The 267,265-nt window shown below is 34.9% G+C and overlaps 8 protein-coding genes across 13 annotated transcripts; 4 read left to right on the forward strand and 4 right to left on the reverse strand.

Annotated features, from left to right (window-relative positions):
- The first annotated feature begins 229 nt into the window (after window positions 1-229).
- LOC126818574 (gastrin/cholecystokinin type B receptor) lies at window positions 230-6,336 on the forward strand. Its single transcript, XM_050546035.1, has 3 exons — window positions 230-306; window positions 1,165-1,844; window positions 3,964-6,336. The coding sequence occupies exons 1-3, from the start codon at window positions 231-233 to the stop codon at window positions 4,063-4,065; spliced, it is 858 nt and encodes a 285-aa protein (XP_050401992.1). The 5' UTR covers window position 230; the 3' UTR covers window positions 4,066-6,336.
- A 3,574-nt stretch (window positions 6,337-9,910) lies between these two features.
- On the forward strand, window positions 9,911-47,783 carry LOC126818958 (tyrosine-protein kinase SYK). Its single transcript, XM_050546673.1, has 16 exons — window positions 9,911-10,027; window positions 22,510-22,759; window positions 24,407-24,641; window positions 25,087-25,247; window positions 25,554-25,692; window positions 26,252-26,345; window positions 26,879-26,931; window positions 31,362-31,479; window positions 35,326-35,457; window positions 35,698-35,807; window positions 36,255-36,321; window positions 36,863-36,944; window positions 38,827-39,016; window positions 40,530-40,670; window positions 42,578-42,690; window positions 43,157-47,783. The coding sequence occupies exons 2-16, from the start codon at window positions 22,563-22,565 to the stop codon at window positions 43,230-43,232; spliced, it is 1,908 nt and encodes a 635-aa protein (XP_050402630.1). The 5' UTR covers window positions 9,911-10,027; window positions 22,510-22,562; the 3' UTR covers window positions 43,233-47,783.
- Window positions 47,784-55,873: 8,090 nt separating this feature from the next.
- Window positions 55,874-82,364, forward strand: LOC130010425 (tyrosine-protein kinase SYK-like). The gene is made up of 15 exons (XM_056100385.1): window positions 55,874-56,120; window positions 56,746-56,980; window positions 57,854-58,002; window positions 59,300-59,438; window positions 60,849-60,942; window positions 64,304-64,356; window positions 66,504-66,621; window positions 68,497-68,628; window positions 69,403-69,512; window positions 71,072-71,138; window positions 73,732-73,813; window positions 75,859-76,048; window positions 76,742-76,879; window positions 78,202-78,314; window positions 80,015-82,364. The coding sequence occupies exons 1-15, from the start codon at window positions 55,924-55,926 to the stop codon at window positions 80,088-80,090; spliced, it is 1,893 nt and encodes a 630-aa protein (XP_055956360.1). The 5' UTR covers window positions 55,874-55,923; the 3' UTR covers window positions 80,091-82,364.
- Window positions 82,365-90,544: 8,180 nt separating this feature from the next.
- LOC126818956 (nuclear factor 1 X-type) lies at window positions 90,545-158,694 on the reverse strand. Of its 5 annotated transcripts, none has more exons than XM_050546669.1 (12): window positions 158,272-158,694; window positions 113,924-114,079; window positions 110,070-110,445; window positions 107,256-107,315; window positions 100,640-100,726; window positions 99,773-100,090; window positions 98,896-99,123; window positions 98,432-98,574; window positions 97,959-98,130; window positions 97,334-97,488; window positions 96,269-96,497; window positions 90,545-93,576 (listed from the first exon to the last, which is right to left on the reverse strand). In XM_050546669.1, exons 1-12 carry the CDS (start codon window positions 158,389-158,391, stop codon window positions 93,413-93,415), a joined length of 2,208 nt encoding a protein of 735 aa, XP_050402626.1. In that variant the 5' UTR covers window positions 158,392-158,694; the 3' UTR covers window positions 90,545-93,412. The 5 variants fall into 5 exon arrangements, with proteins under 5 accessions (XP_050402626.1, XP_050402625.1, XP_050402628.1 ...); XM_050546668.1 differs by having other exon boundaries at window positions 98,887-99,123; XM_050546671.2 differs by lacking the exon at window positions 158,272-158,694 and adding an exon at window positions 117,933-118,138 and having other exon boundaries at window positions 98,887-99,123.
- A 14,064-nt stretch (window positions 158,695-172,758) lies between these two features.
- LOC126818963 (palmitoyltransferase ZDHHC21) lies at window positions 172,759-182,160 on the reverse strand. Its single transcript, XM_050546683.1, has 8 exons — window positions 182,075-182,160; window positions 180,947-181,325; window positions 180,269-180,367; window positions 178,834-178,945; window positions 177,609-177,747; window positions 177,016-177,132; window positions 176,483-176,529; window positions 172,759-175,270 (listed from the first exon to the last, which is right to left on the reverse strand). Exons 2-8 carry the CDS (start codon window positions 181,221-181,223, stop codon window positions 175,147-175,149), a joined length of 915 nt encoding a protein of 304 aa, XP_050402640.1. The 5' UTR covers window positions 181,224-181,325; window positions 182,075-182,160; the 3' UTR covers window positions 172,759-175,146.
- Window positions 182,161-182,179: 19 nt separating this feature from the next.
- LOC126818961 (protein YIPF1) lies at window positions 182,180-191,771 on the forward strand. 2 transcript variants are annotated; one of them, XM_050546680.2, is made up of 9 exons: window positions 182,180-182,239; window positions 185,006-185,042; window positions 185,286-185,404; window positions 185,944-186,112; window positions 186,868-186,981; window positions 187,414-187,574; window positions 188,114-188,233; window positions 189,584-189,646; window positions 190,405-191,771. In XM_050546680.2, exons 1-9 carry the CDS (start codon window positions 182,195-182,197, stop codon window positions 190,792-190,794), a joined length of 1,218 nt encoding a protein of 405 aa, XP_050402637.1. In that variant the 5' UTR covers window positions 182,180-182,194; the 3' UTR covers window positions 190,795-191,771. The 2 variants fall into 2 exon arrangements, with proteins under 2 accessions (XP_050402637.1, XP_050402638.1); XM_050546681.1 differs by lacking the exon at window positions 182,180-182,239 and adding an exon at window positions 182,344-182,408.
- A 786-nt stretch (window positions 191,772-192,557) lies between these two features.
- Window positions 192,558-204,465, reverse strand: LOC126817963 (uncharacterized). Its single transcript, XM_050545136.2, has 11 exons — window positions 204,294-204,465; window positions 204,025-204,188; window positions 203,637-203,727; window positions 202,995-203,142; window positions 202,651-202,902; window positions 201,909-202,089; window positions 200,556-200,815; window positions 197,688-197,837; window positions 196,897-196,975; window positions 196,362-196,470; window positions 192,558-193,140 (listed from the first exon to the last, which is right to left on the reverse strand). The coding sequence occupies exons 1-11, from the start codon at window positions 204,386-204,388 to the stop codon at window positions 193,053-193,055; spliced, it is 1,617 nt and encodes a 538-aa protein (XP_050401093.2). The 5' UTR covers window positions 204,389-204,465; the 3' UTR covers window positions 192,558-193,052.
- A 13,234-nt stretch (window positions 204,466-217,699) lies between these two features.
- LOC126818955 (uncharacterized) lies at window positions 217,700-237,652 on the reverse strand. The gene is made up of 18 exons (XM_050546667.2): window positions 237,503-237,652; window positions 232,973-233,088; window positions 230,441-230,505; window positions 229,697-229,809; window positions 229,122-229,190; window positions 228,197-228,337; window positions 227,577-227,703; window positions 226,970-227,087; window positions 226,203-226,366; window positions 225,897-226,005; window positions 225,472-225,619; window positions 225,089-225,340; window positions 224,077-224,257; window positions 222,938-223,197; window positions 222,257-222,406; window positions 219,677-219,755; window positions 218,789-218,897; window positions 217,700-218,497 (listed from the first exon to the last, which is right to left on the reverse strand). The coding sequence occupies exons 2-18, from the start codon at window positions 233,047-233,049 to the stop codon at window positions 218,410-218,412; spliced, it is 2,250 nt and encodes a 749-aa protein (XP_050402624.1). The 5' UTR covers window positions 233,050-233,088; window positions 237,503-237,652; the 3' UTR covers window positions 217,700-218,409.
- Between the last annotated feature and the right edge of the window lie 29,613 nt (window positions 237,653-267,265).

Consider the following 267,265-nt stretch of genomic DNA (forward strand, 5'->3'; position numbering starts at 1 on the left):
TAAAAGTATGTACTACCAAGGTTGTGAACTCTCTAGTCACAATTTTTATCCGATTTTGATGAAACTTAAAATATATCTTGATATCCCAAATATCTCATGAGTTTCGATATTCGCGCATTTCAGACCATTATGTCCCCTGATTGTACGAAAAATCGCTTTTTGTTTTTGCAAAATGTGGGCGTATCTTAACTGGATGCTTTTTTGTTTCAGTTGCTGTGTGTTGTATACCGATGACTGTATCAGAAATTGTTTTTCAAGTTTGGATATTTGGTGAATTTATGTGTAAAATAACGGGTTATCTGCAAGGTATGTTAAAGTCAGATAACAAACAGGCGAACGATATATAAAGAAAGATGATAATATGCTCTTTGGTCGAAATTGAAAAGAGCCATTAGAATATAAATTTCAAGTGCGATTAACTACAATTCTGATGAAATTCAGATGTAATTTTGTATTGAATGTAGGGATTGGAAATCAAACTACTGAGACATGGATTTTTGACACCCGAGCTTAAAACTGTATTGAAAAGAATGCTATGTTTGGTATCAATAACCTGTCACCCCAGACCCTTTCACATGTTTTGTATATATCCAGCTGCCGCATAACTGGAGATTACCCAAATTCAATAACAATATTACATTTTTGTTACAATAATATACATGTACGCTGAACATCGAGATCACCCATGACATGTTACAATAAGTGACTAAGAGTAACATCTGTACTAGACGTTTAACGCTCGGCCATTAGATCAGGTTTTCGTGAATAAGAAGCAAAGGCAATTGTCATCCTTTCATAGTCAGCCCTACAAGCAGCAGAAACATAGATTAACGAATCCAGTCCACAATTATGATTGTAAAATAGACAACCGATGTCCTAGACAATAGTTATTCAACATTTCTTTAATTTGTGATCTGGTCCATTGTACGCCTAATAGTAGTAAGTATGTAAAGTTGTTTATTTCAGTGACATGTGTTATACAAAGAATACATGTGAAAATCAATATAAAAATACTAACAACCGGCCCATTGGACCTATATGTCACTATTTAACACAGCGTGCCCAAATCAGCTAGTGCAACTCAAATAATTGTGTTCACTGGCATCCGTTTTAGGGAGAAATTTTACACTAAAACATTCTTAAGAATATTATATCTATTTTCAGGTATCTATGTCGGAGCTAGTGTATTGACAATCGTCTGCATGAGTGCTGACAGATTCGTTGCCATCCGGTACCCGATGAAAAATCGTCAAATTTTCACAGTAACCAAAACAAAACAGTTGATAGGGATCACGTGGTTACTCGCCATTGCTGTAATGGTACCGTTAATTCTCGTGAGAAAAGTCGACCATTACGACCTAGTGGTGAACGACATGCCTATAAGTTACTGTGTTGAACAGTGGCCTAGCCACAATCATAGACAAATATACGACATATTCTTGTTCTGTTTTATTTACATCATACCGGGGACTGTTGTTTTGTTGTTGTATTCACTCATCGGGTGCAGATTGTGGGTGAAAGATGCACGTCTCGGTAGACAAAACTCTTACATCACGAACGAGGCTAAAATGATGCTAAGCCGTAGACGTTTGGCTTTAATGATGATCATAATTTCTATTTTATTTGCTATCTGTTGGCTACCATACTATATCCTGAACATTTTGATGGTCTTCAGTAACAGAATATCTAAACAGGTCATACCTCTGTACCCGTTCGCCCTTCTGTTGGGTCATTCGAACAGCGCACAGAATCCGATACTATATTGTTTCATGCATCGCAAGTTTAAAGAGTGTATTGTGAGAATTGTCAAGTGCCAATGTAGTAAAATCCGATTTGAGAGACAGGTAGATATACATTTTAAAATCAGTTATTGTTAATTTCTAAAATATCATTTGCTTGATAAAGACGAGAGTATCCTCGTCGAAACGTCGCTTAGTATCAAACTCAGTAATTGTGTATCCATAAAATTGTACCTTGTGTTAATATGTTCAATTACTAAATGCCAATCAAAGAAGATACATTTTTATATACTATTCAAAAAAAGTAGGGGATATTTGATTTTGGGGGCATAATACTAAAATATGCAAATGACTACGAAAAAAGTCACTATAGAACCTAACAGAAGAAACATTTCCAGTTACATGTGACGCCCAAACGCACCAATAGCTACCGCATGGAATGCAGGTGATGCTTGGGATCATCATGGGGGTCCAACCCAAGATTTGCACGACTCTGACTTTGAATGTTACAGTCATTGTGGCATTGAATTCCAGGGTGGAAACATCAGTTTAATTGTTTTAGTGACCAGAAAACAAATTTTGATATGCGTCGGCTTACCCAAAATGAAAGGTTACGTGCCCTTGGCATGCTACAGATCGGCACAACACAGGCGGTTGTGGCGCGGACGATGAATGTTTCTCAGTCTGTCATAAGCAGGCTATGGTCCAGATACCGTGATACACAATCTGTACAGGACAGACCACGCTCAGGTCGACCAAGGGCGACAACTCAAGCCCAGGATCGATTTATCCGTACCTTGGCCTTGAGAAATCGTGTCATCACAGCAAATCAGATCAGCGCTCGTTTCCAAACAGACACTGGCGTGAGAGTGAGTGGCCAGACGATTCGGAATCGACTGCATAGGGGTTACCTTCGCGCCCGACGTCCTCGCGTGATCCCTTGTTTGAGAGATCATCACATTCAGGCAAGACGTCGTTGGTGTAGGGATCGTCAACACTGGGATAATCGACGCTGGAGCAATGTGATGTTTTCAGATGAGTCAAGGTTCACTGTTGATTTTTTGGACAGACGTAGGAGGGTGTGGCGTCGTCGAAACGAGCGGTTCCAAGACGTTAACGTCATCAGACATGATCGATTTGGGGGTGGTTCTGTTATGGTGTGGGGAGGCATCACTGTTGCTGGAAGAACGGCTTTACATGTTGTTGCAGGGCGTGTTACAGGCCAGTACTACCGGGACAACATCTTGGCAGTCCATGTTGTGCCGTTCGCACGACGTCATGGCCGCCGTTTCATCTTCCAGGATGACAACGCAAGATGTCACAGGGCCAGGATCGTTACAGGTTACCTCCAACAACAGAACATCACCACATTACCTTGGCCAGCACTGAGTCCCGACCTCTCCCCCATCGAGCATGTCTGGGACATGCTTGGACAGAGGTTACGTCAACGTCAACAACGTCCTGCCAATGTCCAAGAACTTGCTGCTGCGTTGTAACAGGAATGGGACAATCTGGACCAAAATGACCTTAGACGTCTCATTAGGAGTATGCCACGTCGGATCAATGCGTGTTTGGCAAACAGAGGAGGATTTACCCGTTACTGACTTGGTTGTGATGCTGTGGTAACTTTGCTGTTTGACCCCGGGTATCATTTTACCCTTATAATGGTCAGTCTGTGCCTTACTTAGTCTAACGATCATTTGGAATAAATCGATGAATGTGAACTTCATTTCATTTTGTCATTTGTTTCTTCGTCAGTTTCATTAGGTGACTTTAATAACACTTAAAAATCAAATATCCCCTACTTTTTTTGAATAGTATATATTGCTAAATGACATGTTATGTAGAAGCTCGTGATTTTACAAGAAGGCCCAATAGTAATCTTTTATCATTCGGATTGGGTCGTTGTTATTTGTAACCCCATACCCCCTTTTGTCAAGGAGGATCTTCTTTGCCAATCTGGTGTCTTCACCTTTTAGTGTAGTGTACACATTTCTTGTGCATTAAAAATAGTACAAGTCAAAGCTGATATATAGATACTGATTGTAATACTACCTGAGCAGAAATGAAAACTTTAATGGAGAGTTTGTAATTTAAATTTTCACAGTCTAATTAAATAACACATTGCCAATCAAATCGAGGTCTCCTGACATTTTTACAGTCAGTATGAAAAATGAGCTTTATTACAACAAATAAAATAAATTAATATGTTTTATGCTTTCAGATTACTATATCAAAAGGATATTCAAATCAAATGAGAGGTGGGGCAGATGCGCCATTTTTACCGAAACAAGATAGTGTACCGCTAGAACATCAACAGACATAGAAAAGACTTAAAACCAGAAATAATCACGTTGTGATATGGACAAATTTGATAGTTTAGCTTTTCAACAAAAAAAAAAAGAAAAGAGAAAAATGTACAATAAAAAATTTGAACGCTTAAAAGGCAATGAAAAACTTGTTTCAAAAGTGGATAAAAATACTGTTCAGGTCATTATATGTACAATATTGTTTAATTAGTTTACGCTCACACTTAATGCGCGTGTATAGTGCCTCCAGCCCTGTCTGTCAGTCAATTCCTTCACATGCGGGGGGGGGGGGGATAGTTAGCACGTGCGCGCTATATCATAAGGTCTGTCATTGAGTCAACTGGCGTAGTTTCGGTTCCCCGGTTTTACGTTTCCAATCTCGTCCGTATTTCTCCGGGTCCTCCGACTGCTAAAGATCCCTACGCGCATGCGAATTATTGCAATAAAATTGAACCATGTTAGTCCCGAAATGACCTAGTTTGTGTCGAGTGGACGTTACCCCCCCCCCCCCCTCTCTCTCTCTTTACCGTTACAAATTACACGTGATTTTTCTCTATACGCATGCCTGGATCGAAACCAAGTGTAGCGATATGACTAGGTTCCCGATTTGAAACGGTGCCTTACTTTGTTTAGGTTCTAAAAACGCGGTCTAAACTTTGAGAACCTCACTTTGTCTTGGGCAGTATAACAGCAACTCTTGGGTTAGTTGTAACGTGTCCTCACAATGAATAAGGTTGTAAACACATAGTGATTGAGGATTTGTTATTTTGCAATCACAATTGTAATCGTTCCTTCGTTCAAGGGGCTTAGCATCCGCTTCCAACTAAGGTGATATCGCAGACAAATGACATATAATAAAACATGTATAGTTATTCTAATGACACCGCTGATTCATTATGAGCTTCCAGTCAGTTTCATAATCAGGAATAACTAATAAATAAACATGCTACTGAAATGATTAATTAAATGTAATGAACTTTCGTGGTCACCGAACTGTCAACACTCAATTCCTTGTAGACACAAAGCATTCTGAGATATCACGTTTTTTTTTTAGAAACAAGCGTTAAACAACCACGGTAGTAGCAAGATCTCTTTTCGGCGGGCGGATACATTGAATTTAGACTTCTTTAATGTCCCATGTAGAAATGATAATTATTACTCTGGGTTTCTGGGTGTATTTCGTCTGATTACCATGGATATAATGAGCGTGTACAAATATTAAAATATGTAATCTGTTTCTAATGGTCTAGGTTAGAACCCAATTTAAATGGACCAGATGAGTTACTAATTTGAAAGCTATCGGCTTACGACTTCATACAATTTAATTTACTAAGTTAGTGTACAACAAAAATATACGTTGTGTGTTGCACACTATGAAAGTTCATACTGATCCACTGTCGGGCTTGTCTGTGATGTCAGTCACCATCAATGGAAACACGAACAAACGATTTTTGAACGCCCGAAAGGGTCACCGAACGTTAGGTAGAATATAGTCAGAATATTGGAAATAAAGTACAGAAAACAGCTACAGGGAAATATTTGGACGATGGATAAACATAATTTACTGGCAAAAGAATGTGTTATGTTTAATTATGAATAACCGGTATAAAGAGCTTATAATGCTCAAGTTGTGATATATTATTAATTGTATAAAGTACAACAGACCGTGTATATATATCTGGTTGTATAATGTATTTATTTGAGTGTTCATATAGTCATTTTAGGATTTTAAGGTTTTTTTGTTAGAACCAGATTCGCTCAATAGCGACCTGTCGTATTCTCGCCAAATAGTAATATAAACCAAAACATGTGTAAATTAGAATGTTGTTGTTTAAATATTTTTAACTCGTATGCAATAAATCTTATATCATAATGTATAGAGTAACCTGACATTCCGCCTCCCTTCTAACGATGCGAAAATGTCAGTATTTATAACATATTACTTCCAGTAGCAATTGAAAGTGCCGTGCAGTAGTAATTTCCCGTCGTTATTAGTACTTCGCGTCCCTGCAGAGTTTTTGTATTTCCGAAATTGATCAACCGAATCAAACTCAAATTTTACACGGATTCCACTGTAACTATATTTAATCAAATCTTGACAATATTCCTTACAAGGTAGAACAATAATTGCTTCTTTAAATTACATTGGCCGTTAAAATTCCTGTTTGGTGTTTGACTGTCAGGAGATGACCGGAACAGTGCTTAATTTTTCCACTCACTCCTGGCTTTCGTGCATCAAGGTTGCCATAAAAGAAGCAGGGAAAGGATATCACATTTCGAACTAAATCCTGTCGATTTCAAATAGTTAAATATGTATGGTTATTTATATTGATTGTTTAATTATTTATTTTTACTTTTTTTCTGAAAATAAATTGTGTTGTTATTTTTGTCGTATTCAACGGTCCAAAGCACTAAGTTCTAACTTCTGTCTGTCAGAAACAGTTTCCTTATTCGAGATCTTCTTCGGATCAATGAAGTATCTGAACCATTTCAGGGTATAAAGAAGCTAACCCTGTTTTCGTTCACATTGAATTATGTCGCGAATATTGGAGCAATTAAGTTACATTTTACCTAAAATATTTTAATCCTAATGGAATCTGCCTCTTATCATTTAATAAAATCGATTATGTACCGCAGAATTTCGCGAACTATTTCTCAGTGTAAAATATTTTCACCGTTGGGTCACCATCCCTCGATCATTAGTCGATTATTGCAAAATTATTAGAAGACAAATGGTTACTTCAGCGACCCCTATCCTACAGATCTGTTCGTAATAGGCTCAAATCGGTCGGATATAGTGTTCACATAACTAACAGGCGAGCTATCTTGTCACGAGATTGTAAACCTGCACGACTAGCATTGCGTCGAGCACGTAACCATTGGAAATTGGTGTTATGGTGAAACATTGCTGTCTCATGTCCATCACGGGCGGTAAAGCATGTTCCATTCGGCGGTGGCACTGTTATAATATGGGACTGCCATTCATGACCGTAAGCTTCCACTGGTAACCGTTAGTGATGAGCTCAATGGCAAACGGTACCAAAGAGAGATCCTGGACAGGGGGGTTATAGTGACTCACTTTGACAATCATCCTCTTCTCACAAGGCCAGTCTTTATGGACGACAACGCTAGACCACACCGTGCTCGTTTTGTTGTTTATTTTATGCGCCAAGAGACCTTTGCTACACTACCTTGGCCAATATGGGATATGCTTTGGTGCATATTCCGTAAGAGGGATCCACCAGTGTAGAATCCTAAACCACCAATGGAACAGAGTACAGACTAATGCAGATTCAGATCCAATTAAAGTCACTGAGGAGGAATTTTCAACAGGTGATTTAGGCTGGAGGGGGGGGGGGGTGTATGTTACCAGATATTTACTTTTTTCGCTGTTTTGACGACTCTATGGACGGCATGCCTATGAAATTAATTGACCTGTGGGATTTGTATTGGCCGATACCAGCGATGGTTGTTTGCACTTAAAATGATTTAATATATCCTCGGGGCAGTTCATGGAGCTTGGATACCTTCCAGAACGGAAAAGAGCTAACATATCTGATCAAACACTAGCACTATAGTCAAATAGGGGTGTTGCAATACTTTTTTCTCTGAGCACCTCAATGCAAGCATCCTTTTTAGCATTGGTTAATCTGTCAGTTTCAGAATTCAGTTAGATATCGCAGTCTTATTGGGTACCTTATTCATTGTTAGTTACAGAAAAGAAACCTTTACCTTGATGAAATGAAATGGGGTTTTAACACGCAACTATTCTGCACCAACCCTGCTAATGAAGACAGTCATATGTCATTCAATGTGCTACGGTATGTGGGTGGGTGTGTGTGTGTGGGTGGGGTGTCGGCGTGTCAGTCTACTTTTCGCCGAATTCGTGGTTCTTTTTCCGTGCACGCCAACGAGTACACAGGTGGACCTTGGTTTCCCGTCCCATTCGACTCAGTCCTGCACCATTGACAGGGGGGTGAGGAAACCCTGGCTGGAACACCACGAGGAACTTTCTCGGGCAACCTAGTTAGCAGACCAGCACTTTACACACTGAAAACTCTTGCTGCCGTGACAAATAGAATGGTAGATATACATAATGTATTCAGTCATAGGCGTAGGAGCCGGGGGGAAGGGGGGGGGGCATTTGCCCCCCAAAAAATTTATTTTCGGCCAATGAAAAATTCGACGACCTTTTTTTTCTATTAACGTTTAGAGAAAAAATATAACTAACTTATTTCTATGAGATCCACACTGCCCGAAAAGTATTTTCTCGTCTTTTTCTTGTCCACTGCATGCCCGAAAATATGCCCGAAGCTCTCTTATGATATGTATGCCCGAAAAAACGGTATTGATTTCGGGCAATTTTCTCTTATGCCCCCTGAATTACTTTGAGCTCCTACGCCTATGTATTCAGTAGACCTAAGTCGACCTGATAATTAATAATTAGTAAATACTAAGAGATGAAAAGAAATGAGAAATATAGCAGCAAATCTAAAAGAGTTATACTATAGTAATAAACATTACTGGGTTATTGAAAGACTCTTTAGCAGATTGTGGTATAAGGACAATGTAAGAAAGCGAAGTAGAATGATGAATTATTGGTTCCATATTATGCAAACTAGGAACCAGTTAGATACATACATGTTTGGATATGTTTTTACTTTAGTCCCATGCACAAGGAACAGGCCAAACTTTTCAAATATAAGCCAGAGCAATAATACCCTTTCTTCCTAATATTATTGACTATTTACTTACATTGCACGTTCAAATTCTAAAAATTAAATCCTGTTTATTTCGCCTATCAAGAAAGTTAACAGTCCAAAGTTCTCTATTTTTTGTTGTTGTAAAATCAATAGAAATATGCATGTATATAATAATATACAATATCTTTTTTTTTTTCGTTGTTGTAACATTGAAATAAATATACAATATCAATGAAACTATTAATATTCAATTAAATACGGGGTGTTTCATAACCATGTTCTTTCAATTATAATAAATAGTCACATTACCAAATAGGAAAACCAGTGAATTACAATGAACCGAAACTAGAATTCTAATTCCATGTCTTAACTTCTAGGCGAAACGTCTTAACTTTGTGCACCAACCGGGTCAAAAAAGACAGACATATAGGCCATGTATAATTATTTGTCCTGACAGTTGAAGCGCCATCATGGCTCGCTCTTATTTCGATTTCCAACGATCCAGAGATTTTTGCCCTGGCAGTAGCGCTGTACGGGTGATAAATCAATATGTTTTGAAATGGGACTTTGACGTTTCCTTCATGCCATTGAAGGGAAGCAACTAGTATTTTGGACTGAAAATTCACGGTCTATTTTAAAAAAAAAAAGAAAAAAAAAGAACCTTAGACATTCGGATTATGGTTTAGGGTCGTTATGTCTATAACCCTTATGGGTTAATATAGCCTCATATTGAGAGATTGAAAGAATACCATGATCGCTCAGAACTCAATTTAAACGACTGTTCGGTGAACTGAATGAATGAAGAAAGGCCGAAGTCGGCCTACAGAATGACATCGCGATTTATAACATGATTGTAATCTACATTGGCCAGGCCGAAATTGTAAACACACATTTTTGAGTACACGGGTCCATTGTTTGGAATAACTCAGTGGTTCGTCATCAATTCTCCTATATCGTGTGAGATGTAGAAACCACGAAAAACATAAGCAGTCTCAATCCATTTTTGATATTTGATTTTAAAAACAGAGTAATTTCCCGTAGGTAAACATAGTCTCGATCTTAGGGCGATTTTTTTAATGCAATTATAATGGGAGAACTGAGAGACGTGCGTGATAATCACGACTACCACCTCTGACTCAAAGTGTAAAGTTAATAATATAATTTTCTTCCTCATTCCCATTGAGAGTTTTGATATTATTTTATAAAACAGATTTAAAATAGATTTTACGAAATATTTTTGAATATTTAACACTCTCGTATTTAGATGATTTTACAGGTAAAGGTTGTGTTTCATTTATTTCACTATTTATTACTGGATCTTTTATAAATTTTAAATAAATTTAAATCTATTAAATTAAGATAGATAAGTATGACACTGACTCAGTCACAGTGTCGTCATGTTTGATATTCTCGAATAGGAGGACTCCAGTCACTGAATCAGTTGTAGCATTGTATATTAATTATTATGATGGTTATACTATTTAGCAATATCTGTTGACTCTTGATCATGACCTGGGTATAGTACTAGTAGGCCTAAAGACAGAAATAATGTGGCAGTGGCTATTTGCCACATGTGGTGAGCAAGAATTTCAATATAGCCTTACGACTACAGACCGCAATTGTTACCCGATTTTAATGAAATTTATAGATTATGATAACATTGATAACATCTCTGAGTGACAAAACTTTCGGCCACTTCCGGTTGGCGGTTTCCGAGATATGGGGGTTACCACACATTTCATGTGGCATGGCTACAGACCACAATTATGAACCGATATCCATGACACTTACAGAATATGATAACATTCATAATATCTCAGAGTAGCCAAAATTTCGGCCACTTCCGGTTAGCAGTTTCCGAGATATCAGGTTACCACACATTTCATGTGGCACGGCTACAAACCACAATTATCAACCGATTTCCATGAAATTTTCAGAATATGATAACATTAATAATATCTCAGAGTAGGCAAATTTCGATCACTTCTGGTTAGCGGTTTCCGAGATATCAGGTTACCACACATTTCATGTGGCACGGCTACAGACCACAATTATCAACCGATTTCAATAAAACTTACAGAATATGACAATATTAATAATATCTCAGAGTAGCCAAAATTTCGGCCACTTCCGGTTAGCGGTTTCCGAGATATCAGGTTACCACACATTTCATGTGGCACGGCTACAGACCACAATTATCAACTAATGTCCATGAAACTTACAGAATATGATAACATTAATAATATCTCAGAGTAGGCAAAATTTCGACAACTTCTGGTTAGCGGTTTCGGAGATATCAGGTTACCACGCATTTCATGTGGCACGGCTACAGACCACACTTATCAACCGATTTCCATGAAACTTGCAGATTATAATAACATTAATAATACCTCAGAGTAGCCAAAATTTCGGCCACTTCCGGTTAGCGGTTTCCGAGATATCAGGTTACCACACATTTCATGTGGCACGGCCACAGACCACAATTATCAACCAATTTCAATGAAACTAGCAGATTATAATTACTTTAATAATATCTCTGAGTAGCCAAAATTTCGGCCACTTCCGGTTAGCGGTTTCCGAGATATCAGGTTACCACACATTTCATGTGGCATGGCTACAAACCACAATTATCAACCGATCTCCATGAAACTTACAGAATATGACAACATTCATAATATCTAAGAGTAGGCAAAATTTCGGCCACTTCCGGTTAGCGGTTTCCGAGATATCAGGTTCCACCATTATTATTAATGGCAAAGCAGTCACAGATTATACCTTTGGCGTAAGATAGCTTTAAAAGCCTTTAATTTCTCGCTTTAGAGCTTGTATAATTTGACTTCATATTCAGTTAATTAGATATAATATGATATATATAATATAGTAGGCCTATATACCGTATGTCACATTTGGTTTATACCGTACTTCAGAGTTTTCAAACTGAAGGTAATCTTAATATATGAAGGCTTCTACCTGTAAAGTTTATCATAAATGATAATGTTAAAGAACAAACCCACCAAAATTTTGAAAATTCTAGTGATTGTAATTTTTTAGATACCGGGCAATTCCACAGACGTACATTTTGAACTCGTCATATTTTTGTAACCGGTACTTCAATCTTACCATGAATAATTAACTATTTGGGTTTTATATAGCAGTAAAGAAAGACATATGTTTTAAGTATCCATTGACATATGATTTTATTTGTTCATAAATACCGGTACCGGAAAATAATAGATATTGGCTCCTCAAAGTATAGGTAACGGACGTACAGAAATGAACACCATAATTTGCCTGCTTGAACATACATGTAGCTGCAAAACTCTGTGAATTGTCCTGTGGAATTAAAAAGTTTTAATCCCTGTAGGAAAGGGCACTAATACTACATGTGCACTGAATGATCACTTCTCACATTTGGATTCTTGTAACCCAGTAAATTAGAAATTGTTGTGGTAACGGACGTACATAATTTCTGGTTACGAACGTAGAAGTGCAAATTGCTAACCCATTACATGAGATAAGTAAATTTTCAAATAATCTGACTGATAAATAATAATAATACACTCATTTGAATTAATAGAGCAGTTATTTTCCTAACAACATTACTTCTTTAATAAAATATCTTGACCGTAAAATTTTGGTAACGGACGTACATTTTGTACCGAAAATTTTGGTAATGGACATACATTCTGTGAAAAGTTAAACTCCAAGTGATTCTAAGAATTTTGGCAAATTTTTTGTTTTTATGGTCATAATAAAAAGAATGGGTGATGTAAGCTTTAAATCTGAATTTTTAAACAGTTCCATCAATAAATATGAATTAGAGAGACAAAAATATAAAAATTATTAGGTAACAGACGTACTGTGGAAAGTAACGGACATACATCTATGAAACCCTAAGTTATTCTGAGAATTTTTGCAAATCTTTTCTTTTTGTGGTCATAATGATAACAATAAGTGATTTTATCCTTAAAGTGAATGAGAGAGAAAACCAGCGGCTGCCAGGCAGGATACGCCCACATTTTGCAAGAGATGGATAGAGAACAAGCTAAAAACAAACAGGATTTTTTGTACAATTAGGGGCAATAATTCAGAAAGTTATGGTCTGAAATCAAGGGCCATAATTCAGGAAGTTACGATCCGATATGCCTGGATATCGAATGGAAACAAGATCTTTGGGTTATAAACTTAAATTTAGAGTTTCATCAAAATCAGAAGAAAATTGTGACCTCTAGGGTCCACAACATTGATATACCATATTTTTACGCTAATTGTGGACGAGGGGTGGCCATTTTGTCTGGCAGTTTTGGTCAGATTTTTACGAAATTCGAAGTCGGTTGTCCTTAGGGTGTAACGGTGATATACTAAAACGATTTTTTAAAACATAAAAATTATCATAGGCTACCAGTATCACTTGTAGTTGGACAATTCCATGCCGAAGTATACATTTAGGGTTTAACATCCACTCCACAAAAACTAGGTCATTTCGGGACTAACATATGGTTCAGTTTGCGCGTAGGGGTCTTTAGCAGTGGGAGGACCCGGAGGAAAACCTACGAGGTTGGACAGGCCACCATACTCCTTGTCATGTACAACTGAGAAATCGAAACCACTACAATTTTTTACGTATTTTTTTAAATAGGTTTCAAAGTGTTTTGGTTCTGTTATGCAAGATCTTTTTTGACGTTCCAAAGTAAAAGTTTCGTGCTAAGATCACATAAAGATACATTTTAAATGTGGATGTATATTGTCGTCGCCCCTGTCCGTCCACAATTTGTTTGTGGACTCTCTACAGCAAGTCACAATTCTTGTCCGATTTTGACGAAACTTGAAATATAGGTTTATCCCCAAAAGATCTTGGCTGCTTTCGATATTGGCATGTATCGGATCGAAACTTCATGGATTATGGCCCCTGTTTATACAAAAAATACCGTTTTTACCTTGTGGACCCTATGGGTATAGAGGTCACAATTTTTATCCGATTTTGTTGAAATTTGAAATGTAAGTTTATAACCCACAGATCTCAGTTCCTTTCGATATTCGCGCATATCGGACCGTATCTTCCTGAATTATGGCCCCTGATTGTACGAAAAATCACGTTTTTAGCTTGTGGACCCTATAGAGGTCATAATTTTTATCTGATTTAAAAAAACGTATTATTATATTACCGTTACACCCTATGGAAGGGTGAGTTCAAATTTCGTGAAAATCGGAACAAAATTGCCGGACAAAATGGCCGCCGTTTGTACGCGAATAGTGTAAAAATATGGTAAATCAAGTTTGTGGACCCTGTATAGGTCACAATTTTAAGTCGATTTCGATGAAACTTGAAATGCATGTTTATAATCTAAAGATCATGGTTCCTGTCGATATTCGCGCATATTGGCCCGTAACTTCCTGAATTATGGCCCCTAATTGTATGGAAAATCGCGTTTTTAGCTTGTGGACCCTACAGAGGTCATAATTTTTATCCGATTTAAAAAAACGTATTATTATATCACCGTTACACCCCATGGAAGGTTGAGTTCGAATTTTGTGAAAATCGGACCAAAATTGCTGGACAAAATGGCCGCCGTTTGTATGCGAATAGTGTAAAAAAATTTACATCAAGGTTGTGGACTCTGCATAGGTCACAATTTTAATTCGATTTTGATGAAACTTGAAATGAAAGTTTATAACCTAAAGATCATGGTTCCTTTCGATATTTGTGCATATCAGATAGTAACTTCCTGAATTATGGCACCTAATTGTACGCAAAATCGCCTTTTATGGTAAATCAAGATTGTGGACCCAGTATAGGTCACAATTTTAATTCGATTTTGATGAAACTTGAAATGCATGTTTATAACCTAAAGATCATGGTTCCTTTCGATATTTGTGCATATTAGATAGTAACTTCCTGAATTATGGCCCCTAATTGTATGCAAAATCGCCTTTTATGGTAAATCAAGGTTGTGGATCAAGTATAGGCCACACATTTTTAATTCGATTTTGATGAAACTTGAAATGCATGTTTATAACCTAAAGATCATGGTTCCTTTCGATATTTGCGCATATCGGATAGTAACTTCCTGAATGATGGCCCCTGATTGTACGCAAAATCGCCTTTTTATACCCCCACATTGAAATGTGGTCGTATATTGTCGTCGCCCCTGTCCGTCCGTCCTTCGGTCCGGCGTCCACAATTGTTTGTGGACGCTCTAGAGGCCAAAGTGAATATCTGATTGACTTTAAATTTATACACAGTGTTTAAGGTCTTGAGACGAAGATGCCCATTGATTTTCAGCGATTTCCGATAATTATTGCCAGAGTTATGGCCCTTGATCACTTTGAAAAATTTTGTGAACGCTCTAGAGGCAAAAGTTAATATCCGATTGACCTCAAATTTATACACAGTGTTTAAGGTCATGAGACGAAGAAGCCTATTGATTTTCAGCGATTTCCGATTATTACTGCCAGAGTTATGGCTCTTGATCACTTAAAAAAATTTTGTGGATGCTCTAAAAAAAGGCCAAAGTTAATATCCGATTGACTTTAAATTTATACACAGTGTTTAAGGTCATGAGACAAAGAATCCTTAATCACTTTGTGATGCTCTAAAGGCTAAAGTTATCAACCGATTTCAGATTGATACACAGAGTTTAAGATCTTGAGACGAACAAGTATATTGATTTTCAATGGATTTTTATGTCTTGAACAGCTTAATCCATGATATTAAAAGTTTTGTATACAAAACATTAGCATGGGGCAGAATTTATACAAACAAACAAATTCTAATGGTTTTCTGATAATAACTTCATGAGTTGTTGCTCTTAATCAGATTTTAGTGTATTATAAATGTTTCATTACCGAAAAAAGTAAAAATATGCAACAACTCTTGTTGACTGCCCGGACGATTTAGCTGTTGTGGGCGTATGTTTCGTTGCCTGGCAACCTATCTTTTAGCTTATATCACCGTCACACCGTAATGAAGGTTGAGTTCAGAATTTCCTGAAAATCGGACCAAAATTGCCGGACAAAATGGCAGCCGCTTGTACGCGAATAGTGTAAAAAATATGGTATATCAAGGTTGTGGACGCTCTAGAGGCTTAAGTTAAAATCTGATTGACTTTAAATTTATACACAGTGTTTAAGGTCTTGAGACGAAGACGCCTTTTGATTTGGCTTGTTTATTATTTAATCAGGCCTATCACATGACTTTTTACGTGTGTGTGAGGGGTTATGGGGGTGGGGTGGGGGGGAATCATACTAAAAAGTTATATTTAAATTTGTATAAATATTTTTTAAACACTCTCAATAAGACTATAAACTTAGTTGTTGTTGACAAATTAGGCAGATTTTCCCGCTTCATAGATGTGATAATACATGGATAGAATCTGGAACTAAATGTTACAATTTATAATCATGTCATTTGCTAATTCTATTCTACTTATACCATTGTAATAAATACTGAATTGTGTATATATAGGATATCTGGACTGTTTTGTACTGAATGCCTTCTGTAGTAGGAAAATAAGAATCGTACGGAAGTTACACTGTCTACAATTAGCTCCGTTTGATAACAGAAGGATCTGATTAGAACCGCATAATAGAATACTATGGCAGCCAAAGTAGATAGTTCTTTGTGTGCAGCATTGAATAAAAGTATAGCTTAATTAGTAAGGAGCTGTATGATATCATTATTGATGAAAAGCTTTGGCGTTTCCTTGATTTAGATTGTTCAAAAATTGTAATAGATTGTATGTAAACCCGCTTTGTTTTGACAAAATGGAGCACGCAGAAACACAGCTGTCCAGGCACAATTTCCCCCATAGCACACTGCATGGTATATGCTTGTCTTTATTTGCCCAGTTGGTGCAGAAAAGTAGGATAATTCTTAAACCTGCATTTCATTTCATTTAGTGAATAGCTGTGGACTTTTGAACATTTTCGTTGTCAGTCATCTTCCCCACCTCAAATATTCTGAGCAAAAGACAATCCCACCATTTCAAACTAAACATGCAGAAAATCAATCGTAAATTAATTAAAACCATTTTGAGCAATTATCTAAATGTAACTGTTGTGTCGGGTATTCTAATGATTCAAATATTGTTAAATGGACAATAAACCCACTCTAAATACCAAACAGGAAGTTTTTGTCTCCTAAATAGACTATTATACTGTACAGTGTACATATACATTGTACCTAATATTAGCAACATGCGTGTAAATTTCCGTGTTCTGTTACATTTGACGAAATATTAATTTAGTTAAAGTGACTTAATCACTGTTCTTTCTTGGTACTTTTATATCCTGCTCTCCTTGTTATCAATATTCCTGATCTAAACAGGAATTGAGTTACCAACTTTTACTTTATATGTTCAGTATTTACAAAGATATGATGAACTGAAATTCCATTCATCTACATGTGTATGATGCTCCGCTTCCTAAGTAAATAGTATGGTACACCGCTAACTGTATTGTTCACAAAATGTAATTGATGGGCCTGTTTATAATTTATAATTCATTTGAATCCAAACTCCGAGACTATCTATCAATAGTATTTTGATTTTGTTTTCTTAATTCAATGTTGAATAATCAGCACGGATTAAACCGTGAGTGCATGTGGAACTTTATAATATACGAAAATGGACCAAAAATTACATATTGATATAAATTAGAATATGAATGAGTATATTTAAAATGATTTACTGGTATATACAATTTTAATCAATAATGTTCGGTGAAATATGCAAAGAGTGGTTTGTGTCTGTTTAGTCTATTCTACACACTAATTTTTTATTATTAATTTGTCGTTTGTGAATCAACCATTTCTAATTACTTCCGGATGTCTTCTGCAATATATGTTTTTCTTTTCTCCATACACATGGCCATGGAGTACACAACGTTGTTTACTGGTTTTATAATGTTCATTGTATTTTAAATATTACTTATAAGGATCCCATATTTTACAGTAAGAAAGCAACATCAATATACATTGAAATGTACCAATATTGAATTCTAATTTGTGTTTTTAATTTTGAAAATTATGGATGAAATTGAGTTAGAGGTTTAGCTACTTTAATCTTTTGAAGAAAAAATATTAATCCTGGCACCCCTGGCCATAGACAGCTTACATATATTGTGGTGGGGGGCAATAAAATATTACATGTACTCAGTCACAAGAAAGGCACCCCCAGCGAGTGAGGCTTGCAGGGGACAAAGCTCCTAAGGTTTGGAGCAAATTTTATTGCTAAAGAATGCTAAAAACTGGATCCATTGTAAGTTATTAAGGCAGACAGGAGTTGTAGTTTGCAATGAGAGAGATTGAAAATCCCACAAATGACAATCAGACTTAAGTAAACTGTATTGTTGATATGACCTCCAGTGTGTGTCAGACTTAATGTCTGCTTCCACATTGGGTGATAGACAAGGATATGACCTAAAACTTAGTCCTTTTTAATAAGTTCACATTCGAATGTGGTTGTATAATTTATTCAAAGTTAACAGTCAGTCCTTTGATTTTTTTGTGGCTCAAGATTGAAAATTATTAGTGGAGGCACAGCTGTAGTTTGTAGTTTGAAGTTTGCATGAGATTATAAGTTCTCAAATGACGATCCGAGACTTTTAAAACTATGTTGATATGACCTAAAACTCAATCATTTTTGTAATCTCGCATTGAAATGTGGTCATATATTGTTGTCAATGGGTTCGTCCGTCTGTCTGTTCGCTGTCTGTCTGTCCGTCCGTCCGTCTGTCTGTCCGTCACACTTTTTGGGACACAATAACTCTCTTTCTAATTGAGCTAGAATGTTCAAACTTGGTCTAGGTTTTTATTAGGTCGATGCCTTGATGGAGTTCAAAGATGAGCATTTTCGGCTTAGGGTAAGCAGAGATAAGCAATTTGATTGGTTGATGCTTTGGGACTCGATAACTTCAGTTCTAATTAAGTGAAGTTGAGGACACTTGGTGTATAGCTTTATTGCATCAATACCTTGACTAAGTTCGATAATGAACATTTTCTGCTCAGGGTAAGCAGAGCGATAAGCAATTTGATTGGTCGAGGCCTTGGAACACAATAACTTTCCTTCTAATTGAGTTACAATGTTCACACTTGGCATAGGCGTTCATCAGGTGAATGACTTAATGGAGTTCTATGATGAACATTGTCTGCTTACGGTAAGCAGAAATAAGCAATCTGATTGGTTGATGCTTTGAGGCACGATAACTTTGGTTATAATGAAGTGAGAGCGATGGAACTCCAAATATAGATTCATTATATCATTACCTTGACTAATTTCGATGGTGAGAATTTTCTGCTTAGGCTAATGAGTGATAAGCAATTTGATTGGTCAAGACTTTGGAACATAACAACTCTGCTTTTAACTGAGGTAGAATGTTTAGACTTGATGTAGATGTTCATTGGGTGAATGTCTTGACTGAGTTCAATGATTAACATTTCGAGCTGAAGCTAAGCAGAGCTAATCAATTTCATTGGTCAGTGCTTTGGGACAAGATAATCTTGATTCTATCTTATTAGAGAGTGATGGAACTTAGTGTATAGTTTGATTGCTTGATACTTTTGAAAAAAAAATGTGCGATTAATTAATGTGTGTCATCTATTTATTTTGGGATTTCAGCGGGGGACATCAGCCTCACTGTTGGCTTGTTTAGAACCTAATGTGCTAAAGTTGTTTTGATAACCATTAGATTTATTCACAATGTTTATATTCCTGATATGAGCTGATAATTACATGTACTTTCAGATTTATTGTTCTTCACTTTTTGAAAATCCTGTGACTCTCTTTTGGTTACCTACCCTTTTCATTATAATATTAATAATCAGCTATGGATGATGTATTGAACAACATTTGTAGAACTGCTCTAAAGTGTTCTGATATCAGGCAATATGGCTTTATTGTCTGATAAGGGGGGGGGGGGTTGGATGGCTGAACCGTTTGCAGGTGCGTGCTGTATCATAAGGTCTGTCATTGAGTCAACTGGCGTGGTTTCGAATCCCCGGTTGTACATGACAAGGAGTAGGGTCGCCTGTCCAACCTCGTGGGTTTTCTCCAGGTCCTCCGGTTTCCTCCCACTGCTAAAGACCCCTACGCGCAAGTGAATTCTAGAAATAAAATTGAACCATGTGTTAGTCCTGAAATGATTTAGTTTATGTCGAGTGGATGTTAAACCCTATCTCTCTCTCTCTCTCTCTCTCTCTCTCTGTGTACTATTGCCTGATATGTGTTTCTGAAAGTATCGTAAATAAAAAAGTCTGATCAGATGATCATATAAGCTTATAGCTTTAGTAAACTCATAACATTTACCATAACAATATTAGTTTACTACATTTGTCATATCGGTTAATGATTACAAATTACTCCATTACTATAATCATCTTTATCTTGTGACTCATTACAAGGAAGCTATTAATACCTTGCTAGGATATAATTATGTTATATATACTACCCATCCTCCTTTATGATTATTATCAATTGGTCAATCTTGTACTATTGTTGACCAGTTGCAGCCTCAGATGTTGTTTAAATGTTAAATGAAACGGGAGCCACAGTCTCTAAGTGGGTAAGTGTGTTCGATCCCTATCTAGTCTTTTGGATGGGGTGGAAAACCAAGGTCCTGTGTATACTTTGACGTGCGCGTAAAAGATACCTTGGCAGTTGGAATTCGATATTAGAGTAGGCCATAGTGGCGCTGTCTGGGCAAAATTTCCCTCGTAGCACACTGTATGGCATCTGCCCATCTTCATTAGCCCAGTCTGAGCAAAACAGTATGACATTATGAAACATGATGGGATTTTCTATATTACATTTTAAGGATAATCTAAATTAATCCATATGAAAATGAAACTATGCTTGTAAGATGTAATTAAACAAAGGTTCTATAATTAATAGACGAACTTAAATGAAGTCAAGGACACCGTAAGGTATTTATTTGAATCTTGTATTAATTTAACTAAAAGCTAAATATTTAAAAATTTAAATATGCCTGTATAATATGTGTTATGATTGCCATCTTTGGTGTAACCACTGACATGTATATCGTTATGTAGAGTGTTCATATGTTTCTTTTATATTATTTGAGTGACATCACAAAAGTTGTTGATAGTTAACTTTTACCTCTTAATTTTGATTTCAGCTTTTACAAACGCGTGTGACATTTTGCTGAATAAAAAATGCATGAAAAGGGTTTTTTTTATGGTTTCGGTAGTGAATATGACATGCTAAATATTTACCAAAATGGGAGTACCGTAAATTTTGAGGGTAAATGCCAGGTTTTTTAAGACAGTTTGCTTTAAAAGGTAAAACTTCAGACAAGCATAAAGCCGTCAATTTTTATGAGAAGCAAATGAAACTGACACCCTTCCATAGGTTGCCAGGGTCAGTCTTTCATATGAAATGGTTTTCATAGGTGTTTGATGCTCTCTTCTCTTGTGCCATTTCGGAGTCCTACCCTAAAAAAGCCTATGGCCGAGAACCCAAATGTATAATTGGGCATTACTTTGTACAGTTTTATTATAAAATAACAAATGTCTCTAAATTAATGTTTTTGGGGTAATTCTTTAGTGGTGTTAACTGGTCATTTATACCATTTGTTGGCCTTCGAGTGTACCCCAATTCCCACAACCTACGACTGAGAACCAAAATTTACGAATAGGCTTGACTCTGCATTGCGTTATCATGATATGATATAGCAAATTTGGTATCCGAAACAATGCTTTGGAGTCAATATTCATTTTAAGATATGCTCAGTTATCCCTTATACAACATTATAGTTTACATCAGATTTACTACATGTACATTCGTTTAATACATGCGACTGCTTTTTATGCTGCACATGCTATTTCACATAAGGGTGTTGTTTTTGTTTTTTTACTTTAATTATACTGTATAGTATTGGAAGTCCACTGTGTCTATAAATTTTGGTATGCTGCCCACACTATTTCGCATAAGGGTGTTGTTTTGGTTTTTTTACTTTAATTATACTGTATAGTATTGGAAGTCCACTGTGTCTATAAATTTTGGTATGCTGCACACGCTATTTCGCATAAGGGTGTTGTTTTTGTTTTTTTACTTTAATTATACTGTATTGGAAGTCCACTGTGTCTATAAATTTTGGTAATATTTTGTACAAATCTCTGTGTAATTGACTATCAAAGTCAGAAGAAAATCTAAACACACATTTGAGTTGGTCCGATTTCTATGCCTTTTGATTGTGCATGTGTGAAATAAAATGTAAATAAATGGATATGTCACTTTGAACACAGATTAGGTCAACTATTCAACTTCATTTTTTGAAAGGATGTGTGATATTTGTAATAAACACAAAAAAAAACAAAGAAATTTATTGACTTCCAATTGCATAATAAGGCCACAATAAATTAAACTAGATAATTATTACAGAGTGTCAACCACTATGCTTGCCACATTGTGTAATGACTCATAAATTGTGTGCAGATACCTTGAAATTGGCTATACTTTCCAAAAAATGGTTATGTACATGTATTATTTAGAATCCCGGCTGCTGAGTACATCTGTAAATGAGGTGACCTAAATGAAATATTAATGAGAACAACAAAGAACGATAAAATTTCAGTAATAATGTATCACTATATTTCATACATATGTAGTTAGGAATATGAATTACAGAATATAGTGATTGATATTGGTTTTATTGGAGCCGTGTAATTTAAACTGGTAGGTATACATGTATATAAACATATCAAGGATTTTATTCTAGCTTCAGTTTCAAATTAATTTTCAGAAGTGAAAGTATTAATGGTGTATTCATGAGAAAATTATGAACTAATCAACAATATGTCATTATCAAGAAGAGATAGTAACCTTGGAGGGCCCAAAAGGGCCTCATCTACAACATTCTTCTATGGACGTATTACTCGTGAAGAGGCCGAGAATATTTTGAAGATGAAGGGAATGCAGGATGGTCTTTTTTTATTACGAGAGAGCATCAGTCCATTAGGAAATTATGCAGTCAGTATTTGTAATAATGGAGGGTAAGTAGTTGTTTTTGGTAATAATACACATCTTGGTACTGCAATGTGCCCTTCTCTTCAGAATTTATAAATTACCGATATGAAATCTTTCACTCTCAAATCCAAAGCATAATTTGAAAAGAATGTGAAAATGCTAAAAATGAGTGACACATGCATGTAATTAAAATCTGACAAATTTAACTTAGTAGTGAACATTTGTTACATTACTTCCTTTTATCAGATTTTTTTGACTTACCAGTATTACACACTTCCTTGTTATGCACATAGATTTATTTAAATGCAGTTAATCAGCCCAATAGGGGCAGGGCAAGAGCTTACACATTTTTGACTTCTTCTTAAACAAGTGGTTGTGCATATTCAAATTTGTTCAAATGAAGCTGTTCATAAGAGTACAGTAGGACGTTAAACCCCATTTCATTTCATTTCATTTCTGTTCATAGTGGAGTGGGGGCACATTTCTTCACCATACTTTTTTAGCATATATTGCTTGGTGAGTGCTTATTCATGTCTGTTGATTTGCCAATAGATACAATCGAATTTGCCATATATTTTAATTATGTGCAGATTTGCACGATTAATGAATTTTTTTACTCAGTCACATGCTTCTGTAGTAAAGTCAAGAAGGGGTTGAAAATTAGGAAGTTTGTACTTTGTAGTATATATTTGTGAATGGAGAAATGTTATTGCACAAGGGCGTACGTACATAACTATTTTGTTCGGGGGGGGGGGGGTGTTTAGCACAAAAATGTAACTGACTGACTCACAGGCCCCCAATACGAATGACGCAGTCAGGAGCCGAGCACCCCAGGTGTGAGATTTGTAAGGGGGGGGCGGGTCCGGGGAATGCCCCCCTGAAAAATTTTTGAATCTAGAGTTTCTAAAATGCCATTTCCTGGTCTTTGGGGGAGGATTTTGAAGAATTCTGATGGTCAGAACACACTTATAACATGAGTAAAATACATTTGAATTTCTACTGGGATTGAATATGGCAGAAGTAAAAATTTGAAAGTTCAATAGATCGCCCTAACATTTCATAACTTAAAGATTTTTTTTACGTATTTCTGAAACAAACTCACCCTTTCTTTTACCAATCCAAAAGATAAAACTATGCTTTCGATAAATTCTTGCCAACGGTTTATCTAATATTATTCTTACATGTAGGACAATCAAAAATATATTTTGAAATATCAAAATCTTCATAACAAGCTCTCTCAATTTCTTAGACATAACATAATAAGAGGGATAATTTTGTTTTGAAACAAGACAAGTTGACTAGGTTATTTTATACTATACATGTACCATTGCAATTTAGGTGCACGGATTCACAAAAATACATATAAGTATTTGTGATTTTCCCTTCTGTTATGACATTGTTTGTTTACCTCATTAATTCATTTAGTCTGAGACTGATTGCAGTGAGCACTTATTTTCAGACTGACTGTTCTTTTCCCTGGGGGGAAAACATTTCTTAGACCAACATACTCACAACAGAGTAAGAGTGAAAAACATTTTTTGACTGCACTTATTTTGAGACCAACTATATTTCTCCATGGGGCTGGGGGGGATTTTTTCTTTAAATTATAAAGTTTGTTGTATAAATTTGAGGATTTGTAGAAGATTTGACATATTATTATTTCTTTGATTCAGTATCCATCATTATATTATTGAGAAAAAATCAGACGGTCAGTTCATGATACCACAAGGCAGAAAATTCCCTGGTCCAGTTGAACTTATTGAACATTATAAGAATAATTTAGATGGCTTTGTCACAGCACCTACAATACCATGTGAACGAGATGCAGATCAACAGGCCATAGCTTTTCGTGGAATGACCTATAGTGACTTGGAGAAAGAAATGACAGTTAGAGCTAAAGCTATAAAGGTAATTCCATCATAACCAAAATGGTACACTTTAATTACAAATGTGCAATAAATAAGGGAAGCTGTGGTGACTCAGTAAGACACTGGCTTGCTAACCAGGATGTGCATATTGGTTGAGAAAGCTTCTCTGGATTTTCCTGTGTGGTTCCCACTTGTCAGTGGTGCAAGATGGAGGATCTGGCAAGCAACATTGTTCAGTCGTTGGGATGGGACGAAAAACAGAGATCTTGTTTACACAATGGTGTGCACGTAAAGGAACCCTTTATAGGTTAAATTCAAAATAAGAGTAGACCATAACACCTCTTCCTGGGAACAATTTCCCTCATAGTACACTGCATTACTTATGCTTGTCTAATAAAGTGGTGTTTGCTTAAAGGGATTCTATATTTTGTTCCTTAGAAATATTCGAAAATCTATATTCACATGAAATATTATTATTTTTCTAGAATGTAGACATGTCAAAAGCATTTGGACCAATGAGAGACCATTTTATGAAAATGGTAGCAAGAGACTTACATTTAAAACAGCCATGGTTCCACGGTAAATTATCTCGCACAAATGCTGAATCAAGGATCACCAAAGATGGTACCGAACAGGGTAAATTTATGTAAGTATCAATAAACTTATGGCTATTAGTTTAGCTAACCTTGTACTTTATTGGAATAATAACGGTCTAAATTCTTACAAAAAAAACAAAACTTTAAAACATTCTTCCGAAATATAAATATAATAAAGGAATACTTGACAATAGTGGAACTTAGTATCAAGTTTAGAAGCAGATCAGAAATAAAATCATGATATATTATTTATGCGTGGCAAATACTTTAATGTCTCTACCAGCATAATTGTTTGATCCTTCAGCTAAACAGGTTGAGTCTCTGCTACAAGATTTTAACATTTCTTTTGTTTTCAGGGTGAGGGCACGTGATGATAAAAAGACATTTGCTTTGACATTATGCTATCAAAATTCAATAAAACATTACTTTATAAATATCAACTCAGAAGAAAAGCTGTCTATAGAAGATGGACCAAAGTTTGAATGTTTGATAATGGTACAAGCTGTTTACTTCATTTGTTTAATTTCAGTTCTAAACAGTGTAATACCCCAAAATTTGTCTGTATTGGTTTACTGACTATTTCCATTTCATATTTAGTATTATAGAGAAAACAAATTAAACATTTAATATAAGTAGACCTATTGATTATAGTGTTTACTTGCGTACCATAATTTTCTAAAATACCTGACTGACAGGTAAATTACTCACTTGGCCAATAAATACATCATTATTTTGCACCTTAAAGAACAACGTTGATGTCCACCAATATTACATACCAAATATAATTTTAACACACAGATCTTTGCTTCGGTCGATCTGGAACAATAATATGAAGAAACGGGAAGTGATGCCAAGAAATGTAAAATGCGTTATCCTTACTGGCTGAAGTAGAGACTGGTCACAGATACACAGTCGATTTTCAGAACATTGATATTTCCTTTGAAAACGAAAAATTGTTTTATGAGACCGTAAGGGGAGGCTGAATTTAAACTAATCCCAGTTTGGATTTTGCTAGATTCATTTCAATCAAATAATATTCTCTTTTATATGACAGTTGATTGATCATTACCATAATAAACAAGATGGTCTAGCCTGTAAATTAACAGTACCATGTAAAAACCCAAGTTTCAGTAAAGAAGATATGATAAGTAAGTTTAAATTCAAGTTATAGGGACCTAAGAGAAAACTTTAATTATGATTATTTTTTCTTCATCAGAATATTTGCAGAAATTAACCAAAAGAAGGGTGATTTTAAATATTTAGAGAATTTTAGGTGACACCCGTCTGTATTCACATGCAGTTAGCTAGCAACTTACTTGTTGAAGAGTACAATAAAATTCTACCAAACTCATGTAACTCACTGTATATGTATACACTTTCCTATGTTGTTGAGAAGTCGCTCCTATCTTCAAGACACATATGCTCACAAGCCAGAGGTGACCAGCCTGCAAGAGCTTTAAGTGTGACACTCTAGACCACTAGGCCATCCCAACCCCCCAAACTTTCCTATGTATGGTCACCCTTTACTATTATAGAAAGCCATATAGTGATGTTCTGGCCAATTTAAAAATTTATAAATATTTAAAGAGAGTTATGCTTTAATATCGAATGCTTTAAGAATTTCATTTCTTAATAATAAATAGCATTTAGATCATTTATGACATATTTTTTATTTTTTCAGAATATATGAGAACATGTAATGAAGCACTGTTTTCCAACCAATCTCGTCAATCGGTATATATTACTAATCTATTTATCTATATATATCTAGACTGTTTTACAATATAGAATCGATAAGAAACCTAAAATATGCTGTAAAATGATTAGCATTGCTTACATGTACAAAATTAGATCTTCCATTACCAGCTTTTTAAATGGCACATAAGATGGGTGAGAAAACGTTTTGGTATGTATAGTCAATGGTTACTATATCCACTTTACAGCAAGTTCACACCAATCTGATTAAAATTAATTCAGCTAGCTTTACTCAAAGTTGCAATAAGAGACCTCCCGTAAAAATGACTTTGCCAATTATCGAAAACACTCCTAATCCCCTCAGATGCCAGTGATGTCACAGTGACCGAATGCATATTTGGAATGTTTATTTCTTAATTACATATGTATGCAGCCGGCTTGTGTATTCATTAACGCCTGACTGATTCCTTAATCCCCTAATTAAATAAAACAATTGACTATGGAATAATTTGTTTTGTAATTTATTTTAATTTAATTAAAGATTCCATTTAGAATTTGTTTTATGATGTCATAACAAAGACAGTCGATGTAGCTGTATCCCTGTGTCATTTTAATGAGAATAAGCCGATAGTAAACCAACAATAATTGGCTTCCGATTAAAACAACAAGATTGTTGTGAAATTGGTATCGACGGCGCTACGAAAATCTATGAAACCAATACAAATAATTAAATGTGGGTTTTTAAGAGGTGAAATGGTTTCAAGTAATAATCATATAAATTTAGAGTATCGAGAAGATGACCTGCCCTCACTTCTCACGACAGCTATTTTAAAACTGTGTTTTATAGTCCCTCTACCATCGTGTGCAGTTCAAACAATTCGAGATACATTTCTGTCAGAAGAGTATTGTGGTTCTAATCAGGGCTGTCGGTAATTTTTCACAGTTGATTAGCAGTTTTTCAGTTTCAATGTAAATACCTAGATATTACTTTAATTCATAACAAATATGATTAGATTCCATTCTGACTATTCTTAGATTTTTTTTAGCACTGCCACAAGTACTTGTGACAGTTTATAAATGTGATGTAGACATTTAGTTAGGTCTTATGTCTGAAGCCAATTCTTGACAGTGACTTCCGAAGCCCCACTCATTTTAATTGTTATTTTTTTGTTACGTTAGAAATCTTCGTTAGAAAACGATCTCGTCTGCTTTTTATCGTGTATTACTATTTTTGTTCAATCGGGCGCACCTCGATTAACTAGACACATGCGATATAAACAATAATATTTTACGGGAATTTTTACTTTGATTTATCATTTTACAATACGTTAACATGTATTTATTTTTTTATATTTTATTTACAATACGTGCGATACACTGGAGTTATTTATTTCAAAATGAATATGATATAATTACTTGATGTCTCGCAACGTGAGTGCGACTACTTGATTCCCTATTTCCGGTTTAATAGTCCCTATTCATAGAGTTATGTCCCTGTGTTATATAGTATTGTGTCTGGGTAGTTCGAGAAGAAAATGTCACACGGAGAATTCAGTTTTGTTTATAAAATTTTATTCAACATTTTATACACGTTGAAAGTGTTGAGTAAGCCTTCTAGTCTTCAAAATGTGGATTATTCTTGTGACAATATCCAAAATGACAGGCACATTAATGATTCGCAGTAACTGCGAATCAAAAACGTCAGATTTTAATTTTTGTATCGCAAATTGCGCTGCGATACTGGTTGTCGGCAGCCCTGGTTCTAATTCTCCCAAGTAAATGAGCACAGGAGTAAAAGATGTGGTCATGCAAAATGTATCATAAAAGTCAAACACGATTAAAACACAATTTGTAAATGACGATCCGTTACCAGAGTAGCCAACTGTTTCTCGTTTTCTTGTAGCCATCATACGGCGCCTTTCTTTCTCCATGTGGATTTGACTTCATTACTCTGAAATAGACCGTAAAAATGAAATATGGAAAAATATCTCAATATACGTTATAATAACCAGCGCAAATAAATTTGACCTAATTAATTTTGTTGGTAACCATCTAAATCAAATAACAGATTGAGGAGAGGCATCTAACTATCGTTGTGTATTAATATTAATATGGCCTGTGCAGTGTCGTTAATATCTGTCATTAATCAATCCAACTAAAGTTGCACAGATGTGGGGTCATAAATTAATTTACCCCATGATGTTGTGGTATTAAGAAGCTGATTAGGTAATTATCTTTTTACGCCGGCCAGATCAAAGACATCACTCTAGGTGGAAGAGGGCCTAATACCCCACGAATGAACGAAAAAAGTTACAGGGGAACTTTTCTACATCTATAACAATGCAAGACGATAATTTGGAGATTATGATTAGGTTATATGATAATTGGACCGTCAATAAACACTTGTCAACTGGTGGTGTGTAAAGACTGTGATATATTGTATAGACAGTGATATATTGTATAGATAGTGTGTATATGTGTAGTCCCTGTGACGTCACCAGCCAATCAACCGGATTAAGGGTGTAATTGAAAATCATTTTTGGTTGTCCGATACTTAAACGTTAATATGTCAAATAATTTTAACCGGATTGATGTGAACTTGCCATAATGTGTATATAGTAACCACTGGCTATAAGTACATAAAATCTAGTTTTATCACCTTATGTGGTCTTTAAGCATTACCAGTAAACAAGTAGTCCCAAATTTCACAGAGTATCCTTTGATGCGATTCACTTTAAATTTGTAATTCAAAGACAAATATGTAAAGAAATAAACTATTTACCCTGTGTGAAAATTTCAGCTCTAATGAGTATTTGGAACATTTTTTATTGGGTTATAGTTGTATGAATAATCTAGCCTATTATTTACATCTAATGAATGGCCTGATACACACAAGTCTTTATTTAACAAGATACCTTAAAGACCTAGATATGTTAAAACTTATTATTTGTGGATTAGAGAGGTCAATCAACCTGTCATCCAGGGCTCATGCTGTCAGTCACTAAATTTCTATCATTCTGTCAGGGATTCAGATTCTGATACCATTACGGTACCTAAAAATAACAAAAGGCCTATTGTACATGCAAAACATAAATTTTAAAAAAATGAGTAATTCTTGGATGCGATTCGATGTGTAAATACTGAAAATATAGTGTTCAACAGAGTGTGCGAAAAGACCTAAGTCACCAAAAATAAAATCTGATCTGAGTAAGTCATCTCAAAACTGGGCTAATGTATTATGTAAAGATGGATTTTGTAAGTTGTTGTATATTGTATAAACAGGTAATTGTTTAATAATAGGCCTGCCTCAGAAATAAATTGTTACATGTCTTTTTTTATCACAAATTTTTAGCATTGTGAGCCCTGTTGTCAGCTAACCTTTAACAGTCAGTCAGTTCTCATCTAAGTAAAAACGGTAATTTTGAAATATACAAGCTTGATAATTATTCATATCTGATTTCAATGAAACTTGAAATATAGGTTTATCACCCTAAGATCTTGGTTCCTTTCGATATTGGCATGTATCGGACTGTAACTTCCTGGATTTTGGCCCCTGATTGTACAAAAAATCACGTTTTTAGCTTGTGAACACTGTAGAGGTCACAATTTTTATCCGATTTGGTTTAAACTTGAAATATATGCTTATAACCCAAAGATCTTGGTTCCTTTCGATATTCGCGCATATCAGAACGTAACTTCCTGAATTATGGCCCCTGATTGTACGAAAAATCACATTTTTAGCTTGTGGACCCTATAGAGGTCATAATTTTTATCCGATTTAAAAAAACGTATTACTATATCACCGTTCCACCCTAAGGACGGCTGAGTTCGAAGTTCGTGAAAATCAGTCCAAAACTGACAGACAAAATGACCGCCCCTCGTTCTCAAATAGCGTAAAAAAATATGGTATATTGTGGACCCTATAGAGGTCACAATTTTTATCCGATTTTGTTGAAACTTGAAATGTAAGTTTATGACCCAAAGATCTTGGTTCTTTTCGATATTTGCGCATATCGAATTGTAATTTTCTGAATTATGGCCCTTGATTGTAGGAAAAATCACTTTCTTTTTAGCTTGTTCTCTATCCATCTCTCGAAAATGTGGGCGTATCCTGCCTGGCAGCCGCTGGTTTAAGAATATTACTGACATGAATTTGAACTCATACAAGAATTAGATATGAAAAACAGCAAGGTTCACCTATTTTTTTCCAGACTGGATATACTACATAACATACAAAATGTTAAAGGGAATGGAAGCCTGTTGACCCTATTTCCTAAAGCTGACAACTTCTGGTGACCTAATTCTGTCCTCTATTAACCCCAATTAAAAATGTCCCCGCTTACAGTAATTACTAATTTTTGCATGAGGGTAGGATAAACAAAAGTAACTAGTTATGTTCAGTAATATATATATGGTATATATGGTTCCTTATAATAAATAATTTCACTGTTGTAAATGTATTTCATTAGATGTCAAGAGTTGTACCCATTCCTCCTGAACGGGTATTCCGTACTGCTTCCATGAGATCTCAGATGCCTGTACCACCTATTCCATCCCCAGAAGTTATAGACACTGATGATCCTGCTGGTAAGATTTAATTACTAATATGGTCTATGTCATGAAACGAATAATGGAAACAGTGATGTCAATAGATTTTTTTTTTTTAATTTTCTTTGGTAAAGATGCATTATGTGAAAGCTAAATCTGCCTTTTACAGGTTTTTATTTTGACTTCAAATGTTATATAAATTATTATTTAGACATCTATTCAAATGACAAGCCTATAATCAACTCTCTAGACCATCGAGTGGCCACTTAATATTTTATTTAAGAATGGAAAAACAAGGCTGATTTTTGATTAACAAGTAACGTTGCTATGATAATAACCAATCTATGTCAAAACTTCAAACTGTGAAAAGGTCGCTCAGAATAAAGTAATTTGAATGAAATTTTCAATATATTTTGAATTATCTATTTTTGAACAGTTATAACAAGAAAGGCCAGCTCTTTATCTATATCTTACATAATGCATCTTTAATTAAGTTTTGTAACAGTAATCCAGGAAGCATCATTGCATTCAACAAGAAAATAAATGTGCTGGGTAATTAAATTTTATATGCCCCATCGTCCCCAAAGATTAAGAAGTTATTTTTGATCAGTGATACTGTACAATTGGGTGTGTTCAAATAAGATGGTGTCTTTCATTTTAAACAAATCTGCCTATCTATTCTTGAGGTATAGACATTTTAAAACGCATTTTTATACACCCACATGGAAATGTGGACGTATATTGCCATCGGCCCCGTCCGTCTGTCTATCCGTCCGTCTGTTGGTCCGTCGTCCACAAATTCTTGTCGACACTCTTAACACCAAAAGTTATGATCCGATTGTTTTCATATTGATATATGTTGTTGACATTAGTGAGATGAAAAAGCCTATTTAATTTCAATAATTTCCATTTATTATGTCTAGCGTTATGGCCCTTGTTTTACTTTGTTGGACCTTGTGAATGCTCTAACGTCAAAAGTTATCATCCGATCTTTGTGAAATTTATATGCAATATTTGAATTAGTAAAACAAAGAAGCCTTTAAAATTTCAGCAATTTCTGTTTATTTCGTCTAGAGTTATGGCCCTTGATTCACTTTATTGAACCTTGTGAACGCTCTAACGCCAAAAGTTATCATCTGATCTTTGTGAAATTTATATGCATTATTTGACTTAGTGAAACGAAGAAGCCTATTGAATTTCAGCAATTTCCCTTAATTACTTCTAGAGTTATGGCTCTTGTTTCACTTTGTTGTACCTTGTGAACACTCTTAACGGCCAAAGTTATCTTTTGATCTGTATGAAATTTATATGCATCATTTAGATTTGGGAAACCACAAAGCCTATTGAATTTCAGCAATTTACAATAATTACTTCAAGAGATATGGCCCTTGTTTCACTTTGTTCAACCTTGTTAATGCTCAATTGATGAAAGTTATCATCCGATATTTATGCGGTCAAATGGAGGTCTATTGAATTTCAGCAATTTCCGGCAATTATTTCTAGAGTAATGGTCCTTGTTTTACTTTGTGAACCTTGTGAACGTTCAAATGACAAAAGTTATCATGCAATCTGTATGAAATTAATATGCATTATTTAGATTAGTAAAATGAAAAAGCCTGTCAAATTTCAAAATTTTCTGTAAATTACTTCCAGAGTTAAGGCCCTTGTTTCAGTTTGTAGAACCTTGTGTACCCTCAAATGACAAAAACTATAATCTGATCTGTATGAAATTGTCTTGTAAATGCCCCCAATTACCTGCAAAAGAATAAATATGTGTCAACCCTTGTCGACTGCTCGGACGATTTAGCGGCTGGGGGCGTATGTTTCGTTGCCTGGCAACCTATCTTAATTTATTTGATCAAAATTGATAGTCTTGGATTTTTTTTAGATTAGGGTAACTATGAATGATATTACATATGACATTAAGCATTCACCGGATCATAGGGGATCACGTGGCTAAGTGGGTATGACGCTGGCTCGCTAGCCTGAAGGTCGGTTGTTCGATCCCTGCATTGGCCGAGAAAGTTCATCCAGATTTTCCGGCGTGGTTTCCCCTTGTCAGTGATACAGGACGGAGGGCTTGACAAGGACAGCTGTCTAGTCCTTTGGATGAGACGATAAACCGAGGTCCCGTGTATATATTGGAATGCATGTAAAAGATCCCCTGGCAGTTGGAATTCGATATAAGAGTAGGCGATAGTGCCGCTGCCCGGGCAAAATTTCCCTCATAGCACACTGTATGGCGTATGCCTGTCTTCATTAGCCCAGTATAGGAGCAGAACAGTAGGACGTTAAACCCCATTTCATTTCATTTCATTTCACCGGATCATAGACAATCTACATACTTTTAAGTCATTGAGTCAACTGGCGGGGTTTCGATTCCCCGGTTGTACGTGACAATGAGTAGGGTCGCCTGTCCAACCTCGTGGGTTTTCTCCGGGTCCTCCGGTTTCCTCCCACTGCTAAAGACCCCACCGCGCAAGCAAATTATTGAAATAAAACTGAACCATGTGTTAGTCCCGAAATGACCTAGTTTGTGTCGAGTGGACGTTAAACCCCATTTCTCTCTCTCTCCCTCTCTACATACTTTTAAATAATGGTGGTTTGTGTTGTACCTACTACATAATTCAATAATTTTCTTTTCTAAAGGGGTTTTTAGCAATGGGAGGAAACCGGAGCACCAACATAAAACCCACAATGTTAGACAGTCGCAGACGACCAAACTCTTTGTCATGTACAACCTCGGTATCAAAACCATACCATTTGACTTAATGACAGACTTTATGATCTAAAGTGCATGTGTTAAACCATTATGCCACCCAACCCCATACACTACATAACCTTAAAATTTTTATACGCCCACATTTAAATGTGGACGTATTATGCTGTCGCTCCTGTCCGTCCGGACGTCTGTCTGTCCGTCCACAATTTGTTTGTGGACACTCTAGAGGTCACAATTCTTATCCGATTTTGTTGAAACTTGAAATGTAAGTTTATAACCCAAAGATCTCGGTTCCTTTCGATATTCGCGCATATCGGACCATAACTTCGTGAATTATGGCCCCTGATTGCACGAAAAATCATGTTTTTAGCTTGTGGACCCTATAGAAGTCATAATTTTTATCCGATTTAAAAAAAACGTATTATTATATCACCGTTACACCCTAAGGACGACTGAGTTTGAATTTGGTGAAAATCGGCCCAAAATTGACAAAATGGCCACGGTTCGTTCTCAAATAGCGTAAAAATATGGTATATCAAGGTTGTGGACCCTATAGAGGTCACAATTTTTATCCGATTTTGTTGAAACTTGAAATGTAAGTTTATAACCCGAAGATCTCGGTTCCTTTCGATATTCGCGCATATCGTACCGTAACTTCCTGAATTATGGCCCCTGATTGTACGAAAAATCGCATTTTTAGCTTGTGGACCCTATAGAGGTCATAATTTTTATCCGATTTAAAAAAACGTATTATTATATCACCGTCACACCCTAAGGACAGCTGAGGTAGAATTTCGTGACAATCGGCTCAAAATTGACAGACAAAATGGCCGCCGTTCGTTCTCAAATAGCGTAAAAATATGGTATATCAAGGTTGTGGACCCTATAGAGGTCACAATTTTTATCCGATTCTGTATCATGACCATTGATTGGAAAACAACTTTTTAATTTCTTGATGGTTTATCAGGCAATCTAAGTCTACAAAGTGACTTTTTCTGGTCAATACAAATAAGTTGAAAGGGTAGGACAGATGACCGAATTCTGCTCAAAGGAACACATCTTTAATAACCAATTGAATTGTGTATAAGTTTTGTTATATTATAGCTTGGTGAAGGTAGGAGAATATCAGCTGTATTTTGACTGTATAATTTTTCTTTTTAAAGGTGCAGATGAAGCAGCACCAGATATCAAAGATGTGAATTCCGAAAGTCTAGAAAGTGAATACATGCAAGTACGACGTAGAGAAAAACGATTTGAATTGGAACCTCATAGACTTACATTACAGGATGACCTAGGTATGATAAACTTCTTTAAACCACATGGTCCGTTATTTCTTCTAATCTTTGAAGTGTTTTTTTCATTCTTTATATATAATAATAATGTATTTTATACCTCAATCTATAAACTTTTTAATATTTAATATATAAAAATACTGTATTTTACACCTCAATCTGTAAATTCCAATTATACACCAATCTGTAAACTTCTTAATATGCAATACAATAATACTGTATTTTATGTATATTGTTTTGTAGGATCTGGTCAGTTTGGGTCAGTAGTTAAAGGTTTATGCCGAATGGATTCTAAAGATATTCCTGTAGCTATTAAAACATTGAAAAATGAGGAATTAGTTCCTGGTGTTGAGGTATGTAAATTAACATTGCAGATTTACAGCCTGCATTTATACATCTATATGTACCGAGACACCATGAAAATTTTATCCAATTTAAAAAAACGTTTAAATTTATCACCGTTACACTCTAATGACAGCTGAGTTCTAATTTTGTGAAAATCGGACCAAAACTGCCTGACAAAATGGCGGCTCCTTGTACACAAATAGTGTAAAACTATGTCATACAAAGGTTGTGGACCCTCTAGAAGTTACAATTGTTATCAGATATGATGTGATGCCGAAATGGCTGACTTTTGAGATAAAAATGTCGAGATTGTCTGGATTTCTGGATTTAACTTGACGTTTTGTTCTCTGCTACATTCCAGAACACGTTTCGCCTACCAGTATTTCAGCATCTATATAATGTTGTTTATATATTTCAATGTAATTAATTTTTTTTTTTTATTTTTTTTTTTTTAGCCAGAGCTTTTTAAAGAAGCTAAAGTGATGCAGGAATTTGATCATAAGAATATCGTTAGATTGATTGGTAAGCTTGTAATGAAAATACTATGTAGACCTAGTGATATTAATATATTAATGTAGTTGACAAAGAATACATATATTGAAGTTATGCAACCATGGTAATACATGCTCTTCTTCTAAATTTTGTGACTGTCATCTGAAAACTAATTGTATAAGTGGCAGACCTATATCGGATAAAATCCCAGGAATCAAACGTGGACATCCCGGTTAATGAGCTAGCGCCTTACTCACTGGGCCACTGCAGGTTTTTTTTTGACAATGCTACTGATTTTACATGGTTTCTGTATACTTTAGTTTGATATGTACAAATGTGAATGAATTAAGACACAATAGAAACAACAATTTCTAGCTCACAGTAATTTCTTGTTTTAATGTATTTATGTCAATAGCATACTATTTCATTATGACTTCCAAATTTTCATTATTATTGAAAAATTCTGATGCCTCATTGTTATTACTTACATACAGATCAAAATCTTTAGTAAAATAGATCTGGCATAACACATTGTTTATGAACTTTTCCACATTTTAAATTGTTTTGACAGGTATTTGTAAATCAGATAGCATTATGCTTGTGTTAGAATTAGCACCACTTGGACCTCTACACAAATTTCTTCCAAGGAATAAGTAAGAACTATATTTCAATTCTTCTCTTGTTTCTGTATTTTAATTCATTCTCCATGCCCCTGCATTTTTCTTTTTTTATACGCTCACATTTTCATGTGGACGTATATTGTCGTCGCCCCTGTCCGTGTGTCCGTCCGTCCGTTCACATTTGTTTGTGGACACTGTACAGTTCACAAATATAGATCTATCTCCTAAAGATCTTAGTGCCTTTCGATATTGGCATGTATCGGACCATAACATCATGGATTATGGCCCCTGATTGTACGAAAAATCACAGGGTTTTTTTTCATCTGATTTTAATGAAACTTGGAATGCCTGACAAAATGGTCGCCCCTCATATGCAAATAGTGTAAATTTTATTTTCATGTGGACGTATATTGTCGTCGCCCCTGTCCGTGTGTCCGTCCGTCCGTTCACATTTGTTTGTGGACACTGTACAGTTCACAAATATAGATCTATCTCCTAAAGATCTTAGTGCCTTTCGATATTGGCATGTATCGGACCATAACATCATGGATTATGGCCCCTGATTGTACGAAAAATCACAGGTTTTTTTTCATCTGATTTTAATGAAACTTGGAATGCCTGACAAAATGGTCCCCCCTCATATGCAAATAGTGTAAATTTTATCAAGGTTGTGGACCCTCTAGAGGCCACAATTTTGATTTGATTTTCATGAAACTTTAAATCTATGTTTATATCACAAAGATTTTGGTTCCTTTCAATAATCACACATATCCGAATGTAACGTCCTGGATTATGGCCCCTGTTTGTACGAAAAATCACGTTTTTAGCTTGTGGACCCTCCAGAGGTCACAATTTTTATCCAATTTTAAAAAACGTTTAAATTTATCACCGTTACACCCTAATGACAGTTGAGTTTCAATTTCGTGAAAATTGGATCAAAACTGCCTGACAAAATGGCTGCTCTTTGTATGCAAATAGTGTAAAGTATGTCATACCAAGGTTGTGGACCCTCGAGAAGTCACAATTGTTATCAGATTTTGATGAAACTTAAAATATATATTTATGTCCCAAAGATCTTGGTTCCTTTCACTATTTGCACATATCAGAGCGTAACTTCCTGGATTATGGCCCCTGATTGTAAGAAAATTTGTGTTTTTTAAGCTTGTGGATTGTCTAGAGGTCCCAACAATTAAATATATCACCAATCCACCATATTAAAGGTTGAATTTGAATTTTGGGAAAATTGAAACGAAACTGCCCGATAAAATGGCTGGCTGCTCTTTGTACTCAAATTGTATAAAAGTATATAATACGAAGGTCGTGGCCCCTCTAGAGGTCACAATTTTTATCCGATTTTGATGAAACTTAAAATATATGTTTATGTCCCAAAGATCTCTGTCCCTTTCCATATTTGCGCACTTCAGACCATAACTTTCTGGATTATGGCTCCTGATTTTTACCTTGTTCTCTATGCATCTCTTGCAAAATGTGGGTGTATCTTGCCTGGTAACAGCTGGTTGTCTAAACATATATAAATCAAAAACAAGCACAGAACAAATTATTTCTGTAGAACACCAGATATCATTTATTAGCTAGATCAGTACATTATGGTGCATATTTTAAAAAAGATAAGTGTTTATATAGAACACCAGAAACCATTTAATATTGATGAGTTAACATAGTTGAAGATTTCATGTTAGCTGTTGAAGTTCTGTTCTCAAACTGGAAAGATAATTTCATGAAAAAATGACTTTGCTTCCTACCTACACCACACTATTGAGATCTACATGGGTCGAATATTTTTAATCAAGTTATACTATAGGTATACAAAGACTTCTCTCTTAATCTGACATTCATCCTTGTATGTATCATCATCACCAATAATTATTGTGATAAAACATGTTCTATATTTTAGAGATATGAAGGAGGTAGAGATTATCAGATTGATGTTACAAGTGGCGAAAGGAATGGCTTATCTAGAAAACAAGAAATTTGTTCATAGAGATTTAGCAGCTCGAAATGTATTATTAGTCGACAGAGCATTTGCTAAAATCAGTGATTTTGGAATGTCGAAAGCTTTAAGTCGAGACAATAATTACTATGAGGTATAGTTTATGTTTGTATTTATTATTATATTAATTAGGCTGCACCAATTTGAATTTCTGTTCTTTGGTAACAATTTTGGTTCTTATTTCTTAAAAAGTTATTGGTTTGTATTCTCAAATGATTCAGCTTCATATTTTTAGGATTGAAACTTTAAATAAAATATTGTTCATGAGAACCAAAAGGAAATTTATTAATCAGGATCCCCTTGAAAAACTAAAAATTTAATTTGGTTTTATCCTTCTGTTGTCAAACTTAATCCTTGTTTTAAAGATTTATTCCTTTTACAACCAAATCTACATATAAGTTTTCAAGTTACTGATCATTTATTTTTATACACACACTTTGAAATGTGGTTGTATATTGTTGTCGCCTTCATCTGTCTATCTAGCATCCACCTCTAGGGTCTTAAATTAATATTCAATTGACATTACATTTATATGCAGTGTTTAAGGTCATACAACGAAGAAGAAGTCTTTTGATTTGGAAGGATTTCCAATAATTATGGCCTTTGATCACTTTAAAATATCTTGTGGACGCTCTAGAGACTAAAGTTAATGTGAATAAAGTCATGAGAGGCTCTACAGGTCAAAGTTTATGAACAAGTCTATTGATTTCCAATGATTTTTGATATATACCACTTTCACACCACAATGACAGAGATGACAGAGGAGTTTGAATTTCGTGAAAATTGGACCGAAACTGCCTGACTTAATCGAACCAAAACTGCCTGACAAATTATGAAATGGACCCTCTATAGGTCACAAATTTACCCGATTTTGATGAAACTTGAAATATAGGTTTATATCCCAAAGATCTTGGTTCCTTTTGATGTTGGCATGGATCGGACTGTAGCTTCATGGATTATGGCCCCTGATTGTACAAAAAATCACATTTTTAGCTTGTGGACACTCTAGAGGTCACAATTTTTATCCCAATTTTATAAATCGTTTGAATATATCACTGTTACACCTTAATGACGGTTAATGTTGAAGCATATAGTTTTCAAGGTCACAATTATCTGATTTTGACGAAACTTGAAATATAGGTTTATATCCCAAGATCATATGGTTGTCGGTTCCTTTCCATGTTGGCATGGTTTGGACCGTAACTTCATTAATTATGGCCCCTGATTTTATGTATAAATGGTGTCCTTAGCTTGTGGACACTCTAGATGTCACAAATTTTATAATCCAATTATGATCTCTGTTCCTTGTGATATTGACATATGTCTGACCGTAACATGGCCCTTTATTGTACGAAAATATCCCCTTATTGTGCATATCTTGCATGGCAACTGCTTGTTGGACTTGTATTCCCTTTCGAGAACCAACTTCCACAATATTCAAAATCCCACAAATGACTGTCGGCATCTTTAAGAATAGTTATCATTACAAAATTCAAAAATGTTCATATAGTTCTTGAATGGTGTATACAGTTGTTTGATTATGCTTATAAAATGTGGAGAAGTGTATTTTCACTGTTGATTGTTAAACTAAATTCTAAAATTGGTAGGCTGAGAAAGCAGGAAAATGGCCCTTGAAATGGTATGCAATGGAGTGTATATTTTACTGGAAGTTTGATTCCAAATCTGATGTGTGGAGTTATGGTGTTACAATGTGGGAGGCACTAACTTATGGCGGCAAGCCCTATTATGTAAGTATAAGAATAAAATTATAATTTGCCGTGAGATCTTACCCATCTTTGTCTATAGATAAGTCGAAACTTTGTATTAGGTTTATGCTTGTAAGCTCTGTGCCAATCTAGTATTGAGTGTTATTGTAGTCTATTTTATCCCAAACATACAGAATGTCAAATCAATAGCTATAATATTAATTAACTTAATACTACTTAAAGTAACCATTAGATTGGCTCTCAAAATTTAAAAAAAAAACTTAGGGTGAAGAATTATAGATGTATTGAGTTTAATCTGATGTCTTGAACTCTCTACTTCTATATCCTGACTTTTCTATAAATATAGACTTAAATGTAGATCAATGTATCAGAAACTGGCCGATTTCCTGATGAGTACACATCCTGTTCATACAGAAATAAAGCAGATCTGGATGATCGAGGAAGAAGCCTTTCACTAATTAGTTCAAATTCTGTCTCTTTTAATAATAAGAATAATTTGTTTATTCGTATGTAAATAAGTACACTTAAAAATATTCAAATAAGAATATATAAATATACAAGTATGTACAGTGAACAGTAATCATACAATCACTATTCTGGGCAGTAGTCCTATACTACGCTTCTCACTAATTTCATTCAGACATCCAGGAGATTTAGTAACTTCCCTAGATGGTGTCCATTTTACTTTACCCAACCCTAGTATTTTATGCACCCACATTTTTATTTGGACATATATTGTCGTTGCCCCTGTCTGTCCACAATCTGTTTGTGGACACTCTACAGGTCACAATTTTTATCTGATTTTGATGAAACTCGAAATGTATCTTTATAAGCCAAAGATCATGAATTTCTTTCGACATTGACGCATATCGGACTGTAAATTCCTGGATTATGGTCACTCTGTTTGTGGACACTCTACAGGTAACAATTTTTATCTGATTTTGATGAAACTTGAAATATAGGCTTATCTCCCAAAGATCTCGGTTCCTTTTGATATTCTCATGTACCGGACCATAGCTTCAGGTATTATGGCCCCAGATTGTACGAAAAATCATTATTTTAGCTTATGGACACTCTAGAGGTCACAATTTTTATCCATTTTGATGAAACTCGAAATGTATCTTTATAAGCCAAAGATCATGAATTTCTTTCGACATTGACGCATATCGGACTGTAAACGTATATAATACCATGGTTGCAGACACTCTCTAGGGGTCACAATTTATCCTTTTTTGATGAGACTTAAATTATATGTTTATAATTATATCCTAAAGATCTGGGTTCCTTTCAACATTTGCGCATATCGGATCCTAACTTCCTGGATTATGCAACAAAATGGCAAATAGTGTGAAAGTATTATATACCAAGGTTATTTTCCCTTCCAGAACCTGTCTGTTGTCTAGGCACTGAGATGGTAATCTCTCTGGCATCCAATGGAATCTGGCTTAAAAGTTTGCCATGATTTCTTTTATAAAACCTATGAAAAACATGCACAAAACTAGTGTATTTATGACCCTGAACCTGTGCAATTACTAATATGATTGGTGCCTTAAACTAAATGATGCAATAGGTAAATTTCCAATCACATGTAATTTTGTTGACACACAAAACCAGCTATGTTTTGGCTCTATAACTCTTTTTATGTGTCCATCTGTCACTCACTCGCTAACCTGATTTAAGAACAAATATGTGAATCCACTAACTAGGCAGAGATATTAATTAATACAATATAATGCTATCATTAATTATAAGAGCAAACATTCTAGCAATATTAATACAAATGTGGGCATATCTTGCATGGCAACCACTTGTTCTTAATTTCTGTTGTCTATCTGGTTTTAAAGTTGTTCACCCAGTTTGAGATGATTTTATTAAATTGCAAACAAATTACTTTTATTTCCTTTGTTTAATTTAAAATTTATTTCTAGAAAATGAAATGTCAAGATATTGTTGAATTTCTACAAGCTGGAAAGAGATTAAGGAAACCAGATGGATGTAGTGAAGCAGCATATAATATTATGATGTCTTGTTGGAAAGAAAAGTAAGTTAATAGCAGTTTTATAATTATGATGAGTTTGAAAAATATTAACAAAACTGGAGTTATATGCTTGGATGGACTATTTTTATATGCCCACTTTCTCATGTAGACATATATTGTTGTCGCCCCTGCCCGTCCGTCTGTTCACAGTTTGTTTGTGGACACTCTACAGGCCACAATTTTTATTCAATTTTGATGAAACTTAAAATATATGTTTATATCCGAAAGATCACGGTTCGTTTTGGTATTCTTGCATATTGGACCGTAACTTCCTGGATTGTACAAAAAATCACATTTTTAGCTTGTGGACATTCTAGAGGTCACAATTTTTATTTGATTTTATTTCGAAATGGCCGCTCCCCTGTTCGCAAATAGTGTTGAAGTATGTGGAGTGGCTGTTATTGATTATGAACACTGGAGGTCTTATCTTATATTTGATTACTGATAGCTATTGTGTTTTTCCTTTCAGTAAACATGAACGACCTACTTTTTCAGAATTGGCATCAAAAATGGAATTACTACATCAAAATTTATTATTGGGATAAAATCATATGTTTTAAGCTATGTTCAACTAAATTACTCACTACTGAAATAGTAGCATTTTTTAAATCTTTTAATTTATAGAAGACTGCTATCAAATAGAGGGTATATAGAATGCCACGCCCAGGATAAGAATACAGATTTCCAAGGGAATTCTGTATGTAAATGAGATTTAATTTTGATCTGTTATGATTTAAAATAAATATTGTTTGTCAGAAATACGATCCACTTAAAATTGAGAAGGCAGCTCTTGTAAAAACATTCTGTAGTAATTATTTTCCCTTGAAGTACAGTTGAAATTTAATCTGTAAAATTGTAATCTCTCATGTAGATATTATTATAGTATTAGACATACAATATGAAATTACTTATACATCTAAATTCTTTGAGGGTTTTTTTATGATATGAATTATTTATATAATATACAAAATAATTAATTGTATTCTAGTTGTGAGTATTGTGATTTAAAAGTTTATGGTTACCATTTCTGTTTCTAATTGGAACTGTGGTATATTAAACAAGATATGATATAGTATATCATCAGTTATGGATTATTTTTGGTTTGTGTTATTTTTCGGCTGTATATATAACATTGCTTTATTTACATCGAATTTAGAATATCAACCCTTATTTGACATAAATTGAACTCTCCTTATTTCCAAAATATCATAGAATTTACATAACTTGAGTAAAAGTATAATTTAGCGTGAGATTTCTTTGAACTCCTTGAAGACCTCTAAAACACTTGAAAACTTTTTATCAGTGATTGCTTTGAAGATTAAATACAATCTGTACGATATAACTATGATTTCAAATCTTATCAAACCAATAAATATTATTTTACCTATAGCTACAAACCTCCAAAGCACTGATGCCTCTTTAAATTCCAGGAATATTTTCTTAATTGCTTTAATCAGGATTTTTGTGAAATGTAATTTTTTCTTGTAATATTATTTTTAGATGTGAACACTATTTTGTACATATGTAAAAAAAATATTTTTGTACTTAAAATTTCAAATTCATGTTTGTATATAAAAATGTTTATAAAAATTGAAGTTTTAGGTAGTGTTCATATTATTTATTTTGCCAATTAATGCTATTTCAGAGACATTCCAGGTCAAAATTAAAAATGAATGTAAGAAAGTATATAATGCAGGACTACGTTTATTGTAAAGCTAAAAGTCTGATGGAAATTAATCTGAATATTGGAGCGGGTTTTCTTTTGATATTTGTTTAATATTTACATTACAGCACTTACTTCATGAAGAAGTGCCAAACTTAAAGGTCACCGGAAAAGCATCAATTTTTTTAAAAATAATGCAAGTAATTATGTCAACATATACTTTCCATAAGTATAGCCCGAACCCGAATGTCAATATTACCTGCAACAGGTAAATTTCAACATTAGTAATTTCTGCCGTTCTCCACGGGTAGTCGGAACTTTCCGTCAATAAGCAATCCGTGACGTCATTTTAATCCTTTTGCACATAGAAATATAGACTAGAATATGAGCAGAAGGACTAAAATGATGTCACAGATTGTTTATTTACGGAAAGTTACGACTGCCCACGGAGAATGGCGGAAATTACTAATGTTGAAATTTACCTGTTGCTGGTAATAATGACATTCGGATTCGTGTTATACTTATGGAAAGGATATGTTGACATAATTACTTGCATTATTTAAAACATTTATGAACCTTTTCCGGTGACCTTTAAAAAAGAATAGGCAACTTTTAAAATTAGCTTGATCTTCATGTAGCATTTGTTAAACTGCTCATAGTAAACCAATAAACATGTATATCTCAGAATAGGCATGCCATATTCTTCTCATATTTTGCATACAATATATCTACATTATCACATCAAATCAAAAATTATTTTTGTACCAGTGCTGAAGATTATTAAATTTAACTATTTTTGAATATTTTTTTTGTTTTTGAAATTTTGCATAATAATTGTTGTTTTGTTTTAAAATTTTGTTAATTTTATGAAATGATTTTTTGTTTTAGCTTAAAGTTACTCTTACGCATGATGTATATACTTATTAATTTTTTTGCTTAAATATGACATATGAATTTTATTTGTATTAGAAAAATTTCATTCAATCTTCTCTTTACAAGATGCTTGAAACCACCATGGCCCTGTTCTTATTTTTAATAATATATCACCATGTTAGTCCAAGAAAATGACCACAGTGAATATGAAATGAAACAATAGAAAACCAGAGTGATAGCATAAAGGAAGTAAGATCGTTTCATCTTCTTCTTTGGGTTACTAAATGGCACACCTTTAAACCACATCTAGAAAATATTTTGGTTATTTTTAGAACTAAAATAAAATTTAGATTAATCTTGATATAGATATTAATTGACTACTTTACTCTTTCATTTTGCAATTTGTGTTTTATTGTCAAAAAAACACCAAATCAGACATTTTTAGCCCCAATAAATCACCAATTTTTGTTTTTTCATATTTTAAAACCGATATTGATGGATAGATAGTTTGATATCATGTCATTCAATATTCAGTTATTCTGCTGACGATAAACATGTTTTCTGAATTGGTTTAAATTATACCATTAGGACGCAAGAAAGGGTGTGTAGTAGAAAGAGACACTTAAGAATTTTCTTATTTACCTAAATCTACCTACATATTATTCTTTTCTGAGTTAGTTGTGTTCTAATTGTTATATTAACTATTTTACATGTAACTTCGGAATATAAGTTATGGTCTTTATGATTTTGATGTATTTACCGGTATTTTTGTAAGGTCTTTGCTCAATCTGTTTTTCATAATGTTTAAATTTGTATTTAGATTTTATTACTTTCTATTTAGATGTCGATTGGCATAAAAAAAAACTTGGATGGAATTTATTCTCATCCATGTCTATGTGTATATACATGATATATCTGTGCTATATAATGAAGCTTTTACCAGGTAAGGGAACTCATATTGTTAATTTTGCATTCTAATGAATAAGAAATGAATGATAATAGATTCACTGTGTATTCACAGAACAGTGTGTTTATAGTATTAAGTTTAGTTTGGTCTAGCATATACTATTTGACCGAAATATTCTTTTTGTCCTAATGGATCATGTTGGCCAATACTTTGTCTAGAATCTGTTCATTATATATTTATTTTGTGTCCATATTTCAAAAAATGGTTTAAATGCTTTAATGTTAAACTAACTATTGTATATATTAGTGAAGTGCCTTATTAATGACATATGTTATTTGATTAAGTTCAAATAAAAAAAATGTACCTTAATTTTTATGTAGTAAAAGTGACCCTATGCTATTATTATCAGCAGTTGACTTACAATTTCAACACTATAGATACAATGACTTGCAGTCATAGCATTCTCCAGTTACTAGTAGAGCAGTTGATTTATGACAAGAGTTAAAACAGTTACAACAACTCTTATTTATCTATATAATTACAATTGATTTTAAAGTAGCTAAGTCTTTAAAATCTCCGACATGTTGTGATCTTATCCGAAAAGATGGGCTTCTGATATCCAATAATTAAGACAAAATAAACATTTTACTATTTGTACACAAATCGTAAACCATATTGCGTTTCAGCGCCATTTGTAACAAGGGACTCGAAGAATGAGGCTAGATATTTTTCACAAGTCATGTCAAACAGTGAGCCATATACTTATCTGGAGAGCATGCACAATAAATACTATCGGTGTAGACTGGCAAATGCTAGAGATTGCCATTCGGTGTAGTTTGCCGAACATAACTGATTAGAAATTACAGTAAAAACAGATACGATTGAATGTAAATCAGTTTATATACATTCATATTACATTATTATATGCTTTGCGACCCATTCGTGTCAATTTCTAGGTCCAAAATATTAGCGATTTAGCTCCTTTATATCTTATCTCTATAAATTACAATTGACTTACAATCTCATATCTGTATAATTACAATTGACTTACAATCAGATCTCTATAGTTACAGTTGACTTCTTATCTCTATATAATTACAACTGACTTACAATCTTATCTCTTTAATTACAACTGACTTACAATCTTATCTCTATAATTACAACTGACTTACAATCTTATCTCTATAGTTACTGTTGGCTTAAGTATCACTATAGTTACCGTCTTATCTCTATAATTACAACTGACTTACAATCTTATCTCTATAGTTACTGTTGGCTTATAGAGTTATAATTTAGGTATCACTATAGTTAAATTTGACTTACAATCTTATCTCTATAGTTACAGTTGTCTTGCAATCTTATTTCTGTTGTTACTGTTGTTACAAATGACTTACAATCTTATCCCTATATAGTTACAACTGATGTTACAAGGATTTGGGTTAGGGGGTCTGGCTACATGTTATTATATGTTAAAATTAATTACCTTTTCAATCATTAATTTCTTCCCGTTAAGACTAAATATATTTTTTTCTTCATTGATAGTGGGAGTATTTATCTTTGCCTGTTAATACTATGTTTTAACAAGAAATAATTATTTTTATATGTTGCTTTTCTACTGTAAACCTATTAAGTTTAATAAACAATCTTTATGCAGCAGAATTTTTATTAGTATTAGAAAATTGAAATTGGGTTTAATGTCTTGGGTTTAATGTCTATGTGCTATAAGAAAAAAGTACTGTGTAGACTGGAATAACCAGACACTAGAGATTAGCATTCGATTGAGATTGAGACTTCTGGCGTATTTCGCCAAACATAACTGATGATTTGAAATTATGAGTAAAAACGGAAACGATAATGTAAATCGGTTTATATACATTTATATTACATTATTATATGCGTTGAAACCCATTTGGGTCAATTTCTTGGCCCCAAATATTAGTGTTTTAGCTCCTTTAAATACACTTGTCATTCCAATAATGGTCTGAATGAGCCCATGGACCTTAAATTGATGAGTCCTATCTGTTCAGAAAGAGTCAAGAATCTGGTCCAAATCTGGCCCGAATGAGCCAGGTCTGAATCAGCACGATCACCCGTGAAAGATGCCTGTCTTAATTGAAGTTATTCCCCTTATTTTAAATCAGATATTATAATGCATCACCATGTGAAACAGTTGCTGTAACTTCCATACTCATGCTACAATAAATGTAGTTGTTATTTGAGATTATTTTGTTGTGTATGAATACAATGTTAATAAAATAGTCTGCGTCATGTACTATGAAAATGGTTGATTAAAATATAATGCGCTGTGTTTATGGCAGTGGCTATTTGCCACATGTGATAAGCAAGAATTTCAAAATAGCCTTACGACTACAGACCACAATTGTTACCCGATTTTAATGAAACTTGCAGATTATGATAACATTGATAACATCTCTGAGTAGCCAAACTTTTGGCCACTTCCGGTTTGCGAGATATGGGGGTTACCAAACATCTCATGTGGCACATCTACAGACCGCAATTATGAACCGATATCCATGAAAGTTACAGAATATGATAACATTAATAATATCTCAGAGTAGGCAAAATTCAATCACTTCCGGTTAACGGTTTCCGAGATATCAGGTTACCACACATTTCATGTGGCACCGCCACAGACCACAATTATCAACCGATATCCATGACACTTACAGAAAATGATAACATTAATAATATCTCAAAGTAGCCAAAATTTCGACCACTTCCTGTTAGCGGTTTCCGAGATATCAGGTTACCACAGATTTCATGCGGCACGGCTACAGACCGCAATTATCAACCGATTTCAATGAAACTTGCAGATTATAATTACATTAATAATATCTCAGAGTAGGCAAAGTTTCGGCCACTTCCGGTTAGCGGTTTTCGAGATATCAGATTACCACACATTTGATGTGGCACGGCTACAGACCGCAATTACCAACCGATTTCAATGAAACTTGCAGATTATAATTACATTAATAATATCTCAGAGAATGCAAAATTTCGACCACTTCCGGTTAGCAGTTTCCGAGATATCAGGTTACCACACATTTCATGTGGCAACGGCTAGTGACCGCAATTACCAACCGATTTCAATGAAACTTGCAGATTATAATGACATTAATAATATCTCAGAGTAGGGAACATTTCGACCACTTCCGGTTAGCGGTTTCGGAGATATCAGGTTATCACACATTTCATGTGGCACGGCTACAGACCACAATTATCAACCGATAACCATGAAACTTACAGAATATGATAATATTAATAATATCTGACCCGAACCATTGGTTATGACCGAACTTCCTACATAACCGCTGAGCCACGCTAATGTAGATTTCTATGGGCCGTTTCCCTCTGGCGAATCACTCCTTGTCGCCACGGAAATTGAAATCGTCAAATCAACAGCAGCTTAAAGTATCATACCAAAACCAGATAAGATGTTTCCCCACTCAGCGGGGGGATCACTTGGCTAAGTGGGTAAGACACTGGCTCGCTAGCCTGAAGTCGGGTGTTCGATCCCTGCATTGGCCGAGGAAGTTCATTCAAATTTTCTGGCGTGGTTTCCCTTTGTCAGGGATGCAGGGTGGAGGGCCTGACAAGAAGAACTGTCTAGTCATTCGGATGGGACGAAAAACCGAGGTCCCGTGTACACATTGGTGTGTACGTAAAAGATCCCTTGGCAGTTGGAATTCGATATAAGAGTAGGCTGTAGCGCCGCTGTCCGGGCAAAATTTCCCTCATAGCACACTGTATGGCGTCTGTCCGTCTTCATTAGCCCAGGTTAGGAGCAGAACAGTAGGACGTTAAACCCCCATTTCATTTCATTTCATTTCATTTCGCATTCAGTCGACGTGGCTTTGCACAATATGTTGTGTTCAAAGGTTTCAAATATCGTAAGGTCACGCCTTATTGGCGTAAGGTCAATGGAGAAGCTGAACGTTTTATGCGCACTGGTGAAAATTTGATTCGTTCATTTTTCATTGAAGGGAAAGGGTGAAAGAGAGAACACTATAAATTTGTACATTAATATAGGGCAACAACCCACTCAAGTATAGGTGTATCTCCAGCTGAAGTATTATTTAACCGCGGTATTAAAACCAAAGGACCTGAGAATCCAAATCCCGCTCGCAAAAAATGATAAAAGGTCTAAAAGGAAGATGAAGGCACATGTTGATAAAATCAACAGAGAAACCCCATCTTCTTTGAGTCAAGGTGATTTTGTGTTCTTCAAACAACCAACAACAACCAAATTATTAACGTCGTTTACTCGAATCAGCATGCTTCTGCTGTGATAGATACCACAGGACCAATGGCCATACTTAAAGCTCCAAATGGTAAAATATTTGCAAAAAACAGCTCAAGCGAATAGTCCGAAAACACACCAAACGTTGATTGCGTTGAATTGGACGATAATGGTGATCCAGCACACCCGCATCTACTCTGCAGAAAACTAAGAAGACACCATGTTACCTGAATGACTATGTGTTGTCATTAGTAGTGTGTTCAACATTTGAACAATGCGTTTTTAGAGTGTAATATGAATAAGTGTATTTTGGATTAACAACACTATGCTTTTCATTATGTATTCACGTGTTTAATCAAAATAAAATGTTATCTTTTATTGAATCGGTCGGAAGGTAGGCTTACAGAATAACCTCGCAATATATAAATAAATGTAATTTACTTTGGCCCGAGCGAAATTGTAAACATACATTTTTTAGTACATAGGTCCATTCAGGGGCGGATCCAGGAATTTTTGCAGGAGGGGGTTTGCCAGGTTCCTGAGACAATGTATCCCCCCCCCCCCCCCCCCCGTCCCGCAATGCATCTATCGTCATTTTGGCGTATATACAGGGGCGGATTGGGGCTGGAAACCGGCCCGGGCTCCAGTGTCAGAGCGGCCCCTATTACTGGTGGCACATCTGATAATCTCTGTCAAATAATATATCTCATAAATCGATTAATTTAGGCCAAAACCCTGACCTGCAAGTAATTTACAACCATCAACCTGTGAAATTATCATATTGTCATATTATTAATTAACGTATTATCATTGTGTCGTCAAGGGTCAAGAGTCAAGAGAATTTAACTGGTTAAAAAATGGGACTAGTTGAGAAAATTTTGACCATTTGATTAACCAGCTAGGAATATTGAATAAGTAGGAATTTTTTTCATTGAAAAATGTCCCATTTTTGTTCCGGGAGCGCTAGTTGATTCCTCCTGTGATGTAAGGCCATGAGTCACATTGGCAGACGTTTCTGACGTATCCCCACAAACAGGTTGCAGGTGACTTGCAGCACACCCGGCCCAGAAAGTCTATTATACCAGCCCATTCCAGACTCAAGTGATGGCGTGGCGGTCCGTTTAAGCCATCGGCCACATACAACATGATCATCATTGCTCAATGGCCGGTCCATTACCCCTTCCCCCGCCCCATATAATATTCAGCAGAAAAAAGTTTTTTAGGCGAACTGAACAAAATTATTTTTTTCATTTTTTGTACGACCGGCCCTTCGGGCGTTCGCCCGATGGCCCAATCCGCCCCTGCGTATCGCCCCTGCGTATATACATACTCACTGAGCTTTTTAAACAGAGAAATTCAACATCTCGTTTGACGTCAATTTTTATTATGAATTAATACAATGACATTGTGATTCAATTTCATGGATGCAAAGCATCAATTGTGATATCACATAATGTATATATCATTATCTCCTGCATGCTTTGAGTGCCCATCCTGTCTCACATCTGACGATAAAGGATAAAGCACATGGCCGAGAAACTTTTTCTCATAAAAAGTTTTGATTTACGAAAAAAATTAAGTAGCTGAGCAGGGGGGTTGACCCCCCACCCCCCTCTAGATCCGCCCCTGCCATTGTTTGGAATAACGCAGTGACCGGTTTGTCATCAACTATCCCGTGAAATGTAGCAACCAATTGAAAAGATAAGCAGTCCTAATCTTTAATTGGTTTTAAAGGAGCTAAATCGCTTACATTTGGGACCTAGAAATTGACAAAAGTAGGTCGCAACGCATATAATACTGTAATATGAATGTATATAAACTGATTTACATTCAATGGTTTCTGTTTTACTCCAATTTCAAATCAGTTATGTTCGGTGAAATAGGCCAGCAGTCTCAAGCGAGTGCAAATTTCTAGCATCTGGTTATTCCAGTCTACATGCGCTGTTTGATTTGGTGCCATGTGTCTAGCCTCGTCCCTCGAGTCTCTTGATACAACTGGGGCTGAAGCGCATTATGGTACACGATTCGTGTATTCGTGTACCAATGGTAAAATGTTTATTTTGCCTTAAATATTGGATATCAAAAGCTCATCTTTTTCCGGAAAGATCACAACATGAATGTTGATTTAATTTGACAAATAAATCGTGTTTTCAATGTTGAAGATTTTGGATGATATTGAGTTAGAGACTTGGCTACTTTAAAATCAGGGGACTTTTCCCGCTGGTAAAAATAGTCTTGAGCTTGGGTCGATTTTATCTTTGCATTTTATAATGAGAGAACTGAGAAAAATGCGTGATCATGATGACTACAGCCTCTGACTCAAAAGTGTACCGTTAATTGTTCTTCCTCATTCAGATTGAGAGTTTTCATATTATATTATAACACAGATTGGATGAAATGTTCTTAAACATTCGACACGCTCGTATATAGATGGTTTTACATACAGGTAAAGGTTTCGTTTCATTTTATTTCACTATTACTGGATCTTTTATAAATTGTGGATTAAATATCTATCTAAACTACCAGGCAAAAGAAAGTTGACACTCCGTGTACATGTTCGATAAAAAAAAAGTCATAGAGAGTTTTTTATTGAGGGGAATAAGTTTCTGATGGCTGGAGCAAAAATCAAAATATTAACAGTCAATTATACTGACCACAAGTCAGGGTTAAAGATCAATGGGGTCTAATTAAATAATTACACACACATGCGTCAAGGTTAAGTCCTCGAATAAGTCCTTTTACAGTCTGATCACTAAATTGACAAGACACGGCATTAATCACAAAATTCTACTTGAAAGTAGTGTTGAATTATTATAAATTTCTGTCAGATGTGGCGAGAAATGATTCCTTTTGGCAAACAAAGAATCACGGTGAAAGACAGTCGGTAAGGATTCCAAAATAGCCCCAGCATGGGAAAGAGCGTTATTTTCATATTGTAGCTATAAATAGGGACGGATAGGAACGGTCAGCGGTCATCGTCCGATCAGAGACCGTTCCAAAAGGAACTACGTCAGGAACTATATTCTTATTACCAACGTTTTGCTGTCATTTTTGATTTTTTTTTGTCGTATTAACGAAGACTTGGGAGTAATATTACTGACGTGATTTTGAAGCACTACTCGTCCACGTATTTTTTTCGGAATGTTACTGACATGAATTTGAATACCATATGTGAATTAAAAAATGAAAAATAGCGACGTGTTATAACATGCCTAAACAATGTTTGTAGTTGAAGATTAAAGGGACCGAATGGATCCTTACATTGAATACAAAATATTTAACTCTGGAATCCAGGGCCATATAGAATTATAGACAGCTTATATGTAGATTGGGGGCACAACATTTGCAATTCAAATGGTTTTGGCAAAAGATCATAAAAAAGATTCTAGGGGTTGTAAGGGGGTGGGGGAAAGCTCCTGAAAAGGTTTGACTTTTTATTGCTTAAGATGCTAAAAAATGGATCGATTGTAAGTTATAACGGCAGACAGGAGTTGTAAATGAGAGAGATTAAAAATCACTCAAATGACAATCAGACTTAAGTATACTGTATATATGACCTCCAGTGTGTGTCAGACTTAAAGGGACTATCCCGATATGAACAGAGTCTCAAAAATAAAAGTCCGAGTACGTATGAAATTTAAGCGCCAAAATATAGAGGAATAGTGTATTTACCTTGTCTCAAAATTTCAGCTCAAAATATTGAGTTGTTTGGACGTGAAAGTCAAAAATGCTTATCCGGACACGTAACCCTTTTAAAATTTCGTCGCAATGTTTTCATTGGGTGACCTGATAATCGATTTCCGTTCCTTTAGAGGTCTACACAGTGAATGACCCATGTCATGTACTTGACAACGAAATGTAAATTTCACCTACACATTAATTTTATAAAATAAAAGTCTGGTTTTATCCAGAACCCGCATAATACAGCTTGGGACACCGGTCTCCATTTCCAGATGAAGATAGACGGGTTTAAGTTGTTTGAAAACTTATCACAAATATTGAGTTAGTTGCTCGGCCCTTAAGTAGAGCATTCTAAGGGATTTTAACACAAAATTAAGCAGTTTTATTCTCCAATATATTATCGGGATTGGCCCTTTAATGTCTGCTTCCACCTAGGGTGATAGACAAGGATATGACCTAAAACTCAGTCCTTTCTAATAAGCTCACAGTCAAATGTGGTCAAATAATTTATTTAAAGTTGACAGTCAGTCCTTTGATTTTATTGTGACTCAAGATTGTAAATTATTAGTGGAGGTGCAGTTGTAGTTTGAAATTATAAATTCACAAATGATGATCAAATAAAAGTCTTATGTTGATATGACCTAAAACTCAGTCATTTTTATGTATACGCTTACGCTCCGCCCCAGTCTTGAACATTTTTGAGAAATACATGGTATTTATCGTCATTTTGGTGAATATACCTACACACTGAGCTTTTTTAAAGAGAGAAATCCAACGTCAATTTTTATTATGATAAATAGGATCACATTGTGATTCAATTTCATTGATGCATAGCATCAATTGTGATATCACATATGTCCTTTCATTATCTCACACTTTGAATGTCCATCTCATCCCACCATCTGATGATAAAAGATAAAGCACACGACTGTGACACTTTTCTCATAAAAAGTGTTGTTTTAGAAATTTCTTATATAGGTGGGCAAGGGGGGGGGGGAGACCCACCAACCCCCTCCCCTGGATCCGCCCCTGGCTCACATTGAAATGTGGTTGTATATTGTTGCTGTGACTATTGCCTGTGGATGCGCTATAGGCTAAAGTGATCATCCAAATGACTTGAAATTCAGTCACAATGTTTAAATGAGACAAAGTGTAGCCTATTGATTTACAAGAATTTCTTATAAGGTCCATGTGAAATGGACCAATTCTCAGATGCATGAATCTAAAATTGTATCTTAAATTAAAAAGATAGATTAGATGATCATATATATAGCTTTGATAAACGCATAACAATATTAATTTACATCCTTTATATTACATAGATTAAAACTATCAGTTAATAATTATAAATTACTGCATTACTTCAATCATCTTAACTTATCATAGGGTAAATCATGTATCTTTATCCCATGACTCATTACAAAGAAACTATTAATACCTTGCTAGGATATAATATATATTATAATACCCATCTTCCTACATGACTATTATCAATTGTTCAATTCTGCAGCCTCAGATGAATCAAGATGGGATTTTCTATATTAAATTTTAATGAAAAGCAAAATTGATCCATGCGAAAATGAAACTACGCTAATGGGTGGTTAATAGATGAACTGAATTGAAGTCAAGGAGAACATACATTATGTATTTCAATAATGTATTAATTGTACTCGAAATTGAATTTTACAGACCTTAAGACTCTTCTTGTTACAATATATATAAGACGAACATATCAACATTCGTTAAAATATCATTAGCAACGATTCCATTCTAGCTTCAGTTTCAAATTAATTTTCAGAAGTGAAAGTATTAATGGTGTATTCATGAGATAATTATGAACTAATCAACAATATGTCATTATCAAGAAGAGATAGTAACCTTGGAGGGCCCAAAAGGGCCTCATCTACAACATTCTTCTATGGACGTATTACTCGTGAAGAGGCCGAGAAGATTTTGAAGATAAAGGGTATGCAGGATGGTCTTTTTTTATTACGAGAGAGTATCAGTCCATTAGGAAACTATGCAGTCAGTATTTGTAGTAATGGAGAGTAAGTAATTGTTTTAGTTGATGTATTCCTTTTGGTAATAATACACATCTTGGTACTGCAATGTGCCCTTCTCTTCAGAATTTATAAATTACCGATATGAAATCTTTTACTCTCAAATCCAAAGCAAAATTTGAAAAGAATGTGAAAATGCTAAAACTGAGTACTAGTATTAGGTACTTCCTTGTTATGCACATAGATTTATTCTAATGCAGTTAATCAGGCCGATAGGGGCGGGGCAAGTCCTTACCCATTTTTGACTTCTTCTCAAACCAGTGGTTGTGCATATTCAAATTTGTTCAAATGAAGCTGTTGGATGGGGTGAGGTGGGGTTTGGCACATTTTAGGAGCAAATTAGTTTCATACTTTTTTAACTTCTTCACCATACTTTTTTTTTATCATCTATTGCTTGACGATTGCTTTGGCCAATAGATACAACCAAATTTGGCATATATTTTGTTTATGTTTTGATTTTTCATATTTGCACAGTTAATGAATTTTCATACTAAATCACATGCTTCCATGAAGTCAGGAAGGGGATGTCAGATTTGGAATTAAATTATAAAGTTTGTTGTATAAATTTGTGGATTTGTAGAAGATTTGACATATTATTATTTCTTTTATTCAGTATCCATCATTATATTATTGAGAAAAAGGCAGACGGTCAGTTTGTGATACCCCAAGGCAGAAAATTCCCTGGTCCAGTTGAACTTATTGAACATTATAAGAATTATTTAGAAGGCTTTGTCACAGCACCTACAATACCATGTGAACGAGATCCAAGTCAACAGGCCATAGCTTTTCGTGGAATGACCTATAGTGACTTGGAGAAAGAAATGACAGTTAGAGCTAAAGCTATAAAGGTAATTCCATCATAACCAGAACAGCGTGGTGGCTCGGTGAGTAAGACACTGGCTTACTAACAAGCAGTTCCCAGGTTAGCTGTGAAAGTTCATCTGGATTTTCCAGTGTGGTTCCCACTTGTCAGATGGGAAAATTTGAAAAAGGAGTAGACAGTAATGCCTCTACCGAGGCACAATTTCCCTCATAGCACACTGCTTATGCTTGTCTTCATTAGCCCGGTTGGTGCAGAACAGTAGTACGTTAAACCTGATTTAATCTTCACAAAAGGAGTGGAAAGAAATGAAGATAAAATGTCAAGCCAGCCAGAAATCATTTGTTTTAACTAATTGAAGGGAGAGAGAACACGGTTCCTGGAAAACACTTTATATCCAGATCTAAAATTACATTAATTTAGTTAAGGTCTTGTTAAATACTTGTAGCAAAGCCAAGCTTAGGCGTGGGCAAAATGAGCCCAGGATGGACCACAGTTCATGGCAAGAAAACTATTAAATTCAAGATTAAAGTTTCACTCATCGATCTAGCGATGCAATATGGTGGAGGCTGGGTGAGTCTGCGATCCCTCAACCTTGTCTGTGATTGGTCGAAACCTGTGACGCAGGCGATCGCAAATGCTTTTTATAGGGTGTTATGCATGCATGCCATTCAAAAGGCCATTCGTGCCATTCGAAAGGATATTAAATAATCTTTTCGTAGTGGTAGGGGCCCTGCAGCTCTAGTTTGACGTGTTTACAATGTGTAGGGAACCTATATAGCTTGCTGTATATTTTTCTAAATGTTATTTCTTTATAAAAAAAATATGGTGTTTGTATGTAGTTCCCTTGGAATTTGTTCCAAAATCTACATTCAAATGTAATATTATATAACTTTTATAGAAAGTAGCATTTGGACCAATGAGAGACCATTTAATGAAATTGGTAGCAAAAGAATTACATTTAAAACAGCCATGGTTCCACGGTAAATTATCTCGCTCAAATGCTGAATCAAGGATGACCAAAGATGGTACCGAACAGGGTAAATTTATGTAAGTGTCAATAAACTTATGGCTATAAGTTTAGCTAACCTTGTACTTTATTGGAATAATAACGGTCTATACAAATCTTTATAAAAAAAAAGTTCTTGCGAAATAATAAAACGAAAACCCATACCAAAATGGTGACTATGTGACTATAGTCGAGCTTACACCCTTAAAAATCAAATTTTAGTATAAAGTTTAGAAGCAGATCAGAAATAAAATCATGATATATTATTTATGTCTAGCAAATGTTTTAATGTCTCAACCAGCATCATCGTTTGATCCATCAGCTACACAGATTTACAAGCCTGTCCACATCTTTCAAATTAAAATGGGTCTGTCTCCGTCCGTTCGTCCATATGTCACACTTTGTGGGACACAATATCTCTGCTTCTAATTGAGCTAGAATTTTCAAACTTGGTGTAGGTGTTTATTCTGTGAATGCCTTGACTGAGTTCGATGATGAGCAATTTCTGCTAATGCTAAGCAGAGATACGTAGTTTGATTGGTCAATGCTTTGGGGCACGATAATTTTGCTTCTAATTAAGTCAGGGTGATGAAAGTTGGTGTATAGTTTCATGCCTTGAATAAGTTCGATAATGAGGATTTTCGGCTTAGGTTAAGCAGAGTGATAAGTAATTTGATTGGTTGCGACTTTGTAGCTTGACTACTTTGATTCTAATTGAGTGAGAATGGTGAGACTTGGCGTATACATGTATCATTACATCAATACTTTGACTGCGTTCGATAATGTGATTTCCTATAGTACCTTGACTAAGTTCAAAAATGAACATTTTCTGTGTGGATGTGTTGGGACATGATAACTTTTGATTCCATGTGAATGAGATAGTGAAACTTGCTGTATAGTTTCAGTTGGAATACCTTCCTTGAATATAAGTTCGATAATGAGCAATTTAATTGGTCGAGACTGGAGCTCGACAACAATTCTAATTGTGTGAGATTGGTAAAACTTGGCATATATCTTTACATCAATACCATGACTAAGTTTGATAATGCGCATTACATCAATACCTGCGTTGATGTTTTGGAAAATGATAACCTTGATTCTAATTGATTGAGAGTAGTGTAACTTGGAGTATAGTTTCAGTACATCATACTCGGAGAAAAATGTGTGTCATAAAATTACTTTTTTAATTTGGTGGGTGACATCAGCCTCTGCGCGGGCTTCTTTAAATTAGTAAGAGTTTAAGCATCATTGCCAGGTAATCCTTTTCTATTGCATTTTTTAAACATAATTAATGTGTTTGCCATAGTAGTGTCAATTTTAATATTTCTTTGTTTTCAGGGTGAGGGCACATGATGATAAAAAGACATTTGCTTTGACATTATGCCATGAAAATTCAATAAAGCATTACTTTATAAATATCAACTCAGAAGAAAAGCTGTCTATAGAAGATGGACCAAAGTTTGAATGTTTGATAATGGTACAAGCTGTTTACTTCATTTGTTTAATTTCAGTTCTAAACAGTGTAATACCCCCAAATTTGTCTGTATTGGTTTACTGTCAATGATTTAACCTCATAAGAGTTTCTGGCTGTGCTTTCCATTTCATATTTAGTATTATAGAGAAAACAAATTAAACATCTAATATAAGTAGACCTATTGATTATAGTGTTTACTTTTGTACGATAAGTTTTCTAAAATACCTGATTAAAAAAATGCATCATTATTATATGGAAGGATAATGTTGCCAATATTATTTCAATGTTCACAGTGCAAACTGCATAATGTCAGCAGTTCAAAAAACTTCTTTTAGTTTTACAATTTGCAATTTCTATTGCTCCACAATACCAATCTCGCGGTGTTAGAATACAGAATGCACTTTTCAATAATACAATATACAGTATAATAGTAATTTTGCACATTACACTTCTCCATTCTGCATTTTGCACACTAGACAACTGCATAATAGAACATAGAGAACCTATACCTTTTATGGGATCTACGACGTCTTACCCACTAAGCCAACCTACTTTGAAGAAAAGGATAAAAAGATTCAAGTTGAAGTAAAAGGGGTGCAGGGTTGATTTGCCCTTATTGAATGGTAAGCCGACTTATTGTATGGTGACTTATTGTTTGACAGCTTGATCTCTGCCCCTTTTACTGACCTTGACCTTGTAGATTGATCGCAGAAATTATTAATTTCCGTCCTAGTCCAAACTTTTTTCCGTATGCAAATGAGCTTTGTCGTAGATCACATATAAGGTATAGGTTCTCTATGTTCTATTATGCAGTTGTCTAGTGTGCAAAATGCAGAATGGAGAAGTGTAATGTGCAAAATAACTATTAGACTGTATTTTGTATTATTGAATAGTGTATTCTGTATTTTAACACTGTGACATTGGTATTGTGAAACAATGGAAATTGCAAATTGTAAAACTAAAATACATATTTTGAACTGTTAACATATGCAGTTTGCACCATGAACATTGAAATAATATTGGCAACATTATCCTTCCATATTATTTTGCACCTTAAAGGAAAATGTTGGTGTCCACGTACCAATACTACATATGTGATAGAACTGGTTTAACATATTCCAAATATGATTTTACCACAGAGATCTTTGCTTCAGTTGAAGAAACATGTAGTGACACAAAAAGAGGAAAACATGAGTTAATTGTACTGGCTGAAGTAGATTGTGAATTTTCAGGTCACTGATAATTCTGTTTAACACGAAAAGTTGTTATATGAAACTGTAAGGGGATCTATTTGAAACTAACTATTTATAAAAAGAATTGCCTTTTTCACAAGATAAGTGAAAGGGAGGAAAATTACAGTTTAGATTTTGCCAGATCATCACTTCAATCAAATAATATTCTCTTTTATGACAGTTGATTGATCATTACCATAATAAACAAGATGGTCTAGCCTGTAAATTAACAGTACCATGTAAAAACCCAAGTTTCAGTAAAGAAGATATGATAAGTAAGTTTAAATTCAAGTTAAAGGGACATAAGAGAAAACTTTGATAATGATTGTTTTTAGGAATACTTTCAAAAATTAACAAAAAATGTTGAAGAGTACAATCACATTTTACGTATCTCAAGTAACTCACTGTATATGTATACACTTTCCTATATTGTTGTTCATGGTGTTTCATATTACTCTGTAGTTTAGGGTAATGTCGCAGACAATCTGTCTTATTTTTATTATAAGCCCACGTGTTAATGTGGTCGTAAATTGTAATCACCCTTTCCGTCCGTTGATCCATCCACATTTTCTTGTCAGCACAGTATACAGAGGCTGGAGTTTTTATCAGATTTTTTTTAAACTTTCAGGAAACTTGAATTATGACAAAAATCGGAAATAATATTTTTAGAGTTATGCCCCTTTTTTGCAGCACTGTCCACACTACTTGTAAGACTTGTCAGCTTTATAGAGGTCAGATTTTTCTGAAACATTCAGGAAGCTTTTATTATGATAAGACAAGAATCCATATTTCTTTTCGTCAGAATCAGATGAATATTTCTAGAGTTATGTTGCTTTTTTTGTGGAAACATGCCCAAATTGCTTGTAATGATTGTCAGCATTACAGAGGCGAGTTTTCTCCAGATTTTTCGTAAACTTTCAGGAAGCTTGTATTATGTGAAGATGATAGAAGCTATATTTTTTTAACATGATTTTAGTAAGATTTGTTGTGAAGCATTGTAGAGCGGGAGCCCAGGGGGGTCAACTTAGATGAAAATTATACCAATTTCTCCTATATGGTATCAATGCATGTATATCTGGTATCATCAGAATGTAAGTCTGCGGGGTTTCTGGTGTTGGGTGTGGTATTCCACGCCCAAGATGCCATGCTCCCCCCAACCCCCACCCAACCAGTAGACGTGGTACAAGGGTTAATCAGCGAACTGGATGTATGAGATGTGTTGTTGACGTTTGGGAAAGTAGGACGAGGGGAAATGTGTAGGGAGTGAAGTGCTGTAATGGGATAGTTAGATGTATTATGAATGGTTAGAGTGGCTGTGGTGTTACGGTGAAATACTATGCCGCCACCGTAACACCACAGCTTTATGATTTGTTAGACAGGAGTGATGTAATGGGTGTCAACAACTGGGTATGCTGGTACCGTCGCAACGTAGCCGTGAAATATATATTGTGGGGGGGAAGGGCGGAAACGGAAAAATATACAATGTTGACAGTATGTGCCAGGCATGAGGCTGCGCAGACCGAGCGGCAGCTCGATAGAGAGTGTGTGGGAGGGTCACCCTCATAAAAAATTTTTTTTTTAAATTTCAGTTTTCTGTAAGCAGTGAAAACACTATTTTGGCATTGTTTGCGGGGTTAAACCTAAAAATCACATTAATACACCTATTGCACGATATTGTGAAACTAGCTGACGAAGACAGCTCGGGCGGCGATTGTTCGACTCGGGGCTGCTCTGTCAGTATCTAACAAACGCATTTAGTTCGCGTACAACTTTTAAAAACCGAATGTCAGTATGGTATTTCTCACATAATTGGTTATCGCAAAAACAGAGTAAACTGAAAGCGAGTAATCTCGACTCAAACCTATAGTCTATAGCCTACTTACCACAACACTCGTCACTAGGCTTCCTATATTATTGTTTGTGGACGGTTTACTACTCAGTGATAAGCCTGCGCCGCAAAAAGAGGTCTCGCCTTTTATTATTAGTATAATGACTTCCTCATGTGCGGCAGGTTAGTTTGCTTCTAAAAACACTGTTTTCCGTTCCAAAAAATACAAAAGTAATTTTCTACCAGATGACCATGGTTCTTTTCCCTGAGACTAGATAATTTCTCTCGTGTAAGGATATAGCTATGGATAAGTTCATACAAGGTCAATAAATCCGCGTTCACTTCGGGTCACACTGTTGAGAAAATAAACCGATGGGTTTGTTTAGTAGCAAATCGAGTGTGAATCAACTGAGTTTGTACTGAAAAGTTTTTGAGTGATATGTATGAACTGTCTTCACACATTCGGTTTATAATTAGCGATACACAGGTACAGTAGCAAGTGTTGTACTTCACAGACTATTTACCTCCGAACTACCTCCGCACGAAATCCCCGATTTGGGTACTTGTTAAAAGAAAAAGAAATAGTACCTGTGCGCATGCCAGTAAAAAAAAACTAAGAGTTCGCGCATAAAAATGCCCGAACGTACCAGGCGCCAGGTCATCTAGGCTAGATTAGCTCGAAAGTGTACCACATGAAAATTGTACAGTAGTGTACCGTACATCTTCAGGTATTACAGAAACACTCTTACAGACATTTCTAGTGGTGGGGTACCCCTGAAAGAGCTATGTAATTGCCAGACATTTGTAGTGGGGGAGTATCACTAACAAGAGTTATCTAATTTCCAGACCACAACTAGGCTAGATTAGCTGAAATCTGTAGCACCTAAAACAGCATTGGAGTTGTTCAATTTTTTAGAACACGGGAACAGTGCCCGCTAATCTAGCCTAGTTGGGAGGTTGCATTTTGGGCCGTGTCTGTTAGAGGTAACCCACCGCACAAACTGTCTAGCAGTGGTCATTCATGATTCCTGTGGTGGTACTGAATAACTCCAAAACTGTTTTAGGTGGTACAGATTTCAGCTTATCTAGTCTAGCTGTGGTCAAGAAATTAGATAACTCGTTTCAGGGACACTCCCCCACTACAAATGTCTGGCAATTACATAGCTCTGTCAGGGGTACCCCACCACTAAAAATGTCTAATACCTGTATGATTTTCATGTGATACACCCACCATCAGAAACCCGGTAGACTTACAATATTATGATACCAGATATACATGCATTGATACCATGTAGGAGAAAATTGGTACACTTTTCAGATAGGTTGACCCCCCCTGGGCTCCTGGTCTATTGGCATCATAAGATTCTAGATCCTTATCAAATTTCCCTTCTGAGACAAAACTGCTGTGTGTTGGTGTATTCCATGCTTTGCCTGACTATCTTTTATTATTACCTTAGCGCACTTGCAGGGATCTTTCCATGGGAGGGAACAGGAGAACCTACGAGATTGAGAATGCGACATACACTCACACCAGAGATCGAAACCATGACCATAAGTCAGAGGTGACTGGCCAGCTAGAGCTTGAAGTGTGACACTCTAGACCACTAGGCCATCCCAACCCCAAAAACTTTCCTATGTATGGTCGCCCTTTACTATTATAGAAAGCCATATAGTGATGTTCTGGGCAATTTAAAAATTTATGAATATTTAAAGAGAGTTATGCTTTAATATCGAATCCTTTAAGAATTTCATTTCTTAATATAATAAATAGTATTTAGATCATTTATGACATATTTTTTATTTTTCAGAATATATGAGAACATGTAATGAAGCACTGTTTTCCAACCAATCTCGTCAATCGGTATATATTACTAATCTTTTTATCTATATATAGCTAGACTGTTTTACAATATAGAATCAATAAGAAAACTAAAATATGCTGTAAAATGATTAGCATTGCTTATATGTAGAGCTGAAATACCCATCTTTCATTACCAGCTTTTTAAGCATTACCAGTAAACAAGTAGTCCCAAATTTCACAGAGTATATCCTTTGATGTGATTCGCTTTAAGTTTGCAAATCGTAGACAAAAATGTAATAAAATAACCCATTTACCTTGTCTGAAAATTTGAGGTCAAAATACTGAACATTCTGAAATTGTTTTTTGGGTTATAGTTTAGTAGTTTAGTGTATAGTTGAATCGATGTATCGCGATTCACATTCTCATGATTCAGTGATTTTTGTCGCTTCAGTGAGTGACCCATCACTCTTTATTATCCATGTCACACATTATACATAGGTACACAAACACTTTTTGGGTCCTTATTTTGATGCACATCAATATCGTGATATGAAACAGTTTTATTTCTTCAACATCAGCAGGACTAAAAATATCAATTATTCACTTATCCTGTTGTTTTCTTGGTACTCAATAAATATTATTCCAGACTCGATATATGCTACATAACATAAGAAATATGGAAGCTTATAGACCCTATTGAAGGGAATGGAAGCTATTTGACCCTGTTGAAGGGAATGGAAGCCTATTGACCCTATCGAAGGGCTGGAACCTTATTGACCCTATTGAAGGGAATGGAAGCTTATTGGCCGATTGGCCGTAAGGCCATTTCCTAAAGCTGACGACTTCTGGTAACCTAATTCCGGCCTGTATTAACCCCAACTAAAAATGTCCCCGCTTACCAGTAATTACTAATTTTTGCATGAGGGTAGGATAAACAAAAGTAATTAGTTATATTCAGTAATATATATATATGGTATGGTTCCTTATATACTGAGCGCCATGGAAAACGCATCACTTTGTTTTTCGTATAACAAAATGATCCTGAAACATATCTTATTTATTTTGCTTCTTATTGTGAACAATATTCAAATGGGAACACATCAATAACAACACATTTGTACACTTATGGATATTTAATCTGAAATCAAGGGTACAAAGTCAGAGGGGTAAAAACCAAAAGTACGACACAGATGTCAGTAGCGCGTGTGTTCTCCGTGGGCCATCATCACGGTAGGCTACAGCATTAACGCGACCCCTGTAAATGTATAGGGCAGTCCAGTGATGAAATGTGAAGCCTCCCCACACCATTACACTTCCCCCACCCCATCGATTCGTTTCTAAGACGCAGCAGTCTGCAAGATGTTCCCCAAGACGTCTCCACACACGTTGACGGCCATCAGCGTGATAAAGATGAAAGCGACTCACATCACTGAAGAGCACACTTTGCCAGTCTACTCTTCTCCATGTCTGGTGTCCTTGAGCCCATATCAAACAGCCGCTGACGGTGATGATCCCTGAGGATAGCTCCAACATAAGGTCGTCGTGCACGGAGTCCTACTTCTCTTAGACGACGTCTTACGGTGTTGGCACTTACTGGTCCTTGTCTTCCGACGACTGCTGCACCTGTTCGAGTCGCTGGGCGGAATCTGTCATGCAGATGAATGACCCGGATGTAGCGGTCTTGAGCCTGGGTTGTAACCAGAACGTTGACTGTCACGTGTTGATCCAGTAACTCGAACACGTTCCACCAACCTTACAATAGTGGACTGATGACAATTGAAGTGTCTGGCAATAGCACGTGTAGACATGCCAGCCCTGGATATTCCCATTGCTTCATTCCGTTGATTTTCAGTAAGTCTCGGCATCTCTAGCTCGATTCCTTCACACGTCAAACAAATTACGACAGATTGACGTTTCACAGTTCATGTACTGCACATTAAGTTGAAAACATGCTTTTAAAGGGCTCACACACAATGCTGCATGTGAATATTGGGTTTTTCATGTGCATCTCGTGCAATTTTTTTTTTTGCACACGGGCCAATATTTTTTGCGTTTGGGAGCATTGTGTGAAACAATAGTTCATAGTATTGCATAATATTATACATACAAAACCACCTAGTAATAAAATATTTGGGAAAAAAAGTGATGCGTTTTCCATGGCGCTCAGTATAATAAATAATTTGACTGTTGTAAATGTATTTCATTAGATGTCAAGAGATGTACTCATTCCTCCTGAACGGGTATTCCGTACTGCTTCCATGAGATCTCAGATGCCTGTACCACCTATTCCATCTACAGAAGTTATAGACACTGATGATCCTGCTGGTAAGATTTAATTACTAATATGGTCTATTTCATAAAACGAATAATGGAAACAGTGATGTCAATAGATTTTCTTCTTAATTTTCTTTGTTAAAGATGCAAACAAATTATGTAAGAGCGTAATCTGCATTTTACAGGTTTTTATTTTGGCTTCAAATATATTCATTTTGAATTATTTAATTTTGAACTGTTATAGCAAGAAAGGTCAGCTCTTTATCAAAATCTTACATAATGCATCTTTAATTTAGTTTTGTAACAGTAACTCAGGAAATGTCATTGCGTTCAGCAAGAAAATAAATGTTCTGAGTAATTACATTTTATATGCCCCATCGTCCCCCAAGAGTAAGAAATTGTTTTTATACTCCCACATTTTCATGTGGAGGTATATTGTTGTTGCCCCCCTCTTTCCGTCTGGACAAAATGGCCATTCCATGTACGCAAATAGTGTTAAAGTATGTAATATCAAGGTTGTGGACACTCTAGAGTTCACAATTTTGATCGAATGTTGATGAAACTTAAAATACACATTTATATCATAAAGATAGCTTTGTGGATTATGCCCCCTGATTGTACGAAAAATCACAGGTTTTTTTAGCTTCTCTATTCATCTCTTGCAGAATGTATCCGTATCTTACATGGCAACCGCTTGTAATTTATTTGATCAAAATTCCTTTCTCTTAATAGTCTTGGATTTTTATACGTCCACATTTTCAGTTAAAGTATGTAATATCAAGGTTGTGGACCCTCTAGAGGTCACAATTTAAATCCAATTTTGATGAATCTTAAAATATATGTTTCTATCCCAAAGATCTTGGTTCCTTTGATATTCGCGAATATCGGACTGTAATTTCCTGGAATATAGCCCCTGATCATACGAAAAATCACTTTTTCTAGCTTGTGACGCCTCTAGAGGTCACAATTTTTATTCAATTTTAAAAATTGTTTAAATATATCACTACTATTTAGTAATTAAAATTATGTTGTGGTCCACCATACTCTAGAGGTCAGAATTTTTATCTGATTTTGACGAAACTTAAAATATATGTTTTATATTCCAGAGATTTCGATTACTTTTGATATTCGCGCATATCGGACCATGACTTTCAGTAATTTGCTTGTCTGTAGGGGTCTTTAGCAATGGGAGGAAACCAAAGGACCCAAAGAAAACTCACTATGTTGGACAAGCACAGACGACCATACTCCTTGTCACATACAAACTCGGTATCAAAACCACACCATTCGACTCAATGACATTTTAATATTTTAATATACATGTACATGTAGTAAAGAAAATGAAATGAAATTGGGGTTTAACATCCTACTGCTCTGCTCCTTCTGGGTTAATGAAAACGGGTATACGCCATGCAGTGTGCTATGAGAGAACTTTTGCTCAGAGAGCGGCTCTCAGCACACTCTTATATCGAATTCTAACTGTCAAGATATCTTTTACGTGCACGCCAATGTGTAAACGGGACTCAGTTTTTCATCCCATCCAAATGATTATTATGCTGTCCCTTGTCAGGCCCTCGGTCCTGCACCACTGACAAGGATTAACCACGCCAGAAAATCCTGATGAACACAGGACCTCCAGGTCATCGAGCCAAAGTCTTACTCTCTGAGCCACCAATAGCTCCCAACATAGTAAAGATATAAGTCCTCAACAGTAGCAATTCTGTATACATGACCATTGCTTGGAAAACACATTTCTTGATATTCATTACAAATAAGTTCAAAGGGTCGGACAGATGACCCAATTCTGCTCAAATGAACACATCTTTAATAACCAATTGAATTGTGTACATGTTTTGTTATATTATAGCTTGGTGAAGGTAGGAGAATATCAGCTGTATTTTGACTGAATAATTTTTTTTTTTAAAGGTGCAGATGAAGCATCACCAGATATCAAAGATGTGAATTCTGAAAGTCTAGAAAGTGAATACATGCAAGTACGACGTAGAGAAAAACGTTTTGAATTGGAACCTCAAAGACTTACATTACAGGATGAACTAGGTATGATAGCTATTTATAGATAAGCCATATAATACTTATTTATTGTCCCTAGCCTTTTGAAGAAAGCAGGGGACTATTAAAATCTGGCTGCTTGCCTGCCTTCCTGTCCATCTGTGAATGCCTGCCTGTCGGCTTGCCTGTCCATCTGTGAATGCCTGCCTGTCTGCCTGTCTGTCCATCTTTGAATGCCTTGACAGAGTTCAATCATGCACATTTTCCACTATGGCTAAGCAGAGTTAAGCCATTTGAATGGTTGAGACTTTGGAACACAATACCCTTGGTTATTGAGTGAGAGTGATGAAACTAGAGTATAGATTCATTATATCAATACCTTGACTGAATTCGATGATGATAATTTTCTGCTTTGGCTAAGTAGCGATAAGCAATTTGATTGGCCAAGACTTTGGAACATAACAACTCTGCTTTTAATTGAGGTGCAATGTTTAAGCTTGGTATAGATGTTCATTAGGTGAATGCTAAACAATTTCATTGGTTGCTCTGCTTTTAATTGAGGTGCAATGTTTAAGCTTGGTATAGATGTTCATTAGGTGAATGCTAAGCAATTTCATTGGTTGATGCTTTGGGACAAGATAACTTTGATACTAACTGATGGAGAGTGATGAATACAATACAATAATACTATATTTTATACACCAATCTGTGAAATTCTTAATATACAATACAATAATACTGTATATCTCAATTCTACAATGCTGTATTTTATACTTCAATCTTTAAACTACTGCATTTTATATGTATTTTATTTTATTGTAGGATCTGGTCAGTTTGGGTCAGTAGTTAAAGGTATTTGCCGAATGGATAAAAAAAAAATTCCTGTAGCTATTAAAACATTGAAAAATGAGGAATTAGTTCCTGGTGTTGAGGTATGTAAATTAACATTGAATATAACCTGCCTGCATATCTATACTGGGAACAGCCTGATTAAAACACAGATCCTATTTCGTTTCGTTTTTTTATAGTTCAAAATTTCGTTTTACTTGTCTTTACTACTCTAGAATCTGAAAGAGTTGTTATATAACCCGAATTCTGGTTGTTGTGTGAGATTAGCCAATGAAACGGTCTGTTGCAGCAATTTCTTGGCATGCGGTGCATGGAACTGTGGTATCCCACTAGAAACATCAATGCTGATTGGTTAATCAAATGTCTAACGTCATAGGGTCAAAAGTCGCTCGTATGACCCCTGATGCGACCTCCCAATACATCCGGTCAGATCTTCATGTAGTGGAGGCCATTGAAAGAATAAAAAAATAAAATGAAAGATAGATCTGTAGTTTAATCTGATTGTACTGGGAAACAATAATGAAAACACATAAATGGATGACTGTAAACCTTGTCTGTGATTTCACAACAATGTTTTCATGATTGTGTAAATGAACAATCAGGTTAATTCTCGCTTAACCCGTTAAGCGTGACGTTTTTAAAACGTTAACTACCCCCTATTGTGTAATTAATTTGACGAAGTGACGAAGAACTATGTACTATGTTCTAAGAATAAGTTGGGGAAAATACCTCCAAACCGTTATATATTTCGCCCTACACACAGTGAGTGAGTGGCAGTTGTCCAGGACGTAATATAACGTCTTACACATGCTGCGAATGTGGGGGAATTCCCAAGGGATTCCCCCAAGTGACGAGCTATATTCTAAGAATAGGTTGGGGAAAATACCTCCAAGGTGTTATATTACGCCCTACACACAGTGAGTGGCAGTTGTCCAGGACGTTATATAACGACCTACGCACTTAACGGGTTAAACACTTGAAATTGTAATTGCCAGAATGGGAATGTTGAAAATCACAATTTTATGGTGCAGTCATGAGGTGTAAAATCATAAATATCACGCACATTGTGCAAGGATTTGGATGTCATCATACTACTTTCCTAAGACTAGCAGATCATTTCCAGCAGAGAGGGCCTGCTTGAGATCAGCTAAGGTCCAGACGGCAACAAACACATTATCCTGTACTTTTGCCACTGTGCGGGTCCAAATGGGTTCATAATTGTTGGTATCTGACGCTGCCCTGGCTTTTGATTTTTACTCCTTGTGCCTGTAAAATTGTTAAGGTCTCTGTTGGGTGTTGTTGAATTTCTTGTGCCAGTCTTCAATCATGCCAAAAATCACATATCAAGCCTGCCAGCAATTCCTGTAAAATCAGTTGTGCATATCAGTATATTCACTTGATTTGGCATGGTTATTATATAATAGGTCATTTGGTGGTGGCCTGCTTGAAGAATGACAGAGTTCTTGATGATACATTTACTCGCTGTTGTTGCTCTGGGATTTAACGTCTGCTTTCACGTTGAGTGATATCACAGATGAACCTTTATTTTAGTAAATCCAGTGCACACATATACTCAGTTTGGCATCTATATAAAATATTATGTATATATTTCAATGCAATTAATATTTATTTATTTTTTTAGCCGGAGCTTTATAAAGAAGCAAAAGTGATGCAGGAATTGGATCATAAGAATATCGTTAGATTGATTGGTAAGCACGTAATGAAAGTATGATAAAAATAAGAAAATCATGTGTCATGGAATTAATAAAAAGGTGGTTGACTGAAAATATGTATTGAAATTTATGCGATCATGGTAATACTCTTCTTCTAAATTGTGGCTGTCATCTGAGAGGTTTTTTTCAATACCAATGATAGAACTCGCAGACCTGTATCAGATAATTACATTATTGTTTTTACACACCCACATTTTATTTTGTTATATATTACCATCACCCCTTTCTTACCATATGCCCACAATTTTAAGTTATTAACCTACTCTAGGAACTGCAATTGTCATCCAGTCTTTTCTGAAATTTGTATGGTTTGACTAACAAAATAAACAAGCTCATCTTAACTTTTTGAGTTATGTCCCTTGTAACAAAACCATGTTAACACTCTGGAGGCCACCAATATATTTAAGATTTTTTGTAGTTGTTGGTGGAGATATTTGTTGGGATTAGAAACCCATTATTTTTTTCGTCATGGACATCAGATAATTTTGTGTTTTATTTGACAAATCCCTCTTCGTCCATTGCTTGATTGACTTCTGATACTTCATACATGCCAACCTGAGGAGATTGAAAATCAGAATGCCTTGTATTGAGGGTAGAGCGAGGACCGCAGGTCCAAGTTCGATCGGTGCAAAGCACCGTGAGTGCCGGAGGCTTGAAGGGCATGGGGTTTGGGGTCCGCCTAAAACAGCTTGAAAACATATTTTATCAAGTCAGAAGGAAATATGGCTAAGGAAGAAGCAACAACGTTACTGGCAACTAACGATAAACCCGCCGTGTACTGTACGAGTGTATGCGAGAATGGCTCCGCGTAGCAAATAATATCCGCAAAGTATGCAAATTAGGCACGGCCTATGACGAAATAACCACATGACATTTTAATCTCGATTAGTCCAGACATATTAGCTTATTCCATTTTATATAAATAATAATCGAGAAAACTGGAGACATGTTTTCGGCTATTTCCGTCGTTTTACCGCGAATTATGCAAATTAGACAGGGCAAATGACAGAAATAACCACATGACATTTTGATCTTGATTAGTCCAGACATAATAGCTTATTCCATTTTATATTAATAATAATAAGGAAAACATGACACATGTTCTCAACTATTTTCGTTGTTTTACCGCCATCAGATTCACAACAAACAGCGAGAATGCCGAGACAGTCGTCAATGTAAAAATAAAACGTGAGGGATTTTATCAATCAAAAAGGTCAGGAATGAAATATAATAAATTTCTTCCAATAAATTTTAAAAAACGGAATTATAAAGAGTAAAATCGGAATTCAGAATTAGACTCAGAAAATCGGAATGATTCCGACAAAAATGGAATAGTTGGCATGTATGAATTACTTGAGTTTTTGAGGGAGTGTGTCTATTCTTCCCGTTCAATCAAATCTCTCTTAAGTACAGCAACATGACAGCCCTTCGTTTAATCTGGGGTCTTCCCTAAAACTTTGGAGACTGATTTAAAATCTGTGAAAGTATTGTTTGTCTCCCAGCAGTATTGTTTACATTGTAGCCGTTTTGATAGCCTCGTTTGTCACGCAATTAGTTTTTCTGCAGTATTCTGCTATGCACTGATTAATTGGGCATAATACATTTCGTGAGACATGACATGACGTATCTGGAGCTCGGTTTAAACCTGAATAATATTGTTACGCAGTTAGGTATTGATCGTTAATCAGACTATTGACCAGTCATAATTTTCAACAGAAATTTGCTTTCATTACAGCAGTGTTTGAGTGGGATGAGTATGGGTTTCTGTATACTTTAGTTTGTAAAACAAATGCATGTATTAAGACATATAATGATCAGAACTCATTAACCCTTAAGCTGCTGAATTGTTGACGTTATATATGGCGTCGTCAACTGAATTGTTTTAGGAATACATGCATGACGTTGGGTGCCTCTACTAAAACTGATATAGCTTCCAGAATCTTCAAATCAGATTTTTAACACTGACACTGTAAAAATTAACAACTGTGATCAAATTTTCACATAGTTCAATATCTTCATCGTTAAATAATACATCCAACACTTCCTAGGCAGTTAGTCGTGACATAACGTCACGTTTTGTTTTTTTTGGGACATGTATCATCACATCTGTCCCCCAAATCTTCGGAAAATTAGCGAAAAAAATGTAAACAAAGCAACAAGAATGACAGCAGACTGCCCTTCTTTCGTTTAGTGCAACGCCACCTATCGAACATGGGAGTTAACTCTATCAAAACGCCCGGAAATAAATACAATCGATTATCCCAGAATATTCCAGGTGCCGTTTATGGAGGGCTCGTGCCGATTCCGGAATAATCTGGGTACCGCAGTACAAGGGTTAATGATTGACTCACATTTATTTCTTGTTTTAATGTATTTATGTCAATAAAGTTCTGTTTCATTAATGACTTCCAAATGTTCAGTGTTACAGAAAAATTCTGATGCCTCATTTTACTATTACTTACATTTATTGCTAATCATTGATAAATGATCAATATCCTTAACAAAATAGATCTGTAGGCGTAACACATTGTTTATAAACTTTTCCACATTTAAAATGTTTTATTGACAGGTATTTGTAAATCAGATAGCATTATGCTCGTCCTAGAATTAGCACCACTTGGACCTCTGAACAAATTTCTTCAAAAGAATAGGTAAGAACAATATTTCAATTCTCCTCTTAGCCATTGTTATATACATTTTTATACATCCACAGTATAAAAGGTCGCAATTTCTATCCGATTTAAAAAAACGTTTAGATATACTCTTCAAAAAAAGTAGGAGATATTAAAATGCAAATACCTATGCAGGTTGTGATATGATAAATAGTTATGGACACTTGACATGCTTTGAGAGTATGTTCACAGAACCACTAAGCTGCATGTGCGACACGCAATAGCGCCATACACGTGGGAGGGGTTATTTGTCAAATTTGACAATTCAAGAAACCGACAACACTGCAAGAATTGGCCGTGGCACTGCGTGGGTCAGATTGCCCCAAATCATGACTGGACGGTTGATAAAGAGCATGCCACGACGAATTGCTGAATATCTGAGGATTGGTGGAGCAATTACTCATTATTAAGACAAAAATCAAAATTCCATTTTCACTTTTGACAGTGCATCTCTTTGCGAGTAAAATGGGGCCATTAGATAAGCCGCCCATATGAACTGTTTATGTTCATGTGTAGGCAATTGGCCTGTTATTAACATACACTGGTTACCTCTAATAAAAACAGCAGTGCATTTCTGCAGTTTTGTATTGTTTCTGAATATCCCCTACTTTTTTTTGAAGAGTATATATCACTATTACACTTTAATGAGGGTTGAGTGTGAATTTCGTGAAAATCGGCCCGAAACTGCCTGACAAAATGGCTGCTCCTTGTACGCAAATAGTGTAAAAATATGTAATACCAAGGTTGTGGACACTCTAGAAGTCACATTTTTATCTGATTTTGATGAAACTTAAAATATATGATTATATCCAAAAGATTTGGGCATATCAGACTGTAACTTCCTGGATTATGGCCCCTGATAGTAAAAAAAATTGTATTTATTTTTTAGCTCATTCTCTGTCCATCTCTTGCAAAATGTGGGAGTATCTTGGATGGTAAATGCTTGTTTATCGATGCATTATTTAAGCGCTAAATTTGCCTATTGCAGGTCTTTCTTTTGGCATCATATGGTATATTAATTATTAATTAGACATTTATTCACATGACAAGTCCAACATTCATAACTTCGCTTGGAGCCACGGTGGCTGAGTGAGTAAGACATTGGCTCACTAACCTGGAGGTTCCGTGTGCTATCCCTTCGTGTTGATCAAGAAAGTTCATCTAGATTTTCTGGCATGGTTCCCCCTTGTTAGCGGTGTAGGACGAAGGGCCGGCAAGGGATAGTGTATAGTCATTCGGATAGAATGAGAAACCAATTATGTTCTGTGCACATAAAAGAAACCTTGACAGTTGGAATTTGATATAAGAGTAGGCCATACTTATGCTGTCCGGGCAAAATTTCGATCATAGCACACTGCATGGCACATGTCTGTCTTCATTAGACCAGTTGGAGCAGAACATGACGTTAAACCCCATTTCATTTCATTTCATAACTTCTCTTAGAATAAGTAATTTGACTGAAATTTTCAATGTATTCCATTTTCATTGTGTATTTCTAAACTATTATAGCAAGAACTATCAGCTCATTAAATAAATCTTACAAAATGCATCTTTAATATGATCTTTATATAGCAGATGCATTATTTATACATGTGTAACAAGTTTCTGTAAATTTTAAATCTTTCTCCATGTTCCTGTATTTTGTGGTTTTTGTCTAAGGAAAATGAAGAATAACTAAGCCAAAGAACAGAACAAATTATTTAGTATCAGATCAGTACATTATGGTGAATATTTTACAAAGAAGATGAATCATTATACAGATACCACTTATTATTGATGAGTTAACATAGTTGTAGATGGTCATCATGGCTGTTGAAGTTCTGTTCCGAGACTGGACAGATAATTTGATGAAAAAATGGCTTTGCTCCCTACCTACACCACACTATTGAGATCTACATTGGTAGAATATTATTAATCAAGTTATACTATAGGTATACAAGGACTTCTCTCTTAATCTGACATTCATCCTTGTATGTATCATCATCACCAATAATTATTGTGATAAAACATGTTCTATATTTTAGAGATATGAAGGAGGTACAGATTATCAGATTGATGTTACAAGTGGCTAAAGGAATGGCTTATTTGGAAAAAAAGAAATTTGTACATAGAGATTTAGCAGCTCGAAATGTTTTATTAGTCGACAAAGCATTTGCTAAAATCAGTGATTTTGGAATGTCGAAAGCTTTAAGTCGAGAAAATAATTACTACACGGTATAGTTTATGTTTATATATTTATTATTTTATTAATTAGGCTGCAACAATTTGAATTTCTGTTTTTTGGGAACAATTTTGGTTCTTATTTCTTAAAAGGTTATTGGTTTAGCGGTGGACACACTAGCCGAATGATTCGCCCGAATCCAACAGGTTTGATATATTCGGCCGAATTATATTCGCCTGGTGTGTCCGCTTTTTCTCTTCTTAATTGCTTTCAGCTTCAAATTTCTAGGGTTAGAACTTGAAATGTTGTTCATGAGACCCAAGTGGAAATTAATTTATCAAGACCCTCTGGAAAAACTAAAAATTAATGTTTGGCCTTATTCTGTGTTTTAATTTATTCCTTTTAATACCAAATCTAAATATAAGTTTTTATATGCCTGCATTTGCATGTGGACGTATATTGTCGTCACGCCTGTCTGTCCGGACGTCCGTTCACATTTGTTTGTCTACAGGTCATAATTTTTATACGATTAGGACGAATCTTGGAATATAGGTTTATATCCCAAAGATTTCGGTTCCTGTCGATATTGGCATATATCGGACCGTAATTTCATTGATTATGGCCCCTAATTGTACAATAAGCGGTTGATATATTCTTTGCCATGTAAAATAGATTGATTATGCCTATAGAATGTGGGGAAGTGTATTTTCACTGTTTGTTATTAAATTAAATTCTACAATTATTAGGCTGAGAAAGGGAAATGGCCCTTGAAATGGTATGCACTAGATTGTATATATTACCATAAGTTTGATTCCAAATCTGATGTGTGGAGTTATGGTGTTACAATGTGGGAGGCACTAACATATGGCGACAAGCCTTATGGTGTAAGTATAAGAATAAAATTATAATTTGCCGTGAGATTTTTCCTTTCTTCCTCTGTAGATAAGTTGAAACTTTGTGTTAGGTTTATGCTTGTAAGCTCTGTGCCAATCTAGTATTGAGTGTTATTGTAGTCTATTTTATCCCAAACATACAGAATGTCAAATCAATAGCTATAATATTAATTAACTTAATACTACTTAAAGTAACCATTAGATTGGCTTTCAAATTTGGCTAAAAATTTATGGATGTATTGAGTATTATCGACGATAATCGGGTTGAGTGGTAGTTATACACTCAGTACACTATATTAATTTCGGAATTTTGAATATTATTCACCATGTCTTGATGTCCGATTGGGCATATTCCCGGTCGGACAATTTTGGGCATTTGGAAAAAAGATTCGGACAAGTCCGGAATATACGGGCAAAATCCCATCACTGGTTCAATCTGATGTCTTGAATTCTCTACTTCTACATCCGAACTTTTCTATAAATAAAGAAGTAAATGTACATCAATATATCACTATCAATAAATGGATATCCTGAGAACATGTTCTGTCTGTACTTTTTATGGTCAGTAGTCTTATACTATGCTTTTCACTTACATTCGGGAGCGATGGTGGCTAAGTGGGTAAGACGCTGGCTCGGTAGCCTGGAGGTCACAGAGAGAGAGAGAAATGGGGTTTAAAGTCCACTCGACACAAACCAGGCTCACTTCGGGACCAACATATGGTTTAATTTTATTTCAATAATTCGCTTGCACGTAGGGGTCTTAGGCAGTGGGAGGAAACAGGAGGACCAGGAGAAAACCCACGAGGTTGGACAGGCGACCCTACTCCTTGTCACGTACAACCCAGGATTTGAAACCACGCCAGATGATTCAGTGACAGGCTGTCTAGTTGTTCGTATGATATGAAAAACCAAGGTCCCGTGTATACATTGGCGTAGATGTAAAACATTTCTTGGCAGGTGAAATTTGATATAAGAGTAGGCCATAACACACTGTATGCCCGTCTTCATTAGCCCAGTCAGAGCAGAACAGTAGGACGTTAAACCCCATTTCATTTCATCACTTTCATTCAGATGTCAAAATATCAGGGTATGTTCAGAAGATATTAAGTAACTTCCCTAGATGATGTCCATTTTACTTTACTCAACCCTAGTACCTTGAAAAGGGAATTTGTCTGACTATTTCTTGTCTGGTGCTGTGTATCTGGTTTCATATAATGGTATCACATTCCAAGTTGTTTACTCAGATTGAGATGATATTAAATTCCCAACAAATTACTTTTATTTCAATTGTTTATTTTTATATTTATTTCTAGAAAATGAAATTTCCACATATTGTTGAATTTCTAGAAGCTGGAAATAGATTAAGGAAACCAGATGGATGTAGTGAAGCAGCGTATAATATTATGATGTCTTGTTGGAAAAAAAAGTAAGTTAATAGCAGTTTTATAGTTATGATAAATTTGCTTGGATGGTGTATTTTTAAATAAAGAATAGGGTCAAATTAAATTGCAAATTTAGATATTTTCACACATTTTTAACATCTTCTTCGAAAATATTTGATGGATTTCAATCAAATATGGTATATTTGTTACTTAGATGATACATATTCAGATTTATTCCGATGAAGTTCACTATTGAGGTTGGGTAAGCCTACCCAACACATCTTCGACATCTTCTCCTAATCTATTTGATGTATTTTAACAATTTAGCGTGAGAGTAAGATCCTTGGGATATTCTTGGACCTTTTAAAATTAAGTTCATCAGCCATATCAGCAAATTATTGAACAAGTGGCTGCTATGCAAGATACCCCCACGTTTTGCAGGAGATAGACAGAAAACAACCTAAAAACATGATTTTTTTGTACAATCAGGGAGCATAATCCATGAAGTTATGGTCCGATATGTGCCAATATCGAAAGGAACAAACATCTATGGGTTATAAACATATATTTTAAGTTTCATCAAAAACAGATACATATTGTGACCTCTTAAAGAGTGCACAAGCTAAACACGATTTTTCATACAACATAACTTAGGTATTACATACTTTATACTTTCGATAATAGTGTATATTGGTCCTTAATTAACTCCTGGATTATGGACCCTGATTGTACAAAAAATCATGTTTTTAGCTTATGAATCCTCTTGAAGTCACATTTTCGAATGTATAATTAGTCTAAGACTCTGACAAAATGGTCGCCCCCCTTTACACAAATAGTATAATGAGCATGTAATACACTTTTATCTGATTTGTATGAAACCTAAAATATATGTTTATATCCCAAAGATCTTGGTTCCATTCGATATTGTACGAAAAATGGCCTTTTATTAGCTTATTCTCTGTCCATCTCTAGCAAAATGTGGGCATATCTTGCATGGCAACCGCCTGTTTGTGCAATCAGAGGCCATAATCCAGGAAGTTTTGGTCTGATATGTGCTTACATTGTGACCTCTAGAATGTCCACAAACAAAATGTGAATGAATGGATGGACAGGGGTGATGACAATATACATCAACATGAAAATGTAGGCATAACAAAATCAATAACTATATTTTGTTAGTTCCAAAATGACCGAATTTATGTAGATTGGCTGTTAAAATAATGTTGTTTGACCAATAGAAATTGCAAGTATAGATGGAGAAATAATCCAGTCTGTTTAAAATACAGATCTATATTTCGTTTCATTTTTTTATACTTTCGATGGCCTACACTACATGAATATATGACCAGTTGTACTGATAGGTCAGAGGTTATACGAGTGGCTTTTGATCCTATGACGTCAGACATTTGATTAACCAATCAGCATTGATGTTTGTAGTGGATGACCCACAGTTCCGTGCACCACATGCCAAGAGCTCACCGTAACAGACTGTTTCATTGGCTAATCCCTCACATCATTCAGAACCCGCCAATGATAACAACTCTTCCAGATCCTAGTGTAGTAAAGACAAGTAAAACGAAATTTTGAGCTATAAAAAACGAAATAAGATCTGTGTTTTAATCAGATTGGAAATAATCAATATATTGATTGGATAACACCAACCCACAGATGGATGATTAAGCAAACTGAGGCTTTTATCATATATTTTGACTACTGATACTTATTATTATGTTTTTATTTGCAGTAAAGATGAACGACCTAAGTTTTTGGAATTAGCAACAAAAGTGGATTTACTACATCAAAATTTATCATTGGGATGAAATCATATGTTTTAAGCTATGTTCAACTAAATTACTGAAATGGGTAGCATTTTTTAAATGCAGCAATGGCCTAAAGATGCGTTATGTAAGAGCTATAAATTTGCCTAATGCAGGTCACTTGTTTGGCCTCAAATGTTATATAAAAGCCCAAAATTGATGCTCTAGACCATCGGATTTTGATTTTAATTAAAAAAATTGAAAATCGAGACATTGTTTAATATCATAACGGTAGCAATGACAATCAAGACTACACTGTTCTTTCAACGGCAATGACTCCACTCAGAAATGAAGTATTTTGACTGAAATTTTCCACAATGTCCCATTTCATTATCTATTTTTTAATTGTTATGGCAATAACTGTCAGCTCTTATCTAAATCTTACATAATGCATCTTTAAGCCAGCCTTAAGAAAGAATAGGCAATTATTAAAAATTAGCTTGATCTTCATGTAACATTTGGTAAACTGCTCATAGTAAACCAAAAAAGAATCTGTATTACAGGTAAATTGAAAGTTAAAATATGTATATCTCAGAATAGGCATGCCATATTCTTCTCATATTTTGCATACAATATGATATCTATTATTATCACATTTATTTTTGTACCAATTGCTGAAAATTATTAAATTTCATGTAACTATTTTTGATTATTATATTTTAATTATTTTTGTATTTTAAATTTTGCATAATAACTGTTTTATTGTTATTTTTACGCAATAATTTTTTATTTTAGCTTAAAGTTACTCTTACGCATGAATGTATATCCTTATTACGGATTTGCTTGAATACTACTATGAATTGTTTTTGTATTAGAAAAATTTCCTTCAATCTTCTCTTTACAAGAAGCTTGAAACCACCCTGTTCTTATTTTTAATAATATATCACCATGTTAGTCCAAGAAAATGACCACAGTGAATATGAAATGAAAGGAAGTAAGATCGTTTCATCTTCTTCTTTGGGTTACTAAATGGCATACCTTTAAACCACATCTAGAAAATATTTTGGTTATTTTTAGAAAGAAAATAAAATGATATAGATATTGACTACTAGGCCGCATTCCATGGGCACAAATTGTCGCTGCAAAAATATTTTCGTTCCTACAAATCCGATCTAGAAGAAATTTTGTCAGTGTATAGTTCATATAGAGATATTCGTTTGTTGTAATTTTCTTCAAAAAATTTCATAGTTCTTCGGTGATATTCTTCTTTGAAATCCGGACTATTTATTGATGGTAAAAATTCATAGTGCGCGAGGTCACTGGGCAGAATTCAGCGTTGTTCGCCGCGTCACATGATCATTTTTTCCACAATCGACCAATCTACATTTCTTCACGAGGAGCACATTGCAGTTATACATGTAGAAGCTACACGAAATGGCGACAAAGGCTCAAGTAACTTGTATTGTTCACTTAGACAGTGTTAATAAGGGAGGTGCAGAACCCTTTACAAATACAAGGTGAGACAAATATCGTGAGGTAGCTATAGACTGGTTTCAATTGGATGGAAATGACCAATCCATTGCAGCATTTTTTGATACAAATGGATTTATTACGAAGGATACAAGATACAGTCAAGGATACAAGATACAGTCGGCAGTGATTTTGGATTTCACCCAACGTTATATAAATGTTTTAAGAACAAAACAATTAAAAGATGCGAGAAAGAAAGAGAGTGAGAAGGCGGCGTCTACATTCAGTCAATCCAACCGCAACTAAAACTGTCACCACATACATGATACAGACTATTACTGTCACACTGTGATTCATGTGGTCATAATTTATTTTACAAAACATTATTTAACATTGAAAATGTGTTTGGCACTTTTATCGATGATTACATGTACACTATGTCGTACATGTAGGTGAGCCCAATATTGATGGGGGGTGGGGTGCCATCTGGTTCATTCGCAATTGCAGACTAAACCCATTTTTCTATATGAGAATGAAATCTGACAGCTTTTAATTACAGTCAAGTGTTATTTGAATTCATATATCTATTGTAAGCTTATACATTGTAGATGCAAAATTTTATTTCGTCCATATGGACTTTTCCCTTACAATTCTGAGCTAGTTCAAATTATTTAAGCATTTATTCTTAATATTTCTGCAACTTTTTAAGTTCTCAACCTTTATTTCAAAATATGTTTTTTCATTCTTAATCTTAGCTATACACTAGCCTATCCATGATCATTATTAAGACAGCAGGCTAGACAGGTTTTAAGTATGTTGTTATGTAAAATGAATGATTTTATTAGAATTACACTTATAGAAGCAGCGACCTTGTTGTATTCTCTGTAGTCTCCCTTGATATTAAGGCATTTTTCTAGTGAATTTGACCGGTCCAACATCCTTAATCAGTGTCGTAAAAACCTGACTGACTGCCACATTTGTGGCTCTCATACACCACTTCTCTACATGGATGGGACGTTTTTTGGGGTTAATTTCATCTCTGTTCGTCCCGACCGCGAGCAATTTGCAAGGTAAATCGTGCACATGGCTTTGTTTACAAATGCTATGACCTGGCACGTAACCCCAGAATTTTTTATCGCAACCCCGCAAGCGCGACCGCTGGTTGGCCAAATTTTTAATAGCTGCGCAGGATCCAACTCACATCTACGCAAATATGGCTCCGCACTATAAAGAAATAAGTCATCGATTTCTAGCCTATTAAATTGACAAATTTTATTGGAGAACTTTGTTGACATATTGATTGCACGATTATTGATAGTCCGATTTGTAGACCGGTTTAGCGGGAGCGAAGGTGACAAGATTTTCACCCCGAGAATTTGGCCTATACCTCCATTCTTTCATGTTTTATTATCAAAAAAAAACACCCAATCAGATATATGGGTCTATCTCCCAAAGACCTTGGTTTCTTTCGATATTGGCATATATCGGACCATAACTTCATGGATTATGGCCCCTGATTGTACGATAAAATCACGTTTTTAGCTTGTGGACACTCTAGAGGTCACAATTTTCATCTTGTTTCCTTTCAATATTTGCGCATATCGGATTGTAAATCTTCCTGAATTATGTCCCCTGATTGTACGAAAAATCACGTTTTTAGCTTGTGGTCTCTCTAGAGGTCACAATTATTATCCGATTTAAAAATATGTTTGAATATATCACTGTATTGACGCTTGAGTTCGAATTTCGTGAAAATCGGACCAAAACTGCCGGACAAAATGGTCGGCCCTCGTACGTAAATAGTGTGAAATGAAATGAAATGGGGTTTAACGTCCTACTGTTCTGCTCCTAACCTGGGCTAATGAAGACAGGCATACGCCATACAGTGTGCTACGAGGGAAATTTTGCCCGGGCAGCGGCGCCTTATATCGAATTCCAACTGCCAAGGGATCTTTTATGTGCATGCCAATGTGTACACGGGACCTCGGTTTTTCGTCCCATCCGAACGACTAGACAGCTGTCCTTGTCAGGCCCTCCATCCTGCATCACTGACAAGGGGAAACCACGCCGGAAAATCTGGGTGAACTTTCTCGGCCAATGCATGGATCGAACACCCGACCTCCAGGCTAGCGAGCCAGCGTCTTACCCACTTAGCCACGTGATCCCCCGCAAATAGTGTAAAAATATGGTATATCAAGGTTGCTGACCCTCTAGAAGTCACAATTTTGACCTGATTTGATGAAACTTGAAATATATCTTTATAACCCAAAGATCTGGGACACTTTTGATAATCGCGCATATCGGATCATAACTTCCTGAATTATGGCCCTTGATTGTACGAAAAATCAAATTTTTAGCTTGAGGTAACAATTTTTATCTGATTTAAAAAAACGTTTGAATATATCATTTTCATGAAAATTGAACCAAAATTGCCGGACAAAATGGCCGCCCCTCATGCGCAAATAGTGTAAATATATGGTATATCAAGGTTCTGGAGTCCAGAATCTGGACCCTCTAGAGGCCACAATTTTGATCCAATTTTGATGAAACTTGAAATACATATTTATACCCCAAGGGTCTTGGTTCCTTTTGATATTCGCGCATATCGGATCATAACTTCCTGAATTATGGCCCTTGATTGTACGAAAAATATTGTTTTTACATTGTTTATCCAATTTAAAAAAATGTTTGAACATATCACCATTACACCCTAATGATGGTTGAGTTCGAATTTCGTGAAAATCGGACCAAAACTGCCGGACAAAATGGCTATCCAAAAAATTTTATTCTGAAATGTTAAAGCTATTGAATTGAAAATAGTACAAGTAACAAGGGAAAACTAGCATTAAAGAAAAGTTGTTACCAGGGTAACACATTTTTGGGGAAAAAAATTATGAAAAATGTAGGTGCACTATATCTCTGTAAACTTATTAAGATATCTTCGCCAATATCTACCACAGAATCAGACAGAAAGCAATTTGAATTATCATTAATATTTCAAAAGTTATCAAAATATTTCTCCAAAGACAAAATATTGTGGTGAAGCAAATGTTTAAAACACCATTTTCCAAGAAACTATAAAAATTATAGAGAAAAACTCTCTGCCACTCTCTGGTTTTGGGGTTATTAAAGAATAAGTAGTCCGAAATGAGACATTTATCTTTATTAGTGCCAGAGATATGGTGTACCTACGTTTTTCATACTTTTTCCAAAAAAATGTATTACCTTGGCAACAACTTTTTTTTCTTTATTTTTAATGTTAGTTTTCCCTTGTTTATTACATTTCCTAACTACTTGTGCCATTTTCAATTCACTAGCTTTAGAATTTCAGAAAGCATTTTTCGGGTAGCCTCACCCCTTAACTTAGATATCACTAACAATCTGATCAGTATATACTTACAAATTTATCTCTGTAGTTCCAGTTGACTTACAATCTTATCTCTGATTAAACGAAAAACCACATTTATTTTTTAGCTTGTTCAGTAGGACGTTAAACCCCATTTCATTTCATTTCATTTTAGCTTGTTCTCTATCCATCTCTTGCAAAATGTGGGCATATCTTGCCTGGCAACCTCTGGTTCATTTTTGGAAACAATTCTCATCAATGTTTACAAATCAGGATCTGCTTCAAAACAATGCAGATTCTAATCAGCATTCAAGATCATTGGCACCCATCTTGCAGAAACTTTTGTCATTCCTAATTCATTGGCAATAATGTGCTCAACCCTCTCATGAGAGATGCCCTCAACACTGGCAATATGTCGAGTGGTCAATCGTTGATAGCCATTACTGTATCATGCACCCAGTTATGTTTTCTTGAATTGTTGCTGTTGAAGGACTTTTAGGATGAGGGGCATCGTCAAGGTTCTATCCGACACGCTTAAATTCGGCAGCCCAATTCTTTACTGTGGAAAAGGAAGGAGAATCATCCCGTAAAGTGGAGACCATGTCAGCATATATCTACGTTGGGGTTAGTCCTTTCAGTAGCAGGTACTTGATGACTGTCTTATAGCAAGTTTTGTCCATTTCTGGTGATTTCAATGGGTTGGTATGAAGTCGAAGACACCAATAACACTACAACACCAATAACACTACGTTACAGTTATTATGTCTGTGATTCTTTCAATGATTGTACTTGTTGGTGGCAAAGGTTGTTTCAACTCAATTGATCTACCCTTTTCAGGCTTAAAACTTTTCAGCCAGCCCTTGTGTAGTACAATAAAATAAAACCAAGTACGAACAATCCAAACCATAAGACAGAATTCGAAGTCCTAAAAAACGTTATATGCAAAATAGTGTAATCAGCAAATGGACTAAAAGGGTCATGCTACAATTGACTAACAATCGTATCATTACAGAGTTATAACAACAGCCTTACATACATCTGTATAAGATACAACTTACAAGGATTTTTTGTCTGGCTATATGTTACTTTTTCAATCCAATATCATTGAAACTAAATTTGCTGTTGGATATTAATTTCTTCCTGTGAAGACTATATAAACATCGAGCAGGTATTTTCTTTAACAGATCTTTGTCAAAATAAACAATTATTTTTTATATTTTGCTTTTGTACTGTAAACCTACTAAGTTTAATAAACAATCTTTATGCAACTGCATTTTTAAAAATGTTATATGTGTTACAAAATTGATATGAGGTTTAATGTTTATGTGCAATGAACAAATTTTACCGCCTACTCAAATGGGTTCTTTTAAGTGCATGCCAATGCGTACACAGGACCCCCTAACAACTGGACGCTGCCCCACTGACAAGAGAAAACCTAGCTCAAAATTTTCTCATCCAACATCAGGATTAACCAGAACCTCCTGGTTAGCAAACCAGTGCCATAATCACTGAGTCACCATGACTGCATTAGGTGTGATTTAATGGTTGAGAGCGAGACATTAAGTAATACGCCTATATTGATATTGTATCTCAATAAAATCGTCACACAAGTCCAATATTTCATATAGTTTCAATAATGTATATTATCTGAAATAATGCTACACCAACTTCAAAGGATGACATCACATACGTATTTTAATGTTAAATAAAGAGTACCTTTAGCCATTAGAACAAAAATAATTTTCATGGTGTTATCTGATGATTTATAACATTCCATGTTCCATCAATCATTGGATCTATCCTATACTAAACCCATTTTATACCAGAGCTGAGGCCATTACATTGTAGTGGATGTGGATGTATATTGTCATGGCCCGATTTTTATCCGATTTTGACAAAATTTGAAATATGTTGGTTCTTTTCGATATTGGTATGTATTGGACCATAACTTCATGGATTATGGCCCCGAGTGTATGAAGAATCACATTTTTAACTTGTGGACATTGATTGTACAAAAAATCACGTTTTTAGTTTGCGGCACCTCTAAAGATCACAATTTTTATCTGATTTAAAAAACTGCTTTAATATATCACCTTTGCACTCAACCATCATTATGGTGTAACAGTGATATATATATATTCAGACATTTTTTTTAAATCGGATAAATATTGTAACCTCTTGAGGGGCTACAAGCTAAAAACGTGATTTTTTGTACAATCAAGACCTTGAGAAAACCCAGTAGCTTGGACAAGCAACCCTACTCCTTGTCACGAACAAGTCGAAAACACCTAACTGAACTCAATGAACATGGCCTACCCATTTTACCATAGAAAACTACATGTATTTTAAAATAACAATAAAACATAACAGATTTTATGTCATCAGTTTAATAGCTGAAAATATTAACATAATACATTTGGCTAAATTACACATAAAGCACACATCTTATAGGGCTTTTAACAACTTAACTTACAAGAAAAGAAAAAGACCAAGAAATAAACAATGTTTGGTATAATCTTTTGCTAAAAGTAAACAAACTAAAAACAAAAACATCTGAATGAAAAGTTTGCTGCATTAAATGAAAACACAACCATTTCAATGTGGAAATTAATCATTTTTATTTAATTAATAAATAAATAAATAAAAAGGTACAGCAAAAAAAAAAAGGGGGAATTAAAGGGATAATGAATATTTCTTCTCAAAAGGCCTTTTTTCTTTTGGGAGAAAAAAAATTCTAATGAACTAAATATAACCTAGGTTTCCAGACTTTTTATTTTTTTTAATAAAGCCCTGTTAGAAAGAAAAATTCAAAATCTCTAAAAGCATGCAGCAAACTTAACATTGCAGATTCGATAAAATCTCAAGAATGGATTTGATTCGGAAGATAAAAAAAAGACAACATCAAACATTGCCATTAACATAAAGTTATTGCTTTAAATGAACGTCATACTGATAGGGTTTGAACAGTAATTAATTGCTTAGTGAAAAAGTTCGAAAAAGACCTTCAATTAAAGTTAAATATACGAAACACTACATCGGTCGATTTCGACTTATCATTGTCTTTTGTTTCATCATAAATAGAGTGAAGTTTACAAAATTTCACAAAATTTGGAACAGTGCAAAATTTGTGCCAGCACAAAACTCTAAATTATGATCAAACTACATGTACATGAAGTAATCAAACCGTGAACACCATTAACAGCTATCGAAAAACAACTTCATAAATTATTTAAAATATTTATCTGAAAGTCTTATTGGAACTTGATAACTTGATCACAGTTTGTAGCCTTTTTTCCTTCACCTTGCTACCCTGCCACAACGCAAGAATTATAAAACTTCACCGTTCAACATTTATTTTATTGCTCAACAATCAATAGTGGATTTCAGAATGAAAATTGCACCAACACAGTTAATTGTGAAAACTTCTGTTTAATATCAATTAATGTTTACATATATCTTCGATTAATGAAATCATTACAAGATGTGATTTTTATTTGCACAGGATTTCAGATTTTCATTTTGAAATCAGCTATATATGTACAAATTGACTTGACTCACATTAAGATCACCTTTGACTAAAGAAAAAGTGAGTTATGAGTCAACCCAATAAATCCCCGAAACAAATGTAACTTTGTTCGTCTAATTGTTTTTTATTTCGAAAACACTTTGTGACTCGCAATTCCCACCTCTTTAAACTATCCATCTTTCTATAAATAATATCTGTTTGTTTATATATAATAATAATATATGGACAAATAACAACTGGCTCTCTTTAATAAGTTAAACTCTATGTATACATTCCAACATATTTACATGTCTGTACATCAAGTCTGCTGCAATACTGTACATAATAGTTAAGAATTATCCCCCCTTGAAAAAAAAAAACATGATCAAGACTCCCCAATCTATTTTACAGCTAAGATCCAAATTCAACAAAAAATGTACAAACAGGTTCTAGGTTTAAGTTCAGTTCAATCAAGGCCACTATATCAAATGTGACAGGAAGACAATATCCATTCATAATTTTAAAAAAATAAAAAAATTCATATCTTGAGTTAATTTGTAAGACTTTCTTCAATTTTCAAACTAATATTACATAAAACTTATTACAACAGGGGGTTCTATTGAAAGCAAGCAACAAACAAAACAAATTTTTCATTTAAACACATTAGCCTGTGTATTCATTAAAGGCCACAAAAATACTTAACAATTATTGATTGAAAAACAATTGATTAACTTTTTGTTCATAATAGTTATCATACAAGGGAAAAGAGTTCATATTTCAGACCTACATTCTTTAATAAACATTAACTTTGAAACTGATTGAAGTTTTTTTTTTAGTAATAAAACAATGGATTTGGAGAAAAATACGTTTAAACCCGAGTATCCGTTGAATACTGTTATTGAAAGACTTATGAAATGATGAAATGATTCGGATTCATTTTTATAAAAGTAATAATAATGATAATTTGACATAATCTAATATTTCATGACATAATTCAACTTGGTATATTAATCATTTATAAAGATATTCAAATTTCAATACATCTGAATAAAGCCATTATCAAATTCATAATCTACTAATGGTAAGAGTTTCAAATATATCTTACCACCTTTGGTTATCCCTAATTTTTACAAATAAATTGTTTAGAAACATAAAATCTTTAAACAATATGCAAATTTGAACTATGCCATGAAAAATTGTCTATACTTTAAAAAATTGTTTTTGATTTGGCAAGAAATGAAATTGAAAATTACGATGAATTTTCCTAACAATGGAAACATAAAACGGTGACGATGAAGATGACTAACTGAAGGGTGATGATGACAATGAACTATAATACAGTGATGATGGATAAATGAAATTTATAAATTATTAAATTATTGCTATACATGAAAATCAACTAATTTAAAAGAAAATTGAAAATAACATCTATATGTAGCAAAGGATTTTTTTTTTTTTATATCCAAATGACATTCCTCTCTGTTGTGCTTACAAATGATCTAATATTTCTGTTTTTAACAACAAAGTGTTCATGCAATATAAATAAATAAGCTGTGAAAGTGTAAGATATCAATAACATTTTGTACTGAAATATCAAATGAAAAGATATGTGAAGTTGTAAGTTTAATTTTAAATTTGGTTTAAGTATTCCTCTTTCAAAATATGTCTACATATACATAAGTTTCCCTGTTGTTCAAAGAACAGCTTAATCAGATATTTCAGCAAAACATATACTGTTTTGTGCATTCTTCGTACAACACAGTAAATAACTCCTGTTTTCTACAACAGAACTTGATTCTATGACATTAATTCATTTCTGACTAACAAATCCAATTTGATCACTAATAATATCTAGAAAAAGAATATACAATGTATACCCTATTAAAAGGCACATTAAAATTACCTGCCCACTGAATGCTAAAAACGAATGACAAAAAGGTGCTCTATTATTTAACATCAAAGCCATTATAATTATTGTTATTAATTAAGAGGAATCAGATCAGTATTGTGTGTCATGTATCAGATCTATTTAACTAATGCTTGTATAATTTTTGTACATATCTACAATAACTTATATACATTGCATAACTTTTTTTCCTTCAAAATTTCAATCAGATGCATAACCATCATCGACAATAATATTTCATTCTTCAAAGCAACAAGGGTTAGTAAAACTTTTTCTTTCAAATCAACAATGCCATATTTTGCATTACAATAAAAGAAATTTAAGTAAGATTTTTTTTCTCAAATAAATATTAAACACATTTTCATGTTATCCTAAAAATTAATTTAATCTTTAATTAAATGTCAGATTTTTCAAAAACTGCAAGTGAAATTAATACAAATTGATATGAAATTAATCAATTTTCACTTCTTTTGATGTAGGTCTACTGTCAAATAATGATTCAGTACATTAAGGCAACCATTTTTGAACTTTAGCCATTCATTATAATCTTAACTTTCAAATAATAAATGTTTTAAGGAGGTAGTCGGCCAAATATCATACATTTTGTATACATTACTGTATCTAAATAAATAAATGAATGATATAAGTTATCTTTCGAAAGGATTTCAGATAAAAATACACAATGGATAGATACCATCTGGAGTAACATAAAAATCTCATTATATTTTTTTTAACCATACAAAGCAATTTTTTGGGGTTAGCCACTTGATGTTTAGATTAAGAGTTGAATATGAACAATGAGAATAATAATATTTTGAGACAATAATCATGAACATGTAAGCTTCAGAAGTAAAAGTCTATGCCAATAACCATCTAAATTCTGTCAATTATTGACTTTCTATCCGTCCTAGCATATAGTAAATCTTATCTGAACTAAAAATCATTTTTTCTTCTTCATAATAATGCATGCACTCCAACAGATCTGTTTCAAATGTAATTATTTGTGACCACTGCAATCTACATACAACTCTACTGTACATATACACTACAAAATTCGTGATTTTTTTTTTTGGAAAAAAAAGGATCCACTTACAGACATTTCTTGATAATCAAGATTTGCATATTTGTAATTACCATCCAGTAAAAAAGCCCTAATTCAAATCATTATTGATTTTATAAGATAAATATTATACACACAAAGAGGAAAACTATGTTTTTTATACAAAGACTGATACAAAACCTAACATATTGCATAGTTTAATGCTGTTTTATAAATTTATAAAATAGAGCAATGTTAATATACAAAAAAATTATAATAAAAAAAAAAAGAAGTTTTATTCTAGATTCCAATTCCAAAACAACAATTTAATAAACCGTTCGATGAATTCAAAAAAGGACCGTAATAGGAAAACACAAGCATTTGAAACAAAGTTATTTTAGAGCTGGAAGAAATTGTTTCAGGATATTTGAAAGTTGTTTTGATGTCTGTCAACATGAATATATTTCAGGGATAATTAACAACTATAAAGCTCTTGTACCATATTGTGTAAAAGAGCAGGACTGCTTTCATTTGTATATTTGGTTTTTGTTGATAATACATGGAAGAAAAGCAACAAATTATCAATTTGATTTGATCAAAGGTGTTTATCAACAACTGATACAGCAACCCCAGTGTGATTTAAACATCTTAAATCCACAAAATTAGTGAACCAGTTGTTTCACTACTTTTAAGTTTTATGATGAAAAATCAATTCTTTATATATCTCTCATACATCAACTGAGTCTAAGTCAGTCAAAATTTGAAGAGATAAAACCGTAAGAGCTAATCAAAATGTCAATGCGATTTAACACACATATCAACAAGGGTCTGCCCTTTTAATAAATAAACTAGAATACCTATGACTCATTTATATTTTTTATCACCTAAATTCTTTGATTGTCATTACCGGTATTTACCACAAAATATTTAATTGGTAATAATGACAAATCCTATTTTATAAATATAATAATTAGTTTAAGAATCTACTTCATCCAGTAGATATCTTTTTTTAAAAAAAAGATACTTCTGTTATTAAGATAAGAAATTTGTATTCATGAATATACGTCTATACATGCAACATGTAAAGCCATAGGTGACTATTTTTCCTATTTAAAACTGCTTTTTTTTCTTTTTTCAAAACAATCGAATTAAAAATAATCTCATTAAATATTTCTTCTATTTCTAAATAGAATTTTCAACAAACACACATCTAATTATGTTAAGAAATAGATGCAATATAACATTATATTAAATTAAAAAATAATGTTCACATATAGAAATTAAGTGTCTCAAACTATATCCCCTCCTTTTAAACCAAGCCATAATAGATAATTTATTAACAATTTTACTTGATTCATTTTTAGTTGAGGGGTATTTTAGTTCAATCCAACTTAATTTCAAATGTGTGTATACTATATCAATAACCAATTTATATAGTTTAAAATTTTTCTTAATAAATATGATACTTTATTTGATATATTTTTTGTAATTTTCAATAGTGAGGTGATATAATCTTAACGCATGAGACCTGGGTGAAAGAGTGGAAAGCAAAGGGGGATAATTGTCACAAAAAAACAGTGTTTTACAAACATATATTTGATCAAACTTATTGAAATGTACTTGTATGATTTTGTATCACTGGATTTCTATAGCCATATCAATTAACATAGTCTAGGTCAAATTAAAAGGCAATATTTAATAAGAGTTGCCAATCCAAGGATATTTGGGAGAAATATTCAAAATATTGTATGGTTTAATTTAATATAAATTTATTTTTAAGACATCCAAAACTGAAATAGGTTTAGTTAAGTAGTAGTACAATTTGAGATAATTATCCCAGCTTAAAACTAACACAAATAACTAGAGGATAGATAATATCACTTTCACAACATTTAGAATATAATCATAATAATAATAACAGGCCTTTGTACAATAATAACGAACTCTATCACAGCCAAGCAAGCACATGTCAGTGCCATTTGCATTCCAACCCCTTGCCAGCAAGTTTATAACCGACATCAGTAACTTCCTGTCATCAAAATAACATTCTACAGTCTGTGTTTTATAATGTTCGGATGACAGGATTAACACTAAGATCAGTTATTTCGAGGTATCTTCATCATCCAGTTTGTTGATGTTTGGGGGTAGAGGAAGGAGACGGGTGAGGAGGTGGAGCACCACCAGTTTGCGTTGGTACTGGGGTATGTCCCCCTGCATTTGATGTTCCCGCCCCAACAGATGCATCAACTGCCTCACCATGCGGGACTACTGGAAAATAACGCTCTGAAAAAAATAGAACAAGAAAAATATTTTTAGAACATAATGTGTAGTGCTGGAACAATATATCGTTAAATTGATGTATCGCGATTCACCTTCTCATGATTTGTGTATTGAATTGCAAGCCTCTGAATCGATTTTTTATGCTTTTTTTTTAATGTTTTTTATTTTTGTCGCTTCAGTAACTGCACTGTCACTCCTAATTAAACACCCTTAAATTATTTTCGTCCATATTTTGATCCATATGAAGATCATGATATAAAACAGTTTATTTCTTCGGCATCGGCAGGACTAAAAATTGGCAGCATCAGCGACTTGGAAGATTCGTGTAATTATATAATGTGGAATCCGACAAATAAAACATGTACCCATATCCAATGCCCTAAATTTTATATAAAGGCCAAAAACTTTGCCAATGAGAAATGTGTAGAAATCAGATTCTATAATATTCATAATAAATTGAACATCAAAACACGACTTCACACCTGTATATGGCATTATTCTGTTATTAACCATGTGTAGATAGGTGCGTGCTGATATTCTTTTTATGGTCACATCCGGACTATATTTATGCATAAAATTATATTTATAAAATATTCTCCTGCCCAATTTATTTGATTTTGTAAAATCTTGCAGTGAATTATACATAAACTTTATTTTTTGGACACGGTTTTGAATTATTTAAGTGATTAAATAAACAATAGAATCAACCGAGAACATTTCAATTTGAGCCACAATATTTACCATGGTGACATTTCGGCAATAGTAGAATTGGATCACCAATAAATGACTTAGGGGATATGTGTCTAATTCATTTATACCTATATGTGTGACACTTCATAATTCTATTAACTGAGAGAGAAATGGGGTTTAACGTCCACTCGACACAAACTAGGTCATTTCGGGACTAACATATGGTTTAATTTTATTTTAATAATTCGCTTGTCCATAGGGGTCTTTAGCAGTGGGAGGAAACCAGAGGACATGGGGAAAACCCACGAGGTTGGAATTCTATTAACTAGTGTCCAACAAATGAGAATACAATGTAACTAGAATAAGCGTATGTGAAATATCTTTGTTATAAAATTGGCTGTGAATTGATTTTAACTTTGTGATTATTGTGAGTAACTGTAAGCTACGACAGAGCTTGGTGTATAAACAATGTAAATGGCAGGTTTTTGAAGTATTTATTCATAGTTAATTCTTACAGTACAACCATTTTGAAAAGGAATAAAATAATATATGTGACGTGATATGTTAGTATTGTGATCTGAAGTCAGTTTACAGAACATTAAATAAAATTCAGTTTTACTTAAAGATACATTATGGGAGATTAGATAAAGAGCTGGCAGTTCTCACTATAATAGTTAAAAACTAGATAGTGCAAAGGAAATTTGCTGAAAATTTCAGTCAAATTGATGCACTCTGAACCAAGATTTTAGCGATTGAATTTTCGGCCTAGCCTCAATCCCCATTACTAAAGTCAGTACATAGTCTCGATTATCCATTTCATGACATTAAGAGTTGATTATGGTCTGGATAAGTTAATTAATGTCTAATTAATAATTTAGATAAAGAAAGACCTGCAATAGGCAGATTTAGCTCTTGAATAATGTATGTTTAATTACTGCCTGTCAGACATAAAATTCGCCTGTCGGACACAAGTAAACAAACAATCATTTCCAAGTCCTGGACAGTAATTGCAATTTGTGACTCCAATAACAATATCAATTATTCACTTATCCAGTTGTTATGGTAAATATTGGCCAGGTTATGAATCGCGATACTAACATATGTATTTTGACTGCAGTCGCGATACCTAGCTATAATACTGTCTACGACATATAAACTATAAACTGGGACATGGCTCACTAGTATAAGGTTTCAGTTTAAATGATTGCTAAATTCAAATCTAGACTTAAAACACCGACTCATTGCTGCTCTTAGAGCAAGCGCCTTGGATGAATAAAGTACTCTATAAATGCACATCAGCATTAAGCCATAACCTAGCATGGCTCCCAAAAGAGACTTATTAAGCAGTTGTGTAATATTACAAAACATCAATGCAATTTTTATTTTCACACTCACACTCTGAGAGTCACCTATCAAAATATGCAGCCATAGCTCTAAGACCATTCATACCCCCTAGCCTTCATGTAATTAGATAAAGCTGTTGATCGCCATTGGCTAGTTAAGGACATTTAATATTTTATGTCTTAATCTAACCTAAAATATACTCAAGCTGAATATTTAACATTAAATTAAGAAAACATAACTAAGGTATCAACAATAGATACCCTCCGGATTGGATAAAACCAGACTAAAAAGATGCCCATCAAAAGATTTTACCCAACACATATTGATTGTATATCATCAGCAGAAAATGCTGCATGTTGCAAACAAATTTTTAATCCATAAGTTTCCACATATGTAACAGAATTGAACCATTATTGGAATGATACCTCTGTTAGACATTAAACTTTAACAACATTGTAGTTCGCAAAATCCCTCAAATAACGATCATAGCTGTTAAGCAACAGAATCTAAAAACATACCTATAAACAATTGTTATGTCCTTTACACAACACTGCAAACAAAATATTTCTTTTATTTAAATTTGATATGACAGCCAAAGTCACTGCAAGTTTAATACTTAAATGAGGTATGGATGGGGTGAGTTTAAACCAAACAAACTAACCTTCATTTAGAAGAGATTCCTCAGGATTCACAGTAGGCATTATATTAGCCAGCATATTGTAGTCCATATTTTCATCTAGGGGTATAAAGGGGGTCGTCCAGCGAGGTACAGGGGTTGAACGGGGTGTTGTACGAGGGGTAGCCATTGGAGAAGCTATCAAACTCAATGTAGTGGGTGATATCATTCCACTTATAGCATTTACTGGACTAATGCTGGGATAGGTAAACACCTAGAAATAAACACACAAAACATACTATTTACATCTTTCGATAATCTCAATATGGTATGATCATTTTGAAACTGATAACACTGATTTACGAACCAAAGACTTTTACCAATGAAAATCTTTTTGCAATTAAAAACACAATACAAATTATCACTACTCTAAACTAAAGTTAACAAGTAAAGAAAGTAGTTAGAATTATACAGTAGTTCTAATTAGCCAGTGTGTAACTAGCTGTAAAATATGCCACTTCTAGTGTGAAAGTATGCTTTTTTCTAATACCCATCAAAATTGAATACACAAACCCAATCAATACTGGTGTATATCATTTAATAGTTGGGCCTTAACACCTTACTGACATAACACCCACTTATGACTACTGTCTGATTACTAATCATTTTAAATAACTACTAAACATTAGGCATATAAAATAATTACTTAGATCTATTTATGACATATAGTTGTTTGTTCATTTAAAGTGAATAATATCAAATTTACAGTGTTGTATATAAATTTATTAGATAATTAGTATTGACATTGATATAATTAATTCATCAAATTTGACAAATATTTCACGAGAAATTTTGGAGTTTTAGAATTCCTAGATTTGATTTTAAATGTACAAGATTCGGAGAAGGTCTGCATTTTCTAGGTGTGACTTACTCACTGTTCATAGGTGTATTAATGTACGATCTAGATTTCAACATCGTACAACGGAATTCTCAGTAGCCATCACAGCTCATATATTAAGACTGTGGATTAATATTTTCAGGCAAAGCAAACCAGCCAGCAACGAAATAAAGTGGAATAAATCTGAAAGTAAAGAAACATGTTACTCTTACCCCTATACTTCCTTGGTGTCCTTGAGGGTGGATATGAGAAAAGGCATATTCAGGTCGAGATAGTACAGAAAACGGACTAGATACAACAGCACGATTTATAGGTGGTGTGCCTGGTGATGTAGATGCATTTCCTCCTTGGTTAACAGAAGACGATCCTATAAAATAGTAAGAATATAATAAATATAACATCAACACATAATATTGTGCGCTTCCTTGTTTATTTTGGTTCAGTTTAGTTTTATCCAAATATAAGGGAATTCTAAAATGTAATTGATTTATATAGACCCACTATGTACTGAGTAATACGTATTTTTAGGAAGTGACATCCCATATTTATTTGCAGCTGGAGTAGCAGACATTTGAATCTAGAAGGCTTGAGCATTTAAGTTTGATCTCTCAAATGAAATTTGATCAATAAATTTAAATTGCTGTGGTCTAAGTGTATTTTAACAAAGACTTTAATTGTGCACAGTGTTTCTATCTAATTTTACTATTAGTACTGATCAATATCTGATTTAAACCTTTCATGAAACTGGACCCTAAATGAATTAGGTTTGCTTAATAAAATACACAATTTTCTCCATTCTGAGACTGCCTGTAATCAGTATGACAACAATAAACTTACCAGATGATGGAGTGGGGCTGGTACATTGATCAGGTTGCTGACCATCTGATGTTCTCATAATAGCAACCGGTCGTGCCAGATTCGGTGGGGGTGGGGGAGGTGGAGGTAACATGCCAGCAAAGAAATGAGGCAACTTTGTTGGACTTTTCATGGAAGGGCTTGACGGGCTGGCCTAAAATAAAAATAACAATATAGATAGATTTAAATTCTATCCAATAACAGCTATAATCTGGCACCAATGGCATTCATTCTACAAAATCATACTTCAATTTGACAATTTTGCTTTATTTGTGTATAAAGGGAAATAACTCTGCATTGTGTCCTTAACCTGATATTACCTCCCCTTAGACCACATATCATATTTATTTACATATTCATACTGTATTGAATTTACCCTCGGATTTAGCAGTAAATGTCACTTTATTGACAAAGATAAGTTAATAAAATCTGAGTGATTGAAAATAAGCACATACCTGATTCTGAGCATTTTGAGCCTCCTGACAAACAAGAGTCACGAAATCGGAGAAGGTATCTCCACTCTCGTTTTGATGATATTTCATAACATGACTACCTTGACCGTGGCCTGAATTCAAGATCATATGATGGTGTTGCATACCTTTAAAACAAACCAAAAACAAAACAAAATTAGGAAACCAAATATTCCACCTTGCCAATCATAAAAGTTAAAACTAAATATTCTAAGTATTTTGAAAATTGCCAACAGCTTCTAATAAAGTCTAATATTTTGCCATAAAGCTACTATAATAATCAAAACTGGCTTCTGTTCTAATCTTATTTAGCAACTACACAGTGCTTAAAAATCATATTAAAACTTAAATTACATAGCACTAAGTAGGTAAATATTTTTAATTTAACAACTAAATGTATTTTTTAGTTTTTTTTATTATGGAATGGATGAAAATGTCACCTGAGTTACCGTTAGGGCTGTCCTGTTGATGGTGGGGGGTGCCAGGAGGGAGGCTCCCCGGGGTATGGGTACTCATGGGTCGTGGAGGTGTTGGGATAAGTGTCCTAGAGGGCGGGGCTACATGCTGTCCGTGATTGTTGTTAGCTGAGACAGGTACAAAGCCCTGACGGCCTTCAGGCTTCGGTTTGTTAGAGTGGATGATATGAGATGAATGCATGGCTGGACTGTGGTTTAAACCTGTAGCACACAACACACAATGTAAACAAACATATACACTACAGCAGAGTATCATATAATATACATATCAAATATTAAAATCACACAATGAAATTTTGAATTTTAATCATTTCATTAAAACAACAAACAACTATTTAAGTTAACTTATATTCTCAGAGTATTATTTGGTAGTATTAAAAATATCAAAATAATCAAAACACAGAGCTAATTAAGAACAATAGAGTAAGTCAAATTAGTACTAATTGAAAATTAATATTAAAAACTGCATATCAGGTCAAATTACTTTGTCGAAATCCGTAGAAAAATGTACCCTGTAATGCATGTGCTACATCTAAATAAAAGATGACAATTTCTTGTGTCTAATAGTTACTTAATAGGTCATGTATTCTCAAATAATATTTTGGCATCAGATATAAATGTTGCTTTTTTTTTAACACGTCTTTTATTATTAGTAGCCATATGTTAACCGATATAAGAAATGTTCAAAATGTTTCTATACTAATTTCTGATCTGTAAACTGTATTCATATTTTAATTCAAGTTTGTCGGGGTAAAAACCAGACTGCTAATTAACAAATGGTAATATGGTAACAAATTAAAAAGCAAACACTAATGTCACATGGACCATTTCAACCAATAATTGAACTTACCAGGATCCATTTGATCACTTTGCCAGGATGTCGACTGCCCTGTCATACTGACAGCAGGCTTATAATACACCATCTCATTTTCCTCGCCGACACTTTCAACATCATCTTCTGCCGAAGATATTGAACTTATAGTGTTTCGTTTTAATCTCTTATGGGGGTTTCCAGCCGGACTTAAGGCTGATTGTCCATTAGGAAGATTATGGTGCTGCATTGGCACCATATTTTGTTCTTGTGGACTATAGTTGTAATAATTTGGACTTTCTATTTTCGGTGGAGGTAACATGGTATGCGTTCCATTCTGTGGCATCATTATGGAAGCTGAAATAATGAAACAGTTTATTGCTACTCCTCCAATAGTATAGATTTATGTAAATCAATATAAGAGTTGAATATTCCCCCTGCTGTGGATGATTAGTGGATTGTTATTGTTCATTTGATAGTGACCGATTAAATCATTACAGACAAGAGTGCAGCAAAAGAGTGTCTCTAATTCTAATAAATAATTTAAGTGGTATTAAATGAACAATAACAGTCTGATAAATTCTAAACAGAAAGTGTTTATCAGAATAGTAGCTCAATATATTTAACATTTTTCTGGTAATTCTTTCTTTCGCAAAAAACAAGGAAAACAACTTTGATGTGATGAAAAAACATCTGTGACATAATGAGAAAACGCACTACTCTCATTCAATTTGGTTCATTGAGAGACTGGTAATTACTGTCTATTCTAAAGAAGGGTTTGGCAATGAGCTCAATTTGTAGGTACAATATTTCTTAATGTAGGCCAGGTGTTTATTAACAGTACAATGATTAGCTATAAAGCTCAATTTGACCATCTTCATTGTGGGAAAAATGACTTTTACTTACACCTTGTGACACGTAATAATTCTTTGGCCGAGAAAACACCAGTTGCCATAATGCTGTCATTTCCTGAAACACCTGAGTGAAAATTACCTGAAAAACACAAATATAATATTTAAGTTTTTCTCTAAACTCTAATGTTAAATTCCTCCCATTCAATTATGAATTTAATGTCAATTAACGTTTGCATAGTTATCATGCACACAAGTTCTACAAGCACATGATATTTATTCAAAAGACTTGCTGCAGTGAGTTTTGTGATGCTTAATTATGCAGCCTTGTACAGTTTCTTGTTAACTAGCGAATAATGAGGAAGAAATCTGTCTTAATGTGCAATCTATTTAACAGAGATTGTGTTTTTAAGCAGATTATATAGAGATCAAGTTGCTTTAATGATCAATATGTATATAGGCCTAGTCAATTTTTACACGTCTTAAACTTAAACTTGATATGCTTTCCTTTTTTTTAATAAACAATATCTTATTCAGGTTATCTGAATGGAATTGGCGAACAGACTTAGCCTATATAAAACCCTCTCCCTTCGACTTAGTCTTCTCCAAATTTTTTCATCATTATGGATAGATCTACCCCAAAAATCGACTTTAAGTCACCCAGCTCCAGTCTATAGTCAAGTTGAAACTGATTTAAACGATAATATAATTAAAATCCAAGACTGTGATGAATTAACAATTTAATCCTTTACTAAAAATAGAGTACCAGATAAATGGCAATCTGTTTCACAGAGGATTACGAAAGTCTTCTAATATCTATGTAAAAAGATGACTACCTTTAACACGTGACGTCTCATCACGCGGTGTCAATCATTGGCTCAGTGGCGCGTGCATTGTTTACATAAGATGTTCTAGTTTGGGCAGAATGGAGACTTTTACTCATTTTAATATCCATTTGCACTAAATAGGAAATAATTTTTACCTACAAATACGTCTAATACATAAAAAAAAAAAAATGTTTTAGAATTTAATTTGTCACAGGAAAAAAGTTAATATTTCCAGTTCATTAAGTCACATCGATGTCATCCTTATCAGTGATTGAAGCCGCCTAGCGAAAATTCACTGCTGATCAGTGTGGATAAATGGATGAAATAATCCTTGAAACAGTCAGGCAAGATTGGATTTCAGTGATACAGTTGGGGATAAAAGGAAATATTCTTCTATCCAAACATGTACCAGTATATTAGTAAGTACATATAGGTAATACATGTAATACTTAAATAACAAACTTGACCCATCTATATTAATGATAGAGCATAAAATTGTAATACATTATATAATAAATACTATTATTATTGATTGACTGGTAGTCAGTATACATGTACATGTACATGTACATATACATAGGTGTGGTAACAGTATTGTTAACTTTAATTTTCTGACAAAAGCACCAATAATTACGTGTACAACAAATAAATCAAATCTGTCATATTTTCTAGTCTTTACTCAGTCATTTTATTTTTACACATATTAAAATTGGGTAGAATTGATTAGTTAAATTATATTCTTTATATGTAAAATCAATTAAAACTTGACTTATAGATTGATAATACTAAAGATTTTCATATTCTTTGAAAGAAATGCATTGCTTGGATAAACAAAATATACATGAAAAATTAATTGGCTGACAAAATTTAAGAGTCCTGAAATATACAATTTGATAAAATGTCTCTACATGTATATGTATGTGCTATATGTAGTTGATTTCATAAATTAAAGATGCATTTTGTAAGATTTAGTTAAAAAGCTGACAGGTATTAGTCGCTATAAAAGTTTAAAAATTGACAATGAAAAAGGAATATATTGAAAATTTCAGTCAAATTACTTCATTCTGAGCGAAGTGTCGTCTCGATTTTCATTGCTACCATTGTTCCAATTTTTATATTAACTTATTTCAAAATCACCACTAGATGATGGTCTAGAGAATTGATTATGGGCTTGTCATGTGAATAAATTAAATAATTTATATAACATTTGAGGCAAAAAGAAAGGCCAGCAATAGGCAGATTCAGCATTTTCATAATGAATTTTTAATATCAGCAAATATTTCATAGCAGACAAAACAAATCTGTTCAATCAGCCTTCAAAAACTAATAGAATTTGACTATTTGTGTGAGCACTATGCCAATTTTTACACATAGAAATGTGGTTTTACAAACAATAAAAGCATTTGATTGTCACTATCAACAATGATAATCCATATACTTAACTAAAAAAAAAAAATTTTGTATAGCACTTTATTAATTGGTGCCAAAAACTTTGAAGGCCTTAGTCTGTAAATGCATCCAGGAAGATTTTGAGAAGTAACTCTCTCATTGGTTGAACAAAATTGAAAAAAAATGAGACAACAATTGAGAGAAATTTTGTTATTGATTTAATAGACAATACGATATATTTATACTATTATCATATTGGTCACTGTATAAACCTTTCAATATTATATAAAATGAATAACCCAAGAGTTTTGCCAAAATATTATAATAAAATGTCTAGCAAGTATAATAGGTAAATGTAAATAATATGGAGCTGACCCAAACACATTGTTTGACACTAACACTATTTGTAAGTCATACAAAAAACTAATAGATCACCGGTGAATCACTGGAAACTTTCACATCCTTGACCCACATTTAACTGAGCTTTCTCAGACGTAAACAATGGCAAGAAGTCCATCACTTCTGCTTTCTCTACGGAAACAAACATTTTATAGAATAACACTTAAATCCAGTCACTAATGGAAATTGTTCAATAGCAAGGCTGATGTCCCCTGCCCACATTTAACTGAGCTTTCCCAGACGTAAACAATGACAAGAAGTTAATCACTTCTGCTTTCTCTATGGGAACAAACATTTTATAGAATAACGCTTAAGTTAAATCCAGTCACTGATGGAAATTGTTCAATAGCAAGGCCGATGTTGTATATAATGTCTTGACCAATCAAATTGCTGATCACCCTGCATAACTTGAGCAGTTAACAATACAAGTGTCATTACTCCAGTTCAATTAGAATCAGAGTTACATGTTTCAAAGCTTAGCCTAAGCAGAAAATGTTCATCATTGAACTCTTGTCAACATTTTCATCAATACAATTTCTTTAGGTACGTTGTTTATTATTTTCCATCAATGTAATGAAATGAAGTGAAATGGGGATATAGATCTTACATTTTTGGGCTAAGGATTATACATGTAGGTATATTCCATGCAGTTTGAATCCAGGTAAACTTTGCCCCGGATGGCGGCGCTACAGCCTACTCTTACATGTATTTTCATTAATGTCAGGGGATCTTTAACCTACTGCCAATGGTAAATATGTACACAGGATCTATGATCGACTACATGGTTAACCTTGTCAGGCCCTCCCATCCTGCTCTACTGTCTGACTGGAAATTCTGAGGAACTTTCTCAGACAACACTGGTATAGGCCTTTGACCTCCTGGATAGTGATTCAGCATCATACTTGCCGTGCTACCGTGGCTATCTTCTCAAAAATTTGGTTTTAAGATAGTAGAAGTTAAAGTAGATAAGTCTCTAACTCAATATCATCCAAAATCTTCAACATTGAAAACACAAATTATTTGTCAATTTAAATCAACATTGATGTTGTAATCTTACAGGGAAAAGATGAGCTTCTGATATCCAATGTTTAAGACAAAATAAACATTTTACTATTGGTACACGAATTGTGTACCATAATGCGTGTCGGCACCATTTGTAACAAGAGACTCACAGAACAAGGTTAGACATATTCCACAAGTCATGTCAAACAATGACAACCATATTCTTATCTGGAGAGCATGCGCAATAAATACTATCGGTGTAGACTGGAATAACCAGATGCTAGAGATTGCCATTCAATTGACACTTCTGGCCTATCTCGCCGAACATAACTGATTTGAAATTAAGAGTAAAAACAGAAACGATTGAATGTAAATCAGTTTATATAAATTCATATTACATTATTAGATGCGTTGCGACCCATTTGTGTCAATTTCTAGGTCCCAAATATTAGCAATTTAGCTCCTTTAACTAAACTAAAATTAAAAATGTCTTTTAGAACTTGCCAAATACAATCTTAAAATAGACACCCCTCATATCAGTGTAGGAATTTTACCCCCTTACAGATTTTCTAGGTCCACACCAATATAAGATGAATGTGACATAAACATTTAGTAGGCATGTATTTATTCATGTGATTAAATGTGTAGATGTGAATAACCACAACAGTTTTAAAGGGCTAACAATTATACAATACCACTATACTAGTATTCCATAGGTTTACAGGTGATTAAACACGCTTTCAATTCAATCCATTATAATCCATATACACTTGAGTATAGATCTATTACAGATTAATGACATCATACAGTCTTTACTTAAAATAATCTCTATTTATACTGTAATATGTATATATAATAAATACTATGCAAGGTCTTGTCTGTTTAAAATTTCTTTCATATAAATGTACTGTACATGTGTATTATTGAGATGTACATGTACGACTATGTACATGTATCTCATGAATGATAGACATCTTATACTCAATCTCCTAAGTTCCCATTAAATACGTATGAAAATATAATAATATCCTTCAAACTTTTGGTACAAAAACCTAAACTAGGTTGTAGCAATATGAAATGAGGTTTAATGTCCTACTGTTCTGGTCGCCTAAAACACTCCGTAAAATTTGAAAAGGTGATGGGGAGATAGTGCTTACTATTGGAACGTCGATTAGTTTCGATAAGTATTGCATTAATTTTGTCTTAGGAAAGGATTTTGTATAACATTTGTCCTTTTACTGAAATGAAATGAAATGAGGTTTAACGTCCTACTGTTCTGTTCCGAACTGTGCTAATGAAGACGGGCATACGCCATACAGTGTGCTATGAGGGAAATTTTGCCCAGACAGCGGCACTACAGCCTACTCTTATATCGAATTCCAACTGTTAAAGGATTTTTTACGTGCACGCCAATGTGTACCTAGTACCTCGATTTTCCGTCCCATCCAAATGACTAGACAGCTGGTCCTTGTCAGGTCCTCCGTCCTGCATCACCGACAAGGGGAAACCATGCCAGAAAATCTGGATGAAGTTTCTTGGCCAATGCAGGGATCGAACACCCAACTTCCAGGCAATTACTATAGGTACATGGTAAATGTATTGTCTACATGAGTCATGGTGGCTATAGTGGGTACGACGCTGGCTCACGAGTCTGGAGGTCGCGTGCTTGATACCCACAGTAGCAGAGAAAGTTCATTGGGATTTTCCGGCGTGGTTTCCCCTTGTTCCGATGGTACGGAAAAAAGACGTCCCGTATATACATTGGCTTGTACGTAAAACATCCCTTGGCAGATGGAATTTGATACAAGAGGCAATACATGTAACGCCGCTGCCCGGACAAAATTTCCCTCATAGCACACTGTATGGCATAAGCCTGTCTTCATTAGCCCAGTTGGAGCAGAACAGTAGGACGCTAAACCCCATTTCAAATTTCAAGTATTATCTATAGACGATATATAACAATTGCCTTATTCACTCTTACTACATGAATATTTACAATGAATAACAGAATTGACCTCTTTGTGACCTTTCTGCTTAATTAGCTATTGATAGCTAATACAGTATTATATGTGAGCTCAATATGGTATTATTGATATTAATATTAAAGTTAGCTTCTATATTATAAATTAATCTAGTGTTGGATCTAAAACTTCACTGTAATTTTTATGTCAAGTTGTCCATATCACACCCACACAATTTTTCAATCTTTTATTGAATTAATATTACAAGTAGTTCTATACAGAAATACTATTAGTAATAAATACATTGTTATTCAAAAATGTACTTTTGTCAAAGCATAGAACAATTCAATAAATGATATTGAACTAAAAAGCAAGAGACTTGAATGCCTACAACTGAAAGAGGGATTAGGGATTTGGTGATCTTTAAATTTGAGCCTGATCTGTCATTTTATAGTGTGATATTATATATGTACATGTACATGTATAGCCATTTAAGATTCTGTTTAAATTGTATGCATTATACATATATAGTCTTATCAAATTGTTTTTTAGTTGGATTTTGATAATTCATCGGGTGTAGGGCTATTTTGAATATGATATGAATATTTTCTTGTTGCATGTTTTAATGCTGGCTTGGTCATTTTAATCATTTCTTTGAATAAGGATCAATTACATGTACATGTACCAATCAATCATTTTCAAAACTATCATTACTTATCCAGTTACAAGAAGAAGCAGCAAAAAAGCTGCAAAAAATTCTACAATCCACGTTTTATGAAAGACAATACGTTCAGAGAGACAGTTGGTTACAGATGTTTAATCTGCCACAAAATCGAAAATCGTAGTCATTATCACATTTGATTTACATATTATGCAGTTTATACTTATTGTTCTTTTAACTATACATGTAGTACGGTTGTCAATATACTCAAAATAGAACTCTTGCTGTCAATTTTAGGTTAGTTTTTTTTTTTTTTTTTTTTTGCAAAACAATTTTTCAGTCCGAAACATAATGGTTTTTTTTTTTGAGACTGCAAACAGCAATAGCCAATAAACCAGTGAGTCTCAAATTTAATGTTGTCTAGCCTCTTACCTTTTATATCTTGTTCACCATTCATGGGTATTTCACCGTATTCTCCCCGTGAATCTGGAACTAAATAAAAATCATATAGATGTAATAATTAACATTTGTTCTAATAGAAGACAAATACTTTTCAGTTGTTGATCTGTAAATGCCAACTACATGTACATGTACTTGTACATTAAAGGAGATGGTCAACCATTTTCTAAAACGACATCTAACCAACACGGGTTGTTCCCTGTGTGCCACAGCATTAGCGCCCCATGGCACATATAATTTTAATCCCCAAATACATGTATCATCAAACAGTGGATGCCAGGTAAGATAGGCCCACATTTTGCAAGATATGGACAGAGAACAAGCCCAAAAAAAAGCAACGTTACGTAAAATCAGGGGCCTTAATCCAGGAAGTTACAATCCTGTACGCACAAGTACCAGTATACATGTATGTATCAAAAGGAACCCAGATCTCTGGGATATAAACATAAATTTCATTGAAATCGGATAAAAAAGTGACCACTACAGGGTCCACAACCTATTCGAACTCAACTGTCATTATGGTGTAATGGTGATAAATTTAAACGTTTTTTTTTAAATTGGATAAAAATTGTGACCTCTTCTAGAGAAACAACAAGCGAAAAACACTTTTTTTCATACATTCTGGGGTCATGATCCAGAAAATAACAGTCCAATATCGACAAGAACCAAGATCTTTGGGATATAAACTGTACATACTTTAACACTATTTGCGTACATGTCAGGCAGTTTTGGCCCGTTTTTCACCGCCATTAGGCTGACCTTAAAAATATCTTTGTTTCGCCCAACGCGACCGACTAACTTAAACCACCCCCGACTTAAATTATTTTATTGTACTTTTCCACGATCTTTTTATTTTATTTTGTGTGTCAACCTGAAATATATCATGAGAGTTATTTCCCTTTACTATGGCTATGGTTTGATTCATTATTGAAACTGGTTGATCAAGACGAAAGCGTCATAGGTGTCGCTTCTCAACAAAATGGTTGCAGACGAATACACGTCCATTCCCACGAAATGATTCTGCCTCTATGTCTGTGGTGCGTAGTTTTAAACATGACGACGATATTTTCAATATCCGTTTTCGAGAAAAATGAAGGCACAACCCGCACTATCGTTAAAAACGTGTTGAAGGAGTTTCACACTTCAAGCTCGTGGCAAATCGTGTGCGAGTCGATCATCACGAAAAATCCCGATGTCATTGATTTGTTTGCCAATAAAGAAGACGAATGTTTCCACCCGGAAAATTATTAAGCTGTCAAATTAGCTCTTAAGTTTAATAAAAACTTTCAGTTCGTTACTTTTTATGTCAGACCCCAAATTCATTAAACAAAATTAATGAATCTGTAGTATACAGCTAATAAGTTTTCTGTATTGATTTCTCTGACTTTAAAAAAAAATCTGAAAAAAAAACCGACCTACCGACCCTTCTCCTCGATTGTGGGTCGGGTTTGGTGAAACAAAGATATTTTTAAGGTCAGCCTTATAGTGTAGCAGTGATATGTTTATAAACGATTTTTACAATTGGATAAAAATTGATACATGTACATGTATATTTAAACGCTTTTTAACATCAGACAAAAATTGTGACCTCTACAATCAGGGGCCATAATCCAGGAAGTTACAGTCCAATATGTGTGAATATTGAAAGGAACGAAGATCTTTGGAATATAAACATAGGTTTTAAGTTTCATCAAAATCAGATCAAAGTTGTGACCTCTAGAGGGTCCACAACCTTGATATTACGTACTTTAACACTATTTACGTATGGAGCAGGCATTTTGTGGGACAGCTTTGGTCCAATTTTCGTACAATTCGAACTCAAACATCACTATGGTGTAACGGTGATATATTTGTATGTTTTTTTAAATCGGTTAAAAATTGTGACCTCTAGAGGCACCACCAGCTATAAATGTGATTTTTAGTACAATCAGGGGCAATATAATCCATGAAGTTACGATCCGATATGCGCGAATATTGACAGAAACTGAGATCTTTGGGTTATAAACATCATGTTCAAGTACAATGTGTACGTAATATTAACAGCTAAATATACATATTCTAACACTAATTCTTTTTATCTTCTATTCTTAAAATATCATGGGATAGATCTCATTTAACATCATTATCGAAGAACATAACTCGCTCAAAAGAATAGGATACAACTTCAGAACTGTCTAAAATGTCCATTAACTAAGTCAAATAGCTATTTTTCAGACCGTGTGTCAACAGAACAAATTCAATAAAGATATTTATTGGACACCCTACAATGTACCTGATTTTCAAATTTCCAAGCCTTATGTGTCCATTACAGAAAGGAGAATAAAATTTCCATAGCAGAAAATGATGCTTAATTTATAAGTTTCCTAAGGACCCTCTGTATAAACCCTAAATCTTCCACTGGAGTTAGTGGATACTATACATGTACATGTACATACATTTACCAGTATGTATTTTCAGGAGGACCACCAATTCAATGATTCTTCTGGCATTTTCAAATGACAAGGACTGGATAAAGATAACAGTTACTAGAATCATCACAAATCCCCATTTTAACTTTTAAAAGATATAGTATGAATGCATTTCATCATTTACATGTACATGTACACAGTACACTGTAGCTCTTACAGTTTATAAACAGACTAAAATAAGTTTCTGATGTGGGTATATACTAACAATCTGAGGTTCTTCTCGACCCATGTCCAAAGGCTGTCGAGGGACCACTCTTATGCTAACCCCCTGGTCTTTATGTTAAGTATATGTATGTGTACATATGGTAAGAATACTTACCATAACTGTGTATAAAATTAGCTAGATAGAGATCTAACTCGCGCACTGATACACTTATATGATGGGGATTAACACAAAGATTTGGATGCATACAGTCTGGAGATTTCTCCAATCTCTCACCATCTGTACTCTCGAGAGGTATTGCTTTAAATAAAATCACCATAACAAGGTCCAGCCTCCACACTTTATCCGCTTGTCGTAAACAGTCTATACGACGCATTTTTCCTTTTTGATCTGGATTGCTCAGAACACAAACAGGCGGCCGTTTACCGGTAATACTGAGCACAAAGTCCTCACGACATTCTTGTGTTATGTCCTTCCGTAATTTCGCTAATAACCTGGAAGCCCATTTCTGTTTAACTTCAGCCTTCTCATTCTGGAACAGAAAAATTAAATCACTGTTAAAGGTATTTGTATGATTGCACATCTAATATAATAATATATCATTTGCACCAATCAAATTTAGGCATTCGTATATATATATATATATATATATATATATATATGTATAAAGCTTATCAACTACTGTAGTCTTGAAGTTTGCATAATAGAACAAGTTAAGCTTCAAATTGCATTTATTTTAAGCTTGTTCCACTAGATGAAACATTTAGCTCTCCGAATCATTTAGCTGGACTATTGGGGAATATTCAAATTTCAGACTTCGCCTTAAGATTCTATGATTTCAAATGGGCAAGCACCACAAGTCACTAGTCATATTATGATGAGTGATCAATCTCCTTTCAGGCCACTGCTTCCACTACGAAGTTGTGAATGACATTTGGAAGTTGAAATTTGGCTGAAACATTTCAATGCTAATGAAGACTGTTCTCCAGTCTTTGTATGAAGGTTGAAATGTTGTGTATTTTCAAATTGAAGAGATTTAAAGAAGTTTCAATCATTATACGAAAGCTGTTTTCAAGTAGTTTGTATCAAGGTTCACAATTCAACCTTCATTCAAAAGCCATTCTCCAGTCTTTGTATCAAAAGTTGAATGATTGTGTACTTTCAAATATGAGAAGTTTTAAGTTTCAACTTTTATGCAAAGGCAGTTCTCAATTCCTTTGTTTCTAATTGAAACAAAGTGCATTGTCAAATAAAAAAAGGTTTGAATTATAAAATGTATTTTAGTACTCTACAAAGATACATGTACATTGAGTAAGAGTACCGATAAGTGCCTACCAAAAAATTTCAACACATGTACATGTACACATGTAGGCCAACTCACAAGTAGAAATTACATGTACATGTACATTTAAGTCATTTCAGATAATTGTCTCTATTTGTTGCAAGAAAATCATCCACTTTTTCTATAATTATTCAGTTTTGATCACATCATACATGTAGCCTCCAGGGCTTCCATTAAATAAACAAGAAGAAATATGGTCTGGGATTTCATTATACTCATTATTGATTGAAACAAACTATAACATACATGTACGTCTACATACAAACATAATTTTTACTTGATCATAGATTTAATTCCTTGATAAATGTATTTAACTTCTGAACTCCTAATAATCTGTGAGCAATGGAAATCCAGGAATAACCAGGTTTCACAGACACTTGAAGGGATTAAAAAAACCTTCTTACTACTCTTTGCCTATATATATATATATATATAGTCAAAGAGTAGTAAAAAGTTTTATTTTAATCCCTTCAAGTGCCTGTTCCAGGTTTTCAATAATTAAACCCCAAGAAGAAGGAAATTTTAAAAAAACACTTAAAAAACACTTATAATCCAAATTCTTTATTTGTTCAGTGTAAATTTTAATTCTGTTTCATCGTATTTCTATTATTAAGATGAAAAATATCTACTTCATTATCGCTTTACATGTTAAGCATGAACGTCGAAGTTAATTTAGAATTTTGATACTTCTACCTAGCAACCATCAATATGACTCATTTGGTGTCGCCACTGTGTGCTCAATTTGGCAACTGAGCACCTGGTTGGGACATTATGTTGATACAAACGACTCGCTCTTCGTCAGGTTGAATGGTCTGGCGGAGTGTTAAAACTGAAAACAACATCGAACGTGATATGGTTTGCAAATACTATTTCAAATTTAAGTTAAACAGCATTTGTTCATTTTTTTGGAGAATTTGATTTGATTTTTTTTTTTTACAGTTAAGCCAATTAATATTTATATACTGTTGGTCTATATTCTTTTACTGCTCTAAAAAAATGTCTCTTTATATTTATATACCATCCGAATGACTAGCCACTGTCCATGCCAGACCCCCGTCCTGTATCAATAACAAGGGAGGGAGAACCACGCCAGAAGATATCGGTTATATCATAGAAATATATATCTATGGGTTATTTAACATTGTCAGCTAGTATACACATTGGGCAAAGCTAAGCTTTATAATATTTCTGACATTATTAGTTCCGTTCCTGTGATTTGCGGAGACTGCCATTATTGTAGGCAGGGGCAGTGTCTAGTCGTTCCGATCGGACGATAACCCTTGGCAGCTGTAATTTGTAATAAAATTAGACCGTGGCTCCGCTGCCCAGGCTAAATTTTACCCATGGCTCACTGTATGGCGTAAGTCTGTCTTCATTAGCCCAGTTGGCGTAGAAAAGTAGGACGATAAACCCCCATTTCATTTTGGTTTAATTTAGTCAAAAACACCACTATCTATGAAATTCTGTATCGCTTTATGCAACTTGAATAAAATATTGCTGAATAAAGTTAGTCAGGTCGGTATAATGGAGGCATCAGAAATAGAAACTTCATCACTATCCACATGAACAGATTATCCCAGTCTCCTTTAAAGGCTGTTTTATCCCCACAATATGGGATTTCTAAATTTATATCTTTGAACCATTTCCAGAAAAAATTTATCATTATAAAGTGACATTTTTGTTAGAGCAGTAATAGAATACAGATCAACAGTGTATATAAATATTAATATTGGGATAACTGTAAAAATAATCAAATAAGATTCACCAAATCCTTCACTTGTCTTCAATAAAAAAAAAAATGTTGTTTAGCTTATATTTGAAATAGTATTTGCCAACTATCACGTTCGTCCGATGTTGTTTTCAATTACAGCATCGATTCCCCTGTTGTATGTGACAAGGAGAATGGGTCGCCTGACCAACCTTGTGGGTTTTCTCTGGGTCTTCCGTTTAACTCTCACTGCTAGACCCCTACACTAAAATTGAACCATATATTAGTCCCGAAATGACCTAGTTTGTGTCCTGTGGTCGTTAAACGCCATTTCTCTCTCTCTAAATTTCAGCACCCCGTCCAACCATCACCCAGACAAAGAGAAAGTCATTTATAGCGATATAATGGTCCCGACCAGGTGCGCAATCACCAAATGAGCACGCAGTGGTGAAACCTAACGACTTCATAATGATGGTTGCTAGGCAGAAGTCTAAAAATTCTAAATTCATTGATGTTCATGCTAAACGTGTAAAGCATCAATGAAGAAGACTTTTTTCGTCTAAATAATAGAAATAAGATGAAATAGAATTAAAATTTACACTGAACAAATAAAGAAGTTGGATTATACATTGTCTTAATTTAAAAATTACGTGAATAGGAATAAGAAATTACATGAATAGAAGTTAAAAATTACATGAATAGAAGTTAAAAATTACATGAAGTTAGAAATTAGACGATAGCACGTTAGAATTTTGAATCTAATATACCCACATATAAAGCAGGACATGTATTTTTCCTCAAAATAGGAATAGAGACAAATAGAGTTTAACATTGCATCAATGATTAAAATTATTAGTCTGGAGATAAACAATTTTAATAGTTGTTTAGAATTATGTCTATACGTGTACGTGTACTATATAAATTCAATTACCGGTTTATAAAATTATAAAGAAATTATACCTGTAATTCCTCTTTGACTTTTCTCTCTTCTTCCATGGACATGCGTTTCTCATGTTTTTTGTAATATTTGCGTTTATGGGCTTGTAAATTAAACCAGGTATATGAGAAAGATCTGACGTGTGGCAGTAACGCCTCGATGAATGGATGGAATTCATCCTGAAAATAGACAAATAAGAATGATTACCCATCGTGTATTAAATATTAGCTGTTTATTACCATGACATGTGTTCATACATGTACGTACATGTACATAATTCATATATTTGATATATGGAGATGTCTATTTCAAGTCTCTGATTGTTATTTGGAGGATGTTTAATCCCTTGCAAACTACAATATTGTTAAATCTGGCTCTCAAAGGGAAATCAAAGATCAAAAATTCTGATCAGTATTAACAAAGATATGATGAATTGTTCATTTGTCAACATTCGCCATCCTTTTTGCAGAGATACATTGTATAAACATGAAATTGTCAAAGCAACCTAGCACCACCTACTGTTGACATATTGATTTTTTCTTAATGAAATGCTAAAAAATTAATTTGATTTCATTTTGGTGTGCATTAAAGGGGTTAGTGTCCATTTGAATCAAATCTTTTACTCAAGAGTAGTCAGAACTTCTTTGATTAGCTTAATCAATGCTTCATACATGTATATGTACATGTATGGTCATCATATTGAGCTATTTGCAAGTTTAATGTATACTTCCGTAACAATTCCCGACGTGGTTCCCTCTTGTCAGTGATGCAGGATGGAGGGCCTGACAAGGACAGATGTCTAGTCTTTTGGATGGTATGAAAAACTGAGGTCCAGTGTACACATTGGCATGCAAGAAAAAGATCCCTTGACAGTTGGAATTTGATATAAGAGTAGGCCGTAGTGCTGCTGTCCGGGCAAAATTTCCCTCATAGCACACTGTATGGCATATGCCCGTCTTCATTAGCCCAGTTCGGAGCAGAACAGTAGGAGTAAGAAATTGGCTAGCTAGCCTGGAGGTCACGGATTCGCACCCAATGTTGGCCAAGAAAGTTCATCAGGATTTTCCAGCATGGTTTGCTCTGGTCAGTGGTGCAGGACAGAGGGCCTGACAAGGACAGCTGTTTAGTCGTTTGGATGGCATAGAAAAAACAAGGTCCCGTGTTTGGCGTGCACATAAAAGATCCTTGACAGCTGGAATTCAATATAATAAGAGTAGGCAGTAGCTCCGCTGTCTGGGCAAAATTTTCCTCAAAGCACACTGTACATGCATGGCCCAGTCAGAGCAGAACAGTAGGACATTTAAACGTCATTTGGCATTTCATTTCATTTCCTTTTAATTTTAACATTCTCCTTGTTTTAAAATCAAAACTTTCGTTTGTTTTGATACTGTACTTGTGATCTTGTATGTGTAATAAATTTATAAGGTAGCTTTGTGCTACAAGATGTCAACCAATTTGTATGATCAGTTTACCTGAAGATAGATTTGACCTGTTTTCAGATGTTTATCTTTGGTTGTTCAAAGCTAATTTACACATTTCAACACTCACATGGTATTGTTGTTCGAAGGTGTTTACATCTTAAACGTACATCAATACAATAGCATTAACATGCAACACATTTTTTGTCTTATTCCAACAACAAAAAACTTGATATTAACAAATGTTAGTACATTTACCATAAATGTACATGTCGGACTATATGTACATGTACTGTGGTGCAGAAATATTGTATATGACTTAAACTATTTTTCACACAATATACAAGTGTACTGTACTGTGATTACCTCCTTTCAGGGTCATTTCTGTGCGTTGTACAGGATTTTTTGTGCTACATTAAATTAACCTACATGTACATGTAGTTCTACAAATTGCAATATGCCTTCCTTGTATTAGTTGTAAGTCAAAAATAGTTGTAATACATGTAGTAAGCGAAGATTTTTATTGTAAATATGAGTTGATTACAAATACAAGTTTATGCTACCATGTAGATCCATTGCTTTAGGGAACCTGGTTAGAGGATTTATGCAAACACAAGATTCCTGTTTTGGGGACAATGTACAATGTACATGTAGGCCTCGACATCTTTATTTGTGACACTGACTTTTGCCCTTTATACACCATCCCTGTATCTTTCATTAAATCTGGTTTAAAATTATCATGTCCATCTTGTCCACAAGATCATAAGATCAAGCAACACAATTGATTAATTCACACCTCTATTCTTATGTAAAGTATGTGTAGCTCTTTCGCCAGCAACGTAAATCACTCCCAGAATCGATTGAGCAAAACAATCACATTCATCTTTTATAAACAGTAACATCTTTTAAACAATGATCACATTCGTCTTTCAAACAATGATTAATAATTGCTAAACAGTTACAGTGTAGGCCTACAAACAATTATTAAGTGTAAACGATTTCTTATAAATGAAAGCAAGGACTTTGTTTCTACATGTATATTTATCCAATTTTCTAAATCCAACATCGCAATAATTTTAAGAAACCTGAAAGAGTGAGAGCTGCCACTGTACGTATGTCATCAGCTGAAACATTGGGCTTAGTTCAGTATCAGTATTCATTAGCTGAATCTAAAAGTATGAAAACCAGGGGTGCCTGGGGTTTAATATTACATATCATATAGTTTTCGATTTGAGTCCTTTTGTTTTAGTCTTGAATGTACATTGTTTTTGATGAATTGGTAAAATTGTCATGGCTAAATGTGTGCATAAGCTAGAAACATCAGGATATGCTTCAGAGGCACCATTTACAGTCAGTTTCAAAAATAGTTTTGCGTCCGGGGGATGAGGTGGGAGAGAATACCACTAGGTTACTCTAAGGGTACTCAATATTTTAATGCTTCACTACTAAAGACAAAATAAATTTTATTGAGCGATACAAACTTTTCTTTCGATCAGAAATTACCACCTTTCTACCACACTAAGTGTAATTGACCATGGTACCAAACAGAAAAAGCAGAAATAAGTGATGAATCAGAAAAATGTCTTGCCTGAAGAATGGAAATCTTTTAAGTTTGTAACATGAAAGTAACACAAATCTGCTAACATTTATACCTCCATGTTCATGTTGCCTATAAATGGGCTTTTATGATATGCAGATTAGTATGAAGAACAAGAAAGAAATAGTCTAAATAGTATGAATGGCAGCTTGAATTAGTTCTCAAACAAGTGCTAAGCTAAGTAAGCACTATAAAGTAATTTAAGAAACAGTTGGTCACATTGTTTGACATCTGGGTGAGTATAGGGCAAATATTGGTTCCATTATTTGCCATACAAGGTCAATTATTCTTCCAACGTGAAGCCATCACTGGTTAGTACAAACTAAGCCTTCATCTCAACACGGGGGTTTGAATTTGACAACTGGACTAGCCTAGCCTTGTGAAAAGATTTTTTCCCTACAAAATTTGACCAGTTTCATCATGTCAAAAGTTTATAAATGCCCCCAAAAGCTATAATATTACACAAAATACATACGTGTTCCTCCATGCAGAATTAAGAAAGAGCGATTCTTAATCCGTTGGACGAAGAAGCAGACAGAATAACCAAGAATTAGACTTCATCCTTGAGGGTAACCCCCTCTCTCTTTGGAACCAGAAAAATGTAGGTCTCCCAGTAAGACCTATCGTAAACACGTTTTGCGCCTACGCTGCTACTCTAAAACATAAAGTTACCAATCCAATGGCTACTTGAAAGTTATATTCACTAGAAAACTGTGCAAAAATGTATTGATCTCATTGAAATACTAGAAAATTCAACGAAACTTCTTGCTAAACACTGCAAAGGCACGTCATAACACGATTGTCAGGTGGCAGCCATTTTGAAAAATAGTCCCTCGTATAATACCCTTTATTTTAGAATTTTACCATATCTTATGACTTTTAATTGCTTGTAACGGTATAATTAGACCATTTGGCATCATTGGGTATAAAATATAAGACTAATCCACGATATTAAGGATATTCTAAAAATATTGACATTGGAATCCTTTGGCGAAATGATATTGTCTGCATACCCACCATGGTCATTTTCCGTCGAGGCAAATCGCTACTCCATTACACCTGGGTTCATAACTGCTAATCCGAAATATTTGCTTTGAAACCCAATTATCCAAAATGTGAATTTGCATGTCTTAGTTATTTTTGGCGAGGTTTAAGATCCATTTCGAAAGTAGGCCAGCTTTTTCTCCCACAATATTCTCGATTCGTTAATGACGTCGTAATGTTTTGAAGAAGGCCGATTATTGTTGTCATTTTCCATATTTGGAACGACCGTATCAAGACTTTCGTCTTCCACCAATCAGATAACGTTTTTTAAAATAGTTCGGATGTGATTGACAGGTGTTTGATTACGATAAAAGGATGAAATATGGATCTTTATAAATCCAGAAAGCCCCTTGCCCATGTCATACTTTAAAAAAAATGACGGCTACTACTAATAATCCTAAAAATATAATTATAGAGCATCAAAAGTAATATTTGATACAAAAGGTAAGTGAAAAACGATATGACATTAGCCACGCCCCTAACACGAGGTCTCTCATTCATTGCAAAAATAAATCTTGCTCAGCTGATCGAGAGGAAGGTGGCCAAGAAGAAAAGGGCCAAAAACTACGAAAGAAATTTTTGGCAGGAATTATTACTCTAATACAACTAGGCCGAACGATAGATGATAGTAAAGTTACTTTATGAATGAAAATTCCTTTGATCTGCCAAAATAAATTATTGGCCTACAGGCATCTTCTAAACTGCACTAAAAGAATTTTATTGATATAAATTACAATGCAACTTTTATTTAATCATTTTAACTTTTCAAAAATGAGTACGTTCCAACATAATTTGCGAGCGTTGGAACAAGCATGGTATCAATTTGCAAAATAAAACTATATTTTCACTAAATATATCTTGTAGACACAGATTTACGCGAAACACATGTCCATAGCCCATAAAATGAATATAAGGTTTATTTATAGTCTATGCTACTAACACATGAAAATAGGCATTATCAAGAAACGTGATAGTATGCCCCGTAGGAAACCAGATAACCATATCTATTAGAAGCTGCCGTTTCTTAGCTTGTTTCAACATAAGATATACCGGCACTGTCTTTCAAAAATACACGGAAATGTTGTGTGATCTCTTTTTACTTTCTATATATATAGATATAGATATATATGTATATACCGAGAATCCCACACCTTTATATAATTATTTCTGTTTCAACAGAATAAGTAGAATGAAGAAATAATACAATTCGTGAAAAAAAGAAATACTACAATAAAATGTAAAAACTTTTAAATTGGTGGTTTGTGTATACTAAAGTTGCCTTAAACCGATAATGTATTTTGTTGAAATTGTAAACCAAAAATGTATTTAATAAAAAGAAAATGAAGAATCATTTCCGGTAATCTGTTCAGTATATTATGTGTGGTCAAGAAGTATGTATTTGCCCCAAATAAATAGATGTGGTAACCGATAGATTACGAGCGATAAAGTCCGATGATTGCCGACTAATATACTATCTTTCATATTCCTATCAACGGATTTCATCATGTTTAATTGATATTTATCTGAACATATAAAATTAATGACTGTGAATGTTCGACATTGTATGTCATTTGATTTATTTGAAAGAACTGGTCTATTAAAGATACATTATGGTAGATTCGGTAACGAGTTGGCAGTTCTCACTATAATAGTTAAACACTAGATTATGTAATGGCAATTTGCTGAAAATTTCATTCAAATTGATCCACTATGAACCGAGAACTAAGCGACTGAAATCCCCCCCTAGCCTCGGTCATCATTACTAAAGTCATTACAATAAACATCATGTCTCGATTATCCAATTAATCGTTAAATCGAGAAGGAAAGGTATGCAGTAAATCGGCTCACAATCCACTAAAGATCGCAGGTTAGCACTGCCATCTAGAGTTGATTATGTCCTGGATTGGTTAATTAATGTCTAATTAATAATTTAGATAACAAATGAAATGAAATGGAGTTTAACGTCCTACTGTTCTGCACTACGGCCTACTCTTATATCGAATTCCAACTGCCAAGGGATCTTTTACGTGCACGCCAATTTAGATAACATTTCAGGCCTAAAGAAAGACGGGGGGTTGGATGGCCGAATGGTTAGCACGTGCGTGCTGTATCATACGGCCTGTCATTGAGTCAACTGGGGTGGTTTCGAATCCCCGGTTGTACGTGACAAGGAGTAGGGTCGCCTGTTCAACCTCGTGGGTTTTCTCCGGGTCCTCCGGTTTCCTCCCACTGCTAAAGACCTCTACGTGCAAGCGAAATAATGAAATAAAATTAAAAACCATATGTTAGTCCCGAAATGACCTAGTTTGTGTCGAGTGGACGTTAAACCCCATTTCTCCCTCTCCCGCTAAAGAAAGACCTTCAATAGACAGATTAAGCTCTTGCATAATGTATGTTTAAGTTTTGAACGACCAATGATATACAGAGGCAACATAAACCACCTACTTTATTGATCACATGCGTTATTATTTGTTTTAATTTAGAAAAATATTTTTCTTGCTTCTATTGTTCCAAGAAATCTTAATAATGTAGTTGTTGAGAATTAAAAGGGGGTCGAGATCAGAAATAAATTAAGACGTGAACTGCGTGGACTTACTAATGTGATATCGGTATTGCTGAGGGAAGGGTGTCCAGCAAGGTGAATGTTTAACGCCTTTGGTTTCTATCCGTTACGAAAATGACATTGTTGCCCTACTAACGCAAGTTTTTTATCTTAATATTTCCTTTATAGTTATATCTTTATAATTTGATGTTCTCTGTATATATGCATTTTCTCAAAATTGAATCTGTCATATGCCACGTGATATAAATATTTGAGTTATGCATTGTTTAGAATTAATATTAGTATACACATCTTTGTATTTTACAGAACTTGTCAATACTTTATCATTATTTATAAATAGGCCATTTCGCCGATACATTGTACTGCATTGATATTTTTTCAGCTGCAAAAATATTATTGATGATAAAGTATTTCTATTTTGAAAATTGTGTATGTAAATCCCACGGTTTTGCTTATTTTGACACAAGTATGACAGTTGCCACGAAAAGCGCATATTAAAGCGACAGTATCACTTCCAGCAAGGAAATAAATGTGAATAACCTTTTATACAGTATCATATTCCAAATATCCATATTATACACTCGCCAAATTATCTAAATCCAGTCACGGACTATATCTAACGCCTGGCTTCCACGTGGGCTACGAATTGCCCCGAATAGTGGCAAATCGAAATTCGTGCCGATTAGGCAAAAATATCAAAAAGATCGTTTAGAATCTGAAGAAGCTGTGAAACAGTTACGAATAGTTCACGAAAGAATTAAAGTAATTCGTGGATAATCGACTGAAAAATATGCCGAATGTCAAGGCATTGTTCTACGAAATGAAAGAAACATCTATACGAACTAAAGCGATTCAGTTACAAATGAGTTACGGATATGCCGAATACAGTTACGAATACACTACGCTCTCCACGAATAATGCCGATAAAGCTACGAAAAGTTTACGATATTTGGCACTATTCGTTAAAGAATCGAATAAGAAGCTGTTACGGACGGTAAGGGTTACGAAGGGTTTCGGAAATTCATAGATCGTCCAAGAAAAATTTTGACAAACAAAAACTTTCGTGGTCGATCTAGGAACTGCTACGAACAATACTAATGTGTAAGAACCAAATAAGAATCACTTACGAACTTCAAGAACCGTCTACGATTTATCTGCGAATCGGAAAAAGGTTGGATTCGGGGCGGTTCGTAGCATTCGTAGTCCACGCGAAACAAGGGCATAAAACAGAGCATTTTGCACGAGCATATCTTAGTAATCTAGCTGACAACTCTCCAGATTTGAAAACAACATGAACCCGTGCAGTGAAACATTACTGTTCTGTGTACTAAGTCAAATCACGGCAAATCAAAAATGAAAATGACCGACAACCTTAGATCTCATAAGTGCTATTATTCCCTTCAGTCATGGATGAGAGAGAGAGAGGGGGTATCATTATTTCGCTTGCGCGTAGGTGCTTTTCGCAGTGGGATAAAACCGGAAGACTCGTAGAAAACCCACGAATAATTATTTAGTTTTTTCTAAAGAAGCTCATTTTAGTATAAGAATAAAAACTATTTTCGCTATCCGAAAATAAAAAATATACCCATTTAAAAGTTAGGAAGAATATTCCGATAAATACTGAAAAAAATCCTAGGTGGATAATCAGCTGTTTATTCCAGCCACCGTCTTCATCAGCCCGGTTGGCGTAGAACGTTAACCCCTATTCCAGTTCATTTAATCCAGGCCTTCAATTACATTTTAATACTAGTCCAGATTCAAATACCGTTACTCGAATATGCTACATTTTAAATCATGGAAGAACGCCGTATTATGTAAAGGAACCCAACGCAAGCTGAAATCGAAGGAATTGTCATCATAGCAATTGGCCTACATGTACTCGTAAATTCATTATATCGGTGATTGGCCCACAACACGTTTTAAAACGATAATAACAGACGAAGAAGCGTAAAAAAATGAATTCCCCAATGTATATCGTATCTCATGTTTATCTACCTTTTACTTTCCTGCGATCACCCCCACTGAGAAATCAATTAATATACGGTATGGATATATACTTATAGATATATAAGCATTTAATTAAAATCAAATGAAGTGGTCCGCTTCTTAAATCGTTCAACACCTTCATGTTGATATTGAGGTTAGTGAGGTGCAAGAACGTTCTCAGAAGAGAGAGAACTGTGTCAGGACGGTTCCTCCGAGAACAAGTAGGTCAAGAATTTACCGTTACTTTTCCCCCAAATAATCCACAACTGATCTTTTTCTCTCGCGCTCATCGCCGTGAGATAACAGCAACACGGGGTGTAGAAAAATACCAAGTGATAAATGTTGAAAGGCTGGGAAACGAAGAACGTTTATTTTTCTAATGTCTCAGATTTTCTACGACAGCTGGTAAATATGTATGATTCGAAGTTAGAAACATTACATCTGCAGAGAAGTTATATTTAGATTTCTTCTCGCAGGTATTCAAGTTATGTTGATGCTATAACGTCTAATTATAAAGGCTTTTTACCTATTGCTATTAGCGAACACGTGTTTTCTGAATAACTGTGTAGGTACCAAATAGTAAAGTTCATTTCGAGCATTATATTATATATACGTTCCTGGTGGACTTTTACTTTCTATCACGTAAAATTGGACAAATATTAATCACATTAAACAACGGTCATTAAAATCAATCTATAGTTGCTTATGATAAATTAATACGCAGTTATTGAATTATTTTCACATAGATATAGCCATGTGTATTCTAAACTTTAAATTAGTCAAAGCTGTGTTTAGAGGCTTTGCTCACCCAACAGCTATTTTGAAACACCAATGTCATTAGGGATATAAATGAGGTATAGAATGTGTGCTCCATTATTGTGCCATATTTCAACCCTTATGCCACAATAACGCCTTTAAAACAATAAAAAATATACATTTCTCAAATTCCGAAGACCTTTGATTTGAAACCAATATATAGTTTTACAAAAATTCGTAACTACGAAAAACACACCTATAGATTAAGCTTATTTTTAACAACATCAAAATATTTCAACAAATTTCTTTTTTATATATATTATTTTCACTTCAGTTATATTTTAATAATATGTATATATCAGCGGGTAGTTTACTGTCTTATCTCTTATTGCATGCAAATAATCTCAGCTCAGGTGTGTCTCCTTGCACCTGACCGATCTACTCCCTACAAATTGTGTTAGTCCGCGCGTGCTTTCTTACAATATAGAGATTCTGTGGAATTTGTGTTTCTAACTTCTACGAGTTATCTGCGCAGTTGAAATGCAAACAACATATACGATTAGAATATAAGCGTTATCCACCATAGCGGACATACTGTATCAATAAATGACAACTTTTGAAGAACACAACAGATGTTTTAAAAAAAAGTAACAGATAAACTTCTTGAATAATAAAGGACTATTCATTAAAATAATAGTTCTTTTTACATTATAAAGGGATATATTGCGTATAAGATTAGGCATGCCGTAATATCGGATTTGATTTTTAGAATGAGAACTTATAAAACAATATAAATGCTTATAACAGATATTTCCTGTCCCTACGATTAGAGACCATCCAAAGGGTCAAATAATGCTTCTAAAAACTTTGAAAGTTGGGGGGGGGGGGGGCGGGGCGGTTTAATGCGTGTTCTTTAAATCACACGGTCTGTCATCGAGTCAAGTGGCATTTTTTCCGATTACCCGCTTGAACGTGAAAAGGAGTAGGGTCGGCTTACCAATCTCGGGTTTTTTCGCGTGACCTCCGCACCACACTGCTAAAGACCCCTACGCGAATCATTGAATTAAAAACTGAACAATATGATAGTCCCAAAACGAGCTAGTTTGTGTCGAGTGGACGTTGAACTCTCTCTCTCTCTCTCTCTCTCTCTAAAAGCTTGGATAAGCGTGTGTAAGTACAGGTGGACATGATGTGCGGCACGTGACTAACAAAGCCCTTGATCTGAATTACAGACTTTGTAAATGGCATACATATCTACCAATGATCGACGGATTATAATTCAATGCCCAATCGCTTTCTTTTTGATATGTGTTATACGCTTTCAATAAGCTATAAAAATAACTCAAAATATTACAATGCCATGAGTTGTTTTTTTTATTGGAAATGGGCGTGGCATTATGTATTAAATATGTCAAGGCGACCGAGTTGGGTGGTAATATAACTTTGTATGCTACACAACTAACTTCTCTTTGATATAATAGTGCAAGGTCATTCGGCCGAACAAAAGCTTTAACAATAAATCGAAATCAGGTGAGCTTATATTAATTGTTTGAATACCAAATAAATACATATCGATTACGTGTATTATTGTAATATAAAATTCCATATTTATGACCAAAAAGTTATATTTTAGAAACTGACGTAATATGACTTCAGTCAAATGCAGTTCAACCAAAGTTATTTTATATACCCCATATGACTTGTAACTTACAGAGGTAGAACAATCAATGTTTAAGTTCGATTTTAACACTTATAATTACTACGATGCATCTATAAGCGGTTATTCATGGGGTAAGAGCGGAAGGAACAAACCAATTTTTCATTGTGGACATAAACAGGCGAGGTAGTAACCGTTCAACGTATTTAATGTAACCATGGGTTAATGCCCACCGACGCGTGTTTATGATTGAATTTTCGCTCATGTGTAAATGATAAGAAGCAACCGAAATATGCAAACCATATGTTGGCTGTCGATTTTAGACTTGTCTTGTATTACTACAGTCCAGCCATTATCGCAAATCAGATGCCCGGTTTCCCAACAAATAGAATAGAAATTGTTTATTATAGTGACATTATGTTATATACAATATAATTTATGACATAGTTCAAACAACCGGCCTCTTGGGCATATTAGTCACTTTAAGTATAATTAATAATAAAGTAAATATTATATTTCTTAATCGGCTGGTTTTTCATTTTTAATTAATATCTCATAATGAAATCTGTATGTAAATATATTTGTCAATTTATATATCAGCTTCGAAAACTGATTACGGGTTTTACTAGGCCTGAACATAATATTTTAAACAATAAGATAGGTTTGGTATTACATAACCGAAATAAATACTCTTTGAGAAATAATTCATAATTATCGATAAACATTATTCATAGTCAAAATTAAAAGAAATCATCTAATCGCTTTACAGATGGGCGCGGCGACATTTAATATTAACACATATGAGCACTGTGGAACTGGGCGCAATCAAGGTTATAGTTTGCGATAAAATAAATTAATTTCATTTGAAGTTTTAAACCCAAGGAACGTAATCCTGTAATTTGTGAGACCAAGGATGACACATTACCTGGTTTGCGATAATGTATTTCACTCCTTTGCTCTAACTATTAAGTATTGCGGTGAATCTGTAACTTGTTACATGCCAATCAAATTAGTTTGTATTTCACGACTGACGGATTGAATACCTCTTTAATGAGATACATGTCTAGAAAATGTTATATTTTTATATTATTGTAAAAGATGAAAGTTTATATAAACAATAGACAAATCTATCTTATTCTCCTAATAACAGGAATATATGGCATCAAGGTCTACAGGAATCAGGCACATTATTTGAATCATTTCAATTTGTGGAGTCAATGAATGCCAATGTATACACAATTTTATCTTAATTTGAGTGTGTTGTGGAGATATTCTGTAAACAAGTAGAAAACCTGATAAAACAAGATTAAAATTGAAAAAAAAATATACAAAAACGTGTTTATTCTCTGAAAATACCTGAATAATTATTTAGTCAATTATCAGATAGAAGGTATAAAATAACTTTACATGTATATTGTATTCACATTTCCTTATAGATATGAGATAATTTATTGTCGGGTTTTATTAACACGCATTCATCACAGCCGGAGAATAATACATGAAATGGGGTTTAACGCTCCTCTTTTCTGTGCACCAATTATCGGACAAATGAAGACGGACACCCCATGTGCTATGGGTGGAATTTTGCTCCTCACAGTAGCCACGGCGACTTAGTATGGCGCCGGGTTCGATCTCGGAGTTGGTCGGCAAAGTTCCTCGGGATATTGCAGCGCGCGTTTTCCATCGTCAGTGGCGTAGACGGTGTCTAGTTGTTCGTATAAGACAAAAAAAACGAGGTCCTGTGTACGGGTTACCCCACACCACACTCCATGGCGTATGCCCGTCTTCATTATCCCGATTGGTGCAGAAAAATGAGACATTAAATCTCATTTCATTTCATTCCACTCTATCTTCGCCTAGACGCCTTTTGCATCAGAGACGTGGAGGTTAAAAAACACTTTTTTTTTAATTCATTAAATCTGACAGTAGGCTATGTTTTATTTCTGTAAAGTAATAATTTGGTGATAAAATGTCTAGTTAAAAATAAGTAGACAAAAAATTGGTGCAATAAAAATATAGGGCAGGAATGAGTCAAGTACTGAATGTCTAAAAGGAGTCTTCATTTTTCACTCTAATTATTTGCACCTTTTGTTGTCTATCATCATTACCAATAAATATTTCAAAACTCCTTAAACACCAACAACATCACCATGGAAACGAGACTAAACAAAACGACTTGTAGGTTATGGCTTTAGGTGGAATAACACCTTTCTAACCTCCGTCCAAAACAAACAACCTTATATTACAAGTGATCTTTCAAATCCATCTACATAACTACATCCCATCTCTATGACAAATACAAAATACTTCATCACATACTTTGAAAGTGTGAAAACGTCAATCCAGCTACCATTCTAGCAAAGCTAAACATTATATTATTGTAATAGAGGTAGCATGTTGTATGGTACCGCAGTTGCCTTCATCCAGATGTTCATCCAGACTTAAATTTCTCAATACATAAATAGTAAAACTTTGAAACTAACATCAAAATGAAAGTTTATGTTTCGAGGGAATTCAATCGTCTGTGCTTAATTTTCTCAAGAGAATTGCTCCCAAGAGAATGTTTGTAAACCGTGGGTGTTGAAAATTACACGTATGCCAGGAATACCCGCATCACTGTTTTCCTCGAGTTATTAACAGTTCATAAACATAGCTATTAAACTGATTAATTGTCAAAAACTGTTCTATTGTCTTACTTCGAGAATCTAAATAAGAGATATGTAACTATTGTTTTAAAGATAAATTATTTTCTAAGTGAACAATGATCAGTTTTTATTTTATAAGTTAGAAATAAATATAGGATTCGTATTTTGCGCACTGAAATTTATTAATTTATTTTAAAGAATCCTTTACACCAAAGCAACACAAACTTTCCTTGTAAAAGAGCGACTACATGAGAAATGTGTGAAGCATTATATACACAATATAAGATCATAACAAATGAATTAAGGGTTTTACTTACTGTTATAAATGCAAAATATTCTATGACAAAATCTATTTGAACCAGTATCCTGACCGATATTAGATTCTTTCGGCCCAACAGAAACCTTGGCAAGTAATTCTCATATTTTGTTAACACGTATTTATTGGCATAAATAATCAGATTTGATTTAATAATGAATTTACTGGGCTCAGTTTCAAGAAACTTCTATTAAATATTCTATACAAAACACAGAAAGGTCAGTGTCAAAATTCAGTTTGTAATGTGAAGTTTGGACGTATATCAGTTGTAATTTCAATGCTAACAGAAGGGATATATCTATCAACGTCTTCGGCAAATAATCTGGCGAGCACCAAAATGAAACGCTATCCAAAATGAAACATACCCAGGTTTAGTGTACACATGTATATTGTAATACCACATTTTATTCTGTTGGATGAAAAGTTTTATTTAATCTTTAAAACCAAATCCTTAAATTTTGAACTCATCAATGACTGCCGTTAACCAGTGTCGCTGTTATTTTATTTCAAACGTACATTGCATAATGCTTGGCTACCAAAATCAATAAAGACAAAGAAGACCCAATAGAAGAAACACTAAAATTCAAGTTGGCGCTGTGGGTCATGCAAACAGAAATGAAATGAAATGAAATGGGGTTTAACGTCCTACTTTTCTGCTCCTAACCTGGGCTAATGAAGACGGGCATACGCCATACAGTGTGCTATGAGGGAAATTTTGCCCGGGCAGCGGCGCTACGGCCTACTCTTATATCGAATTCCAACTGCCAAGGGATCTTTTACGTGCACGCCAATGTGTACACGGGACCTCGGTTTTTCGTCCCATCCGAACGACTAGACAGCTTTCCTTGTCAGCCCCTCCGTCCTGCATCACTGACAAGGGAGAACCACGCCGGAAAATCTGGATGAACTTTCTCGGCCAATGCAGGGATCGAACACCCGACCTCCAGGCTAGCGAGCTAGCGTCTTACCCACTTAGCCACGTGATCCCCTCATGCAAACAGAATCAGTGGAAACAGTCCCAAAGAATCAATGTGAGCAAAAATAGGAATCCACAAACAAAAGGTCAATGCGCAAACCTTGAAAATCACCAGAACAACTTTTGAAAGATCTACAAATAAAACACCGGAAGATGAACAGTAAGCATTTTTTAAAAAAAAACTCAGCATGACCTAAACAAAAGCTCTGGTTTAACAGACCCCTATGATCACCAAAACATAGCTAAGTGGAAACAAAAAGATCCCGAAGTAACCCGATGGGGCATTCTTCATTCACGTCCTGTATTATCTGAAAAATAATGGTTGGGTGATTTTTTGTATGCAAAACCCATCAGACAGATATCGACGGTCAGTTGACATGCAAACGATCAACAAATAGACTTTGTAGATCAACAGACCGCAAAGATCAACAGACAGCGTAGATCAAGAAACCGACCGCAAAGATCAACAAACAGCGTAGATCAAGAAACAGATCGCAAAGATCATCAGACAGCGTAGATCAAGAAACAGCCCGCAAAGATCAACAGACAGCGTAGATCAAGAAACAGACCGCAAAGTTCAACTGATTTGTTAGATCAAGAATGAAGTCATTGAAGAAACAGACCCCAACAGATTTTTAAGATGACATCAGATAGTGTCTAGGATATGAAACAAGTTTTGTTTTAAGGTAGGTCAAGTTAGTGTAAATACTCAACAAAGCAAAATATTATATAATCTACAGTGACAGGTCAAATAATTGGAATTAACATTCATTCGTGCTGATTTTAGATGCCGTAAAAATACAAATTTCTCCATTTACCAACTGGGACAGGTGAGACAGTAAATGTACGTATTTGACACGAAAGCTATTTACTTCCATCATAAAGCTAGGGCATTTTTCCCGTTTTGAGGTGCGGGCTGAATCCTTTGGCTTCTTAAGACGTGGTTTAATTATTAGAGACGCGCTTCCGACTAATTGTAACGAACATGGTATGTATTTTTATTAGAATGTCGACTTTCATTGCCAATAGACCAATATGTTGTACCATATAATAGTCATAAATATACACTTTTACTTATCTTACATACTAAAATAAAATTTAGGTCGAACAAAAAAATAGGTCTTTAACCCCCTGACACTTCTTAAAGGAATAGCTAAAATTTTCAAACCAGTGAAGACCACATGCCAACAGCATTGTAATCTTTTAGTAATTTTAAACTAAAACATCTACGAGACTTTGGAATTAATCTGATCAAAGATAAAAAAATAAAATACAAAAAAATAAAATACAAAAAACGAAAGAAACCCCCAAACAAACGAAAAAATTAATTAAGTTTATAATTTCGCCTAAAAAGTGAAGGTGGGTGGAGTTTTTTATGGTGTAAAAATTCTTATAATTGCTGCACTTGGTTAGACGGTTTTTATTTATTACCTTTTAATGCATACAGCAACAGCATGTTTCACTTCCGAACGAGTTTAATATTAACGAATTAACGACTGGCTTTTAAATGCAAATTGTCATATATTATCATAATGCTCGTGTATATACGCACTAATCAATGTGTCTAATTACGTTAACAAATGATGTACTTTGAATAAACTAATGAATCGGAAAGAGCAGGTGGTTTTCTATTTGTGAGACGACGTTGGAGATTTCTACCGCTGCTGAGAGACTGTAGTTCATTTCATCACATCAGTCTGTGTCTGGTGCCATTAGATTTTACAGACATATTCCGATAAAGCGTCATACCGCACCGTAGATAACCTCTAATAAAGCACCATTACTGTTACAAGATCACAATCAATGATTCCAGGTATTTACATCGAATATTTTATGGACAATTAAAAAGTGACATTCTTTATTAGTAAATGAGTCCAAATACATCATTTTGTTTATCATCATGGTGGAAGAATTCCGCGAGGCAGCGGCTTTTTCGGCCAATAAATGTCTAGATGATATAGGACCATTGGATTGTCGTAGGTTTAAATCTAGACATGCGTGGCGAAAAACCTGCAGGATTTTCCAAGCCTGGATCCAGCTTGTGAACGGAAATACCAGTGGGACTAACAAAAAGTGTGTCAGATGGATGGAAAGTAGACTGGTACATACAAGATAGTGTGCCGCATGGGACGTGTAACTGTAGGGCTAACAAGAACTGTGTCTTCGGGGAGGTCGTATGGGACATAAAGTCCATTGACAGTTGCATTTCCGGGGAGAGTATGTCAAAACGCCAAAATTCACGTTATTATTTAATCACATTAGGGATTTGCTAGATAGCTCTTCATCTTATAACCCTGTCTCAAATCTGGACTGTGAACACCACTCTTCCATCATTCTGAAACTAAAACACGGTAATTCATTCCTACGAATCCGTGTAGAACAGATAAGGAAAACGCATATCGATTACTGTTTTTTTTATGAGTTATAGAGCATGTTACGTTAAAGACGCATTTCCATGTTTCAATGCGTGTTTTAATAATCAACATGTCTTAAGTAGATGTTCACCATTTGTTTACTTACTTAATTCATCCTATTTATATCTATATACAACCTGAGCTGATCATCAACTTGATTGAAAACACATCATCGTCGTCAGTCAACACACCAAGTTTACACACATTTGCCAAGATAAAATCTACATTATAATAACTAAAAAATGAGTTGAATTAGAAGGAAACGTTGTAAATGGTTTTCCAAATAAATTGTTTCGTTCATTTTGCTATAAAGCTATTTAAATTGCCCCGTGTTTCAAAGCTGTCCCACGTTTTAAAACTGTCCTATACGTTTCACAGTTGTTCCATTTGAATGAGCTTACATTAGGTAAATACCGAAAATGTAAGACCCATTATTCACGATTGAACTTGTCACGTTAAAAAGTATTAAAGTCAAAAAATAGTAAAAGAGGAGAATTGCATTTTAAAAAATTTCGAATTTCACCGATGTGTTATAATAGGCTTGCGTATTATCCAATCAAGAACATGATCAGGAAACTGAAACAGATGACTAGCTCTAGCTGCACTTTAATATTTTGTAGACGTAAAACACAATACGGAGCGGGTTTCATAATAGCCATGCCGAGATACTAATAGGTTTTGTTCATAACAAATGTCTAGTGTGGTCAGCTTGAAACATTTGTGTCATCGAATCAATTTAGTCCCAAAATCTTAGATTAGATGAGATGAAATGCAATGGGACTTGGCGCTTTACTTGCATGACCCGAGTAGAGCGAATAACGACGGGCGTAGCAAGGACAGGCGCATAGTCTTTCGGGTGGGACCTGGTAGACCGGGAGCCCAGGGGGTCAACCTAGCTGAACAGTGTACCAATTTTCTCCTATATGGTATCAATGTATGTATATCTGGTATCATCAGAATGTAAGTCTGCCGGGTTTCTGGTGGTGGGTGTGGTATTCCACGCCCTAAATGCCATGATCCCCAACTAGGCTAGATTAGCTCAAAAGTGTACCACACGAAAATCTTACTGCAGTGTACCGTACATCTTCAGGTATTACAAAAACACTCTGACAGATATTTCTAGTGGTGGGGTACCCCTGACAGAGCTATTTAATTGCCAGACATTTGTAGTAGTGGAGTATCCCTGACAAGAGTTATCTAATTTCCAGACCAAAGCTAAGCTAGATTAGCTGAAATCTGTACCACCTAAAACAGCTTTGGAGTTGTTCAGTACCACCACAGGAGTCATGAATGACCACTGCCAGACAGTTTGTGCGGTGAGTTACCCCTAACAGACACGCCCCAAAATGCCACGCCCCCACCACTAGAAATGTCTGTCAGAGTGTTTTTGTAATACCTGAAGATGTACGGTACATTGCTGTGCGATTTTCATGTGGTACACTTTTGAGCTAATCTAGCCTAGTTGGGGATCATGGCATTTTGGGCGTGGAATACCACACCCACCACCAGAAACCCGGCAGACTTACATTCTGATGATACCAGATATACATACATTGATACCATATAGGAGAAAATTGGTACACTTTTCAGCTAGGCCAACCCCCTGGGCTCCTGCTCTATGGTGGTTGAAATTAGGAAGTACAAATAGGCTGTTGTGTCGCTGTCTGGCGAACAATTCACTTCATGCACACGCATAACGTCTTCATAATTTCGATTGGTGCAGAAAAGAAAGACGCTAAAATCAACTTCATTTCATTACTATATTGAACAATATGATTAATCTGAGTCCTAGTTAAAGGACCAGGAAGTTTAGTACTGCCAAATTCTATACAAACTTATTGGCAGTGTTTATCGAAAATAACCATCTTTGATATAAAAAAAAGAACTGCATTTACTTTTACATAATACAGTAATAGATCGTTTGCCAAAATAATATTACTTTTTATTATATAATTATTATTATTCATTCACGTACAATGAACATGAATAGAAGTTGTCTTGTAAATTATTGAATTATTTATACTACTTCGCGCACCATTAACCATTTTGGGGGCTTTAGTGGTTTAGCGGGTAAGGCACTGGCTGGATAACCAAGGGGTCTTCAGTTCGCTCCCGCTGTTGGCTGAGAACGTTCCTCGGGCTTTTCTTTCGTTGTCTCCCCTTGTCAGTGGTGCTTGACGGAATCTCTAGCAAGAAACAGCGTCTAGTCGTTCGGATAGGAAGAAAAACCGAAGTTCACGTAAAAGAACCATTGGCAGTTTGAATTGGAAATAAGAGTAGGCTGTTGACCCGCTGCCAGAGACTTTACGTAGATGATAGAATGACAGAACTATACGTTTGTAACTAACGCTCGAAAACTAAATGGTAACGTGTCTCTGATGTTCTAGAACTATTTTGATCCACAATGCACGCATTAGGCCGCTTAAATTTTGTCCAAAATTACCAAGAAACCCAATAAGAATATTGTTTATTTGCTAGTATACATAATTTGTATAAATAAATCGAAAATAACTTAATTAGTTACTCTTCTTAAGGAGGTCCCGACTTCGATCCCGGTGTTGGTCGACAAATATCTCAAGTGGGGTTGGGCATATATGACCTGGCAAACAACAGCGTCTAGTCCTTCGGATGGGATTACAATAAAACTTGCGTAGACGTTGAAGTACGAAGTGACATGGGCTTTAGTCTCCTACCATATTCTGCGCCAATTAACCGGTATAAAATGAGAAGGACATAGCGAACTCGCAAATAACCCTTAACATCTATTCCAAGTAAAGTAGACGTAAATGTCGCTATCTGAGCAAAGTTTCTCCCATAGATGAAACTACATATCCTAACTTTTATTAGTCCCGTCGGTGCAATAATAACTTTAAAACCAGTTTGAAAACTCCCATATAAAAAGGAGGTGGACATTCGAGTAGGATAAAAAACAAATCTTTACAGCCGATGTTATATTGCTAGTTCTACCCGATATGCAACAAAGCTTGAAAAACGCCATAGTCCGAACAAAATAATATCACCATATATTATGTCGTTAAAATTGAACAAAAAAAAAACAAAACAAAAAAAAAATCCCCCAAAAAACAACTTGCATCATCAGCCCTGGTTAAATTTTAATACATTTAATACTATGCTGTTTTCTAATCAATTCAGATTCATTAAATAATTATGTTATCTACCCACTGAAAGCCCCGTTAATTTAATAACTAACAAAACAACAAAATGCTTCATAAAACACAATCTACAGTATGCATGATATTCAAAATATATCGGGTCTTAGCAATAAAAATATGGTATGCACAATATTAAAATAAAACAAAAACTAGACAAAATTGAACACCTAGAGAATTAAAGAAAAATATATACATTTGTATTTTTCTTTAGAAAAATAATATGGCAGATACCCAATACAACAATTGGCAAGATTTAATGATCCATTCAGTGGTAATCTGTAAACAATTTAATTTAAAAGAAATATGGCATCAAACAATATAAATTATATAAACAAGTACAAGTCCAAAACAAAATTTGTAAAAATAAATTAAAAATTCACTATAAAATCTATATAAAAGTTACTATACAATATATATAAAATTTACTATAAAATATATATAAAATTTACTATAAAATATATATATAAAAGTATACCATGTAGCAATATACACAAATTGGTGACATACCTGCATTTTAAAATGATTGTACATCCCCGATGCATACATTCTGTCAAATGAGTTATGAACTTATTAGTGAATATATATTAATAAACTAGCAGCTATATAGCGCATACATGGGCTGTATCTAGTTTCGTCTTTCTAAGTCTAAAAGATATCAGGATCTGATTTTTATTTTGTAAAATTAAATATTTATATATAGGCCTAACGCAGGCATATTTATTTATATCATTTATATAGATTTGTATGCCTACAAACAAATCAAATCAGATTTCGTTTAGTTGAATACGTTCAGAGTTGATTGGTCCAATCATTGACAAAAGAAAGTAGCGTACACTTGACACCAATAAGTCAAACTAATATGTAAAATCCATTGACGTTATATGTTGTTAAATCACTTGTGCGAGGGATATATTCTACAGGTAGTTCACATGCCTGTCTACCTTTAATCACTTAGTTGAATCACAAGGTACCATCAGAGGTGTAATGACTTACATGATGATGTCAATTTCTTGGTACACGTAACACATTTTACCGATATATGGTGTGGACTCAAAACTATTTTTAACTAAAGAAAATTAAATAAAATGTCTTCGAAATTGTTTGTCGCTACGGACAAAAATAGCAGCATAGGCCTAATACCTAAGGCCCCTTTCCCGCGACCTTCTTATTAGTAGCCAATATCAAAAACTCATTAATGGTCCCAACATGTCAGGAAGTAAAATATTTTCGCTAAAATGTCCAAATTTCTCATCTCTACCAAGATTGGATTCATTCGGATTTAAAATAGGCCTATCATCTCTGTTCGCCCACAAGCAAATGGCGGCGGGCGAGCATCGCAGATCGATCGAATTTCAATTCAACATATCTTTGTAAATTTTGGACCAAAATTCCCATTACAGATTAATCTTTGACATAAATGACGCAGTGTTGATCAAAAGTAGCAAAAACTGTATTGCTTTCCTAAGATGTGTTGTTTCACGTGGAAATATATCAGATATTTAATCTTGTGATAGCCCCATTGTCAATCCGGTACTTGATAGAAAAAGCTCGTGGTATAAAGCTAGCGTCCACAGCCTGACTTTCAAGCCGAACATAGCCTACCATTTTCGGGCAATATATGTACTGATTTTCATGAGATAATAAAATGCCTTACAAGTAGCAATGTGTTTATACAAGTATAAATTATTTGTTGCCATTAATCGTCATATATGAACTAAATTAAACCTCATTACACACATACTTCTTGTAGTCCCTGCAGGATGTCATTAGGGGGATTTAATCCCTTACAAACTACAATGATGTGAAGATATACTGATTTTAATCGATCTGTGTTTTAATCAATCTGATTAAAACACAGATCCTATTTCGTTTCGTTTTTTATAGTTCAAAATTTCGTTTCATTTGTCGTTACTACACTAGGATCTGGAAGAGTTGTTACATAAACCTGCGTTCTGGTTGATGAAATGGTATGTTACGGCTAAATCTATTTGATAAGGCCAGTTCAATGTTCATCAAGGTCGCTGAGATGTAAATAAGGTCAGGGCACGTGATTGTTGGCAAGATTGTAGGTTAGGGTTAGGGTAAGCGTTAGGGCTAGGTCCAGGGTTAGGGTTGGGATTAGCGCTAGCCCTGTTTACATCTCGTGGCCTCTGACCAAACTTGAAGTTGGCCTTATCAGATAGATCCAACCGCCTGTTACGGGGTGTTATTGGCGTGTGGTGCACGAAACTGTGAGTATCCGACTAGAAACATTAACGCTGATTGTTAATGTCTGACGTCATAGGATCAAAGGCCGCTCTTATGACTCCTGACGCGACCTTCTTCTACAACTGGTCAGATTTTCATGCAGTGTAGCCCATCAAAAGTATAAAAAACGAAACAAAATATAGATCTGTATTTTAATCAGAATGAAATATTTACCAACATCTGACATCCTCCGCAGACGATACATGGACAAAGTAAGCCAGATTATCTAACTCTGATGTTTTGTTTGCTTAATTAATGTTAAATGCTTGTAATCAATTTACCTTTTTAGCGTGGATTAGAGAATGTCTGGAAAATGCAAATGGTGTTCATCGTCTTTAATATTTGGTGGCCAACTAATTTAAGAAAATGTGTTTTCAACCGCTGTTTTTGAGAAATATGAAGGTTCATGGTATATCATATAGTATGTTTTTACATCGTGCAAAAATTAGACATTGTTTTATGAATTAACAAAAATGTTGTTAATTGTAAATGCTATGCTTGAAACATTTCTATAGATGGAATGTGAGTCTTTTACAATTAGATATGACAAATTATTTCCACTCATTTTTAGGATCTGTTTCCTATTTCAAAGTTGAAACGACTGATTCATTATTTATGAAACATATCGATGAAGCTTTATACATGTATTTGCAAATAAGTCACATTAACTCCACGGCACCATAACAAAATATATTAATTATATCATCAAACCGTTGATATCAATTCACTTTCAGTATCCCCCGTTGTTCATTAGTCCAGTTGGATCGTTAAATCCATTTCATTTTATGCATCTTTCCGGATGGGATGATATAATATACTTTTGATTAAAATTTGCCTTTGTGTATGCAGAAAGAGTTTAAAAAATGGTTTTAGTTTATCGATTTGGTATGAGTTACACTGAAGTGTCTCGTTTCATTCAATGAAAGTTCAGTCAAGAAATGACAATACAAGGGAGAAAACTCTTTCGTGGCCCGAAAAAGAAATCCGATAATGCGAGATTTTAAAATTTTCCATCGGATTCCACAAAATAAAAATGCACACGTGCATTAAACCAACGACAGGATAAAGTGTGTTTCAAAAAATAGTTCCTTGTATTATCTTTCGTGGTTAAAGATGAAGATAATACGGTAACATAAATGTTCAGACGGGGTAATTAGGCTATAATTAATCCGAGAGAAATAGTCCTGACCTGTAACTCGAGGTACGCAACTACTTAATCACGATTAGCAAGACTCATTTCCGCCTTCGATTTGCACTATAGAAAAAATGCCGGTGTATTAAAGTCTTGAAAATTTGGACTATCATCTGCAGTAAATCCTGAAGATTGATTGAAATTGACGACCGTGTTTCCATAGTAACCGTCAGCGTTTCGCGTTTGATGTTCATTTCCACGTGGTCGCGTGTTGATTAAAAGTAGAACAAACTGTATTGCTTAGGTAAGAAGGTGTGTTGTTTCCACGGGGAAATATATCAGATATTTCATCTTTGTTTTGGTGTATCCGCCATCTTAAGAACAACACGTTCCAGACGTTACGTCATTAAGGAAGCCAATTGAAGAATGATAACCTTGACGCACGGGGGCGCATTTTTGACCTCAGTTTATTTGGAATCTTGAGTGAAAGGTGTAAATTATAACCAACATTAGGTTTTGATGTTTGTCTGTGCCACAGGCCTACCGCCAAATACTTGTAATATACTCCCCACGTTACATCTAAGAAAACATTTCCGTAATTTGCCCTCAGTCTATGAAATGAGAAGATTTTTTTTTTATATTCGAGCACACGTACGTAGTGTGTAAATATCAGAGAGAATGTGGTTGATAAAGTTCTGATTGTTTTGGGGTTTTTTTTTAGAGTAAGTCCAGCCATAAAACATTTTAACCCGTAATATAAACGAAATCATAAAAAATTTACATGTAAATAACATCTTAGAAATGGGTTCAAAATACAGTGACGACATTTTGAAAGAGATGTTCCTCAATTCTGTCTAAAAGGTGATTTTACTTCATGGTACTATTTATAGGAAATATTCGGTTTGGTGAAGGGTACCTCCATGAAGGATTAGTGTTATGGTCATTGATTAGTGGACTAATCTTTATCGGGGGCAGTGGGTTTTAGAGGTTGTAACAAGCAGAAATGTTCATAAAGTAACAATTTTTCTTTTATCTATAAGCATCCAAAAAATTGACGTACGGTATACGGAATAAATGTCGGTAAAGCTTATTGCAACCGGGCGCCTTCGGATAGTGACTGGGGTGAATAACCGATAAATGGTCAATAGTGCTGTAAGGCTATATTAACACAGGAACTATAAAAGTTGACTCTGTTCATATGTGTGGGGTTGGGTGACCGCATTTTCTAACGCGCGCGCTTTAGATCATATGGTCTGCCACTGAGTCAAGTTACGGGGGTTTTGAGCCAACGCTTTTCATACCTTCGTGGGTTTTCTTCGGGTCCTAAATTCTTCCCACTGCTAAAGACCCCTACGCACAAGAGACTAATCGAACTAAGTTTAACCATATGTTAGTCCCTAAATTACCTAGTTTGTGTTGAGTTTATGTTAAACCACATGAGGATTTCAATTATGGGTCTTATTTCTATAACAATATTTCGTAGTATGTTTTATAATATTTACCACTGACGAAGAAAACACACAACCATCATGGAAGCAAGAAATAATTCCAAAAAGCTGTAGAAATTATGTATATATATGAATAACGAGGTGTGGTGTTGAAACTGTTGTATATGAGACGTAACATTTATTTATATTTCATATAAACAATAGGTATACATCTTCCACGTATCTATTCATTTATCTCTCGTTTACCCATTCTTTCGTTTTGACAGGAACAGCCCCACGAGAGGCGTAAAGCATAAAATAAGCAAAGACGTTTAGTGTTTTTTAATACTTAGATATTTGAGCCATGAAACCGCACGACTTTCATCTTTCTATCATTATCGTTCATCCGAAACCGATACTTCCACCACACGTGGTCTGGAGCGTGCGGCAAAACACAAAAGAGAGCACGTGCTGACCCAAATAATAATTATTATAAACATATATCTATATATCTTAATTAAATATACATACTCTACATTATGTCCAGTCTTATTATAGGATTAATTCACATAAAATCGAAAATTATTCAAGAGATGAGTGATGAGTATAATATCTCATTATTAAACGAAAATCACAAATGGATCAAAATCAGACCTAGATTTCACTAAGGTTTCTAAAAATGAATTCTATGAAGTAAATCAAACACCAAAATATGAATAACTAGCCTATTTATCTAGTCTGTTAGTTTCACCTTAAAATACTGAGTTGTTTGGAAATTATCGTCAAAACAGCTATGTCTGTCTGCATCTTTGAGGGTTAACGTAGTGACATCGCAGACATGGTTATGAGGATTACATAACTCTTTTATAGAGAACTAGTCTGCAACTGTTCCTGGCAATTGGACAGAGATTAAGAATTTTGTTTAGGATTAGAATAGAGGGTTCTGATTGGCTTTCAATATTAATTAACCAGTTTCTGAAATATATTTTGAGAGTTCGCCTTGGCAGCCCGAACATATTTAAGACCAAACACAATCAAGATACTATGGTCAAAAGGTTATTCTATTAATGCCCATTTAAAGTTTAGATTGGTTTCTATTGATTCCAAATAGCCCATCTTAGATAAATTTTTATAATAATTCTGCATTTTTATTTATCCCACAAGCCAGCTCATTCTTCATGGTGATTTTTTAAATATTCGGATGTACATATATAATACACTAAAACCGTCTTTGTGTTTGACTTCTGAGATATATGCGAACAATTGGCATATCCCATGTAATGCGTTAAGTCACGGAAGTAACTCATGCACGTTGACCATGATAGATAATACATGTTAAAACATTAGTCTATGAATAATCATTACACGACATTTAATCTTTAACAAAAATAAACATACGCAGCATAAGCTATTTTGTATCCTAGAAAATTAAACAATCCACAACACTTTTGAAGGCCCATTGAACCTTTTTCTTCTGTTAAAGGGGAAATGCGACTTTGAAAGTCAGACTAAAATGCTGTTCTTTTCCAGACCCTCCGTCCTGTACCACTGCCAAGAAGAAACCAAACCGGAAAATTCCGAGGAACTTTCAAACAATATTCCGGTGTGAGGGTTTTAAAATAGCTGAGGTTTTTTTCGTTTCGTTTATTCGGATGGCCACCCCATTTACATCTAAGCACTTGTTTAAGAAAAGCGCGTAATGGGCTTGTGGCAATAGCGTAATTATACTGTTGATCTTTATTAGATAACAAATCAAATGTTTTGCTGATAAAATCCAGGTTTTTGATTGGTAGGTTGATCTAAAGTTGACCAATCACAATTCGTGCATTACTGAACTCGCTCTATAAAGAATAGTCTCTATCATTCAGACGAATATTCTACGTTCGTTGATGGCTAGGAGGTTCTGGGTGACCGAGGCACAGAAATAACTCCAGATCAAGATGCAGTGGAGTAAATGAAAGAAAATAAAACGGAAAGAAAGGTTAATTAGACTATAAATGTTTATAGAGCAATGATTGGATATGGACTTTCTTTATGAAAAATAATTTTGCCACTTTAAGATCTCTTCTGTGTATACTTGAATCTAGATAATATAACCAAATATTTCTATATTATAATTGGTATATTATAAGAAACCTGATAATATCTATAAATACACACAAGCTATATCTACACCGTATATATATATATATAATATTTATTGTAGAACAAAGACTAACCGAATTGTATATACAGATATCTATATTGGCCGCTTAACAGATATTTCCACAGGCTAAAGATTAGACCAAATATTAATTTATTTACAAACACTATTTTTGGACGTTAACAACTTATTCACCGTTGTTTAACTCCCTTTTAAAGCCACAACATGGCAGAATGAAAGTTGAATATATAATTTGTGGCATTACGTAATAAAAGAAAAACAAGCTCGTACAGCAAGCCAGATTGTCACATATATTATACAAGTCAAAAATAAGTTAAAGCACATCAATATAGACCCATATATTTTTTTTATGAAGAATGGTCTCAGCCTGACCATCAATAAAAACCAATATAACATTTGAATGGCCAAAGCATAAGTTAGAATGGATAGATTTGAATAATGTTTGTACTGGGAAGTTTTGTACATGTATATTGAACTTTAATTCTAGTTACATGTACAACCTTTTAAAGTTTCATGTCGCCATCATTATTTGTCTTAGATCAGTCCATACTTTAAAACAGCATATAATATTTTTTTTACTTGTGTGCCGTTAACGTATTAGATCAGTCTAATGTCAGTTTCGTGTTCGCGTTAAAACTAAAGCTTTTATTCAAGTAATGTCAAGAATCAATAGACATATAGACAAAAAATATTTGACTGGAAATGCCCCCCCACCCCCAATCTTGTTCCAAATGTTATACATCTACACGTAGAAGATAACTTCCAAAACATGTCGAAGGGCGCGAGATGTTGATAACTGAGTCTTCTTGTAATTAAGTAGGTGTTTTGTCACTAAAAAAAACCAACAAAAAACGTACCTATTGTCCAGGTTTGTGTATTCAATAGTGATGGGTGTTGTAATTAGTCACGCTTTTACACCAGATAGTTACACACCTGCTAATTAATGACAATTGTATAATTTCTAACCACTTTCTATACATACTAAACATAAGTTTATAATAATGACAACTTATGATTTAATGACAAAAATTGTCATTATTGAAGGCCCAGGTTCATAAGTCAACGGTATCAGATTACGTGGATAATCACAAATATGCTACCAATCTTGTAGTTCTTAATCAAAGGATATTAATTATCCTACTCATAGCCACACCATACAGTTCAGTTCTTGACCATGGGGCTGATAATTATTTACAGTACGCACCCCTTGCCCCTACTTATCGTGAAATAATTGGAGGACATGAGGAGTATTATTACATTTCGAACGATGACGTTGCCCGTTGTTATTGTTAACTGACAAACTATTTTTTTTTAAAAAGGCATTTCCCCATGACTTTTTCCTAATTTATAGAAGCATTGACTAGCGCTACTTTACCCCCACTTTAACTGTAACACAATAGAAAAAAAAATAAGCACCAAAGACAATAAAAATATACAGTGCATTGATATGGTCTCATATATATAAACATATCACTGGACATAAGTAGATGTGTAAATACCTACATAGATTGCTAACGTAGTATATATATATAGAGAGAGATTAATAGATACAGTATGCCGCCTTGTTTAAAGGTACACTTATTGATTTGCCATCTGTATATACCGTTATTCTTATTATCCGATCTAAACCATCAAAAATAAAGTATTTTAAAATTCCCAATACACACTTATGTAGTAAACCCCTTCTCCATAAAGGGACATAAATTATATCTTAACGAAGTGTGTGGACAATATTTCAGACTTCTTAAATATAGAGATAGCGGCATGGAATCATTACACGCTTCAAATCAATTCAAGTTCATATTGAATATATTTTAATCCGTATATTTATTGTTCAGTATGACCAAATCCTTCAAATCTGGCACATTGTGTCTTTATTTAAAGCCCAATCTCGATAATATTTTGGAGAATAAAACTGCTTAATTTTGTGTTAATATCCCTTAAAATCGTCTACCTTAGGGCCAAGCAACTAACTCAACATATGTGATACGTTTTCAAACAACTTAAACCCGTCAGTCTTTATCTGGAAATGGAGACCGGTGTCCCAAGCTGTATTATGCGGTGTCTGGATAAAACCAGACTTTTATTTTATAAAAATAATGTGTAGGTGAAATTTACCTTTCGTTATCAAGTACAACACATGGGTCATTCAATGTAGAGACCTCTAACGGAATGGGGGTCGATTATCAGGTCACCCAACGAAAAAATTGACCCGAAATCTTAAAAGGGTTACGTGTCCGGATAAGCAATTTTGACGTTCACGTCCAAACGAATCAATATTTTAAGCTGAAATTTTGAGACAAGGTAAATTACACCATTCCTCTATATTTTGGCGCTTAAATTTCATGCGTAATCAGACTTTTATTTTTGAGACTCTGTTCAAATCGGGATAGTCCCTTTAAAATACCACAAAAGGATGCCCGTCCCAGGCAAGTTGAAATTGTAACATCTGTGTCAAGATATTGAGAAGCTCCATCCTATTTCGGTAATTTTAGATCTTGAAGGGATATTTTGCGTAAGGAAAATACTTCATGTGATCAAGTCATTTAGATTTTGCTTTGGTAATCCGTTACTGATTCTGTCGCTCTATTTCCAGATAGCTTTACAAATGATGACACACTGTCAATTACTTAATTTGAATAGCTATTATATTTAAAGCAAGAACTCATTCTTTTATGCGAACAATTCATAAAATGATAAGGTCTGTCGTTTATAGTTTGAACGACAAATTTTACTGAAATTTATAGCTACCGAAGAAATAATATTGCCAGAATAAATATTTTAAATCTTCCATTTTGAAAATATTCTTGTGGTCAAGACTGGTGTAAAGTTCAAGTAGCAATTCACAGACTGAAATGGCAGACAAGACAAATTTGCGAAATAGAGTAAAAGTGTTAAATGTATTTTTAACGGGATTTATACTAATTGTGTTGGTATCCTAATTATTCATCATTAAAAGAATACAAATACGTTTTAACACAATTTTTTTTATTAAGGAAAATATTCATTTGGAACAATACTAAATCCCGCTACTAACCTGTACAAAAAATCTCTAACTGAAAGTACACTGTAAAAAATATCCATTTTTTTATGTGGCCGAATTCCGTAATTTAACACCTTTTTTCTGTTAATCGATGGATTTTTTGGAGAAATTGTGTTAATTGTCTGAATTATTTCTTCAAATTACGTGTTTTATGTATTTCTGTGGAATATTCAGTATTAAACAGGAAATTTCCGTGAAATTTAGGGATAAAATGTTTTATTCCCTTCTATAACGGACTTAGTTCTGTTATTTTACGGAATAAACGGTGGAATGACAAGGAAGTTCCGTGAAATTTAGGGATAAAATGTTTTATTCCGTTCTGTAATGGACTTAATTCTGTTGTTTTACGGGATAAACGGTGCAACGATAAGTAATCGTATACATATATAATCATTCCTAATAATCATCATGTTATAGTATTCATTTCAATTTATTAACCATAATATGAAGAATCATATTTTGTAACGTTTGGTATATTAATTGACGTGTATATCTAATTTCCATTATTTATAAGATCTATAAAGTGTATTGTTATTCATCATACGGTAATCAGATTGTAAGTATTTTCATAAATATGTAAAAGTATGTTTTAATGCTGCGGGTGTTAAGGTTGTAATATCTGGTAATCAAGCACGCTAAAGTCCGGATAGTACAACCGGTTGGCCAGTGTAAGTCGGTTTGTCTCTATGGCAGAGTCTGCATACCTGCGAATTGATAATACCGCAAACTTACATCTGAAAGCCTCCAACCACTGACGAATAGCGGTTTGTGATACCTTGCTCTCGATTCTTATAATAGCGAAAAGAGGTTACGTTTAAAAATTATTTGCGATATCACTTCGGTGGAAGCGGACGTTAAATAAAGCTATTTCACGCACGCGTATAAAGTCAATGGTTAATTCAATGAAATTTTTATCACCTTCATGGTCAGGAAACAAAATTTACCAGGATTTTTTTTTTCTGTATTTGAAAATGGAATTTATGTTAATTGAAGGAATTTCTGTAAATTACAGGAAAAACAAATACGGATAAAATTTTCCTGGTAATTTTTGTTTCCGGAATTTTTTACGTTTTTTCACGGAAATTTTTGTTACAGTGTAGTGGATTCCCCTTATCAGAGGTGCAGGGACAGAGTCTAGTCGTTCGGATGGGTCCCGTGTACAAGTTGGAATTCAATTGCTGTCGGGGGGGTGGGGGGTGGGGCGAAATTTCCCTCATAGCACACTGTATAGCATATATCCGTCTTCATTAGCCCGATTGAAGCAGAAAGTAGGACGTTAAACCCCATTTCATTCATTCATTTCATTGAAAGGTTACGAATTATCGAGATAGTGGAATGGTTTCTGAAAATCGTTTCTTGTTTTATTTCATAGGTTAATAACAGATGGTTCGAGATGTACAATTCGACCTTTACCCTGCTCTTCTATCATCGACTACAGCGAGAATATAAATATATTTAAAGACCGTGGGGAAAATACAATATATTGCCACTAAAACATTCTTTATGTGTAGACAATTAGTACACTGTGATTCTGTTCAGTATGGGATAAAACATAGTAAATCATATATATATACAAACGCTATGTATACATACATATGATAAAAGAGAGTGTAAGAATGGATGGATATAATAATTAATAAAGAATGCCTGAATGGGATACATTGGAGTTTAACATCTCGTCAACGCAATAGTAATTTGGATTTTATCATGTAACCAACAGAACAGAATTTTGTCCGGGCAACGTCATTTCCGCGTATAACAGGTCCTGCTATTACCCCCCCCCCCACCACCGTTACTCTTGTCCTGCACTAATTTAGAAATAAGTCTTATGTAATTAGAATTTGTACGTTTGCACTAACGTAAGCATAATCATTACAATAAGCCTTATTATATTAAATATGCATTATGTAAGAGCTAAATCTGCCTATTGTAGATCTTTATTTTGGCGTCAGATGTTATATAAACTATTATATATAGACATGGCAAGCCTATAATCAACTCTCTAGAACATCGGATGGTCGAGATTTAAATGGATTAGAATACTCGCGAGATTTAAAATTTTAACGATAAAATGGATAATCGAGACTAAGTTAAGTATCGTTGCTACGATAATGAACAATCTACTCTACGTCTTCAAACTTCTCACAGAATGAAGTACAATCTGATTAAAACATAGACCCTATTTCGTTTCGTTTTTATAGTTCAAAATTTCGTTTTACTTGTCTTTACCACACTAGGATCTGGAAGAGTTGTTATAACCCGCGTTCTGGTTGATGAAACGGTCAAGGTCAGTGAGGTGTTGGCAGCACGTGATTGTTGGCGAGATTGTAGGTTAGGGTTAGGGTATGCGTTAGGGTTAGATCCAGGGTTAGGGTTAGTGATGGGATTAGCGCTAGCCCTGTTTACAGCTCATGACCATAGCCCAAACTTGAAGTTGGCCTTATGAAACAGATATAACCCTCCCACTGCAACCGGTCAGAATTTCATTTAGGGCCTAGTGGAAGCCATGGAAAATATAAAAAAAAAACGAAACGAAATATAGATCTGTATTTTAATCAGATTGAATAAAGTAATTTGAATGAAATTTTCAATATATTCATTTTTCATTATCTAAATCTTATTTAATACATTTTAAATCCGTGCAAAGATCAGAAATCATTTTGTTTTATATTAATTAATATCAACATTGAAATATGAAAGAAAAAAAATTCTACTGTATCTGGGTTGTACATGGTACTTTAAATTTAGTCACAAGAAATCAAGTGCTTGATCATAAATAAATACATACATGAGTTATACCTGACAATAAGCAAATGATTCCACATAAAAAATAAATAATAACAATACCACTCTGTCATCAACATTGCACATGTTTTTGAAGTAAAGGGTTAGGATCTGGAACAAGTCAAATTTGATTTCATAGAAATAAAAACATTATTCAACCGAATGATTTCTAATTATCAAAAGACAAAACTACTATAATCGATTGATGTGTGTATCAAGTTTCATAGAGATATAGTGGTTCCTTAAATATTCGATGGAAACAAAACTAGGATGGAAAGAGCGTGGGGTGGGGGGAGGGCATTTTAATATCCTTCTTTCGACGCTGGTTAAAAGACTGAATAAATACACAGCATAGAACGAGTGAAGACAGAAAGTTCACAGATAGGAAACTCTGTAGATGAAGCATCAATTAATTGTACTAGGTTATCCTCAGATAGATATTATCTGTTTAATACTACTATTAATCTGTCAATCAAGTTTTACTGGAAGACTAAAATATCTGAGGAAGTGTGAGTACAAAGATAAAAGTCAAATTTGATGAACAGGCAACAATTGTTACACTTGTCAAATAATTCTTTGATTCTGACAAAACATGATATTTTATCAAAGATATAATTAATTATAATATAGTGTACATTTGATATAAAATAACGAGTGTATTGGGTTTAAACATGGTGGATTTGAGAAAATAATCAACCTGATTATTTGCAGATTCTGTAAATATTAAAAAAATCACAAGCCGCTAAACATGAATGAATGGTCCAAAATGGCTGATACAAGCAGGGCATATTAATTATTGTTATAGCCCTTTCTTGGCCAATAATCAAATAGTGACCATAAAGTCTAATAGAAGACAAGGAGGAAACCACGACAGAAAATCTGGATGAACTTTCTCGGCCAATGCAGCTGTCTAGTCGTTCGGATGGGACAAAAACCCGAGGTCCCGTGTACACATTGGCGTGCACATAAAAGATCCCTTGGCAGTTGGAATTCGATTTAAGAGTAAGCCGTAGTGCCGCTGTCCGGGCAAAATTTCCCTCATAGCACACTGTATGGCGTATGCCCGTCTTCATTAGCCCAGTTCGGAGCAGAACAGTAGGACGTTAAATCCCATTTCATTTCATTTCATTTCATTATTATTGAGTGTCCTGGATTTTCCGACTTTCTCACATATATTTTGTCGGCCAGTAAATCTTGTGTATATCGTATCCAGGATCAACAAGAATTTTTAGAATCTACAGGTATGTGTTATTACATAATAAAGTTCTTTAGGTTTGACAGTTGGTTGGTATGTAAGTAAGAAAAGCAGGTGTGTTATGAAAAAAGCCATGTTTTATTACATATATACTGTACATATGGTAGAATAATTATACAGTATTTACATCTTATATATTCCTTTATGTCTGGGGCAACATGTGATATAGGTTACCCTTAAAGAGGAGAGAGAGGCTTTGTCCAAGCTTTGTCCAATATTTGATTAATATAAATAAACTTGATCATAAATCATAAATCGTTGTTTTAAATCTATCTGATTATCTTTAACCTTAACACGAAATTATAAAATCCGAAACAAAATAAAGATCTAATTTAAAAATTGCGATCGACTTAAAGCTATAAGATCCAGGGAGCCTAATGAAATGCAAATTATCAAGGAGTTACTGCCCGTGATTGCAAAACCATATGCACGTTCTATTGGTTCGATATTTGTTCAATTTGGTTTTGATAAAAATTGTGACCTCTAGAGGAACCACAATCTTGGTATTACATACGTTTACACTATTTGGGTAAAGGGGGGCGGTCATTTTGTCGGTCAGTTTCGGTCCAATTTTCACGAGATAGACTTCTCAAATGGAAAACGCCTCTCGAAAGAAGTATCAAGTGTTTTGAAATAGAAAAGCATACTGTGCCCTTTGCATGACACCTAACATAGCACTCTTATCTATATTTTGTCGGTCAGTTTCGGTCCAATTTTCACGAGATAGACTTCTCAAATGGAAAACGCCTCTCGAAAGAAGTATCAAGTGTTTTGAAATAGAAAAGCATACTGTGCCCTTTGCATGACACCTAACATAGCACTCTTATCTATATTTTGTCGGTCAGTTTCGGTCCAATTTTCACGAGATAGACTTCTCAAATGGAAAACGCCTCTCGAAAGAAGTATCAAGTGTTTTGAAATAGAAAAGCATACTGTGCCATTTGCATGACACCTAACATAGCACTCTTATCTATATTTCAAATTTAAGATTCCTATCTGCAATAATCTTTATTAACAAGATGTAGAGACAATTTCACGAAATGTTTAAGGGGGTGGTAACGTTTTCCAGGGCGCTTAAATTCGTTCTTGAACTGTCTACATCAAGTCTTTTCTCTTATATCTGTTAAATAACAGTTTCTTCCTACAAGTAAACACCGATCTCCTTTACAAAAACAAGAACCAGCCATTTCATATCAGTCATTTTTACTGACTTTACCTGTAAAAAAATATCCACCTCCACCCATATACCTGTACACTACTGTATTTGGATAGGGCAATTAGCGAACATCATGTAATTCTAAGCTTTATATATTATGTCTATAGTTGAGTTTTAGTCAGGCGGTAAACACACGATTTCCCTTTTTTTTCTGTGAGAAATTCCAAAAATGTGTTTATATCTAGGTATGTAAGGAATGCTTTGATTTATATTAACAACTACACATTAATCAATTAACATAAATGATCAAATGATTAATAAAAATAAATGAATTGAAAATATTGGAAAATTCTGTTAACATACCGAAAAATTCCCCACCATCTCTACCCCCTAAAAATATTACTAATTAAAAAACCCTGGTTGGTGTTCATTTAAATTCTAAGGAGTGCAAAATGTTAAACTCTGGTATACCATTAATGGTAGGTATCATTACAAACACCTAAGTTTCTAATTAACGGTAAAGATATTTCTTTATATTAAAAAAACCCCACCCAAATGTCTTAATCGCTCCTCTGTTGAAAAGTAGATTAGCGGATCATAAAGGACCATACATTATAATCTTATAATCAATATCAACCCCTTTAATAAATATATTATAATTGACCAATGAGGTATACAATATATATCCTGTTTTTTTTAAATAAGGATATTTTCCTGGTTTAGGTAGTTAACATTGAACAGAACACAGTAAAAAAAAAAACATTAGCAGTCACTATATACACCAATAAAAACACAAAACATCGAAGACAATCCAAAAATTCCAATGTGGGAGGTAAAACCCTCGGCAACGACACCAAATCGAATGTCAAGCCGAATGCAGAACGCACATAACGACCAGTCACGACATGATATGATGTTGTAAGCACAAGAGTTTGTTTCAGCCCTTTCACGTTTTTGATAATGTACTGAACACTTGCTAGAAGATGAAAAGCTCAGTGTAGAAACATAATCTTTGACCAGAGAGCAAATTATCAGAAGCTGAATTGAAAATGAATCCGGATTCAGCTACAGTCGTTTGGATTCAGATAGTAACGCCAGTCGTCAGGTATAATATATTTGATATATTGTAGGAATATTGGGCCATTTGATTTTTCCCAGTTATGACAGATATATCATACCTTCAGATAAAAAAGTTCCAAGATGACCTCTAATTATGATCGATTGAACATTATCTTGAAATAGTGACCTGTGCATAAAAACGGTATAAAAATTATGCTGACTCCTGATCTGGAATGAATATTGTTTAATGTTACACCGGGCTAATGTTCACGGCCATCGCCATGCAGTGCGCTATGGGAGTAATTTTACCCGTACAGCAAAGTTTATGCCTACTCTTCACTGAATTTCAAGGGTACTTTTAAGGGCACACAGCACGTACACGTGACCTATTTTTTCGTTCCAGTCTCTACTCATTGTCAGCTCTCACTAACAAAGGGAAACCCCACTGGAACTTTCGAGTTAAACATCGGGATCGAACGCGGGTCACTAAGCCAAAATGGCTCCATTTCTCCTATGACGAGTGGCGGCCCTTAACCCGAGATTATCATATTTTATATCTTTCTGAAAACCAGATCAAATTATAGTTCTAATTAGACGATATGAACAAACGGGTATTCTGCACCAGGCAGTGTATGCTTACACTTTCGAGAGTCTTACTTGAGCAGTTATCACAATTAACATAATATTATTTTGTTTTACTATTGTGTCACGGAATTTGGCTATCAAATCGTTTGGCGACCAGTTTTCTGACATGACGTGAATCATCAGCCTTCTCTATTAAAAAGACGTGAAAACTCAACCACGTGCATCAGATATTAATCTGCGCGGGAGTAACACGATGCAGGATCGTCGCTCAGTGTTCATGTTCCCTTACTTTTTTATATTCTGTGATTGGTAGGTCTTCTTAGCACCGTTTCGAAATACTATTATCGTAACGCGTTCAGGAAAAAAAAAATCTCAAAACAAACATAAATAAGATGTTTTGATTTTTGACTATAAGAGCAACGGTGCCTTTGAAAAAGTTTAAATACCTTTAAGAACAGTATTAATATTCAGTTTTGTCAAAACGCCCTATAACAATAACCTTTTTCGAGAGGATGAAGAGAAGTTTCTCATGAGAATTAAAACTAAAACATCACAAACGTTCTTAAGATGTTCACGTGCATGTCACGGAAACTAAGGCCTTAAAAGACGTAGAGAAGGGCTTATACCGGGTAACTCTGATATACTCATACGGATTTATGTGGCTTGAGTCCCCGGTAGGCGCCCTTTGATATGGCTAAATGAAACGCTTTACGTGTAGCTTATGACTGAGATAGTGTTTCGAGATGATAGATCGATTCACGGGGAGTTCCCAGGTTTTTATACAAGTGAACTTCATCAGTTCCTCGAATACTTGAGACGGTTTATGGCGGATCAACTATTTCCTATATTTGTATGTTAGTTTGTTTAAGAATTAGCCAAATATCTTCTCATTAAACCCCGTACAACATAGGTCAAAAATACTGTAACCGGGATAAATTAAGCTCTTACACCGATACACAAAATAAACAGAGCCAAAGAAAGGGAAAATATATAGAACTATGGTTATTATTGACTAACAAACTAAATGTTTTTTTTTAGGCTTTTTGATCCCCTGTATTAAAATAACCAGTGGTGGAGCTAATTCAAAAATCGTCCAGAAACAAAAGTCGTACAGATTTCGACCATTTTGCCAAATTTCACACGCGTTTGTGATCATTGTTAAAGCTTGCGAATCTCAAGGTGTTTTACAATTTGTAAATACACGGCTTTAACGAAGTGAGTTTGTTTATGTATAGATTTGCAACTGAAATATTTTTGATAATACACCAAGGGTAAAGTCTACACATTTATATAATAACAAACATTACCAAAGGAAATCTATCTTAGACCTGCGTTAGACAGATTTCTATTCAGACGTGCAAGCTTTTCTCATGGAAACATTCACAAAACCAAAAGACAATATTTAGAAGTCGTTCATATACAATTCACACAGATAAGTTTTTACTGTGTAAACATGCCCTTGAACGATGCTGTTGATAAAATAGTTTCTATATGTTATATAATAAAAGAATGACGCAGATCTGACTGCACTACTTCCGGTTTGGTTGAGTACCAGATAACTTTACTATCATTGGCCATTACCTTCGACATGCAATTTGTATAAAATATATCGCCACTGCACGGTTATTTTATTTACAAAATACAAATTCTAGTCCACTGACGTAAAGAAAATTTCTTCCGCGTAGGATTTATAACGCTGTGTCACCCTAATCCAATATCACTTGTATAATACTGTGAGACTCTAACCCAATATAACCATGTGATTTATAATACTGTGACTCTCTAACCCAATATAACAATGTGATTTATAGCACTGTGACACTCTACCGCAATATAACCACATAGTTTATAATACTGTGACACTCTTACCCAATATAACCTTGTTATTTATAGCATTGTGATCCTCTAACCCAATATAACCCTGTTATTCATAATACTGTGACACGCTAACCTAATAAAATCCTGTGGTTTATATCACTGTGGCACCCTAACCCAATATAACCTTGTTATTTATAATACTGTGACACCCTAACCTAATATAACAATGTGATTTATAATACTGTGGCACTCTAACCTAATAAAATCTTGTGGTTTATATCACTGTGACACTCTAACCCAATATAACCATGTGATTTATAATACTGTGACACTCTAACCCAATATAACCATGTGATTTATAATACTGTGAAAGCATAACCCACTATAACCTTGTGATTTATAATACCGTCACCCTCTCACCTAACATTAGTTTGTGACTAATAGCACTTGCGACACTCCCGTCCAGTCGGTGATGTATAACACGGCGATGTTCTAATCAACTTGTGATGTACAATACGGCGATATAACCATATATGATGTACGACACGATGACGTTATAATTATTAGAACCATGTACGACACGATGACATTATAATCATTGGAACCATTCAAAATTTTAAGAATTTTATCTACTTTATCTACAGCCTTGGCCATGAACTACAATTCGGATATTTTCATCAGCAGTGGTTAAAGAAAAGATTTAAATCTAATTAGAGACATACTAAATGACTAGCAAAAGAAACAGAAACAGAATTGTAAATTGTCAATATATTCATATTTCAAATCCTTTAATATAAATCTTCGCCCTTTCATTGAAAAACGAAACCGGAAACATAATCCTGGATGATTTATACAGATATCGGGCGGATGGGTGGAGTTCAAAATACACATTTTTTTTTTCAGCAGAGCGATAAGCGTCACTAAACAATCCCAACATGGATATTCAGATATTCAGTAAAATTGTCACAGCTTCTGTTGCATTGTTTGTAGAGACATATCGAGGTATTACCGTTCTCTGTTTTTCCGGATTTACTTATATCTTTTAAAACACACTTTAAATATTTCAAAGTAAATAAACCTGCAACAAATCTGCAGTTCTGCAATCGAGCTACATTTTGTTTATCAGAAGTATGTACGGTATGTAGGTAAAAATTTTCGTCTATCACCTGAACCAGTTGAAATGTTGTAAATCATCAAGATTTTTTACATTTTATTTGGCGCACGATAAGTGAAAGTAGATAATATAATCATAATTCAGTGCACGAAAAGGAAGTGGAGAATTATGCTTAGTTTATAAGCGTCATCACTTATGAATTACAATATAAAAAGAAAGCCCACATCACGTGCTTATATTATATAAATCAAAGACCACTGAGGGCGTTACAGTTACAATACATCACAGTGGTACGGCAGTCATAGTTATGCTCGTTATGTTTATTAATTTCCCAAATAAACGAAAAATGGTACCAGGTGTTCTACAATGGGTCTCGTATCCAATGTTCAGTAGTTTAAAACATAATTATTTCTGAATGATGTATTTATATTCATATAACATTCGACTCTCCTAATGACCGAAAATCCAAGCACTGACCTAGATTATTTCTCAGTAATGGCTTGGTCGATTTGCTCCAAATGCACGAAAATGTGATGGAATCGGGTAAATCTGATGAAATTGGGTAAATGGGGTGAAATCTGTTAAATGTAATAAAATCGGGTATGCTGTAAGTATGATGAAATCTGGTAAATGTAACGAAATCGGGTAAATCTGGTAAATGCGATAACATCTGGTAAATGTGATGAAACCGTGTAACTGTGATAAACGTGATTAAAACTGATAAATGTGATAAAAAAGCTTGATTTCTGATACATATTTTTCTATTTGGGGCTTAAATCTTAATTTGACTGTTTCTATCATCTTAAAGATGGGACCGAGATCATGAAGATACCAACATTCTACATATTAAGCTAATTGGTACCAATATGAAGTCAACTACATGCCTTATCTTTGTAACAGATTCCACGATATATAAGATTTGAGGGTTAATAACCGGTCAATTATTACATTCTCTTTAGTTGTATTAGTGATTAGTGAAGGACTGTATAATATCATGTAAATATGATATAATATTATATTTGATTAAGGGCTTGATTATAGATTAGAGACATAGCTAATTACATCAAGATTTGACTACTTTAGAGACATAACAAACCGTCAAGGTGGCAACACAACATTTATTATGAATAATAGACACACTAATTAAAATCAAGACAATACAATGTTTATCATATATAATGTTCTTTAATTTTGAAAAATAAATTACGTGCAATCATTTGTACAGTTGAATGATTTCTTTTTGGAGAGAGAGAGACAGACAGAGAGAGAGAGGGGGAGAGACAGAGAGAGAGAGAGAGAGAGAGAGAGATGGGGGGTAATTTTAAGGCTAACATATGGTACGGGGAGGTTGACATGACATTCAGAAGCCTGTTTTGCCCAATTTAGACTTATTTTAAAATTCATATAATATAATCATTTGTTGGGGTGCAGTTTAAAGTTCAAAGTGAAATTGTAAAAGTGACCAGTAGGGCCAACCATATAATAGCCTACCATAAATTATAGCACCCTTCCAAAAATGTTGCAAATAAACTCACAACCTTCCTTTGGCCCTCCAAAAGATTTTATAGTGGATCTAGCGCGCGTATACAATAAACAGGGTTACTCTAAGGTATACAAAAAAGTAGTATTTTTGGGAAATATTACGGATGAAAATATCTGGGCATTGTCTAATATACATATACATGTACATAAGATTACACTATCTCTACAGCTAAAGGGACCTACCCACGCCATGGACATTGACCATCACATTTTTAGCAAATTTTCTAGGAATTAACTACATCTTTTTTTCTATAATTGAACTATTATATTAGTTTCTCACAATAGTATTTAGATAGTATTGGGTGATATTTGGTAGTATTGGGTAAATCGTCTTGCACGTAATGCGGTCCTGGATTGGCTTCGATTATATATTTATCTTGTGTTGACGTACCAGCTATTTAACGGTAAATATACTATAAAAGAAGATACAAACATATATCTATATCTCTTGGTATGTAAACTATATAATGATATAATGATCAACTATTGAACTCTACTAATTGAATTAATTATATTTATTATAAGTGATTAGTATGTATATATTCAAAGCACGATCTCAGATCTACATTGTTATATATATTTAACTTGTAATAAAAACGTCAAGAAATAAGCCGGTCATTAACATCTCAGAATATATTAATCATCTCAAATTTAACGATTTAAATAATAATTTTAATTGAAAGTAAAAAAAAAAACAGGAACGAATTAAACTATCTGACGTTTATTATATACAAATTCTCGTATCGATTTCAGCGAATAGCTTAAATCGAAGAATATTTCAATGCACGTATATGTAGAACTAAAATAAAAATCTGGCTGGACAACAGCAACTAAATACTCTATTGCACGGCAGGAAGAATAATTATATTTCCTAGAGTATCAATAGAACAATATATTTCTATTGTCATTGCTCAATACATTTATTTAGGTCACATTTTATATATATTGTCATAATCGCTCTACAAATATATGTGAGTGTCGTATACAACAAGACAGACATGCTTTTAGAATATCTATAACAGACCCCTCTTATTTTGTTGTACCGCGACATGCTTTTAGAATATCTATAACAGACCCCTCTTATTTTGTTGTACCGCTGTTGTCTACATTCTAAATTTGATTACAATCTTTTGTCATATCACTTTGATTTTTCAACTTTGAAATGATCACCATAAATGATTGTTATACTATGTATTTTACAGTCTTGTATAATATAATCATAGTCGAGTGTAGAAAGTAATCAAGTAATTAGTAGTTCCCAGTTACAGAAGTTAATTATATTAGTCCATTTCACTGAAATATATCTACAGATGACAGAACACAAAATGAATTGATTGCGAAAGAATATGAACAAATATCAATATATTATACTATAATGATCCGTTTAGTAAGCTATAATATGAGGTAATCGTTGGATTGAGTGTACAGGCTTTTATTCATCTGTTAATTCAATAATTTTTACAATGATTTGTCGCTTTACCTGCTTCCCGTACCAATATAGCTACTAATAAATACTACAGTAATAATCTTTAAATATAATTTATGGCATTTAAACGTAACAATGGATTGTCACAATATACCTTTATTAATTATATAAGCCGTATGTATGTACAATATACACTAATAAATAAACCATGGCTGTATAATATACTAATAACTATAAACAAAGTTATTTATAACATATACTTATACATACATACCAAAATCCTATAATACGAAGTGATCGAAACATTGAAGAAACACGCTTCACTGACAAAAAAAAAATGGAATTTTATGAAAAATACTTGTCTTTATAATATCATTGTATTGTATGCTAAGTCCTGCGTATCGCAAAGCCTTTATTGCTTTACTCAAAATACCAAATTATTAATGACTTTAATTTCTCACAATGTTATGATCCTTTAGCTGTTGTTTTAATCACAAATCCCAACATAAATGGCGAGGAAATTATTAAGTAAATCTTAACAATGAAAAACATACAATTAAGTTATAATTGAAATAACATATGTATGGTGACAAATATTTGCTTATTGAATACAAGATCATTTTCGGTCACCATGTCGTTGTGGCCTATAGGATTAGTTACATAAATTTATATATTTCAAGTACTGGCATTAAGAAACATTAAACCTACACAATAAACCATAATATTTTAATCGGATGTCTGGCAAAACTTGATATCATTAGTAAGAAATAGCTTTCTAAAAATAAGACATAGGAAAAATATCCCAATTCCCCGAAAACATTAAAATAAAAAAAATAACTTGTGTTGATGTCTGTTTGTGTCTATGAATAATTACTCATCGCAAAGGAAACAACAAAGAAATATAAATTTTCATAAACCCCAAAAATAAAAAAAATATATTGAAAAACGAAAGTAGAGGGGTGGTATAAATACATGTATAATGATGGGAATTGGGAATGATAATAAGACATGGTAAGACAAGATAGGTTTTGAAAAAAACCCCATAAAAACTAAAGGTGAAATATTTGTACTTACAGAAGGGTAAGCATCATACGTAGGACATCTATTATCAGGTGGTCTATATAATCCCTCCAAGTGCGGATTATCTCTGATATACATCATGTTCGCAGGTGACCAGTTGTGGGGGGGCAGCATACATGACTGTGAGGGTCTGCCCTCCCCGGTACCCCCGTATATAGCCACGATCAAACACTCAGTGATTGGAGCACGATAAACGACGCAAGATGTTTCACATGCAGTCTGATGAAAGTGATGTTTGCCTCGCCGTGGCCTTACAGTTAAACCCTCTCTCTGTTTATTGGTTCCTAGCTTTGTGTTTCGTCAACACAAGTCGACAAACTCCCATTACTCCAACTCTATCACATAGTTGAAAACATTTGTTCATACTTTGCATTCGCACACACAGTATAGGGGTTAATTTCAAATCAATTAAACACATTTAGGCACGCGTTTTAACACTTAAAATGGTACTTCTCAAATTTTTAATTCAACTTTAAAATAATAAAAAAAATAATAATAACACTATATTGCTTGAAATTAAAATATGGCACACACTTGAGAACTGATTTAGATATCTAAGTATTTAAGCTCCCAGACTTCACGATCATTACCGCAGAAAACTGTTTCGGCAGACGTCAGTCTAAACCTAGAAACCCACTACTGTGTACTAGTAGAACTACTTATATATATATATACATATATAACCGCACTACATCTACACACTACTTCCAAACTACAAATGAAAAAATTCCCACTGAGTTGGGCCAAGATATAATGAATGTTAGAAATCAAGTCAGTGGAATAGAAATCGTGGCCAAAACTCAACTAGAACTTATCCATTCAAACGCTTTGCCTAAACGGCCATCTCTCCCCTCTACCGCTTATGAGTTTAGGTGGGCATGCTGCCCATGAACTTGGTAATAGCAACTCGTTTCGACTTGCTCCTTGTACATACTTTCATTATACTTAGTCCAGTAAGTACACTTGTCTTATATATATATTTTACCTCATTTTTGTTATTGTATTGTGTCAGGCTAATGGGATTAAATATTACGTGAAAAATCTTATATTAATTGACCTTACGTATGACCTTATGGCTTATACGTATATACAGGCGATATATACAATCTTAACCTAATTTCAGTCTTATCTGAAAATCATCCATACGGGAAATCAAGTCTATCGGTACCACAATAAGTTAAACTCGATGAAAGTAATAATATTTGTTCAGCGGTACACTTAGCCCGAAAGAAAAAAAATAGTGAACTTTCTAGCGATGGTGTTCAGATAGTGCTTATCTCTTGAGCTCTTGTTTTTGAAGTAATGTGTTGGTTAGTTAATTTTACGTTTATGATTTTATAAATGTTGAGATTATGTCTACATGTTTATACTGACTACTTAACATACCAGTCTTACCCTAAATTTCCAAAGATATGATAATATTTTCCTTATTTTGACAAATACCAAATAACTTATTTATAAGATACCCCAATTTTCTTTTGGTTTGCTTAAAAAAACAAGCTAAAGAAATGACAGGGAGGGGGGAAACTTTTTCCACTAGAAGTCACAGACTAAGCCCTTTTGTCTCCTGGCTCCTCACATAATATTAGTATTATTAAACTATTTGACAATTCAAATTGGATAACCCGTGTTTTCCAACAGTAGTATTAGCAGGTAGTAAACTACTAACGAGTGAATGTTTTATCCATTCCGGACGAGAAAATTGTATTCTGACACACGCAGTTGAACAGTGTGATATGTACTTTAGTATTTGAAGAGAAAACTATATATACGGTTAACTTTGTTATCTAGACGAAAATACCGTAATAAATATTCAACTATCGTCTTAGTAGGCCCCATAGGACTAGACACAGTGTGCTTAGATATTGAATTATTTTCATCAAATATTGAAATGTGTAGGTATTTGATATGTGGACTGGTATTTTGCGTAATGGATGCTACTTTAAAAGATTCGACAATTACTTCAACTTCAAGTAAACCCATGGATAAAAGAATGTAATCATTAATGGCGCAACTATGGAATTAATTAATTCCGCCACTGCTTTACAGAAACCAGACTACAAAAAGTGAACAGTATTCCGCCAGACGTATTCTAGGTAAAATAATTGTCTACCATTTCAAACTTTGTCTGATTGTTTGTTTTAATTGAGCACGAACAAGCTTAATCCGGAGTTACACAACAAGAATCAGCTAAGTTTCATTTTTAAGAAAGTCCAATCAAGCTGAAAGCCGACCACCTTGTAGCAATCCGCTCGTGTACTTAATTTGTAACGCGTGCACTTCAGAATGGCATCTGGTAATAGTCGCGAGCAGACGAACTGTTTTACCAGAGCCAGGCGAGTTATTTTCGTATATTTTTCAACGGCAGACAGGTGGTTGAGGGACCAGAATCAGTGTCAAGAATTGTCTTTATTATATCATTTAAAGTCCTAATTTGTTTACAAAAACCACAAGAGTGGGGAGAAGCTTGTTTCAAATGTACAATCTTTGAAATTTGATAGAAACATCGCGTGAAAGGTGCGAGACCCTGATTGCGCTAGAACCACATGCCACCTTCTTCAAAACATCTGTATATAAGAAAATACACGAAAGGTACGCACATAGTTTATTCGAAAGGGAAAGTAAACATCGATTGCTTTCCATATAACACCGAGATTAACTTGAAAAAAGCTGAGCTTTTATAAAGCCTATATCTGATCATGGTTACATATTTGAGTGGGAAAGAATTCAGAACAACTGGCAAAGACGTTATCCTCTTGCAGTGTTGCAAAAAATTTTCGTCTGGCTTGTTGAATCGTGACGAAGTATAAGAAAACAAGATTCTATCCTCTATGTACAATTATGATATACAATACAAAATAGATACCTTACTAATTTTAATGGGGAATTCCGCGTTTTATGTCGAGTGTAAAGCCCATATTTTTGGAATTAAAACAGCAAGAACTCCACTAAAAACAAAGATGCGATGCTGGTTTTACTTATAATAATTCGGACCGTTCATCACTTGCACACTGTTCAGTATTTAAGAGGTTTGATCATTGGCAGCCATTGTCCTTTCGTCGCTGATCAACGTTTTTTGTTTCAATCAAATATAATATTCGTTTATCATATAACACGGAAACTTCCTGGTCAATATAAATGATAACTTCCGGAGTGGCCACTTTTAGGATTTTCTAATCATAAATCACAGAGTTACATCCTTTGTCTTAAGATGTAGGTAGTTACCCCGTGTATATATTTTTGATTTTAAAACGTGGGAGAGTGCGAAATATTTTAAAATCGGTTAAGATTGTGCGTAATTTGAAAAATTCAAAATTGCTTCTACAAGTTTTAAAGACTGCACGGACGACTTTACAGCTTGTGACCATACATGTTGGCTGGTATATCCGCCAACTACGATATCAATATGTTGTGATAACGATTTAAGAGAATTGTATCTTTAAGTACTGATGTTAGAGGTTCCACACCTTTTTACTTGTAACGTTGTTTTTCTTTCCGCGAATGTGCAATAATAAACACTAATTGTATGTTCGAGCAGGTTCTGCCCATTGATATGTATAAAGATATTTGCCATTTTGATAATTATTGTAACCCATATGGGTAATTTTCAGCCGTTCAACACATGTAAAACACATCCGGAGCTTATAAAACGCCATAGTTTGCTGTCTGATGACTTAAACACCTTGAAAATATAATGTTAATGAATTTCTCAATATCAAAAAGGTGAGATTGGTCTTATAGAAAGTAACCGAGAAAACATAATTTCTTTAACCTTTTATTGTAACTATGCACCTATTGGTATAAAACAGAAGGAATTATCGTACTATCTAATCATTTATACAAGACATTAGATCTGCATGAAAATGCTTCTTTCATTGTGATTTTTATTTTACCCTTAAACGAACAGACATCTTTACCATGTAAGCAACATATTGGTCGCCTTAACAGTCCGTAAAATTTGAAAATGCGATGACAATATAGTGCTTACTATTGGAACGTCGATTAGTTTCGGTAAAGTATTGCATTAATTTTATCTTAGGAACGGATTTTGTATAAAATTTGTCCTTTTACTGAAATGAAATGAAATGGGGTTTAACGTCCTACTGTTCTGCTCCAAACTGTGCTAATGAAGACGGGCATACGTCACACAGTGTGCTATGAGGGAAATTTGCTCGGACAGCGGCACTACGGCCTACTCTTATATCGATTTCCAACTGTCAATGGATCTTTTACGTGCACGCCAATGTGTACACGAGACCTCGGTTTTTCGTCGCATCCGAACGACTAGACAGCTGTCCTTGTCAAGCCCTCCGTCCTGCACCACTGACAAAGAGGAACCACGCCGGAAAATCTGGATGAACTTTCTCGGCCAATGCTGGGATCAAAACCCCGACCTGAAGGCTAGCGAGCCAGCGTCTTACCCATTTAGTCACCGTGACTCCCTGTCCTTTTACTATCAATGGTACTGTGTTTTAGTTTATTGGGTGTACTTGCGAATCTAACGGAATGCGTTTCTATAATTTTATTCACCTTTATCTTATTACGTTGTACAGACTAAAAGGAAAACAGGGTAGCATATAGTTTGATGATTTTCTATATTTAATATTGATAACAGACGCACTATAAGTAGTGGAAAGAATGTTAGCTTGTTGCGTGTGTAGCCACCATATGATTAAAATAACACGTGTTTAAAACTTCAAGATAAACCAGTAATACACTGTTAATAATAGGTGTTTATCATTCTAAAATAGGTGGATAGACAATAGTCCACCCCTCGGGGTCGTAGACGTATGGCACCAATTTTCAAACTGGATGCAGGGTTCGAATCACACCTCAGGGGATATATTTTGATACCTATTTTTGTATTTTTATACGCCTACATTTTATGCGATAGAATATTGGCGCCACCCTTCCCCTACGGTTTGTCTACACAGCTCATTTTTTTTTACAAAGTTATCGTCTCAGTCACTGGAATCGAATTTTGGATTTTGTCGCAAAATTATTGCCAAAATCTTTGACACCTTTAAAATTGCTTGGTGGAATGTGGAAATTCATGTCTCAGATTCAAATATCCTAATAATCTATTTAAAGATCAGACCATTCTTACAGTAAAAACCAAGGCATCATTGTAAAGTACATATTCTTCACGTCATTAGGCTGAGTCCAAAACTAAGTCTGATATTCCAGTGAATATAAAGATCTTTCTGCCATTGAAAAATTATTTACTTAATCTCATTTAAAAGCAGGTCTCTCCATCGGTGATTGAAAAATGACCAGTTATGATTTAGAATTTGAAAAAGAGAAGGTTAAGACAAAATTATTCTTTTAATCTTCGTTACTCACGTAATTTGAAATATTCCCCCACACCAAGTCCCACCCCCAACAACTCTTAGATCTCCGCCCGATCTATAAGTACATTGCGCATAAGACGTTTAGCCCCCTTCCTATTTCAGACCGCTTGATTGACGATAGTCTCATTTTGTATTCGATATAGTAATACACAATCAAGAGATCATGATACGTCCTTTTTATTCTCCAATGCGCTACCATTCGCTAACATGACCCCATTTCCCGTCCCAATGGAACTTCTAATATGCAGCCATTATAATTTCTGGCTATAAGAGCTTGTAAACTAGTTATTGCTTGGTAATTATAATATTGTTTAAGACCAAAATGTATTTTCTTTTTGATGACTACAATGGCGACTTCTTTTTTCAAACATAAGTGAATGAGTACTTATACGAAGCCGCGAAATTGACCTTCTATACCTATGGATTAAGTAATTTTGCATTGTTCAAACTTTCTATAAAAATTATAGCGATTATGGAAGTCATGTCAAAACTTAACAAATTCTGGGTGTATAAACTCTGTGACATCACTAATTAAACCAACACTTGGAAAATCCGAAGTGATGAAGTAAAAATCGAATGAATGAAACTCGGCATTCGTGTTCCTTGGACAATTGCGCATCGATGTTTAATAAGACATCACAATAATTCTAAGATGGCTGTGATGACGCCACACGCGGCTCCTGGTCCTTTTACTATAGACACTGCCAATAATTGATGTATTAAACAAAAATAATGCTGCGCTCCCCAAATATTTTGAATTCCCTATCCGTTGGAGGGGGGAAAAATAGAAAAAAATACATAAATTAAATTTTATTATCCAGGTGAATTTGTTTTACTCATAAGAGGAAAAGAATAATGAAATATTTCGTATCTGAGCCTCCATATTATATAAAGATTTTAGCATGTAGATATGCCAGGAATTTTAAGAGAGTTACAATTAGTTTATCGATAATCACCTGTTCGAGATCTGGTATCATTAATTATCAAACTTGCCTTAGCCAAGAAATCAGGAAAATTTGAATCTTATTACTTTTCATCAATTATTTATTTTTCGGGTTGTTTTAATTTGCATTGAAATATTAGTATTTATACTAATATGGTCAATTTCTTTTGTTTTACTAAATCCAGTATTTTAGAAATAAACAAACATTTTTTATAAGTTATGTAATATTGTATTATTTATGGAATTTACTACTATTTATAACATTTAGTATTTTCTCTAGTATTTAGTATTATTTCCAAATTTAGTAATATTTATAAAAGTTAGTATTATTTATCAACTTTACTATTATTTATCAACTTTACAATTATTTATCAAAGTTTGTATTATTTATCAATTTAGTAATGTTTATCAAATTTAGTAATGTTTATTACTATTGTGTACCTATCTCACTTTTATTACCATGATTTTCTTTATTTTATTTAGAGAAAGGCCTTTTGCCGTACTGCAATATACTTAACTGGCAAAACGACAGAGACTATCGTTTAATTGAAGTATTTAGTCATCGCGTCATATTGTCACTTTGGCAGAAACAGGTGCCTGGTATGTCATCAGCACACGAACACTTATACTGCCAAAATATCAACGAAAATATGATTCAGATATTACTTTCTATTCTTAATAAATCAATTCGTTTCCTGTAGCACTTGTACGCATGGATATATGGTTTTCCCGGCGTTCATTCGTTTGACATGAAATGCAAAACAGCAGACAGATTTTGGCTAAGGTTCGCCAACATTGCTGGCGGCATTGTCAATATTGAGACAAGTGGGTACAAAAGAGAGGATAATCTTGTAGTGGCTTTTAGGGGTTAGAGATAATCAAAACTAACAGGTGACGAAGAGAGCTGCTCAATTCTCGAGCAAACATTTCTAATGCTTAGTGTACAGATTACCTGAACATGGAACTTACACATAGGATTTCATCCTTTGTACTTGAGTAGATATCAAAGAGTTCGAATGTTTGGGCAAGAATGAAGAAATCTGCCCCACAACACAGCGGATAAAATTGCAAAGATCATTTCCGCATTCGGTGCTCAGTAAATGAAGCAAGCCTTGTGTCTACCGTACCAGTGACATCTTATTGTGGGTTATGTATACGTTTGGGGTTTTGTCTTGCAATACAAAGTTGCGGGGGACTCAAGTTATGCTGGAAAAAACACTTGCTGTGAGATGAAAATAAACAAATGTTTACGGAAAGCCCGAGTCAGTTGAATATTTATCTTACAAATCTCTTTTAGGGATGCTAGCCGAGACTAGATGCGGTTACGCGACCTCGAAACTCCACTCGAACCATTTCTTACTAGCTGAGTGTGGATTATCGGCCGACCAGAAAGATTATCTATTAATCCATCATCTGAAACACAGTCTCGGGGGTCATCCGTAACCTGAAATAGCACGCCCTTTTTAATCCTTCCCCTAAACCCACTAATATTTGCATCTTATTTCTCACTTATTGAAACATAGGAAATATTCCTTTGGTGTCTCGAACCTGCATTATTACAATGTTCTAAGTGTATAACCAAACCACTCGAAGAATGTGAGGATTACCTTTAAGAGTTTTTTTTCTCATCTTGCTGTTGTTCACAGCAGTTTGCTACAGGTTGTGAATGAAAATCGTTCTCACGTATATTATAAATATAACGTGGGAGACTTATTTTTGTTTTGATATTTGCTTTTTTGTTTAAATTATGAATGTTTGAAAGCGTTATTATAAACTATATTAAAGTTACAATGTTTTGGGGTAAAACTGGTGTTAGAAATATTAAATATTATATGAAAACACACTAAATTTTAGACTTTTCTTTGAGATAGAAATAACACGTAAAATAACAGTATTGTAATGTGTTGGCTTACATCAGGGGTTTGTGTTGAATCCCCTTCTTTTTAAAATCTGTATAAAAGAATCACACAATTTTGTTTAGTTTGACATTAATTCATAAGATACCTTATTATTATATTTCTCGAAAGCCTCTTCTGGTTTACATTATTGATCTTGTTTTCCACGACATCTCTTATTTACTTAAATCAATTAGATTTTTCAGGTTTTCCGGTGATGGTTGCAATTTTTTTTCTAAAATCTACATCTTGGGACACTTTGGGTTTATGTGCAGGGCTTGTCATAAATAATATCCTAAGCTATAAGGAAGGAGGCTCTGAAGATAATTATGTCGCTACATCGGGATTTTTGGGTGTCAGTAAGTCAAGAAATCATGTTCAAAGGTGTTTTATATAATTATGCCGGTATCCCTGGATATACAGGTAAACTCAACACAAAAAGAATTGTGTAACTCATACGCGCAATGCAATGTCTGCGATGCCACTTACTCATGGAAGTGGACTTCAAATAAAGCTATTTCTCACACACACAAACACTGTAAATGCTTTCAACAGAGAGAATGTTCAAGAAACACTACATAAAATTTCTGTTTCAGTTGAACGATTCCACTTCTGGTAGATATCAAGCCAAACGATTTATACTCCCTGGCGGAAAGTTCAGGACTTACATCATAGATATATGATGTATTAAATACGATAACCCGGTTTTATCTATGGTCTCTAAAGATTTGACTACTTGTCGATATTAATATCACCTGTTTCACTTTATCAACAAACTTTCTACGAACAAACAGACATCGAAACATACGCCTACTAGAAGCTTTGTTGCTCATGCAGTATAATAAGCATATCTTAAACGTAAAGCTGACAAACATCGGTTTCAGGTTCAATAACTCAGTGAACGATGCTGGATTAACCTTATGATTATTTTGGAGTCTTCAAAACTCTATGTAGGCCTACTACACATCTCGATGACAGTGGCACATAACCACAGTAAATAATGATCACGCAAACGGATATTTCTTTGTCCCAGCGTTGGAAAATAACTCGGCGTTAAATTAGTTTTTGAAAGTATTTTTATTCCTTTATTGCTGTCATTTCTATTGCAAATATGGAGGTTATATGTACTATAGGCAGTGGTTTTATAAGAGGGCAAATCCATTTAACATGAAGGCGAAGTGTGACTGACTTATTGTTGGCTCATCTGTTGAGAATTAGACTTATTACTTATCACATAAATAACGGTAGATAGTCACAAATATCTTACACTTATCATGTCTAATACGTTCCGATAGGAACTGGGTATATGTTACAACTTAAAGACAGAACAAATTGTATTAAGGCCAAAGATGAGAGATAATGTATTTGAGAGGAGTAATAATAATTAACCTATACCTCATTCCATTCTACTGACGCTATTTACTTCTGACAATAGATTTATTACCAATCATAAAACAATACATGAAAATAATATATTAATATACATGATATATATGGTAGCCTTTGGGATACTTAACGGTCTTTTTTCTTCGCAGACGCATTATCAATTTTATGTAATCGCCAACATTCACTTTCATCAAATATCCATATTTCGTATCGAGTTTATGGATCTAATTTAACTACATACCATATGTTTTTAGAAATCCACATAATTAACACATTTTGGTAGTACTTTAGTATGTAATCATGTACTTTCTGATGTGTTACACCGCGGAGCATCATAAAGACTATACCTGCCTTAAATCTAAATCATATCAAATTATAGTAGCATAAAGTAAACATTCAGGTTAAATTTTAACACTATACATATACTTTTCAAAAATGTGTCTTTGAGACCCTTAGTGGTGGTGGGGGGTGGGGTGCAAATGCGGTCTTGAACTTTTTTTGAGTATCAGATCGTGGCAGATAAAAAGTAGTAGAAATTGATGCCTATTTTTTTTCAGGAGCAAATTTTTAAGCATTTTATCCGATTTTACGTTCTTTATGGCGGGGAATAACAAAAGTCTTTCTTATATTCTATCTGTTTGTCTGTTATCACATACTTCACGTATTCCACACCTGTAAATAATTAACAAACAGGTAAGAAACTAAACTAGAGATATGCGTTGATGTTCCCTATTATATAAGTTTTAACTTCTAGCAGAACCTTGTATCACCCTTCCACACGTGTTTTACATACCGGTAATTATCTGTAAGTCGTTAGACAGAACTAAATACTTATTAAAACAGGCACCATAAATACTTTTGCGTTTATTATTAATTACTATTTACATTCATCACATTAATTACCCCATTGTCTTACATCTTCACATTCTGATTGATACCAATCTTAATTTTACAAATTTACGTTTCGTGTGATATCCCCTGTGAGAAAGGATATTGTCGTCCACTGTTTTACACGCCATAACATATGCTTCACAGATTCTTTAGATATAATTCCAAAGAACAGTGTCTAGTCCTTCGGGTGATAAACCAGCGGCTGCCAGACAGGCTACGCCCACATTTTGCAAGAGATGGATAGAGAACAAGCTAAAAACAAAATCGATTTTTTGTACAATCAGGGTCAATAATCATGAAAGTTATGGTCTGAAATGCGCAAATATCAAAAGAGACCGAGATCTTTGGGATATAAAGATCTGTTTTAAGTTTCATCAGAATCGGATAAAAATTGTGACCTCTAGAGGGTCCACAACCTTTGTATTGTATACGTTTAAACAATTTGCGTACAAAGAGCGGCCATTTTGTCAGGCAGTTTCATTTCGATTTTCCCGAAATTCAAATTCAACTTTCATTATGGTGGAATGGTGAAATATTTAAACGGAAAATCGAAAAAAAAAAAATTGTGACCTCTAGAGAATCCGCAAGCTAAAAATGCAATTTTTCGAACAATCAGGAGCCATAATCCAGGAAGTTACGTTCGGATATACGCGATTATCAAAAGGAACCAAGATCTTGGTGTGTAATGATGATATATTCACGTTTTTTTTTTTAAATCGGATAAAAATTGTGAGCTCTACGACGGCAAGCTAAAAACGTGATTTTTTGTACATTCAAGGGCCATTATTCAGGAAGTTACGATCCGATACGCGAGAATATCGAAAGGAACCAAGATATTTGGGTTGTACACATGGATTTCAACTCTCATTGAAATCGGATAAAAATTGTAACCTCTAGAGGGTCCACAAGCTTGATATACCAGATGCTATACACTATTTGCTTACGAGGGGCGGCCATTTTGTCCGGCAGTTTTGGCCCGATTTTCACAAAATTCGAATTCAAGAAACATTACGGTGTAACAGTGATATATTCGAACGTTTTTTTTTAAATCAGATAATAATTGTGACCTCTAGAGGAAAAACAAGCTAAAAACATGATTTTTCATACAGTCAGGGGCCATAATTCAGGAAGTAACTATCCGATATGCCCGAAAATCGACAGGAACCAAGATCTTTGGGTTATAAACATGCATTTCAAGTTTCATCAAGATCAGATCAAAATTCTGACCTCTAGAGGGTCCCCAACTTTGATATACCAGATGTTTACACTAATTGTCCGGCAGTTTTGGTCCGATTTTCACGAAATTCGAACTCAACCAAAATTAGGGTGTAACAGTGATATATTTGAACGTTTTTTTAAAATCGGATAATAATTGTGACCTCAAGCTAAAAACGCGATTTTTTGTACAATCAGGGGCCATAATTCAGGAAGTTACTATCCGATATGCGCGAATATCGAAAGGAACCAAGATCTTTGGGGTATAATTTATAAACTTACATTTCAAGATTCATCAAAATCAGAAGAAAATTGTGACCTCTTTAGGGTCCACAGCCTTGATATACGATATTCTTACGCTATTTGAGAACGGCCATTTTGTCTGTCAGTTTTGGGCCGATTTTCACGAAACTCGAACTCAACCATCCTTAGGGTGTAACGGTGATATACAAAAAGGTTTTTTTGAATCGGATAAAAATTATGACCTTTATAGGGTCCACAAGCTAAAAACGCGATATTTCGTACAATCAGGGGCCATAAGTCAGGAAGTTGCGATCCGATATGCGCGAATATCGAAAGGAACCGAGATCTTTGGGTTATAAACTTACATGTTAAGTTTCAACAAAATCGGATAACAATTATGACCTCCATAGGGTCCACAAGCTAAAAACGTGATTTTTTGTACAATCAGGGGCCATAATCCATGAAGTTTCGGTCCGATACATGCCAATATCGAAAGCAACTGAGATCCTTTGGAGATAAACCCATATTTCAAGTTTCGTCAAAATCGGATAAGAATTGTGACCTGTAGAGTGTCCACAAACAATTGTGGACGCCCGGACGGACGGACGCCCGGGACGGACAGGGGCGACGAAAATATACGTCCACATGAAAATGTGGGCGTATAAAAAACTACGTTGGCGCGCAGGTGTAAACAACCCTTGTGTCCGTCTTCATTAGCATTTCATTCATTCCGATGCAGACTTCTGACAACACACAGTGATTGCAACACGTGTTTCATTATACGCGAAGGACAATGAAAAATCCTTAGAGGACGTAGTATTGTCGAACTACCCTCGTTATTGCACTACAAAATGCAGACACAATCTAGACCAAATACTAATATTGCCCCAAATAAAGGCAAATATTCCCGGCAGTGAATCTTGCATGTACTGTACTTTATCCACAAATTTAGCTTCTGCATGCCTCTTGTCGATATATTGGTTTCCGTAATCAAAATGAATAGAAGATCAGCCGTTTGTCTGCTGAAATTGTTGTTTCGATTGTCCGATAAACCCAATGTGTTAAATTAATGTGAGCCTAAATAATGGTGATGACAGCACTCAATGTATAAACATATGTTTTAACGCCACGAAACACGTTTGGTTTGATTACTTGAGTGATCGAAAAACTGACTAAAATAATATGACCACAATAACAGTTTCTGTAAGTTTGAAGCAGCTTGTTTGAGATAAACTATTGAAAACCAGTACGAAATGGTTGGTTGGATTCCTCGTTTGATTAAATTCCTATTAAGGTTGAGAAAGAATATCACAAAAACTGCAGAGGAAAGGAGAAACAACTTTGCACGAGCCACATTTTGAATTATTTTAAATTATTTTAAGTTAGTTTGAATATTTCTATCTCAAAAACAGCGATAACAATGTTTCGACGAAAAGCCATTTATTAACCGAAATTACAATACATTGGGTTGACTAATGGTCGGTCGGATGGGGATAAAACAGTATTATTGGAGGGTTGCCTCTCACTAAAAACTTTGGAAGAAAACAATTTCTTGCTGTCGCTGAGCCTAATTTCCATAGGCAAAGCACTTGACGCTCGAACTGAACATCGTGTTTGCAGATAAGTTGAAACATTACGTTTTGCTAAATCACGCTCGAACTTCTTCGTTCAAAATGGCGTCGTAACAGCGTGCAAACAATCTTAAAAGAACAATTTCGCTTGGCAGGAATTGATAAAAAGATGTTTTACAGTAATGCAATGCAGAAAATGTGGACCCATTAATAGATGACGATTTGACAGGAAACAAAAACAACAGTATAATAATGACGGACATTTTCATTTGACACTATTCTTTTCAGTTTGGTGCCAAATTTTCCTTGTGGATATCAACTCAATTTTTCCGTTCGTGGAAATTAGGCTTTAGTGGATTTTGCCGAATCCGCCCATAAGATTGTGTATTTGACCATCGATCGAGCTCGATTATATTATATACTCAAATAATGTATCCACTTGGGCTAAAATTCGCTTTTGAAAATATGTATTACAAGGAATACTTTTCTGTACCAACTGGACTAAAGAAGACGGAGAATACTTGGCATTAATGATTTCTACTACAATAGTCAATCGATGCACTCGTCAGTAAACCGCGCAAAATATTAAGATAATCTCAAAATACCAATCTATGTGGCCTATTATAGACAAAGAAGAATCAACAAAAGTTCTTCTGGTTTTCATTTTCCTCAATCAGGCACATCAGGAACAACTAAACCAAGTTACACATATAAATCTGAACAGCACAATGAAACCAGGTCGTCTGCAGAATGCAAGGGGTGTACAAAAAATGTTAAGGTATATATATATACCAGTTACAATTATGGCATATCTGAAAAAGGATATGAAAATAGCTGCATCCAATAAGATAATAATGGTAATCCCTTTTGACCAGGTGTACAGAAAATTGTAAACCATAACACAAGCCACAACACAAGTGCTGCAGAGCTGTGGGGGCTAAGACAATAATATATAAGAAATAATATAACACAAAACAAGACGGAGAAAAATTATAAATATCTTTTAATTAAGAATTAGTGATGGTTTCATATACATGTAAAAACAACCATAGAACAGCAGTAGATAAATTAATATCTAAGTAATATATTTTCTTATAATGAGGTTATCTTCATATTATATTATAATGGTTAATATATCACAAACTAGGAAATAAAATTATTAACATTACTAATTATAAGGGGAGGAAAAAGAACCTACAATAACAAACAAAATTGTAAAAACAATATTCCATAAAATAATGTGCTGCAAATATTATGAACATCCAGGAGAAATATGAAAAATAAAGTGTTTTAAGCTATTCTTGATCATATGTCCTATATTTGCAAGTTCCAAAACATACAATAATAGTTACAAATCTTACAAAAAGTACACATCTTCTTGATCATATAATACAGTTTCACCTCCAAATTTTTAAAAATTAGGTTCAGAAGTCTATTCTCTTGCTTTTCCTTCCTAAGCTTGTTTTTTTTACACAAGGGCAATAATTTTGGCTATATTTTGTGGGTTTATCCATACATAAACCAGACTTGTGGTAAAACATCAATTAAATGTTTAATATCTAAGCCAGTACCATGTTCTATTACATATGAAATATTTAAACATTTCCATAATACCTCAAAACGTTTACATTGGATTACTGAGACTTTGAATGTCAGTTTCAAATTTACATCCCCGATAGTTTATAGTGCACATATTAGCCAGTATATGATACCATAACACAAACTAGAACATTTACAGTGACTTTCCTTACCATAAATATTAAAAGATCCTGATTTTAAAATAACTGCTAAATACACAATTAAAAAAGAAAACATATATAATATATCAAAAGTGTATAAAATTACACTTTTTTGTATAAAGATAGGTTGCCAGGCAACGAAACATACGCCAACAGCAGTTAATCACCCAATCAGTCGACAAGGGTTGTCACATATTTGTTCTTTTATAGGTAATGATATCAATTTCTTACAGATCAGGATATAACTTTTGTCGTCAAGAGTGTTCACAAGGTTCAACAAAGTGAAACAAAGGCCATAAATGCAGAAGTTACTGTTATATACAGAAATTGTTGACATTCAATATAATAGGGTTTCTTTGTTTTACTAATCTAAACAATGCATATGAATTTAATACAAATTGGATGATAACTTGTGTCATTAAGAGTATTCATGAGGTTCAACAAAGTGAAACAAGGGCCATAACACTAGAAGTAATCGACGGAAATTAATGAAGTTCACTAGGCTTCTTTGTTTTATTAATCTAAATCTTGTATATATATATATATATATTGCATACAGATCATATGATAACTTTTGTCGATACAGCACTCATAAGGTTCAACAAAGTGAAACAAGGACCATAACGGAAATTGCTGAAATTTAATAGGCTTCTTCGTTTTACTAATTTAAATAATTCATATAAATTTAATATAAATTGGATGATAACTACAAAGTGACATGAACCATATAACTCTAGACGCAATTTATGGAAATTGTTGAAATTACTAATTTTAACAAATTTCAAAAAGATCGGATGGATGGGGGTGGCAATATACGACCACATTTCCATGTGGGTGTATAAAAATGATTGTCAGGAAATTGAAATTTTTTGACTAAAACTTTTATTATAAATTATTGAATAAATATACATGATCATTTGTAACACATGATAACATTTATTTAATTGAGTTTGTTTCATTTAACAAAAATTGATCTCTTAAAGGCTGAAAGGGAACACCAAATCAATGGCATTTTCATTATATGTGAGTGGGTTTTAAAATATTAAACTAAAAAACAATATTCTTTTTATGAAAAACAGGACATATAAATATTGAGCGTGTTCTTGACTGGAAGTTATTATCGATAAAGCTTTGGTTAGTGAGAGGATAAGTAATGCTAATATAATTTCATAAGTTTTAAATATCAAAAGAATGAAACATTAAATTATATACATGTACACATGTTAAGTCAGGATTAGTTGTTATTTCAGGTTGTTAAATACTTATATATCTGTCTATCTATGCCCATATTTATTGTTTACTTAAATAAAACATTTATGAACTTAATCAAAAATAAAACATTTACGAATTTAATCAAAAAATAAAACATTTATGAATTTAATCAAAATTAAAACATTTTATGAATTTAATCAAAATTAAAACATTTATGAATTTAATCAAATGGTCAAATTACCACTTATAGATGATTTTAAGATTCGTATCCTGAAACTACATATAATATTATACCTCGCCAAAATCATATAAAAAAAAAAGGGGCATAAGGATATACATATTTTTTATAAATTTCAAGTACTCAGATCCATAATAGCTGTGACAATGTACAAATATGGATATGATACATGAACATGGTGATGTTTATACAGGATGTTGAATGTATACTGGCTTTGTTTTTCTCCGTCTGCATGGCAACAACCAACAGATTACAGCATTGGCACCAAATAATTCTTTATAAGCTTTAAATGTGTCTCTGACCTTTACACTGTAAATAAAACAGACATTTTGCTTTTAAATATTAAAATTCATAAATTAATAAAATATTATTAAAATATATGCACAATTTTCCGCACAAAATATATTTATTTTACCGTATATTAAGTGTGCATTATATCCCGATTCAAATTTTGGTAGATTTTCGAAATATCTGACACAAGTTGCAAACAAGGTTGCCACGCAAGATACGCCCACATTTTACAAGAGATGGACTGAGAACAAGCTAAAAAAAAAAAAGCGATTTTTCGTACAATCAGGGACCATAGTCCTGGAAGTTATGGTCTGATATGCATGAATATCTACTGGAACCGAGATCGGATCAAAATTGTGATCAAGTTCCTCTACATTTTAAAAATATTTAATATATCATTTTATGATCATAAACATTTACTTGAAGGGAGGCCCCAAAAAGGAAAACACGATAAATTGAAGGATTATGAAGGCATGTCCACTCCTCCTATTACATCTACCTAAACACTGTAAAAAAAACTTGTGAGTGCCTCATTTATTGGACTTGAATGAATAATGTAATAAATATTAAGAAATTTGTGCTCTCAGTCAATGTGATTAAAAACTAAAATATTTTCTAGAAAGTTTAACGTCATGAAATGTTTGAAAAAGATTAAGATGTCTTTCGTTTAGCTACACCGATTAGAAGTATTTAATTTATTGGGTTATCAAAATAAGACTTAAGGCTGTAAATGATAACAATGTGCAGGGGTGGGGGTGCTACACTTGGCAATACATGTACCTCTAATATCCCCCAAATTTTATTGGGGGAAAATCCCAAATCCTAACTAGGCCATTGTAGTTAGTTTTAGAAGATGATTGTATTATTTATAGGAAGTGTGAGAAAGTTTGTAGGTGTTGAAATAGACAATATCAATACCATCATCGCTACAATATTAACAAATGATCCATTTATAACTAGTAACAAACCATATGGTATATAATAACACACTGACATGTTATTTATTCGTTTTTTATTCAAGATATTCTCTAAAACACCCAGCTGGCTCAGCTAATTGGATTTCCAGCCATTTAGGTAAGCTTATATATGATTAAGAAGAATATTAACATCTAAACTCCAATACTTCAGTAAATTGTGTAAATGAATAAGAAACTGCCATACAAGCAATCCTTTAAATCCAAAGAGAGACAACTCTGCCCCCCCCCCCAAAAAAAACCCAACCCAACTTACCTCCCTTCTTCTGGCATGCTCTGCATATTCTGTAGAATAGTTCTATCCTGAAGAAAAAGGCAATCAAGTTAATTCAGAAGATAATTTAGATGTTCTACTGAAGATAACTGTTAAAGATAATATGTCTTGAATTTCAATTGCTGCCTAAATCAGTTCAAGACAGTCCAGCCAGACCCCACTATCACACAACTGAATTACAAGTGCTATTTTTCACATGGAATGTTTTGTAACTTTAGCATGAAAAATATTGATATTCTATGATATAAGAATAGATATTGTGCTATCTGAATCTCCCTAGATATTGTGCTATCTCCCTAGATAAAGTGCTATCCTCATAGATATTGTACACTATATAATACATTGTTCAACTGAACTTACATATATGGATTTATAAATAATATTACTTTAATCCATAGTCGGCTTAACCCTTTCTTTACCAGCATAAATTTCAGTAGCAAGGTACTCTGGGCGGTTAATTTAGTAATATATATCTATAGTAGGCTATTTGGGTTAATAAATTTTTGTTTACTTACAATTAAAACATTTAGATGTTGAGAGAAGAACTGTACCCCCATGACTAAAGCCATATTTAAACCTAATATGGTCAGTAAATACATAAACCATATACTGTGTTTGATGTAAAAAACTTCCTGAAAATAATATACAAATATGAAATGAAAAAAAAAAAAGGGTTTGAGGCCCTACTTTTCTGCACCATCCGGGCTAATGAAGTCAAGTTTTTTTTACGTGCATGCCTGTGTACACAGGAACTTGGATTTTGTCCCATCTGAACAATTAGACACTGTTCTTTGGCAGGCCCTCAAATCCACACTGATCACACTGACCTGGGAAAACAAAGCAGTAAAATCCAGAAGTACATCCTCAGTCAACTTCAGGATTGAACCTTGGACACCTCTGATGCAAGTGACCTAATGTAACACAAAGAAGAAATGCTTGCAAGATTGGTCTTTATCTGTGTTTTTTTTTTTAATCCGGCGCAAAGTTCAAAATGTCAGCTACTATTTCAGTTGTAAGGTTCATCTAAAAGTCCAGAAAGAGAAATTAATAAGCAAGGTACACATATTGTCCTTGTATATTTTTTTGTAAAAATAATAAAAGCTCTTACCCTATCACAAGATACACATCGTGGTAGAATCCAAAAGTGCATCATACAAATAATAAACGACAATAAACCCAACAAAAAGGCATACAGCAGTAACAAAATAAAGGCATAATGGTTTTCCTCTCCAACACAGTTATTTATCCTGAAAAATAGGACCAAAAGATTAAAGATAGGTTGCCAGGCAATGAAACATATGCCCACAGCAGCTCAATTGTCCGTGCAGTCTACTTTTGTCGGTAATAAAAACATTTATAATACACTAAAATCTGATAATAAGAGTAACAACTCATTAAGTAATTATCAGAATTTTTATCAGAATTTGTTTGGCCCATGCTAATGTTTAGTATACACAACATTTAATATCATGGATTTAGCTGTTCAAGTTATCAAAAATCATTGAAAATCAATACACATGTACTTGTTTGTCTCAAGACCTTAAACTCTGTTTAAAGTCAAACAGTTATTAACTTTAGCTTCTAGAGCATCCACAAGATTTTTCAAAGTGATAAGGGTCATAACTCTGGCAGTAATTATCGGATATCATTGAAAATCAATAGGTTCCTTCATCTCATGACCTAAAACACTGTGTATAAATTTAAAGTCGGTCTGATATTAACTTTAGCCCCTAGAGCGTCCACAAGATTGTTCAAAGTGATCAAGGGCCATAACTCTGGCAGTAATTATTGGATATTGTTGAAAATCAATAGGCTTCTTCGTCTCATAATATTAAACACTGTGTATAAATTTAAAGTCAATCAGATATTAACTTTAGCCTCGAGAGCGTCAATTGGATATTAACTTTTGCTTGTGGACACCGGACGGACTGGGGCGACAACAATATACGACCACATTTTAATGTGGGTGTATAAAAACATATTTCTTTGTGATTCTAATTACAAAAGGAAAACATATCTGAAATAGCAGGAAAAGCCTACAATTCTATTTCTCGCTGGTAGTCTGGTAAATTCAATAAATATAGGACATTCAATATAATATAAATAACATGTCCCCTCAGATATGTCAATGAAACAAGGTTCATCTACATGTAGCCAACATCTCTGTGATTCCTTTCCACACTATGGTTATGGTTGATCGGCATGCACATGTACATGTACATATTTATAAATTCAAATGGTTATCATCTTGATCTGCTTTTAATCTTCACAGAATATAGCAAGATCTGGGTCAATATTTTTATAATTTCTAATGAATGTTAAGAATTATTTACCATGGACAGTGATGATCCATTCTGGTAACACATTGTCTACATCTACGACAATGGTGAGCTCGAGGTGGTCGTTTACGATTACACGTTGGACAAAATGTCCACTCCTCTCCTTCTGCAACATCCATTTTAAAAACATGAATGAAAATTTTTTGTTGTTTAAAAACTTCAAATTTTGTTCAGTGACTATTGTTATTGGTAAGTGCACTGATGTACCCAGGGATTTCATTTGATCTCACTAACCAGTCTGGGATTCGATCCCTGTGTTGGCTGAAAAAAATCCCATGGATCTTCTAGCATGGCAATCTGATTAAAACACAGATCCAATTTCGTTTCGTTTTTATAGTTCAAAATTTCGATTTTATTTGTCTTTACTACACTTGGATCTGGAAGCGTTGTTATTTAACTCGTGTTCTCCTTGAAATGAGGGGTCAGCCAATCAAATGGTCTGTCGAATCGAGCGTTTGACCTTTTTTGCGCAGAACTGTGGGTAGACATTAGCGGCAATAGAAATCAAAACAAAGCAAAAGTAGATAAAAAATACATGGCGGTTGCTAATTGGTTCATCGAATGACTGACGTAATTGGGTCAAATGTCGCTTGCTTGGTACCTGACGTCATAGAACGTGAACTCCCACTATAACTTGTTAGATCTACATGTAGTGTAGGCCATCGAAAGTATTAAAAACGAAACGAAATATAGATCTATATTTGAATTAGATTGCTAGCATGGTTTCCCCTTGTCAGTGGTGCAGACTGGATGGGCCTGTCAAGGAACAACATCTAGTCATTCGTATGGGACAAAACACCTAGGTCAAATGTCAGGGCTCTATAAAAGTTGAGTGTGCCTGCGCACACACTTGAATATGTGCCTGCAGGGTCATACTGTAACACAGGGATGTAGCCAGGATTTGGTGAGTAATGTAAAAATATATAAGGCGAGCGGAGCGAGGGCAAAAAAATTTTGGGAGGGGGGCGTGGTCTTTTATGAAAATTAAACCCTTCTTGGTGTATTTTCAGAGCATCTGCTGCCTTTTGTATGTGGTTCAGTGCAAATCAAATTTCCATTTATATATTCAAATGGGTGACCTATTTACGGCAAATAAACAAATATAAAGACCGTAGAATAATTGTAAAATGAATAGACCTAGGCCTACACATCTAAGTATAAATAAACAAAATACCAATACATCTTTCTTTAAACTAATTTGGGATGATAGGGTCTACTACGGCACACAAAAAAGTTTTTTTAAAGCAAATGTGCGCATGTGCGCGGAAATATCGATGCCTGTCAAGTGTACACCCAGATGCAATTTCAGTCTATGCAGGTCATATTTTCAAAGTAATTCAAATACTTAGAATAATTTCCTCACCTGACAAATAAAGTGAAAACTACATGTATAGTAATATTTCAAATATTAGGTTATTGAAATACTTACCAATTATCTGAAGATCATCAATATTTGGTAATTGTCCAGGGTTTAATGTACTTGCTCGGATTAGTGATCCCAGACATAACAAGGCAACTGATAAATAAACTGGAAAAAGAAAAGTTTTAAAGATTAGAGCATTATTTCAATGTAAATATGTCCATGTAAAAATTTGACATATCAAAAAAAAAAAGAAAAAAAAAAAAAAAAAGGAAGGTTAAAATTCATATATTAAAAACTCTTTGTTAAAGATAATTTTTTTCCTGCATTACATTTACAAGACAGTTAGGGATTTTCCCTTTATGTCATTTCAGCAATATTAATAGTGCCGGTATTTATTGAATCAAAAATTATAATACTGTAAGATTAGGCCTACATTACATTTCAAGGTTGCTTGCGTTGTTGGCACATTCTTTGACCAGGATCTGGGTCCCAAATGCTACTAATTTTGTTCTTGAAGGGTGACACTCTTTGAAAAAAGCCCAAATCTCTACCAATTCAAAAATGAGGGCCATGTAACTTAGCATGTTTGTTTCTTGGACAATTGTGCAATGACTGACAGACTTTGGTTCCTGGTCCATCTAGTAGTATTGTACTTGTTTATGTTTGATTTAATGCATACACTGTAACTAGGCATCAGCAAATCAATTATACAAACATTAATACAAATCATAGATTTATACTTACAGTAAATGAAAAAAGGTGACACATGACCATCATTATAAGCTGGTAACAATACAATATAAACGGAAGCCCATGTACCATAAATCCAGTATATATAAACAAACAACAAACACATCATGCCATTCTTATCTTTTATACAGCGTAGACGTCCGAACAGGGGAATTTTTATGTAGGAATAGTTGTCGTTAGGTTTTTGGCGAGATGGTGACGGATGGTTCTGTTGTGGAAATGAAAACATGTTAACCATGTTTTGCATATTGTTAGTTCCATAAAGATCCATGATTGTTGATATTGTATGTATGGAAAGATTAAAGGCAACTGGTACAAAATAAAACAGCTAATTCACATTGTACTATACATACCGGTACATAAACTGACACATCTGAAAAATAATAATAATAATAATATAAGATCAAAGAAACCCAATCACAAATTTGGTTTATGATAGTTTTAAGTAGAATAATATGCTATGTAGAATTTATTATATTCTGAAATTAGGAAAATGCTTTATGTGGGTTATTTAGTACATTTAGTATCATATGCAATGGATGAAGTTAACTGACATAATAATAATAATATTATTTTATATAGTTTTGACTTATTTTAAACTTCTAGATATTTATACTTTGAAACTCTCTAGAAATTTGAACTCTTGCTATTTTCAGTGTTCCCATTAGCAAAAACCATTATCATTATTGGTACATGAACTAAAATTTGTGATTACAAAATACAAGTCAAGTAATAATATTAATATTATTACGAAATAATACAAGTTTGATGGGACTGTAAAAAAAATAGTGATGGCCTCCAATTCCTTCCAGAATTTGTTAATCTTTGAAATTTATTTCTTGAAAAAAAAAAAAAAAAAAATCAATTCTTGAAAACATTTCTTTTGATGATAATAATATAATGAATACCGGTCCGGTAAGATAATATTAATGACTGATCAGTGAATGAGTGATTCAACAGATTGGACATTGGTGGATAGGCCTAATTCAAATCAAATGTCAGCAAAAAGCAATTCTCAGTTTGCTTTGACAGCGACTTTCATGCAACAAAACTTAGAATCCGTTACTTTTTATTTCATCGTGATTAATTAATATTTGTAATATAATCTAAATAACAATTTACCAGTCCAGTTAGATCTATGCCAGTTGATGCTTGTTTCTTTTTTTCTTCAGAAATATTTTTTTATTAGAGTTGTGTGCCCTTTCTTGTGCTGGAAAAGCTATTCATTTAACGTTTCGTATAATGCAAAATAATCTCTTCAGTTTGGATACTATTTACCATATCAAGGTTGAACTGCTATATTTTATTCTGTTGATGTGTTTTTATGTCTGACATCGTTTAGTAGTTTTAGATATGCGAAATTGGTTGTGTATTTGTTCGAAACTTGTACTGTTTGAACTATTGCTGAACTAAAATGGCGTCCAATGCATCTCCTGACGTGGAACTTGGCTTAAATGTATATTTTTTCTGTATTACAGTTTCATTAACATGTTAAATTTTTGTTTCCTTGAAAGAAAAATGTAGTTTTGAAATATCTAAATGACACATCACCAGCCACTTTTCAACTGGCTATCGAAACACTTGGCTTTACTTTACTACCCCTGTGACTGTCTGATTACATACATTTTTATTGTGGACCGTGGAAATGTTTACCTTTTTTGATGTTGAACAGTTTTCGTTATATATTCAACAGTATATAACTTTCAACTTATTATAGGCCTATTGAGCAGTTTGAATGGGATCTACACCATCATGGCTGTCAATATCAAATGACCAAAAACAGAAAACAGATTCTTATCGGGTCTGGCCACTATCCTTTACTGGTGGATCCTATCTCACTAGGGTGACCCGTGCACTCTACAGAAAGTTGGTCTCGACACGGCTAAATGTGCACGCTTCAGTTGCGTGTCTCGAACTGATTTCTGACTACCCCGCACTCTCTTTGAGTCGATAAATAGCCATGGCACGTGCAATTCTCTACAAATATATCAACTATTACAGCCGTAAAAAATCTATTGTTGACGATTTTGAATACTAATAGCAGTAAAATTTAGCTTCTTGGTTATTACAGCAGCTTTAGAAATTACGTTTGTTTTATTTTTTAAATTGCTTTATCATTAACTGCACCGTTAAGAGTGGCATCTTTTGGTTTAGCACAAATAATATCTCTGAATCACTTTCGTTAGCAGGAACATGATACTAGCAGTAGTTTCATTTTACTTTTACAAGTTTCTTAAAACAATTGTTGAGTTGGCTAAAGTGCTTATTTCTAAATTCAATTTCTTGTTCTAGCTTTCTGTTATGTTTCGTAAAAAAGTAGTCTTGATTATCCCGACTTGTCAATCAGACGTAGAATGGTCGATAGACTGGTTAAGTGAGACTAATTTCAAAACAAGGGCACGTAACCTATCTTTACTCAAAAGTGTCTGGATGTTATGGACGAGACTTGGAACCAGTTTTCAGTCTATTATTTATAGATGATTAATGGTCATAGCTTATTAAGTACAACATGATCGTATATTTAGTGACTATAATTGTGTGAAACTGATTTGAGGCTTGGCATATATATATAAATATTGTTGCGTAATTGTCGAGATATTTGGAGATATTTATTTATGATGGGTCACCCTACCTATACACAACTAATATGAAAATAAGGACTCTATCCTCTATCCTATCATTTCTTGTCACATCCGACACAAATTTATGATAATCCAACACTATTCTCATGTAGAATTTAGCGACCCAAAAACACAAACAAGATTTGTTTGAAATGATCCGCCATTATGAAACTCATTCCTGCGCAGACCAGAGGTCATTGGTTCATAGCTGCTCTCAGCCAATATTCCAAATTTAGGAATGGAATTTTACCGTAAACGATAATTCTTGCTGTACTTCAAATAATGGATAAAACTGTCAATATTGATACCACTAAAGTTTATGTATTCAACATACATAAACAACTATTACATAAAATTGATTAATACATAATTGAAGTACAGCAAGAATTTTCGTTCATGATAACTTAACATTCGATTCCTAAATGTTGAATATTGGCTGAGCGAAGACGCCTTTTCCTTTGTCACTGTGCAAAAATGTGTAGCCTAACATTAAGTAAAAGGGGATTATTCTTTCCACCTAATCTGGGTTTGTGAAAACCTTTTCTCTAGAAACAAACATCAAGGCCATGGACAAAAATTTTTTCGAAAAATTCTGTTTTATCATATTTTGCTCAGTGTTTTTTTTTTTTGCGCAGGCTAATTCATGTTTAAACGCTTGCCAAAAATGAAGCCCTGATATGGCATATTGCATTTAGTCCATTCACGATTTTAACCTAACAATAAAGTTCTGCTCCATGAAGACGAGTATACATGTACACTATGCAGTGTGCTATGAGATTGAGATAAATTTTGCCTGGACAGCAATTGAATTTCAACTGTCAAGGGTTAATGTACATGCACACTATAAATATGATAATGTGTACAGACCTCGTTTTTTGTACCATCCTAAGACTAGTCCCTGTTCCTTGCCAGGCCCTCTGTCCTGCAAACCACTGACAAGTGGAAACCATGCTAGCTCTTCCCAGGGAAGTTTCGCGGCCAGTATTGGAATCGAACACTGGACCTCTGGATTAGTTAGCTGGCGCCTTACCCACTAAGCCACCACCATTGCTTGTTATTAGACACCACAAACTAAGTTTCTGTTTAGATTCTTGAAATATATTAATGTCCAGTATAATGTTAGAAAAACATTGGTGGCTAGAATCCATATTCTCTTCAATTCATGTTCTGTAAATTGATGTACAAGTATGCTGTATGTGATGTGTCCTATTTGGTAGTACTGGGTATTATTTTATAGTATACTTACTTTCAAGCATGTAACAAGTTGGGTAGTATTGGGAGCTAACTGGAATGTAGAGACATCAACCTTTCCAATTTTCTGCAAATTAACTGTCCATGATATCGAACCAAATTAACGAAGAGTTTTTGTGAATATAGTTTTTAATATTACCACCATTATATTTATTGTACAAATGTGATTTACTATTTACAGGACAGTGGAAAAAACAAGGACGAACTACAATTTCAAGGTTAGTGGTTTTATCTTCTAATTTACAATAAATTTAGTAAATTAATAATATTTAATATTCTGAAAATAGGCTTATACACAAAACCCACATACTGGTAATTGATGGTTCCTTACATTTGAAATTTGTTATTATCCTACACCTGCAAAGGAGTAAATCTTTGGAAGGAAATCTGAAATATATGAACTCATTAACACATTGTTTCAGAATTATTTTTTTTAAAAAACATATATGTTTTGTTTATAGATTTTCCACTAGAAGATGAAGATGTTGAATTTGAAGTTAAAAACAGTCATATACATAAATTTTCGGATTTCCCCCCTACTGCAGAGTCAGATGAAGACGATAGTACTGATAAATCAGAGGTAGACATAATTACATACCTAACTATTATTTTGATAATGGGCCTAATGTGAAGACTATATTTTGTACATTTAGGAGTTTTATAGCTATTTTGATAACAAGGCCTTTTTGCATGGCCTGAGAGAGAGAGAGATGGGGTATGATGTCCACTTGACACTAACTAGGTCATTTCAGGACTAACATATGGTCCAATTTTATTCCAATAATTCGCTTGCGTGTAGGGGTCTTTTTTAGCTGTGGGAGGAAACCAGTGGACCCAGAAAAAAAACATGAGATTGGACAGGTGACCCTACTCCTTGTCACATACAAGCGATGAATCGAAATCATGCCACTTGACTCAATGACAGATCTTATGATGCAACACATGCATGATAATCATTCGGCCACCCAACCCCTCTGTATCGCCTGTACTGTATATACATGTAGGTGCATTTAATGTTCAATTTAATGACAACTTAATTCAATTTCAAAGTGAGTGACTGTATTCTTGTGAATTATCAGATTAAAGATTTTGACAATTCATTTAATAAAATTGTTTCAGCTTTTGAAGGAGGATAAGAAGACTAGTTCATTTTGGACATTTGAGTATTATCAACAGTATTTTGATGTGGATTCTAAACAAGTATTGCATAGAATTGCTGGATCTATGATACCATTACCTGGTAGAAATTATTTGGTATCACATATTAGACCTAATCCAGATTTATATGGTATGTAGAAACACACACAGTGCATATGTAAATGTATTTGACCATTTCCAGTTCTGTAAATTATTAATATATTTTTAACAGTAAACTATTATCCGTCAAATTTATGATGACTGGTTTATATGATCGCATCGTTTGTCTGCATAACTGAAGTAATCTCTGTGTCTACCAAGGTGCACCAATAACAGCACTCTAACTTAACTATAAATAGACAACTTAGTTATTTATCTAACTAAGAGAATTAGCATGATTTGTAGGCCCCATAACATATCTGATTTATAATCATTGTCTTAATTTAATATGTATACCAATATAAATAAGACCACATTATGGAACATGCATATTTTTACTTTTATTCTTATAGATCATGATTTGTGTGCATATTTTATTTATATATTTTGTACTTCTTTATTATATTTGATGTGGCTTAGGGTATTATTGTAATTTTAAATACTTATTGTGTGCATGTTATTCTTGTTGTTGCAATTTAGATCCGGTTAAATGTCTTTCACTTATGATTCAATATGGTTACTTATGTTATTATTTTCTTGATTATAATCAATAACCACTTAATGTAAGAACTGTTACCACACTGTGTAAAATCCACTAACACTCTCATAGTATCCGACATATGTCCAAATACTGTGGCATGGTAAAGGGCCTCAATATTCCATAATTCATCCCTGGTCATCTATATTTTGTCTTTTCGATAACTTTGAGTGGAATTTTATTACTAATTTTTTGTCTATTTCTTACAGGTCCATTTTGGATATGTATGACATTAGTATTTACGATAGCTATTTCAGGAAATCTGGCTAACTATCTACAATCTGCTTCAACTCAATATGAATGGAAATATGATTTTCACAAAGGTAAAAACTAGGGTAAAAACTGAAACATATACTGTGTAAAATATACATGTGTTGAACCTTCTGTTGATGGCTTAGAATTCAATAAGGATTTTTAATTCTCAGGAAAAATATTAAAATCTAAATGGGGTCCCAACAATATCTTAGGTCATTTTGGGACTAATGCATATCTATTATGTGTGCAATGGGAGGGAGAGAATTTTGTCTAGACTGTGGCATTTTGCCTACTCTTCTACAATTTGCAACTGCTAAGGGGTCATTTATGTGAACTGTGGATTCATATTTCAGGTTTCTTACATAGCATGAAGATGCACAATTTCCGTGTTATCCCTGCAAATAAAATCCATTTCAAATGTTAAAGATGACACTAAGATTGGAACATGTGACATTCTGGTTGTGGCTCTGCTACCTCTATTATAAACTGTTTTATTTCAGTATCATATGCTGCTACAGCTATATTTAGTTATTGGTGGTTAATACCTTTAGCTTTATATGGTTTATTATGGTGGAGAGGAACACAGTCATCTTTACATTATACATTCCTAGAAATAATCTGTGTGTATGGTTATTCTCTAGCCATATATGTTCCAATATCAGTATGTATTTATTTATATATTTGTATAAAAGAAGAAGTCAGACTGTTGCATATTCTTTATATTTTATGTTGTAGTGAAATAGTTAACAAATTGACACTCTGGCTGTGATAAGGGTAACTGTTGCCCACTCTAAACAAGCAAAGCATCAAACATGTAGCCAGGTTTTTCCCAGAGTACGAAGAGTAGCATTTGTTTAATTTAGAAACCAGTGACTGACACTAGTTGCCCTCATGATGTTAATGTTAATTAAAGGTTAAATGAGTTGTAGTTGAGGTTCTACATTATCAAACTCTTTTCTTAAATAATGATAAAATAAAAAGAATCTGCACCATCTAGACTTCTTCTTTAAGATTTTATATTTTAAACTTTACTTCGAACAAACTGTCTCAAATTTGAAAAAAGGGCTTTTACTCAAATTTATGTTTGAGCAATGCAAAGTACACATGTAAATGTGTGAATTTTTGTCGCGTTTTTATCAACTCTTACTCAGAATTGAATATTTGTGTAAATATCAATAATATATATTGGTATTATTGTAGATATTATGGATGATACAAGTCAATTGGTTACAGTGGTTGTTAGTGACAATAGGTGCTGTATTATCAGGCAGTGTATTATTAATCACATTCTGGCCAGTTGTTAAAGAGGATGCTAAACAGGTAAATAGATTGGACTGTATGAATTAAATCTCATCTAACCAATATTGTCATTGTCTGTCACTTTATACAATATTTGAATAATAATGAAGCCGTGTATACATTGGAATGCACGTAAAAGATCACTTGGCAGTTGGAATTCGATATAAGAGTAGGCGATAGTGCCGCTGCCCGGGCAAAATTTCCCTCATAGCACACTGTATGGCATATGCCCGTCTTCATTAGCCCAGTATAGGAGCAGAACAGTAGGACATTAAACCCCATTTCATTTCATTTCATTTTATATCTCTATCTCTGTATGTAAAACGAACTATAAAAAGGAATTAGCCTGCAGATAAAGTTGCGACCAATTAATGCATATATCCTTCATTTTCTTTAAATAGATCTTCGATAGCTATCTGATTCTGAACAAACCCAAAGTTAATATAGACCATAAGTTTAGAAAACTTTCCCTGGTGCAGGCCTCACACCACATGGTTATTATTCTATCCTAAATCTTACTGTGTTAAAGATGCATGTATGTACATGTAAGAGCTAAATCTGCCTATTGCAGGTCTTTATTTTGACTTCAAATATTATGTAAATTATTATTTAAATTTTTATTAATGTGACAAGCCCATAATCAACTCTCTGCGCTACATTTTGTCAATACTTCAAACATTTATAACTTTGCACAGAATAAAGTAATTTGACTGAAATTTTCAATATATTCTTTTTTCATTATCTATTTTGGACTTTTATAGCAATAATGGCCAGCTCTTTATCTAAATCTCATATAATGCATCTTTATCCCTACTGTCACAGATGTCTTGTATAGATTCAAAAACTCTGTAAATTACTGGAATGTGTTGAGGAATGCTGATTCATCTGTTTTGTATATTATCTACCATACATTTTAGATCTCCAGCTTCATTACCTCGAGTATGTGACAAGGAGTAGGCTCGCATGTCCAACCTCGTGAGTTTTCTCCAGGTCGTCCGGTTTCTTCCAACTGCTAAAGACCCTAAACGCAAGTCAATTATTGAAATAAAATTGAACCATATGTTAGTCTCAAAATTCCCTAGTTTGTGTTGAGTGGACATTAAACCCATTTTTCCCTAACTCCCTCATTAGCTTGATTGGTAAAGTAAAGTAGGATGTTAAATCCCATTTCGTTTCTCATATCCATATTGCCTGTCCAACCTCGTGGGTTTTCTCTGGGTACCTCCCACTGCTAAAGACCCCTACGCGCAAGCAAATTATTGAAATAAAATTGAACCATCTGTTAGTCCGGAAATGGCCTAGTTTGTGTTGAGTGGACGTTAAACCTCATTTCTCTCTCCTCTCTTATCCATATTGTTCTTTACTTTTCAGGTTGCTCTAACAGTCATGGCTTTAATATTTATTTTCAATGCAGCTTTAGCAGTTGGCTTTGTGGTAAGACATATTTTGGAATTATGCATAATAAATGTGACCAGATATTGTTGACACTTGCAGATTGCGTTTTTACTGATTTTGATTTTCCAACACATTGCTTTAAAAGATGACTTTGTGTTGCTTTCCTCAATGTCTGAGGGCAAAGACACAACAGGAATGCATAAAAACTGCCATATTTAGTTGCCATGGAATATTGCTATGTTTATACAGTAATTTTAAATTACTGTTATGTGTGTACCATTTTGCATGATATATGGATACCAGTTAAATTATTCAAAATACATGCATAGTTGTGGTTTGATTTTTTTAGCCCTTGTATCTCATTTAACCATAGCTGGTCACATTTTATTAATGGTATACATGTACAAGATAACTGAAAATGAATTTGCCATGTAAACAACTATTTAGTAAATATTGAAATAATATAGGTATAGTGTTGATAAAATATTAGATAATAACGAAAGAGAGGATGAGATTTTTAAATTTATTCTTAGAATTCTTGTGTGTAGTACTTTGGCAAACAACAATGTTTCTGTTTTGTTTGTTTTTTTGAGTCGGGATGGGGGCATATTTCATCTATTATTTGGGCATATGCCCTATTATCATTATTTTATCAGTTATATTGAAACAGCTGTTTTGAAACTCTGGAATTGGTACACACTACCCATTGGTCTCTTTATTTTAAACTAAATAAAGTTTATGTTAATCTTTTATAACTGAACAGTGAAATATTATCAAAAATTTTTTTTTCTTTTCAGTTATATTTTTTCCACGTTCCTAATACATCGGCCAGTTCTACTATTGCCCCAACTACTCCTAATGTTACTTTGCCAGTTTTACAACACCTTCATTCTAGATTAGATGTGCAGGCTAATAATATTGAACAAGATAAATCACCAACTTTAAATCCTGCAAACAGTCAGCCCTCTGCTTTGCGTACAAAAGTTTCAAATCCGACAGATGTCTCAGAGAACAATTTAAAACCAGCGCCAGTTAATTCAAAACAAAGTGTTGATTCGAAAGGAACAAATCCAGCAGCAGTGACTAATGCGATTAAACCTAATGAAAAAAATGAAAAGACTCCTCAACATGGTGATACAATGAAGGGAAATGCTAGAAATGTGGATAATGGAGTTAAAAAGTCTTAAAATATCTACTTTAAAACTAATGTGATTGATCTGTTCAGAATGGATTTTAAACATTTTTATTCTGGCCTGAGTTAAGTATTGGTAAACAATGTAATTAAAATTTCTATTTATTTCATTGCATCTTTATGGTTCTGATTTTTTTCACTTCATAAGATCTAATGTATTCAAAACGTCAGTCATTCAGACGATGGACAGCGACTATGTGAAGAATGTGATAAGGGAGTTTATTCAGTGGGAAATGTCTTGGCACATTGAATAAACTTGTGAGAAGTCAAGTAAATATAAATCGAAATAAAACAAGTTGAAAAACATCTTGTAAAATAAGTAAACCTTATTTTGAGGAGGAATAATAAATCGAGGATAATATCATGAGCTGTTTGGTCAAAAAGGTTTTAGAGGCTTTGAAAAATGATATTTGATAGCAACTGTGGGATAAAAAATTTGGTAATTTTGTGAAGTATTTTCAGTTTACTTTCATATTGATTGTTCTGATATTCGGGGATTTTGCTGATTATCTGTTCATTGTTTAATGTAATTTGAGTATAAAATCTTGGTAGCAATGCATTTAGACTCTAATTGTAATGTACAATGAAAAGATTGTATTATTTGGGTTTGGTATATAATACCATTTGTTTATTTATTAACATGTGTTGATTTCATTGTAATATTGTCATTATTATTACTGTAAAACAAGGAAATGAATGCAACATAAAATGAATTCAAACTGCAGGGGGTTGAAATTAATTTATCTGGCAATATCTTGCTCATTTCTGATTGTAATTGGGGTATGGTGTTACTGTGTCCGATTTCCAAGGTAACTTCTTTATGCTTTACTTTAATACATATAATTGATGATGGGTTAAATTTAACACATTTATTTTTTTCAGTTCTAACATTGATTTCTTGTTTTACAGACCTTGTTACTGCATTCCATTATTACATATGTATATAGTGTATAAATAAAATATTAAAATATTTCTCTTTATAACAGGACATTCCCATACACTGGGTGCTGTTAAATTTGATATTCTTGAAGAAATAATTACATGTAATGCCATTATATTGCATGAGGGGGGTGTAGGGGATGGTAAGCACTGTGGTTGAGTCAACTAGTTTGGTTTCGATTCCCCGGTTGTACGTGACAAGGAGTAGGATCGCCTGTCCAACCTCATGGGTTTTCTCTGGGTCCTCCAGTTTCCTCCCACTGCTAAAGACCCCTATGCTCAAGCAAATTATTCAAATAAAATTGAACCATGTGTTAACCCTGAAATGACCTCGTTTGTGTCGAGTGGAGTTAAACTCATTTCTCTCTCTCTGGCTATATTGCATGGCATAATCCTAGTTGAGAGATTTGTGATTAATACTCCATGATTATGATTATATGTTTACATTTTAGAATTATTTGACTTTCAGGAATTATGTACGTTCAGTCCTCTTATGAGTCTAATACTAAAATTTGGCTTTTAAAATATTTCCACAATGTACGACTTTAGGTAAATTGTGAAAGCTGTGCATTTAGACCTTCGATTTTAGTCACAACATGTTAACTTTTCTTAAATCAATACACCTAACCACTCACTAACCACTCTAGCAGGTCTCTGCGTAGACCTGGGTTTTGACTGAGAAGTTCACCAGGAGCTTCTTTGATTTTCCAAAAAAACATTAAAAAGAAAAATAATCAGAAATAGAGGAAATTTTTTTATTATTTTTCATTTCTGCTAATTATCTGTCCGTATGTTAGGAGAAATAACAACATAGCAAGGAACAAGAGAAAATATTTACTTCTTAAATAAACATATAAATAACAAACTAAGCATTATGTAGACACTAATAATATATGGCAGATTCTAAATGCAGTAATTCTTCTTTTAAATCATTCTCTGTTGGGACCATCCTTCCTGCACCACTGTCAAGGTCAACCACTCCAGAGAATGATGTATATATTGAAGAAAGGAAATTCAGTATTATGTTCAAAAGCAGGACATTTAAAATAAGATGTTCTTCATAGACAAAGTTTTTAAGCAAGCCGAATGGCTTGTTCATATGGGGTGGAAATTTTAGGTTTTATTAGTTACACTGTTAAAAACAACAATAGGGATGAAACCCCAACCTGTAATTTTACGATCATTTGATTACAATAATAATATATATTTGATAAAGCTTATTCTAAACCCAACCGAAAGGTAAAACTTTTCTTCAGCGATGCCTTAAGAAATATTTGTGTAACCCTAAATATTTCATGGGATATTACAGAGTAATTAAATACGTTTCCAGGATGTTACAGTAGCTTTATTATCCGAACCTTCACATATATACCGGATTACTTCACTTCCAACACAACGAAACCTACAGATAAAAAACAAATGACATCAATTTTAGTTGAGTTGAGTTAAGCATGTGTGGTTGCTCCTCTATGGCTCTACTGTTTTTTTATGATATTTTGTGTGTATTATGGATTTTTTAAACTATGATTTTTGGATACAGTGATAGATAAAGGTAATGTGCATCTGTAAAGAAGTTTCTTTTAAAAGAAAAACACATAATTCGGAAGTTATTTGCATCTAAAATTACATATAACTCTTGAAGGATTACTGAGGCATGAAGTTTTATATGTGGGCGAGATCTGTTTTTATTATTAATCTCCTGACTAGTTTAGTGATTAGAATTATGTGTGTGATTATCAACTCAAGAGATAGCTACGAGAACGTAGCTAAAAACGTTGAGATATACTGATGTGTTTGTTTTTAGCTACGATTGGATGCCTTTAGTTGCAAGTGGCAAACTCAATTTCTTTATTAATGCATGTAACATCTTTAAAATAGATAAGTTTATGATATTATGATTAATTAAACTTACAGAGGCCAATGGATTGGCACAACTGTCGCCTAACTCCAAATATTCGCGTTTAAATTAATGAAGCGTTGTTTTTGTCTGACATTTTCACCGCCATCGAAATCCATTCATAGTTACTGTGCTTTCGATTGTCCTTTTGATTGGCTGTTATAAAAGCCTTATATTTAGCCCCGCCTTCATGATGACAGCGTATCGTTTAAAAAGATGGCGGTCTTAGTAACGGCTTAACGCCTCGATTTTAAAAACGACGATTTGTACCCGTTTCAGGTAGGATTATATGCTTAATTGTAGTTGGGTGTTGTAGAAATATTATAAATAACAATAATCAATCGTTGTTTTGATTAAAACTATTGTCAATTGTTTAAAAATGCCGGGTGTGAATCGCTCCCGGAGCTGCAACTTTATAGGTAATGGGCTCATGTCTTATCTCGAAACACGGAGGGTTGAGAGATTACGGTTTGTTATCTACTCAAGAGACAGTTCAGTCAGATACAGCAGAGATCAATTATTGGAGTTAAGAGACCGTAACCCTTTTCAGTCAAGTAAACAGTTTTTAAACTCAATCCCAAAATTAATTGTGAGACACAAACCATTAAGAAGGAAAAGGAAATCAAATGTGATTAATAATAATGACAATTACAGTCAACCTATAAATGTGCAATTATCACAAAGACAGACATTTGATAAAAAAAAGTCATTCCACAGGGATCAAATCAGGATAATTTAATACAAATCTCCACTGTTAACCACGCTGACTCATTAAGTTTTGCTTATTAAATGTCCGTGCAGCAAGAAATAAAACTGTTGAATTATGTGAATATATAACTGATTATGACCTTGACATTTTCATTATTACTGAAACCTGGATAAAATCCACAGATGCGGTTTATCTGAATGAACTTACTCCAGAAAACTATTCCTCTGTCCTTAACCGTGAGAATCGACGAGGCGGCGGAATTGCCATTTTGCACAAGAAGTCCATCGGGGTTAAAGCTGTCAATAGTGTCAACTTCACGAGTTTTGAAGTGCTTCAAGACACGCGTACAATAGGTAGCGACGTGATTCATCTGATCAGTATATACCGGCCTCCCCTATCTACCAAAAACAAGGTAACAACTGACACTTTCCTAACTGAGATCTCGGAATTTCTGCATGACTTGCAGACGTCAAAAGGACGACTGTTGATTGTTGGGGATTTCAACCTCCATTTAAACAAATCCAAGGACTTAAAATCCAACCAATTCTGCGATCTTCTGAATTCATGTAATCTTCAACAACACATTAAGGTACCGACACAACAGAAGTGACATACACTTGATATACTTATCACCAGATTTAATGATGATCTTCTCCGCAGCCATAAAGTCCTTGATCATTCAATCTCCGATCATTATAGTATTTTCGGATCCTTGTCATTGGCAAAGCCCAGGGCTGTTAAAGAAACCATTATTTTCGTAAAACTCAAGACATTGACGTAAATCGATTCAAACAAGACATTCTGTCATTAAATTTACCAACCCAGATTGTAAATTCACATAAAATTCAAACACAAGTATCTCTTTACGATTCTGCCCTGAGCAAACTTTTCAGCGATCACGCGCCTTTAAAATAAAAAAAACTCTAACTATTCGACTAAATAACTGAGATTTTAATTTCAAAACAGGAAAAACGAACTGTTGATGGAGGAAAACCAACTTGGAAATCCACAGGGAGATATATAACCACCAATGGACTGAAACAAATAAACTGATAAAACAAGCTAAAATATCTTATTTTAAAAATAAAATTGAGACGAACAAGGGAAATCCCAAGCAAATCTTTAAAATAATTGACAGTATTTCTAAATCAAAGGAAGAGTGTCCCCTACCCTCAAATGATGACTTTTCATATCCAGCAAAACAATTTTCGTCGTTCTTTTGTGAAAAGGTAACTTATATTAGATTTCATCTTGAGGATTCTGACACAGCAACTCCCCATGACAGTGAATTATACACAGGACCTGTGTTAACTGAGTTTGAGCTAACATCAGAGACTGAAATTTCCAAAATTATTGGAAAATCTGCAAATAAATCCTGTGACCATGACCCACTTCCTACATGGTTATTAAAATCATGCTCATCGTCGATTTCTCCTATTATTACCTCCATTGTCAATAGTTCATTGAAATCTGGAAAGGTGTGTCAATCACGCTGTTTTTAAAAAGAACCTAAAAACAGAATTGTTCCAAAAAGCCTTCACGTAATTATCTCTTTTACTAATTATTTTAATGGTTTATATTTTACCTGTACACTGCTATATATCTGTTTTACCACATAGTTTAATTTTAATTTGTTATGATTTTCTATTATATTTTATCTGGTTTTTTTTTAAATCCTATTATATTGTTTTACCAAATAGTTTAATTTTATTCTTTTATGATTTTATATCTTATTCTTTTACATTGTGTACTCATAATCATATATATTTTTGTACAAGTGCCACATAGAAGCTATACAAGTTCAATAAACTATTGTTATTATTTTATTATCAGTTATATTCTTGTTAAATTGTCGAACAATAAATTCAACAGAGTAAGGAACACACACTATTGCGGATGTATTTAGAATCTCGAACTACTTGGCAATCGGTCACTAGATTTCTCTCAAATAACTTTGATTCTTCATTGGTGTGAATTGTTGTAAAATTATCAATATGAAAGTTATGACTTAACTTACTTATGAGAAAGATATGGCTGAAGTTGGTCTTCAGTCCAGTTATTGTCAATGGATACAATAACGGTTAACCCTGTTAGTTTGGTTATTTCCCAAAGTTTTATCAACCAGGCTATAAAAAAGGCAAGCTATATTAGAATAAAGTTAACAGTTCACATTAAAATTGAATAGATATTTGTCAATATGTGATATTCAAATGACACAGATTTTAGAATCGATGCAGTGTCTACCCACTCGGTACTGTGTCTAGGAGTGCTAGACTGATGTTCCGGCTACTGAGATTCAGGCCATTGCCGTTAAATAGGTGCAGATAATTACTGATGCTAATAGGTACTAACTGGTTAGGATAAAGGAGGCGAGGTACCTATGTTGCCTAAACATTCCAAGAGACAGACGCTTTATAGTTAAAGTATAGTCGAAAGAAGATTTTTGATCTCATAAGAACCTTTGTTGTTATATAAAATGTTAATCCATACAATGATAGAAATACTGTATAGTGAAATGTACTATAACAACTGACCAGAGATAGAATTGTTACCTTTTGGGGTTTGAAGTCTGTGCAGATGGGTTACAATAACCAAATCAGAAGCAACCACTTCGTTTGGTATCCATGTCAACTGAAATATTAAATCTACCTGTCAACTATGGGATGTCAAAGAGAATAATATCTAAGGACGGATCCCATCTACACTCCTGCTGTCAACAACGAAACTGAAATCAAGACGTTATTATCCACTGATAAATAGTGTTATACATCCCTTGTTCGATTTCTGTAAATTATAACCGCTGATGTTCCAGATGTCGATACTGTGTCAACCTGATTTAAAAGGTCGGAGATCTCTCCAACCTACCACAAATTGCTGTTGAAACACAAATAATATGGTTGGTCGAGATATCTCAATGACTGCCCAGCGAAGATAGAACAAAAGAAGTTTCAAGTAAAAACAGAATTAAGACGAATCAAATTCTAAATGGAAGTATAAGCCAATGAATGTGAGCCATTAAATGTTGAATGTTCAAACTAAGTGCTTTCCCCCAAAAAGCTATCTGATAGTTTCAAGAGATCTAACATCAGTCATAAAAATACAGTTAGAGAACTTGAACTGAAACATTGCCATTAACATCGCAAGTGCGGTCTGTAAACAAGAAATAGAGATCCTTTACCGTTTATATCTGCCGGGCAAAACATTTACCGAAATTCGTGAGTTTTAGTAGTTGGCGGTAAATAAATCTGCTACTAGTTTTTATCGCACTGTCACAGGTAACAGTTTTATTAAAGCAGAATTACAATATGGAAAAATAAATAAAATATTAAGAAATGCACTTTACCTGCTTAAAAATTATTTTATTAGTATCCACATCAGAATGAAGGCGATATGTTTGTATTTGACCATCGGGGTCAGTTTTCGAAAGACTTCGCTGGTCTTGTAATGTTAGTGAAGCGTCTACCATTCGCGCACATATTTCAACACCCAAAATCTGAAAGTAATTGAAATTTTTAAACTCAAAAAATGAAATGAGATGGGGTTTAAAGTCTTGCTGTTCTGCTCCGACAGGGAAAAACAGTGTGCTATGAGAGAAATTTTTCCCGGGCAGCGGCACTATGACCTACTCTTATATCGAATTCCAACTGCCAAGGGATCTTTCACGTGCACGTCAATGTGTACTACACTGGGCCTCGGTTTTTGGTCCTATCCGAACGACTAGACAGCTGCTCTTGTCAGGCCCTCCGTCATGCACCACTGACAAGCGAAAACCACGTCGGAATTTCCCGATGAACTTTATCGGCCAATGTGGGGATCGAACACGCGACCTCCAGGCTAGCAAGCCAGCGTCTTACCCACATAGCCATCGTGGCTCCCTTTACACTCAAAGGAATAATGACCCAATGCAAATTATTTTACCACATTGGATTTAGAAAAATTAACTTTAAAACCATTGTTAACCCTAAACCCAACCCTCGGTATGGAATGAGATGAAATGGGGTTTAACGTCATACTGTTCTGTTCCGAATGGGCTAACGAAGACAAGGAATACAGAATGCAGTGTTTCATGGAGGAAATTTTGCCCGGACAGCGACGCTACGGCCTAACCTTATTTCGAATTCAAACTGTCAAGGGTTCTTTTACGAATACGCCAATGTGTACACGGGACCTCGGTTTTTAGTTCTATAATATGTACCTTATATACAGGTCACAATTCTAGGGAAGTTTGTGACAAACACCATCAACAAGACCCTGTCGGCGAGTGCAGCTAAACCAAAAACCCCGACTGCCCCAGTCAGAATCTTCCTTCCTTTCAACGGCAAAGTCTCCTACCAAATCAAACGGCTACTAATGCAACAACCAGAAATAGATGTAACTTTCACAAAAAGCTACAGCACTAAAGATATATTAAGAGCCAATGGTAAACAAAATCCTACACAACCACCACAACCAAAGGGATGTGTTTATCAAATAGTATGCAATTGTGGGATTGCATACATCGGGGAGACAAAGCGACCATTAAATAAAAGGATAGATGACCACAAGTCGAAAGCAGCAACCAACAACTCAGCTGTAGCTGAACATTTGAACTCCAACCCTCGCCACAGAGTCCAATGGTCCAACGTAAAACCACTATGCAAGAATATAAGCAACAAGAGAGCGCGCCGATTACATGAAGCCATTCATATACGACGACACAAACCAACGATGAACAGAGATCAAGGATTGTTCCTTCCCAGGGCGTATGATATTCTTATCACATAATCAAGGCTAAGCATAATTCTACTTTTTTCTTTTTTATCATATTTAATACTTATCAATATTCCAGTAACAACTTTAAGTTTGTAATAACCATCATAATATGCAAAAATGACAACTAATAATTCCCAACTATTTTTGCTTTTCAGGCATTTCTGCTTTTCAGGCCTGCGGTTATTGTAATTTAATGCACTCAATATTTCTAACCCTGCTTTTCTACATCACCATAACATCCAGTGAAGTACCACTCAATATTTTAAATTGTCAGCCTTCAGGGGACTATTGATCATTTGTGCAGTCATTGTTCTAAGGGTTTTTCGTATATCAGTGTAATCACTCGCATCAACATCCACATATCAATTATTTTGGTCATAACACAAATCAAATCTCATCTTCGTGGGATGTTGTCATTATCAAAACCTCATCAAATCGTTGTAAATACTCCACAACAATCTATCCTTTTACCATTTGTATTTATTTCAGTGAAAGGGGTCGTTGATAACATTTCATCAATTTTCATTTTCTTGCAACGTTTGTATTATTAAAACCCACTAATCATTGTGTATACTCCACAACAACTTATCCATTAATCAATTAGTCAATTTTTTAGGTTAATTGGTATTATTACTTATTAGCGTACAATTAAATCAGATTACCATTAGGTACACGTAATTAAGTTACATCCCTGGTTTGTCATCATTAACTTAGCATTGTGGTGTACATGTATATATTGTCCTGTCATATTTTCATTTTTTATCATAGCTTGATAATGACTAGAGAAGCCTAGTCGAAACGTCGCTCAGTAAAAAGCAGTAATTGTATTCCATAGAATTGTGACCTGTATACTCTAGTTCAATTACTAAATGCCATTGAAACAGAATATGTACCTTGCCAGACCCTCTGTCCCACACCAAAATATCCCGATGAACTTTCCCGGCCAATGCAGGGATAGAACACGGGACCCCCGAGTTAGCGAACCAACGTGGCTCCCCAACCCTCATGATAAAAAAAGAGAGAACCCTAACCAAACAAAAATGCTCCCTTGATATATTTCACTGAGAGACGCCCTTATATACATGTAAGCTATATGGCGTTGAGATGCGTATACTAAACTTGAAAAATTCTTATTCTACATGTGGGGGGAGGAGGCGAATGGTTAACGCGTACGCGTTGTATCATAAGGTCTGTCATTGAGGCAACTGGCGTGGTTGCTATTCCCCGGTTGAACGTGACAAGGAGTAGCGTCGCCTGTCCAACCTCGTGGGTTTTCTCCGGGTCCTCTGATTTCCTCCCACTGCTAAACACACCTACGCGCAAGCGAATCATTTAAATAAAATTGAACCGTATGTTAGTCCCTAAATGACCAAGTTTGTCTCGAGTGGACGTTAAACCTCTCTCTGTCTAACCATAAATATTTGCGTTCACCCCTGCCTCTGAAACCATATCAACTTACGATGTTGTACTTCTCACTTAGTAAAAATGCTAAATGCCCGATACCAGAACCCAATATTGTTGCTTTGTCGGGATAAATATTATGATTTTTTGTCAATTCCAAACAATGCTCCGTAACAGCATGCGCAATATTTTCAGGACTTCCAAATTCTATTTGTAAATTTCTGTACAATGATTCCTCGGTATCATAGTTAAAGTGGTAGTTAGCTGAAAGCGTAGGAATAAGCGTAGTATTTTCTCCATATAAAGGAAAGACTGGCTCTGAAAAAATATGTTAAATCTTATCATTTGTTAATTTAAATACCACGTTCTTATGGTTTTGTTTTGCTTTTTGTTTATCAACATTATACAAAGAGCTGGCGTGAATTCAAGTACGTCACCGGACGACTGGACGTTGTATTTCTTTGAGGCAGCAGGTGATGGCTACTAGCCAAAAAAAAGTGTGTGTGAAATAGCTTTATTCAACGCCCGCTTCCACAAAGCGTTACCGCCCAAAAATACTATCCACCTATTTTCATTTGCATTATCAACTGTGTTTAGGTGTGGATGGCTCTTAGAGGCCTTTATTCTAGTTTCAAGCTGAAGTTCCGTGATACGTTTTCAAAGAAATACAACATCCAGTCGTCCGGTGGCGTTGGCGGTGGGCTTTTTGCCTAGTAGCCATCACCTGCTGCCTCAAAGAAATACAACGTCCAGTCGTCCGGTGGCGTTGGCGATGGGCGTCTTGGACTCATGCCTAGTAGCGATCACCTGCTGCTCGGATAAACCTGTGCACTGTATCAACTTCCCGCTATAATCCGGGTTTTGTTGTTTTCTAGACAGTAACAGGGTGAGGGGATACTCGATTGAACGTTCCAGAATTGAATTGTGTCAATCCTAAAAAAATAGTGACAATCGAGTGCAAAGAGGGATTTGGGATGGTAACCGAATAACAAAATATCTCAATGAACCATGGCAGCTGAAACATATTCTACACATACCAACTCCATTGTCGTGACTGACATGACTGGGGCTGGGCTGATTTCCGCGTCACTCGATTGCAATTCTGTCCATTCGGGACGTCCCGGACTGGAAATCGAGCATCCCCGAGTATTTAAGGGTTCGAAACTTTATTAAAACGTCGCGTTTATCAGGTCTTTCAATGAAAAATTGAAGGCAAGAGCTCTAAATCAGCCGCGGAACTCCTATAAGATATTTCTGGTTGGTCGATAATTCCAAACGACGGAATATTTCCAGCGGAAACTATCGGACAAGGTATTTAGTTTTAATGATTCAGAAGAACCTAATATTGCAATACTATTTATATATCCGATATTTTAAAGTCATTATAATGTAAAGATTTTCTATAACTTACTCGTTTCACCCAAATCAAGTTCAAATATATTATTATTAATAACACGTATAGGCAGCTTCATATTATCAGTCTGGTGTAAGTTCCGTAACACACGGAATCCTGAAAACGTTAAAAAGTGTGGCCGGAAAGTGTTTCGGAAAAATCTGCCACCTGCTGCACCAGTCGTGCACCATGATCCACTCTGAAATACATTTTCATGCATAAACAACACAGTCATCCCATTGCTGATAACGGTACTGGATATTTGAAACAAAATGAAAATGAAATGAAAACAAAAGAGATAATTTACTGCTGGATCAAATTCTCAAATAAAACATGCAGTACCAAACAGGTAGCTCATAATAACTTTGCAGTTTGTTCAATAACCATTGTTAAATTTAGAAATCAATCATGAGCCATTGTTTTCATACGTCTAGACTACTACGGTTGACTCAAACTAGTCCATGGAAGAATCTTTAGCGTTTTTACTTGCTGCTCCTATGGAAACCTACATTTTTCCACACTTTAACTGATATCGAGTGGGTTTTTCGGAACTACAAAGTCTTTTTTTGTTTTAACCCCGCCTCTTAGTGGACGTTGAAACCACACCAAGACGAAGATGGCAAATCAGAAACATCTCTTTACCATGCTAATTGTATTGGACTAATGAAGCAAAGCCACATATTATTGTTAAAAGCATATAAACTGACATTTGGTAACTTCAAGTACAAATTACGATATGCTGTTCTTGTATTGTACTTACCAGGACCACACGATGTTTGCCGTCACACAAGGGTGTTGAATAGTCATGATATAGATAGTGTGTTGTAAATCCATTCAATCCATTAAAATGATCTTCATGCCATTCCCCCACGTTACCATAAACATCACAGAAACCGACATCATTAGCAGGATAGAGATTTACAGGGGTAGATGATCCATACTGCATGTTCAGATTAGCTGGTATTGTATCTTGATAAATTATATCACATGATGTACCGTCCGTTACTGGTTTCTGTAAATGAAAATGGGAATTATCCCCCAAATGGAAGCTTCTTTTAAAACGATAATACCTAGTAAGTTTATGGTGTACTTATATATACGCACCTCAGTACCTCGCATCACATGACATTCAGCTTCAGCAGGTAGTCTAAATTCTGGACCTTTCCATGCACAGTATGCCTTAGCTTCATGATATGTTACTTCAACAGGCCAATCCATGGGTAGATCTAATTCATCAAACATAGCACGATACCTAAAGAAATATAAAAACTGTGGCATTTGAATTTAGAAGACTTCCATAACACTGTCATGTGGCAAAGTACTACATTTAGCCCCAAGCTTATGACTAACCCAAACAAATCCCTAAGATTATTTTGTTTCTTAAAATCCACGATCTGTAGCGTGATGACGAAGTTTCGAGACAAAGGGAATGTCTGATATGTTTTTAATCTAAAATCACAAATATCGCCTAGCATTGTTGTGATATGGATAACATGTGCGTTTAGTATATTGAAGCGATTATATTTTTGTCTTGTAAAGCAGCCAATAACTTAAAATCTCAGTTTCGATTTCCAGATAAGCAATATTCAGTACTGAGGAGTTATGGTACATTGAGGTTAGATTTTTGCATTGCGTGTTTACTAAACATGTTTACTAAACTTCTGGTGTCATTTCTTAATGTAATATTTGCCACATTGCCTTTTAAATAATGGGATTTTTTGTTTCAATGCTGCAGTTTATACTTACCTGTAGCTACAGTTTATACTGGTGTCTTCACCTGAAGCCGGTTTACAGTGAGAATAAACAGACAGATTGGCACCACAATTGCTCTTACAACCTAGCAAATAATTTGTCATATACATGCACAATATTCAAATAGACAAAAAAACTAACATATCTCAGATAAAACATCCCATACTGAACAGATCAATATATAACTATGCGTTGGCAACAAGAGGCACGGCAGCTCCCCCCCCCCCCTACACTTACAGAAATAAACCACAGAACTATGACACACATTATACTTAATCGCAATTCCGGAGATCCCCAAAACCGGACCATACAGAACATCAGCTAATATAGTCCTGCCTCGATATCGATCAATGCAGTTTAACTCGTAAAATGGCAGCCATACCTTCTGAACAGACCCAAAAAGGTGGATGTTTAGCCTTTTTAAATTCCCTCCACTGCCACCCATCTTCTGTCCACAAGTCACGTTTGTTATAACCACCACTTTTTACAAACTCTAGGAACTGTCCATTGGTGATTGGATATTTACTCGATTCAAAGGCGGGTACACTGAAAAATGGTTATTCAGTATACAACTATATTTCATTGCAACAAAAGCACGGAGAGATTAAATTTCTACGGATTGCTTTTTAATCTAAATTAACGACAACTCACCTGCATTTAAAAAATCCATATTCATTATCCCAACCGTACGAAGGGAAGTCTTCCGGTTTACCAAGCGTCACATCCATGTCTGCCATATTTACCATAGGATTATCATTTAAACTTTGATCTTTAACAACAAAAAATTTAATCAAATAAAGCAAAACCACCCTTATACTTTCACCCGAACGTTAAACTAGCTTTGGTAATTGTGTGCAAGCCCGTGGGCGTGTCCAAGAATTTGAGCTGCGGGGGGTCCAAATGGAGAAAACGTCAAGTTTAGCATTAGGTCGGGGGCGGGGGAAACTACCCGCGAATTGGATGAAATCCAAAGCTTTGAGACAATATTTCTGCTCATTTAGGTGCAAAAATGTATAGAATTGCAGTGGAGTGCCCCAAAACGGCGCCAATATTTCCCACATTAGTTTTTCGAGATGAATGTATGAGAAAAAAAAATTGCTCTGCGCCAGCAGGGGGTAGTTTTTACCCATTTAAACCCCCACCCACTGGGCACGCGCCTGAAGAAGAGGTAGTCAGTCAGGTCATTGGACTCTCGACTATAATGTCCCGGGTTACAGCACTCAGTGTGAGCCGACAAGAACCTTCGGAATTGTTCAATCCCGGGTTGGCACCTGTAGGGCTGACAAGCAAAACCTTCCCAGTCGTTACGATAGGACCAAATACCAAGGTCCACTCGTGTATACATTCGCGTGACGTAAAATAACCCTGGGCAGATGGAAATCAAAGATGGGCAAAAGTCTATTTCCTAGCATGGCACACGCAAATAAAAACTGCCATATGTTATCCTTAAAATGACTGAAGTAGTATGTTCACTATACGTTAAACCCCACTCTATTCTAGTGTTAATTTCGCATAAGTTATTTTGTAAAATAAAGTTCAAAATCCGATATAATTATTCACAAACAATAAAAATCTAGTATTTATATAATATATACTAGCCAGTTTTTAAAGGTCCGTAAATCCATCCACTGGGTTTCGTTACCACATCAACAGGCAATTGACGAATCAGAACCGACGAAGTCTCCATATGAAGACGATCATGTTCAAAACCCATAAGCATAGCCCACTGAAGAAAAGGCAAAAACAACAGTTGAATATCTCGGACAATTTATGAGCGATTATCTACACATATCGAGTGAATTTAAGGGCGCCCCTGAAATTAAAGCAAGGAACCATAAAATCTGATGAATAACAATGTATTACTCGTGGTACAATATTGTACAATATAAAATGTTTTACCATGTAACCTAACACTGGATGCATATAAGTAAAATTCCAGTAAATATCTTCATCTTAGATAGAGGAATGGTATCTACTAGTATAACAAAGCACTCTATAACTTTATCAAATTAAACGGTCATTTAGGTGATTAGAACTGTATGACCTCAGCTGTTTTTGATAATATATGATATTGACTTTTCAACTCTGTATAAACTTCTGTTAAGGCATGGACTGGCTATGATCTAATTAAACATGTAATTAATGCCATATGTCATTTACAAACTGCATATGATCTGTGCACACGCTCCGCTTTACTTCAAAGGAATACGCGCTGGTCAGTAAGCATGCCATGACGAGATAAAAGAGACAATTACATGTATGACCATGAGCTTATCTATTGTCTGACGGTATATAATCAGGAGTTTGCTGACAGTTAGGCAGACCACTACAGACGACTAAAGACGACTGGAGACGAGGAGAGACGCACAGACTGGCGTATGGACTCATACAGAGGGGCAGAATGGTGGATTTAATATAGTTATATGTTTCCTGTTGTTGTCTAGTTCCCGATGTAGTCATGTTGTATGTATGTAACTGTAGCTGTTTTTATATACCTGATGTAAATAAACCATATATTTACGAAACTGATCTCTGTTATCAGTAAGATAGTGTTACACTAGTGGGCTGGTTTTATAAATGAATCCCTTCCAGGCAAAGCTCTTCTAGCCCGCTAACTTTATTTTCAATACAGGCATATAGTAAAGTATACCAATAGTTTTATAGTATTACAGTTGTCTTCATTAGCTCATCTGTCAGGACAAAATTCTCCTCCCCAGCATTGAAATAATGTCAGAAGTATTTTTTGGAAGGGATGTTAAAGTTAATTCATTTCTTTTCTTTCAAAAATGAATCACGTACTCAATCACCAGTGGAAACAATAATGGCCATTGCTTGCGATTTGTTAGCAGTGTACTAAAGTGCAACTGATGGCATTATGGATTTATATATCACAACCTACGGACTGTCCATTGTAATTGGTAATTGTAACTGTCCATAGTAATTGGTAAATGTAGTGGAGTATCTTGTCACTTACCCATGGAGTGTCCATAGAGAATAGTAATTCGTAATTCTAATGGAGTATCTTGTTACTTACCCAGGGACTGTCCATAGTCTGGTCACTTACCCATGAACTGTCCATAGTAAATGGTAAATGGTAATTCTAATGGAGTATCTTGTTACTTACCAAGGGACTGTCCATGGTAATGGTAAAATAGTAATTCTAATAGAGTATCTTGTTACTTACCCAGGGACTGTCCATAATGGGTAAATAGTAATTCTAATAGAGTATCTTGTTACTTACCCAGGGACTGTCCATAGTAATTGGCAATTGTAATGGAGTATCTTGTATGATTTTCTTTATAATATTACGAACTTGTTGACGATATTCTACAACAGTGTGGATGGACGGCCATATATAACTTCCCCCCCATACGATAATTTTCCTGAAATTCAGCAAATTAAGTGGTGATTCACATTTAGCGCATATTTTTATCTTTTTTAGTTGCAATATTGAATCCCAAAATGTACTAGAATAATAACCACCATACCTCTCGCACGACACCCGTCATTACTGATTTTCATTGCATTTACATATTTCATGGCATTTACATAATTCATGGCATTTACATATTTCATGTTATTTACATTATTCATGGCACTTATATGTTTCAAGGTATTTACATAATTCATGACACTTATATATTTCATGGTATTTACAAAACCTAAATACTTACAGTATCATCCCAAGACATCTCATCTACTCCTGTCTCAAACATTGTCTCAAACTCTATATTAACCCTCTCCTTAAATAAATAACACAACGTCATTTGTAATTACAGTTTTTGGTGGTGGTGGTGGCTGTGTGTGCGGGGGTGGGGAAGGGTTCTGCGGCGCAATAGAAACACTCATAATTAAACAGGTATAATATTAAAATAAAACAATTCCTTTCCTTCAAAATCAAAAGATCCAAATCCGATATTGAAAATCAACCAATTTATATGTTAATCTGTTGTATATCCAAACTATATGTAGACAAGAAACAAGGATAATAGAAATCAAAGATATTATTTCATACCAATTTCTATGTCAATCATTAGTACACAGACAAGCAACAGGAATAATAGAAATTGATATGGGCAGGGGGTGATATAGACCTAGCCTGTTCCCCAAACCTTTTCTCACTGAATAAAATATAGTTTTAATAAAAATTGATATATTAATGAGAACTTCATATTATTTCATACTAATTTCTATTTCAAGCAGTTGTACCTTTAGAAGTCCAGCTAACATCAGTTTATTAACATAGACAACGGCTGTATGAGCAAAATAGAAAACAAGAGGCAGCCGAAGTCGATCTGGACACAGATAGAAGACATTGTCACCTGAAAGAGTAGTAATTTGATGAATAAAACATTGAACAGCAATTGTTATGATTCGTTCAAACAATGAAACTAACATTTACATTAAAATGAATGTTTTACGACCTTTTACATAATTAATGAATGCGAAGATATCCTTTATAGAATTAGTATTTGTTCAACAGCGTGACTGCGGCCTTTTATGCTGGCAACGATAAATAAGTTTCGCCTCATTTCATACTAAATCGCATAGATAGTTACCATTCAACGATGTAAACAGCGTCTCATAAAGATCATACGTATTCTCAAAATAATCCAATATATCTCTGAAATTAGAACAAAATAATAATAATAATAAAAAAAATCTAACGAAACTAAATGTTTTAATGAATACATATATAAACAGCTCTCTATCGAAAATTTAAATCATTTGTCACCGCAAATGGCAAGTAGTAGCGTTAATTATTATTGATTTCTGAAATAATAAACTTTGTCTATCTTGTACACACGGCAATCCTAACCGGGCAGTCAAGCAAATCCAGGTTTTAAAAGTACCCTATTTCTTACGTTAATCTGCATGGTATCCGATTTGGCACTTTGACTGTCCACATTCTAGAGAGTCAATGAAAAAGGCATTCACGACAGTTATCGAGGATGGATGGACTGCACTAGTGTCTGTGGATGTAACTATTTTTCTTTCCCAATATTTAACATTAAAGAATAAATTTTATGTAGCTTGTGTAATTGATTTAAACTGGTCCACAATCATAGTTCGAATAGTAGACAATACCGGGTTCAAAACATAATTCGAATAATAGATGAATATCATTCGTAATCCTTACGCGTGAGGCGTCATATTAGGCAATATTTTAGTTGTTCAATATGAATATAAAGGCACAGATTGGATCGGTTTTAAAATTGTCTACGCAGCCTTAGAAACCTCAAATCCCATGCAATCACTCGCCGTATTGTCCGTAAATGGAATTCCCTCCCAAAAACTCAAAGGCGGGGCCAATAGTCTTGAAACGATAGTCCAAACTTTCTCTTTATATTGCTGTCCCCTATCCCAATATTTTTGGAGAGAAATATGCCTTTGGCCGTTATAAAATAGGTTTGGCATGAGAGACTTTAACTGAAAGGAAAATGAATCAGCTCCCTACGCAAGGAAGCCGAACAGGGTGCCATGTCAAACCGGAAGCTCTTTAATATGCCGACAACAAATTGATTTTCGTTCGCATCGATACTTTAGATTTTCACCCAAATCAAAGATTTTAACAGAAATCCGGATTGATGCATGCAATACTTTGAACATCACTCACAGGCCAGTTCAGGTGGTACATATCAGTGTAAATGAAATGGGGTTTAAAGTCCTACTGTTTTGCTCCGAACTGGGCTAATGAAGACGGGCATACGCCATACAGTGTGCTATGGGGGAAATTTTGCCCGGACAGCGGCAAGACGGCCTACTCTTATATCGATATCAGTGTAAAAGAGTTCACCACACTACTACGTAAAATATGGTTCACTTATTTATCATCATCATACTAAATATGGTTCACTTTAAGACTTTATGATTAGATTTTATCATTATCCCATTAAATAAAGTAAATTAGATCTAGAACTGCAAATATATAAATTTACTCAGGTTCTGTAATCTATTAAATTATTCTGCATAAAATAATTCCCAGTAAAGTAAGAGCCTTCTTATACTTTGTTTAACGCATTTTTCTATTATGTTTAAAAAAAATAAATTATATAATTTAACTACAGTAACTACAGCCGAGAACACAATAAATCTAAGTATCTTAAAGTAATCATTAAAACACAAAGACTATCCAATATTGAATGTTGTATGTCTATATTTGTATGCATTAGTTTGAACTTACCGTTTGGTACATGTAGATAGATCCAATGGTTTCAATGACACAAACACCGGACTTCCCGTCAATATCTGGGTCTTCATCATGTTACCTTCATGAAAGTCAATTCTTAACTATAACATCAAACATCAATCTAACTGACTTATTGTTTTCCGATATACAGATCAGTTAAATTTTAATGAATTGCAACGTGTGTCAACGAATGGACAATGGTTCACAGGAGACGCAGCACCCTACTGCTAGAATTAGATCATATAACGAACACCATTTTCTTTCTGTTGTGTGAAAATATCGACACCCGGTATTCTCTTACAATCAGCGAAACAACACTGTGTGGAGTATTGTCGCCATTATGGCTTCAATCCACTCTAATCTTATACATGTATACACCTAAGTGAGCAGAAATATAAATTTCTCGGGTAAACCCCTAGACCCCACGCCAAACTTGACGTCGTTTTCACCCAGGACCCCCCACCCCCTTGCCTAAGGGACCTACAAGGAAAATATGTTCTGTGGTTAGGACAGAACGAAAATCAATTGTCCCCTATACAATTTGCTAGTACACGTAAAAGACCCCTTGAATGTTGGAATTTAAAGACGAGTAGGCTAAAAGCCACTGTTGAGAACAAATTACCCTCATATTGTACAATGCATGTACTTGGGTGTGTATGTAACGACGATCCACGATCCCTGAATAAGTTTGTCACTCATTGGAAAGCTTAGCCAACACTAAAGGACCTATTCGAAATGAGTGGACGTTAAACCCCATTTCTCTCTCTCTCTCTCTCTCTCTCTCTCTCTCTCTCTCTCTCTCTCCCTCCCTCTGCTTTATGGAGATGCACCTTAAATACGCAACGCTCTAAACAAGAATTCGATGACATATGTAGACCACTTGTTCTTACCTTCTTTAACCGTCAACATATAAACAGAAAATGTATGATCTAAAGCAATAGGAAATGACGTATGATCATGAAACTGTTATCCCGTAAAGAGTCAATAACACGAACGCTAGAAAAAATATAATTTATTCATGCTGTGAGATACATAAAATTAATTATCTGTTTAATCTGGACATGCTAGGTTTCAAACAATCAACTGTTCCATATATCAGTAAATCTATCAGGTATTGTATATTCACTAGCTATAAAAACAAAACGTATGTTAACTATCACAATATAATATAAAATATATTTAGTACTGTATTTATTGTTACACATATTATTGCCAAACACAGTTATTACATTATTTTAACGATTTAAATCTTACTCTTGGTTAGGGTTAACTTATTTATATCATTATAACAACTCTAGAGTATAAGGTTTGCGTCCGTTCGTTCCGATTCCACCTTGGGTGATATCGCAGACACGTGTTTCCCGTGAACTTGCAAGAAGATCGAACTGATAGGCCCATCTCCCATAGGTAGAAGACGGGGATCGATTAGGAGCCCTATTTGATTCCGCTCCCATTAGGTAAAGACACGACGCCTTTTGAAGTGTAGTGTCCACGTTAAGTTTCATCTAAAGGAGTTGCTCCCGGTACAAGTAATAGGTAAAGACACGATGCCTTTTGAAGGGTAGTGCCCACGTTAAGTTTCATATAAAGGGTTTACTCACGGTACAAGTAATAGGTTATTGCATAGGATACCGGAGGAATGATGACGAACGTGCGCAGCCTGACAAGCGTCGCCATCAAGAATTTGATGTCGCCGAGGCTGGATTGGTATGGAGGTTGATCCGGCTGGCAGTTGGGCCCACCGCCTGTCTGGCTTTGGCTTTGTCAGGTGTAAAGTAAACATTCACCAGGCCCTTTCCTGACCACCCGATATTCCGTCACATAGGTATGTCCAACTAGCTTTAACCCTCTTATGGATCCCATCCGTTGGGTGTTGAGGTAAACCTCAATTCGTCACAGAGTAGAACACTCTTCTTGTTCCACAAAGATCAGACCATAAGGGCTTTGTCTCCCCTAGGATAGAGTATGTTGGGAACACCGAGGGCCATGTTAGCTCAACTCAATTTGTCCGTGAGAGATTTCCTTTCGACTGATCACAGTCTACTAGGATATGCGTTGGAGATCTAATATGTCCGTGCGGCAGCTACACCCTTTTAGGCCTGGATTTAGAATTCATAAGCGTCTCGTTTACCTCCAGCTGTGTTATTTATGGGGCTGTCACACATTGACGTATAGTATCAGCGTATGCCGACGTATGAGAAATTTAGCAAACACGCTGGTGTACGTTGAATACGTTATGAGTAAGTTTTTAACAAGTTACGAGCACGCTGAAATACGATGGTATAAGTTGTTGTACGCCGAACGCGGCCAAAAATTTTGACAGACATCAATTAAAGAAATGTATTTTTCATATGGTGCCGAACATTTTTTTCAGCTGCCGAATTTGGTAATATAATGCCATTAAAAAACCCCCCATAAATTTGGTAATAAAAGGACATCTCGTAAGATATGGCTTTTGCTATGTCTTTTATATGGTTTTCGATGTCTCTGAATTTGAAGATATATTTTGAAAACACAAAATGGCAGCAACACAAATCGGCGGATATTAAAAGAATCATCATTTTTCCTGTTGGATATTAGACAGTGTCTCTAAACCATGATGTAAACTGTAGTTCAGATTGAGTCTCTAAACCGGGATGTATCCTGTATAAAGCCTCTATAAATAATCGGGAATCACGGTGGATAAGTGGGTAAGACGCTGGCTCGCTAACTTGGAGGTCGGGTGTTCGATCCCTGGATTGGCCGAGAAAGTTCATCCAGATTTTCCGGCGTGGTTCTCCCTTGTCAGTGATGCAGGACGGAGGGGCTGACAAGGAAAGCTGTCTAGTCGTTCGGATGGGACGGAAAACATAAGTCCCGTGTACACATTGGCGTGCACGTAAAAGATCCCTTGGAAGTGGGAATTCGATATATGAGTAGGCCGTAGTGCCGCTGTCCGGGCAAAATTTCCCTCATAGCACACTGTATGGCGTATGCCCGTCTCCATTAGCCCAGTTCGGAGCAAAACAGTAGGACGTTAAACCCCATTTCATTTCATTTCTATAAATAATCACGTAAACTGTAGTTCGGATAGAGTCTCTAAACCACGTAGCTTGTAGTTCGCTGTACCCTGTAGTTCAGATAGAGTCTCTAAACTATGATGTATCCTGTAGTTCGATGTACCCAGTAGTTCAGATACAGTATCTAATATATCAATGATATATCAATCCCGAAATAACAAAGTTTTGTCTTAAATGAATATATTGTAAACGCGCTTTAAATATCTTGATGCGGTAGACTTCGTGTAGAAAATTCATGGTACGTTAAATCATTGACAATAATAAAGATCCAATTTTAGTTTTTAGTTGCACACTGTTAACCACCAATAGATGTTTTAATAGCAGTAAATCATATAATTTATTCAGCTCGACGCAAGACCTAAATGTAAATAGATACAGTTGGTTTAACTTGAACAGAGATTTTAATTATCTATGCTGCCTATATGCATATATCACCTTGCAGCTGAATCATATTGTATATCTTTTTAGTTGGTGTTCATATCGTCTTACGTATTTGTCAACATCAAGGCGAACTTGTTCTATTGCCCCATTAGCCTATTCAGACTTGTTACCACGAATTTACTCACCCCACCCTCGCATAGTAAAAAGTTATGAATTTCTTGTTTCACTTATAGACTGAACACTTGTTTGCAATATCATTTTCGGTGGAAACGGGCACTATACCTAAAGAATGAACAAATAGCGGAGACGGGGTTTCAGCCGGCTGATCTAAATTATTTCTTTAGATACAGTAAAGCTTGAAATATGTCAGTTTTCCCTCTTTAGAATGATTTTGTAAACAGTTTTTTTTAGTGTAGTTTCCGTGACGTATTCCCAATAAGCGTTAGAAACAAAGATATATACAAATCTCAGGTACGATATAAGTTTGATACTGGTTGAGAACAGCATCAGAACAACATGAATGGTTAGCACGTGCGCGCTGTACCATAAAGTCTGTCATTGAGTCAACTGGTGTGGTTTCGATTCCCCTGTTGTACGTGACAAGGAGTAGGGTCGCCTGTCCAGCCTCGTGTGTTTTCTCCGGGCCCCCCGGTTTCCTCCCACTGCTAAAGACCCCTACGCGCAAGCGAATTATTGAAATATAATTAAACCATATGTTAGTCCGGAAATGACCTAGTTTGTTTCTAGTGGACGTTAAACCCAATTTCTCTCTCTCTCATACGCCACAGTAATCTCCAGTCAACCGAACTTCATTGTGTGTATACAGCAACTTCTCTAGATCGTGCCGTATTTATTAGACTGGATGGAGCGGAAAGAAGGACGTTGAACCACATTTTATTTCATTTCCCTAGACATTGATTAGAATGCGAGATATGATTCTTGTAGTTGTATTGTACTCTAACACAATATCGCTTTAAACGTGTAATAATGATATATTATATCATAAAATCAATAGAAATAAATCTACATTTTATACACACACACACACACACACACACACCCACACACATATAATATTTTTTTTTATTTTATTTATGCATTTATCTACCGTAAACAAAGAAGTACTTGTACAAGTACTTCTTTGTTTACGGTAGATAAATGCATATATATATTTTAATATGCCTGATGGCAGTACATTACAGTATATTTTTATACATAAATCTACGCATTATGTATCATTATGTTAGGCCTGACTGAAGCACGCTACACTTAGCTTCTTGGGAGTTTAGATTGTACAACGTACACGAATAGTTTTTCCGCACAGATCATTTAAAAACATAAGATGTTCAAGAACAGTAATTTTGCAAAGTGTTAACACAACGTTAACGCCAGGAACGTTAAACATAACTAGTGTTAGTTTTATTAGTTCAATGTCTAAAATGTCGAAAAATATCGTGTGTGAATATATTTAGCGTTTGTTTTGTTATAGTGTATCTTTGTATATATTTTATGATATAATTTTAGTTAATGTAGTAATTGACCAATGTCCGAATTGATATCTCACTAATCTTTCAAGTCTTTTAACTGTTTGTGTTTATACTTAATATAACGACATATATTACGTAATTATAGTTAACACGCGTTCTTGGTATGTCGATATCTTCTTCTGTGTTTAAACATCTGTTTCCTATGTACAATTTAACATCTCTGATCAAATATTATTATATAATTATTTTAATCCTAAGCTTGTACATATGTTCTATATTCTGCAGTATCTTTAGTCTGGTGACCGGCTCACCCTTGCGATACCTATCTCGTTATTGTGACCGTTAGCTAGTTTTGGACACTCGTTTATTAAAAGTACAATTTTAACTATTTATCTGAGTTTTCGTCGTTAGTGTTGGAATAAGCTACGACCCCCAGAAAACAGCACTTCGGAAGTTTAAAACAAATGCGAATGTGAGCGATTGAAAACACAAAGAGCGATTTAAACCTTCACAAGTGTTTGATGCATATCTATGGTCGACAAAATCAACCCGCCAACACGACAAAATAACCCGACGATCGCCGCCTTCATTTCGTCGACTTGTCGGGTCAATTCTTTCACCATCCGACAAGTCGACAAGTCGACAAAATACAATTATTTCGATTTGTCGTGCAGCGACTTGTCGCCTCGGAAGTCAAACTCGAGCTTGCGCATTTGCTGATTGGATAACTTGCATGCGCACAGATTAACTTCCGAGGCGACAGGTCGCCGCACGACAAGTCGAAATAATTGTATTTTGTCGACTTGTCGGGTTGTGAATAAGTCGACGGCGACAAGTCGACAAGTAGACAGAATTGATCCGACAAGTCGACGAAATGAAGGCGACGATCGTCGGGTTATTTTGTCGTGTTGGCGGGTTGATTTTGTTGACTTGTCGCCTTCTTCATAAGCAGTGCCGAACTGGGGTGCCGAAGGTCCACCTGTCAGGTCATTGACCAAGGCCCACACAAGTACTGCGATACTATTTTTATAATATTTTATATATTGTAGTGCTCATTATTTTTCAAAAGCAAGTTAACTCAAAATGTTGTCTACATAATATGACCTTAGCATCTATATCGTCTTATGAATATCTACCGTTATAATCTATTTGTATATGTTTTGTAAGTTCTTTACCTTTCGCACCCTGTAAAATGTGTAAATTTAATATATCCAGTCGTCTAACTTTTCAATGAACATTGTTTATGGAAGCGATTCTACATAAGCAGCAACATACTGATCCGCAGTGAATATTCGCTAGGACGCGACAATCACTGCGACTTAATGACCCACAAATATTAACTTTTTTCCTCAGACAAATTAAATTCTAAAACATTTTTTTTATGTATTAGAAAAATAAATCAAGACGTTTGAAGTATTTGTAGGTAAAAATTATTTCCTGTTTTAGTGTAAATGGGTATTAAAATGAATAAAAGGCGCCATTCTGCTCGGATCAGTAACGTCTTATGTAAACAATGCACGTGCCATTGAGGCAATGATTGAAGCCGCGTGATATGACGTCATGTGTTGACGGCAGTCATCTTTTACAGAGATAGAAGACTTTCGTAATACTCTGTGAAACAGATTGAAGCAGCAATGCCTGTTAATTGTATCCGTATATAGTATGTACATATATCTGACTCATGAAATAAAATATTATTTAAACTAAAATGCGGACCGCTTATGTCGCAATTGGACGAAGTCCTCTGACCGCCCCTGTCCGTCTTTATTAAGCTTCAATATGAAATTAAACAAGATACCGCTGTACTAACTCCCATCATTGTTCTAAGGTTATGTGGCAGTATGAAAGAAGTATAAAGAGTTTTTAATGATTTTCTGTTTAAAATGAACGAAAATAGTTAACAAATTTATACATTTCTTGGCTGATTGAATTATCGTTAGACTGGAAGAAACAATAATAATAATACTTTATTACATATAGCATTAAGTTAAACAACTTATAGCCTTTAAATTATACAATAATACAATCAAAATGAAAAAACGTGTAATTAAAAAGAAAAAGAAAAAACAAAAATAATAATAGTTATTCACAAACAATAAATATACAATAAAATTAACTTTAAAGTTTAGGAAGGTAATGATGTACGTTGAGCAAAAGCGGTTTATCATCGTTTTCTTTCTTAATTTGTACCAACCCCGTAAAAGGGCGGGGTAAATTGCATTGTGTCTTTACTGAAATCGCGGGAGTTTCCGTTTTGAGGGATTAAAAGATACCAGCCATTTCTTTAACCATTCATGTATTCTCTCAATATCTGAATTTAAAACACGCGCGCATTCGGTCGGATCTTCCATTGATATATGAAGTGTCGTATCGACGGCAAAGGTTTTTTTGATTGGTCGATAAAAATAGCAAAAACATCAAGGGCAGATAGTTTGAATACATGTCATCGCCGTGGATGACCCCAGGGGTTATTGGAGTGGAACTGTCAAGTGTTCTTTTACGTACATGGCATGGTGTACTAGCCATTCCGTTTTGAGCACCATCCGAGTGGTCAGTGCACTCAAAGACCTTTTCAAGGATGGTGTCTGCAATAATGTAAAGGATAATTTTTGGCGAAAAACCGAGTGGATCTGAATATACATTGGTGTGAACGTCCGGGGAAAATTTCCATACCCGTACACACAACATATAAAGTAAAAATTATCAGATGTTTGTCTCAAAAATATCCAAATTGTTCTGTTGATGAGACATTAAACCCACTCTATTACTACCATTCGGTATTTCTGGTTAATTAGATTCATGACAGTGCATTTATTTCTTGAACCTGCCAAAAGAGACCAGAGCTGGGCCTTCAAGCAGGCCCAGGATCATGATTGCGATTCGCCACTATATAAAGATACAGTTGTTTGATGATGCTAAAATAAAACACTGTAAACCAAGTGAAAATTATCTTTTTATTTTTATTAAAATACAACAAGAAAGTTTGTAAATAAGACATTAAAACATTTTAACCATTGCCCTTTCATTGGTATTTACGTTGTCATTATATATTTTAAATTTCTCAGATCGTCAACCATAAACCCAATTAAATTTATATAGAATTCTCCGCCCGTTACCCCATTTTTTCATTATATAAAGAATTACTAATCTAAACATATATATTTAAAAATAACAGAATGGTTTTTATTGTTTGTTTATTTTACAAACGCATAATGTGGCCAAACGGTGTTTAAAAATAAAGTGCTGATTATTTCTAATAAATGTTTAAGCGCTTTACTACTTGAAGTTTAAATACTATTCAGCTCTAGTTAACATTGGAGATATTAGTAATTACTTTATTGTCAGTTCGATGTGTCCCCCTCCCTCGCCTTCTCCTTCAGAGTTACAAGGCAACATGTAAATTAACATATTTAATAAACTAAATTACATATGTTATATGATTATCATCAGCAAATGCTGGTCAGTAAGTGTATAATAATAGTCATTAGTAAAATAATGTTAAAAAGCTAAAACACAAAAGTGTAAAAATTGAGCTATCCCTACAGCTCCAAAACCATTTATATTAATAAGATAAAATATGGCAGAATATTTTTAAAAAGTAAAATAAACAAAATTTTGGTCTGTTATTAAGGCGTGTTTGAGCGTGGCCCCTAATGATGCTTCCATGCGGTAACTGTAGCTGTAAGGCGGCTTTTGTCAGTTTCAAATTCAATTTCATCACATCTGACAAGTTGGAGCCTGAAAACCAAATATCAAAAAATTAATATTTACTGGCTTAAAATAACCAAGATTTAAAGTCTTGTTCTGTACAGTTAGCTTGATTAGTGAATCGGTAGGAAAAGAAGCTTCATGTCGATTGATCAGGAAAAAGGATGAATGGCCCAAAAAGTTGTGGATATGTTTTATCGGTATTTTTTCGTTAATGTCCGGTAGTTTTAGAATTTCCCGTTTTCATTAGCACTGTTGGTGAAGAAAAGTAGGACGGTAAACCCTTTTTCATATCATTTTATAAAACAGTAGCAAACTTACTTATCAGAAAGAATTGGACTAAGTTCCTTGGGTGTCCATCTGTTATCAATAGAAGCAATGACAGCGAGTCCAGTTGGTTTGGTAATCTCCCATAGTCTCAATAACCAGGCTGTATAAAGATAAACACTCTTATTACACAATCAGTATTAGGTCAACGATGTAAGAGGTAACATGCACGTTTCTAGCATGTGCACCAGTCGTCATAATTTGGAATGCAAAAGTAGATTAAAATTTTATGAAATTAATGTTAAAACATCAAGACATTCGAATTTAACAATGCATATTTAACTGTATACGCCATCATTAATTATTGTAATGCATGTTTGTAATTTAAACAACCTGACAAGATGCACAGCGGGACAATGCGAAACTGTGGTTACTATATCAAGGCACCTCTATGTGCACCATAACAAAAGTAGACATATGCATCAGTTGAAGTGACAGTTAATGTGAATATTAAACAAGTTTCTATTACGCTCCGAACTCACTATTGAAATTTGATCCGTCTGTTCGTTCTTCCGTTTGCCCGTTGTTGGTTTTCAGAGATATCTCAGAAAGCTTCCAGGTTATCTTTATCAAACTTTGTGTTTTACACAATAGCCTATTATAGGATTTGTGTCCTTTGTTAATTAGACATTTCTCACATTTATTAATTTTTGTGTTGCTATGGATGCAATTTTTACTTAGGTTTTGTATACAACGACTTGGGATGTCGATAACCGAGACTGAGATGTCCTCTGGGGAGTGCTTTATTTTCATTTGTAAGTTAGGCTGCTTCAGTTTGTAGAAGACCGTACGTTATTATTTCCTGAAATCATACGGACAGCAGCAGCTCCGTTGATTTTACTGATATATGTATATACAAAAGGCCTATGTAGACATATTTACCTTGAGGGTTTTGAACTCTATGTAGATGAGTCATTAACACCAAGTCATTTGGATTAATTTCGTTTGGTATCCATGTCAACTAATAAAACGGATAAAGATAAAAATACAAAACATGCTATACCAGAAACGTGGCGGGAAACAAACACCACGTTTTACAAAACAATAAACTGCGTATATCCAAGACAGAATCAACGTAGAGAAATGCTGAAATCGACAGCCCTTTTATGAAAAGAAAATGAAATGAAATGGGATGCAACGTCCCACGTTTCTGCGCTAATGAAGACGGGCATATATATGCCATGCCTGTGCCATGAGCGAAATTTTGCCCGGACAGCTTCTCTATTCTCATTTCGAATTCTAAATGACACGGCACCTCGGGTTTTCGCTTGCCAGGCCCTCCGTCCTACACCACGGATACGAAGGAACCAGACCAGGAAATAACAATAAACACGGGACCTCCGGGTTAGCGAGTCAATGTTTTACTCACTGAGCCACCGTGGCCCCCGCACCTTTTATGCCTTAACTTTGCAGCTACCCATGATCTACACATAGGCGTACGGGGACATTTTTGACGGGGGGGGGGGGCGGTGGTGCTTGGTGCCCAAAAAATCTAGTTAGGTTCTTAGTATGTTACATAATAATAATAAATTCGCTGTTAAATTGGACACATTCAAGAACACAATATTTTTTTATACAACTTTTACAAAGTACAATTGTGTGCCCGAATTTTCACAGCATTTGGTGCCCAAAATGGGGGGGGGAAGCCGCCCCCCCCCCCAGCCCCCCAGCTCGTACGCCTATGGATCTACATCTCGCTAATCTATAAGGTCTCGTAAACACGCATCCTTGTAGTGTTCATAACAGCTTCCATATTTGAACATTTACATTTCTACAACTACGACAAGTGCAAAACATAACATTATCAATGTAAACTCCGCAAGTGAGAAGTGATTGGTATCAAACGCTCACAAAATATACTATTCAAAAAAAGTAGGGGATATTTGATTTTGGGGGCATAATACTAAAATATGCAAATGACTACGAAAAAAGTCACTATAGAACCTAACAGAAGAAACATTTCCAGTTACATGTGACGCCCAAACGCACCAATAGCTACCGCATGGAATGCAGGTGATGCTTGGGATCATCATGGGGGTCCAACCCAAGATTTGCACGACTCTGACTTTGAATGTTACAGTCATTGTGGCATTGAATTCCAGGGTGGAAACATCAGTTTAATTGTTTTAGTGACCAGAAAACAAATTTTGATATGCGTCGGCTTACCCAAAATGAAAGGTTACGTGCCCTTGGCATGCTACAGATCGGCACAACACAGGCGGTTGTGGCGCGGACGATGAATGTTTCTCAGTCTGTCATAAGCAGGCTATGGTCCAGATACCGTGATACACAATCTGTACAGGACAGACCACGCTCAGGTCGACCAAGGGCGACAACTCAAGCCCAGGATCGATTTATCCGTATCTTGGCCTTGAGAAATCGTGTCATCACAGCAAATCAGATCAGCGCCCGTCTTCAAACAGACACTGGTGTGAGAGTGAGTGGCCAGACGATTCGGAATCGACTGCATAGGGGTCACCTTCGCGCCCGACGTCCTCGCGTGATCCCTTGTTTGAGAGATCATCACATTCAGGCAAGACGTCGTTGGTGTAGGGATCGTCAACACTGGGATAATCGACGCTGGAGCAATGTGATGTTTTCAGATGAGTCAAGGTTCACTGTTGATTTTTTGGACAGACGTAGGAGGGTGTGGCGTCGTCGAAACGAGCGCTTCCAAGACGTTAACGTCATCAGACATGATCGATTTGGGGGGGGGGGGTTCTGTTATGGTGTGGGGAGGCATCACTGTTGCTGGAAGAACGGCTTTACATGTTGTTGCAAGCCGTGTTACAGGCCAGTACTACCGGGACAACATCTTGGCAGTCCATGTTGTGCCGTTCGCACGACGTCATGGCCGCCGTTTCATCTTCCAGGATGACAACGCAAGATGTCACAGGGCCAGGATCGTTACAGGTTACCTCCAACAACAGAACATCACCACATTACCTTGGCCAGCACTGAGTCTCGACCTCTCCCCCATCGAGCATGTCTGGGACATGCTTGGACAGAGGTTACGTCGACGTCAACAACGTCCTGCCAATGTCCAAGAACTTGCTGCTGCGTTGCAACAGGAATGGGACAATCTGGACCAAAATGACCTTAGACGTCTCATTAGGAGTATGCCACGTCGGATCAATGCTTGTTTCGCAAACAGAGGAGGATTTACCCGTTACTGACTTGGTTGTGATGCTGCGGTAACTTTGCTGTTTGACCCCGGGTATCATTTTACCCTTATAATGGTCAGTCTGTGCCTTACTTAGTGTAACGATCATTTGGAATAAATCGATGAATGTGAACTTCATTTCATTTTGTCATTTGTTTCTTCGTCAGTTTCATTAGGTGACTTTAATAACACTTAAAAATCAAATATCCCCTACTTTTTTTGAATAGTATAGTATGCATGTTCTGCCTTGTATCCCATGGTAATTAATAATGAATAGATATACAGATTAAGTTATTTACCTGCTTGAAGACAATATTTTTGGTTTTAACATCAGAATCTAGGGTAAATGTCTGGTTCTGATTGTAAGTATCAGGCACTGAAAGACTTTGGTTAGTTTGTAGTTTGATTGATGCGTCAACAAACCGGGCACATATTTCGACACCTAAAACCTGGAACAATCAAACAAATTATAAATACACGTACGCCTATACGTGATAAGGAAAATTATTTGAGGATTGGGATCCTTGGTCTTTTTTTGTAAATTCTGCCGAACCGCAATAATTGTTGACTGGTCTTATTCTGGAAGCACACTAACACTCGAAGTACGGGCACCACAATAATAATTGCAGAATGGTTACGAGCAGTATAAAATGATTACTGTTATACATTAAAAAGCAATAATTGCTGGCTGCTTGCATTGCCCATGTCGCTTCTAGTCCAATGAAACATTGGATTGTCTAGAACCCAAGTTGGTTCTCAAACAATATTAAGTGAAAACCAAGACTGCGTGTTATTCGGGGAAGATAATTCAAATACGTCACGTTACCATACTAAGATTAGCAATGGTTATTTAGCTTATATACTAATCGTTATTATTGCTTTGGGAAAAACTAATGACACTGCGAAATCACAAGGGTTCTTCTATATAGCCACGCGATTAGTTCTAGATGTTCCTAGAAATACTGAACCATAATACTTACAGTGTCGTAATTTCTACTCAGTAGAAAAGCCAATTGTCCGGCACCAGAACCAAACACAGCACAGGTGCCAGGAACAATGTCAAATAATTTGGTCAACATAGAAGTGTACTCTGCTAGAACTCTAGGCATACTTTCCCGAAATCCAAATTCTAATTGAAGTATCCCAAATAATGAGACATCAGATTCGTAGACATAGTGGTAATTGGTAGAAGGCACCGCCACTAATTCTACTTCGGTTGTATCAAAATTGATATTACTCTCTGAAAAATACATTTTTGTAAAATTGCTTTTAGGTAAGAATTTAAGATGAAAGGGCTACAGTTGAGATTTGTGGCTAAGAATTTTAAACAAATCTCCAATAAAAATATGCATAAGAAGGGTCGTAACAATTAAATTTTGCTACATTAGTCGCTTAGGTTAATCTCATTGTCCGCCTTCATTAGCCAGTCGGAGCAGAATAGTACGACGTTAAACCCCATTGAATAATGTTGTAAAACATGCCTAGAAATTAACAATATTAAATTAACTTGAAAACGTGACCCGTATGTGTTACGAAACGTCGTTATTAAATAATAGAAAAGTAGTTATATCCATATATACATTGTGTTGTGTTTTGTTATGGATACAAAATTTGTCACTTGGGGAACAGGGTTGCATACATGAGTTACTTCCCTTAAGCCCTTTATAACTTTCCAATACATGCACCACATTATTAAGAGACCTTTTACGTGCACGCCAATATGTACACGGGACCTCGGTTTTTCGTCTTGCCCGAACAACTAATCGTTGTTCCTTGCCAGACACTCGATTCTGCACCACTTACAACGAGAACCACGTCGGAAGATCTGATAAACTTTGCCAACTTTCTCTGCCAACATCGGGATTGAACACGGAGCCCCCGGGTTAGCGAGCCAACTTCTTACTCCCTAATTGATAACAAATCCGCTTCTAACGGTAATAATTATGACGGTATACAATGGTTAATCTAATTGTCAGCATACAAATATCCCCCACAAAACATGGCCGACAACGGAGTTGGTTAGTTGAAACATGGACATTTAAATGTATTATAAGGTCCATAGTTGAAACACATCTGTTGATTACTAAGAGATAAAGTATGGCAATGGCATAATACTTACTAGTTTCACCAAGACCCAGTACAAACGTATCATTGGATATAACTCGGATTGGTAGGTTAGCCTGTTCAGAGTTGTGTGTATTTCTTACCACACGGAAACCAAGATGTTGAATAAAATGTGGACGGAAAGCGTAGCGAGCAAATCGTGAAGCCAGATCTCCTGTAGATATCCAGGAACCACCCTAAAATTAAAAATTTAATACCATATTTTCAAAACGCATAACTAGCTGAATTTTATTCTGAATAACGCAAGGACCGCACTTCAGACAAATATTCATTAGTTTTAGACCTTAAAGTATGAATTGTCGTGGTATCCAACCAACACTTGGAAAGTGCCTACTCCTTGGTTTTCTACTACTGCTAACGACCCTATCGCCGGATTAAGGCGGAATGGGGCCCTAACGCACTTAAATAAATAGGTTTAGTTTATATTGACCAGTATCATATAGTGTTTCCTATCAAAACTGATCACACCCACGACACGTACCAGTATCATAATATAGCGTTTCCCATCAAAACAAGTAAATGATCACACACAGATATTCAGATACTTACCAGTATCATACAGTATTTCCCTTTACTAAACAAGTAAATGGTCACAAACACGGACATCTACCAGTATCATATGGTGTTTAGCCCACAAACAAGTACATGATCACACTTACGATACTTACCAGTATCATATAGTGTTTCCCATCCAAACAAGTAAATGATCACAAACACAGACATCTACCAGTATCATATGGTGTTTAGCCCACAAACAAGTACATGATTATATTCACAACACTTACCAGTATCATATAGTGTTTCCCATCCAAACAAGTAAATGAGCACAAACACGGACATCTACCAGTATCATATGGTGTTTACCACAAACAAGTACATGATCACATTCACAACACTTACCAGTAGCATATAGTGTTTCCCATCCAAAACGTAAATGATCACAAACACAGACATCTACTAGTATCATATGGTGTTTACCACACAATCAAGTACATTGTCACACTTACCAGTATCATATAGTGTTTGCCGTCAAAACAGGGTGACGAGAAATCGTCATATAGGTGGTGTGTATGGAATCCATTAAATCCATTAAAATGGTCTTCATGCCATTCCCATGCATTACCATAAACATCACAGAAACCGACATCATTGGCAGGATAGAGATTTACAGGGGTAGATGATCCATACTGCATGTTCAGATTAGCTGGTATTGTATCTTGATAAATTATATCACATGATGTACTCTCAGTTTCTGTTTTCTGTAAAGGAAAACGACAGTTACCATAAGAATGGAAACTTGTAATGGAAACTGACAGTTACCTCAAAAATGGAAGCTTGGCCTACAATGATACATAACTAGTAATGTTATGGTGTACTTATATAAACATACCTCAGAACCTCGCATCACATGACGTTCAGCTTCAGCGGGTAGTCTAAATTCCGGACCTTTCCAAGCACAGTATGCCTTAGCTTCATGATATGTTACTTCAACAGGCCAATCCATGGGTAGATCTAATTCATCAAACATAGCACGATACCTAAATAAACCGAACACCTCTACAATTACAATATCATTTCTCAGTCAATAGACCAGTACACCCACCCACCAGGTTTGATTACCAAACCTATGTGAGTAAAATCGATAACAGTAACAATTCCACTTACATACGTTGAACTATTTCATACAATCGTCCTTGTTTTTTTCGTTGAGTTCGGAATAACCTCTGCTGTTGCTTCGCCCAGAATTTTTCTTGCGGTTTTGTTTTTTCAAAAATAGACAGTATATCATTTGAGACTGTTAATACTTATACCTACCAATAGCCGGACACGCCTTGTTTATTTTTGTTGTGAAAGTCGTTGTTATTATTAGAAGGTTGGCAGTGAGAATAATCAGTGAGACTGGCACCACAGTTACCTTTACATCCTTAAAATAACAAACCATCTTCAGTTGAAATAGATGAAAAGAATTACCGAAAGAAACAGATACTATTTACAAGAAAGGGTACCCCAATTGGCCGTAATTTATTTGAAAGTTTACAATGGATAGCATACTAATTAAATAAACTGCTATTCTTATTGTTGAATAAATTGAAATATACAAAAATAAAACCCCAATCATACCCTTATTGCAGACCCAAAATGATGGATGTTTAGCTTGTTTAAATTCTTTCCATTGCCAACCATCTTCTGTCCAAAGTTCACGTTTGTTATAACCACCATCTTTTACAAATTCTAAGAACCACCTATTGGTGATAGGATATTTAGTTGACTCAAAGCGAGGCACACTGTAAGTATAAGTGAAACCTTTGGGCTTAGTCTCCCAAAAACAAACGATACTTTAGATAAATTGGGTATAGTGAAAAATATATAAGCCAATCAATGAAGAACGTCTCTCTTTCAAATTCAAAGAAAACATTTTTTGTTCTTGGCGTCAGAAAGTACCCCTCAATAACCTTTACATTATGTTAATGTTTTTAGACATGGGCTTCATGGGATTAGCTATATAACCCTTGATTGTAAAGGAATTTTGGTTTTGTTTAGCTTTAACAGTAATTAAAGCGGAGGCATTTGCATACACAGTGGTAATATCGAGCGAGTCACCGATTATATCTACAGAAAGTAAGTATGATTTCCCACTTACTCATTGTGATACGTTCGTATGTGACATTCTCCATTCTCTAATGTCTATTTTATTGACGAACCATAATAATGATTCTTATGAACAATATTCAAATCTTCCATACTTTTCATTCAGAACGGCTATTAATGTTTTTGAAATAACTGATCGCACACTGCACAACTTATATAATCTGACTATATTTTGTCGAACAATACAATTTTAACAGCACAAAGTGTGGTATAATAATAGATAATTAAAATAAACATACTGACAATCGAACAATCCATATTCATTATCCCAGCCATAGGATGGGAAGTTTTCTGGTTTACCCAAAGTAACATCCGTGGCTTCCATTTGTATGATAGGGTTCTCCTTTACACCTTGATCTGAATATAATACACATTTTGTTATAAACACATTCTTATGGAAGAACAATTACTGATTTATTTGGGCGACGTTTCGAAGAGTATTCTCTCAACGTTTTCAAGTATACTCTTGGAAGCGTCGCCAAAGTAAACCAGTGATTGTTCTTATAGTTTATTTCTCTATCCAGTTACTAAATGCCGCTAAAGCATTATTGTTGTTGATTCTCCCAGAGACAGATACGCAGTATATTCAGTAAAATATATTGTACATCACAGTGAAATTGTTTGTGAAAATAACTTTTGTAGCACATTTAATCAATAATTGTTTTAATAGTATTCAAAATAGAAAATGAAGATGGCGATTCTAAACTGCTGTTTGTGCATTCAGATCGAAATTGTTATCTTAATATTTTATGGTTTGCATGACGCCCAGCAGTGAGATTAGTGAAATAAACATCTTTTCCCATATTTTGCAATCGATTTTAATTGTTATTTATTTACTATACAAACCATGTTTCATGGGTCCGTAAATCCATCCATCAGGTTTGGTTACCATGTCAACAGGCAGTTGACGAATCAGAACTGACGAAGTTTCCAAATGAATACGATCATGTTCAAATCCCATCACCATTGCCCACTGAAAGGGAAATAACTAATAGTGAATAAAATTTTAATTAAAACGGATATTTGTTCCTTAGGGTAAAAGTGGAATACAGAAACTGGGGTTTTCCTTGGCGCATCACAAAGGCCACAAAAAAAGTTTCCAATAAAAGAATATTTAGACGACAGGGTACCCATGGCCAAGAGTCTTTTCGGTAATACAAATAGAACCAGGAACAACAAGACTACATAGATATTGTATTGATGTAGTTATGTATATTATGTATCAATATTGCAATGTGTAACAAAATACTAAGCATTCATACATTTTTCGGTAATAAACTCGCCAGAAAGTACCTTATGAAAGAGAAAGAGGACACACATTGTTACTGATACGATTACAGGAATGTGGTACTGAACGACTGTACAGGATGCCTGGTTAAACAAACATGAGGGTGATCTTCAATAGATATGTACTTACGGACTGTCCATAGTAATTGGTAATTGTAATTGAGTATCTTGTTACTCACCCAAGGACTGTCCATAGTAATTGGTAATTGTAATGGAGTTTCTTGTATAATGTTCTTTATAATATTTCGAACTTGTTGACGATATTCTACAACAGTCTGGATAGACGGCCATTTATAACTTCCCCCCATACGATAATTTTCCTGTAATGGTAAGGAATCGACTGGAAAAACAGTTATTAACAGAAATACCAACATTTGATTTAAATTTATAAATTTTAGCGTTAGGGAGAGGCGGCCAGAAAAGAAAATGAAATGAAATGTGGTTTAACGTCCTACTGTTCTGCAGGCCAGACACGAGGTTTAGTAAACAAAGATTAAATTTCCGGTACCAAGGTTGTTTTATATTAATCAGTATACCCATTGGTGCTAATCTTAGTTCGAAAAACACTAATCATGTCCTTTTAGTATATCAATATTTCCATCATAGCATGACAAAAACTTGTCAGAGAAGAACTGTCTGGATTGGCCGTGGTCACCTCTGCCTTTCTGTTATCAACCAAGTATTTAATCAAAGCTATTAAAATAACCCGTGGTCAAATCTTATTATCAGGCGAAACCGTTTCAAAGTTACGTGTGAAAAATAAACCATTTCTCGACAGTGGAACAAACTATTTTTGTAAAAATATTTATATGATGGTTTTGATTGAAATAGATAATGTAAATGTTAAACAAATAACGTGCAACGCTCATATTATGAATAAAATATTTGTTTGAAAGGCCAAAGATTCAGTCTTACCAATATAGAGTCACCCGGTTGACAACGAAAATGTTTCAGATTACGACATGTAGCGTAAGTTATCAAATGATACATTGCATATGAACGTATAATAATAATAATTTAAATAGTTTAAGATCAAAACCATATGAAAGGTGACTGATACAAATTGACTATTCTTGGCAATGGTTGAAGATTGTAAGTACTTACAGTATCATCCCAAGACATCTCATCTACTCCTGTCTCAAACATCGTCTCAAACTCTATATTAACTCTTTCCTTAAAAAAAAATAATCAGAAGAACCATTGTAATTTTGATTTCTGAAGAGAATATAATAAACACGATGATGATGTTGATGATGATGCTGACGATGTTGACGATGATAATGACGATATGGTTTAAAGTTTTGTTGCTGCTGTTATTGAATAACATGGTAAGTTTCAGCATTGGCTGTGTTGGTACCACTTATGACCAAGATTTTGGTAATGATCTAAATGATGAGGCCTATGATGATGATGGTGATGATGATGTTGATAATAGTGATTGGCGAATTAAGATGATGTTTAGAGCTGGATAATAAATAACCAGTGCACGTAAAAAGAACCATTCGATATAAGAGAAGACCGTAGCGAAGCTGTCCGGCCAAATTTCCCCCATAGCACAATGGATGGCGTATTGCCATCTTCAATTCGTAATCAAATAGTGGCTATATATTTTAAGAACTAATAGTATTCATTATCAACAGAGTAGTTGGATTATGAATAATTATGATATTAATTCATACCTTTAAAAGTCTTGCCAACATCAGTTTATTGACATAGACAACGGCTGTATGAGCAAAATAGAATATAAGAGGCAATCGAAGTCTATCTGGACACATATAGAAGACATTATCATCTGAAAACAAAGGTACTTAATAAATAAGTTTAGATATACCATTTATATTATGTTAATGAAGGTTTCCGTTCATTATTCTCTTTCTTTCTATAAAACAGCAATTGAGCCGAACCACGATCATTCAGAAATATTTATCACCTTGAGTAATACGGCGTATGCTAACAAGGCAGATAAGCATGGTACATACAAGCAACTGACATTTGGAAAGGATAGAAACGGGACTAATAGTTATTTTCGACACAAAAAATAAACAAATTAGGACCAGTTACTAAAATCTGGAGATGTCATACGAACGATCGGGTACAGTCACGCCAACAAAACATTCTTTAATACAGGTGGCACTTGAACGTGGACACCTGGTAATTTTCTGAAAGTTGATTCGACTATCATTATAAAATTATCTATCATTTGTTGGCATATAAAAACAGGTGGACCGTGTTCTGTAACACATGATTACGTATTGAACGTGGAAACCTGGAAATTTTCGGAAAGTTGATTCGACTATCATAATAAAATTATCTATCATTTGTTGGCATATAGAAACATGTGGACCTTCTTCTATAACGCATGATTACGTATTAATATTTTTTGTTGGATTTTAAATCTTGAAGATAATGAAAATTAAAATTACCATTCAATGACGTGAACAGGGTTTCATATAAGTCGTAGGAATTCTCAAAATAATCTAAAATATCCCTGAAATAAAATTGAAGACATAATACATATTTCATATTTTCAAGTTATTGTAATATATGGTGTATTATTAAAATGATAATCCATCGACAGGCTTTGCAAAGTTCTTAGTGATTGAAGCTTGATGAACTTTAACACTTGGAGGTCACTTATAAAGTTATCTGAACACTAAATTCCTTATCTAATTAATTATATTCGTCAAAACAATTTAAAATGCAGATTAATACGACCATGAAGTGCTCGTTGAGGGGTATGATCAATCTTTGTAGCACTAGCACCCCTGATTCTGATTCTCATGTGTATTTCCAATTGTTTCCGAACCACCCTTGTGACCTCTAGAGGGACCACAAGCTAAAAACGTGATTTTTTGTACAATCAGGGGCCATAATTCAGGAAGTAACAATCCGATATACGCGAATATTGACAGAAAACAAGATATTTGGGTTATAAACATGCATATCAAGTTTCATCAAAATCGGATCAAAATTGTGACCTCTATAGTGTCCACAAGCTAAAAACTTGATTTTTCGTACACTCAGGGGGCATAATCCATGAAGTTATGGTCGGATACATGCGAATAGCGAAAGGAACCGAGATCTTTTGGAGATAGACCTATATTTCAAGTTTCGTCAAAATCGGATAAAAATTGTGACTTGTAGAGTGTCCACAAACAAATTGTGGACGGACAGACGTCCGGATGGACCGGGGCGACGTCAATATACATGTACGTCCACATGAAAATGTGGGCGTATAAAAAGAGAAGAAATAAAAACAAGGACTAAATATAGCCGGTCAATATCGCACTGAACCTAAGTAAATCAAGTCTTTAATCAGGAGCATGACTGTGCTCTTTTTGATTACCAGGATGACATTGCAAAATGTTTCATGACCCTGAATCTCATGGCAACGCAAGAAAATAATCGACGCAGCTATTTTTCAATTGTACAATTATAATAAGAATCACTATAATAGCCACCCACCACCTCCTTGACTTTCTTAACGTCGTATTACATTGCAATAAATTGTATTTCTTAGATTTCACTTCGACGAAACCCCTACCCTTATCTGCAGATAGTGGAAAGATGCTGCGACGCCCCCGAGCATCGATTGTTATCACTGTTAACAAGCTGGTGTAAAGGCATCATGACGTTTTAACATTGCTGAGTTATATCTAATTTGATGTCTTTCTCACAATTCATAGTAACGGGACGTACCGTGAGTCCTGGGAGCCTGCAGCCAAGGAGTTGACCCCCGACATCACCAAACCGCTCCACTCGGGACAAATATAGAAGAAAAAGGTTCTAACGAACGCTGTTCCCTCTACACCCATTTTTCAGTTATGCGCACATGGGCCATGGCATTCATACCACATCACTTTTTATTTGTCGAGTACAGTTCTATTAGGCCTGTGAGATATCTAATTTGATGTCTTTCTCACAATTCATAGTAACGGGACGTACCGTGAGTCCTGGGAGCCTGCAGCCAAGGAGCTGACCCCCGACATCACCAAACCGCTCCACTCGGGACATAAATAGAAGAAAAAGATTCTAACGATCGCTGTTCCCTCTACACCCATTTTTCAGTTTTGCGCACATGGGCCATGGCATTCATACCACATCACTTTTTATTTGTCGAGTACAGTTCTATTAGGCCTGTGAGATACGATGTGCCAAGAATTTCAAGTTTACATTTGTACAAAACCTTGCGAACATGCTCTTGTCACCGTTCGAGGCTGCGACCGATAGCCAAAAGTGTACTTAATAATATCGATAGCATTTGAACTTCTAAACATAGTTAGTTATACCGTGGTCTATCTATATATGATATAACTGGAAGGGAACGAACAGATTTAAACTTTCTTTAAACTTATTCTTATCAATAAACAACCATTACAGCGGTAGGCTACTAGAGTACAAACAATGTTGGCCGAGATAATTACCTGGGGATTTTCCAGAGTGGCTTTACTGTCTTGTCATTCGGGTGGAACGAAAAACCAAGCCCCCATCTACACACCAGAACCTTGGCTGTTGGAATTCGAAATAAGAGTAAATCCTAGCGCCGCTGTCCGGGCAAAATTTTACTCGAACACTGTATGCCGTATGCCCGTCTTCATTAACCCGATTGGTACAGGAAAATACTAACATGCTAGAATGCACAATGGTTCTATAAAAATCTAAATCTCTGTCAATGGAGAATTTGTGTTATATTGATGATATATAACTGCCAGAAAGTCAAGAAATGGAATTTGTAATTGGCGAACTCGACCTTGTCAGTGGGGTGATTTCTGTGTTCTGATCGAACCCCTGAAATGATCGACACACCAATCAAACAGACTGAAAGAACCCAAATAAAATGTCACTTATTGGACAATGGCATGAATATCTGCACGATGACGATATTCAGCCTTGAAAAAAATATAATGTCGGCTCTTATAATAGGCGAATAGTCTTAAAACATTATTTAAACTTACTGTTTTGTACATGTGGACAGGTCCAAAGGTTTTAGTGACGTGAGCACAGGTTTCCCTGTTAGTATGTGGGTCTTCATTATTTATCGCTCTTAGCTGCTGGTTAGAACACTAATAATCTGTAAAAAGAGAAAAATGAGAAGCTAGTTACATCACAAATACCGACGAAGATTTTATATAAACCGGATAAAAATACGAGGACAATGTCGATTTCTAGTTTAACTTTGTTTTAGTACTTTTCCTCAATAGGCTACAATATAAAACTGCCAGGGAAACGAAAATGAACCAGCTTTCGGAATAAAACGGAAAGGTTTGACTCTTAACGTCACGATGGCGGCTCTAATTATATGCCGCGTACAACAGTGTGCGGGCGTTAAATAAAGCTATTTCACCCACAGAGAGTAGAGAACCTTTATGGGACGCGTATCGGTAATACATCATAATTTTGAATATAGACGTTAAAAACACCGCTTGATTAACTTTACTGACAATATTTTCAGTTTTGTTACCACACAGAACCAGATGTTTAATTAATGCTTTATAATTTTTTTTCAGATATTGTATGCATTAAAAAAGAAGTTACGCTTGCCACCTGAAACTAAATGCACCCAATCGTAGCTAAAACAAACATATCAGTATATCTGGACGTTTCAAAGGCGGATCCAGGAATTTTTGCAGGAGGGGGTTTTCCCGGTTCCTGGTATGGAAATTTGACAGTTGACAATGCATGGTGCCATCATCGTCTCCAAATTACGTAAACATGCATACACACTGAGCTTTTAAAGTTACAATTTCATATTTTTAAGTTATATTTTTAAAATGTATTAAAATAAAGCCCTAAAATAGATGGTATCTATAAACAGTCCTACCTTGTTAAAGAATAATCCTATTAATCCTATAATTCACTATTGCCAGTTGAGAATTCAAACGTTTGAAGATAGCTATTCCATGATGGGGGAATAGAAAACAGGGGAGGTAATTCGGAGGTAATTGTGTTATTATTTCCGGTGTGAAGATTTTAAAGTGTGAGAAAGATCGTATAATAGTGAGTTGACAACCTATTGAGCAAAAGACATAAAAATAATTATGTTTTGACTTTCTTAGAAAATATGAAATTGAAACTTTAAATGGAGAAATCCAACGTCAATTTTTATTATGAATTAATATGATCACATTGTGATTCAATTTCATTGATATCACAAGTGTATATTTCGCGCTTTGAATGCCCACCCGTCCCACCATCTGATGATAAAAGAAAAAGCACACGACCGTGACACTTTTCTCATCGGGTATGTTACTGCCAATACATCCAGACATTGCTTGAATAAAAACAGCTCATTCCAGTAAGCCCCTATGCAGATGAAATGGTATATTAATGCTAAACTATTATTTCATACAGGGAAACAATGATTAGTACAGCCTATCTCGTCAATAGAAATACAATATGCTGCGAGAAACCAACGGTTGGGTATACACAAATGAAAATGTATATTTTTGATACCATAGTGGAAGCGTCTATTGGCCCTTTTCAAGGTAAACGTAAACATGGGCAAGTTTATTTTATTGACAGAAGAAAATCCAAAGCCTTTTTTGTACAGTTCCACTTTGCCCATCCACCAAGCCCACCCCCAATACCCAATCTGCAAGAATTATCTATACTAATATTTCTGACTGTCGTTTGTCTGGCTACACTTGGATGTTCCGAGGCTGAAATTTTATGGATAGGTGTAACTCGGACAGGGGAGTAACATGGGTTAGGTGGCGTTGGACTACCGCTTCCGGTTTCGGAGTCATATTACACTCAACCCGCTAGTGGTTAATATTAATATTTCGAATCATATGACAATATATAATTGATTTGACCCCGATCTTACTTACCGTGATGTGATTTGTAATCCGAAGTATAGGGGTGAGCATTTTATATATATAAGTAATGGGTTGAGGAGAGGTGTGGGAGGGGGGGTAGTGGTGAGCGCGTGTGCGTAAAATCACAAGGTCTGTCTTGTACGTGATACGGAGTAGGATTGCCTGTCTAACCTCGTGGGTTTTCTCCGGGTCCCCGGTTCCTCCCACTGCTAAAGAACGCCAGCTGCGCGCAAGAGAATTATTGAAATAAAATATCTGATAAACTGTGCCCTCAGTTACTTCGGCATGTTGCCTTAACGAAGCCTACATTATTTATTTTGTACGGACGTTTATTGACCAATAAGATGATAGTCGGCTAAGTTTCACAGATCTTTTATCCATGCAGTCATTAAATAAATACGATACGATACCAAGTATTGAAGATCTCTGTGTTATTTTCTTCACCTGTTTATGGTTTCCTTGAAAGTATAGTTTAAATGGTCAAAGCTTTATCTACGTAGGCTAGTTCATTTTTTTATAATTCGTTGCAATTCGCAGAGGCGTAGCCGTAAAATATATATTGGGGGGGGGGGGTCCGCAAAAGAAATTATTATATAAAATGTTGACAATCTGTGATGCCGGAGGCACGAGGCTGCGCAGCAAATAGGGAGAGTGTGGGAGGGTTTGCGGGGGGTGGGGGCACCCCCATAAATTTGTTTTTAAAGTTTCAGTCTTCTGTAAACATTGTTTTGCCATATTTTACGGGGTTAAACTAAAACATCGCACCAATACAATGTTTATCATGTTTAAGTCAGGGGGTGCCGTATTCATATGTTTGCATGACTTTTACATATTGAATGTTACGCTTGAGTTATGAACAACACGACAAAGAGAGTTTAGTAGGGGAATTTTTATGAGGAGGATCCAAATGAAACAAAACTTGGTCACATAACTTTAGTTTATGAGGATGCATATTTGACAGTCCCCTTGTTAACTACAATACTATATACATATACACATTGACATTTACAAGAAAGTTGTATTTTGTACATTTTGTATATTATAAATGGATTTCAAAAAGTAAACATAAGTGTTTGTGTTTTAATTTGTATATTGTTTTATACAGATAGAATCTTAACTAATCCTAATATTTGTTGTAAAAAAAATAGGAGTTAGGGCCTACTATGTAATTTTTTTTTTTTTTGGGGGGGGGGGGGGCAAGTATATTCAGGTTTCTTACAAGCATATTCCCGTGTTCGATCCCGGCGTTGGCCGAGAATGTTCATCGGAATTATCCGACGTGGACCACCCCTTGTCAGTGCCTGGCAAGGAACAACGTATACTCTTTCGGATAAGACGAAGAGCCGGTGTCCCGTGTACACATCGGCGTGCACGTACAAGAACTCTTAGTAGTATCCAGTCTATATCTATTTAAGGCCAGCTCAATTTTTGTCAAGGTCGTTGAGATGTAAATAAGTTTAGGGCACTTTATTGTTGGCGAGATTGTAGGTTAGGGTTGGGATTAGCGCTTGGTTTGTTAACATCTCGTGACCTATGACGAAAAATTGAGCTGGCCTTATCATTTAGTACTAACCGAATGAGGCCATTTTGAAGGTTATCACATGTGATGTCATGTGATCAGTTGTGACTCCGATTCTGTAACTAACGCTGGGCGACATGAGCCCGCTTACGACTAGACTTTACAGCCTTTAAATGTATTGACAGTAGGATATCAAATCTTGCATTATGATGAGCTGGATTTTGTCACGCCGTTATTGCGAATCATTGAGATATTCAGTATGTAACGAGGTATCGATTTATAACATCAAATCGCGCGTCCATTAGGTGGGCTATTCAGACAATGCTCATCAAAACGGCAGACGATCTACCTGATTTTTGCAGTTTGGGCCATTTTGATTTAAAAATCGATTCAATTTTGTTTTCCAGTGAGAATCCAAATATCATTCTATGGTCAATGCGATTTTCAGGCCTTCGCTTGAAATATAAATCTAACAGAATTTTTGTACCTGTTTATACTAAGCTTCACCCTTACCAAATCTAAGCAATATAAGCAATCATAACATTGAGATAAGAGTATCCACGAATTCATATTCAGCTGCTCCAATTATTGTACGAACGTTACGACGGTAAATATTGTGTGGGCATGCCCACAAAATATTTCCCGGTTTATATAATCATTAGTTACTGGGGTGTGAAAAATGCTTGCATTCATTTATCATTATGAATGGGTTATAAAAAGATGAAGTGTTCAGTTAGCTTCTATCCATTCTCCATTGTCAGCAGTGCAAAACGGAGGGACTAGCAAGGGCGGCGTCTAGTCGTTGGCATGCACGTAAAAGAACCCCTTAGAAATAACAGTAGGCCGTGGTGCCGCTGTCCTGTCCGGGCAAAATTTACCTCATAGTTCATTAGTCCAATCGGTGCAGAAAAGTAGGAAATTAAAACCCATTTCATTTCCATTAATTCTTACCCCCACCCCTATGCTATGCATCACCACAGCACACCACACCACGTCACCATCAACAACATTCAACCGACACTACTAAACGTTACACGCGAGTATTATATCCTTTGATTTGATAGTTCAATAACTAGGTTTCCTTTAGCAGACGATATGTAGAGAGGATGTGTTTGTAGTACATGGATGAATTATATAATTTGCTTTACCTTTCTTCTCTTGTGGTGACGTAGTTATGAAATTTATAATATTATCAATATCAGTTAATCCAAGACAGTCGATCTTCTATCCCCTGAAATGTGTTACACGGTTTCAAGTTAAATGTAGTTTCTAAAATGATGTCTTTAGCGAATGAATTCTATATAAATACCGGCTCGCGATTTGATTGGCTGACCAGGACAAGCCCTCAAAAAAGGAATCAAACAAAAAGGTATACTGCTAATATTATATACTTTATATAAGTATGGACTACAATTACATAAATGAGGTCACACATAACACACGGACCGTTAAATGTCACAAAAATGCGCTGAAATGTCTACCAACAATAGGAAGCATTTGCTGTTCATGTAGGCTATATATATATATATATATATATATATATATATATATATAAATTGAGAAATCATTCTTCTTTCATTACATCAGCAAATTGTTGTAATTTGCAGCTTTTCATCAACTTCGCAAGCGCGACACACATTTTAACCGACTTTGAAACTAGATCGTTCTATTTCAACCCTTTTTTATTCTTTTATTTAGATCTCAAAGATAAGATAGCGAGTGGTGTATTGTTAGTAAACGAAATATAATAGAACCTTATTAGGAAGACGCATATTTGTGTTACCAAACCTCAACGAGACATGGGAATCTTAACGGCCGTGGGCAACAACTTCTCAGAGAAAATACCCACACAGGACGATATAAATCTTTAAAATATTTTCCTAATAAATACCCGAGCTTATGGTCACCGCAACCCCGTTCTCTAAGTTACTTCCTCGAAAGACAAATATATTTGGAGAATGTGAGTGTGGTGGGGGCTGCAATACTCAAGTCGTTGCTGAATGTTTGTCTTCATACGTGTCTTCATACGTGAAATTTAAACAAGGTGATTGATAGTCACGTGTTTATCGATACACAATCAAGGGTAGATCGTAACTTGAATTACATAATCAATCCCGTTGAACAACTTCAACGATATTTGAATGAAGAGGGGGCGACATTGTGGTTTTTAATTTTACTATTTTGTCAGCTGTTTCATATTCATCTTATTTCCCTTTTTTCTTTTACGGTAAGATGTTATGATTTTCGGCGCTGCATCAGAATGTCTGTCATTGAGTCAAATGTCGTGGTTTCGATTCCCCGGTTGTATGTGTCAAGGAGTAGATTCGCCTGCCCAACCTGGTGGGGTCCCCCCCCCCCCCACTGTTAAAAACCCCTCCGCGCATGCGAATTAATGAAATAAAATTGAACCATATGTTAGTCCCGAAATGACCTAGTTTGTGTCGAGTGGACGTGAAAACCCATTTCTCTCTCCCGTTTATTTTATCATTAATAATATAGGGTGTTTCAATTTATATAAAAAATTAATGCTATGCAGTGGTGTAACCTCAATGAAATCAGAGGTATGCTGAATTATAGAAACATGTTGACAATCGACATAACTTGTTTATAATATAGCAAATATGATTTTAAATATCTCGGTTGTGTGTAACATGATTTTCATAACAACATTTTATGTATATTCAGGCAGCGATTAATATGTCACACTGTAGTTATCACATTCCGTTTACTTTACTAGTTTTCAGCTTTGTCATTTAACTGAAAGATACGGATCATCATTTACATTTTTCGGAGAATATCCAATTCTTCAAGGCTTATTCCCCGCTAAAATAATATCAAATTTGTTATTCAACACTTGATAAGGAAAAGAAAAACAAAATATCAATGTCGAAAACGTTTAATCGTTATACAGGTTCAAGGTTTTAACATTTCCATTTGAAATTGGCTGGTATTATTGAGTCGTGTATCAAATACTAGCACAGTTATAACTCCTTTTGGTTAAAATCTTGTATATTAGGAGGAATTTCAGTGTGAAAATCCGCCCAGTCGCTAATATACTCTTAAAAAAGTAGGGGATATTCAGAAACAATACAAAACTGCGGAAATGCACTGCTGTTTTTATTAGAGGTAACCAGTGTATGTTAATAACATGGGCGGCTTATCTCATGGCCCCATTTCACTCGCAAAGAAATACACCGTCAAAAATGAAAATGGAGGTTTTTGATTTATGTCTTAATAATGAGTAATTGCTCCACCAATCCTCAGACATTCAGCAATTCGTCGTGGCATGCTCCTAATCAACCGTCCAATCATGATTTGGGGCAATCTGACCCACTCCACTTGCAGTGCCACGGCCAATTCTTGCAGTGTTTCGGTTGACGTTGACGTCGACGAACACGTCTCCCGATCAAATTAATCGTAACACACTAAAGAAAAGATACGCTAACAGTAAATCTTATACAAGAACCGATAGGAATGCTAACATGGATATATTAACCAGCACGCGGCAGTTTTCATCAACCCTTCCTTGAAGTATCAAATATGACAATGAACCCCTCCCACGTGTATTGCGCTATTGCGTGTTGCATCTGCAGCTCAGTGGTTCTGTTGGGGCGATAAGTTCTTCATCTGTGAACATACTCTCAAAGCATGTCAAGTGTCCATGACTATTTACCATATCACAACCTGCATAGGTTTTTGCATTTCAATATCCCCTACTTTTTTTTGAAGAGTATATAATTAAAGATACATTATGGGAGATTCGATAAGGAGTTGGCAGTTCTCACTATAATAGTTAAAAACTAGATAATGTAAAGGCAATTTGCTGAAAAATTCATTCAAATTGATCCACTGTGAACCGAGAACTAAGCGGTTGAAGTTTCCGGCTAGCCTTGGTCATCATTACTAAAGTCAGTACGATAAACAGCATAGTCTCCATTATCTATTTAATCGTTAAATCGTGAAGGAAAGTTATGCAGTAAATCGGCCATAATCCACTAAAGATCGCAGGCTAGCGATGCCATCTAGAGTTGATTATGGTCTGGATAGGTTAATTAATGTCTAATTAATAATTTAGATAACATTTCAGGCCTAAAGAAAGACCTGCAGTAGATAGATTTATCTCTTGCATAATGTATGTTTAATGTTTCTTAAATTAATTATTTTAAGAAAATCAATAGGCTTCTTCGTCTCATGACCTTAAACACTGTGTATAAATTTAAAGTCAATCGGATATTAACTTTGACCTCTAGATCGTCCACAAGATTTTTGGAAATGATCAAGGGCCATAACTCTGGCAGTAATTATCGAAAATCGCTGAACATCAATAGACTTCTTCGTCTCATGACCTTAAAAACTCTGTATAAATTTAAAGTCAATCGAATCGGATATTAACTTGAGCCTATAGAGCGTCCACAATTGACGAACGGACGGACGGGGGCGACAACAATATACGACCACATTTCAATGTGGGCCTATAAAAAGCCCGTGTAAAATGGACTAAGCACGAGCAAAGGACTGTCGTTAAATTTGGACACCGAAAGTAATTGATTAGATATTGAAAGAACTATTTTGGAAAAAGGTTGTAAATAACTTTATATGCACTCATATTAAATTAATATTTGAGTTTACACACATTTTCGTTTATTTTAAGGTTCCAAAGAATAGAACTATAGCCCTTTAAACCCCATTCATTCATTCAATTCTAACTGTTCTCTCGCTAAATTGCAAGTCATGCTACTCGTCATGGTTATTTTTAGCAATGTAATGATTTATTATACAACTTAATAGGTGGGTTCGTTTGCCCAATTCTTTTATTTCACGCCACTTCTTTTCAAACGGGTAAGCACAAGCCTATATATACATATATGTATATAATTCTAGGAAGACGTAAGAAAAAGGAAGTAGGTTAGAGTTTGTGTGGATTCCAACTAAACCAATCCATGGCCAAAGACCACAAATGGAAAGAATGCAAAATCATATTCTAAAAAAAAAACCCTGGAAAGAGCTTCGGCTCTCGTATGTCTGCAATATCACTTTTGCGGAAGCAGAAATTAAAGGACCAAGCAGGGGCGTACATAACGATTTTGTTTGCGGGGGTGTTTAGCCAAAATGCGACCGACTGATGCACATACCCCAGTACGAGTGTCGCAGTCAGGAACCGCGCACAGGTGCGAGTTTTCTAGGGGCCATGTGCAGAGCGGGTCTAGAAGCTGGGAATATGGGGTGGGGTTGGGGTGGTTCCAAATCTATCCACAATTCGCCGATCGTTGTCTCGCCGGAAAGCAGTTTTATTTAAGTTGACATAAAGTTTATGTCATATATGATGATTGTGCCTATAACTCTGAGCAACCTGAGAAAATTTTGAAAAATGAGTCAATATCCTAGCATTTGAGGTTATTGCTGGGAGAAAGTCTTGAGGACGAAAGGACCAAAAATGTGAGCCAATGGGACAGAATCTCGAGATCTGCCCCTGTCAATTCCCCCTGTTTCGCAAGAGTTGACATAACATTTGTATAGTCTGACGCCCCACGACCCACACACCAGTATAACGGGGAGTTCACTATAATCGTGAATATGATAGTGCTGAGACAGTATAAGAAACAGAGGAGTAGAAGAATAATGTTATAACGGAATCGAGCGCCGCAGTTACGAAAAAATTCAGATATGTAACCGAGCTTTTAATTTTTCGGAACTGGGCCTGAAAATTTTAGTCATTGTCATGGCAAATGGAACCAAATTCTCGCTAACAAGAGGATAAGAAATGAGACAGAATCTTGTGGCCTATCTGTCAATTTCGCCTGTTTTGCAATTGTTTGTTTGACTCATTAATTCATTTAGTCTGAGACCGACTGCGGTGAGTACTTTTTTGAGACCGACTATTTTTTTTGCCATGAGGGAAAATTATTTCATATAGAACAACATACTCACAACAGAATAAGAGTGACAAACATTTTTTCAAACATGACAAGCAGACATGGTTATTTTATACTATAGTTTTGTGTGACGTATGCAATTTAGGCTCACGGATTCACACAAATACATAGTATTTGGGATCTATTCTGGCATTGTTTGTTTGCCTCATTAGTTCATTGAGTCGCCGATGCATAATTTTGAGACCGACTGCAGTGACTGCACTATTTTCTCCCTGGGGGAAATTTTGTTCATAGACAAACATACAACAGAATAAGAGTGAAACACAACATTTTTTCAAACATGATAAGTTGACAAGGTTATTTTATACTAAAGTTTTGCGTGAGTAGCGTGACGTATGCAGTGAACACTTATTTTGATACCGACTGCTCTTATTTTGCGACCGACTGCACTGGGGGGTGTATTACCCCCCCCCCCCACACACACACACACCCACATTTACGCCCCTGGGACCAAGGCACAGCTACAGCAAGAGATATGCATAGGACATATGCAATCCAATTCCTCGAGCTAAAGCATAAGGTAATACTAATAAGTAATAGGTAGGTAGACCCAAGAACAGTAAACTGCTAAGTAAGTCTATCTAAACCAACCCATGGATAGCTATATATACCAGCGGCTGCCAGGCAGGATACGCCCACATTTTCGAGAGATGGATAGAAAACAAGCTAAAACGAAAGTGATTTTTCCTACAATCAAGGGCCATAATTCAGGAAATTACAATTCGATATGCGCAAATATCGAAAGGAACCAAGATCTTTGAGTTATAAACTTACATTTCAAGTTTCAACAAAATCGGATAAAAATTGTGACCTCTATAGGGTCCATAACCTTGATATACCATATTTTTACGCTATTTGAGAACGAGGGTGGCCATTTTATCTGTCAGTTTTTGGCCGATTTTCACGAAATTCGAACTCAGCCGTCCTTAGGGTGTAACGGTGATATAATAATATAATTTTTTAAATTGGATAAAAATTATGACTTCTATAGGGTCCACAAGCTAAAAACGCGATTTGTCATACAATAAGGGGCCATAATTCATGAAGTTACGGTCCGATATGCGCGAATATCGAAAGGAACCGCGATCTTTGTGTTATAAACTTACATTTCAAGTTTCAACAAAATCGGATAAAAATTGTGACCTCTATAGGGTCCACAACCTTGATATACCATATTTTTACGCTATTTGAGAACGAATGGCGGCCATTTTGTCTGTCAGTTTTGGGCCGATTTTCACGAAATTCGAACTCAGCCGTCCTTATGGTGTAATGGTGATATAATAATAGGTTTTTTTAAAAAATCAGATAAAAATTATGACCTCTATAGGGTCCACAAGCCAAAAACGCGCTTTTGCGTACAATCAGGGGCCATAATTCATGAAGTTACGGTCCGATATGCACGAATATCGACAGGAACCGAGATCTTTGGGTTATAAACTTACATTTCAAGTTTCAACAAAATCGGATAAAAATTGTGACCTCTACAGTGTTCACAAGCCAAAAACGTGATTTTTCGTACAATCAGGGGCCATAATCCATGAAGTTACGGTCCGATAGATGCCAATATCGAAAAGAACCGAGATCTTAGGGTGATAAACCTATATTTCAAGTTTCATTGAAATCGGATAAAAATTGTGACATGTAGACTGTTCACAAACAATTGTGAACGGACGGACGGACGGACGGACAGGGGCGACGACAATATACGTCCACGTGAAAATGTGGGCGTATAAAAATAGTAATATCAGGAATATTTTTCATCGACATTTTTATTGCATTACCGTTCGTATTTACGCGTTGGCGTGCTCATAAAAGAACACTTGGCAGTTGGAATTAGAAATAAAATTAGGCCGTAACGCCACTGTCTGGGCAAATTTTTCACATAGTACACTGCAATGCTAATAGCCATCTTCATTGACTTTGTACAGAGCAGTAGAACGTTAAGCCACATTGCATTTCATTTCTGGTCCAGAAATGGTAATATGATCCGTTTTTTACTTTGAATACTATGCAGTCTTCATTAGCCCAGTCGGAGAAAATGGCATTGTCCCCGTACATAACTAGACACTATCTCGCAAGATATGACTTTTACTATGTCTTTTATATGGTTTTCGATGTCTCTGGATTTAAAAATGAATTTTAAAAATAACATGGTAGAAATTCAAAATGGCGGATTTTAAATTATTTGTTATACGACTTGTAACATGTCTTTCACGTTGTTTTAGATATCATTTGGTTAAATTCTAATCTCAAAAAATGAATTCCGAAATTCAAAATGGCCGCTAAAATGAAGTCCAAAAATGGCAGATTTTTAATTAATTCTCATTCTGTCGTTGTACATGGCTTTTAATATCTTATATAAGGTTTTCAATAGCCCAGATAGTATCAATTTAAAACGGCAATTAAAATAGAATCCACACTAGCGATTTGTTCCATGTGGATATTGCTTTTCAAATATATCTACGAAGGTGTTCAGCGTTACTAAATTCTATTTTGGGTTCAAAATTAAACTTAAGAATTCCAAACATTTGTTTTACGTTCTTTTTTAAGTGCAATTTTAAGATCTTCACCGGGGTTTAAAGTTGTTTCGATACATCTAGTTGTTAAGAATTTTCAAAAACAGTTCTCACCCCCAACCCCCACCCAACCCCATAGTGCGGGAACCCCTAACGTAGCAGGCACCAGGACCCATATATAGTTCGCTCCTGGCATCTTATAGACCGATAGTAACCCACAAGTTCATTTAAAGGAGCTAAATCGCTAATATTTGGGATCTAGAAATTGACAAAAATGGGTCGCAGCGCATATAATAATGTAATATGAATGTATACAAACTGAATTACATTCAATCGTTTCTGTTTTTACTCTAATTTCTAATCAGTTATGTTCGACGAAATACGCCAGAAGTCTCATGTGAATCGCAATCTTTAGCGTCTGGTTTTTCCAGTCTACACCTATAGTATTTATTGCGCATGCTCTCCAGATAAGAATATAGCGTCACCATTTGACATGACTTGTGGAATATGTCTAGCCCTGTTCTTTGAGTCCCTTGTTTCAAATGGCGCTGAAACGCATTATGGTACACGATTCGTGTACCAATGGTAAAATGTTTATCTTGTCTTGAATATTGGATATCAGAAGCCCATCTTTTCCCTGTAAGATCACAAGACCAATGTTGATTTGAATTGACAAATAATTCGTGTTTTCAATGTCGAAGATTTTTGATGATATTGAGTTAGAGACTTAGCTACTTTAAGAAAATACACATTTAAACAACATGTAGCACTTTCCCCTCGAACTAAAAATAAATTATTTATTGGAATTTTCGATGAAACGGAAAAGTTTGTTCCGCACAGGAATTAGCTTAGAAGAGACAAATACAATTTGTAGAACCAGATACAAAGGTTATGAATATACACATTTAAACAACATTTAATATTCAAATATATATTTTATTGGAATTTTCAATTAAACGTAAACTTTCTTGTAGCTGTAAAAAATTGTAACACGTTTAACGCCATATTTTTCTACGCGAATCAACAATAAATTGTTCATTGGACAAAACGGAAACATTTTTATACCTGTAAAATAATATACCAATTAATTTATATGACATATCTTTCTACATGACCTAACAATAAATTGTTCATTGGATAAAACGGAAACATTTTATAAATGGGAAAAAGTTTAAATTTTCCTTTCCCACATACATCACACTATCTACTGACAGGAACTGTACGGTTTTCCGGAATCTTAACGTGCGAGCGATGAAGATTCATTGTCAGGCATAATTTTTGTCCTGTTTTTCCTTTATACCTTCACCAGTCATCATATATACAACATGTTCAGAAATCCGAATTTCCGACACTATACTATGATGTCCTCACACAAAAGTACTAAGCAGAACGTGATAAATGTATTAATGCGGGAATTTGAAACACGTTTTAACATCCTATTTTCCCCTTCCTTACTGAAAAGGATTATGGTAGTTTACGGGGTCCCTAAACTAGTTAATGTTTTACGTCGTTTTTGATTTATTTACAGTCAGTTGTACGAGCCTGGTTAGAAAGAACCCCGTCGTTCACCTCACGGAGCAAAGATAAGCCTGTCCTAGGTATCATAATAATATATGTATTATCTAGTGTCCATTGCTGACGAAAAGCGGTATTAAAGTGGCAATTGCAAGAACTTGTCGTGAAATAACAGACAGAAATGAACCCGTGTTTACAATCCGTCTAGAATCTAGATGATACCAGAGACGGACCGAGAGTCCGTTGTGGTTCTCTCCTTCCGGTGCAAAATTTCTTTTGAAAAACTGATTGTAAATTTATGTTTTCTATAGTATGTCCTGATGTTTCTAGCTTATGCACAATTTTGATGTGTGACAATCTTATCGGAAATTAATTTTTGAACCCATTATTGAATTCGGTAACCCTAAAAACGTTATTTTTTCAAGCAATATTCACAACAACAAAAATGGCAATTTTGGATTCTATTTTGATTATCATTTTAAATTTACACCATCTTGGCAAGGTTTTGGGATGGAAACAGCAACTCAGCAACCTCAAAACCCTTACATAAGACAACAAGCCATACTCAACGGAAACCAATGACGATGAAATACAATTCCGCAATTTTGGATTTCATTTTGAATTTCTTGCCCACATGTGGACGTATATGGTCGTCGCCCCTGTCCGCCCGTCCACAATTTGTCTGTGGACGCTCTACAGGTCACAATTTTATTCGATTTTGACGAAACTTAAAATATAGGTCTATCTCCAGAAGATCTCGGTTCCTTTCGATATTGGCATATATCGGACCATAACTTCATGGATTATGGCCCCTGATGGTACGATAAATCACGTTTTTAGCTTGTGGACACTCTAGAGGTCAGAATTTTCATCTGATTTATGTTTATAACCCAAGGATCTTGGTTCCTTTCGATATTTGCGCATATCGGGTCGTAACTTCCTGAATTATGGCCCTTGATTGTACGAAAAATCACGTTTTTAGCTTGTGGTCACTCTAGGGGTAACAATTTTTATCTGATTTAAAAAAAACGTTTGAATATATCACTCTAATGCTGGCTGAGTTCGAATTTCGTGAAAATCGGACCAAAATTGCCGGACAAAATGGCAAATAGTGTAAACATATGGTATATCAAGGTTGTGGACCACCAATTTGAGCCTATTTTGATGAAACTTGAAATACATATTTATTACCCAAAGATCTTGGGTCCTGTCTATATTCGCGCTTATCGGATTGTAACTTCCTGAATTATGGCCCTTGGTTGTACGAAAAATTGCCTTTTGTTTAGTTTGTTCTCTATCCATCTCGATGGGTTGGATGGCCGAATGGTTAGCACGCGCGCGCTGTATCATAAGGCCTGTCATTGAGTCAACTGGCGTGGTTTCGAATCCCCGGTTGTACGTGACAAGGAGTAGGGTCGCCTGTCCCACCTCGTGGATTTTCTCCGGGTCCTCCGGGTCCTACGGGCAAGCAAATTATTGAAATAAAATTAAAACCATATGTTAGTCCCAAAATGACCTAGCTTTTGTCGAGTGGACGTTAAACCCCATTTCTCTCTCTATCCATCTCTTGCAAAATCTGGGCGTATGCTGCCTGGCAGCCGCTGGTTGAAATCAGAATTGAACCCAGCGACATCGACAACCACATAAATGACATGCAACAAGTCATATCCTTCAGGAAAAAAAGACGGTTAACTTAAAATCCGCCATTTTTTATTCCATTTTAAATTGCTGCCATGTTGGATTTTTGGAATTTATCTTTAAATTCAGCGATATCGAAAACTATATAAAAGACATAGTAAAGGTCGTATCTTACGATAATTTCGCTGGTTATATGGAGAAAATACTATTTTATTACGATTAATTAAAATTCCGCCATTTTGCAGTTCTTTTTAACGGCAATTTGGTATTTCTACTATCATGGATTCTTTTAATTCATGTCACAAGTCATATCCAACAGGAATAAATGACGATTAAATTAAAATCCATCTTTTTGGATTCCATTTTGGCTGCCATTTTGAATTGCTACCAAGATGGGGTTTTGAAATTATCTTTAAATTCACAGACATTGAAAACTATATAAAAGACACAGTAAAAGTCACTTTCTCGCTGGTTACATGGAGAGGGGAAAAAGCCTTTCTATATTATCAAATTTGGCAGCCTTTAGCTGTCCATGTAAAAAATACATTTTCTATTGTTTTCCTTCAAATTCGTTTTTGTGGCTCATTTCGCCCCTATAACTACATTTTTGATAAATGTAAATTACGTTATTTGATAAATTTGTGTATGATTGAACTAAACTGCATTGGTTTGGTTTGCAATTAGTTGTGGGTTAAACGTTATACCATTGGCTCCTATAGGACTCTTTCATAAGGGATGTCCCGGAACTTTACTCAAAGTAGGTCTAGGGTATGCACTGAAATGGATCAATGACGAAAATGATTTGTGGATACCATATCTAGACTATACGCCAAAAGTTGCCGGACATAGAGTCTTTGATGTAAAAACGGACCACATTACCATTTCTGAACGAATGGAGAACTTAAATTCTAAACAACTGGATATATCATAAATAATTCTCAATACTGCTAAAAATGGTGCAAAGGCATAAGAGATGAAATTAAAATGCCTCATTGTATTGTTTATGTGGCGGGGGTGGAGGGTCGGATAAGCCAGATATATTCTCTAAAGAATGTCATTTTTAGCATTATCATTTGCATCATTTTCAGCATTCATTTTTGAGGGTTTTGTTTTCAAGTTCGGTGACTCTGAAACCCTTTTAAAAGAGATATTACGACCAATATGAAATAGAAAATTGACGATTGTCAATAAAATCATTCATTTTATGGAAATTCTGGCCGCCATTTTGAATTTCCGTCATCTTGGATTTTTGAACTCTTGTTTAGGTTAATTGTAGTTCATCAACACCGAGAACCCTTTCAATTGGATATTACATGTCATATAAAACAGTGTAATGACTATTATCCGACAAATTGGTCAGTTTAGCAAATTTGGTCACCATTTTGAATTTCCGCCATCTTGGATTTGCGACACTTATATTCGAGATTATTATTTTTATGATCAATGTTTTTGATATTTGGCAAAGTGACCCGGAAGTCCATCACCCAATTTTGGAGACTTTAGACTAACCGAAAATTATAGTTACATCTATTCATCATATTGGTAATCTGCCTGTCACATGGACTATATGGCTAAATCTATTTAAGGCCAGCTCAAGGTCGTCAAGATGTAAATAAGGTTAGGGCTCGTGATTGTTGGCGAGATTGTAGGTTAGGGTTAGAGTAAGCATTGGGGTTAAGTCCAGGGTTAGGGTTGAGATTAGCGCCAGCCCTGTTTACATCTCGTGACCCATGACTCAAAATTCAGCTGCCTTATCATTTAGCACTAACCGATCTGGAAGAGTTGTTATATTACCGGCGTTCTGGTTGAAGTGAGGGATTAGCCAATGAAACGGTCTGTTCTGGCGAGTTCTTGGCGTTATTATAGACAAACATGAATCGTGACGACGATTTAGGATTTAAAAAAAAGGATAGATATGGCTCACGGAGAGAGAAATTTTACAATAATAAAACATTAAGACCTAATCTAGAGATTATATAAACGGCAACGCTGATTGATTAATCATTGTCTGACGGCATAGGGTTAAAAGCCGCTCGTGCGAACCCTGACGCGACCTTCCAGTACAACCGGTCAGATGCTCATGTAGTGTAAGCCATCGAAATATAGATCTGTATTTTAATCAGATTGATTTCTACTGGACCCCCGCCTGTAGCAAAAGATCGAACTGTGTTATTCTCACAATGAATATGGTAGGCTTACTTTTAGACTCGTCTGTAATACGAATGCGCTTATATACTTGGTTAGGTAAACTGTCATTATTTAGCGAAGTAAATTACAATATGCATGCTTTATTTATGGGTAGAAGGGACAAACGTATACAATTTATGCATTTCTTTTATTCCTAGAATTAAACAAACTTGGAATATTTCCATCTTTTTGTTCCTCTGTGTTCGCGTTAGCAGCATGTTTCACAAATAGAAAATGGACCCTATACCGTATCTTTATCATTTCGTTTTTTTTACAGAATTATATGCATGTAAATATTAACTGCAATACCTATTAAAATAACATTGCACTTTCTCTTATGGTATATATACCCATGTTCTAAACTGCTGCGCATATGCACTAGCATGACATAAGCATATTTTAATAGTGCATATTAGTGCAGTTAAACGCTATTTCATTTCATTGTGTAAACTAACCTACTTAAGCCTTGCGCAATGAATGATAGAATAATCATAGTTCGACATAAGCGGAACGGTCTTCCTCACGTAACTAGTACATGATTACATGCGCGTGTGTATGTTTGGTTTTTAGAAAATTTTACTAAAATTCTCCCCGCTGTCTGTTCGTCTGTTTTTGTAACTATTCCTTTTACTTATTCTCCCAAATTGTTTGCTGGATTTTTTTTACCATTATACAAGGTTGATAATTATGTCACCCAAACAGTGGTGTAAACGCATGGTGGCAGTAAGGAGGGCAATACGGCGCCCATGGTCGGGCGCCAAGGAACTCAGATAGCAACTGACGGAGTCTGTCAGTCCACATATTATCAGTCTTGTCGGTGCTTCTATGCTGCCAAAAGCCGACAGCGGAAGCATAGAAAGCCCGACAGCAGTCGGCTCTGACAGACCACGACTGGAGAAGGCGCATATAAACACCGATAGGTTCCGACATTCTATCGGGGGAAAACACACCTCTAGTGGTCCGAAAGGCATTCCTTAACATGTTGCGAGTGAATGCGGACGCGTTTTTTGCTGACTTTGAGAGTGTTCCAGTCTCGAGTGAACCCATTTGAAGACTTCACACATGAACATTTTATTCGTAAAACCGATTTTCAAAGGCAATATTCGGAGAGTTATTGGATATTCTGGACCCTGCGCTTGAACGACATACTCACAGGTAATAAAATAATTAAACCCCTTTTTGTTGAGTTGAAAATGGAATCCGTTTGGGTATCTTGTTGAACCTGTCGTTTACCCCTCCTCCTTAGTCTATTCTACACATTTATTAGCCATTTGTGCGATATTTTCGAAAGTAGATTAGTGATAATCATAGATTTAATCTCCGATAAGCAAACTATACATTTTTGGAAAGCTTATAACGAACTCGAATCCAGAGAGTTCCAAGCAAAATGTTTGCACTAACTCGATTTAGGGTCGGATGAAAATTTTCAAGTAAATGCTATATTTATGCTAACAATTGTGAAGTTGACATAAAATTACATATTGGCGAAAACAAACAGTGCCTTCATCATTGGCAAAGAATATGCTATTCGTTAAATTTTGATTTAAACCAAAATGCAGAAAACATAATGGACAAGGGGACATACATAATTTTGGAAATTCATTAACGGTAATAGAGAGTTATCTCCCTTGCTGTTAAATGTCTGCAATTGATAACAGTATTTCAGGTGCGCGTTGACTGTTGGTGCTGCATGACGCACAAGACCATGTGTGAGCACACAAGCCTAATATTTATATCGTTAATGGGGTCCCAGGGGACTGCAAGGGTTGGTGAGCGGGTGTTTACCCAGAAATTATGGGCGGAGCGCCTAGTCTGAAGAGCAAGGAGATATGTTTGACATTGGCTGAGCAATATGTCTATGAAGTAATGGAGATCAGACTGTCCGTATTTATGTAAATCGCATTGATACCACGTGATTTTTTCCACTAAAACATAAACCCACACCCACATGCCCTACATTATTTTTACTAAAGGTAGCTGTAAACCTCTAGTTCAGATAATATTTAAGGCCGAATTACAAACATTTAAACTGAAACCGTATCTATAATTGTGTAATTTTCTAACAAATATAGATATAAGACAAAAACAAATTATTTATGGAAGTAAAACAATTATTGAGCCTATTTGGCCGAAAAATTTCTTTGTCACCAAAATTTTCTGAATGAATCAATCATCAACTAAAATTATCTTTCCACAAAGCTGTGATGGTTGGTTATTTTTAATTAATTACACAATTATACAATAATATTTCCATGAGATATGGTCGAATTCTCCATTCTCTGATGCTTGTGCCCGAAAAACGGAAATACATTGGCCGAAAAATGGACGGTTCAACGAATCGGGGGGGGGGCATATAAGTTTCTAAGTTCTCCCAAAACAGTATTTCTACTAATATATCTGTAAACTTTAGTTCAGATTAGATTTGGGGCTAAATTCCTAACAAATATTTGAATTGAAACAAAGCATCTATATGTAATTTTCTCACTAAAATAGATATATGGCAAAACCTAAATAATACTGTAAGGGAGTGGCAGTTGTAATGAAGAGAAAAAAAAATCAAACCGGGATAATGAAGATGTACATACGCCCGCCATACATTATGCTATTGGGGGAACTTGGTCCAAACAGCAACGTTACGGTCTACTCATTATTTCGAATTTAAAGTTCTTTTACGTGCACGCCAACGTGTGCACGGGACCCCAGTTTTATATTTCATCCGAATAACTAGACGCTGCCCATCACAGTCCCCAACCCCCACTTCAACACGGGGATCAAACCCCGGACCTCCTGATTAGTGAGCCATGGACAAGGGGAAACCACGCCGGATTAGGATCAAACCCTGGGCCGCCCGGTAAGTGAGCCAGCCCTTTTCTGAGTCCTCGCATACTAGCTGTATACGTACAATGCCCCCCCTCCCAATTATAATGTATGACGTATGCTCATCTTCATTATACGGATTGGTGCAGAACATTAAGACATTAAACTCAATCTGATTTTTTTCTCTTCATTACAATATCGTCACTCCCATTATAGTATTATTTAGTTTTGTCCATATCTATTTTAGTGAGAAAACTAAATATCTGTATATGCTATGTTTCATGTTAAACATTTGTTAGACATTTAGCCTCAAATCCTATCTGAAAAAAGTGAACTTATATAGGCCCTTGTCTGTAGTTAAATCCTATTCAGTTTATCGAATAAATTCTTTAAACAAAATATCGTTATTGATATTTTCCATAAAGGGAGATAACTCATTTTACCATACATGGATTTCCGAAATTCTGTGTGTTCCCCTGTCCATTATGTTTTCTGTATTTTGCTTTAAGTCAAAATTTAACCAATAGCATATCCTTTGCATCGGATGAATGCATCGGGTGTTTTCGCCAATATTTAATTTTATGTGAACTTCGCAACTGTTAATATAAATATAGCGTTTACTTGACAATTATCATAATTTTCATCTGGCCCTATATCGAGTTAGTGCTTGGAACTCTCTGGATTTGTGTTCCTGGTGTTATAAGCTTTCCATAAATGTATAGTTTGTTTATTAGGGAGGACCTTGTAGCGGAACTTCACGCTAGAAATTTTGGCTGCAGGCCTATTGTTCGAGAATACCATAAAATGGGACATTCTGGAACGTTGACTTGTACTTAATCTTTGACTAAGTCACCGCAAATATTTGTTATCTCAAGGGAGTAGTTGAAGGAAGAATTAAGTGCATGGATATCTGTTTTTATCTGTACATTTATTGATCCATTCCACAATAAAATATTGAACCTACGACCTAGTATTTCGTTAGAAAATAGAAAACCTGCTACAAAACGAACTTTCTTGACAAAGGCCTTAAATTCATCCCAACCCCCACAATAACATCCATAGATCCCATCACCCACTTAACCGATCGCTCCCAATAACCCTTTCGTTCGTTTTTTTAGGAACACGCCCGGCAAAGGCAAAGGCAAAAAAAAAAAAAAAAAAAAATCCACATGAAAACCACCTAAAAGTCATTATCACCAGCCACCCTAAAAACTTTTGACGAAATGAACACAGAAATATCATCCCTTTAACCACAATCAAAAAAACTAAATCTCAACCAAGCAACAAAACAGGATTAAACACCTGCAAAAAAGACAAAAACATAATAATTAAAAAAAGCGACAAAGGCTCGTGTCATAATGAATCGCACAGACTATATCTCTGAGGCAGAAAAACAATGAAATAATCCTGAACATAACACTAAATAAGACCAGACCATCTTTAAGGACACCGCAACCTTAATAAACAACATCTTACACGAATTGCAAGACAAGGAATACGCACAGCAAAACAATATGATTATCTATCCGCTAAATCTGACTGCCAACAACGACATCTCTATACGTTACCAAAAATACATAAAAATCCAGAAACAGGTTTATACCTAATAAATTACCCAAGGGACGCCCAATAATATCAGACTGTGGCAGCGAATCATACGACGTGTCAGAATATAGACCATTTCTTATTACCCCTAGCATGCAAACACTCATCCTACCTTAAAGACACTAACGATTTTATTCACAAAATCTAACAGTTAAGAGTCTTTGAACACACCATCTTAATATCCAACAAAGTACAGAGCATGTACACGGACAAAGCATTTCTTAGGAACCCGCAAGCAGCTAGACCGGGCGAAGAAATCCTCAAATTACTCGACATTTGTCTGAGGAGGAATGGCTTTGTTTTCAACGACCAAGTATACCTCCAGTTTTCCGGAACTGCGATGGGAAAACGATTTGCCCCGAGTTATGCAAATGTCTTCATGGCGTAGTAGGAAAGGAAAGTTCTGCCACTCTGCCCATTAAAACCAGATTTCTATGGACGTTTTTTAGATGACGTTTTCATGGTCTGGACGTACACACTAAACTAATTTTGGACGTTTTTCAACATTCTGAACAATCATCATCCATCCGTCAAATTAACCGCAAATTTAAGTCACAACAGCATAGATTTCCTTGACACTACCGTTTTTAAAAGTAGCAACACCAAAAACACAGGCCAGTTGCAAACTAAAGTATGTTTCAAAGAAACCGACACACATCAATTTATTGTTCAAAAGCTCCTTTCGCCCAAAACATACATTCTCTGGCATCATAAAATCTCAGATTCTCCGTTTCCATAGGATATGTACTCAGAAGACCGACTTTGAGTCAGCATGTACGCTGGTATTCAGCAAACTAAGAGAAATGGGATCTCCAAACGCTATCTCCGACGTATAAAAAACAACACTCTAGCTGAACTTTCCGCCAAAGAAACAAATACATGTAATATGCAATCAGTAGTTAAAACCAAAACTTGTGGCCAGCCAAGATGTCAAACATGCAAAATCATAAACATATCCGACCATTTCCACAACAAAACTTCTGGCACACAATTCCCAATATTCGACCAACTTTCACGCAGTAGATCAAACATAATTTATCTAATTTCATGTAGACAGTGTGACAAACAATACGTATACAGGGAGACCCAAAATGCACTTCGGGAAAGAATTAACGTCACCGGTTAGACAAAGTCCCCCCGCCCCCCCCCAAAAAAAACCCGGCCTCAATTCACTTCAACCAACGAGATTATGACATTTCTGATCTAATTGTCACGCCAATAGAAAAGACTAAGAGCGACTTTGAAACTATAGAAGAAATTAAAACGTTTTGTCTAACAAGAGAAAAATTCTGGATTGACAAATTGAAAACAACTGCCCCCTAGCTTTGAATATTCATACGGCTAGCGCAATAGCCCCTTATGTAGATCCAGTTAGCGCAACAGCAGCAAGTACATCCAAAATCATCAGAAAACACTTTACCACTATACTGATCTCCAAGAAAATTACCCGAAAATCTTCACACAGAAACTTATAATTGCATATTCTAAAAATAAAAATCTGAACGACATCCTAGTACACAGTAAATTAGACTAAATAACACTAGTCCTCATCCTAACCCAAAGCAAACAATATATCAAACCCTAGCCCTAATCAGCTAGTTGTAAAAATCCCTAGCCCTAACCCCAGGATAGTGAAAAAACCCAATCCAATCCTTAGTTATAGGAAACACACTAATGTGGCTGTCACCCGAGAGCGTCAAATTATGCTTTTTTTCTTCAGAAACAAAAATACCAGAATACCACAAGCGACAACCCCAACCCAGCGAAACCAACTGTGTATATTTTTTAAAATAAAACTAGGAAATAGCACCATCCATAGAAATTTTCACAATCCTTGGTCAGTGCTTATTTGGAAACTGAACCTCTCCCCAAAATTCTTAAAACCGAATCTTCAATCTCGCCAACAACCACATGCTCTAACCTTATTTACATCTCAACGACCTTGACAAAAACTGAACTGGCCTTAACAAATAGATTTAGCCATACATTCCCCATTCTCCATAATTCGCATACTCAACTTACACTGTCTGTCTAGAATTATATATTTTTTCGATTTAACACCCCCGCCCACGAAATTTTCGAGCCGTAAGGGATGCATGTTCCTGAAGCCACGACCGAGAGTTTACAACCTTGATCTGATGTACGGTAAAAGGTCGTCCATGTTAATGTTTTTATATAATAAACGATATTATATTTAATATATCTCATGAAATTTTATGTAATTGGCACTCAGTTGTATGTATAATATGAAAATTGCAAAAGCAGTATCTAAACGGCCAATTAAATTCCATCGAAACATGAGATAGACACAATTTATGTTTATATAACGACATGCCATTCCTCTATATTGTGGCGCTTAAATTTTATACGTGCACTTTTGTTTCTGAGACTCTGTTAAAATCCGGGATGTTCCCTTTAAATAGAAATATTGAAGTTTACACAAAGTTGACAAATAATGATAAATTCGGATGTTAATCCGAGAGAATTTTCTTTTGTAGTGAACACAATTACACCTCCGCACCTCCCCATTGTGAACTCAACTATAGTTCGTGTGGGAAATTTGGCGGATAACAACTACTGAAATTTACTGTCCTAATACTAAAAATTTCCACAATATCAAAAATTTCATACTCCAGTTTGGTTTGTGAACTCAACTAGGTCACTTCTGGGAAATGTGACGGATGGCAGCTACAGAAATTCACTGTCCCAATACTAAAAATTTCTGAAATGAAATGAAATGGAGTTTAACGTCCTACTGTTCTGCTCCTATACTGGGCTAATGAAGACGGGCATACGCCATACAGTGTGCTATGAGGGAAATTTTGCCCGGGCAGCGGCACTATCGCCTACTCTTATATCGAATTCCAACTGCCAAAGGGTCTTTTACGTGCATTCCAATGTTTACACTCATGATTTCATAAAACCATTCCACGCATTTATTCTAACCTCTATAGATTTATTGAAACAGGCGTATAAAAAAATAGACAATAGACTAGAAAGACTGCAGATTCAACTTACTAATGACGAAAAGACACCAATTCAGTATTTGGATGCTACAGGACATTTGTTAAAATTGGGATGAACTACTGTATTTGGACTATCAGTGATATGTACATATTATATTTGGACTACGGTTTCTGTGTTTCTATCTTCATATAAATTACTTTGTCTTCTATCTATATTATATCACCCAATAACGCATTCTACAGTAGATATCGCTTGTGTGATAAATTTCATAATCTACTGTGCGATGTCTCCTAAGAAGATATCGCTTTACATGAATTTGATTGGTTAATGAAAATAGGGGACTACTTTGTGGATCCAGTAATATTGTTGGAGAAAAGTTCTCAATTATCATACACAATTACAATACTCCCCATAAACATCCAAGTCTCATAGGCAGTGACACTGATTAGTTTGTTTATTCGATCAAGGAAACACTTGGTCAATACACTGAAAAAACCCTTGTGTTGGATCTCAACACAAGAACTTGTGTTAAAAATATTTAACACATGTTTGTGTTGTATTGCATTGCAATGACACAAGTTTGTGTTCTTTTCAATGTCTTAACACAAACTTGTGTACATTTATAAAATCTTATGTGGTTTTTTTTTCCATATAATTAATTACGTCGACATTAAAGATAACATTTATTATGTTCCTTTATCACATTATGTTTTTTATTTATTGAGAAAATCTGAATGGGATTGGGGAACTGGATTAGGGATCTGGCCTAGCCTATATGTAAAACCACTCTTCCTGAATTTGAATGTCGAGTAATTCACTTGATTTATTTTTTAATATTTCTAATTATCTAAAAGGATATTATATTAATTATTACAAACATTAAGTAGAAATCGCAATGTATGTATCGTGCGATGCATTTAATATCTCTTTTAAAACAACGTATTTTATAACAGTATACTGATATAAGAGATCAAAGTTTTAGTCAATTATTATCTAAATATAAACTATTTATTTAATTAGATATAATAAAAGATTATTCTGATTCTACTCTTTGTTTATTTTCACATCTTGTCTCAGACAATATACAGAGACAGGTTATTATAATGTCTGCATTTGGAAGTGTCTGATTGATATCACCCCAATAAACTTGACACATCAAAGACAATAACAATTGTGTTATATCTACGTTTTAAAAAAATGTTTGAATGGGCGTGGAAATAGTCGAGTTAATCTTTTTATTTAATTTAATTGGTTCATTAATCGAAATTGGAAATTTATTCTTACCTGTAAATGACCAATTAAAATGAATTACTCTTAAAACAAAGAAAGAAATATTTATTGAAGTAATTTTGCGGTATTAAACCCTGTGGTACTGCAAATGTTAACTGTATTATTAAGCATTAGTATCGAAAAAAAGTGATATTGTTGTGAAAAAAGTTTGTTCAGAAAATAAGAACATCAGGTTTGTGATTTTGGTATTTTTTAATACAATGTATTTATAACGCAAATTTTTCGTTTCGGTTAAAACAAAATATACGTCCATTTTAATTGGCCGAAGGATGTGTGACTAATAGAAATATGGCGGGCGGACAAACTGACCAAACAGTATATTTCGAGGTATTTGAGGTAAGCTAATTTAATATTATATCATAACTGCATGTGCATAATTGTGTTCTGTTTGATTAAATATTCAAAAAATCATTCTTAGGATACAACCTCGACACCAGTCCGCCCTGAATTGCAATGTTTGTTTTGTGTTCTGGGCGCCATTTTGAATATAATACAATCCAGCGATAGTGTAGTCTAATTCCTTTAAAAGGGAATCCGAATTTGTTAATTTTCTGCAATATCACTTCGGTGGAAGCGGACGTTAAATAAAGCTATTTCACGTACAAAGACCTACAATAAAATCCAGGTGGATTGGGAAAAATATTCATGTATTTTCTTGATGAAGAGTAGCTATTTCAATTTGTAAATGCCCAGTCATCTTAGACAAATAATAATTCCAACTTCAAATCAGTTGTATTTATTCAAATCATACCATGAAGAATTGTATTTTTCCACTTGCATAATAATAAAAACTTGACTTTTATTATTTTATTTCTTCAGGCCAAGAGCATGGAAAATTGGTAATTGCCTTGTATCACTGCTAACTATAAATCACAGGGAGCCTTGGGCAGAAATGATAATATGGTTCTCAGATATGTTACTGTGTACAGACTGAACAGAAAATATTTATACACATGCTATTACAGTACTGGCCAAATTAATAGCAATTTTTTCTAAAAACGTTGCAGAAGTAACTCACTAAAATTGAAGTATGAATAAAATCATACACCGTGAATATATTGAACTGAATATTCTTACACATAACCATAGGCGTACGGGGAAATTTTTGACTGGGGGGCGGTGGTGGTTGGTGCCCCAAAAATGTAGTTAGGTTCTTAGTATGTTACATAATAATAATAAATTCGCTGTTAAATTGGACACATTCAAGAACACAATATTTTTGTATACAACTTTTACAAAGTACAATTATGTGCCCAAATTTTCCCAGCATTTGGTTCCCAAAATGGGGGGGGGGGGGGGGGGGGCGCCGCCCCCAGCCCCCCCCCCCCCCAGCTCGTACGCCTATGCACATAACCATATTGACATATACTTCACATTGCATGGTTGGTCGACGCAACGCCGTGTATAGATAAAGTTGCGACAACTGTGAAGCCAGGAATTTCATATGACGTCATGCAAACTTATTATCTATTTATATGACCTATTATATTGTTGGATGTCATAGATTTCAGCGAATAAGTGTATATAGGACATAAAACATATATTTTTAAACGAAAAGTATAGCTGAACATACTATTATTAGTATTATACAACAAGAAGCGCACATTATTGTTATATAGCCTTATTCTATAAGAAAAATCAAAATAAAAGATACACTAGATAAAAGTACTATTAAACCAGGGGCGGATCTAGGAATTTTGAAAAGGGGGGGGGGGGCTGCAAAATGAAGGCATTGACCGCGGAGACGGGGCTTGCCGCTGAGGGGGGGGGGGGTCCCCAAGAAAATTATCCGTCATTTCCTTGCATCTGTAGCCATTCCAAGAGCTATTTCCCAGACTGGTGTGTTTGAGTCGATGGTTCGAGTCATTTGGGATCCCTACAACGGGTTGGGAACTGACATATTTGAGTCTGAGAAAAGGCACTTTCAGCCTGGCATTCGCTTTTAAAGGAGCTAAATCGCTAATATTTGGGAACTAGAAATTGTCTCAAATGGGTCGCACTAATCTTGATGTTCACAAATACTTAAGACGATATGAACATCAACTAAAAAGATATGTAATGTGATTCAGCTGCAAGGTGATATATGCATATATGCAGCATAGATAATTAAAACTTCTATTCAAGTTAAACCAACTGTATCTATTTATGTCTTACGTCGAGCTGAATACATTTTATGATTTATTGTCATTAAAACATCTATTGGTGGTTAACAGTGTGTAACTAAAAACTAAAATTGGATCTTATTATTGCCAATGATATAATGTACCTTGAATTTTTCATCACGAAGTCTATCGCATCCAGATATTTAAAGCGCGTTTACAATATATTCATTTTTTTGTATCGTAAAATTCATCTTCATTTGACGAACTACACCCAAACTACAGTCAGTGTAAACACGGTTTGGAGACTGTATCTGAACTACAGGGTACATCGAACTACAGTGTACATCATGCTTAAGAGACACTATCTAATATCCAACAGGAAAAATGACGATTAATTTAATATCCGCCAATTGGTGTTGCTGCTATTTTGTATTTTCAAAATTTATCTTCAAATTCAGAGACATCGAAAACCATATAAAGGACATTGCAAAAGTCATATCTTACGTATCTTAAGAGATGCCCTTTTAGTCTACCAAATTTATGTTTTTTTTGTTAAATTGCCTTATACATGTATTACCAAATTCGGTAGCCCTTTTAAAAGAAATGCCCGGCACCACATGGAAAATACATTTCTTTAATTGATGTTTGTCAAATTCGATTTCCGCACATTTCGCGTACATAACCACGATATAATGGTCGAATATTACGTACATCAGATAAACTATTTTTAAAGCCCAAAACTATTCAACTAGTCTCTTTTAGTTATCAAGCACCTGTTTTATGGGATAATCTACCATTTAGTTTAAGATCTTGTACATCTCTATATTCTTTTAAAAAAACAACTTAAATCACATTTATTTAATGAGGCTTTTAACTGACTCTGTATACAATTGTTAACATGTCCATAATCTTGTTGTTTATTTATGATTACATTGTCACTTTGTAAAGTGCCCCTGAACATGTTTTATGAAAGGGCGCGCTATAAATATGCTGTAATAATAATAATAATAATAATACCAAATTTGGCGGCCATTATGAAAGAAACGCCCGGCACCATATAACAAATACTTTTTTTTTTTTAATTTGACGTTTGTCAAATTCGATTTTTCGGCACATTTCGCTTGCATAACCACTCTGTGTTTGAGGAATTTAAAAAGAAATCATTTATAATCCAACGAGTATATAGTAAAACACACTGATTACGAGATATCGCTCTCAGAAAATTCCCCGATTTTGGGTATGATTTTGTTTGATATATTTATCACTGAACCAAACTGCATTGGTTTCTTTTGCATTTTTTTTTAGGGTAAAACGTTATATTATCCCTCAACGCCTAATACTGCAAGAAAAAAACAAATTTTGGTATGTAAACCTGTATGAAGCCATGACGTCATAGCTTTTATGGCGTCATAATTGGGACCCAAAATGGCGCCTGGAAATGAGTTGTCGTAACTTTCCCACAGTCTACTCACTCATGTGCTCATCGTTGTATACCAACTATCGTTGAAAAAATCAATTTACGTCGATTTTTGAACATTTTAAAAGCCGTAGTTCGATTCGGCGCCCAAGAAAAGATAAAAATCTACACCAAAAACATGGCAATCAATCAAGTTGAAGCGTTTTGGCGTAAAACATCTGTTTAGGCGAGATGACGTGTTTTTGGTGTACATGAGTAAGCAATAATGCTACCTGACTAAAATACCCCCCCCCCTCTTGCATTCGCATGTAGTCATACATATGAGTCTCAAAATAATATAATATATTGTTAAATTATGCTCTTTTCAACTCTATACCCATGACTGGTGTACCAAGTTAAATCCACATCAAAACCCCATTTGTCGATAAGTGTATTTATAATAATCACTTGAAAATCCTTGGAGAATTATAACTATTTAGTGAATATTAATACCAAAGAAAGAAAACAACTCTAAATTCTGAATATAAAGTCATCAAATTCTTTTACAGATCTTATTGTGGAAACCCAAAAGTTATATGTCACCATTGCCTTTTTAATCACATTTTTGTTTTTAATGTCAAATACCAAACCATCTCTAATATTGTTTCATTATATAGAATGCAGTGTAATCCTAAACACTAAAGATTTGGCCTGAAAATTTGAAATAATATAGAGGGAACATCAATAATTAATAGTAACATTCGATAATTATAAAAATGTATTATTGTAGGATGAAATCAACCTTTATTTTTAAACATTTAGTGAACATTTCGAATGTTAATGCCTCTTTTATATAAAATGGTTTTATTAATTAATCAATTTTTGTTTTACAAATTTTTAATTTTCTCCATTTTGTTTGATTTTTATGCTATATTTATTTTATCTATCTATAATTATTTGCCTGTGCTTTATCTATTAGTTCCCATTTATATACTGTAGAAAATTTTGAATTCCTAATCTGTTAAAGGGACTATTTTTTCTTAAAAGTATTTCAATTTAGTGCATTATTAATGTCTTTAGTGCTTGGTTTGGTTGATATTAAATTTAGATATATTTAAAATGTATGTTTTGGGACCATGGGGTAGGGATATTGTGAACATATATATTATATTCTCAGTTCTTTTTAAGGTTAATTGTAAAAAAAAATTAAATAGCTTTTTTTGAGGGGTGGGGGGATATTGTTATTATTGAACACAATTTTATTAGTATTGAAATTAACTTTTTTGATTAATATTCCAAATGTCTCGGTGCTTTATTTTTCAATTTAAATAGCTACTTTTTATTTAATAATTGGGAATGGGGGGTGGGTATTTTTTCATTGTATAACACAATTTTATTAGTATTGGAATTAACTTTGTTTATTAACCTTCAAGATGTCTGTATTGGTATTAATTAGGCATTAATTTATTTTTTCATATCATTTATTGAATAAATAATAATTTAACAAACAAAATTATTATGTCATTTATCAATAATTACAGTTTAAACAGAACGAATGGAAGGGGTTGCATTCGAAAGGTTGTTATACTGGATATAAATTGGCAAAATACAACACAAGTTTTTGTTATACACAAGTTTGTACGAAACAACACGAGTTTCAGAAATTTCAAAACAAGTTTCAGAAATTTCAACACAAGTTTCAGAAATTTCAACACAAACAAGTTTCAGAAATTTCAACACAAATAATGTGTAGATTTTCACATAAGTTTTGTGTTGTTTCAACATTTAACACAAGTTTTGTGTTGTTTCAACATTTAACACAAGTTTTGTGTTGTTTCAACATTTAACACAAGATTGTGTTGTTAAATAGAGACACCTAACACAAGTTTTTTTTCAGTGTACATAAGACTTTGCAACAGGTGGCTTGCTGTCAAAAAAGATTGTAATCAGGTTCAGTAAAATTATATCTATACCAAAGAGTTATATATAATTATTTGTGCACGTAAGAAAGGGTTGGGTGATAGATAAAATCTCCTACTCGTCTCTTTTGATATCTTGTCTGTGATATCACCTCGGTGGAAGCGGACGTAAAATACAACTAACTAACAACAATCTTTTGATATCAAAAAATATCAACACTCGTCGATAAAGTAGTATTTTTACTTTATCACCTTGTGTAAATGCATTTTGATATCAAAAAACACGAGTGGGAGATTCTCTATATATTTAGAATTCCAGTGTTAACACATACTTATCAGCAAAATAAATACTTGCTTATAAACGTTGAGGGAATTTCTTCGAAACGTTATATTTAATTATGTGTACGCGTAAGAAAGGCAGAGCCTCGTTTTTTTTGTTTTTTTTTAATTTATCGACTTGTGTTGATATTTTTTGATAACAATAAGACTCGTATATAGGAGATTCTCTATATATTTAGAATTCCATTGCTAACACATACTTATTTATTGCTCTATCCAGTTACTAAAATTTAGTGCCTCTAAAAGATTAATACCAGTGTTATGTAAATATTATATTTAGACTACTGTGGGTGTGTGTGTGTGTGTGTGTTTCTATCTTATGTAAATTACTTATTTTATACGATTTCTATTAAATTACTTTTTCATTCTTTTTTTCCTTTTTTTCGTTCTTTTTAATATTGTTTGTGTGATAGAATCTAATTTAGCTACAGAGATGGGGGTAGGAGTAGGGCATAATAAAACCACCAGACCGTATAATCCAATTTTATAATTTGTTCAGAGTAAAACCACCAGACCGTATAATCCAATTTTATAATTTGTTCAGAGTAATTTATGTATTCTATTTCATCTTATTTCTATTATTAAGACGAAAATATTTTCTTCATTGTTGCTTCATTATATGTTTATCATGAACATATTAGAAATGTGACCCGTTTTTCGTCTGGTGGAATTGATGTTCAGGCTGTCATTAAAGATACATTATGGGAGATTAAATAAAGAGCTGGCAGTTCTCACTATAATAATTAAAAACTAGATAATGTAAAGGGAATTTGCTGAAAATTTCAGTCAAATTGATCCACTCTGAACCGAGATTTTAGCGTTTGAATTTTCGGCCTAGCCTCGATCATCATTACTAAAGTCTGTACGGTAAAAAAAACCATGGTCTCGATTATCCACTTCGTGATTAAATCATTAATGGAAGTCGAACAGCAAATCAGAACCTACCGTTTAGATATCCCAAATATGAGAATGAAACGGCCTTTGAAATAGACCAACCAGGTATCCTCCCATTTCGACTACATCCCATTTCGACTTCAGTTTACAACAACAGATTATACATTATCGCAACTATCGATAAAATACACCAATTAAACAATACAGCCACTGACATTCAGTATTTACCCGTCGGTTAATTAACATACCTCTACAGAAAACGCACTGTTGCACAGTTTTTCGTCCCCAGCGTTATTAAATTCACTTCTAAGTCAATTTCTCACCCCCTGTTAATTAACGCACCTTGCTTACAATTTTAACGCGATAAAGCCGAACAAAAATCCGGAATTGAATTTTGTCCCGATAGACGGACAAATAACACCATAGATCGAGAATTATATAACCTAGACAGTCAGATAACAAAATACTTAGTTTTGGGTTGTTTTAACTTAGAAATTACATGACTGTAAGTTGAAAACTAGACGATAGAACGGCATTAACAAATTTAGAATTCTGAATCTAATATACTGCCATGTACAAGTAGCCTTTCGGAATCTAGAGAGCGAACTGAAAAAATGGAGTTTAACGTCCCACTTTTCTTCACCAACTGGACCAATTGAGACGGACATACGCCATTCAGTGTACTATGTGGAGGGAAATTAGCCTGGACAGTGGCGTTTCTGACTAATCTTCATGGAATTCCACTTGCCAAGTTTATTTTACGTACGTGCCAACGTGTACACGTGACATCGATTTTACGTCTCGCCCAAACGGCTAAGCGTTGTTGCTTTTCAGGCCCCTTGTTCAGCATAACTGCTAGAAAATCCTAAACCCTGGACCTCCTGATTATTGAACAAGTGCCCTTTTATCGGAACCACCGTTTCTCCCTAAAAAAGTTTAGAGCGCATTTTGCTCTAAAACTTGTTTAAATATGGGTTGTCACTGGGGAAATAAGAAATACTTGATTGGATTTAAAACAGGGCCATCATTTTGGTTGACAACAAAAGATGGCGGCCGTCTTTTTTACTTATGGAGCAGCATAGATCGATGGAATGTTCAGTTCGGTATGTCTTTGTATATATTGATCGGAATTAAACGCCTATATACTACTACTACTACTACTACTACTACTACTACTAATAATAATAATAATAACTAGAACTGCGAAGCAGTGATGACGGTGTTCACTGGTGCCACGTTACCCCTGAACTTATGTCACTTCCGGTGTCACGTTACCCTTGAATTTATATCCGAACCGGTACTAATGGAACCGATAAACAGATTTACACATAAACATTGCAGGCGTGTTATAAAATGGACGCAGAATCAATCAAACCCAGCAATATCAATTCCATTTATATATCTGTTACCATGTGTTAGGCTACATATGTCAAAAAAGTGATCCTGACAAAATTTGTTACTGACTTACCGCAAAGATGGCTGACTTTATAACGGGGTATTAAAATGCGAAAAAATCTTAAAAGCTGATCCTGACAAAATTGGTTATTTCTCGACAAGGGACATCTATATGATCTTATTGATTCAATATATACGTCCATTGGAGTCAAATATCATAATGATAAACGAATAATAAATATAACTCACTTAAGTTTGAGTAATACACATATAAATATGGATCCATTCTTTCCCCTTTTTGTTCATATATATGTAAAACACGCTTTCTTATTTATACTATAAAAAGTTCTTAAAGACGCTTTGTATAATTTTAGCGCTAAATCCTTTTCAAATGAAAT

This window comes from Patella vulgata, chromosome 4 (genome assembly GCF_932274485.2).
Source record: "Patella vulgata chromosome 4, xgPatVulg1.2, whole genome shotgun sequence".
NCBI lineage: Eukaryota > Metazoa > Mollusca > Gastropoda > Patellidae > Patella > Patella vulgata.

What these genes read in the sequence shown, in the direction of transcription:
- LOC126818574 (XM_050546035.1), top strand. Translation starts at nt 231, where the DNA reads ATGACTGTATCAGAAATTGTTTTTCAAGTTTGGATATTTGGTGAATTT. An exon ending in AATAACGGGTTATCTGCAAG is followed by an intron (nt 307 to 1,164) that starts GTATGTTAAAGT and finishes ATCTATTTTCAG; the next exon opens with GTATCTATGTCGGAGCTAGT. An exon ending in AAATCCGATTTGAGAGACAG is followed by an intron (nt 1,845 to 3,963) that starts GTAGATATACAT and finishes TTATGCTTTCAG; the next exon opens with ATTACTATATCAAAAGGATA.
- LOC126818958 (XM_050546673.1), top strand. Translation starts at nt 22,563, where the DNA reads ATGTCATTATCAAGAAGAGATAGTAACCTTGGAGGGCCCAAAAGGGCC. An exon ending in GAGACAATAATTACTATGAG is followed by an intron (nt 39,017 to 40,529) that starts GTATAGTTTATG and finishes TAAAATTGGTAG; the next exon opens with GCTGAGAAAGCAGGAAAATG. An exon ending in ATGGCGGCAAGCCCTATTAT is followed by an intron (nt 40,671 to 42,577) that starts GTAAGTATAAGA and finishes ATTTATTTCTAG; the next exon opens with AAAATGAAATGTCAAGATAT.
- LOC130010425 (XM_056100385.1), top strand. Translation starts at nt 55,924, where the DNA reads ATGTCATTATCAAGAAGAGATAGTAACCTTGGAGGGCCCAAAAGGGCC. An exon ending in AGTTTGAATGTTTGATAATG is followed by an intron (nt 59,439 to 60,848) that starts GTACAAGCTGTT and finishes CTTTTATGACAG; the next exon opens with TTGATTGATCATTACCATAA. An exon ending in CAGTAAAGAAGATATGATAA is followed by an intron (nt 60,943 to 64,303) that starts GTAAGTTTAAAT and finishes TTTATTTTTCAG; the next exon opens with AATATATGAGAACATGTAAT.
- LOC126818956 (XM_050546668.1), bottom strand. Translation starts at nt 158,391, where the DNA reads ATGCTGCCCCCCCACAACTGGTCACCTGCGAACATGATGTATATCAGA. An exon ending in ATTATTACGTGTCACAAGGT is followed by an intron (nt 100,091 to 100,639) that starts GTAAGTAAAAGT and finishes TCATTATTTCAG; the next exon opens with CTTCCATAATGATGCCACAG. An exon ending in GACACCAAGGAAGTATAGGG is followed by an intron (nt 96,498 to 97,333) that starts GTAAGAGTAACA and finishes GTTTATTTCTAG; the next exon opens with GTGTTTACCTATCCCAGCAT.
- LOC126818963 (XM_050546683.1), bottom strand. Translation starts at nt 181,223, where the DNA reads ATGGATCTTTATGGAACTAACAATATGCAAAACATGGTTAACATGTTT. An exon ending in GTCACCTTTTTTCATTTACT is followed by an intron (nt 180,368 to 180,946) that starts GTAAGTATAAAT and finishes TTCTTTTTCCAG; the next exon opens with TTTATTTATCAGTTGCCTTG. An exon ending in TGATGATCTTCAGATAATTG is followed by an intron (nt 178,946 to 180,268) that starts GTAAGTATTTCA and finishes TGGATGTTGCAG; the next exon opens with AAGGAGAGGAGTGGACATTT.
- LOC126818961 (XM_050546680.2), top strand. Translation starts at nt 182,195, where the DNA reads ATGCAAAATAATCTCTTCAGTTTGGATACTATTTACCATATCAAG. An exon ending in ATACTATTTACCATATCAAG is followed by an intron (nt 182,240 to 185,005) that starts GTTGAACTGCTA and finishes TACTATTTACAG; the next exon opens with GACAGTGGAAAAAACAAGGA. An exon ending in GGACGAACTACAATTTCAAG is followed by an intron (nt 185,043 to 185,285) that starts GTTAGTGGTTTT and finishes TTTTGTTTATAG; the next exon opens with ATTTTCCACTAGAAGATGAA.
- LOC126817963 (XM_050545136.2), bottom strand. Translation starts at nt 204,388, where the DNA reads ATGGTAAATATGGCAGACATGGATGTGACGCTTGGTAAACCGGAAGAC. An exon ending in ACTTGATTTGGGTGAAACGA is followed by an intron (nt 200,816 to 201,908) that starts GTAAGTTATAGA and finishes ATATTTTTTCAG; the next exon opens with AGCCAGTCTTTCCTTTATAT. An exon ending in ATAAAATAATTTTTAAGCAG is followed by an intron (nt 196,976 to 197,687) that starts GTAAAGTGCATT and finishes TTAATATTTCAG; the next exon opens with TTGACATGGATACCAAACGA.
- LOC126818955 (XM_050546667.2), bottom strand. Translation starts at nt 233,049, where the DNA reads ATGAAGACCCACATACTAACAGGGAAACCTGTGCTCACGTCACTAAAA. An exon ending in TGTTGGCAAGACTTTTAAAG is followed by an intron (nt 229,191 to 229,696) that starts GTATGAATTAAT and finishes TTTTTTTTTAAG; the next exon opens with GAAAGAGTTAATATAGAGTT. An exon ending in TAGAGTTCAAAACCCTCAAG is followed by an intron (nt 218,898 to 219,676) that starts GTAAATATGTCT and finishes ATCTTTATACAG; the next exon opens with CCTGGTTATTGAGACTATGG.